This window comes from Melospiza melodia, chromosome 2 (assembly GCF_035770615.1).
Source record: "Melospiza melodia melodia isolate bMelMel2 chromosome 2, bMelMel2.pri, whole genome shotgun sequence".
In the NCBI taxonomy this organism is placed as follows: Eukaryota; Metazoa; Chordata; class Aves; order Passeriformes; family Passerellidae; genus Melospiza; species Melospiza melodia.
The window spans coordinates 62,322,002-62,610,359 of record NC_086195.1 but is presented as its reverse complement, the minus strand read 5'-3'; the positions used below and the strand labels follow the sequence as shown (position 1 = coordinate 62,610,359).

At 40.9% G+C, this 288,358-nt stretch overlaps 3 protein-coding genes and 2 long non-coding RNA genes across 5 annotated transcripts; 3 read left to right on the top strand and 2 right to left on the bottom strand.

The window, feature by feature from the left end:
* Positions 1 to 2,797: 2,797 nt before the first annotated feature.
* On the bottom strand, positions 2,798 to 4,534 carry LOC134415112 (uncharacterized). Its single transcript, XR_010026942.1, has 3 exons — positions 4,421 to 4,534; positions 3,155 to 3,398; positions 2,798 to 2,864 (listed from the first exon to the last, which is right to left on the bottom strand). It is a non-coding gene; the product is annotated as an uncharacterized LOC134415112 (long non-coding RNA).
* A 5,465-nt stretch (positions 4,535 to 9,999) lies between these two features.
* LOC134415111 (uncharacterized) lies at positions 10,000 to 74,252 on the top strand. Its single transcript, XR_010026941.1, has 3 exons — positions 10,000 to 10,066; positions 59,849 to 60,055; positions 74,147 to 74,252. It is a non-coding gene; the product is annotated as an uncharacterized LOC134415111 (long non-coding RNA).
* A 78,594-nt stretch (positions 74,253 to 152,846) lies between these two features.
* On the top strand, positions 152,847 to 242,020 carry SPAG17 (sperm associated antigen 17). The gene is made up of 48 exons (XM_063148440.1): positions 152,847 to 152,939; positions 161,239 to 161,379; positions 162,164 to 162,223; positions 173,965 to 174,096; positions 177,817 to 178,006; positions 180,106 to 180,300; positions 182,651 to 182,832; positions 185,675 to 185,830; positions 186,431 to 186,512; positions 187,466 to 187,584; positions 188,482 to 188,619; positions 188,703 to 188,816; positions 190,265 to 190,415; positions 192,081 to 192,311; positions 194,279 to 194,367; positions 195,029 to 195,145; positions 196,717 to 196,871; positions 201,418 to 201,497; positions 203,144 to 203,226; positions 204,507 to 204,761; positions 206,014 to 206,125; positions 206,668 to 206,793; positions 209,275 to 209,385; positions 211,716 to 211,927; positions 214,555 to 214,672; positions 216,495 to 216,823; positions 219,215 to 219,347; positions 220,647 to 220,840; positions 221,134 to 221,278; positions 222,437 to 222,579; positions 222,992 to 223,168; positions 223,932 to 224,053; positions 224,223 to 224,353; positions 225,935 to 226,062; positions 226,413 to 226,592; positions 228,228 to 228,341; positions 229,746 to 229,791; positions 231,305 to 231,401; positions 231,842 to 231,892; positions 233,182 to 233,284; positions 233,828 to 233,924; positions 234,785 to 234,883; positions 235,012 to 235,157; positions 235,622 to 235,788; positions 236,642 to 236,702; positions 237,843 to 237,996; positions 239,130 to 239,258; positions 241,870 to 242,020. Exons 1-47 carry the CDS (start codon positions 152,847 to 152,849, stop codon positions 239,255 to 239,257), a joined length of 6,387 nt encoding a protein of 2,128 aa, XP_063004510.1. The 3' UTR covers position 239,258; positions 241,870 to 242,020.
* Positions 242,021 to 244,472: 2,452 nt separating this feature from the next.
* WDR3 (WD repeat domain 3) lies at positions 244,473 to 263,995 on the bottom strand. The gene is made up of 26 exons (XM_063148441.1): positions 263,788 to 263,995; positions 262,251 to 262,460; positions 261,724 to 261,842; positions 260,676 to 260,754; positions 260,259 to 260,354; positions 258,993 to 259,106; positions 257,979 to 258,080; positions 257,763 to 257,860; positions 256,735 to 256,830; positions 256,202 to 256,432; positions 255,365 to 255,458; positions 254,944 to 255,045; positions 254,194 to 254,279; positions 253,644 to 253,779; positions 252,883 to 252,939; positions 252,109 to 252,209; positions 251,853 to 251,964; positions 251,604 to 251,738; positions 250,278 to 250,328; positions 250,008 to 250,073; positions 249,113 to 249,205; positions 248,532 to 248,579; positions 247,088 to 247,131; positions 246,471 to 246,599; positions 245,901 to 245,994; positions 244,473 to 245,283 (listed from the first exon to the last, which is right to left on the bottom strand). Exons 1-26 carry the CDS (start codon positions 263,956 to 263,958, stop codon positions 245,128 to 245,130), a joined length of 2,820 nt encoding a protein of 939 aa, XP_063004511.1. The 5' UTR covers positions 263,959 to 263,995; the 3' UTR covers positions 244,473 to 245,127.
* A 118-nt stretch (positions 263,996 to 264,113) lies between these two features.
* GDAP2 (ganglioside induced differentiation associated protein 2) lies at positions 264,114 to 288,101 on the top strand. The gene is made up of 14 exons (XM_063148438.1): positions 264,114 to 264,220; positions 265,689 to 265,935; positions 267,461 to 267,600; positions 271,508 to 271,661; positions 273,579 to 273,667; positions 275,597 to 275,673; positions 276,711 to 276,870; positions 278,336 to 278,486; positions 279,390 to 279,466; positions 280,112 to 280,188; positions 280,743 to 280,882; positions 281,493 to 281,547; positions 286,260 to 286,403; positions 287,330 to 288,101. The coding sequence occupies exons 2-14, from the start codon at positions 265,760 to 265,762 to the stop codon at positions 287,375 to 287,377; spliced, it is 1,488 nt and encodes a 495-aa protein (XP_063004508.1). The 5' UTR covers positions 264,114 to 264,220; positions 265,689 to 265,759; the 3' UTR covers positions 287,378 to 288,101.
* The last annotated feature ends 257 nt before the right edge of the window (positions 288,102 to 288,358 follow it).

Sequence of the window (288,358 nt, the reverse complement as noted above, 5' to 3'; positions counted from 1 at the left end):
TGTGCCCGCTATGCCATTCACGCCACCGATGTCCTGCAACAGACCCATCCAGTCCCTTCTCCTTCCCTACATATGTGCCAGACCTATTTTGAGCCTATTTATCTGAGCCATTAATCATAGCATGGTTAGTCATATTAAAAAAAAAAAAGAATTTCTGGTCTGTGGACGTGACAAGTCATTCCCAGCTACTGAACAACTTGGCAAGAGATTTTTTTTCTTTGGTTGAAAATATTCAAGACACAACAGGGAGGGTTTTTTTATCTGTGTGTTTTTATAAAAAGAACATGTAAATGTGTCAGAGGGGAAGAGATGGGAAACAGCCAACTCTTGAGCAGTTGCTAAAAGATGACACTTTGTAAACCATGTTGATAACCCTCTGTGGGAGGAACAGCAAAAACTTAATTAGTCCTGCTATATATTATGAGAAGTCTTATTTTTAGAGTTCTGAAAGGAGCCTGCAGGAACTTCTTGTCCATAACCTCTTGTGCAGAGATACAATGCCTTGACTCCATGGGTAAGTGAGAGGCTTGACAGCGAATAAGGCAACCCACAGTTTCCTGTGGCTTAGCTTTGTTCTGTCCATACAAAATGCTTACTGACTTCTAGGAGGGACAAAACTCAGGCTTGTAATTTCTGGGATCTAAACTAAAATGAAGAAATAAATAGTTCTGTCATCTGGAAAGGAGTCCCAACAATGAGGTGTCCCAGATCAGTTTGCTGCTGATCCCTTGAGTAATATAGAGAAAGTCATTGAACCTTTTTGTACTTCACCTCTGCCCTGGCAAATGGCAATAATAGGAGCATTTGGGATGCAGATGGCTTTTCCACCTTGTTAATATTTTTTGCTTTTAACAAATTTTGTGGGTTTTGCACAAAGTTATGCCTAAAACCTCTTAAAATTGCCTACAAAAAGACAGAGATTGTAGATGAAATTTCTGGGAACAACATGCTAGAATCATTCACCCCAGTATGTGAGGGGCTCAAAACTAAATCAAGATTCTAACTCAGACACGAGCCCAACTCTCCTCCTGTGAACATTGATACCATCGCTGCCAAGCTCTTGGCTATTTTAGGTCAGTCCAGTCTCATTCTAGCGTGGAAAAGAACCTTTTTCTTTCAGATAAAGACTTTTTCATTGAAAGTAACTCTAGCCCTGCAAAAAATAATAGTTTCCTGATAAGAAGCTATTCTATTCAAATAGTCTTCCCTATTCCAGACAAAATTTTGCAGCTTTCAATTTGGGACAGTCTCATCTGGTTGCTGGGCTTTTCAATGATGCTTCAGTTGAAGTGCATGGGAAACATACTGTAAATTTTTTTGTTGTCAGTGTCATTTGAGTTCTGCACTTATCTCAGGCAACCTAAGTCTTGTGGGATGCCCCTTGTTTCTAATGCAGAACACAAGAATAAAGCAGAAATAACAAAACTGAACACTGAAAGAGACTTGCTGAGAGCCACATGGGACCGCTGATGTGGCTGCCTCTTGCACTGGGTGAAAAGTCAGAGACAGCACAGCTGAACAGAGAAACATGGTGAGAAAATCTTTGTATAGCATCAAAGAAAGACACCTAAAAATAGCCCAAATCTTCTTTCTCTTCTTGTTTAAATAAATCATCTTTCTAAGGAGAACTGACACTTTGCAACCTCACAGCCATATTTATAGGAGGTGGCAATAATTTTCAAGAATGGTCTAAGCTGGGAGGAAGTAATTGATCTGGAGGGCCACCACAGATTGGTGATGACTGATTTAAACTGCAACGTGGTCATCTGAGATTAAATAGCAGGGAACTTTATAAAAATGTCAGTTGAGAAAGAGAAAAGGCTTTGAGGAGGTGTGAAGGATTCAGAGAGCTTTAGATGCATCAAGTCAAGGCTTGTGATCGCTTCTGACATAAGGCTTCTCCAGCATTGTTTGCAGCCCTGACAGATGCCAAGGATGTGTCCAGGCTTCCCTTAGTGGTGCTTTAGCTCAGCCTCCCTGTGCAAGGGGATGCAGTGTTATAACACCATGGAAAAACAGCCAAGCATTTGAGGATCTGTCCTTTTCCTACCCAGGGTAAGGCTTCAGAGCTCCTGGTGTTGGTGTGGTCCAGATGATTGTCATCCATAGGAAGAGTTGAGCAAATGCCCTAGGTGCAGCCAGCCAGTGTCCCTGCTGTGTGGACAACACAAGCAAGAGATTTGTTGTTATCTTCAGGAGACTCCATCTTATGTCTACCCTGTACAGATCCACACAGGTCTGGGCTGGCATCCTAACTCTACAGCAAAACCACTGCAGTAAATCCAATGAAAAGCTGTCCTGCATGACACATCTCCCTTGGGGGTCCTATTCCTGGAGCTTCAGTAGCTGCAAACACTTTCCATCATAACAGCTCCCATGTTTCCACTACGGCTTGGAAGATAAATGAAGGAAACCCCAGCCGTGCTCAGGGAAAGGGAGCCCACAAGAAGTTTTGAATATAAATGAAATATAAATGTCAGTGTCCTGTACTGTCACAGCAAGCCCTGCTCTAAGCCACGTACATCTGTCCTCTTTCTGTATTTTAAGGTCCCCCTAGGCCAGCAGACCGTGTTGTGTTTCAAGAGCTGCCATTCATTGTCAGGCACTCCCAGTCCAAGGAAGGGTACTGAAGAACCCAGCAATTCCAATGAGCAAGACAGTTTTCTTGTGTGATGGAAATAATTTATTCAAGCCTATTTCTAAGAAGGGGAAGATTCCAGAGACAAATTTTACTTTCGCTGTTAAAAATATTAATTTTTATTAGAAATTTTTATCAGAGTAATATTTTAGAGCCTGTAAATTCATTCCTCCTGGAGATTTTCAACAGTGGGAATTTCATTCCATGTGTTTTCATGGTCTACACACTGAAGGGAGAAGGAAGACATCAGAGATAAGAGCATATTGAAACAGGCATAAGAAAGTATGTGCATCTCTCCTCTTCCTCTCCTTATAGTACTGTACAAATGCTGCCTCCTAGAGACTCAGCCTCTCCCAAGTTTCATGGCAATCTCTGTGAAACTGAACTGCTGCTGCAGCTGCTACCTCCTTCTTCATTTTCACTTCCCCTACAGGCTCAGCAGTGGGATGAACAGGAGGGAATAACAGTGATCATCACAGCCATAAAAACTTTTAAAGAGATATAAGAATGCCATACCTCAGACACTCCATTTCTCCTCCTGCTAACGAGCCTGCCAAACAGAAGGGCCAGGTTGTCTTGTGAAGAGGAGTAGAGGGATGCAGCAGGTCATTTGATATCAGTGGCTAAGGTGGAATTTCTGTTTGCATAGCTGGTCCCTCAGAACACCATGGCCAGGCACACTGCATTTAGGGGTGTCTGGCAATGTGGTGGTGGGAAGATGACAAGCTGGACGAGGTAAATCCACCTGCTTAATTGGACCCTACAGAAGGACAGTGGAGAGGTTAACTTATGGAAAACAGAGGCAAACTGCTGCAGACTTCTGCTATCAGACAACTGTTAATTGTGTTTGGAGACACAGCCCCAGCTTGTACACAGCAGATGGGTGTCCAGCCGCCACTTGGACTTGTAAGCACCCACTCTGTTGTGGCAAGCACAGGCCATGATTAGTGCTAACCATGCCATGAAGTGGTTGCAAATGGAATTAAAACATGTCATATGCATAGCCACTGCTGTCATTGCTATGGCTTTTGGGGAAGAGAGTGAAGAAAAGGCCAAATACAGCACAAGGGAATCCCTGAGAGACACAAAAGTTCAGGCATTTGTAACTCCCAGCTGGAAAGTTGAGTTGTTGAAAGGAGACTGTGGTTTTAAGGAAGCTCACTAGATAAATCTGACAGGGTGATAAAAACAGTTTGTGTTTTTGCTCCATCTCCAACAGCACCCATGTTATTCCCAGCATGATCATGACTTAGGTCTCAGCCTCCATCTGCCTGCTTAGGGGAGATAATTTCATTGTGCCAGCTGTCACAGATGTGCACAGCACTGCTAACCTGCTGCAGCAGTGTTTCATGGTGTCAGGCAAACTCAGCAATATTCCTTTACCTGCACTTATCTGACTGACAGCCTCTGCCCTGCCTTCCACATCAAATCCCTTTAAAGACCTATAAAACACCCAGTGGCATTGCCCAAGGCTAACCTCAAAGGCAGTTGCATCAAATTGTTACAGTATTATTCAACGTCTAATTTCAGGTGTCTGCAAGGAAGCATTTTATGACTCAGTGGGTTGCTCTGGGTCCTCTTGAAAGTCACAAAGGGAAATAAATCCTTTTAGGACCTGATCCATTTCATTGTTTTAGACATTTACATAACCATGAGGTAACTAGCACTGTGTAAAGGGAGGCTGCACATGCAGACATCCAGCTCAGAGGAAGATGTCCACATCTGGTCAGCTGCATCCCACCCACTGTGACTAAAGGGAGAGAGTGCATCATACTTGCTCACATTCAAAATTTATACCATCCAAAGCCTTCTGCCAAAACCAGCAAACTTCTTCCTTCACACGAAGAGACAGTTCTCAGTGCTTTGTGGTTCTCATTTACTCCTTGAAACCTGAAGAAATCAGAAACTGTAAGTGCAAGGAAGTCTTGCAGGAGTGCACTAAGGACTGCAATGTCAAACTTGTCACATAAGACCATTTTTGGTACATGAAGGCCCAACTTCCACTCACAGCTTTTGGCTGATACTTACAGGCCCTTAATTTGGTCACTAGCCAAAAACTTCATAAAAGTTGCATATGACAATAATGGACAGAACAGGGGGAAAGGAAAAAAAGCAAGCTTTGCTCAGAAACATGGCTTGAATTGTTCTTACTAAAGCACAGTCAAATGCTTTGCCAAAGCAAGGCAGAACAAACTTACAGCTAGTATTTAAAATACCCCAAGTGACTAAACAGTACTTGGCCCAGCAGGACTGCAGCTTGAGGTTGCTGTCAGCTCGTAGCCTAGAAACTATTTAGGTGTAAATATGAAGATAAATAATTCATTTTCATTGCAAAGAGCAAAAGTGATTTTTGTGAATTAGTTGAATTTACCAAAATTCTTTCATTTCATACAGTATGAAGTGATATATGTAACAACACATAATATTTGTAACACATTTCTGCTGTAAATTTGCCTAGAAGGTTTCCTAGAAGGAAAAGCAAGGAAAATATATCCATATTGAATTTGACAGGCAGGGATTTTTCCATGCTCCTTGCCTCCAATTATTCCACTTGCATTTGAGCAGAATGAAAAAGCTGCAAAAGACTTAAAATTGACTAAAAACTCATGTCTTCCAACAGTCTTGTGGAGTTCTCTAGGTACTACTATATCTGAGTTTCACTTCAGTGTTTCACTGGGGGATTTTGATGGTAACGTGTAATTGTTGGTTCATTCTGGCCTGTGGCATCAGACCATTGTGGTCCACCCTGATCTAACTAACAGTGCCTTCTCCACATCCTGATTTTTTTACTGTTGTAGTTCTTACACTACTGGTTGTTAAATATGTGGTATCTGCCATATTTTAAGTCCTGCAGAGAATCATAGAATATCTTGAGTTGGAAGAAACCCGTAAGGATTCACTCCATAAGTGCAACACCGTACAGACCATTAATTTATCTAATGGATGTGACTCTGTGCCATCTCTCACCTGGAAGTGATGCAGCCCCTTTGCAGTGGAACAGCCATGCAAATGACAGGAGTGCCTGGGCTGGCCCCCTAGACATCTCACTCCACCCTCTCACGTGCACACACACATGGTTTGCACCATGGAATGAGGAGGTATGCTGCACACTGGCTGCTGATGTGATCCTATGGGAAAGAGCATTGCATGGGACAGCAAATTAGGGCTGAGATTGAGTCTTTGGGGAGGGTGGTGATGTGGCACTGTGCTGAACTGAGCCGTGTAATCAGGAGAGCAGCACCAGGGTGCACAAGACACCCCAGACTCAGCCCTGAGATCGCTGTGCTCTGCTCCTGCTCTGCTCCCACTGGCCATGCAGCGCTGGCACCGACCTTGCTGACTGCCCTGTGTTTGCTGCTGAGGTGCTGAGCACAGAGTTTCAGGGCTACCCTGCCCTCCTTCAGCCCCAGACAGGGGCAGCTTCGTGCACCACTGAGTCAGCCACTCACTCTGGCCTTTAGCTTAGGGCCCACAAAATTAAAAGTCTCTCCACTGTGTTGACAGCTGGAATCGTTTTGGTTGTGACTACCCTCCGGCATCACACTGCTTTTCTGACTATTCTGACTAGAGGACACTAAACAAAACTCAGCTGAGTGCTTCAGACTACAAACAGCTTTGCGAAACCAGAGTGCCCCTGACACACAGCCCTGGGTAAGTGCCATCATTCATTCTCAAAAGCCGGCTTCAAACAGCACCAGCTATGTTTGATACGCCCTTTCCAAACATCAGCTTTATTTTTGGGAGCACACAATACCCTGGGTCTGCATTAAAGAGTTCATTGTTTGAGTTCACAGGACTTAATAAATATGTCCCAATCTTCAGCTTGCCATTTTAAAGGAAATATTGTCAATTACATAGATAAAACTAGGAAAAAAATGCCTCACACTTCATCTGCCTATGATTAACGAACTACACCCTGCACTGAACTGGAGAAAGGGGACCATCCAGCCCGGCTGTTTTGGGAGCTCCTGGAAAGGACATGTGTCTTGGAACTTTGGCATAACACTTGGCAGTGCACACCACTGCTCCAAGTGCTCCTCTGTGTGGGGACAAGTGGCACAGCCACCCCTTCCCCACCTGCCTGGATCCATGTGGAGCCTCTTGCTGAAGCTCTTGTGCCATCCTGTGCCTCCATGGGAAGCCAGTGTGGGAGGTGCTGGTGTGCTGCAGTCCAACACGCCTGCTGCCTGCAGCCAGCCCTACCCTGCATTATTTCCTGAATAATTTATTTCCTGCATATTCTCTACCTCTGGCATTATTCAGCTAGATCCCTGCCTGGTGGAGACAAGTGTGTGGACATGAGGGAAAGGGCTGAAAATCAATTGCAGTAAAGTTTTCTGGTGAGAGGAGTGCCACAGGCAAAAAAGGGAAAACACACCAGAGACATGGGGTGCTGAGAGAACAGCGTGCTTTGCTGGAAGAAAACTAAGCCAGTTTCAGGGCCTCAGCTCTATTTTTTTAGAAATTCTGTAATACCAGGGCATGCTGTGAGAACTGCAGTCTGCTACTGATCTCTGCAGCACTGTCTGCCTCCAAGAGCAAGTGGGCAAAAGTAGCTTACACTCCAGGCAGCAAGGTACAGGTTCTGTAGAAGATGAGAATGAGCCCACACTCACATATTTATTTACACAGTGACCTTCAAAATGAAACCCTTTTCTTTAGCCTGTGTGGATGGATGGATGGATGGATGGATGGATGGAAGGAAGGAAGGAAGGAAGGAAGGAAGGAAGGAAGGAAGGAAGGAAGGAAGGAAGGAAGGAAGGAAGGAAGGAAGGAAGGAAGGAAGGAAGGAAGGAAGGGGATGAGGAAACAGACATGAACACTAGAGACTAATGATGTAGGAAAATTGAACAGAAAAAAGGTGAAAGATTAATAAATTAAAATGTAAGGAGGAAAGCCTGTAAGCATGGTTACAGAAGTATAGGCAACCTTATTCTTTGTGCAGACTTCTGGATAAATGGGGAAATCTGATTAAAGGCCTAGGAAGAGAGATAACCCTGTCCAGAAGGAAAAAAAAGTGAAGAATTTTTCCTTGCTCATTGGCAATGTTATGCTGATTCTACTTTTCCTCAACTATTCCAAAAACTTGCTTTATGGGCATTGCTTCTATTAATTTGTGTTCCTTTGCATTGAAAACCAAGAGAATGACTTCACCATAGAGACAAGGGGACAACTCTGGGCCACCTGGAAATTTTGCTGTCTCTATTGGAGAAGGTTTAAATAGTGAGAGAAGCTTTACAGCACAACACAAGCAGAGAAACAAGACACTCCATCTTGGGGAGATGACATTTGCCAAGTTCTAGGCTTGTTATTGATGTCCTATCAGATACAACCACACCGGATTATCCTGGCAGGAATGGTAACATGCAGCACAGAAGGTGCAAACAGTTATTTTAACTCACTGCAGGAACACATGCACTCACACACTACACATTTTGAGGATGTTATCCTGCGGAAGGGACACCTATCAGCTAAAGATAGGCATAAAGCATTTGGAGCCTTCTCAACACACGCTGCCCCAGTCATTTTTATATACAAACAAGCTACTTCATCAAAACAAAGGTCTGAAGCTCAGATAAGCAGTTATTGACCACAAACCTAATTAAAATGCTGGTTTTGCTGCTGAACTGACTCATGAAAAGAGAAGAAGGAATAAAAATTAAGAACTTTTGAACTGAAGCGTTAGAAAAGCAAAGACTCATGAAATCACAGTAGCTCTGAGTAAATGTCTTGTCTGAATGCTAATTCTTGCCACTGAAAAAATACATATAGCATCAAATATAGCAACAAGTTAAAACATGCATGCTTTAAACTTACAAACAAACAAAACCCCTCCAAAACCACCCTGAAATCTATACAGTGCTGGAATACTTGGGTACATATTCTCAAGGAATAACTGTTTTTATCAGGCAGTAGCTGCATTACATTTTCTCAAATAAATAAATAAACCACATGTCTCTTTACTGCTTCATGAAAACAAAGTTACGTAAAAGCCGGTTATTTGCAGCATAACCTTTCTGAAGAAGCCTCAGCTGATGTCAGGTAGTTATTTGTCACCCGAATCTAATACTTTCCGCCCTGTGCCAAGTCATTTTCATGGGATCTGCAGGGTGTGATGCGGATCAGGAATACCTTTGCCGTCCGTCACCGCTGAAAATCACCGGAGCTGGATCCATCTGCCTGTGTTTACCAGGCAACCAGAGTCGCGTTGCTAATGCGAAGGTCGCCCCATGTGAACCCATCAATCAGCAGGCTGGCACTTCCAGCCCTCCACCAATATCAGAAATAAATTCAAGGGAACAGTTTTTAACCCCTCATTGCTCCTAAAGGGCCTCTTCATCTCTCCTTCACAGGAGCAATTTTCAAAGTCACATCCAAAGTGACATTCGGTGTGGAACTTCAGTACCACATGTACGAGATACACCTGTGATCTGCCCACTCAAAAAGCTGCTGAATTCATCTCAAGACAGTGTAGTTTAGGAAAATTCAGGACTCCCGATGAAGGAAATTATTGGCGCCTGACTCCATTGATCCAGAAGGCTGATCCGCAAATGCTTTATTAAAATTATATTATTGCATTATACTATACTATATTAAAGAGATACTATGCTATACTAAATTACATGCTAAAGAATACTAAAGAAAACTTGTGGCTGTCTCCTGACAGTCAGGACACAGCTCTTTCCAAATGGCCAAGGAAACAAAACAATCCTCAGCAGAATCCAATTGACAAATCACTTCAGGTAAACAATCTTCCTAACACATTCCACATGTGCAAAACAACAGGAGCAGCAAGTAGAGATAAGAATTGTTTTTCTCTTCTGTCTGTGCTTCTGCAGGAAAAGACCCTGTCTCTCTTTTCAGAGAATGTGAATACCACAGTGTAGCTAAATGAGCTGTAACTGCTGGATTTAAATGCCAAGAAAACTCCTACAGTATATGCTCTAAACTGATCACCAGCTATACTAAGAATATGGGTTAAACAATTCAACTCAAAACATGAAGTTACATTTAATCAAAAGTAGTTTTCAATTTTATATAAGGAGTGTTTCCTGTGTTTGTTTATTCCTAATTTGATTTTTCAGGGATGTCTATGTCAAGATTACAAATTTAGTCAGCTGCTCAGTCATGCTTTAAGTTAATGTGCTATGTGTCTTCATGCTCTTTTTGTGATTGAAGCTAGTCAAACTAATTCAAAAATAATTTCTATTTCTAAATTATCTGCAGGCAGACTGGGATTTCCACTTGTTTTCTTCTCATCTGAAATTGTTCAATGGATTCTTTGTCCAAGCATACCTCATAAACTCCTTGTCACTGACCTGCAGTGGCTGATCCAACCCTCTCATATTCCCACTACTGGACCTGGGAGAGCTGTGTGTCTGTGTGTGGGTTGCAGTCCTTGACAATGAAGGAAGGGGCTTGAAAAAGGTATGTTCTATTAAGATACACAACTGCAAAACATGAGGAGGCTTATCTTAGAGCTTGTGGAAAATAAACATAGCTAAAAAAAGACAAGATCTTCATGTACCACTGAAGTATATTCACGTCTGGGCAATAGCTCATAATAACAGCTTAAATTTCCCAACTAGCTGATGTGAAAAATTTAAACTGAAACTGTAGGAATTAATTTAGACTGAGGGCAGTCTACCTCTACTAGGTGGGCCCTGGTCTGAATGCTGACTTTATAAAATTTTAACCCTATTAAAATGTCCTGTATGATTCAGTTAAACAGTTGAGATGACCTATATCATATCTTGAGCTAACAAAAGCTGGTCTTTTAAGAAGTTCAAACCTGTTGTGTTCCCAATCAATTTGTGGGGAGACAGTTAACTCTGAAATAATGCATAGCCTTTCCCTATGTGTTCTAGATTATTTCAGTACTTGTTTTTATTTATTTTGGTTTTGGTAAAACTGTTTTAAAGAATTTGCTCTGAAGATTTATAATAAAAAAATGAAGCAATCCATTGAAAGTCAGCTTGTTTTGAGAAAAACAGCAATGTCTTTAGGTGGTGGCAATTTTGTGAAAGTTTCTGAGAAATGTGTGCTTTACAGCATGGTTTTTGTAGTGTCTGTCACTCATGCTTGAGACCAATACGTTACATCAATTCTCGCCTGTATCATTCCTCTAAAGCGTTGCAATGGGAAGTGATTTTGGCTTCTTAGCTGTTTTGTTGCTCCCACAAAATCCAGTGACAAGTCATCAGAATGCCTGTGATGAGATGGTGGTCACAGCAGCTTTCTGCAGTGGCAGGGATGACAGTGTGAGGTGCTAATACAAGTCAGTGATTAATGGGATATAAGAACCCAGATAGATTAGAATGGATTAGGCATGCATATATTTCATTTAAATTTAAACCTTCACCCAAAAAAAAAAAAAAAAATCCTGTGTTTTTTTGCCTTGCCAGACACACCAAGCTATTCTAACTCTCTGGCTTCCCAGTGTCAGGGAGCTTTATCTCTAGCCCAACAAAGCAGAGTGTCTGGAACTGAATTCTCTCTGTCTGCTGCCTGTTTTATACCTGTTGTGGCAGCAGCAAAGACAGAGAAAGGAGCCAGCACCAGCTTCCAGGGCAGACCTATTGCATGTTACGCTGGTGTAGGCAAAGGTGGGATTTAAATCACCCAACCCACGTAAACAGTCGCTCCTGGTCCAGTATTAACCAGCTGAGAATCATCCATGCTGCAGCAGCAGCAGTAGCTCAGCACTCTACTATGAAAATCTGTGAAAATTCAAGCTGTGTCACAAATGGAATCACTGTGCCTCCTTTCTCCACAATTTAAATGGGGCTGCAATGCTTAGCAGTTTGCAGTTTGTAGGAACCTGTGGTTAGAACTATAGGAATCCGTGGCTCTGCGTTATCACGCACTGGGACAACAAGTGATCTCTTCCTTGTAGATTCTTCCAAAGTTTTTCTTTTCCTGTAGAACCTCTAAGACAGTCCTTTTATGAGCTAGAATTTCCTGTTCTCCTACTAGTTCATACACCCACCTCAACAAAGCTGGGTCCATAGAAGCACAGTTTAAGCTGCCTCTTCCTTCCTGAAAAAAAATGCTGAGCATCTTTGTATTATTTTTGTGGACATTTTAATTTGAAACACCCTGGGGTTTTATTTTTAAAAAATTACCATGCATTTTCTTTTTTTTTGTGCCAAATCATGTTCTTCCTTTCTCTCTCAGCTCTTGAATACCAAGTGGCTTTAATGGAATTGCTGAGATAAGGAATATGGATTAGTGTGTTGCCTCAAACACAGGTCCTCACATGAGTGAGAGAAGTGTGCTTTGGCCTTTAGACATTTTTCCCTTCCCTGCTTCAAGGTCTTGGCAAACCACTGCTGAGTCAGAACCCCTCATCTCCAACATGCTCTAATCTAACATTGTTTAATTCCATGAAAATGCTGAGGGACCTACTCTGAGAAACCTGGTTCAGTCAGAGATAGAAGCACATCTGTAAGCACCTTGGCTGGGTATCCCTCCATGGCTAATACAGAGGAGTTCATGGCTGTGTACAGGGATGACTGCTGGCAGTTCTGTGTGGAGAGGTGGTTCCAGTATCACGATGCCCTTTGCAGCCTGGAGGGAGGAGGGAAGCAAAGGGAAGAGAGAGCCATAGGAGCATTTAGAAGTGAATTAGTTAAAAAGTTCCTCTCCATGTGAACCTGTCAATCTTCAGTACAGGATTATGCCCACTGGGGTGAGTAAGCCCAGGCGTGCACACACACACACAAACACACACACACACAGACTCTCACATAGTATCACTAAGACCTTGTGGTTAATTATAGCTCTGAATCTGACAGAGAAAAATTAGAGGGGAGAGGGACAGCTGCGGGATCCTGGGGTGTAGGGTCTGATTTCCAAAGTAATCTGCAGCCCACCAAGGATCTTCACTTTGGAAAAATAAAGTTCAGCCATTTCTAGTCCCTGCCTGCTGCTTTTCCATTGCCTCATGCGTGCCGTGAGCCTCTGAGCTCCTAGCAGGGTCCCCATAGCAGCAGCCTGGCCCGTGCTAAGCAAGGGTGGCTTGTGCCAATGAAAAATGTTCATAATCTGGGGCTTCTCAGATCTCCTTTTCTTTTTACCCTGCCTTTTTTTCCCCCCGCTGGCTTGTTGCAGGAGATGAGTCTGTGAGACTAGTGCCAATTTCTTTCTTCCTGGGTCTGCAAATCTCTCCTAAACCTGGAACTAAAATAAGGTGGAAAGTTTTAACCTTTTCTGATCACATGTCATTTGATGCTTCTGGTGTCCAGAGCCAGAAACAATCCTGTTGATCCCACATTTTAAGGATAAGGATAATTCAAGGTCTGTGCATCACAGCTGTTTTCCTTTGGAAAACAGGAGACTTCAGGGAGTCTTGCTGCTTTTCTTGAACCTGCTTGCATGTAATGAACTCATATTACAAAAAAAAACCAAAAAAACCAAAACTAAAACCAAACCAAAAAACCCCCCAAACCAAACAAAAAAAAAAAAAAAGGAAGACCCCTTAAAGTGGTTGCATCATGAGCTGAAAGGGTGAGTTCAAAGATTACATAAAATGGGGATCACTGTTTAAGGATTGTACCCCTGGTTTGGGTTGCAACTCTTTGAGAGACATTTTAATACACACAGGCAAATAACAGCCCCTCAGAGTTACTAAAGTACAGTCAGGAGCTGGGACCAGGTCTCCACTACAGGGTCAACAGCACTGTTGGATACAATGATAGCTTTTAATGCATCTTGGAAGGACAAAGAAACTCCAATGAACTGGAAATATGAGTGATGTGCCAATGCTTGAAGAGTATATGTGGCAGGGAATTACAGCCTGCTTAGCTTGACAACAACCTGAGGCAAAATCATGTACTGGCTGATCAGAAGATGGAAAATCCTACACCACTTAAAGAACTTCTTTAGGTTAGGAATTTCTCATAGCAGATTCTTATTTAGTATTACCATTGTTTACCAGTATATTCCAAGGAAGATTAATTTAAAACATCCATAGCAGCTTAATGTGTTTTTGTACTTCCAGATGTATCTTAAATGTGAGTCATCTTCAACACAAGAATAAAGTGCAAACCTCACCCAAATGCAGACCCCAGACTCTGCCAGAGCTTGTTAGAAGTTAAGCACAATGCAAAATACTGTGTAATTTTTGAAATCTATAGAAAATTATATTTAAAATTTTTAATTGTGTTTTCCCAAATTGTGATTTCCCCATTCATAGCCACTCATTCAGAATACACTGCAACTTCCTTGACTTCCTTTAGGTAGCAGATTCAGTCAGGCATAGAACCACAGAATTGTTCAGGTTGAAAAAGACCTTTGAGATCATCAAGTCCAACCATAAATGTGACACTGCCAAGTTTACCCTAAATGATGACCATGAGTGCCACATCTACACACCTTTTACGTTTTTACAGGGATGCTTGCTCAGCCGCTGGTTGGCCGAGCTGACAGATATCTCCAGGACACAGCTGAAGCAGCTGAACACATCATTATCAATTCTCTTTCCTTCAACTAAAATTTCAACAGAGCTCAGCTGGTTTAACACTAACTGAATCTAGCTTGATGCAATGTTAATCAGGCAGGTTAATTAAAATTACCTTTACCAGTCACTGGAGCCATAACAGTCTGAATTTGCCCTCACAAAAAGACCCCAAAGAGTTGGTTAGTCAGCTCTCTGGAGTAGACAATAAACAGCAGCATGGGTACAAAGGTAGATCAGATTGCTCAAAACCTCATCCAGCTGTGTTTTGAAAATCACCAAGGGTAGAGATCTTAGAAAAGCCTAAAATGACATTTTTCCTTCACAAATACCCATTCCCCTTTGGAGAGAACATTTCCCCTTTTGCCGGGCTCCTAAGAATAAAATCCTCTGTATCCATGTACTGATTTATAGCCTCTTCTGTATTCTGCTGGCTTTGCAAAACAATCCCTTTCCTGTTAACCCATGCATGGGGGCATGCCCCAGGGGGCGCAGATACAATAACCTAACATCACCACCCACATGGGCTTTGCAGGTCCCTCTTGAAGCATACATTCACTCCAGGTCAAAAGCTTCTCTTGCAGCTGGTAATGGCAGGATGAGAAGCCTTGCTGTGGTTTGGAGCGCACAGCTAGGTGTTGGTGGACAGCACACGTCACCGATCGCCACAGCTACAACTGCAGCAGTCACCGTGACGGCCGGCCAGTGAGGTGCTTTCACCTCTCAGGAATGCTCTGGGAGTGCCAGATGGAGGCTCCAGTGAAAGGCTCCAGTGAGCCTGAATCTCCACTAACTTACCCCGTTGTGCTTCGGACAGAAAAGCTGCTGGAGGTGTGAGGGCAGCCTGAGCAGAGCAGGGAATGTGGTGCCGTGGGGCTGCTTTGGGCTTCCCACAGGGACAGAGGGTCACCAGAGGCAGGTCTGTGCTGTGTCCCAGGGCACGTCAGGGCTGTGCACCTCGTCATTGCTGCACTGCACTGAGCCATTGCTTTGGAGGCCTGAGCTAGCAGGCAATGCTGAGACCAGGTCCAGGGCGCTGACAGACTCTGTAGCCAAAAACTCCTTAAGCACTTGCTGTTTTCTCCATCAGGGCAGAAATTGCTCCCTGTTTAACTGTTTACACCAAAGCCTAGAAAGAATGTAGTCTCAGAAATGACTGAGTGCTACAACACTGTAATTATCCCACAGCTCACCTGCTCTCATTTCTGGTTGCCTTTGTTTCCTTGCCTTCCCCTCAGCCCCCTCATTCTCCTGCTTCACCCACCATCCATCCATTTTCTCTACTTGGTGGGGGTTTTCTCCTCCGCCTCCTTTTAACTCTCTTTCTCTGAACCACTTCTCCTCCCCTCCCCCTGCCCTACATTTTCTGGCAGAGGTTTGGTCTCTGAGTTCAGTGTTATTCTTCCCAGGAGAAATGACTTAATGCCTTGGCTCTAATGAGCAGTTTGCTAACTGTGAGCCCTTGCTGCTTGGTCTATATGGAGATGTGCATGCCAGTAATTGGGAGCCCCATTTTTCTTCTGCTTTGCTTTTCTTCTCCCCCACTCCCTTCTTTTCCCCAGACTCATTTAGCTCTATGATGGCTGGAGAGAGCAAAGTCAGACAACTGGGTAAGACCTTTTGTGTTAGATCACTGCTGTTCATGTGCTCAGGAGAACAACACCTCAGGGAGCACAGACTGCCACACAAACAAGGCTCACGAGTGTACCTAATATTTTTACCCCATGGGGATGTTTTCCCACTTATTTTGTGAGCAGATTAAGCTGGCCATGGATTGTATGTGCTCTGCAGTGTGGACACTGCTCGGGGTTGCCATCTGCAGAGGCATGTGTCAGCTAAGCCCTGCTTTCCCAGAGCTGTGGTTGGCTGAAGGCAGTCCGTTCACCAGCAACTTTCCAATGTTCCCAGCTCTGACCAATTCCCCTCTACCTCATAAACACAGGATTTCTCCAAGTTTTAAAGGCCCTTGGGTACCCTAACTTGATCTGTTCCATTCAACCACTTCCTGTAAACAGACATTTATGGTAATTTTAGAGTCCACCAGGGTCTCTTTTATATTCAAAGTGAACCTTTGCTCCCAAATGTCTAGACTTCGACCTCCTCTCTCCTCAGCTTTCATGGTCAAACTCTGCTGTGCTTCCCACTCCACTCTTTGCCTTTGAAGTGCCTGGTCCAGCCTCTCTGGTTCTTTCTTGTGGTCTTTGCAGCTGCAGAACACCCTGCTTGCAAGGCATGAGAAGACACCAGCAGTGGCACTCAGCAGCACTTCCTTGAGCAAAGCACCCCACCAGCAAGAGGCCAAGCCTCAGGGCACGGCAGCTCCCCATAAAACAGAGGCTGAGAGCACAGGAGGGACCCTGGCTGCAGCTGGCAGAAAGTGTCGGACTTTAAAAGTCATCTTAGGGCCTGAAAAAGCTCAAGAACACAAAGTTTCCTGATGAAAGGGATGCTGGATGCTTCTAAATGATACCAAACCACAGAATTAGCCTCATCCTAGGGGTGTCACATTTCTCTTGGATGGCCCTTTAAAAGCCACCACATGGCTGCTATCCTGCAAGGAAGGGCTTCCTCCTGACTACTTTCTTGGGATCCACCAGGACCTAATCCTTGGTGAAACTGCATGTGCAGCACCCATGTGGCTGACCACTGTGGCAGTGCCAGTGCCAGCAGCTATCCACAAGATCTAGCTGGCCTTTGTGCATGGCTACGTGCCATGCCCTGGTTGCACCCAGGTCCCTGATTTGTTGCCTAGCCTGGGAGCCACACACAAGAACTTTATTCTGAGTGCATTCCCAAGAACTTACACGACTATGCTCAGTATTTTTGTAGTGCTCTGCCTGGTCTCTCTGTCTTGAAAGCACAGTTTTTCCTTGTGTCATTCAATCCCACACCCTTCCAAGCCTTCCAAGTCACAGGCTGATAACAAGACCTAAAGCCCACAGTTCACAGAATGTATAATTAAAAACTTTATGATTTGACCTGTTGGCTAAGGTAACAGTGGTCACTTAGGGCTACAAAGTCTCTTGCACTCCAACTTGACTCTGTAAATTGAGCCAGGAGATCAGTGAGGTTGATCTCAGGAAACATCTTCTTCCTCCAGTGATTTCACATCTGAGGACTACTGCTGCTGCTCTTCCCTGGTGCTCAATATCTCAGGCTCTTCGGGAACTGGATAAGGTGGCTTCTGTCCTCCCACAGACATGGCTCATCACGGGTAATGCCCTCATATCATCGTGGATTAATACATCATTTTTAAGAAGTGGAGGCAGTTTCCAACACCATGGACCTTATCCTTCTTTCCCCCTGCCCTTTGATATTTTTTTTCCACTTTGGCAGGTTGTTAATATCTCTGACATCAGTTTCTAATTGTTTGGACCATTCTTGGCTTTCGTTTCCTACTCAGCAAAGCCTCAGAGAGTGACAAGCCATGCTGACAATCTGCAATTTAACAGAGCTAAACAGGGATCAGAGTCTGACTAAGCATTCTTCTTTGGATCTTTTTCCATCATTTCCCACCCATCTGTTATATTTGGAATAATAGCAATTAGTAGTTCATGTCCAAACCCCCAAATTCATCCTGCAAATGCTTGAACTTGTGACCACAGTTTGGCATCAGACCTCACTGCATCAGTGATACCATGTAAAAGAAAATTAGATATGACAGCTGCTTAAATTGCAATAGCATAAACTGAGGGTATCTTGTATTGTTTAGAATAGGAGTGCAGAACAAGTACACAGTGGTTTTGCAGATAGCACAAATAAACATGTGCTCAATTTTACTCATGGAACAATTATTCTTTTGCTGGATGAAATGTTTCCCTGCTCTTTTACACATATTAACGACATGGATTTTTTTTTCCTGTAGTACATTAGGACTCAACACCCTCACACCTTTAAACAAAATTTCAGCTTGTAAAGAAATCTTACCCTTAAACTGAGGTAGGGGCTGTTCTAACCATTCTCAGCTAGTAGTTTGAAGAGTATCTCTAGCTGTCGCTCAGAATCCATATTTCATCTGAGACCTACCATGATTTAGATTTTATTTATTTTGTTTAATTTTATTTTATTTTATCTCAAATATCATCCATGCTATCTAGTTCTGAACTATGCTCCATTGCTTCTTTATTTAATTTTCAGAAACAACTCTGAAACCACCAAATCTTTCCCACATTTTTCTTCAACTTGTACTTAAAAGAGAAAAACATGTATGTATTGAACAGCATGAGAGTTACCAGGTCCCTCTCGGCAGTGTTAGGAAGGTTTTATGGTCAGTTCAGCTAACACTGGCCTCCCATAAATAAAGAAGTGAAATTTTACACCTGTGGACTGGGGCCAAAGCTGTCTTCTCTATTTGAACATGCTGACGCTCTGCTTTTGTTGGTGTGTGTGACATGCAAGCCACTGGTTTCCAACTCTGACCACACTGGTATAGGAAAGGCACACTGACAGCCTCCCCAGAGGCATCTGTGGACAACTTGCTTTTGCATTTACTGTTCCAGTCTCCCAGGGCTTCAGGCTCTTCCATGAACTCTTTCAGCCTCCAAGGCTGTTGGAAGTTTGCACTCCGTGTCTTCCCGGCCTCCCTCAGTGGTCCCTTCCTGCATCCCTTCCTGAGCTTCATGAGCACATCAGCCTTTACTTTCTCTGAGTCCTCTTCCACTGCAGGCATTCTTGATCTGTCACACTCTGCCTGAGAGCTACTGGTGCTACTTCAAGCAAATGAGTGAGTTGCAAACTTTCCTATGCACTATAGGGGTCCAATGAAACTCTCTGTGGCTTCCCTGTCTCTTGGGGCAGGAAAACGGATGGTTTTCTGACCACCCTGAGACCTGTCATCAAATCTTGCCACTTTAAGACCTCTCCCCACTTCTTTTTTACACTGCAAAAATTTGTATTTGCAATTTTTTTTTTCAGTTTTACTCCAGCATCATGGCTCTTAAAATGCCTGAGGACTTCATATTGCTCTTCTGCTGCTTTTCCCCAGGTCAAAGTGATGTGCAGGACCGATAACCTCCATATTATCCCAAATTCACCTCACTCTCCTAGTGAAAGCCCTGGAATACTAAACTCAGCCCACATCACAGACGGCAGAAATTGTATCTCCTGAAGAGTGTGTTGAATGAACACAAATATATGCTTTGTATTTTGAGGTGCTCTTGCCAGAATCCTGCTGTGGCATCTAGCATGGAAAATATTTGGCATCACCTATATCCCTCAATATTTTTCTCCTTTCAGATATTGGAAAACTTGCCTTTTTACATTTTCAGTATTTTTGAGGAGCCACAGTTCCTCAGAAGTGCTAACAATTTCACTTGTCACCCCTAATACGATTCTCAGCATGACCAGCACATCCAAGAACTGTACTAAATCTCTGTTTTGAGGCAGAATGGGTTTTCCCATTACAGTGAATCCTGTAACATTGGATACTTGCAGCCCTATTCTTCACTGTGACAGCTTCCCTATCAACTTGAAGATGTTCTCAAACTCTTCCTCAGGGTTTTGCTCTCTTCCTCCCCCAATGGAGGCAGCCTTTGGAGAAGACTGAAGGTTTAATCCATACTTAATACAACAAGAACTGCTCTGACCTGTTGCACTTTTCAAGACTTCAGATTTGTAACATAAAACAATAGTTCATATACATATATACTTTTCAGTGGAGGTAAAGTTTCAACATTTCAAGCATCACCCATGCAGAGGGAATCTTTAACAGACAGTATCCAGTACAAAACATGTCTTATTTATTGGTTGGAAAGTCCATTCATCTTGCAAGAGCAGCCACTGATCCTATGAAACAACAATCTCTGTAGCACTACTCCGAACCTCTCCTCGGTGCTGTGGATGCTCTGTTGGAATATGCAACCTTTGACATGTGGTAGGCGATGTTCCTTTTGTAGTTTTGCTTCAAAAATATTGCAGTGTGCCTTTTGGTGGTTTGTTTTACTTGACTCTGGCTGAACAATGCTCACCTTTCTGCTTCCACTCGTTTTCCCCCCCAGTGTAGTTGAAGTCTGCCATGTCTGAAAACCATTTGCTTTGCCGTCTCACTTTCAGTAGTTTTTGCTTGCTCACTTAACAAGGGTATTTCCAATCTCTGAATGGCTGTCTGAACTTTTTACAACTAGGAAGGATAGCAAAGCAATTTCAAGGCAGAGAGACACAAATGTTTCTAGAAAATACTTTGGAACTAATTTCATGATATGTTGATCTTCCCTGGACTTGGTAATTTATCTCTGGGGAGCTCCAGACTGAAGTATGCTTAGTCCTTTGTGCAGTGTTCATTGTATTTCCTTATTTCCTGTCATTTTCTGTAACTGAAATCCATTGCAGTCTTAATTATATTAGCCGCTGTTAAGCATATCAAACCATGGAACTTGTTTTTTTTTCCTTAATAATTCAGAAAATTTAATTTAGCTTTTAACATGACAACATCAGCTATAGGATTAGTAACTGTGATTCAGTAATTTAGATAAAAGCTGCTACAGAGCTATTGCTCATTTAGGCTATCCTTGAAGAATAATGAGAAACTTATTTTGTTCACATAGTAGATTATTTGCAATCTGCTTGAACTTTATTAGCGGTTAATCGCTGACCTCAACCATATCATGCTGGATCTGCTTCATAACTACATTGAGACGTGAAAGTTTTAAAGATGGTATAAAACAACAAGAAAAAATGCCCCCAAAACCAGGAATAATAGATCTTTTTAAAGTTGCATTTCATAATTTTTAAGAAGTGAGCATTTACGTGAGTGTCTAGAAATTATTCTTGTGTACAAATCCATGTTAATTAGCAGAAAGCGTAACTTACACTGAACTGAGCTTCTGTCTTTGGATTTTTCTAAAGGATTTGTCAGTGCTCTGCTTATTTCTAACTATTTTTCAATCATTACCAGGTAGCAAAGGTATTGCTAAAGGTCTAGGATGTCATTTGTTTTTGGTTGGTTTTTGCATTGCAATGCCACAGACATTTGTGTTCTTTCTCGGGGGAGTACTCATGTCTGAGCAGATCTAAGTAAAACTTTATGGTGCCTGAAACAGCTCAAAAAAACATTTGGGACTCCTCTAATTCCTCTAAATTCAGGCATGAAATTCCAACTTTTGAGGACCAATGGAGAAATTGAATTACTTTTGATTGTCCCTCTCAGACTGCCCAGCCTAGGGTAGGATGGGTGGAGCATTCCTGCCTTGTGTCCTGGTGCCTCGGAGCGTTCTCCAGTGAGCTGTATACCATGTCTGCAGTCTGGTCACAGCCTCCTCTCCAATCTAACAGCAGATTTCATCATCAGCCGCATTTCACTTTGAGACAATGGGAAACCTTTTCCAGACTTTTTTATATGGCATGGCTCTCAAACTCCCCAGTACTCTTGGAGCACCTGAGCAGGATTATAGTCTTAAAATTGGTACAGGCTTGTAGTGACTGCAAGTAGCAACATGATTGAAAGAACTGTAAAATAATTTTTACTATAATGCTCTTCTAACATACGTATTAATCTCTGAGATTTTCATTCAGTGGGCCAAAGCACATCTGTATTCAGTAGGATTCACACTGAAAGTTTTTTATTCTTGTAGTATTTTTGGAGGAAAGGGAAGCATGTCCTCTCTATGATGCTGGAGAAATTAACATGGAAATCAGCCTTAATCTAGGAAATGGCATAACAACGAGTCTGTTAATGAGGATTATGAGTTTTTCTAACTTTTAGGGAAATGACAAGATTATTTCTGTTTGAAAATGTACTTGTGCTTGAATGCATAGGAATCAAGTGGAACTATGAACTTCTAGGTCTGTGCACCTTTGTTCAGCTGCATTTAAACACCAGGTACATTTGGAAACAGTGCTACAGCTGAGGTTTAAAATTGCATCCATAAAACCACTACTTTACTTCATAATATTATTAAAATCGTGCTTTTAAATCCATATTAAAAATATCCAAGTACTGAAAGTCCAGAACACAAGACTGGGAGCTGCTTATGCAATATTAATGCATGATTGTAAATTTATTTTGCCATGGGGTGCCAATATCCATCAGCTTCCAGAAAGCCCCGAGGCCCCGCATCAGGAGGTGTCCAGGGTAAGCCATGAGGAGAACTTTCTTACACAGGATCTTACAACATCTGCACAGGAGCTGAGAAACATGAAGCAAAAGAAGGAGCGAAATATAACAATAAATCCAATAATAAATACGTTGTGGATTTTCATAGGTTACAAGAAATAATGTAGGAATTTAAAAAAAGGAGAACAATTTCGGGTTGGCTACCAGATTGGGATGACCATGCTCACAATTTGTGATTTGAACTGTGGGCTTATATCCCCAGCTGTTCCTCTGTTTGCCCCATTCCCACTCCACAGCCTGTGTCCTGCTCTATTCTTTCTGCACAGCAGGGCCAAGTCCATGTGCCCATCGAGGGCCACCTCTGCCCTAGCTGTGATGCTGAACAGCTGCCTAGTCCCTTTTGTTCCCTGTGACTGGGGACACAAGAAAAGAAGCTGGAAGCAGGTGAGAGGAGAGAAAGTGGTGGGGAGAGGGAAACAAAATGAGGAAGGCTCTGTCCCAGTCGATCTGCAACACTGGACCTATGAGGCCAGGGCAATGCCCAGAAAACACTGGGCATTCAGGAAAGAAAGCTGCAATGTCTGCAAAAACTCCTGTTCAGAAAGCACGAATTTACTAATTTAGAGGCTAGCATGTTGGTCAAAGTTAGAAAAATTTGCACAGGGACACAGAAAAAAGCTCATACCATATATAAAGGCATGCAGCCCTATGCTGAATTTCATGTCCTTACTTCAAAGTTCAGACTTTCTTAATGAAATATCTCTCCCTCTAATCTCATGTTTGGAAACTGATGTTTCAGTTTAGCTGAAAGAGTTGAACCACATTCCCAAAGCCATCACTAGGTAGATATTTGGCATGAAAATCTTCAATCCGTACTGTTTGTATTCAGCAGAGCATTTCATGGGGAAGTAAAAGAGTATAGCTTTGGAAAGGGTAAGATGTGCCATACCCTGAGCTGTGAAAATTATCCAAGGAGCTTCACAGAGCTTCATGGAATTACTTACAAAGCAGGGGGGGATGATCCTGAAAGCGTAAACTTACTTGCTCAGGACTATAAAGAGAACTATCAAAAGAGCTTTGAATGGAATTGCTGAGAATGGTTTCCCAAGCTTTTTTCCCCACACTCTTGATACTAAAGCCTTTTCATCTTGCCTCCTTTCTTAGTCTTTAATGCACATTGACATGGGTACATCTTTAGTATGGCTGCTATGATTCCTGCATCATGTATTTGCACATCTAGAGGAGAAGGATTTCTACCCAATGTAGGAATTTAATACTGTAGTGGGGTGTCCTCAACCCCACCTATATCCATACAAATTCCTCCCTTCTATAATTCTTCCCTTCCTTGCCCTGTTATGCCTGCAGCTACTGGGCAGACATAGCCCAATCCTTTTGTTTGAATCAGTGATGTTAGGACTCCCAGAGTAACAGGTCCCTCCTTAAACCACGTGCTGGTTCAGGGATGGCAGCAGAGAAGAATAAAGCATTTTGCAAAGAGAGCAAAGAAGGGGCAAGCTGTCCTTCCCCAGCCAGGGGAGAAAAGCAGAAAGCCAGAGAGTAGTTTCCTCCAGCACACCTAAAATTCCAATGGACATATCACCAGAAAAGTAGCTCAGACAGGAGCTAAAAAGAGGAATTGTAAGAGTTTGCTAATGCTGCCTTGGTGAGCAGAGGAAGGGAACCACAAGGGATGAGCAATTTTGTGGTCCTGAGAGAATGCCTCAATTTACCTCACCAGAGTGAGAGCCTTCTGTCTTTCAGAGAAAAGAAAGGCCGTGAAAAAGTCCTAGATTATGGGATCTGCACCTTCTGCTTTGCCAGCTGAAAGTGTCCTGGGGAGTTTTCTCATCCAGCTTGGAGCTGGACAGGTGAGGGTTGCCTCATGGAGGAATGATGGAAAGTACACTACCAGTCTTTTCTTCCACAACTTCTGGCTCTTCCTAGGCTATGAAACAAAATTATTTAAAGAAAGAAAAGTCATGAAGCACAAAAACTGTATCCAAACTGACTTTCCAGTCACAAACAGGTCAACACAAGCCAACTGGCATGGCCACTGTGCAGCTCACCATTGCTCTAATTATCCACTTCTCTTTAGCAATTTACTCAAGGGATCTAATTGTCCCCTTTGCAAAAGGCAATTCAGGGAATGTCTTTTCCTGTGTAGTTATTTATAAAATGTCAACCCAAGCTCAACAGTTAATGAACCTCAGCCTGCACTGAGTTAAGGAAGGGTGATTTCATCTTGCCCCAACCTTCTTTCCCTATCCATGCCCACTGGACACTGGGAGTTTGTTTATACTGCTCGTGCCTTTTCTCTGTGAAGCTGAAGCTCTTCTTAATGTGTCAGGAGCATGGGAAAACACAAAAGGAATTTATCTGGCCTGCAAAAAGTGCTAAGCTTAACACAATGGTATCTAATAACAGCCATGCCAGTGTGACTGGCAGCTGGCCAGCATCCATACTGACTCCAGCGCTAAGCACAGCAACACATGCTGGGGCCTCTCTCCTTGGCTAAGCCTGAAGGCTTTTGCCTCACACCCAGCCCACATTGTGCTTGGCATGAATGAGTGGGGAGACACTGTGAGGTCTGGACATAATGGGATCTCCGTATGCAGCCCTCTCCTTCTCCAGAGTGACCCCTCCCCCTCCACCATTCTTCTTCTCTGCAGATTTAATTTTCTGTAAAGTTCACACTTTCCATCTCAACAGCCAGGATATACAAACATGAGCTCAGCTTCCACCCTTGACCAAAGCAGAAAGGAGATCTTCTGTTATTGTTGTCATTGCAGAGGAAAGCTTCTCAGCTGGGGAGGTGTCAGACCAGGGGGCACAGGCATTAATTCGTCCTGTGTACCACCATCTCCGAGTTGAATAGACTGCCTGAACATGGGAAACGGGAGGAAGTGAGGGGACCAGTTGGAAGATGAGGGCAATTGGGTCCAGTTTGGGAAAAGCTGGGAATTGTTATTCAGCAGCTCTCCAGCTTCAGGCAGACCAACACCACCCACCTGTCCAAAGGTCAGACCCACCACCCTGCAAAGCCCTCGGCATTCTCTCATTTCCTGCTCCTGGAGGATGGGAGAGGAGAAGTTTTCCTCCTGTCCTCTGGATTCTTTCCAGTCAATGAACCGCTGCACGCTACATGCAGTGCGGCAACGCTGGAAAAATACCACTGGTGTTTGGAAAGGAGCTAAACACTCCCTCACTTTTGCCAGGACCAATGCAGAAAAGACCAAGGGAGCTGCAAAACTTGTGACCAGCAAACAGATGCACCAGCAAACAAGAGATATCCCTCCCCACAGTAAGGGCTGCTGCTGTTGTTTGCTCAGTCAGGAGCGCTCCATCAGCAGACAAAAGGGGTCTCGCCTGGACTGCTGGGGGTGGTTTAGCAACTTAAGGAACCAGCTTGAGGCAGGGAGACTTCAAGGAACCAGTTTCAAATCCCAGCAGAACCCACTAAGCAGTTTATCCCTGGACAGATAAAACTCCTATCAGGTGGTTACTGCCCTCAGATTCTTCAATGAGACCTCAGAGACTGAGCTCATGGCTGGGCTTAGCGGAAAGTAAAGCCCTCGTGATGCCAGAGGTGAGACCAGAAGTTTTCCTTGGTTACTCTGGTTAAGTTTTTTTCCAGGCTCCCTTCTCTGCAGGTCTGTGCTACCCTGCAGAGGCCTTTTTTTAATGGCAGCCTAGTCTACAGAATATTTCCATACATATGCTGCGCTTGCTGTCATGGTCCTCTGAGAGAAACCCACTCCAGAAATGTATAGCATATTTATAATCAGATCAAACAGAGCAGGTGTTGTTTTAGGATTCAGAAAACTCAATAGAGAACAGATTTTCTGAAAAAAAAAATACCCCAAATTCCTTTATTTCCAGATCAAAGGGGCAGAAATGTATACTTTTTTTTTCCCTGCTGAAAAATATACTTCTGTCAAAAAAGTTTCTGCCTGAGAACAATCTTTATTTTCAGATATATATTTAACATACAACTTCCCGGATTTACTCAGTCTGGCAATTTTTGCTGCCTATTTTTTGGTTTTGTTTTCTGTTATGTTTTTTCAGGCATTAAACAGTTAGACTGTGACTTCGTCCTTACTTTTTCTTTCCTAATTTTCTCCTTCCCTCCCCACCCAGAAAGAATTTTTCATAGTTCAGAAACCTGAGAAAGTGGTGTATTTTGACATATTTATTTCTTTTTCTGGAAGACAGATGCAAGGAAAAAAAAAGTTTCCTTTTGCTTTTCCTTCTGACAAAACCAAAATCATTAAAATTGCTCTGGTGCTTTCTTGCATTTTTCATGTATTTGTGTTTCTCATTTTCCCTATTTTTTCTTTTTCTACATAGAAAAAAGGAAGAGAAAATGAGCAAGGATCAAAACTAAAATGTGTTTCTCTATGGGAATCAAATTTAAATGAAAATTTCAACATGAAGTGAAATAAAGTAATTAATTTTGGTTCAATTAGAATCCTTCTTCAAAAGAAGTTGTATGGGAACACTGAATAATTTTTAACCAGATTTTCACTATATAAAGTGGCTTTCTGAGCTAATTTTCCAGGGAAGTACAGCTGGCAACAGGCAGTCTCCAGGACACATTTCACCCACACATCTACAGTAGGAACATACTTTATGAGAGCAATTACCAGACATATAACTAACATGAAATCACTGCAAATCACAGCACAGCCATTCACTTATGCCAATCAATAATAAGTAACTCTTAAAGCACAGCAGGAATTTACCTCAAATAGGACAGACAAGGTGAGGAAGGAGTCCTTTTATTCAAGGAGAGATGACAGATTTACTCATCATATTTTCTGAGTGCAAACAGGATGGCAAGATTACAGCTCTTCACATTTAAGGGACTGTAATAAAGACTGAAACATTGTCTATAGGAAGGAGATGAAATATTATCAGTAGGTCTTAATAAGGTTGCTCTGAAAAAGAACAGATGGTTTTACACAACTGGACTTGCAGCAAAGCTCAGCAAATCTGAAAAAAATAATTTTGGCTAGAATTTGTGTAACTTTCCAAATTAATTCACTGTGGCCATGCTTATACTGCTTCTTCATTCATTTCCCATGAACATCAGAGTGATCAAATTTTACCCACATAAATTCCTGCAGAAAGCACATTTTCGACTTGCTTCCTCACATACTCAGCAGTGATGTATTTTAAAGTTGTCTCCGGAGTTTACAGTCTGATACGAAACTGGCCTTGACTTAAGAAAAGCAGACAAAGGCTTCCAAAGCCCATTACCAGAGCTGTGGTGTTGCAGCTTTTCAGCTTATGGGATCTTATGTTACCTCTTGAAACACGGATCCACAACAAATTTTACAGAGTGTGACTGCGATCACAGAGAAGTAAGAGAAACCCTGCACTTGTCTGCTGAATTTCACATGAAGCAATGTTGGTTAGAGAATCATGCTTTACGTATTGTCTGGCTCACTGAGAAAGGCTTTTTGTTTTGCTTAGCTTTGTTTGAAGATATTGTTCAGAAGGCTAATCTGAATTCTCTGCCGTCTTTTGCAGAGCTGCAGTAGCTTGTTCAAGCCCTTCTGTTGATGAAGACACTCTAATTAGCACAACATACAGCAAAGTGTAGCATAATCTATGAAACCAAGCATAGATAACTAACAATATTTCAGCTGCAAAGTAATCCATAAGAATACAATTCCTTAGAGAGACAGAGAGACTGAGAAAAGAACAGAGTAATTTTCAATGAGGTGTGCCTTGCAAGGAGACTGCAGTTGTTGAAGAAATGACCAAGAGATGGAGCAAGAAGCAGGGATAAGTCACAAACTAAGGTCTCATTTGTAACTTTATGAGCAAAATCTCATTTGCATGACCTAACCTGGCCAGTCTTCAGGGTGAATCACCTTTCTTTATATATATATAACAGGGGCCAGGAGGTTTTCCTGGCATTTGAGACAGAGACAGCAGCCACCATTTTTCATTCCAGAGGAACTGCAGAACAAAGCTGTTCCAGAAGTTTTGCTGATTTGGCAGAGAGAGAGAGGGAGGGAAGAAGAAGAGCAGATGTTAACATTACTATTGTGAGACTTTCATCTGTACAATCAACCACGTATTGAGGATGAGGCACCAGTGAGTAAGAGAGCAGAGCAGAGATGCTACCAACTCTTCTGGACCACGAGGGACAAGACTGACAAAAAGAATACCCTCTGGTATATCCTCATCCTATGTGGAGTGAGAAATGGAGAATGAAACCTTCATCCCTCTGACAAGACACTGACACTTCTCATCAGAATGAGCCACTGCTGTCACTCCAAGGGTGATGCAGGCTTTCCAATGTGATGAAAATCACATGATGAAAGAAGAGTGACCAAACTAACTTGTCTGGAATGCTGAGCCTGACCCTGAGGGCTCTTTCAGGCACCTGCCAGTGACAGCTTTGAACACTGGAGTGCTGCCCTGATCCTGTTTAGTTGAGGTGTTAGGGCATGGGTTGGACTCAATGATCTTTAAGGTCTCTTCCAACCTAGTAATTCTGTGAATTCTGTGAATCTTCTCTTGCTCTTGTCCCGTCTCTCTCCCTTTCCCTTTAGAGGAAAGGTAGTGGTTGGGTAAACATCCCCCACCACCGCCTGAAGAACACAAGCCAGTCAGATTTTTCTTCCATCCACCCTCTGGAGACACATAGCCAACATTTCCAATGTTGTAATGTGCCAGAAGCATGTCAAATGTAGCATTTGAGCACGGTGCAGTCACATGCTGTGACTGAGCTAGACTTTATGCATGTCACACTGGTCTGGTGCTGGGGGATGTTCCTTAGCCCTTCCTCAGCTGCACTGAGCTCCTGTGCTCCCTCAGCATGTGCAATCCCTTGGGCACCATCACTGACCCTGATACATTCAAACCCCATCCAAAATGGCCTAAAATTAGGCTGGAGCCAGTGCTACTGAAACCCTGGCCCACTGAGAGTGCACGGAGCCCAGCAGTGCCCTTTTTTCTGGCTGTCCCAAGAGGTGCAGTGTGGGGCTCTGATGCAGATCAGCACTGCTGCCATGACTAAACAGCTCCAGGTCCCCACCCTGTCACAGGGCAGAAGCCATTTGTCTCTATCACTACCCACAATTTTCTACATCCACCTGCAGTGCACCAGGTGTCCTGTGAGCATCAGCCCAATAAATCCATGCTTTCATTTCAGCCATCCTCCCACAGGGCTCTCCACCTCTGATTTCTGCTGCAACCAAAAGTGCTAAACACTTCCGTAGTGAGGAAGTCATACAGTTATGTGTCCTGGATCTCAAAAGAAAACCCCACATTCAGATATCCTTTCAAAGCAGAAAAAGACTCCAGTTCTGCCAAAGTCACTGTGCCTTACATTTTTCCTTTGCATGAGAGGTACCAGAGGGTAAAGAAGGGTGGTAGTCATAGAGTTATAGAATGGTTTTGGTTGGAAGGGACCTTAAAGATCATCTAATTCCAACCTCCCTCACCATTGGCAGGGACACATTCCACTAGACCAGGTTGCTCAAAGCCCTTTGGTACACCCAATGCAGCAAGAATGAAAGAGCCCCCCCGCCAAACTCCCGCCCCCATCTGTGCCCAGACACTTTTTACTTCTGCCCACTTTGGCTCCAAGTCTCAAAAGGATTTTATATCTCCCAGCAGCACGTGGCTCAGCAATGTACAGTGATGGAGCAGCTTTGTGCCCTTACTTTTGAGGCGTACCTTCGGGACAGGACTACACACCTCGACCTGCTTCACACAGACCTGTGGGACCACGCGCTGCAGCCACAGCTTCCATCACCGTGACCCTGGGGCGGATTTCAAACCCTAATCTGGGGGTGAAGATATACATTCCAGCAGGCATTCCAGATCTCACAGAGCTGAGTTCACTGGGAAAAAATCTTGGACCAAGCCAGCATTAAAGGGATCACTTCAGAAAAGAAGGAAAATACAGGCTTAGTATCAGGAAATATTTGCTAGCAGGGAGCTTTGTTCAAATGCACAGTTTTCTCCCAAAGGAAGAGATGGAGCTTCCGTCACTGCAACCAGTTAAGACTAAACCTGACAAAGCTCTGAAGAATAATTCACTTGTACTAGCTGGAGGGATGTATGGGATAGGATAAGAAGTCTTTTTTCCACTTCTAAATTTTAATTATTCCTCTTTAACTTTCTTTTCTTGTATGCTTTCTCTCCTCAGCTGCTTATTGCAGGAATGGATTTCAACTAAATGAACACAGAGGAGTGGAAGAGGCACAGAGCTGAGTCTGAATTTCTGTGTGGGCCTGAGTCCAGGAAGAAAACAGCTTCCCAAGGCTGGATAATTAAATTCTAATTTAATTATCAGCTTAGTATCAAACACTTAAATACAAGAGCTATTTGCCCATATTGCATTGCAGCCTTCTATTTTCAGGCACTATCTGCTTTAAAACTGCAGCTCTAATGCTGTTTGCAGATGGATGTATGTTATTGCAGTATAGGGAACTGGAAATTCTCCATATACCAAGCTATAAATATTTCTTTGACATTTATTATCCTCTCTTGAATTCAGGTGCTAAAATACTTGGACAAAAGTCATGTTTGTAGCAGAAAAAGCCAGTCTTGGATCTTACCTTGTTGCTGGCTAAATTATTAAGAACAGACAAAGGCAGCAAGGAAAGGGAGTCCCTCACTTAGCAGAGGTCAGGCAACCTTTGAATCAAATTAGCTGGAGCTTCAACTCATTTAATGATACCACTTCCCGAACACTCCTGTTCAGACAATATAACAGATCACTTCAGGGGGGCTTTTCTTCTTCGCTGTCTTTCTGTCTTTCTCTCTCTCTCTCTCACTTTTTTGTCTTCCCTAGTGTGTGTGCGCTGTGATTGCCTTTGCGGTCATGAGTCTGAATCCCAGTTTTGCCAGCTGCATTGGATTGTAAACTCCAAGTCATATGAATCTCAGTTTTGATTGCCCTAAGGGAAGTGTTGGATTATGTAAACCAGGAGATAATAGCCCTTATAAAATCCCTCCAATAAAATAAAATCAAGGTGTATGTGTCATGGTGGATTAACAGACTTGGCTTTTCCATTTTTTTTCCTATTTCAGGCTCCTGGTTGCAGTTGACTAGAAACGCATACTCCTGCAGGGGGAAGGAGAGCATACTGTCATCTGTGAATCACACAGAAATGTGTGATAGCACACTTAGGATGCTAAGTTAGTTCCCTGTGGTGAAGATAAAACTGGAAAGAAATGGGGACTTGTCTGTGTCACATCACTCAGAAACTGCTGAGGTAGCAAAGAGTGGCTGTTTGAAACAGGATGTGAATGTGATGCAACCAGACTGAGTGGCCTGGCTTGGCATTTATCTGGGACAAAATAATGGCTGTCTGGCCATTCCCAACATGCTGCCCCCCACCACCTGTGGTGCATCTATGGACGGCTGGGACCTTTCTGCTGAGGTGATTCTTTTTTATGGTAGAACAGAGAATCATCTGACAACCAAACATTTTTCACCAGAAAACTCCAGCTTGGAGAAAATCCCTAATTTTTGTTTCATAAATGCAGGATCTGGTGGTTAAGCTCTTCTGGGAACCCCAGACAAGTAGAGATTGTGTGACCTAGACCACTAATATTCACCAAATTACCCCTGTGGCCTGTAGGATCTGTGTTGCCTGTGGTGCCCCAAGATGACAAAGAGAAGTTCAGTTTCATAAAGTGAGTCACAGGTGAGCTTTTCAGCTCTTTTAATGGGAACCAAACAGATCAAAGAGCAGCATTAGAGAAAGTGTTTCAAGCAGCCTAAAGAGCTGGTGTCCCAGAACCAGGATGCCTCAGCAGCCTCAGGTCTGGGCTGCAGTGCTTACATCCCGGTCTGAGGAAAGTCCAAGCCTGCCCGTGCTGGGCCGTGGGCTGCAGAAGACAGCAGTGAGGAGGTGCAGCTCCATGACAGCCAGCAAGAGCAGGTCAGTGCTAAGCCAAAAGTAAATGACATATTTTTATTCACGCTAAAGGAAAAAAAAAGTGGCAGAATGTTTTCTTTTCCCACACAATGTCTCAGCTTCTCAAATGCTGTGGGCATTTTTTCTCCTTCTTTTGGGGGTGAAAGATAGATGTCAACATCCACAGCAACAGTTCTGTCTGTCCATTGTATGGGCTGCTTTCAAGACACTTTTGCCACTGGATCATCCAGACAGTAGTTTGCTAGCAGCACGGTGGTCGGGCTGCATCTGCCCCATCTCATAGACAAAACAAACAATGGGGCCACTGGCATCACAAATAAAATCTGAAGAACTAAATAACTCTGCCTCCTGCCACTGTCCAGCACTGGAATCTCAGGTGTTGCTGATGGAGCCACCAAACTTGGCCCTCCACAGTTGTGCTACAGGAATGGGATGGGAACATGTAGGCATAGGAGGAGCACAGACAGGGTTAAGTGTCCCTACAAGACAGATTCAGATGTCAGTGCTTTAAAGTGAGACTATGTTTATATATCTGGTATAAAGCAAAAAAATTATTCAGAGGGGAGTTGATAATATTTCTAGCATGAGGAGTTGTTGAATTTAGTTAACAAAGGAAAAGTAAGATCAAGACCAAAAAAATCAAGTAAGAAATCCCATGCTTCTTTAAAGCCCTGCAAATATTTAACCTTGGCAAGAAAATACCATAAGATATGGTAAATCCTTGCATGACTTGAGTCTTAAAAATCAAGAATAACCTGCAGGTTTTTTTTTTTTGTTTTTTTTTTTTTTTTAAGTAAGATGCCTTTAGTTCAGCTACAAGTAGTTGAAGCTAAGGCAGGATTTACTTGGTGACATTATTTGGGATGTGTTATGTGGGAGGCCAGGCCAGACCAGATGATCATTAAAGTCCTTTCTGGTTTTGCAATCTATGAAATTACTAATCTGAGAACACAGCTCTTGAGCTTGACCACATTGCTAGTGGGTGAAATAACTTCTCAAGGTGCAGGCAGACCCCCCCAAAAGCAGTGAGCACCCCAATCTACAGGGTCCAGGTTAAGTGGGGTATTCACCCATAAAGAATGCATCCTGCATTTGGCAGTCAGAGCACCTTGACTGGTATTGACGGGTGAGGCACTTCTGTAGGTAAAAAACCCATGTTTGCACACTCATGTTATTTATGGCTACTGACAAGTCAGCAGTAATTCTGAGCTGTGCTTTCTCAACTCTAGGAATGGTTTGATAATTTCTATTGCCAATTTTCTGCTGGCCATCTAAGCTTCATAATTAAAGGCTGAAAGATGACTTGTGGGACAAATTGCTTGGGAAAACGGGACACCCTTGGAAAGGGTTGGAAAGAGTCTTGACTTTCAGATCACTGGCAAAGGTGGGCCCTTCCTACTGAAACTTCATGAAACTTCAGAGAAATATCCATCATAAGCTGCTCATTCTTCCCTTTAGAGTCCCCAGTTCCTGGTTTGAACTCATGCCAATCTTCCTGAGAGACCACTCCTCCTGCAAGAATCTCTGATTCTCTCAAATTGAGTCTTTCCAGTGTGTGCTCCCATCCCCCTTGGTCCTGACCATTCATCTCCAGCCCCATCCTGGGCTGCATCCCAAGCAGACAGCAGGGCAAGGGCGGTGATTCTGCCCCTCCACTCTGCTCCCTGAGACCCAGCCTGGAACACTGCATCCACCTCTGAGGCCCCAGCACAGAAAGCACATGGACCTGTTGGAGCGAGTCCAGAGGAGGCCAACAAGATGATCAGAGGGATGGAGCACCTCTCCTACGAGAAAAGGCTGAAAAAATTGGTTTTTTTCAGCCCAGAAAATAAAAAGCCTTGAGGTGACCTAATTGTGGCCTCCCAGTACCTGAGGGGAGCCTGCAAGAAATATAGAGATTTTTTAAATGAGAGCATGTAGTGACAGGACCAAGGGGAATGGATTTAAGGTAAAAGATATTAAGTTTAGACTAGATATTAGACTATACTGCGAGGATGGTGAAATCCTGTACTGCGAGGTTGCCCAGAGAAGGTGTGGATGCTCAATCCCTGGAGGTGTTCAGGGCCAGGCTGGATGGACCTCAGAACACCCCAGTGTTCAGTGGTCTAGTGGAAGGTGTCCCTGCCCATGGCAGGGCAGTTGGAACTAGATGATCTTTAAGGTCCTTTCCAACCCAAAAATTTCTATGATTCTATGATCTAAAATTCCATGATTTCATAAGATGCTTGCTCCCAACCTTATCCCCACATCACTGCAGCACAGGGGGAGCAGGAGGGAGAGCACATCTGCTACAGGATCGTCAGGGAAAACAGAAGAATTTGTTTCAAACACGGGTCCCAAACTTTTCTTTGCGGTCAGGAAGTTGCCTTTAACTTCCAAGTACGTGGAGCTGAGTTCTCAACACAGACCACATTTGAAGGTACATCAATCTTGGTCCAATACTGGTGCTAGAACTTTAACAATATCTGCAGCTATCCTGGGAGAGAAGTGTTTTATTTCTCTTGATATTCATCCAAATTTAAAAAGTCTCGAAGGTTAAATAATCCTAAAGCTGAAGGAGTTTAGGTCTGGGGTTAAATGAATAGCTGGAGAATGACGCAAAATGATTTTACTGGTCTGACACGTTTCTTTTAACCCTCTCAAGGTCTTCATTACTCCCACAGTTGTCTCCAGCACCGTGTGGCCACCTTCTAACTGCATCTACTGTCTGATTTGGTCAACTAAGGCTGCAGTTCATTAACAGCTACAGGTGACCAAAAGAATAGCAGACAGTGAAGCAGAGTCTTTATCATGCAAGCAAACAAGACATTTTCACTTGATTTACATATAGATTGCACTGTCAGGACAGGAGCACAGCCCGAAGTCTACTGTGATCCTATGGCATGTACAAGGACTGGTAAGAAAGCAAAGGCAACAAGTTGCAGAGAAATAAAATGAAATGAAGGAGACAAAGAATTGTCTGCTCTTCTATTTCTGACCTGTGTAAATATGGGATTTTAAAAAAATATGACATTTTTTGCTTTGAGCTAACCATATCAAAAATGTGGAAACTCTCACTAAGAGCATCCTTTTGAAACCTGTGAAATCTGCTTTCTTGCCATAATGCTGTCCAACTGTATCAGGGCTGTGTCTTTCTGAACTTATTCAGCTGACTCAGTAAAGTGCAGGGCTTTAAAAATCCCTGCTAAGGGGAGATCTGCAGCTACACAGCCTCTCTTTGGCTACAGGGAACTACTGGGGGAAAGTATCCGAGAAACCATGTGCACAATCCGAACGATTCAGCACTGACCTTCTAGTGTAGTGTTTATTAGCTCTTAACTATTAGCATTTGCTCAGTGTGCTTCATTGGGTGAGACTGACATAATCCAAGAGTGTGGTGTGGCATCTGGATGATGTTATCACACATACTCTTGCGTGCGCAATCACATTCATCCACAGCTGCCTGTGCGCACACGCACAGAGATCTGCGAGCACGGCTCAAAGGGCTTTTCTTTTTCCAACGTTGTGGGTGACAAACTGGACAGGAGGAGTGGATTCAAAGCCTGTCTTTCCTCTCTTGTTGGAAAGGGTCACTTACTTGCAGCACCATCAACGGGTTTTGAAAATCCTCAGAAAGGTACAGGAGTACACAAGAAATACAGAGGGAAACAGTTTTGTGGAGCTGGAGGGTAGCAGCTATACTGTGTGTTTCTGGTCAGGCTTTAAAGGCAGCAACATCTGACTTTCCACACTGAGATGGAAGAAGTGCTTTTATGCTCATATTCATTTGACAGCGAACAGACCAGTGATTACTCCTGGGCGGGACCACATGTCTCCAGATACAGCCCCTTGTCCCTTAGGATAGGGTGCCACAAACTGAGATGATAATCTACTATATTGCCTTTTTTATCATTTCACTTGCCTTGGGAAACTAGTGTTACATGGGAGTATTGCAGCCAGAGCCAGAAAGAACACCTACATTAAATGTTGCTCTGATCTTCCTATGACACCTTTCTCCTCTCTCTTTTAATGAACTGTGCTGAACCTGGGTCACTGTTGGAGTTGTTGGAACAGATTTCTGCCTCCCTGAGGGTGCTGTTCAGGTTTATTTGTCCCAGAAAACCGACTAAGCAGAAAAATACTGTTTCATCCCTGGTGTGAATTTATGACAGGATTTTCACCAAGAACTTGGTGCTTCAAAACTCAGAAATCAGCAGCAGTGGGAGCTCAGATGGAGGGGTAGATACAGGCCTGGGGGAGAGGGAGAGGCTGAGAGAGGATACTAGAGATAGAAGGGGAGGCTGGGACTCAATGAATCAGCTGGTGACTGGAAACTGAGATGAGGAGGTGGAGATAAGGAGTTGAAAGTAGGGGAGGATGGGAACAGGACAAAGCCAGGCTGGAGTGTCACATAAAACCTGGAAGGGGAAAAGAAATTAAGTGCTTGCAATCATTTGATCCAGTGCTTCCATACCAGGAAAATGGTCTTTCCTGTAGAGACACAGGCACAGCTGCACTCAGAGTCCTGGGCCCTGCCAGCCTCCCAGCTGCTTCTGTGTGGGGCTGGATGGGCACCTCTGCACCACTGTCCTAGGGGTGGGAGTAGGTGACCATGGCACCTCAGGGCAAGGCAGGGGGACCCTGAGCACTTGGGGACCCAAATTTCTCGGGTGAGGTCCAGCCAGGATTCCTGGGTCATCTGCTGTAAGCAAATTGGTGCAGCCCTCCTGGGCCTGTTTGACCCCTTGTCCCTTTGTCTATATATAAAAATGACCACTTTTTGGGCTGATTTTGTTCTGCTTCCTCAAGAGGATGAGGCAGGGAAGGCTATGGACACCTGTGCCTTTCTGAGGAAAAATCACCACCACTGACTTCAGCGTGTGTTGATGTTACTCAACCATTTTCATTGCTATGAAAATCCTGAAAAATCTAAATGTTTCATTCAAACCCTTTGAAAAGGAAGAATTTTGATTTTTACATGTGGATTTACATCTTGTTTTAGTTTGAACCAGAATTATGTCACATCAAAAACAAAAACCAGAATGAAACCACTTTGCATGACCCCTGTGATTCTTTTCATTACTAAGAGCCATGAGCAAAGGATCCAGTCATCTTGATAGTCCATGTGAGAGTAGTTATTGCCTCCCATAAAGAAATTCCCAAGCTGTTTTTTTTAAAGTTTGGTCTTTAAAAAACTGAGGAAATTTCCTCAAAAATTACATTTAAAGATCATTAGGGTTGTAAAACCAAACATTTAAAATTTAGGAGGGACAGAAATTAAGATACCCATAAAATTTGATTCCTCTTGCACATGCACACTATAAAAATGAATTATGAACACAACCATTTATCTTCAGGATCCTCATCTCATGCGATATGCAGATGGATGTTGCCTTGGCCATGAAAGGGGGGTTGAACTATGAAAAAAACTGTTTTCTACCAGATTTTGCACAACTGGTGAAGAAGACAGAACCTTCAAAGTAAGTATGCAAAAAGAGAGAAGATGAGAGAGGAAGAGAGGATCATGCTATGGCTTAGACAACTGAGCTACATCCCAGCCTTGCTTTTGCCTCAGAGCTCCAGAGCAGTGCCTGTCAAGTTACTCCACCGGGGGTTTTTGGGTGGTGGTCAGTAGGTGTGCACTGCTGTCTTGGTTTGAAAAGACAGGTGTCTGCTAAGGAAGACAGGACCCTCCCCTGAAATGGAAAATGTAAGCCCCCTCCCTCTGAATTATTATAATTTTGAAATTAAGGAGCTCTCAGGTGAAGATATGGGAGCAGGAATAGCAATTCTTTATTAAGGAAGAAAATAAAAATAAAATAAAAATGCAGCAATACAAAACAACACTGACAGAGTCAGAATACAATCTGACACCCTCTTGGTCAGGGTGCTGGTACCAGTCCAACTGAAATGGTGGCTGCAGTTCTCCTGGAGTGACAGACAGGTTGAAGCAGTGATCCTGTAGAAGGGTCTAGTTTTTGTCAGAATATCCAGTGGTGGATGGGCCTGATCTTCCTTGGAATCCAGTAGGAAAGAGCTGCTCCTCTGGGAATCCAGTGGAAAAGGCTGCTGTGGTATTCCAAATCTCAGATTATACCCATGTAGGAATGCTTGGCTCCTCCCTCTAGGCGGAGCTTCTCCCAATGGGATGATGTAATTTTGTTGGTCATGCTGTGGCCCTCAATGGCCCAGTAACAGAAGGTATCTCCCCAGAGGGAGAATTGTTCATGGAAGAGATAAAGTAAACTGCCCAATGAACAGAAGATAACTGCCCCACCTCTAACAGATGGGAAATAGAGCACGCACGCCCAGCTACACCTTTCCTAAGACAACTGCTCCTTCCTCTGTGTGCCAAGGGTGGGAGGCCAAGCCCCCAGTGTGAAGCTGAGCACTGAGTCAGTGGGGGCTCTCCTCTGAAGATGAGGGTGTGCCATGAAAGCAGTAATTTATTTTGTTATTTCTTTAAAGTTAGGCTTTCAGAGGTGCCCCTTGCACCTCCAGGTAGCGTGTTGCACAAAAAGCCTGCTCATGGTCTGATAGCTTTGCCTTCAGACCCAGGGCTGAGGAGCAATCAGTAGCACAGGGCCAGGGACTAAACACTGAACAGTGAGGAGGATTAAACAAAACTCTGAACAACTTGTCAGTAACTGAACACCATGCTCTGAGTGAGGGGCATCTGTAAAAAGAAGATGATGTGATCTCACAATAAAAGACTGCAGCACCTTAATTGAGGAATTTCTTAACTTTTGGTGCCAGCCTCTACAATTTTAATATTTTTATAATCAATTTAGCTTATGGTGATAAATCAGTGTAGCTAATTTCTAAAGCATGTTAAGAATGTCCACATGTTCAGCTGAATCAGTGACAAATCATATGCCTTTATATATGGAGGGACTCTTGGATTAAATTCCTTATGGTCATCAGTTTTGTTGAGCTGCAAAACAGTAACACAAGGGTTTATATTAGTTTAGATTAATTATTGTTTTAAACCAGTTTATTCTAAGCTGGTGCAAACTTCTCACAAACATGTCTCTGGGGAGATTTTGTGGGAGATTTCTAAAGGCACAGATAGCAGTTCAAGCATTTAACTCTCTGTGAACCAGCAACACACAAGGTTCATAAACAGGCTGACCTTTTCTCACTTCTTCTGGTCACAGCAGATCCATCTGTAATTGCTCAGCTGTTCTCAAACTATGTTAAATCTACTTGTTTCATCACATTATCTTCAAGAGGAAGCATTTGGGGAGCTGTTTATTAACAGAAAATTGCCTCTACAGTAGAAAAGTTTCACCTTAGACACATTTCTCAAACATGAAGGAATCTCTGCCATCATGAACCTATTTTAGCTGTCTCTTCTCTAATTGCTGCTCTGTATATCTTCCTTTTCCTCTCTTTCATTTCCCTAAAGTTCTCTTTGTTTTTAATTGGTGACACCAGCCCAGCCATCTGGAAAGAGAAACAGGAGGGAGAGTTTTCAGAGGAACAAACTTTGGGTTCTTCTTCCCATGCAGTTCTCACTGTACTACTCAACTTGCAGATGGGCATCTGAGACACAGAAGAGGCCAGCACAGACCCCAGTAGTGACACATCACCTGGCTTCCAGATGCCTACTCCCAGCTACATAGCAGGCAGCAGTGGGTGCCTCAGTTCATGTCTTTGGAAATTAATTTCCTATTATTTCCAGAATTATTTATTTCCCAGTTTGGGCATACGCACAGTGCATTCCCTAGTGCTGGCATTACCAGATCTTGCCTCTGACATGGGGTTTTCCATATCATGGCTTCAATCCCTGTGTTCCTTATTGACCAGGACACTGCTAGTTCTGTGTTTTCCACCTCCCCTCAGATGGATATCCATTGTCTACTGAGAACACCCATGTAGCCTCTTCTGCTCTTCTCTTGTCACTGCTGGAGGCTGATGCTGCCCAGCCAGGGCACTGCAGGTACCCTGACACCGGCCAGTCCCACTGAGGAGCTGGCAGCTGGTGACACTCTGGGTTCTGTGGAGAAGGCTGCTCCATACTCACTTCCAGTTACCCTTGGGCATAAGTGGAAGTGAACCTGCATTCCACAATTCACAATGAGCCCCAGGCTGAGCATCGGGGGTGCACAGAGCACAGCACTCCAGCTGAGAAAAATGAGCTGTATCCACTCTTCTTAATGCAAAAGCTTCCAAATCCAGGTATGACTGAGGGACTGGCCTTACGACGGGATGACTTTTAGTGGGTTGAGCTCAAGGGTTTGGTCTGGCAGTATAAAGTCCCATGTGTCAACTTTCCAGGTACTTTTATGGTGCAGTGGATTCCAAGGAGGGAGGCTATATCCTTGAAAACATTCACAGACAATACTCTCCAAGGAGAAAAAGCAATTTGTAATTGCTAAATTATGTGTTCTTCAAAGGCAACAATATTCTCTGCAGCTAGGAAAAAGGCTCAGCTGGGCTGTGGACAGTGAACTTGGTATCCAGACATAAGGATGAAATTTGCTAATGACAGGAAAATGGCTCTCCTGTGTCCACAGTCCCATTTTTGTATTACACCGTGGGGGATGATTTACTTTCAATGCATGACAGGTCCCACAAAGGGAACGATGCTATTAACTTCTGAACCAAAATTAATATAATCATATAAATAAAACACACATTTTCCTGTCTGCACAGTGCATAAAGCTGAAAATTAATAATGTCTCACTCATTTTCTATTTTACATTTAAAAGACCCTGCAACCTACATGCTTTCTTCTTCCATCTTCTCTCTTTATACCCATCTCCGCACACAGAGTCAGACAGAGTCAACAGATCAGTTAAAAAACTTAGAGCTACATTTTTTATAGCTAAATGTAAGGAGGTCTTGCACAGAATTAGTGTAATCAGTGATGATTCCAGGCAAATTAAACAAATAGAAATTCCTTTCCAACCTTTCCAATTGCTTCCTGAGTGGATTATACTGATGTGAATTTTGAGTGTAGAGGTGGTCTATGGACCAGCATTTCACTTGCTCTTCCAGGCCAGAAGAGCAGAGCAGCCTCTCAGTCTTCAGCAGATTTGCCTGCAGACAAAGAGAGAGAGAGATCTTCCAGGGTCCTTATTCCTATTACAGAGTAATTTTAAAAAGTTAAAATCAAGCAACCACTTCAGAGAAAATCTAATGTCTTAATGTCTCCAAAGTTGCCTCTGGAGATGCATGTTCAAAATGTTTATTTCTCATAATGATTGCAAATATTTACCAGTTATTCTTCTCTCTCAGTCTATTTCTTTAAAAAAGTATATGAAAATTGCATACATCCTGGCTAAACAATTTACTTTAAATATATGAGTTTTCTGTTTAAATCTTTACGGATATATCCTGGAAAAAAGCATGAACTCAGTTACTAGCAGCATTCTTCAAGTTGTTTAACCTATTCACCTTTCAGATGGGCATCTAAGTTTGTTATCTGAAGGCAAAGAACTTGTTATTTTCTGAGAGAAGGACACTGGCACCTTGCCCTTCCTCATGCTCTGGGGAAAAACACACAGAGAAACTAATTCCCATTTGTATGGTATTCTCTGGCTTAAGTACCACACCTGGGGCCTTAACAAGTTACACTTGGATGTTTCCCTTTCAAACCAGCCTCCTGCAGTCAGATGAAAATATTGGACAATTTAAAGGTTCCTGGGAAGCCCTCTGCAAAACAATCAGATAATGCAGAAAACTGAATTTCAGGTCCTCTGCAAACTGGCCAAATTAAAATCTGTTAACCTTTTGAAAAGTACATGGAAAATTAAGAAGACCTAATGGCATCAGACTGCACTGAAAAGCTTTCCTTCCAGCATAGACTCAGGAAGATGTCAGGCACCTATTTCCACTGTTTAGATGCCGCAGCCTGAAACAAATTAGGAAAGCAGAACATCCGGATAAGAGGTTTCAGTCTCTTTGAGGCTATTGATATTCTCCTTTTGAAGAGTTTTCTTTCAATTTACTGCAATCAGTACACAGAGATACTGCTTTACATTGTAAGTGACATCATGAGGGCACAGTACCACTCTGGTTGGTGTGGAGTAGTTCTGTGAATAACTTAGAGGTGGACTTAGAGTCCAACTTTCAAGTGTATTTTTTGGTGGGATTAACAACAACAATGAAAAAACTTTTAAAGTCTTTCAGTGAAAATTTTTGAGTTTTCTTTTTTTCTAATAATGGAGTTATGATTTACAGTGTAATGAGCAGAGAATCTTTGCACTGTGCCTAATTAAAGCCAAAATTAAGGATTTTGCACAAAGCTTGCTCTGCTTTCCTCTGTCAGATGTGCCAGTCTGAATGCCTTGGGTGCAGCCCTCAGTGTTACTAGCAGCAAATACACTTGGAATAGCAGAGGGGAGAATTTTTCTTCCTGGATCAGGAAATAGTCATGGGTCACTGCTGTGAGTGTGTAATGAGCCATTTTGGTGTCATTGACTGGTTTCTGCTTATCACCATCTCAAATATCTGTCATAAAATGTACCAGTCCACTTTTAACCCACCCTACAGAGTGAGAACATCACCAGCACCATGTACTGCTTTGCCAGTCTTTAGGGAGTAGAAGTATTTATCTCAGCAAATCTTCATTATCTCTGCCCATACCCATGGGAGGAATGGGCCAATGAGACTAAAACACTCAGCAGTGGAGTTGTGCATAAAGTAAACTTCAGTGAAACTGTAGCCTCCTTTGGTACTTTTTTCCCCCTTTTTTCCCACCCCCCCATGCATCTTCCATGCAATTTCCACTGTCAAGTATTTAAATCCAAAATGCAAGCCACAGGAGCAGGGGCTCACTACTCATTTTTTTCAGCTCTACCTGTAGAACTCACCACCAAAATCCACTGTAAGTGAAAAAAGCCAAATCAGTTTTTCCTCACCTAGGCTGGCTGTGTTGGGCAGCAGTTACTGAGACTAGCCAGGCCATTTTAAGGTAAGCTACTCTAAATTAGGTGCTGTTTTAAGAATCTAGCTTGGCTTATTTTCTGTTATATTAACACTTCAACATACTCCATATGCTTACAAGATGGGTGTGAGAGAAGAAGAGAAACACAGCTGGCCCAGAGTGGGAAGAATGTAAGTTTAAACAACCTCACCCCTTCCCAAATGTCTTTCTGGCGGCACTTTGTGACTTTCTGGATATTTTCAGTTCTCGCTTTCCTTTACAAAAGCTCATCATACCCAATTTAATTTTTTATAATAAAAAAATGAACTGAGAATTGTTGCCAGCCCCCTTTACTGCTGCTGAAAGTGCACTGGTATTCAAGATTAAAAAAAGAAAGAAACAGCCTGTAAGAAGCCCTAAGAAGGGACACATTATCCATTATATTTAAATGTGAAGATGCTAAAAGTTGTAAAGGAAAGATGTTCTCCTTTATCTCCTGTTTTAAGAGTTCCTTTTGATCCTTTTTCTTGCAGCTATTTATTTGAAGACAAATGTTTTATTACTTAAAGCCTTGGACCTTTTCATTTCTGGAGGATATAAAGAGCCAAATTTAGGCATATATTCCAGAAGTCATTGCAATAGTTTGCACAATTTCTTGCCATGCAATCTTAAATTACATGCCCCAGAAAGCATATCCTTCCATGGCTCGTTGCTAATTTCTTCCTTGGCCTGAGACAGGCCAGCTTGCAGTTTCTGATGATGCTTTAATCCACCCAGCCCACGAAGCTGGAGGCACAGTGGGTGCCACGCTCAGGCAGGTTCAGCCTTGGTAACTTGGAGCCAGATTACAGCCAACATTTTTTGCCATACAACTCAGGTTGTTCCCAGTGGTGTCCCAGGAACCAGAGGAGAAGGGGATGTGGTGTCCCTCCAAGCTCAACCCATTGCAATAAATCCTAAGCATGCACCTAAGCGGATTTTATAGAGATTTAGGGTATGACGTGTGCTTTCTGGGACCCCATCAGCTCAGCTTTCACTGGATATGCCCAGGGGCTCTTGACCTTGGCTCCTTTTTGACTAGGGGTAGAAACATAAGATGCAGGACCTCCCCAAAGCCACCAATTAATGGCTCAGTAAACTCTGCAGGTCTGCAACTCTCCATCTTCTTTTCACATGAATAGTAATATCACTGACAATCATGATGTTTAAGTACCCATATTTAATTTTTTTTTTGCTGGACTGCAGGAGATCATTTACCTTTCCAAGCTGGCTGCTGACTCCTATGGGTATCTCTCACTCAGATATTGTTGAGTCCTGTTTCTGTGTTTTCTTGACATTTGTGCAAATGGAAGAGTCTTGCTCTCCTTTCACAAGCTGAGATGGTGTGGAGCAGAAGAAGACAGACACTGCACTGAAATCTATTTCTTTTAAAACATTAAAGCACCCTTCCCTCACCTTGGTTTTGTCTCTGCTGGCTGACCTTTCCATGCTGCAATGCAGCAAGAGCAGTGCAGGATTCAATCACAGGTTGTAGCCTGTCCTCCCATGTCTTGGTAAATATTCAGACTTCTTGTCTCCAGTTCTGCTGCCCCTCTTCTACGTGTGCAGGGTAGAAGGTGTTAATTCTGGATTCCTTCAAGCATTGTTCAACCAAGGAGACTGTAAAACAAGCGTGAAACAATTTTTATATATCCAGAATGGAGCAAACCTTCCTCAGAGATGAATTTCACCGGGCTCACTTGCAGTATAAAACAAAGATCAGCTCTTTATCTGGGCTTGGGTCCAGCCCAGAGGCTTTTTGAATGCAAAGGGTCTGGCATGCACCTGAAACCTGGTACTTTCTATCAAGATGGGGTTTCAGGAAATAACTCTGGAGACCACTTCTTGCCCTCAGTAACTCCCTATGCTTGTTACAGGGTTTCATCTTTGGGTGAAGGCTAGGAAGGACTATGGACAACTTGAAACACTGAAGTCAGAAGTGCCTCAGGCACCAATTTTCCCCTCCAACTAATCCATCATTCCTGCTGTGATTTCAGGAAAGTGATATAGTAACCTGTCTCCTTAGAAGAAAGGATGGCCCACTGCTGTCTTTTATATTCTGTTGAATTATAACACTTTCCTTTTTCATCTGGCCTTTCATCACAGACCTAAGTGTTTTTCTTTCTGTGTGTACAACTGTGCCGTTTCTCATTCATTATCCACACAGGGATGGACACACTGATCCCATATGCAATCCTTCCTCTCTGCTCCCATAGGACTTTCTGGGGAGTGAAGTTTTTCTAATTTGGAACAGATTCCCAATTCCTTACCAGAACCTTATCATCAAATGCATCTGATCTTACCACAGAGAGGAATTTCATGCAAAAAAATTCTGCCTTCCCCCTCAAATCCACAACATCACACAATCTTCCAGCACTGTGCTCAAGAGTCAGAGACAGCTTAGTGAAGCATGGGAGGTCAGTTCTTCTCGTCCTTCATGTTGCATGTGGTCAAAAAAATCCCATCAAAATCTAGGTATGGGTGCAATTTCAGTAGCTTTAATGTGTGGTTTTACTGTGCACAGGTAAGTTTCTACCCTGATTAAGAGGTATCAAATATCTCACATTCTGAGACCACGTTTAAAGATATTGTCATATATGGTAGGATATCAGATATGGTAAGATTTTATGGGTAATTCATTAAAGATTTGATTTAAATGTGTCCTACTCCTTGGTCAAGCAATTATTGAATCTTTTATCATACATTATCATATTGTGTAATCTGAAGAGGAAAGCAAAGGCATGGGGGAATGAAGCATTTTTTCATTCAGAATGTACAAAACAGATTTACTTGTGAGGCAACAAGATTACAGTGAACTTGCAGGTATGTCAGATGGATTTTCTGAGTTCTGGAAGTTGTTGGCAAGGTGCCCTGCAGTCAGCTGGCTCCCTGTCTCTCATTAAATCTACAGTTTTGCTGTTGATCCTTTGAGGCTCCATTAAATTCAGAGGAGTGCCTGTCCCAGCCACTGTGTGAAAGTGCTCAGTGAGGATTCCTCAGCAGGGTGAGACCTCCTGAAGTCACAGAGTCAATGAAAACAGAGCCAAAATCATGAAAAACCACACAGCAGAAAGCATCACCAAGAACTTCTCTCTCAGTTTGTGCCCCTCTGCACTCCATTTCCCTCTCAGAGGATGCTACCTCCAGTCTGTTGTGTAAAGCATGCACAGAAATGGGTCAGGGGGATAAAATACAGAAGTATTTAAAGTACTTTAAAATATACTTTAAAATACAAGTATATGTGTGATGCTTCAGTAGTTTTTCTGAGGCGTGCATCTATTTCCCAACTTATTTAATCAATCCTGCCAAAATATAGGCCTAATGAGGTCACCATTCCTATATTTTATTTATTTGAGGAACAGGCATCAGTAAAGAATGTGGTTTCAATTTGGAAATGTCTCTCTGTTCTTCTCAGTTTCAGTTGCTGAACAGTAGAAACCTGGCATGGATTGCACTTCACCTAACTCATATAATGCAGCTACCTCCACATGGGCTGGTTGCAATCCACTCTGGTGCTGTTCGTGACTTATCTTGCATAATTCTTTTCTTTCTTAGACTACAAAGGGAGCCCAAACTATCAGGGCTGAAGAAATCTGAGTTCTACACTCCTCAGCTTAGTGGGTGACAAACTCCACACCTTCAGCCTGGAGCTCAAGTCTTGAATTTCGCTGCCCAGGGCAAATGAATTTGGCAGGAACAGAAACAGGCCATGGTCTTTTGAGTCAGCATCTTCATATACTGGACCAACCCTTCTTCTAAGACTGGCACTCAATTATTTTGTTTGGGCACAAAGACATTTTCTTCTCCCTTTGCAACTGTTGATACATAACACTGCAATAACTTCTTCTGTTCCCTTCTCACTGTCTCATCCCCAGATGCTTATATCATGAGTTAAATCTCTATTTTTAAAGACCATTTCATGTGCTACCATTTATTTACATTCCTAAAGTTCTGTTGTAGAATAGGTTTGTGTGTTTTGCACTGTTATGGGTACTTTTCTTACTTCTCTCTTCCGTAAAAACCTCTTGAAAGTTTTGCTTGTCCAACAGCTTTGCTGATAACTCTGGGATTTTATAAATTGAAGTCCCATACTCAGTAAAGACTCACATATCATGTCTAGAGCTGCATGTCTGTGGCATATTCTTTAATGCTTTCCCGCACCTGTTAGATTCTCATGAGAAAAATGAATTTTTCATATGATGCATTCTTCTGGTGGATACAATAGGTTTCAGTTTGTGCAATGATCCTATCAATTTCTGTGCAGCTGTGAGCAAGATCAAGATGTAACTGAAGATATACAGGAGATTTGCAACAACGACAATAAAAATAAGAATTATTTTTCAATTAAGAATATTTGCAAGCAAAAAAATTCTTGGCACTGTTCAGCACCTCTGTTGTTCTTCCAAATATACAAAGGAAAAAAATCCAATTGAAAATGGTACAAGGATCCCACAAAACAAAAAGCTCAATTCAGGATTCAATTTCATGCTGTCTGGCCTCATTAGCTGTGCTCCGTATGTTGTCCTCATCAGATACTGGGCAGGTACATTTCATGGGAAAACAAAAGTCCCTTGTATCTGCACTTTAAATGATTTTTATTTTTAGATGGCTTTAACGAAGAGGAATGAGACCCTGCTGTTTAAAATGTGTGATCCAGATCCCTGTCCAAGACCTTCTGGCATTTCTGTGCTCTAGCAGGTAAAGGTGCAGGCACCAAGCTGATGGAAGCTGCAGAGGTTCTCCTCCAAGACTCCTGACTGCCTGAGAGGATGCAGAGGGAGAGGGGCAGGGGGCAAGATGTTTATTTATTGCACCCCAGTATACTTTTGGCATCATTGCTTGCTCCCAAAGCAGTGAGTTCAGCTGCACATGGCAAGTCTGGATTTGGAGCCCCACAGAATGGAGATTTCTGTTCATCCACACTGCAGGAATATCTGCCAAGGTTTCTCCCAATGCTCTGCAAACCAGACTTGCTTCTGGCTGACAGAAACCCCCTCCTTCTCTGCTATGAGGACATCTCACAGAAAGCCTGTCCAGTCAGACAGTGCAGCAGCAGCACAGGAGCATTTTGCCATCTGTTGTGCTTTGCCAGCTGAGCTGCTCAGACTGTCTCTGGGAACAGGTGCCTTTTGCCAGCCCTATCTGCTGCTTCCATCCTCAGCTTGCCTTGGCAGGATGATGAGCAGGGAGGTACAGACCTGCTGGGACCTCTTCTTCTCCCCCTGAGGACCACAAGTGTGTGCACTCCTGGCACCCTCCAGGTGTGGACCACATGGTCCCAGCCCACACGTTTCAACTTCGGTGTCCCCAGTCTCATCTTCCTGAAGAAATACAGCTATTTTCAAAAGAGAGGGGACTCCTCCTATGGAACTGGCCCAATATTCATCAGTCAGAAGATGGGGATTTTCAAAATAGGTATATAGACAAGCTAACCTCACCATTTTGCCCCATTCAGGGATGTGAATCCTCTTTGCTCCTTTCTGTCACCTTCTGTTTACTGTCCCATCTCCTTGGTCCCTCTTAAATTATGCAAGGATGATTTAAAATAATGCCAGAGGGCCATGAAATTAATTTCCTCATGCAGCAGATTTCAGGATTTTTAGCAATGACATCAGAGGCCATCTGGAAAGGCCAGCAGCAGCCACATATCATCCCAGAACACACACATACCCAACACCTCCTTTCCATGTGGAAAAAGGCAATCAAGTCCTCCTGGCTCAATGGAGCTGTAAATGTCCTTTAAAGCTGTCACTTTAATGTCCTCCTTGGAAGATGCAGAATGAGGAGGTAGGTTTTTTTTCCCTTCTGGCTCTTTATATTATAAACCAGAGGAATTCAAAGTACTCCATGGGTTTGTTACAGGAGTTCTTTGAAAATATTGTGTTCTGGCAGAGGTAGCAATAAAATTTTGAACTGTGTTTCCTTCTGACATTCAGGAGAGTCAGAAGTCAACCTGGCTGTGAGCAGCAGAGACAAGATAAATTTTTCGTGGCAGTAGACTAACAAAGTCAGGCATGCTCTGTAGGGAAAGCTTTATTCTCTCAAAGCACGTGTAGGAAAGGTGTAAAAATCAGATTTTCCATCCCAGGGCAGAGCTTCATGCTGGGAGGACAGGACTACAGTGCCTGCTGCCTGTGGAATATTGTAAAATCTGTAAAAAAGCTTACTGCACAATTGTAGAGTGGTTATCCATCCTCACAATCACATAATACCTCCAAAAGTGTGTCAGCAAAACCAAGGGTCGTCAAACACAGTATTGCTGTACCCCAGGGCACCAGCACTTTAAGCAGCTTTCCTGACCACTGGAACTACAATGGTTTATTATACTGAGTTAAATAGAAAACTGCATGGGATGAGGAGAACAGCACAAGGGGATAAATAGCAAACATAACACATGGAACAACCAGCAAGCACAACATGGAAATCATCAAATCAGAAAGGTGCTGTAATGGGAAAACCAGGTATTTTGATGTTGACAACTTCAGACAAGCATTCTTTTCAGTTCAATTATTGCCTCCATACATTAGGAAGTTACACAACATTCATTTTTGTATTTTTTGCACTTTAATACTTTTTCCTCCACTGGATATTTATTTTTCAGTCCAGATTTTTCTTTCTTTTTCCTTTAATTTCTTTTTCCTCTACAGTTCATTTTAGCATAATGGCATGCTTGACTGGTGTACCTGGCAGACATGAAACATTCCAGGTCTGTATTTATGAAAGCAATAGATGAACTGGTTTTCCTGCTCAATAATTTCCTTGCATTTTATTTAATTTCTGAGAATGCAGTAAAAGACATAACCAGCTTTTGCATTTTGATTTTTGTAGATTTGTCTTTTGTAAACCTTTTTGCCTAATTTCTCACTCCTTCTTTTCTTGGTTTGATCTGCAGTCAGCTCCATTGTCTTCTCTTCCAAGTCTGTAGTAACCATCATATGACTTCTCTTGTTCTTGTTTCTTGCTCTGATTTTGTTTTCTTATTCATCCTGAATTTGAGTTTCATCCTCGTACTTGCTAGCCCAACAAAAGACTTGGACTTAAAGGACCCTGAACACAATGTCCCCACTTGAAAAGCATGTCACAGAAAGTGCTCAGAAGATCTGATCCCAAACATGCATGTGGTGTTTTCTGTACATAAGTAATTCTTTGGTTTGCTTCTGATTACTGTACTTATTTTCCTTTAAATAGTTTTGCATCTCAGCCACTGCAACCTCCCTTCTGCATCCATTAGAATTCTATTACTGTGGTTTTTACTCAGTTATTACAATTTTCCCTTTTTTTTTTTTTTTTTTTTTTTTTTTTTTTTTTTTGTGGTCAGTGGCTGTTTCACTTTTGTCTGGGCAGAAAAAGAGCTTTTGTGCTGACAATGTTGATTGATCAGTAGGGCCACATGTTGGGCTAATTTTAGAGGGAAAAAACCGCTAAGTCTTGAAACAGTTTATACATGGAAAACGAACATATGAAAGCATTGTAACTCTAATTAATATTAAGGTGACCATTCTTAAAAGCAAATAATTATTCAGTGCGAAGGACTGATGAAATTAAAATAATTGTGAAATTTTCCGCAGTCCTTATAAAACTTTGGTTCTGGTTGTTTTAAAATGGTTCTGGTAAAGCAGACTGGAAAATGAAGGAATGTATACAGACCATGTAATTATCTGTGAAAAGGGAGAACAGTGAGACTGCTATTTCCACAGACTGATTTCTTAAGAAACCTTTCTTAGAAGAAATTGGAAATGAGTTTTCAGGACTCAGTCAACTTAAAAATCACAAGCAAATACAATGAAGATTCCAGAATGCAAAACCTATTTAGGCAAGTAGCCCCATAAACGCTAGACAGAAAGGGCAAGCAATACTTATAGACTTTTAAAACATAAAGTTTATCTCCAATTCAAGTGAGATTTTAATGTTTACAGGGGAATTATATTTAGGTTTGGCTATTGCAGGTCCACCAAAACTGTGGAACACTTTGACTTGCATGCCCTGCTGTGACCTCTGTCATTGTTAAATTGGACTGGTACATCAAGGGGAATGGTTTGGAAGCAGACAGACAATTGCAACTTCTCCAAACAGACTTTTTCCACAAGGATGTTTTATGGTCCTTTTCTTGTAATACCTCTCATTCTGTTCATCCAAAAGCTCAGCTATGGGCTGTGTGTCACCATAAGTGCAGAACACATGGAGGACAGCAGCATACTTTCAGTCTTTCTTACATACAACATCCAAGAAGGGATTAGGAGATCCCCAACAGAGCAGAAGTGCTGGTAATCTTTTTCTACCTCTTCTATTTCATTGCATGATCCCCTAGGTGCTAGTGAGAGTAAAGCCCCAGGAGGAGGATAAGTGAGCAGGGGAAGGCATAAACTATAATGTGCAAAATTTTTGTTTTTATCATGGAAAACAATGGGAAAATTCTTATTTTGAAAGCCCTTCTATGGGAAATGAATGTAATAACAAGAAGTGAATGTAATAACAAGAATGTAATAACAAGAAAACTTCTATAGGGCAGAAGTTTCAGTGCAATCTGAAAAACTCCAATTATTTAAATCACTGCAAGCTGATGGGTCTTTCAAAGGGCTTAGAAGGAAAGAAAATATAAAATTTCACAGGTATTTCTAAGAATGAGAGGTTGTGCAGAAGTTTAGCAATTGTTTGTGGAGCCTAGAAATCCTCTTCTGTGTTAATTTGTTCAGCTTTTGAAAGGGGACAAGAAAGAGCTGGGGAATTGGAGATGACTCCCCTCTATCTGTACTAAAGAGAGATAGAGACTTTCTCCTTAGAAGCAGATAAGAGCACTCCTCCTTTATTTTTTTTCCCTAGGGAAAGGTGAGTTCCAGTAAGCAGGACATATTTTGCAGCATTCCTATAATATTTGAGCATGTCAGCATCACCTTTTCAGCACCTTGATTCTTACTGCAGTGCTTCAGTGAAAACGACCCTTACGTATGCCAGGATAAATGACAACTTTTTGCATCATAGGCAAGAACAAACCATAATCAGATTTGACATCAAAAAGCTCTGTTACACACATCTTCACAACATCACATACCTTCAAAACACAGGTTGCAGAAGACAATTCCTGACTGCCTTTTCATCTATTTCACTTCTCCAGACAGGATTTCCATAGATGCTTATAAAGGGCCTTCAGACTGTCCATATTTCTTTAGTGGTGCTGCAGGAACCAATTCATGTCCAGAGACATGGTGAGCCATCAAACCTTGTGCAGTGTCAAATAAGGGAGCAAAGATGCAACCTCCACACTAGCATTACCTAACTTGCTCTTTAATGCTTAATAAATGATGTTTAGTCACATAACCTCAACTGCCATTTCAGAGAGTGTTGCGGGGTTTTAAAACCTTGGCGTTGTTATCAATGATCCATTGAGAATGCAATTTTTGACATTATTTTTTTTATTATTCCAAGTACTAAAGTTATTAATGGAAGTATATAAAGGAAATAAATGTAACCATGTACCACAGGCTTTTCAAATAAAAATCATTTCAATAAAAAGTAAATATATAAATAAAAATCACTTATTAACACCAATGTCCTTTAAAGCAAGTGTGGTGAATTATGCAGGAAATCCAAAGGGGAGAGGGTGCCTGGGCATTGTGTGCCAGAATGTTCTCACAGGGTGCATTATATGCCGGGAGTACAAACAACTGAAATTCATCAAATATTTCTTGTTGAAGACTGGAATTTACAAATAAAAATATTTTGGTGTGACTCACAGGATGTTATTTCACAAATGCACATGCACGTGTTCATACCAAAACTTTCTTTTGTAGAGTTATTGAGAATAACTGCTAAGGGAGAGACAAAAGTGGTCTTTACACTCTGTAACTACTGGTTTCTGCTGTTGTCCTGCTCTTATTTTTGTCATCATTTTTGGCACCCTAGGTCAATTTGTGACCATAAGCCTGATTAAGCACTAACACTTCCCTGCAAGACTTGTATTTCTCATCCGCACCCTTCTGCAAACCTTTTTTCCCGTTTGCACTATGACACCTGGTACCTATAGGTAGAGAAGAGAAATACCAGGTACAGCCACCTGCCCTCTCCAGTCATGTACCAGTCACCAGGCTGGTCCTGCTGCCTCACACCTTTCTCTTCTGAGCTCAGAGAAGGTCCCTGCAAGAGCTGTTTCTTGGTCCTGGAGATCTGTGACTTGACATGGTTTTTTTGCTCCAACATAGAGTGGAAGCACAGAAAAGGCCCTTAACTCAAAATCTGTGGTAATGTTAAGATGTTCAAATGAATAAACGAAAGAATTTCCGCAAAAAGGAGTGCAAGTGGTTTTATTCCAGCTTTGGGGGTATTTCTGAACACCCTGAACAGTAGAGCTGACTTTTATTTCCTAGTATCTGCACACAAAAACAAATTGATAGCGGAAAAAAAGACATTCTTTAAAAAATCAACTCCTTTGCAACTTAATAGGACTCTGATCACCCATGTAAAATGAGTCACATTTTATTGCAATCTTCTCTAACCCTGACCTCCTTCACTCAGACACACCTCACGGAAAGAGAGGTGGAAGCACAATTTCAAGGGCAAGAAGCAGGTAATAATATTAAATGGCCACGGTGGGACTGCAGCAATGGATTGAGCAGATTGGATTTGCCCAGTGCACCAAAATGCCCATTCAGTCCTCACTTCTTTACAGGCTGCCTTTCCAGTCCCTCTGTGCTATATTTCATGGTCAAATTCAGGTGATGACATGGACAATTTAGTGTCTGAGTTCTTTCTAACCCAGGATATGGTGTTGTAATTACACGCTCTGGCGCAGGCCTGCATTCCAAGATAACAAACAACCTTGTAAAAGAGGGGGAAAAATCCTTTAATAGAGTGCAGTTCCCTTCTCCACGGGCTGAGAGAGCTGAACAGCAAAGGAAGTTCCTCTGCATCACTGTGTACCTGGAAGCACCAAACGGAATGAGCCCAAGTCATGCCAGAATTTCCTCACCAGGAGCTAATGGCCACTAAAAGCACGGTTTCTTCCTTTGTCCTGAGTGCTTTGCTGCAGGCTTGATGCAGATGCAGTTTTCATAAGCAGCTCTTTCCCAGATACATTCCCTCTGACAACTCTACTTCAGTCTCTGGTCTTGCTCGAAACACTCCTCATTGAGCATCAGAGGCTGGTTCCATAAAGCAGTTTTCACGCAGGCAAATTATCTCCCAGCACACACTCAATAAATCTACACCCAAATCATCTGCATTTCCATGCTTTGGCCTCAAGACAGTCATAAAGGTCTGCAGGTTAAGACTGCAAAGTGCTGTGGGATGCAAATTACAGAAAAAAAAATAGCTGTGTATCAGAAGGCAGAAGAAAAGGGAAGGTAGAAGATCACACACAGTTTTTAAAAAAAATGTAATTAATGGAGGTTTGATGGGGCAAGATGAGTCTTGTAGGTAGCAATATTATTACATGGCTGCTTGGAAAATTTACCATTTTTTTAAAGCTGGGATCAGCTCTAATATTCACTAAAAATGTGAGAGTTGTTGCCAGATGTATTTGTTAAAAAAACAAAGTTATCACTGTCTCAGCCACAGGTTAGATCTCTTTTTGGGTCCTTCACCTCTTAGTCTTTTGTCCAAGTGTGAAACAACAAATCATTTCCACTTCTGGACTGGGTTGTTGAAGTTTGTCTTTCTGCCATTTGCCTTTTAACAGCCCTTGGGTATTTGCATTCTTTAATCTGAGCCTCTTCTTACTTCCCTTTTTTATTTTTTTCTTTATTGTGTACTTATAGGTATGAATGCATTCTCAGCAAACATCCCCAAAATCGAGACAGTGTTCATGTATGGAGAAGACATTTCCTTTTCCCTTATACTTTTCCAAGCTCTGTCATGAACAGATGTTATTTTTATCTTCAGGCCAACTGGAACAACAGTTCTAAGAAGTATGAATCTTATTATTCATCTCAGCACGGTGTTAATGCAGGATTGATCTATACATAGGCTGAAACTAAAAAAAGACCAGTCCTATAAATCATACCTGCAGTTCAAGTGTGTAGATGAATATTTTGGTGGCTCATCCACATATTAACCTGATTTTGTTAGTAAATCATGACCAGAATAGGTAACAGACAAATCTCTACCCAGTGTTTCTGGTGCAAAACTGGTGGAGATTTGTTTAACAGAGAAAGGCCACTCTGAAAGGAAAAACACAACATTGTCGCACCAACATTCACTGGTAAGCTCAGATTTAAACCCCAGTTGCCATTTTGCTTCCAGTGTGGATGCACTGATGCCCTCCAATACCTGAAGATAACAGTTTTGATGTCACTAAAATTAACCTTTTCATTCCTGCTCCCAGGCCCCCATTACTGACTCACTGTGCATCACTCCATTGCCACATATAAACAGGCACAGGAACACACAACGCCTTATATCTCTCCTTGTGTTTCTCCACAAAGAGCCAAGCTCATCAGAACTCTGTCTGGGGTAAGTCCTCAGGTATCACGCCAAGCTGGAAGGGTTGTTCTGGTGCTCCAAAAGATGCACCTTCCTGGAGCCACCTCTTCTCCCCAGGCAGCTCCCAGAGAGAAACAAAGACCTTGGATGTTTCTCACACTCTTCCCGCAAACCTGTCTCCCTCTCTGCTGTACAGAAAGTGATGGGAGAGGAAGACTGTATTTGGGGTGCAGGGAGGATCAAGGTAGTTGTGGGCAGAGACTGAAGGAGGAAAATAAAGGGAATGGTTGTTAACCAGAAGATCTGAAATAAGGCAACAGAGCAGCTGGACTGCTCTGTTGAGGCAGAGGATGAGAGAAGCAGAGACCAGACAAAAAGGAAAGTAGTTTGGGAATGCATGGCCCACAGGAAGGTGAGGGTAGGGATGAAAAGAAAATTAATTTCCAGGTGAAGATAGAGTAGAGAGGGAATGAAGATGAAGTAGGGGAAGAATTAAACTTGTGATGGCAAAATGCTGGCCCTAGCAGAGAACTGGCACTGCACCAGTGGTGATTAATTACAGTGCCTTTTTTTTCATCACAGGCTTGTTCCTTTTGGAATACAACAATACATGGTTTCATTATATGCAGACTCTGAGAACAAATTTTTTAAAAATGCTCCTCATCCACATTACTGCAAATATGGCTTCAGCACTCTGTGGAAGACCTGCTGTATTTTATGGGTGCTGAGCCTCAAAATCTGGCTTTATACATGGCAGGATGTTTTTTAAAGGCCAGCAGAGTGAAACCACTAGTGATGTAAACAACGTTTACAATATTTATTATGTGATTGAGCACATTGCATAAACACACCCAAGCTCTGTGCACAAGCAATCACTGACATATTTACACCGTGGCACTGGAGTCCAAATGCAAATGTGTACAATAAAGCAGCAAACTGAGACTTTCAGGCACGAGGGAACAATCAAATGCTATGTGATGAAACATAATTGGAAGCCATTACATCTTCTGGATTCTGAAAGCAGATTTTTTCAAAGAATATTTTAGAGCAAAATGTTCTTTTAAAAGACATCATAAAAATTTGTTTTCGAATGAAAAAGGGGGAGAAAAAAGGATCCCTCCCTTTTGAAATGACAGACGTTCCTAGGAGCTGCATCACTACAGAAGTTTCCGGTGACAGCAAATAATATTGTATTGGCAAGCTCTTAGTGGCAGGTTGCATTGCACGTCCAGAACTGCTGTCTGATGGTGATTTCACAGGGGGAATGAGCATCTCTTATGCCAAGCCATTATCTTAAGCCTATGATAACAAAACTGAAATGACTGAATACAAAATGCATGCTAAACAGTAGGGATAAAGTTAAAGAATTCAGCTGGATGATGACCTTGCAATTCAGCTAGCAGAGGATTTAGATAAATGTGACTGTTTTTTCATTTGTTTCAATGAGATCATTGATACAAGGTTTGTAACCCAGCTACGCACATGCACAGAGTGCCATAGCAATATACATGTAGCTGCCAGATGCTGAAATAAAAAATGTACCAGTGATGTTGCCTCGCTTCAAGAGCCAGCTGAAGGTTGGGATGCGTCTACAGACCAGGAGTGAAGGAGGTATTTATGTATTAAAGGTTATCGATGGTCATGAGATGTGATTAATACAAAAAATTGATTTGATACCAGCTTGTGGCATTGCATGTTACAATGTACAAAGAAGCATTGGGGATGAACAAGAATTTGAAAAAGGGAGACATGATATTAAGACTTTAACCAAAGTTGTGTTGATTCATGTCATAGTTGAGATGGTCACAATACAAAGCAGCACTCCATTTTCAGAAGGCTTCAAACCCATTTTTATTATAGCATGCATGCTTTTTATACAATCTTACAAAACTGCTAAGTTTACACTTTACTCATTGGTCACAAGAGACAAACAAAGTGCTTATTGGGATGGGCAGTTGCGGGTTTCTCTTATTTATCCTTCTTTCTTTCTTGGCTTTTATGTCAATTATGGCAGAAAATTCTTTCGGGGGTAAACATGGATCCTCTTATCAAACTTCCCTCTGGCTTACAGAAATCGCTGTAAAACTTCTTCCACAGATTCACATAGGTTGACTTTTCACTTAGAGTGAAGAGGATGGGTAACATCTTCACCTAGGACCACTTATGTGAAGATGCTCCTACAAAAAGAAGGCACTTAACAAGTAAGGTCATTGATTTGCAACAGCAAGCAACACCTTTGCTAAGGGTTTGAAGAAAACAAACCCATTTCTGGATGAGGAAGTAAACAAGGGACACAGATCCAAGAAAAACAAAAAACAATTATTATCAAGATCTATCCTTATCTTCCTTCTTCCATAGACTCTTTTTGCTCATTTTCAGACTTTGTCCTTTGCTTATCCAGCTAAATAATCTGAAGTAAAAGAAAGAGAATGAAGTTCCTGCCCTTCTTCTTTGTACTGAAAACTTCCTCATCTTGATGCAACCACAGGAGTCTCTTTTTTCACTGGCCTAGCCTCCCCAGACTTCTCCCCACTGAAAAACAACATCACTAAAGATAAGTTCCAGGTCCATAGTTTTGGCCACTAACCAGTGACGTGCAGCCTGAGTCTTGTGAAGAGCCCTCCCACTCCTGCCAAATGTTCTCCATTTCAGCTGTGGGTCTGTGACGTGCAGGCTAATCCCAAATCATGAGCCTCCCTCCATCAAGTAACTCATTTTTAATCCCTCATGACTCTCAGAGACACTGTAAATCCCCCACACCCAGCATCTATTTCTTGGCTGTAAGAAAAGCGAGCATCAGCCTCTCCCTAACATGCCCATGCTGAGGGAGTAATGCAGCCTGTGCAACACTTTAAGGGTCTGTTTGCCCAACTTAAAGGACAGAAAAATGTCAAGTACAGGAAGCCTGTTACAAGAAGTAATTGCTATAAAGCTGTGGCCACCAAGAGACCCCACTCCTTTCTTGATACGTTCCCACATTTTCCCAATGCCTGCTAGTTCCTAAAATGCAAGATGGCCTCTTAAATGCACTCAAACTCTCCTTCTCTGACTTTGCAACTTTTTAAGCTATTTTTAAAATAAATGCCCTAAGCATCTTTTTCTAGATCCATCAGTATTTATTACCCCACAGGAAGCTCTGTCAGATCGAGACTCATTACTCCCTTGTCCCAGGGGCAAAAAGTACACGAAATACAAAACCAAAACAACCCCAGTAAAAATTCTCTCTCAAGAAACCTTTCTTCAGTGAACGTGGTCACAGGAAACAGGTTGAGAATAGCCCAACAGCAGTATCAACAGGCCCTTCTGCAATTTTAGAAAGCCATTCTCTTGAATAGAAAGTGGAAGGTGTTGGTGGATGGAGTGACCTTGCTGCTCAGGACTGACAGGGCAAGACTGTTATGAGGAGCAGCTGAGGGAAATGGGGGTGCTCAGCCTGGAGAGAAGGAGGCTCAAGGGAGACCTTAGTGCTCTCTACAACTCCCTGAAAGAAGGCTGCTGCAGCAAAATGGGGGTCGGTCTCTTCTCCCAAGTAACCAGGGACAGGACAAGAGGAAATGCCCTCAAGTTGCACCAAGGGAGGTTTAGGCTGGATATTAGGAAAAATTTCTTCATATAAAGGGTTATCAAGCACTGGAACAGGCTTCCCAGGCAAGTGGTTGAGTTGCCATGCCTGAAAGTATTTGAAAAATGTAGATGTGGCCCTTGGGGACATAGTTTACTGGCGGACTTGGCACTGCTAGGTTGGACTTGATGGTCTCAAAGGTTTCTTCCAGCCTAAATTCTGTGATTCTATAATTACTGCATTAAGGATTCTGACCAAATATATCTTGATAAATTAAGGTGAATAATTTTTTAAATTAAGTCTCTGGAGGAACTCCCCAGTGGTGAGCTCTAGTCTCCAGGCTGCAGTTTTTGTACTTTCCACACAAAGCATCAATGAATTATTGCAGAACCAGCACACAACCCCAGTAATAATAATAACAATGATGTATAGTCTCTTGTGTGTTGGTCTGAAAGAGGCTTGGGACTCTTTAGCAGAGGCTTGTGGAAGCCAGATACTGCCAGTGGGGGGGGAGAGATGATCCCCTGCCATGCCAAAACACCACAAAGATGAGCAGAGAATATTTCTGTACAATTTTTGTTGGGTTTTTTTTCCCCTTTTAAAAAAAATTATTTTCTGAGCTGAACTCTGCCTGCAAGAAGATCTGTCAGCTTCCTTCAGTTTTCTGAGGCTTTAATGAACCTGATGTTTTGTGGGTACCTTAACTTGTGGTATCATCTGGATCTCTGGCCTGGTGTACTACACAACTCTTAATGTTGCTGTGTAACCACTGTGAAACATCTGGGCTGCAAAGCAGCAGTCTCTGCTCTCACCAGATAAGAAATTGCTCTGCATTAAGATGAATGTTATTCTTTCATTTTCTCTCTCACTGACTTCTCTAAGGAATTTCCCTGACCCCTCTCCTGCTTCTCTTCTTCTTTGCAGTGTTTAAAGGCAAGAGACTAACCCTGACTTACCTCCACTCCTATCATGGACCAACCTTTCTGTGGATCCACACCTCCCTTCATCTGCAGTCCCACTCATGAGGGATCCCTACTCACCCTTTGTCTGAAAAAGGACACACATCCTTCATCTGAACTTCTCACCAAACGGGCTGCAGCCCAAGGCACCATCCCACACAGGGATAGGCAGGTAACACTGCACATTGCCATTACTTTTTTGACATAGAAATCCTAAGCAATATTTATTTTTTGCTTGGATTCTCTCTCTGCATATTTTGCTCTGCATAACTTTGCTATATATATTGATAATTTACTTTCATACAACAAAATAAATCAAAATTTTTCTCTTTTGCACAACATGATGAAACTTTCCCTCGGAAAAGAAAGACTGTGTTCTGAAGAGATATTTATTCTACACTTTGTCTTCCTCTTAAGGAACTTATTAACATGTGTCACTTTTTTCCCTTTCTTTTTCTTTTCTTTCCTTTTCTTCCTCTATTTTCTTATTACAATTTGCATATTTGTTTTGTAATTCTGCTTTGTGGGCTGCTTTGCTTATTTAAGAGTGATTCCATAATTTAACTTAGATTCTCCTTACTTCCCCTTAGCTGCCTTGTTTATGGCACACGTGTTTCTCATAAAAAACCATACTGGCAGTGCTTTGTTAGGGTTGGTTCTAGCTGGTTCCTGTGTGTTGAGAAATGAAAAAAATAAAGGTGAAGAACCAGGCTTGTGGTGGAAGAAGGTATGGTGTTTGGAGAAGCATTTTCCCACCATCCTCGCTGCTGTGCAGTTACCCTGGCATTCTGCCAGCAGATTTTGTGTCCAAATTTGTCAAATTGTCAAATTTCGCGTCCAAGTTTGAAAACGTGGCCAGCTTGCTAGGAGTGGTCAGGAAGATGGAGGTGTATGGGGAGGGCCAGCCTCTTCCATTAGTTTCTGCCACCGGCTATGCCAGATGAAAGACCCCGGTGTTCAGGACACAGTTTGATGTATCAGCAGGGAGAGCTGAAATTCAAGCAGAGGAAGACACTTCCCGAGGCAGCCAGGCGCAGGTCTGCAGCCTGGAAACAGAAAACAGGTGTCAGATGATATTGATTCCTTGATGTCCCTCTCTTGCCCGTGTTTTCTCCCCATCTGAGCTCCATTCACATTAGGACTGGGCTGTGTAATCTGTCTTCCATATGTTCTGAGGGGAAACTGTCTCTTCAATGGCAAAACCATATCAATTGTTCCCTGCCAGACCCCTCCCCGTGGCCTGTGATGAATGGCCCCAGCATGCAGCCTGCTCTGGGAGAGATGCACTTTGCTCACTGGAGATTGCAGCCTTTCCCCAAACCTTTCAGCAAGCTTTAACAAGTTCATATTTCTTAACCAGACCTTGCTTGCAGAACTCTGTCAGAAGTGGATAAATCAGGCTGGAGAGTTACAAAGAGGCATTATCTTGTCACGTGGGCTAAGTTCCTGGTAGGTACTTGGGATCCTGACTACGACTCCCACTGCAATCCATAGCAGAGGTCCAGTAAGTGCTTTTGCACCCTGGGCCTTAGGGGCCAAAGCAGATTTTTTATGCATATTAGGATATTGCTTTTGCATTTTTATTCTATCTATTATCTTCAATATCAATTCAGTGGTTGGGGAGTGGTCCCATGCTTTAGGGTGCAGTAAACTATTTTTACTCATCAATATTTCTAGTGAAATCACAATGTGCCTTTATCACCATATTTTTGATTGACAATGTTACTCAGTTTCCTACTTAGAAATATGGCTTTAAAGATGAATGATTTGAGGTTCCACAGTTTGGATCCTACAAAAAGTTCAGCAAAATCAGAAATCTTGTGCTTTGTGGAACTGTAGACACCAGTTGCCACAAGAACAGGAAAATGGTATGTCAGGTCCAAGCTGCTGAGCAGCATCCCTGGCAGTGGAGTCAGACCACATTGTGCTCATTGTCTGAATGTCTATAACATTACCTGACCCAAAGATGGTGTGACCGACCCTAATCCACAGTGAAGACAAGGTTAGTGAAAATCAGAGTGAACATGGGGTGCACAGTGTGGCACAGAGAGGGACAGAAGGGTCAAGTGCTCCTTTTCACAGGAGAATCATGATCTTGCATCTTCTAACAAGCAGTCCTTATTCTCTACCTGTGATACTTTCCCTTGTTGTTCTCCTCACCTCACCAAAACCGTTTTTTCTTCTATTACTCATTGTTTTAATGTTTTGCCATGCTCACTCACTGCATCTGAGAGTTTTGCACCTGCTGCTGACTGTCCATGTTCCACCAGAGGACTGTCTGCCCCCTCACATTAGAACCCTTGTGGGATCAGAACCTTAAATAAACCAGGTGGAGCAGTTGCATCAGGAAAGGCTCACAGAAATGCAGATCCAGAATCCAGGGAAATTATTTAGCAGCCCAGCTGCCTCCTTACTCTCTTAAAGCAGTGCAGGCAGGCTTAAGGCAGAAAAAGCTGAGGTGGGTGCTCTGTGCTCAGCTCCATCACTGTGACATGAAGCTGCAGCTGCCAACAGGAGCATCTGAGAGTCTCTGCTCTCAGCATTTATGTGGCCAGGTGTAAATATTCTAAAGGAAGGCAGTGGGGGGCAAAAGGAGCAGGGCCATTGTTGCTGCAGGCCATTAACACCTCCTGGAGCTGTGCACATACTTCAGGTCATCTAACTTGGGTCTGGCTGGGCTGCACAACCCTCCCATTCCTCCCAGCTCCAGATCCTCCCATGGTCCATGTGCAGAGTGTGTAACATACAAGAAATTTGGCATGACCACCTACCCACTCCTTAGGGAACAAGGGGCACTGACTACACACATAAAATTATTAGTTTTAAACTGGGGAAGTAGGGTGAAAAGATAGGGGGTTGGTTGATTTTTTCCTTTTTAAGTAGGAATGCTGAACCTGTCGGATTCACTGTACCGCTGAGGCCAACAGTTTGTTGCTGTTCAGAAAGGGATTAGGGATTTATATGGATAATGAGAGCATATGCAGTTTTATTGGACAGACTCAGAAAAAATGCTTTGAGACAAGATCCAAGTCCTTCTCATTTTCAGGGCATAAGCTAAACATTAAGTGATAGAGGCTGGAAAGAAAAATGCTGTATTCAGTAATCACCTACTTCATCACTCCTTTCTGCCTCCTCTGATACAGCAGGCACCAAAAAGAGACACGTGAACCTCAGACCGCTGGTCCCTCCCAGTCCATGTCAGGGCTGTTTCTAAGGTAGCACAGAATCAAGGGGCTCGAGTTTTCCAACACAGCAGCACATGTGCCCCTACCCACCCAAACAGGGGGTAAGCAAGTATTCATCCCTACCCAGGCACAAATGCAGGTCTCTTGAAAAATAGGCACAGCATTTCCCCATTTTTTACTGCAGGATGTTGTTCAGTTTGTGGCACGTTAATTACTATTTACGGGGCTGCTATAAAAATTAGTTACCTTTTTATAACAAAAGGCCCACAGCCAATATTTTATAGACAACACACGAAGAAGTTTGGAATTGATGATTTACAGATCAGGAAATAACACTTAATCAGCTTCCCTACCTTCCCAAGCGCGACTGTGCAGTTTTACGCCACCTCGCTGTTTTCAACTCGTTATTTATTGATGTTGATTGCTTGACATTTCACGACAGGATATGCTTGTTCTGAGAGGTGCACTCTGGGATTTATCCCAACGTGGCAGAGAGGTGTGGGTTATATTATTTTGCCCGCAAGTCAGCTGTATCATGTGTCCCAGCACACAGAGTGGTCCCTAGCGTTTATGTCACACAACATAAAACCTACTTTCACGGAGGGTGACCGCCTTCCCTGCACCACACACGAAGGGAGCCCAAGAATGCGAAGCAAATACCTCATTTACACCATCCCCACGGCATGGAACATGCTGCCAAAACACCACTCCTGCTCACCACCATGGACTTCTGTAACATCTTTCATCGGGTGGTCTGAAAGCTCTTTACCCCCATGAATCAATTAACTGCACGCCGTCACCGTGATGTGGAAAGACAGGGGATAGCCGTAAGTAATTTATAGATAAGTAAATGGAGGCACTTCTTATGATCATATTCCATCCTAAGTGCTGCAAATCACAGCCAGTTGATTAATGTCTGCAAACCCCTCAGAGTGCCTTGTGCTGTGTGCATCACTGATGAAACACTGCTAGAGCAGCCTGTGCCAGTGTGGAGTGAGGGAGAGTCTGAGTGCTGCCAGCAGCAGCAGGAGAAGGTGAGAAACCTGCTCAGTGTCACACCTGATGGCTCTGTGGAGCTGTCAATTACAGCATGCAGCAGGGAGGGTGCATTGCCAGGGTTCTGCCCTCACCACTTTGCAACCTTCCCTTGCTGGAGGAGACATGGAAGAAGAAGGATCATATAAAAGCCTACAGTTTCCTGATTACACTGTGATCATGCACATCCGGAGCACAGCACTCCTAGCAGGGGCAGATTTACCTTGGGACCTTCCAAACCACAGCTGTCACCATCTCTTGGGGAACAGAAACTGTAAAAGCAGGCATGTAGCCCAAGTTAAGCCAAAATAAAAAGTTGCTCCTACTGGTTCTAGACTCTAGTGCAGACTTGCATTAGGTCTACATGCTGTCCACTGGAAAGAGTGTGATTACTCTTGAAACAGGCACAGCTTTAAATTCATGCACACTGACAAACCAAATGATGGGACCACCATCCTCCACAAGAGGATGCTTTCATTCATTCCTTTTCCTGGAATTAATTTTTGAGGCAACTGAATTTCATGGCAAGCCAAAAGGTAAAGATCCCAAGGATAGTTTATTGATGTACTTTGCTAGCCATGTTTTTGAAGAGGAAGTTGTTCAAATTTGTAAAATTTTACTTCAGTGAATTTTCATTTTACTGACTGGGTTAGGAGATTTTTTTTCTATTCCCTTCTTTTCTTTATATTATATTTAAAATTATACACAAAACTATTTAGTATTTGTTGACAAGCATTGCTGTAAGACAAATGAGTCAACACACATTTTTATCAGACAGTATGAAACATATTCCAGCAGTATTTATGCTACAGCTGGCTGAACTGGGAAAAAGCATCTGCAAACATGCCAGCAAACCCCCCTCCTCTGATGCAGTCCCACAGTCTGCTGAACCTTTCCAGTCATTTTCCATCATCCAGTAGTACAGCAACTTTTCGTTTCTTTAAGTGCTTAACCCAGGGCACACACATGCACAGGCATTTGTTACAGATTCAGTTTGAAAGTACTTAGCACCTATTTAAACTCCACATGCTTGCACGAAGTAATTGCTCAGAGTTCATCTTGAAACAGAGACAATATGGACAAAGCAAACAAAATATATCATATTCCACAAAGCCATGAATGTGCCTAAGCTCGAACAGAACATAAAAGAGAAAACCTTTAGGAGCTTTAAGTTATGAAGACAAAATGTGTGGCCCACCAAGTTTGGATTTTTGAGAGCTTTGCAGTGAATGACATCCTGACTTTTAACAAATGTCATTTATTGTTAATGTAATTAATAATGTAATTTCATTAGGAAAGATTTTCAATGACACTGAGGGGAGAGCACAAGCCCAAAAACCTAGTGCGGCTTTATAGGTGTACAGAAAAATAAAGCTAATGAGAAATTTAAATTAGAAATTAATATATCTGTAACATTTAGTGGACAAGAGGAGTTGGGCTACAAGGCTTTACGAGGAATGATAAACCTGTCTGTTACACAGAGGCACGGAAAGTTTCTGGTGTCCCCACTGCAAAAGACCCCTGGAAAACCTAAGAGCATCCACATGGCATGTGTACTGATGTTATGAATCTGTCTGAACTCAGTAATGTTACACAAACTGAGAGCAGCAATTTGCAAGTATTCCAGTAAACAAGGTCTTCCAGTATATTGGAATCTAGCAATATGCCTTACTGGAGAAAGCTATAGCAAATGTAGTTTTTTATCAAAATAAAGAGGTGATCCAACCCACAGAAAACTGAAGAGCATTTCAACATCAAATCCATTCTCATGGTTACCACAAGACAGAGTAACAGACTCACAGAATCATCAAGATTGGAAGAGACCATGAAAGTTATCTAGTCCAACCCAGCATCACCATAATCACTTCTAAACCATATCCCCAAATGCCACATGCAGACACCTCTTAAACACTTCCAGAGGTGGTCACTCCACCACCTCCCTGGGCAACACATTCCAATGCCAATCTTTCAGTGATTTTTTTTCCTAGTATTTAATTTGAACCTCCCTTGGCCTGACTTAAGGCTGTTTTCTCTCACCCTCTCACTTGAGACCTGGTGGGAGACCTCAAAATTCAACCCTATGCATTTTTATTAGTACTTATATCTAAAGATAGGAAGAGATAGAGACTCCCAACATTGTTCCTGGTAATTTCCAGTGACTGTCTTTATTATCAAAACATGTCTCTATTTTCAGTTTGGATTTGTCTGGCTTTATCTTTCTGTCATCAAACTAATTAAGCCTTCTTATGATGAAGGAAAAGCCCTAATGCATTTATTGCTTGTTTTCTTTCCACGTAAATATTTCTACAGCGTATCACACTCACCTCTGACTAGTTTATTCAACAGAAGAGAGCAATGGGCTCTCAAAGTTTCTCCACTTTTTCTATAGTTGAAGTATCCATAGCACCCAGACAATTGTTACAACTCTTCTCTGCTTTCAATTTTGAAAATATTTAAAATTAGGGAAGCTGGAATTGAATGAATTATCCTCAACCCATTTTCACCAGTGCTCCTTACGAGGCAGAAGTCTCTGTTCTTCCACACACTTCCACATCCACCTAATGGCTGTGCCAGCTTTGTCTGCCATCTGAACCAGGTGGAGAGATGGAGAGGTCACATCTTGAAGATGAAACTTCACATTTGAGCTATGTCTGGAGGAGATGGAGTTAACTTCCTTCACAGCAGCAGGGAGCCAGTCAGTGGCTGTGGGGTCACTTGTGTGGGGTCCATCCATGGCAATATTTGATAACACATTTTGTGATGAAAATAAACAATAAGCACTTGTTTTGAAATGCTATTGAAATTAAATTGCTGGCTGAGTGAAACCTTAAATGCTTATCCCAAATCAAGGTCTCCATAACAGTGTGCTGGTAAACTCTACTGTGTCACCCCTGTTGATTGCATTGACTGGACGAAGAGTTTCTTGCATAACTGATCTATACACTTCTAATATTCCCTGTTAAATTTGAGCTTTGTCCCTGACAGGGAGGAATTAATCATTCCAAGGCTTCAAACAGTGTATATCTGGGAGAAGATATCTGATATTAATTAACCCAGCAAATGAAAAAGTCCAGTGAATGTAACTTGAATTTAAGCTAGGGGGAACATACAATATTTAACATTTGGATTGAGCAGAAGACTCTCAGGTCCCAAAGTCTTGACATTACTGCTGTGTTTCTTTTAAAAATGTATGACATGGATCAGAGGTGATCCATGGAGCACCTGAACGATTCAACCTGCTCAGAGACTGCCTTGGATGGTCCTGTCTCCTGAGTATGGGGTGAACTGCTGGTAGCTGCTTCCTCTAGATGAGTATGCCAGAATGATCCCTCCATCATGTAGAACCTCATGACACAGACTTCTGTCTCACTGAGAGGCTGATGTGGGAGAATCCAGTGGTATTCATGGAAGAAGTTACCTGGAAAGAAACCTGAGTAATTTCTTTTTGAGGTGGAAGTCTCTTTCCAGCCTGCATCTTTACTAGGGGACATTTAAACTCAAGAAACAGGGAATGAGAATGAAAGGGATGCACGAGATAAACAGCTGAACTATTGGAAATGTTACTCCTACAAGGCCTGCTCAGCTCAGCTCTGTATGAGTCCCTACTCCTGGAATAATATTTGTGATTTCTTTGTTCAGAAAATGATAGGCATCTTTGGCCTAGTTGAAGTTCAAGTTGTACAGCCTGGCACAGAAGTTAGGGCTGACATTCTCTGGCTAGTGCTGTGCAGGGTTATGTTTAGGACTGGTTTTAAAACTGATTAATTAACTGAAGGAAGACTAAAAGAGGAAACGTGCCCGGCTTCATTCTGTTGCAGTGACAAGATGGCACTAGTAATCCCTACAAGGCTTCAAACATTACAGGGAGAAAGTATCATGGCTATAGGTGACTTACGCGGGCACAAGCAAAATCAAGGGGTATATTAAGGCAAATTAAAGATATTTCCTATCCTGCCATGAAGGTGTGTCAAGTAGTGATCAACAGCTCTATGGGGAGAGTAAGACCTCCACTGCTGTGGTCTTGCTAACTGGAAAAAGACTGGAAATCCCCTGAGAACCTTCTCCTGAGACTGCTGCCATCAGGACTCTTGCCCTATCCCAAGCCTCTCCTCCGTGCTGCCTGCCATGGTGGCAGGAATACCCTTTCCCTGAGACCATGCTCTGTTTGCTCCCAGCCGGTGAGTGGGGTCCCTCTTCAGTCACCCTTGCACATGTGCACTTCATTGTACTAAAGCTATGTAACAGTGCTGCCTTGATTTATGAGGGCTGCATTTCTTCCAGTGATCCCTGCTGGTACAGGACTCACTACTTCCCTTTTATGTGTCTGTGTCAGAGGGCAACTGGCAACCAGCTGTTGGAAACTGATGTAAAAAAAACCCCAACACAACAAAACCTTTTATTATCATTGTGATATTATTTCGAGTCCCAGTACCTGCCTGTAGTCTCTGTAAGGAGAGCAATGGAGACTCTGGCTGCAGGCTGACTTTATCACTGCTGTGAAGAAATTAAAATCATATCATTGAATTTCCAAATAGGACAAGCGATTTGGGTTGGAGAACCAAAACACATCCCCACTACAAAGTAACACTGATTCAGACTGATGTAGTGTTTTCTCAGAAGTCTTTATACTCAGAGACCATATGATATACATATTTCCTCCTCCTAGGTGTCTGTTAATAAGAGGATATCAAAAGCTCAATAACAATAATTATAATAATAGCATCTCTTTGTTAAGGCAATCTCCTCTCATATATCAAATCCAGTCGATCTATTGTGCTGTTGTACATTGTACAGATACAGCAAGGCTGGAGAAAGAAGCGTGCTGCTCCACAAACACTCTGCCTTCTTCCCTTGCCAGGCAAACACAAGGGTCCTGACACTCTTTAGCTGGCTCTGCTCTTTTTGTGTGCACCCACCCCAGGGGTGGCTTCCCAGTTCAAAGAGTCTCAAATTCCAGCTGTGTCAGGATTACTGGGGGCACTGGCCCAGGATGCACAGTGAGACATCAGCAAATGGCCCAGGCATTACAGGAATGTAATGGAGAGAGTGGCCAAAGTCATCAGTTTGAATGTTGTGGCCTTGTATGTATTGTGCAGAAATGTGTATTTACAAAGCCACACATGGTGTTTGCAGGACACCCTTCAGTCTACTTTGCAAAGTGAAAAGCATTTATAATTGCAACATCCATGCTCTTGAACATGTCAGTCCCTCCCCTAAGACCTGCTGAACCTCAAGGACAGAAACAAACAAATCTGAGGGAAGTTGAATGGCTCTGAGATAAGTTCCTTGAAATTTTTTATGTAAATGGACAGCTGAATAATGGAGAAAGGGACATATGAGTGTTTTCAGTAATTGAAAGGCGTTGGAAGGAGCTGGGAATACTGTGGTCAGATAGAGAGAATAGGAGAAGGTCTAGAAGAAGTCAGGAACACTTGAGGTACTGCCAAGGGAGTTGGCTTCAGGAAACAGCAGGATAAGAGAAGAACTGTAGGAATGTAGGTTACAAATCCATAGAAAACCAGGCTTGTGGAGTTGGATGGCTTACAGATCTAACTAGAATTCTGAAACATTAATTTGCTAAAAAAAATTTTTAAAATCTACTTTACCTGATGCTCTGATACTCTTTACCTCTCAGCGATGTGCACCAACTCTCAGTACACACACAACTGCTCTCGTGAGGTGCTGTGTTCCTGTAGCACAAGTGAGATAAAACAAAGAGGACAACAGAAGTGACAGGATCAAATTGGGATGGGCTGGCAGGAATCACCTGGGTCCCTGGCAGATACAGGGAGAGCAGGCAGATCTCACAAGTTCCTTTAGACCCAGCGAGGTAAATCATGCTGGAGCTGGACAAACACTCTGTTGTCTTTCTCCTGCTGTTATCGTCCCCACGGAGGATGATAAGCTCCTTCATGCAGCCCAGCACCCCGTGCCTCCCAAGCTGTTCCTGTCCCTCTCCCATCACCTCCTCCTGCCTCTGCACATGCCAGGTGACAGCCTGTCTCAGGAAGGTATTTATTTTTGCATTATTGGTTAGCTTTGTTTTACCTCCTAAGTAAACCTTCCAGTATTTATAGCCTTGCCTCCGCACTTGCAGTATATATTAGCCTTTTATGCCTTCTCTGTCACCTGTTGAAATGAGAACTCAGGGTCTTCGGGCCTCTGCGGCCCTTCCCTTACATTAACTTAAATCACACCAGATGTGGGCCCTTACTGCAGAGGAAGACTAATTGATTTCGCCAGTCACAATATGCCTATTGTTTTTTAACACAAATAAACACTGTGGTGTGGGGGGCTTGGGGTTGATTTTTTTTGTTGTTGTTTTTCCTTTATTTTTTTCCCTTTGCCACAAGTGCCAAAGGTTATTCAATTAAAGGACTCCAGAAAGTGTGACTAATAATCCATGGGCAGGGTATTTCTACAGTAAAAAAAAAAAAAAAAAAAGAAAAAAGAAAAAAAAAATAATCTCCACGCTACCCTGAGAACAGCAGCCTCACCAGGGCTGGCCATAACTGTGATGGATGGCTGGTGTGTGTAAGACGTTATTATTTGTTATGTGAGTGGGGGGACATGGCAGGCACATTGGGCAGTACACCTGCTGGGCTCCAAGAAGCAAGAACAGCTGTGTGCATTGATTTAGACGCTTGCTACTTGGGGCTCCAGGAACGAATCAAGCGACAGCTCATAAAAAGAGAGGGTTTTATGATTTTTTCCCCCTTCTTTCTGCAAACAAACGGCCACATCATATGTTTTCCTAACGCTGCTATAACTCAAAATTAAATCCCAGCCCAAGGTGTCAGGCTGGTACCATGTCAGAATTGTAACGGCTTATTTTAAAGGTCGTTATGGATGTACCGGGGAAACACTGGGGGTTTCTGCACAAAGGTGCCATTTCGTTTTGCTGGAGCTCAGGCACTTAAGGGCAATTAGCTCCACTGTTAAAAAATGAGCTGAGAGTGTTTTAACTGGTGATTTTATGCTAATAACAACTACTAATTCATATTGTTAAAAAAGAAAGCGCAGGCTGCCAAAGCAATGTACTGTGTGGCCCCAACGCTTCCCCTTGTCCCAGGTCCTGCCCCCAGCAGAAGGTGTGAGACACGCTGAGTTGGGTGTCACAGGGTCAGCAAACCTCTGCCAGAACACAGGAGACCAAAGCCTGGGCACGCACCCTGCAGCAGGGACACCCTTTTCTCCCTCCTGCACCCCTGCACATCTCTGTGGCACTGCAGAGCTGTAGTTACTCCTGGATCCCATCACTCAGCACCAGGAAAATGCCACTGTTCTTCCAGAGCATCCTGAAAGGCTGCAGCCCAGGCTTTGCTAGTCCCTGCTCACAGGCTCTTGCCCACCAGGGTGCCTGAGAGAGCACAGCAGCTGTGCCCTCAGGGACATATCTGCAGTCCCATGAGCAGCCGTGGGCAGGTGAGGTGCCACCAAAAAGATCTCAGCTGCTGCCTTTGGAGGAGCCAGCTCCAAGAGCTTCTCTCTTGGCTGAGCTGGCACTGCTTGGAAGCAAAGATGCACCATAAAAGGTGCACCTGAACTGAGCGCACAGCTCTGACACAGAGAGAAAAAGATCTGTATGAGCACTATGTACACAGATGCTGTTCAGGACAAAAGCCTACTTTAAATGCTGCCCTAACATCCATTCCTCCAAGTGGGTGCAGAGGAAGTCATCAGAGAAGAGCAGCTCCTGTTCCTTGCCCTTTAGATCTTCCTCTTCCCTCCTTAAATCTCTTACTGATGCAAAAGATCCCAGCCCTAAAATCACAGATTTTATTCTCTGCATTATGCTTGTGATAAAGAATTAACATTTGGCCACTTGAGCAAAAGCACGTACAACAAATAGGCATAAACACTTAAACAAGTGTCTTGTTTAAGAGTCTTGTCTTGTTTAAGAGTCTTATAGGAAGACAAGACCACTTGGCTGAGTTATCCAAGAAAATGCAATTGGTTTTGCTTTTCTTAAAGAGGAAAGGAGATGATCAGCTTTCAGAATTGGTAGAAAGTTGATCTATTTCTACTAACTGACAAAGAATATGGTGCAAAGCCATAAAAATTATAAAAATGAAATTCATCTGAACATTGTAATATTATCTGGTCTTTTAGACTTTCAGACTTGCCTTTCACTTATGAGAACAGCAACAGTGAAAAAGAAAAAAGACCTTTGCAAACATGAATTTGCACTAGGGGAGCTATTTGTGAAGCTTCCTCTCTGGCTGGCTTCTCAGCATAACAGACAGTAGACAGAAAATTTCAAAAATAATAGGAATAAAATAGAAAGCACTCTAACAAATGGAAAATTTTATCACTTTTAGAACGAGATTCTGAAGACAAAACCATTATAACCCTTCCTTCCATAGACAAGGATATGTAAGCCACAGCTGACAGAGAGCAGCAAAAACCTTCAGAGACCTTTTCAAGCAGCAGAGAAACCTTTGCTTCTCCTCCTTGTTCCAACTTGGCACAGTCTTAGCCCTTTTAGCTGTATTTCTTCCATGGTCAGCAGTCTTCCTTGGGAGCTCTGGCTCTTCTCTGTGTCTTCTCTATATCTTCTCCATCCTGACAGCAGACAGATATCAGGCACTCCTTGCCTTTTGCTGAAAGGATAACATATTGAGCTGTTCACAGTAACACCAAAAAAAAAAAAAATCCAGGAGAAAATTTCAGTTTGACATATTTAAGGTTGAATTAAATAAATTCTGAGTCCACAGAGTGGATGGAGAAAACTCTTGCCTGTGAGGCCAGAGCTGAGATCCATCTAGCTCTCAGGCTAGCTGATTTTGTGGCTGGTTGCTGGCAGGAGCAACAGGATATGCAGTTTTGAGGTAAGACAAACCCAGCCACTACCTGAGGTTCTCAGGACACACCATCATTGAATTAGGGATGGTAATGAGTACATCCCTTACAGCCTGTTTGTCCATTTTATGGACTCACTATCCACAAATTTGCATAAGTCCTGAATTCTGTCTGTCCCTACAACCTCCTGCGGCAGCGCATGCCAGAAGTTTGCATTCATTGTGTTTAAAACGTGTGTACTTCCATTTGTTTTAAAACTGTGGGCTACCACTTTCATCATATGCAGTTTTCAGAGTAACAGTTCTCATTTCCCTTTATCTGCCACTGATATGATTTAGTGGGGTGCTGGGTAAGGGAATATACCACAACAGCTTTCATGGAAATACAAAAATATGTCAGGTTATATTTTAGGAACTGAATTCAAACAAAAGTCATGAGTCAGGGAATGGCATGGCATGGCATGGCATAGCATGGCAGTGGTGTCATTTGGGTAAGGAGTGGAACTCAACAAAACAAACTCATGTATTTGACTGAAGGTAAATCTTGGAGGAGAATTGAGTCACAGAGAAAGTGACTCATGTCTTAATTGCTGGGACTCAGAAATCTCTTTTTCCTTCAAACAGAACAATAGTCACTGTACCCTGGCACAATGCATCACTTGCTGTGTTGTAAATAACCAAAACCACTGTGGAGCAAAACCCCAACTGGCTAAAAATGCCATTATTTCACTGTCCTCAATAATATAAAGACACTTTCCAACATATTTTTGTTTTAATAAAATAAAGAAAGAAACTAAAAAATTAAGGTTCAAAGACTGCTGTGGCTTTGTGAAACTGAGTGTCTTCTCACAGACTCAACAGCTGTAATTCCAATTCCCCTAAAAACAGGAATTAGAATAAAATATGAAATAATCGCCTCAGCCTCTTTTATAATTTATAGACTTCTTTTTGTCTAACTTTTTATGTATAAAAATGCTAAGATGATAAAGTTTTCCTGTTTTTTTCCTGAAAAGTTCCTCCAGATAGAGAGTACTTGTGAAATGTAATCAGCTCACAGCGTCCTTATTTCTTCTGATGTTCTATGGAAACAAAGAGCTGGGGTGGAGATGCTTAGAAGCTTTATAGAAATTATTTTTAATGTTTGTTAAATGAATATTCTTATGCAGCTGAGCTTATCTGCTAGAACAGAATCTCACTTCTCAAATTTATACATTGAAATTCCAAATATGCATTGCCTTTTAGATATCTCCGATTTTTAAGGTTGTGATAAAAATCCTGGTGAAGAAATGGAATTGCAGCAGCAAGGGAAAACAAGGCATCTCAAGCAACTAAAAAAAATCTGAACACATGTGAAGCACCTTTTCTTCTACTACCAAGATGAAGCAAGGCACAAAAGGTAAAAAGCTGCTATCTTAGACATAAGCTCTCTAAGTCCTGAACTTACCCATTACTGAAACAATGAAACTGTCATTTCCTATATGATTTTGTACAAGAGATAAACCTACAGGCTTCTGTTAAGTGGAAGAGGACTTACAGAAGAAACATACAACAGCCACAATGTAAATTTTATACTGTGCATAAATAAAAAATATAGTATACATGTTAAACAAAACAGGTACTACCTGCATCTCCTGAAGGACATGCTTCTCTATTGTTAGAAGCTCTAGGTGGTATATAATGAAGCAACATAGCCCTTTTAAACAGCATGGGGAAGACAATGAAAATCCCCAGTCCTATAGGAGTAAAGTTAGAACATGAGATGGCACCAGTGGTAAAATTTGTCTGAGAATTGGGCATAATATTTTAATTTTAGCAAATAGCTCCATAAAATCTTCAATAGCCTCACTTTTTTCTAGGGCTAAACATTTGCAAGCAATAGGAACAAAATTCTTCATAATTTCTTTAATTGTCTGCTATGAAGCAATTACTTCATTCATGAGCAATTTTTGCCCAGACCTAGGCAGGAGAAGTGTTTTATTTCTAATTTGAGAGTGGATGTTTCCAATAACCCTAATGTGTTTATTCTTTGCCTCATGAAGACCACGTTACCTTCTCAGCTTCCGATATCTTCTTCTGACACTCTTCACACAGTTCAAGGTTTCTTGGGCGTTCCCCAAATATGTGGTGAACAGAGCCTGTCTCTTTATAGAATGCAAATTCTGATAGGATTGTAGTCCACTGGAGAATTTTTTGTTTTAAAAATAATAAATGAATAAAAAATGAATAAAAACAAAACAGTTACCTCCTTCCCTTTTCAGGGTTTTGCATAGGGGCAGGCTGCCAAGGCTTGACATGTTCCAGATGGATACACGGAACGGCAGTGGTGCCTTGCTCTGTGGTGAGACATCAGCACAGAAGGGTAGGAAACAATGGGGAAAGAGTAGAATATTTCAGGCAAAGTGTCCTAGTTTTGGAAAGGGCCACGGGCTTTTTGTTCATTTGCAAGCACTTTCTCACATTACGAGCTGACGGGTTTCTACTGAAGCCCTTGTCAGTCAATCTCTCTGTGTATTTCTCCCTGGTGCTCTGTTAAAGCCAAATAAAACCTATTTGCCTCTGCTTTCCCTCCTTGTTGATGTATGTAGAGTTATCAGCTTCTTGCAGGTGTCTCCTTCTTGCATTTGTAACGACAGTTTAACAAAAAAATCAACCAAACTCGAGGCCACAGAAAAGCTTTCACAAGAGGGGTCAAAAGGGTTTCCTCTTATGCTAAAGGTCTGCTACATTATTAGCAGTGCCGTGATAGAGATATTTACCTGTTGGTTGCTTTTCAATTGATTCAACATGTGGCTACAGGGAGGTTGGAGTCCTTAGATTAAACCCACTTGAAGCTAAAATCCTGGGATAACTCCAGGGGGGGAAAAAAGAAAAGAGAGTGCTCATCCTGCTTTGGCTCCATTGTGAATTTTCACTCTGTTGGCTCCATTGTGAATTTTCACTCTGTTTTTAAGTTTTGCCTCAATTAGAAGAAAACAAGCAAACAACAAATAGAGAACAACAATCTCGAACAATTAGGGCTTTGACATCTAAGGAAGGCAATGTTGGATGAGGTCATCTTATCACAGCCCATAAAGCTATCTCTTCCTCCCTTTGTAATACCCATGTTCCAGTCCAAGTTCCTCCTTAGTTTTTTTGTGGCTAAAGTGAACTAAACATCCCAAGCAAAATATGTGTCTGATTTATTGGTTGTCTGGGAGAATTAATGCTACAAATGCAATCATGTCTAATTTCAATTCAATAGGAAAAGCAAAGCCCAAAAGAACAGACCTCCCGTGAAAGAATTAGGGAACAGATTCAAGGTTTATAAAGCCAGATGGGAGCAGCCTGCACGTCGATCCTGACCTCTAGGAGAGCACAGGCCAGACCACTACTTCCCTGAATTACTTCCTTTTGGAAGTAAGGCACATATCCTCAAGAGAAGCAGTCAATCTTTATTGTTCAAATTGCCAGTGATAGAGAACGTTGTATAGCCACCACATCTATTCCTTTGGTGATTAGGTGCCTTTCTCTGGTAAAAACATGTGTGTTTTACTTTTGGTCTGAAGTTACCATATTTCTATTTCCAGACACTGGATGCTCTGATGTCTTTATCGAATAGATAAAAAAAACCAAACCCAAACAAAACAAAAAAAGTTTTCAATGTGGAGAGATGTGCACAGTCATCTTCATAAAATTCTTCAAGAAACTGAGCTCTTTTATAGTCTTCTACTCTGGTGCAAGTTTTCCAGCCTTTTAACCATCCTCTAGATTATACTATAAGACTTTTCCTGCTATTCAATGCCCCCAGTTTGGATTGTAGACACCAGGGAATAGAGATGTTATGTCCACATTGTCACCAAGTACCATACCTATATTCTATTTTCTCATTTCTAGTTTGCCTCTGGAATCTGTGGACTGTGTACCCACTGTGGTCCCAACTACCATCCAGAGTACACATTAAGCATATTCTGTCTGTATGGCTTTGTCGGTTTTTTGGTTTTTTTTTTTTTCAGAAGATTGCCCTTACTTCCTAATATGTTGCTAGCATCTGTTTCACCAGGCAATCTGGTCTGCATCACTATTTTATCTTCCTGCCTTTTTTTTTCTCCCACTCCATAATATTTGTGTCATATCCAGTCTTTGTCAGTGGTTAGTGCATTTTTTTCTTGGACATTGATACTAATTCTAAATAGTTTAATTCTGAAAACTGAACCATGCAGGGCTCCAGATAAAACTCAGTTATTTAACAAAGAGTCCAGATTTATAGTATTTCCAATTTACCATTTGATTTTTAAAATACTTAACATAAGTTGCAATCATTTTTTATTATGCTAGTTTCTGAACAAAATATAGTGACACCAAATGAAATTCCATACTGAAGGTTATTTTATTGACATACTAAGCTCTATGCATTATATTTAGAACCTCATCTCCCTTATATCCAAGGCTGCTTGGCAAAGATCTATTTTATATAAACCCACTTTGAACATACTTATTGTTGATTCCAGAAGCTTTGTCTCAGCCTCCACTATTTAACCTATCAGTTTTAGACAGGCATCTGCTTATTTCAGTCATACTACTTTCCCTTTTATAAGCAAGTGCTGTCAGAGAGCTTTTACACAGATATGTACATATTTTACATTTTTAAAGATTGCCAGAATTTACAGCCCTGTTTTCAAAGTCCAAAATTCTCCCTTTCATCTTTAAGGCTTTTTACTGTGGTCCTTTGGCCAAGGAGGGGTTTTTGCATAATTTTCATCTTTCATGCAGAGCACAAACTTCAACAGTCTGGAACATCTGCATTGGCGCGTAAGGAGCAGCATAGCATGTCTGGTGAGTGCAGTGACCAGAGACACAACCACCCCTCTCCTCTTTTCTGCAAAGTGCATTTCACAAATATGCATGAAAAGCAGGGCCTAGGAAAAAAAAATGAACAAGCAGAAATATGGGAAGACAGCAACCAGCAAAGTGTCCAACCACATCTTTAGCCATCCTCCTCCTCTTCTCGGAAGTGCAACAACAAGCAAGGGAGGCAATACCGACAGCTTTGTGAATGGAGCAAAGATACAAATTTTGATGAAGCTGGGTGACCTGCGTGTATTCTACCATGAATACACGATGGACAGACTTTATTGGAGCTGCACACATTGCTCTTGTGCCAAGTGTCTTACCTCCAACATCCATGCTTTGTCCTCAGGGTACTAAAGAACAAATGTCCACTGCAGTCAGGAATTTTAAAAGAATTGGCTAAGGAGTTTTCTGATCCACTGACATAGCTTCTAAATAAATCTCAGGCTCCTGAGGACGTTGCACAGGAAAAAAAGGCTATCTCATGCCAGTAATTATAAATGATCAACAGGAAGGCTCAGGAAACTGTAATCTCCATAAAACTTGGCTTAGTAGCCCAGGGTCTGGGCAGGTGGAAAAGAAAGATTGGAAGAGATACTCATAGAGAGAGATAAGAAGATGTACATTTCCCAGTGGAACATCTAACATCTCCCTGCAGTATTTTGTTTTCTATTTGACTGAAAAGTGGAAAATATCCTTAGCTAATCATTTTTGGAAGAAATGGGAGACTCAGAGTTCAACATATGGAGAAACCCTTTGGTTCCAACAGTCTACTTTTCATGTGCATGTCTGAGGCTGCCAGACACATGCTTCCTTCACAATAAAGTATTTCATCTGACCGCTGGTCTTCCTTTTCTTTTTCTTCCCTTGAGACTGGGCGGTGGAGGGAACGCTTCATTACAGAGAGGGGAGGTTTTGTTTGTCTCGCACTTTTTATTTACTCCAATCTGTTGTGTATAATAAGAGCTCTTATTCAACTTGCTCTGGAGAGTATTTACCAGATATCAAATATCACAGTTGATTTGATATGGGACTTTAATCTGAAAACACCTGCTTTGACCCTTTTTGGCTTAGCTCTAACAGGCATTAGTCTCGGTGCAGAAGTGGATATTTTTGGAAGCCGCAAGAAAAACGTCCGTTTTCATGTTACACAACATATGGCTTTGCCGAATAGTTTTTAGGTTTGTTTTTTATATATACATAAAAAAACTGTTCTAAAAAGATACTATTTTTGTGCCTTCATAACCGAAGAACATCTGAACTTTTCCAGTTGAAACTTCCCAGGTGTTTACTTCATGCCGTACTCATGTTGCAAATAAACAAGTTAAAATAATGGAAGCATAATCCATTTAACACACTTCTGTGCACATCCATATTCCAAAACCTCTTTAAGAAGAAAAGAAGAGACTCCAGACTTCTGGGAATATTAACCTCTATGTCATCAAAGACAATTCATTCCAACATTCAGACCTTGCATAGCAGGGATGAAAATATGGGGAGATACATTACGAAATCAGCATAGTTTGGGAGTTTTTTGCAGCTGCCATTTGATTGAGGCCAGCCCCACTGCTGTTCTAAGCAGACTGTGACACTTCTTGGCATAGAGTTTCAGACTGATTGATGGAAAGCTGATAGCTAGTAGGTCTCACAGATTTAATCATGAATCATGTGATTGGTTTTGTTCAGCAATTTCTCTCTAGCATGAATGAATAGTGGGAAAATTTAAGCAGTAATAGTTCAAACTGAAAAAGGTTTTAATATCCCTTGTATTTGCCTATAAGTTTTCAATAAATATTTAAACTGCACCAGGATCATAAGTGCATTAAGCTTCCTTCTAGTGATCCACCTGTTTCATCTTTCCATTTATGGCAGCAGTCAATATATAGGCTTATTAGGCAAAACTTGCCAAATAGATAAAAACCAACTTTTTTTTAACAGTTTTTTCCTATCTATGTTGATAAGGAAATGAGCTTACCTGTTCAAAGTGCAAAGTACATGACTATTATCAGCTTTGATTTAATTATATTTAATGTAATTATATTTTACATTTGGCACACAGTTTTACCTATGTTGCCTGGCATCATAGTTGTTAAGCACTAAGCAATGCCTGTGATGGAACTAGCTGCACTCATAAATTCATTTTTTTGTTATGTGGATAAAAAGGACTGACAGCTACTAATAAGGATGTCAGATAATTTCTTCTGTCATGCACAGCTTTTCCCCAGCATTGACTGCTTCTCATTCACTGAGAATTCAATGGAGAGACAAGCCTCCATTGCACCAGGTTTGTTGGTAGGACCTGGACCCCAAGGGGGACCCATGATGGAGCATTCTGAGCCTGAAGGGACTGCACCCTGTGGAATGCACCCATGCTGGAGCACTTCTTGAGGAAGGATTCACACAGAGAAGTTTGTGGAGGATTGTCTTCCATGACTGGAGGAGGGGGAGAGTGTGAAGAGTCGTCCCCCTGAGGAGGAAGGAGGAGCAGAGAACAATGTGTGATGGACTGACTTGCCCACAGAGGCTGAGAACTCCCCAAGTTGTGGCTGCTCCAACCCTCAAAGTGTTCAGGATCAGGCCAGATGTGGCTCTGAGCAGTCTGGTGTAATGGAGGGTGTTCCAGCCCATGACAGTGGGATTGGAACTAAATGATCTTTAAGGTCCCTTTCAACTCCCACCACTCTATGATTCTTTAACCTCAATCCCTTCTCCCTATTTTCCTGAGCTGCTTTTAGGGAGGAGATGGACAAAACCAGAAGTAAAATGAAATCTGGGAAGAAGGAAGAGGTGGGGAGAAGGTGTTTTTAAGATTTTGTTTTATTTCTTGATGTTCTACTCTTGATTTGATTAGTAGTAAGCTAAACTAACTTCCCTAAATTAATTATGTTTTCCCTGTGATGGTAATTGCTGCGTGGTGTCTCCCTGTCCTTATCTCAGTCCATGAACCCTCCATTGTATTTTCTCTCTCCCATCTGGCTGAAGAGGGAGTGACATAGTGGTTTTGGGGGAGCCTCCAACGTCCAGCTGGGGTCAACCTATCCCCCCACCCCATGGAATCATCTAATGCTTGGGGTTGGAGGGGATCTCAAAGCCATCTAGTTCTAACCCCCTTGTCATGGCAGGGACACCAGCCCTCTACCCTTCTTTGTGGCTCCCCTCTGGACTCGCTGCAGCTGGTCCATGACTTTCCTGAGCTGAGGTCCACAGAGCTGGATGCTGGTTATCCAGCTGGGTTATCACAAGTGCCAAGCAGAGAGGCAGAATCACCCACCTCAATCTGCTGGCCACTCTGTGTTTGATGCAGCCCAGGACACCTGGGTTTTCATCCATGGTGTTCTGGGGGTGGCTGTTGAAGGGTAGCACCTGGATGTGACGCAGCAGATGTGTGGAACTTTCCCATGGGTGGGAAGTGCATTTTGCCACGATGCTGTAAGGAGGCTGAGGCTGCAGCTTCCACCAGGGATGGGCTCCTTCTGAGGCAGCTGGAACAACCACCCCTTCACAGGCAAAGCCTTTTGTCCCAGTGGAAGCTGAATGTGATGAAAATCTGCCAGGAATTACCCATGTGAAGACTATAAATAATTGGGGAAAAAAGTGGAAATGGCAGGAATGTAAAAATCTGGCATCTCCCTTCGTGATTTGCAAAGCAACACCCGGAGTCCAGCTGATAACACAAAGAACATCCTTAGCTTTGGCTTGCCAGAAACAGAGGCAGGAACCAGCAACCTGAATTATGTGAAGTCCATCAGGTGCTGGCTCTGGTAAAAAGAAGGGAAATTTCAAATAAATAGGGTGAAATGGGAAGGCTTCCTCAGAGCACATGTACAAAATTTCATTATTGTTAAACTAGGGAGCCAAGCACAGCTTTTCATTTTCAGCTCCCTGCAAGATTGATTTGACTCCTATATAGTGAGGGACTTCAGTCTTTTGTAGCCACCTGGAGCAGGGGACCAGCAAAGGCCAAGGTATTTCCCTATCCAGGTGGCCCTCATAAATATCTTGGTGGAATTTATTTTCTTTCATTTTCTTTGGCATTGCTTGGGCACTGCTTGATTAAGGGGTGGTGTGTAGGAACTGATATGCCCAGAGATAGACAGCCACATCTGCTAACCATTTGGATTAATTATTACACCTGTACCATAAAACACATGTTAATAAAGGGTTGGTGAACAGGTTCAGGTTGCAGTCTTAAAAAGGCCCAAAGAAAGCACAATGCTAGTCACATACAAGAGTGAGCCAAACCTTTTGCTGATAAGATGCTGCAGGTTCCAACCACATCCAAGGAAGAGGCAACATCAGATACACATGAAAAATAAATCACACTCAGGAGGAAAGTGAATACCCTGGCAAGCTATGCCTTTGTAGTCTATTGGCTAGAAGGTGGGCGACAGCGCACATTCTTTCTTCCCCTCTTTCTTTGCTGTTAAATGTAGAAGGAAAAAAATCATTAATCACTCTGCAGGATACAGCACTTAAATGGGTAAAGTTGCTGAAGGGGTCTGGTTAGCATCAGCCGATTTTTCATTTCCTTTCAGTGGGGACAGTGTGGTGCTCTGGAATCCCTGGAGCCCAGGAGCATGAATGCAGGTATTGAATTTTCAGGAGGAGACAATTAAGACCAAGCATGTGAGATACAATCATATTTAAATTAATTCAGATACCTCAGCTGAAGACCTAAACCCTCTACCTTCTTCCTTCTTTGGAAGGCATATTTGGGAGGGCTTTACTGGGCTGGCATTAATCATTAATCATGTGAGCCTTGTGTCAGTTATGATGGAACACAATGGAGCTCTGTGTTTATTATTTCTTCCCCTGAAAAGGTTTACCATATTATTTCTGCCTGTGGAAAATCACTTTCCTGAACGATCACTGCAAATATCTTTTGCCTGTTTTTTACAGCTCTTTATTCTGAGATAGACTGAAGTCAGAATGGAGTGAATGTGGGCCCTGAGCCTGGTGCCAATTCATTGTTATTTTCCAGATATCTCCTTATTCAAACTAGCTTCCATTGTGATCTGCAGCTGAGCTGAAGAAAGAGCACAGGACTGTTGTGAGGACACCTCATGTCATCTGACCTGCAATCCTCCTCACTCTGGGCTTCATCTGTGACTGATGCTGGTGTTTACCTGGTGTCTTTGATGATAACCAACACTGCAAATACCACTAACAAAGGGCACATCATAGGCTGCTCTGATGTCCAGCACCACTGGGCAACACTGCGTGGTTAAGGAAATCTCTCCAAAAAGAGGAGGCCAGAACATGCACCTATCCCTTAAACCTGTTCAAATGATATTTCACTGACAAACCCAAGGGTTCAATACATTTTGTCCTGGCCTGTGGCAAATGCTCCAGCTGAACACTTCCCAAGCTGAGTTTGACACTGTGACATTGGCAAAATATGCATAACTCAGCCAAAAAAAGCTTTCCACTGGGGAAAGACAGCTACAAAAGGAGGATGGGGTCTTTCATGTTATCACAACTCCATCTCCAGACTCTACTAGAATGCCTGCAGCAAGGACAGTTTGTAAGCCTACCTTTGGGAAGGTCATGGAAAGACAGTCTGGCCATCCAAAGTGAAGGATGCTCTTTCAAAGAGATTTTTCATGAATCAGGACAAGAAGATTAAGTTAAATGTCTACCTCATCTGTTAAAAGAAATATTTGTATAGAAATATGGCAATTTACAGGGGAAAGGAGTATAGAAATGTGAAATATACCAGGATATAATTTCAAGAGATAAGAGATAGCCCGTGATAAGTCTGATAAGGCTATTTATCTTGAGATATGTGTTTCAGTGTCTGAGGTTTACTTTCCCCTGCAGCCTTAATTTAAGATTTTGTGGTTTTTACCTGTATAAGCATATACTTCAAAACTTTGGAGGATTGGATTAAAAATTAGAATTTCATTTTCTTTATTTTCAAACCATACTTCTGCCGTCTTTTTTTCATATTACCAGCAATATAGAAAAATGTGCACTTTTGTGGCTGCTCTGATCCTTGGAGCTCTGTTCAGGTAATAGGTGCCAGTTGTAGTATATGAATTGCAGTGGATAGAAACTACTGGTACATCAACAATATTCATTTTTCTGTACTGGAATAATGCTTGGAATGTACTCATTTCAAGCTATTGTTGTTTAGATTTACTATCCAGCTCCACCTTCTGGTAAACTTGAATTAAATCTAACTTTAAGTTTCTCTCTACTTGCAAATACTGAAAGAAAATTATTTCCTTTGTAACTATGCTAGTGATCAACACTTAGCATAGTTACAATTATACTGACCTGTATTAACCTTGCCAGTCACTGAATTTGTACCCCATTGCCTTTTTCAGGGATACATGAAATAAAAGCACTTTCAGAGTAAGCTTTAAAGCTTTAAGGGAGATAATCTGCATTCTCAAGTCATTAAATTTCTGATTTGAGACATCTCATTAGGTCCCAGCCTCCAAAAGTATAGAATTGCTTCCTCCTTATACTCAAAACTGAGCATAAATTTTTTATGCTCATTTTAATTTGCTCATTTATCCCTTTGCTTCTTATCCCTTTTGTAAAATAAATTAAATAATGAAATAAAATAATAAAATAAAATAAATAAAGTAATCAGGCAGTTAGATGTCACATACAAGGGATATCCAATTCTACTGATTTATGAAGCACATAGGAGAGCTGCATTCCTGTCTTGGACAGGTCATGGGGCTGCTCCGAATTGCAAAACCAGTTATTTAATTAATCCATTTATCCAGGCTCCAATCTATGGTGTTCGGGTTTTCATGCACACATCTTGCCTGTGCATTTGCAGTTTCTTTTGAATCCTTACCTTTTCTATTTGCACACTTATAGTACATAAACTGTTTCTCTACTAATAAACTAACTAGGGCTCAAGGGTTAGTCAACAATCATCTATAATGTTAAATTTTGGTACACACACTGACACAGCTTCCCCAAACCAGCTAGACCCTCATGGAGAAAGCCAAGGCACAGTCTAAAGGGCAGCACAGGCCAGTGAGAATTTCCCCCAGGCCTTTTTGGGCAGTAGTAAGCATACCAGTCCCATTCACTGCTTATTTAATTTTTAAGGATTGACATTGTCTATCGCTCTCATTTTCTGTTCCTGAGAACACAGAAGACTGATAGCCTGGTTCATCTTGTGACTGGGCAGAAGGTTCATCAGGACATATAGCCCTGGTGTACACCTTGTACAAACCAAACTGAAACTATCCAGTTTATTTCCACTTACTCCCCATGAGCAGACCAGGTCTGCGTCTGACTGTGGCCTGCAATGTGCTAAGAAAGGTCTCTTCATTATACTAGTATGGAGATTGTAAGCTTTGCAATATGCAGAAGGCTGAGGACAGTGTGCATTTTAATTTATTTTCTCTTGAACCAAATCCCTATCTTCTTCCTGTGTTTCTACTCAAAGAGTGTTCAGCAGCACTACAGCTAATGGAGGTTTCTCTGAGTAAGAACTTAATATTTGTCCTCTTACTGAAAAAAAAATCCCATTGTTTCTTGCTTGTGTTACCATAGGGCATAAGATGTCTGTTTTTCAACCAAAGTCCCATAGGTCTGAGGACAAAAGGAAAACACAGTTCCGCCCTTCAAAGCGATCATAAGGCAAAACACAATGGGCAGCTAGAGACAGATGAATGAGCACACAGACACAGAGAGACAGCGCTGGTCAGTGCGATGTGCTGCAACCTAACCATTGTCACCGTGGGCATCGCTGGAAGGAAAACAATTGGAAAGAGAACTGAGCCAAGAGAGACATTTTATTTGCGGAGGAATTTTCATCTCAGCACTTGGTGACAGTCCAGCCAGAACAAAAACCGGAACTGTCGCAACGTTGAGTGAGAAGGGGCACGGAGCCCCTGCTGGGGACGTTCTCCTGGCGGGCTGGCCCTCACGGGACTTGCACAACCTTCCAGTTGCAGCGAGCTGGCACATGCCAGCAACCACAAAAACACTTCCGTCACAGTTTTTCCAGCCAGTGAAGCCTGAAAGAGAGTGGTGGAACAGATTTTGTCTCCTATTACAGGGAACGCCTCCAGGAATAAGAGGCAAAAAAGGAGAAAATGTAGTCATTAGATGTGAAAATGTAACATACAGGCACTGTGGTATGGCACCATAGTCTGGCCAAAGAGCCAATAGCTTCCAAGTGAATGAGAGTTGACGGGTAGTGTAAGAACTGACTGCAGACAGCTAGAAAGGATAGACCAGTTCCAGCCCCAGGCAGCAGCACAGGCTGGGGCAGAGTGGCTGGGAAGCTGCCCAGAGGAAAAGGACCTGGGGGTGCTGATGACAGCAGCTGTACATGAGCCAGCTGTGCTCAGGTGGCCAAAAAGGCCAATGGCACCTGGCCTGGATCAGCCATAGTGTGGCCAGGAGGAGCAGGGCAGGGATTGTCCTCTTGTATTCTGCACTGGTGAGGCCACGCTTGGAGTGCTGTGTCCAGTTCTGGAGCCTCATTGCAAAAAGCATTGATATGCTGGAATGAAGAAACACTGTCCTTTTAGAGAAGGACAGCAAAAATGGTGAAAGATCTGGAGCACAAGACCTGTGAAGAGGGGCTGAGGGAGCTGGGGTTTGGCCTGGAGAGAAGAAGGCTTGGGGGGACCTTATTGCACACCACAACGCCCTGAAAGGAGGTTGTAGCCAGGTGGGAGTTGGTCTCTGATCCTAGCAACCAGTGACAGGACAAGGAAATGGCTTCAAGCTGTGCTAGGAAAGGTTCACGTTGGACATCATGAGGAATTTCTACAGAAAGGATTGCAAAGCAGTGGAACAGGCTACCCAGGGAGGTGGTGAAATCATCATCCCTGAAAGTGTTCAAGAAATGACTGGATGTAGCACTGAGTGCTGTGGCTTAGTTGATATGGCACTGATTGGTCAGAAGTTGGACTTGATTCCAACCTTAATGATTCTATTATTTAATGCAGGAGGTACAGAAGAAGGAGGGGAAGGTTGAAACAAAAAGTGACATGATCACAGCGGCAGTCTGTGAACACAGAAATGCACACTGACAGAACTGGGATGAGTTTATCTGTGTACATGGAAGCTCAAATCCCCATTGCACTGTGCAAAGTGTGTGCGTGGTCTAAACAGGATTCATGAGTCACAGGCTCTGCCCGAATGGCTTCTGCAGTGACCAGCAGAATGGTAATGCTCTCCCAAAGAATTGGACAGCAAGTCTTAGTCAACTTGAATTCAAGGTATTACTTAACTGTACATAAAGAAGTGTAGCTGACACACGCGAGATTTTAAATTGGAAGGGAGAGTGATTTTTCTCTAGCAGTGCCATGAATTGCTGACATGGAGAGATTTGTGTGGAGACACTCAATGGATTTGTGCCTTTGCCTGACTAGAAATTTGAGGGATTTTTACATTGAAAGAGGTGTCAAAAAGGATCACACTCATAAGGAAACTTGAGTCTGACCGGGCTCTGGCCAGTGGAAAGAAAAGTTACCTCTGATTTCAATTATCTGCAGGATATCTTTGTCCTAGGGTGTCAAAAACACTGCAGAATGGTCAGCCAACACCACCACCAGACTGAAATGGCTGGGACATTTCCTCTGCTTTGACAGCTCCTCTTTCCCTTAAGTGGAAGGATACCGACCCAAAAATACCATGAAAGATGATGAAAAGGAAATTGCTTGGCTACAGTTTCTCCTTGCCTTTCCCTGCTTTTTGCAGTATCTTCCTCTGACTTTTCTTTTTTAAAAATTTCAGTCCTGGCAAGCAATACTAAGAGGTTCCAGATAGGCAGGGATGTGTCAGACATACAGGTGAATCAGAAAATCAGAGTTGCACCTCCTATGGTTGCTGGCACATGTTTGCTTGAGAAAGCTAGGTGGAGACCAGAGTTTTCTTTTTTAGTTCCCAATGCTCTTCTTTTCTCACAAAAAAAAATAGATGTCCTCTTCAAAGAATTCCCAGTTGACCTCATTTTAATCCACATCCCTTTGGAGGTCAGTAGGAGAGCTGTTTTGCTGATGCACAAATTTATTCTCAATGGTAATTCAGTGCCTTGATTTTTGGCCTATAATGACAACAGTTACCAGTCTAAAAAGCACTTCATCTTGCTTTTTATTGCCAGTAGAGTTCAAATGTCTTACATGCTATGTGGAGACCCATTACACTTAACAATTTTTAACTCTTTTCTGAAGCCTAAATGGAAGTTTCCACGCATCTAATGAGTAACAGGATACAAAAATTATAACTATGATTAAAAAACACAACTTGTAGTCTGTCACAGAATTCTAAGTTTCTTTGTGTTTAGATACTCAGTTCAAAATTGTACGTGCTAGACCTCTTAGTGGTTAGAGAAAACAGTGGGGAGTTACTAGTCTGGAGCCAGAGGGTGTCTGATTTTCATTGGAAGCTGGAATATCCAAGGCAGGAGTTGGAGAAGCCAAAAGTCCTTCAGAATAATTTTTCTGTTTTGCAAAATAAACAAAGGAGGATTCAAATGAAAGCAATGCTGGGACAGATTCCCATAGGAACACACAGCATATTCTGGCAGAATCCTGGGGCTCCTTTCTGCTCTGATTTATATCAGCAGGATAAACACTCTTTATTATTTACCAGCTGCCAAGGACCAGCGGAACCTACAGGAAAAATATTATTCAGTAATCTACAATACATCTATTTCTTGGTTACCTTGTGATTTCCCCAGCTCTGTGCTCTCATGATCTCTGTGCATATGATCTGACTGACTTCTCCAGTAGGAGAAATGAGATCCAGTACAAAGTCCTGCCTCCTGGCACTCTTCAGTCCTTCTGCAACAAACAGATTTTACAGCAGCTGAGATATGGGCCCTATAGAGCAGACACCTACACCAATGCCTTACACCACTGATCATGTGTTGTGTGAGGACAAACTGTGCAACTGTGATATAAACCATCACATATGATAGAGTTATACTGGAGTAACTGCATCTACAGCCAAAGAATGCTCCACCAATTTAACTGTACTGAAATAATCAAATCAATGCCAACCTCGCATTCAGGCATGTTCCTAGAAATCCAAACCTTAAGCAGGAAGTTGCCTATTTCCTTAAACCCTGATCCAGATTCAGAGGAAGATCTCACTTCCGGTTCCATGTCTGCCTTGTCACTCATCACAAATGGCCAGCAACGACCCCCAGGGCAGCTGGGAGGAACTGTTGTTCTTCAGGATATTTTTCAGATTACAAATGCATCCAGATTAGCACAAAGTCCTGTTCTTTCTCCCCTTATTCTCCTTCCTCCAGTGTGTTCGGCTGCATGGCCAGCTATTAGGAACTGAGAGTTGATCAGACTCTGCTCATTTTGCATGACAGCAAGACTGTACTGCACTGAAGCCTCTGGGCAATCTCTTAACAACATCTGATTTCACTCTCTTCTCCACCTAGGCCAGTGCTTTGTGCATACAGGGAAGGTACACTGTACAACACAATTATCTGTATCCTTTAAGGAAAAAACTCATAAAGGACTCCTTTTTTAAAAAGAGAACTGGTTTTACTATTTACATATTACTTCATCCACTTGTAATTATTTCTGGGGATTAGAATACACCATTCTTGGCTGTTTAAAGCAATTCTTGAAGTAGCATATTTGTTAAAGTTCTTTCTGCCAGACACTTTAAGCTATACAATGCATTGCTGCCAATAGGTCACTTCCTACAAATAAAAGCTAATTGCAATGTCATAGACATCAAACACCAGAATAGACTCAAGGTCTTCTATTCTCAGTTCATCATTTTACCCCTCATACCCAGAAAATTCCAAAAAATTGTCCCAAAAGGGATCTCTAGAGGTCATCTTCTCCATTCCCCTGCCTCACAAAGCATCAACTCCACCTACATCACCCCCAATAGCTATTTTTCTGGCTGTGCAGACACAGCAGCGAAAAGGAATGCCACCTTAATTTCCTCTGGAGCCAAGAGAGTTGGAGATGGGCAACACTGGAAGGTATTCAGCATATCAGTGAATGGAGAAAGACCTTACTTAAAAGCAGAATTTTCCATGCAAAATACAGGAGATTAGAGATTTAGGCAGCTTCATGCTATGACCATGTCAGTCTGTCTAGCTGCTACTGAAAGACATTCATCTCCTGGCTCCTAGTTCCCTTTCCTGACTGCTCGAGGCCCAACACCTTGTCACCTACTCCTGTCCTGGTCCTTACCTGATCCCACTGAAGGCTGATTCACACGACTAGCCCAGCTGTAACATCAGTATTCTGGTGCTTAAACACCACAGAATCAAACTACAAACTAGCTCAAGAGAGGTGTAAAAGCAACAGAGGAGCAGAGAAATGGGAAAATGTTTATGATGTGGAGGAGGAAGCAGGCCCCCCACAAACACCTTTCCTGACTACTGTGTCTTAGGTTTAGTTGTAGCCTGGAATGGCACCATCAACCTGCTCTGGGCTCTTTAAGCAAAAGGCCTATGCTGTCACTGCTGCAAAAACAGCTGCCCCATTTCCAGCTGCAAAGTCCACTTCCCATCCCACCCTTCCTTGTGCTACTCTCTGTGTCTGTGCACCCTCACAAGCAGACAGGCAAAGGAACCAGGGCTAATAGCTGATGGGATATGAGGAAAAAGACAAGGCAGCTCCTGTTCTGTAGGGGTGAAGCAGGTCTGGCTCAATGCCTGCTTGTAAAGCAAGTGTAGAAACCATGCTCCAGGCTTGAAAGACATCTGCAGCAGAGCTGTGTGCTCTGTCTCACCTCCCAGGGCAGCCATCAACCTCTGTGGGCACTCCCATAATTAGCCAGCTTCCTTTCCAATGAACACTACTTGTGCCTTTTTTGCCCCACCATTAATATGCATCTTTAAGCATTTTTAATACGAGATTTTAATGAGAAGCATCAGGAAAATGTTTTGTTAGCCAGCACCAGGGGAAAAAAATCCATCTATTTTATCTTCAGTATGGCACCGATTGCTCTCATCACCTATGGCTGATGTTCTAGTTAACTACTCAAATGTGCTGGCCAAGCAGCACTTCATGATTTATTTTAAAATCATCTAAAAATGGAGGGAAAAAAGCTAGAAGTTAATATATTAAAGTCATAATTGCTTGCCATGATTGGGGATTTCATGGGAGGTATTTTTGGAGGCAAACTGATCAGAAACCAGGAGCTCACTGGTACTTTGTTATTTCCATGTTAAGGGAATGGCATTGGGAGGGTTGATATAGAATAATGCCAGTCCCCTGCTGTTCACCTGTCTTACCAGCAAATACACCAACTGTACATTCATTATATTTTTTTAGCACTCCCATTGCCTCTGCCTTCAGTAAGGTCCTGTGGCATCCTACAACCACAGTACAACAGCATTTGTCCAAGATGTGATCTCTCTCAACACCAATTGCTGCTGTTGGTGTTGCTGTTTTTATCATCTGCAGGCTAATTTTGCAATGGCTCCATGGCTCCAACCCACATTATGTGCTCTAGCACCATCATCTGCTTGTGCTCCAGGGAACTGTGTAAGTTTTACAGCTTATACCTCTTCAATAACATCTTGGTACCTGCAATGACTTTTCATCTACTGGCATCTCATCTGTACAGCACAGAGCCCTACAGGAGCTTCAGGCGATGGTACGTGGGGGAATGGTGAGCAGCTGCAAACCTTTACTGGTAGCAGAAACTGAACTCCCTGGCCATTTCTGTTCACAGCCTGTGATACGAAAAAGTTTGGTGCAAACAAAAACATGGCAGAGGAATGCTATGTTCACAGAAAAACACATTTTTCTCTGCTTCGGTGAAGGCGCTGTGGCCTAGAAGACGAAATGCTACTGCTGAGTGAAGACTGCCTGCCTGAGCCACAGCCTAAACAAGCACTCTGCCTGGACTTGGATTTTCCTCGAACCACAACCCTGCATGAATTCTGAATTATCCAGAGAAAGGAAAGGCAGAAATGAGGTGTTTGTGGTGAGACAGTCTCCACTTAAATAGAACCGAAGCGACAAGGAGTTTTCTGCAGGCCTGGTGAAGAGACGCCTCATGGGGCAAGGATGGGGAGGTTGGGGTGACCCGGGAAGCTGGCTGGGCAGGAGGGACATCTGCCAACAGTCAGTGCTGCTGTCAGTGCCTGGGAGATGGGGAGATGAGCCGTGGCCCCGAGCTAGAGCAGATTTGGCTGTGACACCTCCCAGGCCCTGGTCAGGCCTGTGGGAAGGTGTCCTTGGTACTGCCCCATGGGGCAATTCAGCATCAACCCCCTCGACCTGCAGCAGGAGTTCCGCCAGCCCAACAAACAAAACCTTCTCTGACTAAGTACACAGAAACCGTCTCTGCTGGGTAATTTCCAGTCTCTGCTGGAAATTACTTTCTGCAGTCCTGGGGCCTCTCTCAAAAGCCAAGTCAGCATTTTGTCCCTGTCTGGGTACCAGAACTACAGTTCAAATTGCACTGTCACTTGTTGAAGGTGTCGAACAGAACTCTTTTGCTATTGGGGAATTAATTTTGTTGCAGCAGAAATGTTTTACAAGTCTGTGGCAATTTCATGGAAGTTTTGTTTCAGAGATAAAGCTGGAGGAGATAACTATCCTACACTATCAAAAGACCAGGTTCCCCTGAATGAAGCCTTGGGGTGTGACCTTGAATCTACTTCCTTTAAAGTGTTTCTTTGCAGTGTCTATGTCAATATTTTAAAAAGATTGTGTCGAAATGAAATGCTTTTATCTATCAGAAATCAGCATTTCCTAGCATATTATTTCACAGGAATATCTACATTTCATAGGCAGAGTAGTGAGTCCTGACTTACTGAATTTCTACATTAAAAAATTAAACAGATACTGCATTTTCCACATGTCCCAAAGCTATTATCTGTGTGAGCCAAAACTCTATTTTCTCATACTTTTTACTAGGGCAAGTGTGTAATTCTCTGCAGGAATACACTTAGTGGAAGCAGGATTTCAGGAGTACAGCAATCTTGCTTGGGAAGGTGTCTGAATCTCCCCAAATGTTTGACCTTCCTATAGCCTGCAAAAATGCTAATGACTCTAATGCCTCTCACACTCTGTGCCTAATGACAGCCACTTCTGTTGCCAATTAGATGAGATTAGGGGAAAGCTGTCTTGTGCATACTGTACATGACAGCCTATTCCTAGAGCTGTATATTGCCTCTAAATTGGCTAATGCTGAATTCAGGATGGAAATGGAAAGCTATTTGTGGGAGGCTTGTCCTGAGTCCCCAGCAGGGTGTGAGAATTTGTACTTAGTGCTGATGGTATGGTTATGCTGCATTGCTGATGGATGTAAAAGAGAGCTGCCAAATAGAGACTCCAGAACCATTTCCTAAATAGCAGCGATAAAAATTACTGCTAGAGACCAAATCTGCACTGTTTTCTTATTTTCTAGGCAACTTCGAGCTGCCTAGGGAAGCAAGTACATAATTTGCCCTCAGAGTATCATTATGTGAGTTTTTGTACACTAAGCTTTTTCATACCCACCCCACAAGAAGGAAGACTGAAAGGGAAAACCTGGCAGGAGAGTGAGAAAGAAGAAAGTGGAGAAAGAAGAAAAACAGTGGAGCGGGCTCCCCAGGAGTGGATAATGCGAGAGCGCCGTCGCATCAGACCACAGTGGATCTCTGCCCGCTCAGAGGTGTCTTATGAGCCCATGAAAAAAACCTGTCCTAGAGTAACCAAACCCAATTCTCACGCATTCCATTCCCTTTCTGGAGTCTAGGTGGGTACTGCTTTTAAAACACAAATTTTGGAATGATATATCATCTTCTGGATTGCCTTATCTATTTTAAAAATGACGCTAAATTCTTGTCAGTCAGAAATTTCTATTAAAACTTTGTGTTGCACAAATAATAACTCTTTTTTAGCAGCAGAATTTTCTTTAAAGAATTTTCTTTAATATTTTTTTCCTGCTGTCTGACCAAATGTTTCAAACCAAATGTTTCAAACCAAAACATTTCAAATCCTTGGAATATGAGTTACAACAGAGTGGATTGTATTTAAAATGTTGTTGGTATTTATGTTGTTCAACTTTTCTTCTTTTCTTGATGTGCATTTTTTCTTCAAAATTTCTTTTTTCTAAAATTCTTCACAGCATTGGAAAATTTACAAGAAAGAAATCTACAATTTAACTGCTCTTTTTCAAAGCTGATGAAGTTGCATGTTAGCAGTTTCAGTTTCAATAATTTTCCTCCTCAAACCAGTTTTTCTAATTTTACATAGTCCTAAAAAGTCATATGAATCAAAATTAGAAACTAAAAAGTGAAATAAAAGCATTGACATTCACAATGTTGTTTGCTTTCAGTGACCTAAATTAAATCACCAAAAAAAAATTTTTTGGGGAGAAATAGAAGAAGGTGTACAAACATTAAAAACTGTAAAACGTCCCGCTGTTATTCACTTGAAGGTGAAGCAATTTTGTATTTGGGACTTTTATGTGAAATAGTTTTGCTGTTTGTGTAGGGGCTTTAAGCCATGCATATGTTTTAGCAGTAAAAAAACCAAACCAAAACAAAAAAAGGTATATTGAAAGCTACTCTCATTTTCTTGAGCATGAGTGGAAATTGTCCTTCCTGGTGCCTGGAGTAGATACACTTTTTTATTGTAGAAACAGAAAATACACCTACCCTCCACAAGCACCCACTTTAGTAAGAGAGTATTTTTAACAGAGGAATGTACATAAAAATGTTCAAAGTGTATAAGAGTTAAATCTCCTTCAGTTTTATTTTCACATATGCTGAGTGGCAAAGTCATACTACAGACAAGTAACATTAAAAAAAAAAAAAGAATGTATATCTGCTAGCACATTCTTATTTGTATTTTTTTATTTACACGCTGTCTAACAGAGATCTGTGCTTGGCAATCCAATCTAGTTTTAACTTCCACCCTCCAGAAACTATATTTGTTTACAGTTTGTCCCCCTTGTTGGCCACAAGGAAGAATTTGTTTTCAGGCAATTTTTAGATCCCCTCTGCCCTTCTATTGCAATTCAATTATATCCTATCAGGAGGTTCTGACTGATATTCCCAACACTGCACTCCTCTACTGGGGAAAATCTCGGGCACTATATTCTTTCTTCTTTATTTTCAGCTAGATAAAAATTAATATTATTTCTAAGAAAGATGGCAAGATATATTTGTCTCCTTTAACTTCCTAATTCTGGTTTATACTATCATGTTAAGATCAAGAACATGTTGATTACAATCTCAAGATTATAGAGAGTGTGATATAATAAATAAACTAAAGAGTACTAATCCCTTCATCCTTCATTTTTTTGTCATCTTTACTAAATTTCATGCTTGTCATCCTGCAACATGAAGCCATTATTGAGAAATTTTTTTTTCTCATACTCTTTTTCTTGTATCCGTACTCAAGTCTTTGCCGATTTCCTGTTTTTTCTCTTTCCAGCTATTAAGCTGAAAATGTTGTACAGGATCTTCACGTAGAGACAGCTTTTGCCATCTATAGCTGGGATTCTCTCAACACTTCCTTGTTAAGTTTTATTGGTGTGTTGGTTTAGAGGAATAACTTCAGTCCATATTTCTGGCTGTGTAGATTGGAAATTCATGTCATAACCACAGCAACAATCTGCATATTAATAATTAATTAAGCAACCTGCTTCTATTTTATCTCCAAAGCTCCCAGGAGTATTTTTCACAGTGTAATGTTCAGATTTGTTTCCTGTGGTATATTGAACCAGAAATAAACATGACCTGCCATCATATCTCTTGTTTATCTCTTGTGCCGTGATTTATGGAGAAATGGGAAATGAAGGTTGAAGAAATCAGTATTTCTTTTGGAGGACTGCTTTGCCTCCCCACCCCACAGCTGTGAGATCCTGGGGAAAGTCACACAGCAGATCAGATGCTGGTTCATCTGCAGCCAGTAACAGAATATTTTGGGCAAGTGTATATCCCATCAGGTCAGCTGCTAATATTTCGCTCTTGCTTTTCAGCGAGCAGGCAGGCATGAGATACTCTGACTAAGACCCAACTTGCACATTCCCACTAAAGCTTAACTTGGCCGCATTGCAACATCTGTGTTGTGCTGAGTCCAGTATCTCTCTGTGCTACCAGGGGCAAACTCATCTATCATCGCAGGCAGCAGCTTGGAAGATGGTAACTGCTGCTGCCTCTGTTCCAAACTTACTGACAAAAAGAAAAGAAAAAAGGACTAATTCATATTTTAAAAGGTGTTCAATAGATGAGGCTACCCTTCTAGACAGAATCAGGCCAAGTTTCTCCCCAGATATTTCTCCCACACAAGAGGTGCATGCCCTTGAAATTTAATAAAGAGAGCAAATGACACTCCATAATTTTTGTCCCAAGCACTGACTGAAAGGTGACATTACACAATAAGAGTAAATCTCCTGCTCCGCTTATACCAGCCAAGAACCCAGAGACATTTCTGCCATAACTCCCAAACCAAAATAGCAATTGGTGAAATACAACCTGCATGCTGTTGTTAAAAACAAGTGTGAGTATTGTAGTTAATGCTTGGCAGCAAGCCGGGGAGCCAAAGTTCACCAGAGGGGCCCCGCTGGGGATTCCTGGAGGCACTGCATAAATCTCTGCTCCACTCCCTGTCACTGACACGCTGGGAGTGCATGGGAGCACCCCGAAAAATATGCCCCAGGCTCCCGGCAGCAAACACCAAGCACACGTCACAGCCCAGGATAGATTGCATGGATGCACATGTGTGCATGCATGCACAGAGGGGCAGGGGGCAACAGATGATGCAACAGATAATCAGTTCTTCCTTCAATGCAATAGGTAATCTTGAGCAGATGATTGTTAACCAGTTATGAAGACTCCTCTGGCTCTTACTGGGGTTATATGTCTGATAATCGTCCCCATATCTTTTCAGTCCTCACTGGCTCAGCAAGCACCACCAGTCTTCCTCAGTAATTTGGTTTCTGACTCAACAGCTCAGAGTCACATCTTCTAGGGAATCATACAGTCTTATTTTAAAGGTTCAGAGGAAAGCAGAATTTACCTTCTCTATCCCAAAGCTAAATACATCCACTTAAAAAAACCTTACTGAAAAGCTGGACCTTATAATAGATTTGAATGGTTTGACAGTCAAATCTTGTTATACCTTTGTCTGCTGGACTGAAGAGCCCTGTAATATCAGATATCTCCTCTTCACATAAGCAATTATAGAACATGATTGAATTGTTTCTTAAGCTCTTTTACAAGTGAAACAAACAGATCCCCTCTAATCTCTCATAGTAAGCATGTTTTCCAGGCCACGATCCATCCTGGCAGGAATCAAGAGACAGCTGAAGTCAGAGGACTCGTCCTCATCTCCTTAGGATCTGATCCCTAAAATGCTAATGTGAATATTTACAAACTAGAAAGTGCTTAGGTGTGTAACTAGACACATTCTCCTTTCATACCTTTTATTCAGTTCACAGAAAGCATTCACTGTGCTGACTGCAAGCGCTCCCATTATATATAGAATATTCATACACCTATTCAAACACACAGACCACCTGTAAATGCAAAACTAAGCAAAATTCAGAATATTTATCCAACAGAAAATTCTAACATCTCACCTTCTTATTTCATCCCAGCTTAAAACCTGAAATGTTAACATTTGTCGGAGAGAAAATGGCATTTTTACACAAAATGAGAGAGCACTGTGTTTTCATATCCTTCAGTGCAGACATATCAGATCACAGTTTCCCAAGTGAAAGCACTTCCAATGGATCAATGCTGTTATGATTCTACATTCCCTTATCATGGTAAATGGCCTGGCAGAGACTGCAGGTTGGTAGCCTAATGAACATGCTCAACGCTCTTTGAACCCTGCTCCCTCTCCTCAGCTGGCTCCTGCCTTTGGGGCCAGGCAGGAGCAGGGCAGCAAGAAACCTGTAGGGCACTGTGTGAAATGGGGACTTTCTGGGAGCTTAGCTCTGGGAAAAGGTTGTCAAAATAAGTTATCACACGGGCATTTAGCCTCTCGCTGTACAGGCTGCTCTGAAATATTTTAGGTAAGCAGAACATAGCAGAATTGTCTGATCCAGGCTGAAGGATGAGTGAAGTATTTCATACTTACAGTGTGCTCTGCAGAAACTCCTGCTGACTGCTTTTCACACAGATAAATATGGGCACAGACATTGCAGAAATGTCTGCATGCATTTTGCATGTAGAAACAGAACTGCCATGTAAACTCCAACATAAATACAAATCACAAGCAAACACACATCCTGAACACACACAGTCAGCATACCCAAAAATCAGATGGCCAGCCCAAATACATGCCCAAAATCCCCCCACCATTAGAGGAGATGAATCTTAGGAGAGGATGACTTCCTTGCTTAGAAAGGCTCTCTCTACTTACTGTGAAGTACTTAAATGTCTGATTTAGACTAGAAGCTAAACTTCAACATGGCTAAAATTATACATTATACCCACCAACATGAGGCAAAAACACATAAACATTTAGCTAACCTATGGATGCATGCAAACACAAAGCATGAGTATATGGTATTGTTATTACAAGCACATACCCAGTTTTTTACTCTGCAAACGGGAACAGAAACTCTTTTTACCAGCTCCCAAAATTTAATGCGGGTCCTGCTTATCTTCTTCATGCCTCTTCTTAAACTGATCACTGCAGAATCAGAAATCTACTTTTACAATGAAAACGTTGCTTTTCTGTCATCAAAGCTGTAAAGATCAGATTGAAAACATGAATCCAACAGGCTAAAAAAAAAGGGGGAAAGTGGTCAAAAGAAACCAAAATCTATCAGTTTCTCAAAACTTATGAGTTACTTACTCAGTCTTGCTCTGTTATTTTTAACACTGTTGGCAGTGCTGCAACAAGCCCATGAACATTAAAAGCACATTCACAAGGAAAACCTAAAAACATAAATACAAGTAGATATTACTGGCAGGGACTCAACATATGTGTGCATATCTTACCACCGCTGTGCAAATGTAGATGTACAAACTCTATGGATGAGGGCCCATTCTGCAGAAATATGGATGTGTAACACCTGCAAATACTCAACAGGCATCCTGCACAATAGTCACACCACCACAATTATGCACACACAAACCCTGCAAACCCGCGCTCCTACAATTTTGGAAGCACAAAACAGTCTGAATTTCTGAGTAGAAGCAACGAAAATATTTTCATTTGTAATTGATACTTTGAAAGTAAATGAAAAATTTTGTTTGGGTTCAAATTAAAATGTCAATTTTTTTGGCTAGAAAAATAAATGAAACGCTTTTACGTCAAAATATCAATTTAAAATGACAGATATGCTTCGGTTTCAATTTAAATTGTTGTTTTGTTTTGAAAAAAAAATATTTAAAGCAGAATGAAAACAAAAATGAGCATTGTGTTTTAACGGGCCAACCCAAGACAAAAATACGGTTTGGAGAAAATGAAAACCGACTGGAGAAATTGTAATGAAAATTTTTTTCATTCAAGTTTTCTCTTGGGAACCTTTATTTTTTAGACAGTGGTAACACACACGTACAACTCACTTCTTATTCTCCATACACATGTGATCTATAAGAATGCTTCATAAGGGCACACTCTGAGCCCTTTACACACACACAGAGGCACTCATGGGCACTTTGCGTTTGTGCTTTCGACATGTCTGGGAGCATCAAACACACCTTAGCCTGCACTGGACACACACATGTGGTCTTTGTTAAGAATCCCAAGAAATAAAGCCAATTTTAGATCAAGTGAGCTGTGGTCCCCTGGCTCAGGTTCTACTGCAGGTGATTCTATAAACAAAGTTTAGTGCCAATGTGAAAGAACAAATATGCTATAAATAGTTCATGACTTCCAAAAGCCCTTGTCTCTTTCCAGTCCTTCTTCTAAACCAAACCAGCAGATGGGCTGAGAGCACTTCAAACCCTCTCCTTGAAATAAAATGCTGGAAATAAAGAAGAACAGCATGAAGGCAGTAAAACAAAATAGGAAAAGGAGGGAGGGGGCCGCAGGGGCAGGGGGAGAAAGGCTTTAATTTATTGGGGAGAGCGCTGGGAATGTAAAAAGAGCGGGAGTGGAAGGAAGAAAGGGGACATCACCCTGCCTGATTGCAATTGTCATTAAGTTGCAGCAGGGGTGTTAAGTTGCAGTGTGGGCGCAAGTGCACACAGCCCACCTCCAACCCAAACCTCCTCGGCATCTGATTCTTCCCCGCCCGGAGTGATTTAATGCCCCGGCCCATGCGGTTTATTTACTGCCTTTTGCTCCATTTAATGGAACCCAGGGGCCTTCACACCAGCACGGGTCAGTGCCGAAGCATTTGTTACCTGTGCCAGGCAGCACACCAGAGGCAGGGGAGAGGGGGGAATCGGCCACTCAAGCACAAAAAGCAACAGTTGGAGCCTGTGCAGGGGGAACGTGCTTCAGCGAGGACTCTGATTAGTTTTATGAAGCAGGAGGTTGCTCTAACATCTGGAGGGAGTTTGCAAGGAACTGAGACAACACGGGCCTGATGCAGCAGACTCCGCACATAATGGGTTTTTACACCCAGTCAGAGGTGTTAGGAGAACTTGAGAAAATCTCTGAATTCTCTGGAGCAGATTAAGTGCCCTAAACACAGTTAAGGAGGCAATTGGTTTAACTATAACCTTTATAGCTGCCGAATGTCAAATAACAACAATTACCATGCATTTAAGAGAAAGGACTAGAGAATACTGAGGTATTTACCTACACAACAAACTGGGGATTGCAGCAACTAAACAAGGTGACACAAATTACTAATAGGTTATTAAAACTAAGATCGATTGAGATTAAACAAAACTGGAATCACATGTAATACAATGTTTCCATGTGCTGGCTGAAAAATCAGTGTCTTCAGTGACAGTGGAAAAGTCTCCACAGAAATGAAGCAGCAATGATAGAGTGATAGTGGATCTCCAGGAGAGGTCACTGTGTTATGACAACATCCAAAAATTTAAGGTACACACACAGCAGACAGCGCTTGAAGGAAAAAGAACAGTCGGGCTGGGAGCACATAACTCAGGAACAGAAACAAGTTGGTCTCATATGCCATGCAGTGAGCAAATAAAAATATAAGTACCAGAGATACATTGAAGAGCTGTGGTCAGTGTACAAACATGGAATTCATGCAAAAAGAAAAAAGAAAAGGAAACACACTGTATCACTCTGAGTACTGCAGTAAAGAAGAAATGCGCTATGTGCTGCTGTTTTTATTTTTTCTCCCACAGGAATCCATGCAAACTATTTTGCTATTTGTTAATGGCTGTATAGACTTCTGGCAGCTAAATGGACTGCCAGACATTACAACAGTAGCAATCAGAGACTAAGAAAAGAGGTATTTCAGCAGGCATGGCATACCCCAAACGCAAAATAGTTTGGTTTTCTTTCAGAAAATGTCCATGAAAATGATTATCGCCATCAAATCAAATGGGGACACTGTTACAATTGCTAAAATTCTTCCAAAGTTGCAGAAATTACTCACTAAGCTATTCCAGAGAAAATAAACATCCCAGGGTTGCAATATCTGAACAAAAAGCGTCCCAGATGAAACTGTTCTCTTGAGAGAAATTTCATCCTGGGAAAAAAAATCCCAGGTGTCAAACAGACGAAATTTGTTCAGAAATATAAGAGTGGAAGGCGTTTTTCCCTGGAAGCACAGATAACACTCAAACACACAATCAAAACAAGAGCAGAATTAAAAAGCCCACTGCATTTGTCAGTGCAACATGACAGAAATTATGCCACTTTTTTTTCTGTATGTCGGCCAAAATAGGTTTTATGGGACTATTACTCAGTGTTATAATGTGAACAGATTATCTTCTTCATGTTTTATTTTATTCCAAGTAATTTTGCCAAGAAAAACCAAACAAAAAAAAAAATAAAAAACCCCACCAAAAAAACTCCACCCAAACATAATCTGTAGCAGGACTATTTCTATAAAATTTGCACTCTAATTCTAGATGACAATAATGAGAGTTTGAGTGCTATGTGGGCAAGACTGAATAAAACCTAAATATTGCAGTATTTTATCATGATATCATGCTGAATCAAAACACATAGCAGAAGTGTAGATAATGTCAGTCAAATACTTTGAGAGGATGAAGAATGACATTGGAGTTGCTGGATAAAGGCAGATATTGGAGATTTAAGAAGGCCTAAAATATACATGGCTTCTATAAGAATAGACATTGAGAATGGGATTCTAAATCAGCATTTCATGTCCAGCAGAAAAAGCACAAAATCCTATTTTGGTAATTGGACAAACACTTGTTCCCCTATATCATCCAGTGGTAAAAACTGAAGGGTTTAAATGATAAAAATCAAGTGTGTCTGTGAGCTGCTGCTAGACAGTGGATGAGACTTTGAAGAGGAATGACCTTTGGGGTTGGACTAGGTGATCTTTAAGGTTCCTTTTATCTCAAACCATTCTATGATTCTATAATGTTAAAACTATCCCTTTTACTGGTCTCAAACTTGCCTGGGATTATAGAACACATAATGATTCTACGGCAAGCGTCATGCATAAAATCAGTTTATTCTTTGCTGTCAGGCTGAAAGCAAGATGAGGAAGAAAACAGCAAAACTCTAAGCCATGTCCCATAAACTGTAAAGCTCTAAACATAGCATGTGTATGGTTCTATCACCAAACATTTGGAAAGTTTCAAAAGGAATAAAATCTGCAAAATCAGATTGGCAGCTAGGAAGAGTTGACAGTTTACTAGCACAAACTTTTCCAGTTCATCAAGGCCTCAGCTTTAGACTGCAATAGTACAAAGGTGCCATAGTTGAAGAAAGTGAACAATAGGGAATAAAGATTGCTAGTAGGTAATCTGGCCCTGTAGTCATCTGAAAAATAAAAGAAATGTCGTTATAGTGCCTTTCCTGTAAGAAATTTTCATAAAGAAAAAAATATGCACTGATAAATGCAACCGGAAAAAATGTGAAATTGGACGAGGACAAGATGTTTAATAGTGAATGAAGTAGGGAGTTCACTTATATCACAGGCTTGATTGTAGGGTCAGATGTCTTTTGCAGGGTGCCACATCAGAGCTGGTTTTACCAAGTGAAATGATTTCCACTAAAGGCCATTTTGAACTTTATCAAATGGAAGGCGAGCTGATTGTAAAACAGAAGGCTTCAATTGCTTCAGAGAGAAAATCTGAAAGAGGGATCAGAGATTACAAAGAGTTGCCAGGAAATATTTGATAAGCAGCAGACCTAAGGAACTGCTATGTGTCCATTTTCAAAATCCCTTTCTTTCCTGCTGTGCAAAAACAAGAGCATTACTTGGCTATGTGTGAACCACAGAATCTGAAACATCTGGTGGGTAGTTAGACAAAAGGAAGGACAAAGAAGGAAGCATTTATGTATTCTTGTTCCTCAACAAAATGGATATTTTTCTGCAATGTGTGCTCCATAAGCTCCGGGTATGCTGCAGTATGGGGAAAAGGGGCTGGAGTTTGTCTAAATGTCTCTGCTGAGGACAGACACAGCTTCAGCAGAGGGCTTTGCATATTTCTGGCAACAGAATGAATAAAATAAAGGTGTCATAGAGAAATATGATTGGCTTGGATTCATGGGTTTGTAGCAAAGACAAGAGAGATGAGAAACTGGGGGAAAGCAGGTACCAGGAAATGCCCATTAAAGCTGTTTCCAATTTGCTTGAAATGGGAAATACCCGTGCAATGAAAGTCCACACCAGTCAGAGCTCCTTGGATCATGGGTCTCCACAGGCATTCAGCCTGCCCTGCAGCTGGGGATCCCAGAGGGACACTTGGGCTTCTGTGGGATACATCAGGGTTTTGAATGTGTTCCCACGGTAAAACAGAACAGATAGGCTGCCATAGGAGTATGAGGGAGTGCCAGGTAAATGATTTTTAAGTGCTTACCTGGGTTTCCTTTTCCCAGACCCCATTATCCTGTTTTGGTAAAACTTAGGTGATATGTTTCCTCCTCCTTCATCCCAGAGATCGTCCTCCTATGAGAAATTATGAGACTTGATATCCCATTTTTGACCTTTTGGAACCATTATTGGCCCTGCCAATCGAAGGGGTGGCAGTAGGTAGTAGTGAGGAGCAGAGGAAAGGAAATGGGCTTTAAGTGGTGGGGTTTGACCCTTGAGGACTCCTGCAGAGAGAAAACTCACAGGAGAGAGCCTCCTCTCTTCGTTTCTCTTGCACCACCTTTGCTGTGGCTCTGCTGCATCAGGACTCTGCTTGTCACTCATTCACCTCTAAGAAAAATCCTGAAGCACAGCAGGAGAGATTTGGAGGTGGTCACCAGCACAGCAGGAGCAGCTGACAGATCAGTCAGCACAGAGCAGTAGAAAGGATTTACACTTTGTGAGAGCAATAGGGAAGGATGTTCATCTTGTGCTGAGTTGAGAAAGGCACACAAGCCTCTTCAACAGAACCTTTCCTGCTGGGGTGGGAACAAAGATTAAAATGAAAACAAATTATTTCTGCAAATTGTGATTACAAGATATGAACAAGCTATGAAGAGAGGGACAACAGCTTCTGTCTGGACAGAAATGTTTAGCTTCCATGTTTCTAGGTGTGGACTCAAAGTGGGCTTTCCTCACATCCCCTAAAAACCGGACCACTAGCTCATTTTTGGCACTATGCATATTTGCCTTGGGTCTTTTTCTGATGACAGTGTGGCAGTAGGGAAACCAGGGAGAGAAATGATTCCCTGAGCACTAGGTTGGACCACTGCTTGCAAACGTCTGTCCTGCTTCACTGCTGAGGTGGAGACCTGGGATAGCTGTGTCACCAGCTGCTACTGCCAATTTATGTACCATGTCATTGAACCCTGCTTGGAACAAGTCTAATTGACATGCTGCTTAAAACAGAGGTAGCAGCAGATTTCCCCCCTTTTGCGCAGGGCTTTAGGGACAGCAGGAGTGCTCGTCCAACACAGGTGTCTTGTAACTCTCCCAGTGTCACAGCTTGGTGCTAGAACGGGGAGCTGTAAGCCCGTTGTTCAGGGGCCTCTCCAGCTAGGGGTAACGGGTCAATTATTTGTCCTACAGCCAGCGGGGCACAGCGGAAGAGATGACAGTAGACCCTCATGTCCCATGAAGCGGCTGTGGGCTTGACATAAGACATCTGCCAAGCACAGGCAGCACTTAAAATACTTGGGCATAAAGGGTGAAAGGACAATTAGTTTCTACTTAGGGTATAGAACATTAGTCTTTATTTGATTTTGTCCACAGCCACCTTGTTGAAGTGCTCTTTTTATCAGCTCAAAGAAAACAATTCAACATATCTTCACTATTCAGAATTTCAAATCAGCGTCTCTGGGTATTCCCAGCAAGGAATTTTAGCCAGCATAATAAACAAGAACTTCTACGTATGATATTCCTAAGGTTTAAAATTAAGCAATAAAAGCCCCCAAATCTCTCTGACAAGACATTTTCAGTTGAACACACTACTACTTTATAAACATTATAGACTGAGCTACACATAAACTAGAATTTGGGGGGCATAAGATTTTACTTTTTCTTTTTACATACTTCATTTAAGCTGTGTTACCATGATGTTTCCTGTATTTTAAGAAGCCCATGATGAAACTCAGATGCTGTCTACACAATATTATAAGAACATGAGAGCAGGATGAAGAAACAAGAATATATTTTTTCTCAGTTTTGGTGAATCAAAAGCATCTTAAACAAGTGGCATGGCAATTGAAGGAACCAAAACCATACAGGGGACATCTCTTGTAGTTGCTTAGACAATAAATTAACGGAAGAACCAGAATCTGAGTCTAACATTCTTGCTTCCTCATGCCTTTCCCTATGTCATTAGTCAAGATGATTCAGCAGGAAGGAAGTCTATAGGATTAACTGCTCGTCGGTAAATACAGAAATCAATTTGCACTGGCTTTAGTGGGGGGTTGGAGATTAAACACTGATAGAACAGACCCACATATAGCACGAGGAATCTGGATGTGATGCCTGCCATGATGACAAATTTCTATCAAAGATGGTTTAGTGGATCAGCCAAAACAGAATTCCACTGTAGCATTGAAAACCATGTTAGTTCTTTTCCTCACACCATATCTCAGAACCAGGTGAGTGCTCTAGATGTGATGAAAATTTGCAAGAATAGCTCAAAAGTGGGAACATTCTTTATTCCCTGCTCCACTAAATGGTTGGTGCTTTCTTCCAAAATATGGCCTATGCAAAGGGTTACATCTGAGCAGTTACGTAAATGGAACTGGAAAAACTTAAACTTGGGCAAAATTAAATATGTATCTGTCAATTTGTTTATTGTGATACTTCATAGATGTTAACACCAGAGGACTGTTACCACTGAATCTGATGTAACGCAAATCACATCCTCACTCAAAGATTTGTTTCCTTACTTATGTAATATCCTTTATTGAAATGGGCAAAAAATTCTCATTTCCATGACCTGGAGAAGGCTTTCATGATGAATTGCTCAGTAGCCTGGGACTGGTCTGGAAAGCAACTGTAAAATAGACATTCATTCTTAATTTGAAGTTTCCAATCCATTACAAATTCAGCTTTTTGAAAGCTTGATTGATAAGCTGATTAATTATACTGAAGGTTGAGAAGCTGTACGTTTTATTCAAATTTGTATCTGCTAACTTCAGTTTCCAGATGCCACATTTTACTGTACCACCATCAGCTAGATTAAAGGGTCTCAAAATTATATAAATCTCTGCCTTTTGTAGGCTTCTACTGACAATGATTTATTTACCCATTAATGTTCCCAATCATGGGCTAAAAAAAGTAAGCTCTTTTAATTTCTCATTTTAAGGCATGTTTTCCAGAATTCTTTCTTTCTGATTTTCATACCTTCTTCAGTATTCCAACATTATTTTGTGAACCAACACCAAAATTAGGCATAGCACCAAGTACCAAGTAACCTTTGGAGTAACCTACACAGAGGCTTCATCACCACCTCAGAACAAAATCCTTTGAAATGCTTCTGTTTTTTTATCTTGGCCCCTTGTCTGTAGTCCCCTTGAATAATCAGAGTGCCTGTACTAATTTTCAAATCACAGACTTAGTCATTCAGAGGATTTAGGCTGTGATGTTTCTTTGTGTACTAGAAGAAAACACCTTATTCTAAACTTGATTTAACATTAAGTGTTGGTCAGTAATCTTACAAAAAAGAGACAAAGGATGTTACAATTAATGCTAAAAGTGAATGGAGCTAATAACAACATGAAGATTACACAAACACATAATGAACTTAGACATTCTTACATTGCAATACATAGATCTTTGAGGAATTGTTCCCATTTAAAAATTACTGATTCTGCTTAGAGATGTGTGGATATACAGCTTAGAAAAAATACAGGAGACTGTTTTGTCAAAAGTGTGAATAAGCCTTTTTGAAAATAAGAAACACGTAGAGAAATGGTTGAATAGTCACATGTGTGCAGTACAAATGCAAGAAATGGGCAGACACAAATGTGAGGTTTTATGTGATTATACATTGCATAGTCTCTGCTACTGTCAAATGATATTTCTGAAATGATAAAGGGACTCAAAAACATAATACTGTGAAACAGTACATTTTCCAGAATAAAGAGGAGAAAATAAAACAGTAACCAAGAAAAAAACTTTTCACTTCAGAATGCCTCAGCTCTTTTTGCCTCAAGAATAAAAAAATCCTTTTACAGACTCACAGCAGCTCTTTCCAAGCAAGCTACAGGGCGCTTATTTATAACATTCATGTTTGTATAAGGCAGTCCGTCCAGTGAAATATTTAAAAAAATTAAAAAAAAGAGGCAGCATATATAAATCTTTTTTGCACATATTTAAATCTGCAATCATTCCCTTTAGTGACGTGTTTCTGTAATTAGGAAGTTTGAGAGAAACGTTTATAGGCAAATCTAACAGATTTCTTTTTCATTAATTAGGTTACTTCAGGAAAGAAGCGTTTTAGGAACCATCCTGATTGTTAGAGAACGATCACTTGGAAGAGGTATGTACTGAGACACACTGTGTCTGACTTACAGTCTCAGTTCAAAAAGCACCACTGAGTTCAGCCAGGAAAGTACATGTGCACAGACAGGCAAAGCAGAATAATTCTGTTTAAAATAATAAATTCTGGTAAACCTGGGGAGAAAATACAGATGTCATGTCAGTCTGCAAGTGAACTTTTAGTGAATCATTAGATGGTACTAATTTGTTGAAGTCAGGAGTCAATGAAGACAGTGAAGTCATGGGAGCATTGTGCTCCAATGGTTACATCATTGATTATTTCATTTTAATGTCCATGAACCAAAACTATCAGGCTGTCTCAGCATTCATGCAGGACTCTTTATGGAGTAATCAACAGCCAGTGCCAAGGATGCCACTGGCCTTTAGATCTGTTCTTTATACTAACTTTTACCTGTCACTCATCATTTCCTACATATTTTTTCCAAACAGTGACAGGAACATAAAGATGAGAGGAATTTAAATCCCCTAAAAGTAGGCTGTTGAACAAGCCAGGAAAAAGAGGATTCAGCTTCTAATAGATAACAGTTCCTTAGAAATGCTTCCATCTCAAAATACCATTTGTACAGAGAACAAACGTGCTGATGATGTGGTAAGTCATTTGGCCCAAAAGAGGAAATTACATTCAAGTCCAAAATATTGAATCACTTGGATATGGGTTTCATACTGAAAAGAAGAAAGAGTTTTTTTCTGCAATTGGCACAAAAGAATAAAGTTCTAGAAAGGCCTGTCATTGCCAGTTTTTGTGAACAGCTGTGCCAGGTCACCCTCTGAGGGTGAGGAGGGCACTTTGGGGTAGGAAAGAGGAGAAGGCACACGCCAGTATGAGGTTACCAGTGCAAGCATGGCCTTTATCCAACTCCATTGTGTCAGCCCAGGAGTCCTGATGTTAAGGATTAGTTCTGCTTCGTATGACCTTCTGAGTTTCTAATATCACGTCTGACAAAAATCACAAGATGTTACTGAGTCTCTCAGCTCTAATTGGTATTGATCTACATGAAGGTTCCTGGTACATGTCAGGGAACACAGAGTCCCACACAGAAACCAGTTGTAACATGAGATGCTCCCATTTACAGTGAGATGTTAACATTTATAGTGAAACACCTACACTTTTCAGGACCTGCATGGGCCAGGATTTCTTACAGTTGAGGGAAGAACACTTACTAGAGTGTATCTCAAACCTCAGCTACAGGAATAGCTGTGACACGTCACCCTCTACAACAATTCCCTATCCATTGCTACACCTCTAAAGTAGGGGAGAATGCAGGAGGTTGTTTTATTTATTTTCTGTGGCCGACTGTATTTCCTGTAGGAGTTTCACTTCTCTCTCTTGAAATAGTATTCACAAACTTTTTATGAAATAAGCTGTATGAAGTATGCTCTTTCATTGCAGGGAAAAATTCTTTCAAGCTTGTCGCATTGTCATATGATAGCACAGATGTCCTACAGCCATTACTTCATACAAATCATCAGAGCAATGCTAAGCTTCTTTGAGGCTTTTCTATATGTGGATGCTACCTATATGTAAAAAAACCCAAAAACTCACTAAGTTTAGGATAAGTCATTTGTTTGATTTATAGACTAAAAGAGGAATGTCCAGAACTGCACACTGGCCACTGTTATGTTATTAAATATTTTTTCTGGTCATTCTGAGCTAATCTGCTGACACGCTGCCAGGAAAACAACATGCTATGCTCCCGGATTGCTTGGGGTTAGGATAACTGATGACATCAGATGGGTTTGTAGCAAACTTGAGTTTGAAACTTTGTGATGCATGAGTGATTCTTAGAGAAACTATCAGTCCTCGCAGATCAATGCAAGACACAAATTAAACAAATGCTGAGGTCTCGGGGATGACAGGAAGGTGGCCTAAAAAATGGCAGGGAGATTTGACAGAGTAGCAGGAGGATGTGCTGTTGGCAGCCAGTACTGCCACTCACATATTTGACTGCATGGCGCTTCTTGTGTGGTGGATTCCAGTGGATGTGATTATCTTCACCACCACAGGAGAATGACATTGTTAACTGGCTGTTAAAGGCAGTGTGTGTCCATGAACTCTTGCCTTCCCAGGAAGCCCCCTTCTCCACAATGTGCTCAGAGAACCACCAGCAGTCAATCTTCTTGTCACGTGGAAAGCGTTGGCAGAGAGTGCCCTGATGAATTGCAAACTCCAAATTGCACATGATTTGAAACAGCTTATGATTTAAAATTGTAAGAGGTTTCTCAGATTTAGGGACAATATGGCTGCTGATTGAAAAATAATTTTTTGTGCTGATTGTGATGCACATCATAAGTAGGAGAGAAACTTCTATGAGCACAACGTAGGAAGCTCAAAACACTTATCAGAAACTCAGATAACAGCAAAGTTGTCAATCCTTGAGATAAACTCTTGGTTTTACTAGTGCAGTGCTTCCTCGCCTACCCACACCTGCTTTCCCCTATTCAACAACATTCTATTCCCTGACCTGGAAGACTATGTCCACCTTCCACCATCTATAAGAAGTGAAGCCCAAGCAGCTGCACCTCCTTTATAATCTCATTCTGATCAGTCCCTGAGCACCCTTTTTTTTGTATGTACTGAAAGAAAAAAAAAAAAAAAGTTCACAATTAAGTCAGCAAAGTCAACATTGCAACACACTTCCAAAAAAGGCTGAGCTAAGCTCGGGCAGGCAACTTTAATCCCATGATTTCTTAACTTTTGTATATTTAACTCCTTATAATTTTTATTCTTTTAATCTTTTTAACCAATTGGGCATACAGAAGCATATCAAGTATGAACTCCAAAAGAGGCAGCCATATGGCCACTTCTCCTGCCAGGATTAACCAGCAACAGAAGGGGAGAGATGTGCTCCCTGCCTGCAGTTCCAGCTGTAGCCAGTATACTCAGTGAATAACCCACTCAAATGGCACAGCTCCTGAACCTTTGCCCCTCTCAGCCCAGCCTAAACCAAGCTTGCATGTGGCTACATGCTGAAAACTCACTCAGTAATAAAATTTTGTCTACTGTGACTCCTGCACACACCTGCAGGATTATTTTTCAGATTGTCCCATTCACGTCTCAGTATTTCTCTGTATCTCATAAGAAAGGCAAGCATAGGCTTGGCCTGCCTATCATACATGTGTAAATACTGGCTGCACTCAGAGCACAAGGGTACAGATTGCGTGCATCCATCACATCCCGAGTCACATCCAGGGCTATAAAATGCTGCTTGAGAAAATGGTAGTTCTCTGCTTTTTGAAGGATGGGCTTTAGTTTAGAGAGACAGACAGACAGAGCCCTAGGGGTGCATTCTGGGCATTTCCTGCTGGACTATGCAGCTGGAAAGATCAGTCACATTATAAGCCTAACCAACTTGACAGAACCCCTTTAACTAAATCTGCAAATGAGGGAAGCCCCTGGTGGGAAGGAAGGGCCACTGTGGATTAATTAAGTGCTAATGAAAACCTGGACCTTTCCAATACTAGCCCAGAACAACTTAAAGTAACACAACCAGTTGAGAGTCACTCTTGGGAAAAAAGTAGGTTTGAAGCCACCTTTGCAGAAATTATACTTCTCTTCCTTTCAGTGATTCTGGTGTGCCCATAAAGCCTCCAAAATATGAGATGTAAGGTACAATTTTAGCCAACCATTGCAAATTACCCTCTTATCCTACCCTGCTGTTCCCCTCTCTCCACATCAATGTCCTAGCCATGCTTACAGAGTTTTCAAACCTAGAAATTATCTTCTCCTGTAAAATATATTGTAAAGTGCGGAAGTCACTTGAAGTCTACCATCTGAATCCCTTTTAACATTGCCTTGAGGGATGGCCTCAATTCAGGCCAGATAATTTCTAGATACCAAGCAATGGTTAGATGTGGTGAGGCCCTCAGTTACAAAGGTTATGCCTGCCAGTCTCAGGTAGTGACCTCTGAGAGACTGAGGGATCAGTTTCTCTGACTTTCCACAGTAGTCAAGTGACCAGCAGCATTCACTGATCTACTGTGGCAAAAGAAATGAGGAAGGAAAATAAACCAGTGGTGATATTAACTTCTATGCTGCTGACAAAGGTTCGCTACAGGCATAAGATGAACATGTCCATGGACGTTCAGTCACCAGCAGTAATTTTCCCAGGACCTAGCTCTTCATTAATATTCTCCAAATTTTCCACACTGTGGAACAATCATGGGAGTAGAATTGGAAAAGTCCATTGTTTTAATAGTCTGTTAGACTATTAAAGAAGGCATACTCCTTTTGCTATATTCAGCAATTCTGTACTACTTTCAAATGCATCACTGTTTCAAATGACTCAAGAACTGGCTTTCACCATCTCTTGTAGATGGAGTTCCACAGCTAATAAATGTCACTGATTTTTTTTTCCCTTAGTAGACCACCTATGTTTAGGTTTCTTCATTCTTATCTCATTAGTCAAACCGCAATACTTTACCCTCTTTGGTGTTTGATGCTGGAATTACATGTGGATCGCTCACACAGATTTATAGACTCTAGAAGGGAACTCTGTGATGATTTAGTTTGACTTCTATATAACGTAGAAAAAAATGTCAAGCAATTGCTCCATCTCAGCCCTTAATTTTTGGCAGAATCAAAGCATAACTTTTAGAAAGACAATGAGTCCCCATTAAGAGACTTCAAATGGCAAAGAATTTATGATGTCCCTGGGTAAAGCTCAACAACAGATCGTTATTCTTACGGTTGCAATTTTAATTCTGTGTTTTAGTGACCTGAACGCTGAGTCACCAACACTTGCTCAAACTTTTGCCATTAAAGAATTCTCTATTTTCAACTCCGCTTGAGTAACACGTTAGTTTTCATTTAGCTTATACCAATTGTGGGTTTTATGCTGTCTGACTATGGTGTTGCAGTTGTCAGAGAAACAGGAAAACAGGTCTCCAGATTACCCAGAACTATCCAGCAAATGTCACTCATGACTGACAGGGATCTTCGCCCCATACCTTAAAAGATCAATTTTTGTGCCTGTTGTCTTTCCAGCCTCCTATCTTTCCATCAAAATGGCCAAAAGAAAGAAAATTAATTTTGAATAAGTAATCATTACCAATTTTTCTACTCTACCTTTGTGACACTTTTCATTCAGAAGATCCAAATTATCTGTCCCAAGGAGAACAATTAGATGCAGAGTTCATTTTCATGAAGAGAGGGAGCTGGATGGGAAGGGTCTGATGAATTTATGCACCAGTTCAGAAAGGAGGAGAGGGCAACAACCCTTTCCCCCAGAATACCACTGTTACTAAGCTAATTTGTTTTTTATCAAAACCTTCATCTGCCTTTTTAAGACTAACACCAACTCTGAGTAAATAGGATCCTGGCTTTTAAGGATTCCTCCCAAAAGCCTTTCAACATGCAGAACAGAAGGGAATTTATCCTAAGCACCCAAAATTCTTTGACAATAGAAATAATAATAATCTTTCACTGTGGTTTAAACATTTGGCCTTGTTGGACTTTCGTTTCTGTACCAGCATAAACTGAGGCTTGACTTTATTTCTGCCTTTGAGTTATTGCCTCAGCTTTTGATACAGTCACACTTCATGCTTATCTTGGTGTAGATTATCTTCCTCTGGTAAGGAACTAAGCTACACCAATGGAAAGAGGTGTGGATTCTCTCACCACAGGCGGCTCCCCAGAGCACCACCTGCAGTCTGTTTGGGCCTGGATCACACGTGCATTAATGGCCATGCAGTCATGGCAGAGTCACCTCCTCCACCCATCCTGTGCAACTGTTAGCACTCTCCTTCCACAGGAGAGGATGGATACAAGTGAGAGACTGGGTGCAATGTTTAACTAAAGCAACAGGACAATCATCTCTAAGGGGATTGTGTAATAAATCCACTCTTCTCAAAGGGAATTGGTCAAAGTACAGAGACTGCTTGTAGACCACCTCCTAGGCTGATTCAACCTCTGTTTTAAAATAAAGTCAGGAGAACATCAATGCAAAATCACAGAATTCAGGCCAGAAAGCCATGAGGCTGTTCTGAGCTCCTCCATCTCCTACAGAGAATTTTGTTAGATTTCCTTGTATGACCTTGCTGCCCTTTGGCACTGCTACTCAGTGACTGATTTGACTAAGACGTACCAGCCAAGAAAGGTCTAGTACAAAAGATTACTTGCAAAGGGATCAAAAGGTTTTCTGATACTACAGTAGTATGGTATCTGACTAAAACTGAGATGAAACAGTGAGCACAAGCCACTTTTCCATTTCTAACTGAGCAAGAGAGGGAAAATGCTCCAGTATGGGTCAACAGGACCATTTTCTGTAGTGCAACACTTCCAGCATCAGGTAGTATCAGAGCTGTGTTCAGCACACGGCCAGCTACTGACTGCAGCAACTGCTTCTCCCTTGGACATGAGGCCAAATCCAAACAAAGGGCCATCTCAGTTCTACAGAGATAAGAATTACTGAGTTAGCATTCCATGATGGTATATATCAGACAACAGAAACAACATGTAAGACCTACAGAAAATCTCATCTGGTAGCTGGGCTGACTGAAACAAGGCCTAGATTCTTTGCTGCAAGGTGATGTCTATTCTGTGCTGTTTCAGGATTTCTGCAGGTCTTAAAGAGCTATTTAAGTGAAATAAAAATAAATTTTCATAAATAAATAGTTTATTGACCAAACCTGCCAAGGCTGCATCTCCCCAAACCTCGGGGGAAGAATTGGCTGTACTGAATCAGCTGCACTAAGAAAAGTCCCTCTCTTCATGCCTTCAACACCTACAAATCTTCCAGGGCCTCCTGGGCTGCCCACAAGCTGACAGCATTTCTGCAACTAAAATATACTGGCCTACAGTCAATTTCACAAAAGGAAAGTGGAGGATTTCTTTACAGTTTACAGGAAAGAAGACTGGATTAGAGGTTTGGGGAAAGATAGAGTTAGATACAGAGTAGAAGCAGTATAGCAGAAGAGGGATTGGGTGGATTTGCAAAAAGATGTCCTGTGTTGCCCTGTGCCTAGAATTAGTTGAGCTTTGGCAGGTGACAAAAATACAAGTCTTTCCACCAAACAAGAAAAGGATTTTTTTAGCCCCCTTTTTTTTTTTTTTGGTGTTAAACACCTTGTTAATTTTTCAGCGATTAACAGCCGTTTAGCACATGGAGAGTGTGGTGGGCAGCTTATGTAGAGGAATGAATTAAGGCTAAGAATGCACACTCAGATGAAAATCAAAGCTGTCTGTTTTCTTGGAAAGGCATCTGCAAATGAGAAGGGAGGAAATTGGTATCTCATTAAAAACGGGAAAGAGAGCAACAGCAAGGGGGAGAACTGAAATCTAGTTAAAGTAACAGGAGAGTCTGCCCTAATTATATGTTTCCAATTGCTAACAAGAGGATATTTGTTAGAGGCTCAGAGTGTTTATCCTCCAACCAAAACAAACCATATTAATGGCATTATTCTGCCTCCTTGGTGCAGTAGCAGTGATGGAATCTTTTGCAAAATAAACACTTCAGGGCTGAAGATCAGAAAAGTTAATGCAAGCAAGAAAAGGTCAATTAGTTTTTCTCTTAATGACTAGTTGGAGTTTTGTGGCCTGAGCTCTAGCCCACTGCATATGAAGTGGCAGGTGGGGCTTAAAAATTGGCAGCTCATCTTAGTAATGAACAAGTCCACAGGGCAGCAGAGGCACCCCTGCCCTGGACCACAAAGCTAAGAGCTCCTTTCAGCCTCACCAGGTGCCTGTCTCTGTGCTGGAAAACAGTAAGACTCATCACTCACCTCTGAACTCAAAGATAAGGCATCCTGTCTGGCAACATTTCATCCTGGTTCTTCAACTGGCTGATTAAATTACTTTGCAAATATAGCCTTGCCTCCACTTGCTTCTGTATAGACTGAAAGTAAAAACACTTTCATCCATTGTTTCAAGACCACAGTGAATATGAGATGAAAATACAAAGTTCTACCACATTGCAGGAGGAAACCTAGAGCCTGCTACTACCACTGGACAAACTGCAACTGAGCTTGCCTAAAATGCTCTAGAATTTGGCCCTCAAACAGGTCTGGTTTGCAAAACCCATTACAGGTAACAGGGCTGAGCTGCATCACTATGTTCAGAAAAATTCCCTGCATCTGCTGTGGATGCCATGGAATGCGCTGGTCAAAGTCGACAAGTCTGTCTTGCCCATGCAAACGCAGTGTGGACCTTTGTCAGACAACCTTCTTTCCAAGTTCCTTTCTTCCCTTCTCCACTTCTTTTCTTTTTCAGAAGTGATTCCTCTGATAATCCTGCATGCTGGTATTACCAGCAACACACAAGTGTGTCTAAAACCTTGACGACAGTAATTAATGTATTCCATCAGCACCCATGTCTCACAGCCAGCTGTTTTGTTGTGAAACCTGCCAAGCCCTAGAGGCTGAAGACTGTGCCCCCTGCTTTCACTCCATACAAAGTCTGGTGTGACTTTCACTTAACGATTAGTGGCTTTATTCAATCCATCAACAGGGGGCAGGGGTTACACTGCTCTCAGGGGCATCCAGCAAAACCTGATCTGATAGAAAGCACTCTGCTCAAGGAGAAGCGCCTATCAGAAGAGTAGCTGCAGGTGGAGAAATGAGACAGAAGGAGGGGAGGCCTTTTAGGGAGAGAAATACCACTTTTGTTCTGCTTAGTTATCACAGCATACAATAGGATGCCTGAGGAAGAAAAATCTTGGCTGTTAGAGTAGGCAGATAAGAGAGGAGCCATTCTTGCAGGGACCACCAGACTGTGCATCTGGGATTCTGTTCCAAGCTTTGCCTAAGAAACCTTCTAAGAACCTGGTTTTGTACTTTGTCAAGCCCCCATAATTTCCCTGTATGGAAAACTCCATTGTTTGCAGCACATGAAATAGGAAGAGAGTGTTTTTATACAACACATATATTTCCAAGCTGCAAGTAGAAAATGAGCTTCTGATCATCTAGAAAGCAAGCCACTTGTTTATCCAAAACATAGAGGAAGTAGAAATGGAAAATCTCCTTTGCACTTCTTTATTGGAATATGAATCCCAATATTACCAGTTATGTTGTGCCTGGGCCAGTCTGACCCTCGCTGCCGGGCCAAAGGCAGCAACTGTGGCGTGTCACCCCAGAGATACCTTGGCTTGCTGGTGGTTGCAGCTGGGCACTGAACAAGTCCAGGCTTGTTAGGAACTCCGTTTACCTCAGGAGAAAAGCTTCAGGCGATGGTGAAGACAAAGGAGATGGATTCTGCTGGAGGGTTTAATATCCAGAGCTTTATTCCATGGTCACACAGGTCTGAATCTTGGCAACAGCTCCAACAGAATCACGACCACATGGTCTCATTACCTTTTTCAGCTCCCGGGGTAGGGGGAGGGGAGGGGACAGGTGAGCGACCAACCAGGTGAGAGGGGCAGGGTCCCAGGGGAGGATGACACCTAGACAGGCCAATGACCCCCAGACCTGAGGGGCATCCTTTGAAAGTGACGAACACGTCTTGCTGGAATGTTAAAACTGATTGACAGCCCAGCAGGGGGTGAGGGGGGAAGGGGAAGAGGGGTATTGGCACACCTGGGGAAGGGACCCGGAAGTTTAAACGAGGCTATTACAACACACTGCAACACTTCTTGATTAATAAGCTTATGAATCACTAAGATTACTCCTGTCCTTCTCTGATTCACAGGAGGAATGTGCATGCAAATGAGTTTTCCACTACTATTGTCTCAGTAAAGGCAAAGGAAACTCAGGTAAAATTTGACTACTTGAATTTTGCCTCTAAAACAAGTAGGTTTATTCCCTTTCTCAAATCAGTATTATCAAGTCAGCAGTATCAAAGCATTCTCCACCAGGAACTTTAAACTTCAAATGTGGCAGACAGGAATGTTCCATAAAGTGCTTGTTTGCTTTGTACCCAGCCAAGCCTACCTGGAGGTTCTCAGTCTGTGTTGGGTGCCTTAGGAGTCCTTCAAAGCCACCACTTATTCCCTTCCCAAGCTGCGCTGCAGGCTGCAGCTGTCATTCCTGGTTCCGGCACTCCAAGTCCTTTGTTTGCAGTACCCTTCTCAAGCTATACCCTTGTATCTTTTTCCTCCTCTTTTCCACAGTAAGCCTACGTGTTTTATTTCCAACTTCACAACTCTGCTCTTAATTCTGTCTCGTTCATGAATCAGAAAGATTCTGTTTGATACACTCTGCCCTATGGGGGGGATGAAGAAGCCTGTCTGTCACTGTATGTAGACTTGCAACACCTGAAGTGGCTGGCACAACTCAGCCTCCTCCCAGTTCAGGGCAGCACCATGCTGTCAAATGCTGCAAACAGCAAATGCATTCTATTCTCATGAGTTTATGTGCTTTCCTATCCTGCTGTCTTATTCAAAATATCCTGGACTGTCTATATTTAGGAGCTTTGCTTTTTATCTCCCTGGTGGTTTTTGTTTTTGCTTATATCTCCAACTCTTTTACCAGACCTCAGGTCTTCTTATTCTCTTTTATATAACACATGGCAAAGTTAAATTACTTTCATAAAGTCATGGCAGGAGAAAGCGAAAGCAATCACTTTACAATTTCTAGAAGAAAACCAAGCTTGATGCTTCACTGGAAAGCATTCAGCAATGCTACAATATTACACGTGTAATATTTTTCATGGACTTTCCAAAGCTTGCCAGATTCCAATCCCAAGGCATGACCATGTTGACCAAGAGGCTGCACCCCATTTGATCCATGACCCTTTGGCAGAAAAAGCACAAATAAGCCTTTACCAGTCATCACTGTAGGTGGCAAATACCTTCAGTAACTAGGTGTGGTATTTAAGTATAGGTAAAGACTCCCTCCTGTGGAGATTATGAACTCTGCAAAACCCTATCAGAATTTGAGGCTGCTCTGCAGTGGAAGTGGAAACTATTAAACAACATTTGGGACAGCCATTAGCTTTGGAGGCAAATCCCTAAAAAGATGCAGGACTCAGTGGGTGAGAAAAAAAAAAGATTCAGCTGTTACCAAATCTGTGGGCAGCTACAGCAAGGTGGCTGTGCGTCACTCAACCACTTTCAAAACAAATAATGATGGCTGTGATGGTGTCTCCACATGCCTGATCTCACACTCTTTGCACTTTGGATGTCATGAGAGGTGTAGGGCCAGGGGCAGCTGGGGACATTGGTGGCTTGTAGGGGAACTTCTGCCTCATGTTCATGCTTACAACAACTGCTTCGACATTCACAAATACTGTCTTGTTCAACAGATATGAAGAGCAAAGAGGGCACTGATGAAAGACTCTGTGGATGAAAATTGGGGGTCTGGATGAAGTCTGAGCTCAAGTTTTCACACTTAGAAGATTCTCAGGTATCTCAATGAGTGTGCAGATCCTGCTCCAGCACAGCCCACATGGCTCAGTGCTCACCATGCACCAAATCCCTCCCTCTGGCATTGCCAAGAGACTTGAGTTGTCTCCATGGTAAGAAGGGCCCGAGGGCCTTGATCAGTTTTTGAGAAGAAACATGGAATGTCCACAAAGGACTGGATAGTGGTTGAGGGGAGAAACTATTGAAATAGCCATGGCTGGAAGTAAGGCAGGACATGACTGTGGGAAGCCTCAAGGGGTGCTCAGTTGAGGATAGTTCATGACCTGTAGCATATGCATTTCAGCAGCCCAAAGGAACCATCTTCTCTAAATCCTGACCCACAGCTGACCACTGAGGCTCTCCAGAGGCAAAGGAGACCTCTGTGCATTACTTTTCTCCCAGAGGACTTGCATTCAGCTCTACCATACACTTCCCACCCTGCCAAAAATAATGTAAACAAGGTCCTTCTGTTCAGTCCGTAGCCAAAGAAATCCTTGTTTGTTTTGAACAACTCTGGCCCTGATGATAAGGATTGTTTGAACACCTTTATTTTTCTTTCACTTGTGCTGCATTTAATGGCTGGTAGATGGTGTGTTCCCCTGTATCTACAGGTCAAACTCCTGAGCACAGCTTGAAGGACTGCAATCCTACATTTAGGGGAGTCTGAGCTTTAAAGCAAAATATGCTGGGTACACTGACAGCCCTGCAGCAGTGTAGGTGCCTCTTGTACACGATGTGTGCAGCTCTGTGAAAGGAGAAGGATGCTTTTACTGCTTTCTTCAGCTACCTTCTTCATACAGATGATTATGAGCAGCCGGAGGACAGAAGGGCATCCAGTTGGTAGAAGGCTAAGTTTTAAAACATGATAATTGCTTTTGCTGCAAAGAATTGTTTTAGTGTGATTTAGATTAACTTCATATTTAAAGTGCCTTCATTTTATATGTATTTTTTATTATTTTTTTTTTAGTATTCCTTGATTAAAAAGCATCTAAACATATCATGTGATGGGAAACCTTTTTCCCTAGCATAGCTAAGAAACATACAATGAGGTTGTGGTCGAACTTCCTAAAACATTTTACCTCCAGAGCTAAGACCACGCACTGAAATGGGAGATTATAATAAAAGTCCAAACATAACCTTGATGATAGCTTCTGTTGTTTTGAAAGCTATAATATAGGGTAACTACTTGTACCAACCCAGCAAATGGAGTATTTCTTTTGTCCCTGACATATACAAAAGATTCCTTTGGGCTAGGAAAACATCTTTGCGTTCTGAATCACCAAAAGAAATTTAAAAAAAAAGGGGAATAAAATTACAAGAGAAAAAGACTTATTGACTCCATCTAGTTCAATGAGATACCAAAATAGCAAGAAAATTCTGCCAAACCTCTAACGCCACAAGGTTCATTCATTCCCTGATCTGATCTGGTGTTTTTCATTCCACACTGGGATAGAAAATTTCACTTACCCCTCCCGGAGCTGCACAAATTGTTGTGAATTGTCTGCTCTTTCTCTGCTGGGAACACCTCTGGTTATAGAAAAATAAGAGCAACAAAGAACACTTGGGGGAGGGAAAGAAAGAGAAAAGAATGGTTATGTGGAAAAGCCCAAAGACAGGAGAAGCTGAAGGGATATACAAAATGAGAAGGAAAACACAGCAGAAGGAGAAGAGGGGAAGGTGATAAGAGGAATAGAGGTGTCCCTCAGAATGAAAAGGAGATTATGAAGAGGTATTTTATTTTCCCATCCATCTGTTAGAAGCGGAGAAAGCCGTACAACAGCACTTCTCATTTCATTGTGCATTTGGTGGAATTCTCCCATCTGGTTTGACATGCCAGCTGAATCTACAATCCACCCTGAAGCCTCTACAAATATGTCAATCAAAATGACCTGCTGGGAAAGCTGTGAGAAGGCACTCTTTTGTGTTATCCTCCCATGCATGTTAGACCCACACAGAAACCCTGCTGTATCTTGGTTTCAATCACAGGACATTGGAAAGCTCCCCCAGATGTTATTTCTGCCATGCAAGTAAAGGAATATTGTGATGTGACTAAACCATGAAAGATGAGGAAAAGCCATGAAATGGAGGCTGGTGTGTGAGCTAGCAGAGGGGGATCAGTCACACATGGGAGGCTGTGACACAGGAAAAGCTCAGCACTCTTACATGACTCATCCTGGAACCACGGGGACAACCAGCTTTGCAAATACTGCTAGAGAGCCGATGATGAAATTGCTGCAGCCAACCCAGATGTTCCTATAAAGAAGCCCTTCAAGAAACTCCTGGAGCATCAGTGATGGCCAAAGAAAACTTCCCCATTATACCACAGAGCAATTTAAACAAGTTTTACCATCCAACTGCAGGAACTATCTCAGTGTTATGATCTTTCTTTTGTGCATTTCAGATGTTCTTGGACCCACAAAGTCAGTTCCCTGATTCAATAACAGGTCTAAATCCTTCACCTCACAGGAAGTTTGAGGAATAGCTTCACTGTGGTGCAATTTAAGTTTAGATTTAGTTCAATTCTGAGGAAGATTCCAGACATATGAGACCTGCTTGGTCTGCCATTGCCAAGCTGGCATTTATCCAGATGCTCAGTTGTATTTGCCTTTCCTAGAGCTGTCTCTTACCAGTGCTCACAGTATGTGCAAAAGGTAAATGATATTTGGTCACATTTGCATAACACTATTCAAATGACAAATACCTGGTCTGCCAGCTGGCACTGCAGATACCATGAAACTTTAAGCTATAGAAAAGTAATTTGAGAAGCCTGCCCAGTAAAATATCAGATTTTTTTTCTCACCTCATGACCAAACTTTCAAAGGAGAGCCTGAATAAAAACCCTCTGTTTTCTCAAGATCATTTCATGCTGCCAGCTTTTCATCTTCATGTTTCCTCCACATTTCTATTCTCATCAGACATAGTGGGAGAGAGTCCGATTATATTTTTTCCAAGAAAATAATGCAATTAATTGTAATCCCACATTGTAAGTTGCCCTCAAGTGAGAGATTCTGACATTACTATGAAAAAGACAAAGTCAGTATTTTCACATTTCTTGTGTACACAGTTATACAAGTGAAATCAGAATTATCTTGTGAGCATGCTGAGAAGGAAGGGCGGCAGTGGGACACCCACCATGTTAGGAAGCAGTGATGTAGGTAGAGTGGTAGGGTGGGGCCTACCAAACATACAACTAATACATAATAAAGAGGCACTATTTGTTACTTCCATGGACAGGTATACTCTGGAACATGATTTTCTTTACATCCTTCATACTGACTTAGAGAAAAGCAAAAATGCCTTGCTCCCACCTCCTGATTCTCAACATTGGATGTTGATGACTTCTCATTAGTATCGTACTCCTGACACCCGGCTTTCTGAAAAAGCAAACTGGCATACAGCTCCATTGAGGGCTCTTCTGTGACGAAAGGCACATTATTTCAGAATAGCCAAAACCTTATCAGGGGATGCCTTAGGAAATATTGCCACTATTTCCTTCTGACAGGTAGTCACAACTTAAATAAATGTGTCTGGATGGAAAATTGATACAGCAATGATCACTCATGCATGACCCCTGATAGAATCCTTGGATGCTTCACTGATTAATTCATTTCAGCTTTAACCACTGGCACTGCTGAAGTTAGTTAAGTTTTCAATTGGCCTGCAATTGGATCTTAATCATCCATCTCAAAGGTATGGGGAGACAGTTTGAGCCAACCTGATGACTCACTGTCATGCTAAGCAGGTCACACTTGTCCAGAAGGGTTGCGTAAGGCTGGGGGAAGGGAGGGAGCTCTCCAGAATGATGCTAAGCTGATCTGTGCTGATCTCAATCAAGCCTCTCTCCAGCAGTAAATCAGATCCTGTGACACAAGTAATTGAAATAGAAATCTGGTGTCTTTGTGAGCTGAAGACTGTTCCTTTCTTTAGATGGTAGACTGGTAAAATGATGCCTCGTGTAAACTGTAGTGGAAATAGTTTTAGTAAGGCCTACTGTATCAAACAGATTTTCTGTTCATAGTGAGAACATTGAAAGTACCACTGAATTGATTTTTTTTGTCAGGTTCTGATAATAGGACTGCCATCTCTCTCATGCATCTTCTGAGAAAACCAAGAACCTCTGGTTTAGAAGAAATTGGAAAAAGTTCACTAGGGTCCAGTTTATGCTTTCTGTATTTATATTGGAGGTTTGAGCACTGGTAAATAGATTTTTAAAATCTGAATAAACTAACAGCCTCTTGACTTTTCTTCCTAGAGAATGTTTCATCCCTTCAGGAGACTTCTTTGCTACCTTGCTTCACAAAATTCCACTCTCCACTCCCTGTCAGATAATCAAGGCAAAGTTTTAAATAGGGGAAGCATGGGGCCAGCTACACAGCCTCATATGGGAGAGCTGCTCTCTGTTTTCTCCTTTCCTGACATATGATCAGATGCACAGAGGCCATGTGCCAAAAATGCCACCACCCCACATCATGTGAGGGGCACGTCTGCAGTGGCATAATGGGGAATAACATTCAGTCATGTGTTCATCTCCCTCCCTGTCACTTGATGGAAGGAAGGGCTGTGGGGACTTGGAAAAGTTGACAGCAACAAAAAACTAACAGAAAAATTATTCCACTGTGCAGAACACTCCCTCTTCAGCCACCTCCAAAAACAGTTTCAAGTGACACTTCTTTCGACTAATGGGCAGCTGGGAGGCTGTCCTAGCAGAGAATGCCTTGGCTGTGTCTTCTGTCTTCATCATCACATGGCTGAACTACACCAAGGTCACAGACTTTGTGAAGAAGCCTTTAACCCATAGGAAATTCTGGTTACATACAGAGGGGAACAGGCCGTCATTCCATCCATACAGGTTGGTGAGCCATGATGTCTGATTCCCCCTGTGCTCAGGGTGTGTACTCCAAAGATGTGCAGAATGTGAATAAGGATATAGGAAATTAGGATAAACATCTTCTTTACTATCTGCTCCTCCACATGTCCACCGTGCTTTTTGATACACTCTTCTCTAATAGAGACATGTAGCAGAATATTCTTTTTATATTTTAAAATAATAAAAAAAACAATCAAAGGGTTTCTCCCCATGAAGCAACCATTTGTCTTCCAGCAGCAGCTTCTTCCACTTTTGTGTCCACTGTTCAGGATCACTTCCTTCACCCCTGCGTAATATATGGTAGGGATAATTCATGCTATTAAAGTATGGTAGAAAATATTGTGAAATCCAAACCATGCCTTTTGATTACCCTGGCCGGGAGCAGCTGTCTTATTTAGATTCAACTAGTTCCAGGATGCATGTTAAGATAATGATCAACACTTTAACGTAAGAATAGAAGCTTCCAGGGTGATGATCGATGGACGAGGCTTTTGTCCACCTCTGCACATGGAAAGCAACAGCGATGCATGTGAAGAGGCACAAAGAAAATTCGGTCATCTTTGCCTCGGGCAGAATAAACTGTATAAAACCTCGCTGCGCGAAGCAGCGAGCGTGAACGGGGAGACTCTGACACTCAGGAGGTCAGATCCATGTTCACCTGGCGCCGATCCCGGGCCCAACGCTGTCTTTTTGGCTGTGGTGGTTTCGAAGACTGAACTTTGGTCTCGCAGACAAATTAATAAATCTTTGCTAAATTTTTGATAATTTTGGCTCACGATTTGATAATTTATAACACCTGCATCCTCTGAGCCATCTCCAGTACTGTTTATGGTATGCTTCCTTGGATCCACATCCCTTCTGTGTAAGAAAAGATGGTATCTTCATTTTGGGGACAATTACAGGACCCATCTGAGCAAGGTGCAAGGAGCTGCATATGCAGGGAGTATGGCTGATGCTATAATAAAGGGGAGAGTACATGCAACTTGTATCAGTTATGATCCTTCCTCTGCCTCCTCTCTTTGTCTCCATCATAATTTTATTTGGAAGGGGATTATTTTGTGTTTTTTGTATCACATTTAGCATGAAGAGATCTTCATCCCATCACAAAGGCCTCTGAGGTTATAAGCACAATTATGACAGTGATATATAGATGATTAAATCTACCATGCCATTCCTGTTACTTCACATGTTCCCATACAACCAATGGGAGAAGTTTGGGAGCCTCTGTTTTACTAAAAGATGATGTAAGGATGATTGTTCCTTCAAGACTTTGTTATCTACAACTTTAGGCAACTCAGTTCATTACATTCTTGAATTGTATTTCCCCATCAGACCATTGCTTGTTTGAACTCTTTGGATTTTCTGTTCTGTTTGCTTCTTTGAGGTGTCTGCTCTGTCACTCTTCCCTGTGAGTTACCTTCCTCTTCATGTCACAGTGCTTCTCTTCTAACCAAAAACTGACCATAGGTGCAGGCTGCAATGCAGCTACTAAGCTGTATTCAGAGCTGTGACAAAGGGGAATCAGGCAAGGAACTCCCTAGAGAGCATTGGCTTTACTGGGGAGAATTCAGTGTATCATGGGTTGATGTTTCACAGGATGAACCACATGACTTCAAAACAACGTCATCAGTTTCAGGGGTTTAGCTTGGGCAAGATATTAAAGAAATATATAAACATTCATTATTTCTGAATCACTTTTTTATAAGGAGAAATTTTGGTTGTTAATTTTTTTAAGAGAACATCCAAAGTAGGGCCACAAAAATGGAGCAGAGCTTTGAGGGGAAGCCTTGTGAGGAGCAGCTGAGGTCACTTGGTCTCTTCAGCCTGAAGGAGACTGAGGGGAGAGCTCACTGCAGTCTGCAACTTCCTTGAGAGGGGAAAAGGAAAAAAAAAAAAAAAAAGTTGCCTGCACTTTTCTATTTGTGGTGACCAGTGACAGGATCCAAAGGAATGGCCTGACTTGTGTCGGTTTAGGTTGGATATTAGGAAAAGGTTCTTCATCCAGAGGGTGGTTGGGCACTGGAACAGGCTCCCCACGGAAGTGGTCACAGCACTCAGCCTGACAGAGTTCAAGAAGCATCTGTACATTCTCAGGCACCATGGTGTGATTCTTGGGGTCTCCTGTGCAAGGTGAGGAGTTGGACTCAATGACCCCTGTGGGTCTCTTCCCACTGAGGATATTCTGTGATCCTATGATTTGTGTTTTGATTTGGGAACAGAAATGAATGTTGAAATATTAGAATTTCTCAGAATGTCATGCCATGTAAATAAATTGTGTCCTGTTTCAGTTCCTTCTGATGGCAACTGTTCACTAGTAATCAACTGAGAAGCTCTGCTGAATTTTGCTGAAATGGGAGGACAGACATTATGTCTGTTCCCACCATTCATCACAAAGTGGCTTTGTAACTTTTGGGCCAAGCTGAAATGCCAGTGTGTGAGCTGCAGCATCTAAGCACAGATGTACTTCCTATCCTTGCACTTCTGCTAAAACAGGTGATGCCTCCAGAAAAGGACCGAAGCAGAAATGCCAGGGGAAAGAGGCTCCTTTGGCCATCTCAGCACATGGAGTTCCTGCACTTGCTGTACTGCTGAACTTGCATTCCAGGAGACACATATGATCCCCTCACATGAAAGCTATTGCCAAAATACTTCTGTGGTTGGCCTTTGGTTTTGCAACACAGATTTCTTCGCCCTCCCCTCACCTGGTAGTGTGTGAGTTTTTGTTCCCTGACATCTGGCAGAACTCTGTGATATAACTTTGTGTAATGTAAGTGTGATGGAACACTAATAAAAGAGGAATTTAGGTTTGAATTTGTGTGGGCATTCCAGTATTTAGCTTTTAATTTCTGCACCAATGTTTGGAATGAGTTAAAAATACTTCCAATATGAAAACAAAATATACCTGACAATTTTTTAAAATTAATTCACTGAGAATAAGAGTATCTTTTCTATATTTATAAGCTATCATGATTTGCTGAAGTGGCACTGTTAATGATAATGATAATTATCTGCATATAAGATTAACTGAACAGTCAGAGTTTATTTCAGTGCTGAATCACTTTTCTATAGGCCATCTTGTGAACCACGTTTCTTTTCCTTAGCTGATTATTCTTCTCAATATATTTTACTGTGGTTTTTTACAAATAAAGTAAAAAAACTCCTTGATTTGAACACTCACATATCAGCTGATCAGTCAAAATGACCAAAACCAAAAATGAGATCATATGTTTCAAGATGCTTTACATTTTATAATTTCTTTCCATTATATTTTTTAAAAATGTAATTTTTGAAAGTATTTATAAGGATAACTTTTGGAGAGATAAAAACTAAAATGGGCTACTTCAATCTCATAAGCCATTTGCTATTAATATTTTCAAGTCTGAGATCCGTCCTGTGAGAATTGTAGAGTGTATTGAGAGACCTTTAAGGACAGTTTGACAGAACAGCAAAATAATGTTTCTTTCCTACTGGGACCTTTAGCCACAAGCTGAGCCCAAAGTAGCACCAATGAGCTGATCTTTGAGCTGGGATTGAACTTCAGATTTCTGTAAGTGCACCATTTGAATATTATTGAAATAATAAAAACAAATAATGAAACTAAAACTGGTCTTGTTCCTGCACCAGGCAATACTTGCAATTAGTGAAAAAAGGGAGCATTTTAATTATATGAAGATCTTCTGCATTATGAATTTCAGCCTTTGATATAATCTGTGTCTAAGGACAACGCTGGAAAAATTCCCTCTCTGTTTCAATGTCTGATCGAAGTGAACTCTCAAAACACTGTCTTTTGTGAGTTCCATTAGAGGCTGAGATTCCCAAAGAAACAATTGTGTCCAGCACTAAAGGCCTGTGCTCCAGAGAACATATCTTTGAACAAAGCAAGGTGCATGCAGATACTGAGATATGGAGATCCCTCTCGTGAGTGTTTCCCACCAAGGTGAGAAGATAATCTAGATGCTGTTTCACCTGGAAATGCCACCAGCACTTGAACAGCACAAGTTTCTCAAGAAAGGGCATCAGTATTCTGAGGAACCCCATGAATGAAAGAGAACAGCACATTACTATAAACTTTACTTAATAGCATGAGTATTTAAACCTCTATTTTTTCTGCAGTAAAACTGTTATTATCTGAACTCTCCATCTTGATTCCAAATATCTGGATTTTATCAAACTCACTCATTTTTGAGAAATTACAAAATAACGAAATCCATTTAGAAGGAGACAAGGAATAAAATCCTTCAGGAAAGTTATAGTTCCCTTTAAAAACCTGGAATGAGGCACTGATCTCCAGTGCCAGATTGCAACAATGGCAAAGGAAAAAGTCATCAAGGAAAATGCTGACTTCATATCACACCTGATGGTAACAAACCCAGCTGCAGTTTCAAGCAGGGGAACAGTACTTCTCCCTCATCACTTTAAAGTCTGATCTGTTTTAAAGGTCCTGCTAAATTTGACAGTTTAAGGGGACATTAAATGGAATTGCTCCTTGTACCTTGTGTTATGCTTTAGCTCTGGAAGGAAAAACTCGGCAGTTTTGCTGAAGTGCTGCCAGGAGCGCGGCAATGTGCGCTATGCGTGATCATCCATTTGGGACAGGAGCAGGATGGTCACTTGCACAGACCTTTTATAGCCATCTGAAGATCAAATGACCTGCTGTGGTTCTAATCAGGGCTCAGCTCGGCAGGAACTGCCAAGAGGAAAAGGCCAAAGGAGAGAGAGAGAATTCAAAGCTCACATCATAACAGCAATCAAGTGGGGCCATAGTTGCAGGCAAACCACAGAAATGAGCAGGGTAAAAGAATTATCCAACTATCACAGGCACATTAACGCTGGTCGCATTCCAAAGCACTCATTACAGCACTCCAGTGTGGCTCTCTGTACAGCTGGTCAAATAATGCTCATCAAATAAATGATTTGACAAATTTTGCAGAGTTTCAAAAATAAATTATCCGAAAAATGTGCTTTTTAAATTATTCCCACAGCTGTAGTCTTGCAAGTCTAGAAATATGTTCAAACTCTCTTCTTTCCCTGAGCTTTCTCACTCTCTCCATTTTCTTAATTCGTGCTCCCCAGTTGCACCTTCTGAGCAGCCCTGTTAAAATGTCTGGGTGCACATTGCAGCCTTCCTAAGAAACTCAAAAGAGCAGCACAGTGTACATTGTCCAGTTCTCCTGTGCACCCCTAAATTTTAATAATAAATCAGCATGTCAGTGCATATGACAAAGCCCAGAACCACGCCAGTTTCTCCCAGACAATTTAGGCATCCAGTGGCACTTCACCAGCACTCCACTGCAGTTGAGGTCACCATGTTGGTTTACACTGTGTGTGGATCTGCTCCATCATCGCTGTGACTCAGGGCAAGGCACATTTTAGAAAGGGTCCTGCTTACTTGCCTGCCTGAGCATGGTTCTCTGTCATTTGGTACACTGGGATTTGTTAGCAAGTACAATTCTGCAAATTTGTATTTTCCCATGATAATCTCATTTGAATAAACAACCTAAAAACAGAGCATATATTTATTGACTCTAATGGATTTTTAAAAAAAAAATTATTACTGGAGCCAGGAAAATGGCTTTTTATACATAACAATGCATTCTGAGTGCTTGTCCCAAAGAAGTATGAAAGAATAGGTTCAGCAAATTTTTTTCTAGTTTTTCTGAGTGGCTTCAAATGATAACTGTTTTAATATAGCCAAGGTGGTGCAGTCATCCCTGAATGCAAGACCTAGTTCTTGATTAAGTTCTTCACAGCTCTTGTTTGAAGGCCCTTCAGGTAAGAAACATGTAGGCCAAAGTTTTTCCTTTCTTCACTATCATTAGGAGCAGAGACACAGCAGCAGAAAGAGAATTTATTCTGTATCAACAGAAAGAATTAATTTTCCTAGTCCTGCTGGATCAACTGATTCAACAGTATAAGCATACATTTAATCAACAAAAAGAAGTTAGTGAAGAGACTATTCAAAACCGTGCTGATAAAATCATTACCTTTTTTTTTTTGTTGTTGTTGCAGATTTGAAGACCATTTGCAAGAGGTCCCAGATACCTGGCAGATCAGGTCCTGCTCCTGCTTCTGGCCAAAGCTCCCTCCTCCTGAACAGTGAGATTAATGGTCGATAGAGGGAGGCTTCTGACCACAAGAGGCAGGAGCCTGGCCAGGACCCAGGTCAGGCTGCAGAATTTTTCTGTCTGGTGAAAAGTGAATGTTCAATCTTGCCACTTTTAGAAACAAATGCTATACCTATATATTTGGAAAGACTTGGGGTACTTTCATTTATTTGGGGGGGGTGGTTGTTTTTGTTGCTGTTTTTAAGTAATAATACTTTTTGTGGTGCATTCCTTTAGAAAATCAAACCAAATTTAACATTTCCCCATAGGAAAGGGAGAGTATAATGTTTTTTATCACTTACTCACTACAGTCATGGTAACAAGGGATGTACAAGCATAATGGTTATTAGCAGAATTATATAACATCACATTTATAAGGAAATAACCACTTCACTGCTGTCCACTAAAAAATATGTATACAATATATTTGAAACACAGGAATACAAGCATCTCAAATTTTCTCTTTTTTTTTTTTTGACTATTTCTTTTTCCAAGCTTGACAAAATTCCTGTGGCTAAGAGACGACAATGGAGAGACGTGCACTATTTCTTTAAATCCAGAGCAGGAAAAAGTCATATGCAATAGTAAGCCTAGAGAGTAACTTTGGAGATAGATCAATTTTCCTTAATCTAATAAAGTTGAGAGGCAGCAGGAGGGTGCTTGTACTGATCCATATCATTCTGGTAGTTCAAACCCTTCACAAATACTCTATCAAAATGGGTGTTAAGCAATGTTGCAGTCTCACTGGGAAATTAAGTCGTAGATTGTTCTTACGATTAGGACAGGAAGAGTAGTGTGTGCCAAAGGAAGTTGTGTTGGTGATTTTAGGCACATGATCAGTTTCTATTTGCTAGGACCTGGACAAAGATGTGCCAGTTCGCTCCATAAAAGCTCCCAAGCAGTCAAAGAAGTTCAGCAAAGTCAGTGGAAAATTAAGCATAAGAAAAAACAGTCCAGAATGGAAAGAACGGAAACAAGTAAAAATTAAAATGTGTATCTCAAATGGTACTCTGATGTCAAAAGCAGAAGAAAAAAAAATTTGACCTTTCTATTTCTGTATGTATTGCAGAAGTTCTTAAAAATCTCACACATTTTACATTTCTTTCTCTTTCCTCAGTTGTGTATTTTTTCACCTTTACAGAAATGGATTCCAAAGCCACTTTTATTACCCAAGAAGGAGCTTTCAATTGTGTCAGAATATTTAGTCCTTAAAACATGAGAGAGGGAGGGGAAAGGAAAAAAAGGTCTAGGAGTGAGAGAGGCCAGAAAGCATCAGACTGTTATTTTCCAGATGCAGGATAACCATCTATTTCTATTTTTACAAGCCAGTCCTGAAACACAAAGGCCATGCTTCCATCTTACAGGATTGCAGACTGGGACTGTCAGATTTGTAGATCCAAAGGCTGCAGCCCTTTTGGGAGGCTCTCTCATCTTACTGTCCACATACACAAACCAGTTGTACATGGGATAATTAGGTCTGGGCTTGAGTGTAGCTGTCATGAAACCTCAGGAGTATTCCAAGAAGCAGAGGGATGATGGAGCTGGCCCTGATCTGTGGCCTCCATGCAGCATCCTGCAATGTTTGTGGTGCTTCTCAGCTAAGTCACTGCAGGTATAACAGCTGATGCTGCAGCTTCATGGGTGAGGAAAGCTGGGAATAGCTTTCCTTTCCTAAATCACCTACAAAAGTCCTAAGGGAAACTCAGAGAACAGGGATGAAAACACACTTGTTTGGGGCAATAAAGTCAACAGGAGTCAACAGGAAAACAAGGCAAAAAACATGTCAAAGATAAGCGAAGCAGAGTAGGTATAAGCACAGATGCTAGAGATTTTGTTAGGGAAGCAGACCCCACCAAGCTTCTAGAAGAGCTGAGAGAGAAGTGAGGAAGAAAGGAAATAAAGAGGAAGAAACTTAGAGACCTGTCAGAAGGCAGGGTGTCACAGAAAATGTGCTATAAGAACATCTGAGTGGGTGCATAAGAATATTGGACCAATATTGAAGAGGATGAAAGTGAAAAGAAATCTAAGTTCAAAACATCACTAGTGCAACGAGGGATGTCATTCAACATAAGGACAGGGCATCAATGAAGGAGAAAGAGGTAGACAGATAAAAAATTCAGAGGAATAAATCAGAGAGACTGGAGACAGAACAAGAAGGAAATTCATCAACAATAATCATCCAGGATCCTCAGTGCAGCTGAGTCAGGCTTTTCATCAGGGGAAAACTTTGGTCTCAGTGGCAGGGAGTAGAACCATAAAAAGATCACAAGGTCTAAATGAGCATTTTAATAATCAAGCAGGGATTTGAGAGGAAGCAAAGAGAGAAGAGGGAGGAGGCATAAAGCTGGACAGACTAAGTCAAGGAGAAGGAGAGGCTGTAGGGAGAGCTTGGTATTTAGAATCTGCATATTTCTTTCTTAAAGTGATGAGGCAATTTATTTTGGGGAGGTTTATGCTGCGTGGAGGGCAAAGGGGCTGTAGACAATCTGTCTCATGCAAGTTACAATTGAGCCATCGGTGTCAGGTGGCACAGGAAGAGTTAACTTGAAGTCCCACCAAGTGGCAGTACAGCTGCTGAAATGCATCTGTCAACAGAACTATTACTGTCATCAGATCAGCACAATGTCCTTGACCCTGGAGGTCAACTGCGAGGCATTAGCTGCTACACAGACAGAGCCGTCATGCTCCTGTGGGAACCCAAAGGTTACAAGACCAATTGAACCAGCCCCAAAAGCAAAACCATCCTTCCTCATCCAATAGAGGTACAGGTGGAGCGGTGTGACAGAGTTCCTCCAGTGCCTTTTCCCTTTGGAAACCTAGATTTAAACATTCCCTTTCAAACAGGCAAGGAGAGGGACTCTGCTTATTGCCTTTCATAGTCCCCATTTTTGCACATCACTAAACCATTGTGTGGTTTGTTGGGTGCAAAGCCTGCACTAGACATTGAATGGCTGAAGGCTGGAAGGGGGTGGGAAGTAGATTTGCCCATGGGAAATGGCAGGAGTGGAAAGGCTTGAGGAAAATAATTAGCATGGGATGGAAGTTTTAGGACTGCAAGAGTGAAGAGTTGCAGGACAGGACTACGATGTCTGTATTTTCAACCATAAGGAGATGAACACAGGGGTTAAAAACTCCTTTTTAAAGTAACTGGTGGCAATCACATTGACTTCAGCAATGTTTTATATTATTTGTTTACAGTTAAATCTACTGTAGACTACTGTAAATCTACTGTAAAGTTTTACTGAGTAAAATCTCAGTTCAAGTTCTTGGCTGTCATAGAGGCAGAGGGCTCTTAATGTCACATTTCTCCGAAGGGATGTGAAGTCTTAAAGCTAAGATTTCATTAGTGAACAATTTCATTAAATCTCCTCCGCTGATATATATAGACACATAATCCAGTGCTGTTCAGTTTTCAAGCCTGGCAATTTCAACCAAGCTTAACTGAAATATTATCTAAATTGCATTTTTAAACAGGTGATTGGCAGTGAAATGGCAGCATTTCCCTCAATAGTAGAATATGGCAGCATGTAAGGGAGATGAGACAAGGCAGAGGAAGGAAAGAACGAAGACAGAAAAGGTCAAAGGGAAAAGGAAAATAATCAGCACCTTTTTTTTCGTTGTTAAACTTGGTAAAGTGATTGTAAACTGTTAGTCTCAGAGCACATTTTTCAGTTTGTGCAGGTGCCTCTCCTCATGCTCTTCCAGCTTACCTCCCTCCAAGGGTGGTTTTTATTCTTTTGACACAGCCCACACTAGCAAGACATGTATGTGTTACTTTAACCAGGCACAGCCTCCCACTATGTGCCAAGCAGGGAGAGGGCTCTGCCCTTTTGTTCATTTTCAGGTTCTGCAAATCCTGACGCTGAAGCACTCATGAAGTCAGCTCAGCCCTCACAGCAGGTGGAAGCTCCCAGCCCGCAGCAGCTGTGCACAGACTTGATCTCCAGGTTTTCACACACAGTCCTCAACCTCCCCTGCCCAAGCTTTCTTTCCCTGATGCTTTTTTTTTTTTTTTTTTTTTTTAATGCAGAAAGCAGTAACCCTTTGGCCCAGCTAGCCCCCCGCTATCAGATTCCAACAGAGGAATTCTGGGCATGAAGCTTCACAGGGCAAACAGGTCTCCCGCCTTCTCTAAATGTCTCCCCCTCCCTCTCTCCCTCCCTCTCTGTTGCTGGGAATCCACCCTTACCCAGTGCAGCAGGGATGATATTTTTGAATTGTGTTTATTTGTTGGCACCCTGGTGTGAAAGCGTTTCCCATCAACTCCATATTAATCTTGTCAGCAGTTTGTGAACATTTTCCTCTCTGCCCTAAGCAGTCCATGACTTTTGGGTCTCTTGCTCTCTTCCATTCCCACTTCTCATTGTATTTAAAGATAAACTAATCCTCTTGGTTTTTGTTAAAGTGACTTCAACCATGTCAAAATAGTAAGACAAGGATTGTTTTAGCCTTAGGAAAAGTAAAGTTAGAAAAGTTGTAAATTGGTTTTTAGAAAAACACAGATGGGGATGCAGGAACCTAGTCTTTGCTTGTTCAGATGATCTTTAAAAATCCTCAGTCATTTGTGCCTGTACTCATTGCAACCTATGCTAGGTTTTCCTTATCTTGAAAACTCCAGGGACACTGCAAACACAAAAAAGTGTATAACTTGAAAGTTTTGAGTCCATTACCTATATTCATTGATACAGCCTTTTGTTCACTGTACCCATCAATACATTTAAACTTCTGTTACTTGATTACCCAAACAAGCCTGGGCATTTTTTCCAATCCCTGATTCATGATCCCTATTTCTTGGGTACATTGTGATTTTTATTTCTGTGTTATTTTGGAGAACTGAATTGAGAATACTTGCACTGAACAGTATTCCTCAGGAAAAGGCACAATTAAAATTTCTCTGACTGATAATACAATATTGGGAATGGATGGGGACATTGCATATTGGGAATTATAAAAGAGGTAACTGAGAGCACCCATCACACAGGGACTGGACATATCCATCTCTCCCACACCCATAAGAGAGGAATGTGGTCTCCCCACCCCACTGGAAGACTGGAACTAGCAGAAACCCTGTGCCTGTTTTGCTCGTGAAGATTCAGATGTCCAGATGGGTCCTGGAGCCATTACCAGAACACCCAGCTATATCTAGGATGGGTAGTGCCAGCTTGAAATAAGCTCTGGCTGATTAAATGTGGAACTCCTTGCTTATACATCACCTCAGGCTGTATTTACCATCTCATTTTCCCAGGACCCTTGCTAAATAGCCGAACCAAATGCAGAGCTTCCGACCTTCTGGTTCCTCTATGGTAAGAGACCCAGGTATTTGGAAAACTCAGCACATGCAGTCTCATCCTTCCAGATCTAAAACACAGATGGGCATAATTCAGAGAAGTCTCTGAACTATGTCCATCTGTGAGCTAACTAAAAGTCTTCTGTAGCTGTTTGGCATTCATACAATGGTAGTAACTCTCAGCCTTTCCAGCTGTATTAGGGTGTGAGTTTTGTGGGGACTCAGCCACTGTGCCATTACAATTCATGCTTTCATTACTTCACAAGTAGATCTCTGTTACGTACCAGGGAGGGGCTGGTACTTGAAGTAAATTCCATAAAGACGGGAGTGGGAAGTATTAATTGCCTTCTAAAAGGAGCTTCTTCCTGAGATAATGTGTCCCCACAGCCCTAGGATTTGTACCACATGCCTATTAGGCTCCAACTTTCTCATTTTGACACAAAATAGGTAGAACCAATATGCATAAAACATCCCCTCTTCACAGGACCTTGTCCTCACTGAAGCTAAGGATGGCTGACAAATCCAGACCCAGAATCTCCATATCAATCATATAATATATCATATCATATCATATCAATCACATCACAATCATATAATATCAATCATATCATATCTTTTCTTCTGTGTGGTGTCCAAAATTCCCAAGATCTGTCAGCCTTTTCGGTACACCGTATAAACTGTTTATATGACCAGTGTTTCAGGAAAAGGATCAGACAGAATGGAAGGCAAAGAATGAGCTTTTACCTGTGTGAAGGAAAGTGGATAGTGGTTTGAATTTATAGTGTTGGGTTATCTGAGCAAGAATACTTTGTGATGCTGGCTGACAGATGTTTTGTAAGAATTTGATAAGTACCTTATCAATGCTGTATTCAGAATTCTATTCTTACAAAGCATTTCACGGTAGGCAAACAGATTATCATCCCAAACAGAGAGGCCAATGACTTGACTGCAAAATTAGCAACCTGCTTCCTGTGGACTGAAAGTTACTCTGATTTTTCTCTTTGACAGCCAGGTTTTTCTACCACACTGTGGAGCTGTCAGCTTCAAGGTGGTTTCTGCCTCCCTTCAAATATTAAGAGAAAGATTGTGCTAAGCACTGGAAAGTGCAGCAAGGTGAGTAATCTTGCACTGGTTAAAGATTAGAAATGCAACAGGCAGAGGGCATGTAACCCTTTAGATGCTTTAAATTCAACTAATTCCATAACTCAGCCTCTTCCTGCAAGATTTCATTAGCAAGGAAGATTTAATTTGCTTCCTGTCTGAATACTCATCTCCTTGTTCTGCTAACAGAGCTACACATATTTCCATTCTGAGCTTTGATAGCACCTCTGCTAACAAATTTACATCAGATGCAAGTGGGCCACTTTGTTATTTATGTCAGCATCACCCTGGCTGGGACTAATGTTGCTTTGTGTGCCACAGAGCTGCAGATTTTTCTTTTATTTATGTTAATGAGTCCTGCATAAAAGGTTTTGCCAAAGTCTAAAACCGTGCAAAACTGATGACATAATTGTGGGAGAGTCTACAGAATATGAAGCAGGATTAGGATACTATCAACAAATCAGATTTTAAGTATTGTTCCACTGGGCAAGGAGTGTTTTCAATTAATTTGTAATTAAATAAGGGAAGCAATTTAGTGAACTCAGAGAGATATTCCAGCAAACGGTTTATCTCATCAGTCTGAACCACACATTCCTCCAGAACAGGATCATTGTTTAGATCTTGGGCATGTTATATGATCTGACCTATAGGAGTAATTCAATAAAACATCAATATTTTCCTTCTATTAACCCTCAGTGTCATGCTGAATGGAGAGAGCTGCCTCTGCCTCCCTTCACAGTCCCTGTTAGATCAGTACCCTCTCTAACTGGTTGGACAGGTGTTATCACTAAGCAGCCTGGGGCTTTCAAACCAGACACATTCTCCAGCCAATTTGCAGCACAGCACTGATGTGTGGAGGAATGGAGATGAAGCAACAGAGGGACAAACAGAGGACAGAGAACAGTGAATGGGAAACACACACTGCTTTCACAATGGAAAACATAGTGTCAGTGAAGAGATTTCCAACCGACAAGATTTGCTATTTTTCTCTCAAAATATTCTTTATAAAATCCTTTTTCAATCAGACCCAGAAATATAAGTTAGTTTAAGAGGACCTGAGAAAAGACGAGCAATTCCAGATGGAGTTCCATGCATTAATATATTCAGGCAGGCAGAGCAGGGATTTGTTGATTGTTTAAAGGGCTTAGTGCAACAGCTGGGCACATTTTGTGTATGACCAAAAGTAAGAGCACAAATGAATGCTGATGTCCAGACATCTGGCCTTATAGCTATTGTTCTTGGCTTTTTCTTTTTTTTTTTTCATAGCCAGAATTATTCCATTAAGTAGACTGAGGGGGCAAAGAAAATTATGACATGAGAGAGGAGCCAATATAAGAGATTTAGGAGATAATTAAAAGGCAGAGTAAGAAAGAAAAACAAAATGAGGTGCAAAGTGAGCATAAGGAGATACAGCAGGAGACGAAACAGGTACAGAACTGAAGAATAAAAATGTTGGGGACAGGGAATTACAGAAAGGACTGAATGAAGTAGTAGGAGATAACGCAGGCAGAGGAGTAAAAAGAGGACCATAATAACCATATGCTGTTAAAAGACTTACTGAAACTGCTGCTAAAGAAATGAAGACATAGGCACTTTTGGGATAGGTTTTTTCCTTTTCAAGTCTCCACTCACTTTTCCTTCTCTTCTCCCTCTCTGTTCCTAGCCCTCCCTGCCTGGTCATGGTCATATTCATGGTAAGACACTTGTTTGGAAAAATTAACTTAAAAAAATAATCAATTTATAGACATTTTTTCTCATATTGATCATATTTTGAGGGTTTTTTTTTAAAGTTGTAGTAGTATTAATGTTCAAAGGAAAATGAAGCCCTATCAGAAAGAATGTCTTTTGAGTCAGGACTGTTCCTCATTTTCTCATTGTGAAAACTATCAAAGCTTGGCCAAGTTCAAAGGTCACATTTTGATATGCGCAGGTCAGAGCTGTGCATGTGAAGTCACTGAGGATTTTGTGCATTCCCTGCATGCATAAGAAGTCAAGTAAGTTGCTTCTTATAGTTACTGATCCTGTAGTTAATAGAGGTAGGATAGACTCCCCTCAGGACTGTGATGATCTGCTACTGGCAATCAGAGAAAATGGTGGAGAAGACCTACTGAATGGAAACAGATGTGGAGGGGAGAGAGAAGAGGGAAGGAATAAAACCCAGTTGACACTGAGCAGGAAATGATGGAATACTCGGGACAGGAATCTGAGTAAAAGGGAAGGCCACATTCAGAAGAGTAGAGGAGGAGGCATCTGAAAAGAAATGCCTTGGAGAGAAGGATGAAGTCACAAGCTATTTGGAAACCTGTCAGATGAAGAGGTGTGGCAGGAGAGAGATTAATTCTAGTAAGAGTTGTGTGCAAGGTAAAAGAGTTGGTCTACATAGAGCCTGAGGCTGGAGAGGGAGCAGAGCATACAGAAGACAGAAAAAAGAGTGAACACCAAGGGGGATTGAAGATTCTGAGAAGCTGGAGTGGCACAGAGCAACAGAGAGAGTGAGAAACACAGGTAGGGAGAAATTACTGTAAACTTAGCATGGAAGAGAAACACTGATCAGTGAACGACTCAATGCTAGTGACACAAATCAGAGAAAGAGATCAGAGATAAGCTGAGCCAAGAACCTGGGGCAGGCATGGGGGAGAAGGGATTGAACGTCAATACGTACCTATGAACAGGAAAAAGGAAGAAGTGCAGCAAGGTTAGGGGAACAGAGATGGAACACAAGGATCACAGTGTGTTAGGAGATGGCAGAGGGGATCCACTGTGATCACAGTCTCCATGGGAGCAAAGTCTGCATCCCACCACTCCTCTGCTGCCACACATTCTCTCCAGAATCCAATAGTTTGGGGTAGTACAAATTGTATGACCTCATCTCTTTTTCATGAACCTTCACCATCACATAGCAAACCTCTGCTGTTACCAGTTGTTTCAGTTAGCTCAAGTGACAGGGGCTTCAGAAAGTGACCTTAAGTTATCAGTTGTTAAGGATGTCAGTGTGATCCTACATAACTGGTTTATTTTTCCTTGAGCTCACCTTTCCTCTTTGAGGCCTAGGAACATAATTCAGAAAAATATTTTAAGACAATACTATTGAACTGTTAAGGTCAAAGACTCTTAAGTTGTTTAAAATAAGCACAGCATTGTGAGGTATGTATCAGGTCAAATGTATGAGGTTATGCTGCTGTATGAATTTAACCCCGTTTTTCATACAGTTTATCCTGTCATGTTGTATTAATTTCTATTTTGTATCTAACAGTGAACTCAATCTCCAGCTTGATTTTTAGTACGCTGAGACACAGTGTTCAAAATACCTAGAAATGGTTCCAACCAAAAAATAATTGTCTGCATCCTTCTTCAGTTACACACCTTGAAAAGAAAATTACTATGACAGGAAACATATAACTTTCAGAGGTCCTATTTTTCTTTAGAAAGTCCTCCTTTCCTACTCCAGCAGCTGTAGTTCATCCTGCCCCTCTAAAGCTCCTACAGGTAGGTCCCCTTAAGCTATGGAGTGGCCTTGGTAAAGTTAAAAGTTAAATACTGCTTTAATTTAAAGTTAAATACTGCTTGAAAAATCAGATAATATTTTCCCATTTCCATTTAGCAATGGGTCCTCATCTGAGTGTGACTCAAGTTTCTCTGCCCACTCCTGAAACAATTGTGTGCTGTTATGTCTTATTTAGCTCAGAAACCTGAAAAGAGATTACTTATCTCCTGGGGAGACCAGGCAGGACTGGGTTACAGAACAACACAAACCAATGGGCACATAAGAATTGCCTTGGTCATGGTGCTGTGGTTTTGTATTTACAGTCTGCCCAACTACAGGCATGGAACACAGCCACAGACTTGGCTTGTTCATCTTTGTTTTGGTTGCACCAACACCTATAAATGAAACAAAAAACCCAGAAAAGGATTTCTGATCTTAACCACTGCTGAGCCTTTGCCCAGCTGTACAACTTCTGGCTTTCCCTCATATAATTATGGAAGGACCAGAAGCTCAATCCTTAGTCATATTTGAACCTTCCCCTCTGCAGAAGGGGAAACAGTAGTTCTTATGAGGAGCCAAAAAATACAGATAAGGCCACAAGAAGCCATTGTGATCATCTGCTCCAGTCTCCTGCATAAGGCATCAGGCTTCCTTCAATTATCTTATCCTTGAGTTATAGTGTCTATTACAGGACAATAAAGCATTCCATTTTGCCTGTTCCACATTAAATACATGCTGCCTTGTTTCCAGTCTGTCTTGAGTTTTACCCACTGCAGAATATCAGGAGTTTGTCAGCTGCACTGAAGAGGTCTACAGTGAAGAGACCTGGTCCTCAGTTTTCCTTACCTGTCACACTTGAATGACAGGATAACTCCACTGAATGGTGTCATCTCAGCAGTGCAGCTCCAAAAAAACCATGGACTTGAACACCAGATTAATGACCCTCTGTCTCCTTACAGAGTGTTACAGAACATTGCTGAGAGACACCATTCCTTTCAAAGGCCATGGGGATTCGTAGCAGGAAAGACGCTATGACTTTCAAAACACTGAAAATTGTTTATAATTGATGTGGTCACTTATAAATAGCTCCCACTTGATGTCATGTGGCCAGCTTAATTAAGTAGTGCGGAGCGTGTGCGGTCACTCACCTCAGATAGAAAAATCTGTGTTGGGCCTTCACCCTAATGTGAATTTCCTGACCTGACAGATGGGGATTGAGTGTCTGTTTATGCCAAGAGGAGTTTGCTAACATTATTCCTCTAATTACTAATTATACCAGTGAAAGGGGCTTTACGGCCAGAGTCCTGGATACGTGAAACTTGATCATCAGAGATTTGCAGGAAAGATGGAAGATTGATGGGTGACATCAAACAGCTGACAGGGAGGCCAAGGCAGCCAGACGGACAGCAGCTGCTCCAAGGGGCTCTGGGGGGTGGGAGGGGGCAGCTGCTCAGGGGGGACAGGGGTCTGTGGGGGAGCAGCACTAAGGAGAACAAGCCATTTTAAATTTCGCACCCCCTGTCATTTCAGATATGAATGGGTCTAATCTCCTCGGGCTTGAGGCTGCCTGGGAGAGCGTGTCCCCAACAGGTGCTAAGGCAAGGGCAGAGCAGCAGGGCTGAAGGCAGTCACTGCTGCAGAGGGGCACCAGCTTCAGCTGCAACACAGAGCTCCACAGGACACTGTGAGCAATGGATCAAAGAGGAGGTGAAGGATGTAAAACAGCTCCTCTGGGCCTCAGGTTTTTCAGATCCAAGCCTGAATCTCAGTGTGTCCATTCCCTGAGGTCCCAGGAAACCTGTCCCAGTCAGCTACAGAGTGAAGCCAAGGACACTGTGAAAAGCTCCCTTGCAGGGCAGTTTCCTTCTCTGAAAGAGACAGGGGTTGTATAATGCCATCAAGCTGCATCAACACCTGTTTAGGGGACCAGACCTAAATCATCCTGGTGGTCTGTGACTCAAAGGTGGCATCAGCATGTCGCCTGATCCTATGAAAGATATTCGGGCCAGGCTGGTCTGTGTTTCCCCTGCCCTGCCAACATCTGGTGGGCTGGTGACTGGTACTGCACCACAGGGCTTGTACAAGTTCAGCCTCCAGGGATCCTGCCATAGTGTACTTTATGTGGTCTGCAAACTACTGGTTTTCTTAGCATTCTTGGGAATCACAGGGATTGGCTGCCAGAGCTTGCCCTACATGCTGTGTTGCCTAAACTTCAGATCTCCCCAGCTGCAGCCACCCTGCCTGTGGAGACTCTGTGGAGACATGGAGACTCCCACTCCAACAGGATCCTTCTGCTGGAGGAGTTAAACAACCATCTTGAATTATATTCCCTGAGTGAACACAAAAGTCCTCGTGCTCACACAGCTACTCCCATCCCCACCATGAAGAGGATTAATTATCATAGCCCACATCACTACATTAGCAAACCAAAGCCCATATCCTGCCCAAACCCTCTATTGTACAAGCCAAGCAGAGGGACCACTGGAAACACATAAACTGGGAGTCTACTGAGAAGCTGAGAGAAAACAGCTTTCACTGCCCTGGAGCAGTAGGCATCTGGCTGATTTGTATAATGTTAATTAGAAATCTATTCTTGAAAAGGGACAAGTGCTTGGTTTTGCGTTCCACGAATATGAAGGAAGTATGGAGACAAACAGTGAACTCTCCTTTTGAAAACTGGGTTTTGCTCAACGTAACAGAACACAGTAGCATTACATAGGGATGAGTGGATCTGTGGTATTAGAAACTTTTCCACTAGTACAGTAAGCTAAATTTCAAAGTGGTATCATACACAGTGTACATCAAAACATAAATAAACTCTACTGCCATCTAGCCAATAATCGAGGTCTCTACCATAAGATATGTCTCAGGTAACAAGTCAACTTTTCACCAGATTTGTTAGAATATTTTCATAATTTGGAGCATTTTCCAGCAGTCTAGGTCATGAGTGTAAGTCTGAAACAAGCAAATGGTAAGATAGGAAATACTATAGTTTTATGATTCAGCATGTACACAGATTCCGTTGTTTCTGCTCCAGATTAAATGCAGAGGTTAACTCTGTAACGTGTATATCTGCTCCTGAAGGATGGAATCCCTACTGATGTTTGCTTTCCTATGTTTGTACTTTTCATGTATACAAAGTACTGAGCATTTGTTAGCTTAGAGAACAGTCTTGCTCTTCCACTGCTACCAACAATCTCTCCTGAGTTTTGCAGCTCCAGCTTTACAAATGCATACTGAACCACACTGAAAATATGGGTATTTAACATTACAATTAGCTTTGCTTTGTCTTGTTCTTTCTTTCTTAAATTTCTGTTTTATACATACTATGGTACAAAAGTGTCTTATGCACTTAGAAAAAAACACTCAAAAAACACCACCTCAGATTCTCATACATAACTCAGAAAGCAGCTGGGCAAAATATGCCCAATTGGATCTTTATCAGGCTGATAAGCTGGTCTTTTAAAAAGTCTTATGCAAGTGAGTTCCAGGGCTTCCCATCTAGGTCAGGAGCCTTTTAAAATGCAATTAAAATATTCAATTTCCCCACTGACTTGAGAAAAATAATGGATTAAAGTGTGTGCATAATGTTTCTTCCTTTCAACAATTCTTTAAATTCTAAATGGATAAGTGCAGGTTTACATACCAGCATGGGAGGATGGGCAAATGAATGGGTTAAGGCAGGCCAAGATATCTCAGTTTAAAAACACATTGAACACATAGCATAGTCTCAAATGGTAATATTGCCATGCCTCCTCACTTGCAGCATATGTGCATTAGGATAATCGGAATTATTTTCTTCCAGCCTCAAATTCCTGCCTTTAGTGCATTCTCACCCTTCACCACACTTGGAGCTGTACAGACTGCTTTGTTTGTGTGTTGGAGCAGTGATGCAGTATCTCCCAGGGTTCTGAGCTCTGTCACTCCTTTGTTTTCTCTATTCACCTTTGCATTACTTCTATAGATAAAATCATGATCGGGAATGTACTCATTCTTTCAGAAGATCACTCTGTTCCTGGCTAGTTGATGAAATATCAATGATGATCTAATGAAACCTTGAGGAATGCCTCCCAAAGGCCAAGCTGCATCAATAGTCCTTTATCATGAACACTTGGGGAAAAAAATTGGTTTATGGCACTGTGAAGCCTTCAACCATTTTTCCATGCTCTGAAAAGCAAAAAAGGACAGTGATTTCTACAGGGCACTCCACTGTTCTGGGCAGGAAAGATCTCCAAGTCTCTGATTTGAAGAGGATCCTAGTACATGTGAATTCAGTGAATCAACTGACTAACATTTCCTTAAAATCTATTAGAACCACTGGATAAGAAGTGCTGCAAATCATACCTACTGCACGTTGCTAATCCACTCATTCTGGGCAGAAAAGAAGGGAAATCCACCTCAGTCTGCCCTGTTTTTTCCCTATCAGATAACACTCTGATCAGAGGCAAGGAAATCTCCAGTGATCCAGGGTGTGTGGGTGAAGATGAGCAAGGCAGATACACCTTCTGAAGCTGGTAATAGCCACCAAGATGCCGTAGGTACAAGAGCTCAGGTCACTCAAGGTGTCTTGGGAGCTCAGTGCCTACAGATCTGGGCCTCAGCCTCTTGTTCAAAGCATCTAGAATTACTTGAACTCTGATGGTAAGGTCTGAATGAGCAAAGGGTTGAGCTTTAGTAGTCAATAATTTCCTTACTTCAGAACTGATCAGCTTTTCCCACAGCTAACTTACTGTCCCAAAACAACCAACAGAGACATATTTGCTCCAGCTTGGAATTTCAAGTACTGAGATCCAGAAAGGAACACAAAGTGCTGATTGTGCCTTTTGTGTAAAAGCCATGATGATCTCCAAAGTATGATTCCATCACCTCTGAAATGAAAACCACTCTAGGAGTGATTCATTTTCAGAGTAGTCTTTTGTTCCATCCAAACTCTCACACTTTTTGGTGGCAAAGTTCTGTCTTTGTAGTGTTGTCTAAACAACATTACACTAGAAGACTTTCAGTTAATTAACCTTCTGTTCTGAAAGACAATATTTGCTGTTACAAAATAAAAAAAAATAAAAGATCAATTAAATCTTGCAAATGTTAGCTGTTTGTCTAAATGAAAACCAGACAAGCTGCAGCTCATTGATCCACACTGGTAGTAATGGTACTCAAGGTTTACTAGTGAGGGTTTGCAGTAAAAATAACTAATTTGTCAGTGTTTTCTTTAAATTATTATTGTTTAGTCATCAGAGGATTTTGTGGGATGACGAAGAAAAGCAAAGATAATTCAAGGCAAGTGAAAAAATATGTTTTCACCAAAAAAAGCTTTCTATTGGCATGTAACTTATATTTTAGAGAAAACTAAGAAGTCTGCTTTCTTTCATTTTGCTCACAGTCCTAATTTGACATACCCAATGACTAACACAATGACATTACAACATTTACATACTCCAAGCCTAAGTGTGCAGTTGAGAATTAGCCTTCAGACATCGTAGCTGGTACATTGGGCCAAACTGTTGAGCTCAAGTGTTTATTTCAAATCTAGCCACATTATTTTCAAATGCTGACTACTACCTCTCTTAAAAATCACTGGATTCAAAAGTAAATACTAAGGATGCACGATCTGAAAGCACTGGCACAAGCAAGTCAATGTATCTGGAGCATGGCCAGATGTTAGTTGTGCACTGTACCTTTTCCATTAATGCCCCTCCACATCTTGCATCCCTGCCACAGTAAATGTTTTGCTTTGTCTGAAGTAATGAGATGGAGAGAGATGGAAAAAGGCCTGCTTTTTCATTTTGACTAATCTTAATGTGAGTTAAGGAATTTGACTGATGGGAATTAATGCTAACACAGTTTGTTAACTAAGAAAAGTGTTAATTAGAAATGCTTTTGAACTCAATCTCTGCAATGATATAATATAAAAACTTGCCATATTTTATTTGTTTAAAGCTTACTGAATCCATATGAATGGCTGGTCATGGCAGAAGCTATCCAATGTTGATGATAAATCATTACCAAATATTTCTAACTTTTATTTATTATACAGTATCTGTCAGTAATAAGTGGAGATTTTACATTAAAGCAAGTGTTAGCATCTCATAGAGATGAAAATACCGTTTCTCTTTCCTAAAATTATTTAATTTGATTTTTAAATAAATAGTTCTCCGAGAATTAAACCACTCTGACAGAGCCTTGGTTTTGCTGTCATTTGCAGAAAAAAAGACACCATAAATTATTTCAACTGCCCATATTGTTAAGACTTGCTAAAATCTTGCACAAAGGATACATATGTGGACTTTGGTGGGGCAGAAAACTGTCCGTTTTTGTGGTTATTTCACATAACTGCATAGTGTCCTTCCAAAGAAGCTGAAGAATGCTACTCCCTTACAGATAATTCCACAAAGGTAAACCACATTTCATAGTACTTTCCAACTCTCACTGTCTTGGTAGGACAGCGCAAGATGAGGCCCTGGCAGGCAGACACTGCCAATAGCCTGCTCATCTCCATCACCTGTTTCTCACCTTCCTTTTCTGAGCAACAGGGGCTACAACACTTGCAGAGGATGCTGTACAGGCTCAGGGTTAGATCCTGATGCCCTTAGGAGTAAGTAAATTCTGGAATTATCTGGACTTTCTATAGGAGTGCTCACAAATTGTTTTTAGGCTTTGAATTCACCAGCTATCGCAGAAGCCAGCCTTTCCATGTTCTTTTATTTCACCTTTCCATGTTCTTTTCTTTCATTTAATTGCCTGGGAAATGGTTGGTAGTGGGGTGCCCAATAAAGAACAAGAGAGGAGGCCTTCCAGCACAGCCGATGAGGAAGAAGACCACACCTGCACAAATATGTTAATTGGAGCACTGTGCTTGGAGTTCACAGGATGGGGTTCTTGGCGGGTGTAGCTCAGATCACATGCACCAGCTGTGTCTAGAAGCAAGGACTGGCAGAAGAGAAGTGCTGGTGAAAGACGAGCTCCTGCTGGGCAATGCTGGATTTGATTCTTTATGGTGCCACAGTGTGAGGTCCAGCTTGAATTCTGGAGATGCAGGATAAGAAAAGCTGGTGAAGTAGGAATGATGCAGGTGGGGAAGAGAGAAGCACAGGATGTTCTTTTAGTCTGCAGTAAGGAGACAGTAGCTGCACTTCAGGTTATAAAAGAGTAAAGGATTTAGTGGGTGACACTGTAAGGCATGACAGTGTTTTGTGATATAGCCCTAGGACTGGGAAGTTTAGTCATGTCTGTTCTAAAAAGCAGATTTCAGGCACTAGTGTGACTGAGAGCCAAAATGGAGCAGGAAATAGTCATTACTCCATGCACTTCTTTCCAAAATGTGCTCACTGAACCAGATCTATTGGGGGGGCGTATGCGCTCAGGAAAATGGTTTAGAAAGAAATGAGGGAAAATAAAGTCAAAGCAACAGTTTCAGTATAGTCTATAATGTGGCAATTTAGTTATTCTGCCATTAGATATCACCTTAAGAAAATCCAGCTAAAAACTAAAAGTTCACTAAATGAGACCACCAAGGCCAAAGAAGTATAGCCCTAGCCATTAAGTTACTCCAATTCCAGTACAGCTTACACTTATTTTAAAAAATGATCTCTTGTTTTTAAAAAAAATAAACACACCATGTCTTTCCACCTCTTTTCATCAATGTTTTCATTGCAAACTCTGGCATACAGCTCAAGTCTGTTTACCCTCCATGGTGCTAATGTTTGTTTTTAATGGATTAGAAACTTTTTTTTTTTTTTTTGCATCAGTAATGGCATAATATTTCAAATCCTACTTATTTAGACTTTGCTTTGTTTGGCTGTTAGCAGTTAGTACTCAGCACTACTGTGCAAGTCACCTTTTCTGGATAGTGGTAGAAGTAAGGACTATCTACTGAAGCAGATCTCCATGAAAGACTTTATAACCTTAGGGAAACTACTCCTTTTGTGCCAGAAGAAAGCATGCAATGATGCAGGATTTGAAAATGCTGGAGAATTGAGTGGAGGAAGGGGAGTTTGGCTTTCTGGAAGACTGGGAGAATGTTTTCTTTGGATTTCTTCCTTTAGAGAGAAATATAACAACTTGTGATCTGTTTTGGAAAGGATCAGGAATAAAACCTGAGATACCTGAATTTGGATGTTTTTTGCTGGCTGATAGCACTGATCTACTTTCAAAATTCATTTACCTAGAGACAGTAGAACTACAATACCAAATGCAGGGATCTTTCTTTAAAGAGTCTGTTGCACAGCATCCAGCTGGAATTTGGAAATCATTTTACTGACAGATGATAATGGATTTCATTTTGAGCTTTGCCAGGAATCCTTATGCCATTTGCTACAGAGAGGAAAAAAACATTCTCCTTGCATATGCATGCATGTGGGAGAGCAGACTAAGAAAGCATCTTTTCCAAAATTAAATACAGGGCCTTGCAAGTTTTGAGATTTTTTCCTGGTAAAACAAAGTTGGTGGAGACTCTTAAATGTAAACATATTTATATACAGAATGTTTGATATGTTCTGTATGTTATAGTGGTGATAAACAACAGAGGCTACAAACACTTATAACTCAGCATGGCTGGAAACATTTGAGTGAAGAGAAAAAACTGACTGGCCAGGCATCCACTAAATGCAAGAGCTGGAGGGAGAAGTGAATATCTACAACTTGCTTTGCTTTTGGCCAGGTTATTAGATGGACCAGCTTAAATAGGTAAGGCCCAGATGTGCAGAGAATGGCTGAGCACTGTAAGGCAGGCCCTGCCAGGTGGTGGATAGACTTGTCTGAATTGTACCATCTTTACAATCCAGCTGTTCCCTTTCCCTCTACCATCCCTGCAAGTTCTCACAGCTCAGCAAACATCCAGCAACCCTTATTTTATCAGGAAGGCCCATTACGGTCTGAGAAGGAGAGGTTGTTTTATTATCTCATGATTAGAACTCAGTCTAATGAAGAAGTTACTGATCTTTGGCACTAGAAAAATAAGAGCACCATGTCGTATTCAGAAGGGGAATGTGTTAATATATTTACACTTGGCTTAACCTTTACTCTTTTCAGGGCACATGCACTTACAATTTACTGATGTAGAAATAACCTTCCTAAAGCCAAAACAGATACTTGGTCCACATCCACAGGGCCAATTCAGCCCATGTGGGAAGCTTTATGCAAATTACATAAACAAATTTAGAGACTAAGAAATAAATTATAAAGAATCATTTGGTGGCCAGAGCAGCAACTGTAGGCAAAGACCTCCTGCATCCAGCTTGGTATGTGAGAGTTCAGGGAGGCTTTGGTAACACGTGCTATAGCTGTCAAATCTGTGTAACTTCTGAGACACTTGTGTCCTGGGGGGTTGCAAACTTCAAGCAAAAGCTGTTCCCAGCCCAGATGCTGCAGTGCTATGAAACTGGAAAGCAAAGCAAAATGAGTTTTATGTTCCTCCCCTTCTTCCTTTCTGAGGGGAAAAAGGACTGAACAGTGTTCTCTTGGGGGGGTGGGGGGGGTTAAGGGGGAGGAAGTGTGCTTTTTTCTTTTTTCTTAATACCTTTCTTCTTCTTTTAGAAATATAAGGAGGATGAAAGGCTGTTTCCTTAGCAGTGCTGAGGGCCATATTAGCTGTTCTAGACAACTTTTCTGGCCAGTTTTCTAAAACAGAAACAGCTTTCTGAAGCCATAATTCAGGAAGCCTCCCTGTTTCAGCAACATTTAAATCTTATGAAAGCAGTATAAAGCAATTAAATGTTTTCTTAAGGACTCAAGCAAAGAGATTCTGCTTACTTCCCAACTAAGCTGAGAAGATGATGGTTCTTACTGAAAAGATCATTTTTTCCAAATAATTTTCAAGAATTTAAAATAAGCACATTTTTAAAACAAAACAAGCAGGATTAAAGTTAATTCCCCTCTCAGTTAGTCAGGCTTTAATTAGTAAGAGTCAAAACCTTTACTGGTTCTTTAGTCAGCCATACTCTTTCAGAAAATATCAAGTAGAGAAAAACTGACATGTACAACTAGTAATGCCTTTCTACTCCCCACACTTTACTGAAGAACAAGGAAGTGCAAATGTTCTTTAAGTTGCCCTAAAAGAAAAGACAACCAATGTTCCTTCTCTTCCTGAAGGAGGTAAAGAGTATACCTCATTTTTAAATGCTGCTTCTATACTGCTGTGAAAAGTAGTAGTAAAGAGTGTGGGCATGCTGACATGTTTTTGTGTCTAGCTACTCCACAGTACACTACAGTACTGGTACTCCAGTATTAACCATGCATGCTTTCTTACCCTCCTGTATAAACTCACAACACACAGGTTTGTTACCCTGTCTCCTAGGGAAAAGTGAGCTACACCTTATTTAAACAGAGCATTATTCAGTTGCAAGTGTACTGTAAATTCATGTCTTAGGTTACTCCACACATGTATTCACAAGTGGTGTTTTTTAATAAGCCAAAAAATTAAAGGCTGATCTTGGCAGTTTTGGGTTGCCACTCTCCCTGAAAATCTCACCATAAACATTCCTGTCACACACAAAGTCATCGCAGATAGTCCCAATAACTCTTGCACTAGACCAAATTTCACCTCTTGGAAATGTCCAGCTTACATCTGAACATTCCCATTTTCTCTGAAGGTACCCCAAACTGCATACTGTCTCTCTGAATCTGAAATTTGCCTATTCCTCTAACTAGAGGCCCATCAGTATAGCTGAATTACATTCAGGTTTGCTAATACAAGTTTTGAGATTGCAGCAGCTTCATTATTTCAGTTATCAGAAGGAAGCTGAAGCTTTTCAGATGGCTCAACTGCAAAAACATGCAGCTGGATGTTGTGCAGTCCAGACCATTTGGAGGAAACAAAGGCTGTAGTTTCCCAGTATTTCTGATTTGTCTGTCTGTTTCACAATTTAACCAAGGGGGTTTCAGTGATCTGGTTCACAGCTTGGCCTACAGGCATCTTTGGCAGCACAACAAAATGGACAGGGACAAGCAGCCAAACAGGACATGTCTTCAGCTGACTTCACTGATGGATAACCCATTTTATACACTACAACCCTTTCTAATTGAGCATAAATACAATTTCTTCCTCTCCTTTGTTTGTGAGAGTGGTGGAGGTAATTTTAAATGAACTGGTATAAAGTCCTAGTAATCAGCAGTTCTACTTCAGTTGGACTTGCTATCTGCCATAGCAGCCAACAACAAACAAGTTATCAAGATGCATTTACTAATGTGGTAAGTAGAGCAAAACCATTTCCTTCAAATAGTCCTCATGGACCAGGCAAACCCACAGTAGATATAAACAGGCCACTTCATGGTTTTCACAGCTACTCTGTGTTCTCAGAGCTGTTGGCTGGCTAACATCAGTCTCTCCGGTTTTTAACCTTCCAATGATCTGAGCACACAGATACAGGTATGGGCATAATTAAACAGTTATCATTTCCCACCAAATGCATGGTAATGCACATTCCAGCCACACCATCGAGATCTGGGTGCACAACCCTGTCCTGTCGCTCCTCCCAAAATTTATATTCATTCCTGAAAACTGAGCCATGAAAAATCTGAAGGGTGGTTCATATTTAGGATATTTAGCAACGTTATCTGTGCATTCAACCCCAAACTCCTCTACTGTTCTGTTACATCAGCTGGTGATCCTGCCTCATTTCTCTTTTCCATACTCTGGTCAGTGCACCTCTGCAGGCATAATCTGTGTATCCAAGACTTTGGTGAAGAATAAGGATATGGTGGGAATGTTATGCAGCCTGTTTCTTCAAACAAGTTAAGCCTGATTTTTGTTTTTTGTGGATAATAAAAGAAAAACTCAAAAAGAGAAAAAATGGATACCAGCCAAGAGATGGGTTGGGGGAAATGTTAATGGATGTTGGCAAATCTACTGTGCAGCTTTCCCATGTTAATAACTGTATCACTATTTAGAAAAGCTGGGAAGATACCTTTCTGCAAATTAAAAAGATGAGAGATTTGCCTGTTACATCCCCTATGAAGCTAAATTCCTATTCCTTCACTAAAGCTGCATAATGAAAGGTGTTTTATACAGCACACACACCAGGTCACTATCATCCGAGAATGAAATCCTGACTAAGACTGTAACACACCGCACAGCAGGGTTTTAAGCTCTGACGAAAATAAAATAAAGATTTGGAGGCTCTGAGCAACCCCGGTCGGTATAAGGGGGTGGGGGAAGGGCAGCATGTGGTTTGGGGTATTTTCACCAAATGTTAAATCACACAGAATATTTCACTCGTCTCCAGTGTGAGATCACGACATGACTCCTCTGTAATGAATTCTTTATCTTGGCAGCTCTCCTGTTTTCTCCCAACAGTGCCTCCCTCTCCCCTCCTGGTCCCAGTGCCGTAACATATGGTAGTATTTGGAGAGCCACTCGGGCCTGGGAGCTGGCCTGGCTGCCCACACCTGCGCGCCCCCCGCCTCGCCGCTCGGCCATGCTCCAGCGCCAGGCCCGAGCTCGCTCCTTCACCCTCCTCAGGGGCATGCCGAGAGCTGCCAGGGTGCTGCCATGTGGCCCCGGGGATTTATGTGTCACCTGGTGCCCTGGAGATTTGATGTGTCACTTGGTGCCCTGGGGACGAGATGTGTCACTTGGTGTCCCTGTGAGCATGTGTCACCCCAGAACTCCCCATGCAGCCTCAGTGAGGCTTCTCCTTCGGGTGGCCGTGATGAAGGCTGCTCATTGTCTCAAAAGTTATGACGAAAGTCTCCAAAAACCTCAAGAGAATGCACAGAATCCATCAGGTTGGAAGGAACAACGATGGATCATCTGGGCCAACCTCCCTGCTTAAGCAGAGTTCCTAGAACCAAATGGCACAGAGTTGCATCCAGATGGCTCTTGCCAATCTCCACAACCTCCTGGGCAACCTGTTTCAGTGTGCGGCCACCCGCACTGCAAAGTTCGCACTCATATTCAGGTGCGACTTCCAGGGCATCAGTTTCTGCCCGCTTTAGCTATTTACAGACACTGGCGATGTCCCTTCCCGAGGCTGAGCAGCCCCAGCTCCCCCCGCCTTCCCGCGGCCGCCCCGGCCGGGCCCAGCGCTCCCCTTGAGGGCAGGCTGCGCCCGCGGCCGCCGTCTCCGGGGCGACGCGTGGGGCTGCCGCTGCCGCCGTTGCACCGCCATGGGCCCTAAGCAGCCTAAGTCCGGCCGGGACACACCGGGGTCCGTGCAGCCGACCTGGGAGCCCGCGCTGGTGTCCGCCCGCCTCGAGGAGGTGAAGGCAGCCGAGGGGCAGAGCCGGCGGCGCGGGGGAAGCGGGGAGCGGGCTGGAGGCGGCTCGGGCCGCTCCCTGGCCCGGGGGTCGCGGCTGCCGGAGGTCCAGGGGGGCCCCGGGAGGGCCGTGAATGGTCCCGATGTGCGGCAGAGCCCCTTTGCCCCCCGCCACCAGCGTGGCCCTGCGGGTTTCTTTGCTCCTCCTCTCCTCGGCACTTTCCTTTCTGGGCTCTGGGTGCCAAGTTTCGGCTCGGAGTGAACTTTTTATAAACTGCTGAACAACGAGGTTTGATGGAGGTGCTGACACAGCATTACCCGTAGCGTTGAAAATGTGAGGCTGTAATTTTCCTGCCCGAGTGTGTGCAGCTAAAAGGCACTTTTTTCCTTTTTATTTTTTTTTTCTTTTACACAGTGTGAGGATCTAAAGGCATATTTAGGTTTCCAGGTTCTGTGTAAGCAATGTAATTCTCATAAATCTTGACTTGCAAGAGAGAATGTGATTTCAAAATAGGGTGGTAGTTTAGCAAACAATAATATTTATCTCACATGTGTTTATCTAGCACGTCTTCTGCAAGTGAGACAAATTACTTCCGTGGTTTCCTTGTTTTCTTGTTCCTGTTGTGCCCTATTAAAAAAAAAAAAAAAAAAAGAAAAAAGAAAAAAAGCGGGTTTGTGTTTTAGCTGATGAGGGTTTGTGTTTTGTTGGTTTTTTTTTTTTTTTTTTCTTTTAATATGCCAGCAGCACTGGTTAAATATGAGGAACTTTTAATTCAGGAGGAGGCTTTTAAACTCACTAATTGCTTTTCCTGAAAAGGGCGCAGATGTCCAAAAATCTCTTAAATATTTACTTGCTTTTACTTTTATTTTGTAGTAACCATATAATACAAGTTTAGCCAAACAAGATCACTTTTTTAATAGCTTAGGCTGTTGTTTTCCATTTTTCCCTAGGACACAGATTTTTCAGTACAGTTCTAAGATGCTTGAGCCCTTTCTTACTTGTGAACCTTGTCTCTTCCCTATCTCTGAAGCATAAGAATGGGGTGAAGGGTCAATCTCCATCACCTACTCTGTTCCTGGTCTTCCTCCAGTGCTTACTAGCAAGGTGCCAATTAGTGATTATGTTTTTTTATGGTGGTGTTTATTGTGGCTGTGGATATTGTGCAGTGAATTCACTGAACAAGGTGCTCTATATGCTCTGCTGCCTCTACACGTAGTTTATTACATTTCTTAAATGCAAACCATTATATTGAAGTATTTTTAAAGGTAGGAAATAAAATGCTCAAAAGTTAGGAAATGTCAAAGTTAGTATTATTCTGGACCACTCATTGAGGCAGATGAAAAAAAAAAAAAGTTGAATGTTCATTGAGCGGGGCAAGAATTCTGTAGGGAAAGGTATGTAATCAACTAATTAAAGATTATCATAATTCCTGTACCCATGGGACTTGACATTCCTTGTTTCCATAATTCTGGTATTGTCTGACTGCTTTCTGTTCCAGTTAAGCTAATTTCACTTTCTCTGCCATGCTGTTCACAGGCAGAGCCTTGGGAAGTTGGGAAAAACTGTCCCCTTGCTGCGGTCAGCTTGAACTCGGGCTTCTGAGATGCTGGGCAGCCACTGAAATTTCTTACTGCAGGAGTGTTCTTATTCAGCTCTTACAGTCATGGGCAAGAGCACACTCGGTGCAAAACTGTCAAATGCCAGCAAATTTCTTCTGAGCATGTGTGAATCAAGATTCATCAAGTGTGGCCAAATGTGGGTGTACATAGTGTAAATAAACATGCTCTGTAAAAGCAAATCTTTGACACAAGTACGGCTCTGCTGCCAAATTTAATTCCTTCCTCTTGAACACAGAGAGCATTGAATATCTTAACTACTTAATCACATAGGGGTTTTTATTAAAGGATAAACATGATTTTTAAAAATCAAATCTCATTCTGCAAATAATCTAACCACATTTTCCCTTGCCCCACTCGCCCTACCCCAGCAATCGTGCAACATACAAAGTTTAAACTTGAACATATAAAGCTCAGGAACTGAAAGCAGTCTGTAAAAGAGAGTGTTGAACAGCTTGAATTTTAGATCTCACCAGACATAGTGCACAAAACTTATTTCTTACTCGTCCTCAGTATTGTACATGAAATACCATATGTATCGGAAATTATTTGGGAGATGACAGGAACTCCTATCAAGTAAATAAATGTCTCTCCTCATAATTCATATGTAAAGAATTTTTAGATCTGCTTGTACCAATTTGAAAAATATTCTTTCCCTTTATTGAAGGCAAAGGGAATTTGCTACAACTGGTTTTAAATTGTACCAGATAGAGCGAGTGGTGAAATTTCACATTTTAATGTGTTTATGACTTACTATTTTATTAGTTCAGTTTATGAAAAGCATTTTACCAGTGCTGTTAAGATTTTTATGAACGAGTATACTTACTAAAATATTATTTAAATGGTATTTACAAACCAAATAATTGCTTTTACTAAATGCACTGTGAAAACTGGCAAACACACAACTTAAAAATACATACAGAGGAAATATGGATTTTCCAGAGGCTCACATTATAGTTTATGTCTATGTTTCTTGTTTGCAATGTGCTATGCAGAAGAACATGGAGTTGCAAGCTGTATTTGCCTTCAGATATTTATAATCTATTTTGGTTGGGCTCACTACAGAATTAAATTGCAAAATATAAATTAGGATTCTTAAGTAGTTTTAAACTTTGCATGTGTTAAGTAGCTAAAGGGTGGTATTTGCTAAGTGAAAGGTGAATTCTGGGCAAATACAGCCCTTAATTGAGATAACTGTCATTTATTATTTGTTCTTATTAACTAAGCATAGCAGCAGTAAGCCATGTTCTGTGCTGACTTTCTATCTGTATGATTCCTCTCATTTCATTTTAGGGCCTGAAAATTGAGCTTAGGATCCTGTGAAACCTCTAAAAATGTTCTGAACAGGATGGCTCCTCTTTTGATTGCTATTTATACTACTTCATCTTCAGAGAAAAATTAACATTCTGTTGAGCTTTGATATTCTCTCACTTGCCCATGTTGTACAGCAAAAGCTCAGGCTCTTAAGAACACAAGCCATTAGTAAATGTGGGTGTGTCATCAGCAATGAAAGTGAGTCTGCAGATTTCCAAGCAGAGATGTCATCTTAAGGCTACAAAACTCCTGATAAACAACTTTTCTGAGTAATACCAGTTGTATTTACTGGTTTACAAGCTCCTTCATTGTTGAAAGTAAAGAGTGCTAGCTAGAGTTGTTACTACTCTAATTGTTCATAAATGACTAATTGATGCTCAGATGTTTTGTGTTAGAGTTTTCAAATGTTTCTTCTCAGCCCTTACAGGTAAATTTGAAATTCTGCTGTAATGAAATTAAATTACTGCTTGTTGTCCCAAGAGAAAAAAAAAACCCAAACAAACAACCAAAAAAGCAACCAAACACAAAACCTGTAAACCCCACAGCAGTAAGTACCACAAAAATAAAATAACATATACCCAGATTGTCTGGAAATAGGAGGAGGGTAAGATGGCTGCTTGATGCTTTTCTTGGCCAAAGAGATCTAGAAACTGGTACTGAAAAAATAAACAATATACCTGACTTGTTCAACTGTCTTCCCTAGAACAGCTGGGCTTTTGTGTCTAGGAAATGAAGCAGAGAAAACAAGATATGTATAAAAAGGAAGAAAAAAAATTGTGTGCTACATCTGCTTTTTTTCTTCAGTGTGAATTAAAGTTAGATATTTTCTTAACAGACCTATGCTATTCCAATACTGCTGTGATGAAGATATACAGGCTATGTGTACTGGTTTTTAAGAGCTGGGAAAAATCACATTACAGAGGAACACAATGGGGCCTTGAGAGCAAAATTGTGAGAAGATGAGGCACCTTCTGTGTTTTGTGAAAGCAAGGATTTTGGACAGCCATTTGCTGCTTACATGGAGCTTCCAGAATTAGGTTGATCTTGCAGATTTGGAGCCTCTCCAGCTGAGGGACATAGAAGTTTCCCACACAGATGGTTATTTCTAACACCAAGAGACTTTGGTGCATTTCAACTCTTGACATGGCCAGGAGTTTTAAAACCAGGACAGTGTCATTTGTAGCAATGGTTGTCACTGGGTGTTTTCCAGTGAAAGTGATCTGGCCCTTAATTGGAGTTTGTTTCAGATTGCTTAAGCAGTATTCAGTTGCCAATGCCACATTTCCAGCTTCAAATTTTTTTTAATTCACATTTGAACCAGCATTGTTGATTCTGTGGGATATCTGCTCCCTGCATTTTGGTCTTCTTTGTGCAGTTTGTAGTGCTCATGTTAAATTTTTGGTGGCAACCTCCCTAGACTGTTTCCATGATTTTCCAGTAGTTATTTTTATGGTTTTTTCTATCCTGTTCATTAAGCGGGGAATGTCATTTGAGGTAGCCTTAGGGTCACTAATCTATCCTCTTTCAGATCCTTTCTCAAGCCTTCATACTACAATAACATTTGAAAGAATAAAACTAAGTAGAGGAGCAGTTGTATATTGAGGGAGAAAATATTTTTAGAGTAACCATATACATTTTACTACTTTTCCTTCACATTTTTATGTTGTGATTTTAGGTGGTGAGCTGTAGAAGCAGGGTCTGTTTCTTCTCTGTCCTTTCAGTGCCTTGAACATTAAGGATACTGTTACAGGATCGATAATATAAAGGCAGTATTGCAAAAATATTAGATTTTTAACCTCAGAAAATAGTCTAATCAATTGAACACCTTAAGCTGTGTATTTATGCTGCACATTGACTATTGACTTCAATTCATGTTCTCAGTGTGCAGCTTTTCTGATAAATTATCTTTAAGGGCTTCAAAACTGGTGAGTCTAGAAATAGACGGCATGCTATTAATGACTCCGGGAAGTCTAGATCGTTATTGACTGTGAAGATGTGTGTTGCTGCTTTGGATATTTACTAGCTACTTCCAGCTCCCATTCCCAGGTGTTGCACTTTTTAAAGAAAAGCTGTTTCTTTTCTTCATTTAGCACCAGGGAGGCATAGGCTGTCTCTAATAATAATTAAATTTGTGAGCAAAAACCTTGTATCGAGCTGCATATACTTCTGTAGAATTAAGTAAGTTTATAATTTTCACTACCAGTTCAGTTATCTTGTAGAGGCTCATTCCATGTATTTTATTTTAATATATTAGCCAATGGTTTGCCTATAGTATAAATATTCTCACAGCTGTTCTGTGGAGCAGATTTATCACCTTGTTTCTTTGAAGCAGAGCATTTTCAGTGGGAAGAAGATGTGGCCCGTTTGATGATAATTTCTTCTTGGACAAAAAAAAATCTGGGGTTGGATAATTTTGTTTGCATAAGTCCTGTTGTGTTTTTTAAATATTAATTTTGCACAATCAGGACCTACCCTGGTGTTTTGCTTTGGTGCTTTATCACAGGCTGCTGAGAAGGAGGGCACCACAGTGAAACAAGGAAAATTCTCTTTTCTTAGAAAGGCTTGTAGTACTTTTGTGAAGGAAGGTCTCATTGCTCAACCATAACTCTGAAAACGCCTGGGAATTATATGGGCTAGGGAATAAGAATTTGGAGAAGGAATTTGAGGATGGAGAAAGCCTGAAGTGGGATCGGATAATGAAACTGGAGACTAGCTGAACCAAGAGACAGAGGACAAGAGCTGGGGAGCAAGTCACAGGTCGGGGAGACATTAAGACAAGTGGTGTAGCTCAGGAGAAGAGAGTGGAAAAGGAGAAATTAAACAGGAACAGTTGTGACCAAGAGGTGGAAAAATAAGAAGAGAGAGGACAATAAGGAAGACAGGTTCCACAGACATTGTTGTGTTATTAATCGGTGGTAAGCAGGATTGATTTGTGGGCAGCAAGCTACCAGTATGTTAAGGAGGAACTAAAGAAGGCATAGGGCAGGGGTTTAGAATTCTCTGATAGATTTATATATATATATATATATATATATATATGTGAAGAACTGCAGGAAGTTGTGGGAGTAACCTCTGTATTGCTCTGCTGGACCATGCTTACCGTAGGATCCTAAGTAGAACCTGACATTCCTGATTCTTGCTGCTCTTGAGCTGTCAGCATCTCTCTGTGAGACTTACTGGATCTTGTTTCCCTCTCTTGGTGGTCCCTCCTGAAGTGGGCACTGTAGTGATAACAATTGCTCCATTAGCTCATGCCACAGGTAGATGGTTTTTCTAAAGATTCTGTGTGTGCTGGTCAGCACTGGGAACACCAGGATACTGACACGTGAGAGCATTTCCATCTCAATTCTGAGAGCCTAGAAAATGATGCATTTCCACACAAGCATGGGCATCTAAATACTTCCTGTTCAAAGAATGCTGAAGTTTTTACAGTCCAACTCTTGTCAGGTACACAGTCATAGCTTTAATCCAGATTAGCTGCAACTCCTGTGCATGTTGACAGTATTGGAATACCTAGAGCTCTTTCACAGTGCAGTGCACCAGTAGCTATCTTGCAGCTTTAGGCAGAAAGACTTCAAAGAGCAAAATGAAATTCAGTGTACTTGATGCAGTCCCCACTACTGCTGCCACTTCTCCAATAAGCAGTGTCTGCTGCCCCAGTGCAGCTGGACACTCAAAATTCCACCATGTTTGCCCGCTACTAGAGCATCAGAGATATGCTTGATCTCTCTATCACTTCATAATTTAAAAAAAATTGAGGTTTATTTTGTGCTGCAATAAACCATCAAGGAAGTTCATGATGTGTGGAGCTGTACGCACCCTTTTGGATTAGTTATCTGATCTGTAGCTACTTTCAGTTTCACTTAATGACCCAGGTGATCTTTACATTGTTTTTGTTTTTCTGAATATTCTGTGGTTAGAAAAATGGGACATACTCATGTGATGTTATCCTTTGTTACCTTGAGTGTTTGACAAACCATTTCTCACCATACAAACATGCAGTGTTTTGAAACTTAAGTAGCTGTGGCTTTCTCCCATCCCAAGCCATCAGTTACTCAAATTGCAGACATTTGGGTAGGCTTTTTACCAGCTAAGAAAAGGAGCAAATTAAGAATGGTACTATAAAAATGGAAGAAGATGCTTCTCTTGCCATCTGAGTTTCTTTCTTAGAATGGTCCTTTTCCTCACTTTACCATAATTCAGCTCAGGTTTTGTTCCTATTCTACAAGGACTTTGTACGTAATATAAATATATTAAAATATTCAACAACATAAAGTCACCACCCTATCTTAAATCTCTTAAAATCTTTCTTTGCTATGATGCACACTGGACTGTGACTCTGCTCTGATTAATGTGACTGTCCTGGGACTGCCTTGATCTGACTGAATCCCTTTCCATGTTTACCTTTATGCAGCTGCATTGGTAACCTTGCAGTTTACACATGCAGACTTGCATTGAAAAAAACAATAAAAATTGGTGATTCCGGTACATCACAGCCATTACAAAATGCTCCTAATTCAACCACCACTAATGCTGATAAAGAATACTTGAGAGTGAGATGTAGAATTGCTGGAGATAGAAACTCTGTGCAAAGGATTCCAGTAGTAATGTGAAAGACAGTAACCAGTAAAAGTTGCTTAAGTTACATAATTTTTAAGCCTTTGTAGATGTACATCACTAAAGAAAGCGTTCCAGTCTTCTCTTATTCTGCATTTTTAATAGTGCTGAAAACACTTTTTACATTACAGTAATCTGTATGCTACTGCAAATGTTTGAAAACCGCAAATGTTTTTAACTTATCAATATTGTAGTGTACAACTTGCCATTGGTATTTTTTCTTTATTCAGAATATTTAGTGAAATCACACAAGAGCCATTCTATGCATAAATATACCTTCACAAAACATCATAAAAATAATGCTACAATGTAAAACAGTATCTGGGCATTATCTAATTCACAGGATGAGAGAGCTGAAAATTGCTAATTTTTTTCTACATTGAATAATCACAATAATGCATATATTCAAAACTCACTTCTTGTTTACCACCTGAACTGTCAAATCTGCAAATGCCATTTAAAAGTTAGTACATCTTTGTGAGATGCTGATGCATCGTTTGCATGGGAAAAGGTTGAGGCTGTCAGTAGGCATTTGTGTTTTGCGTAGCATAATGCTGCCACCCGATGGCAGAAATAATTGGGACAAAGTAATAGGGGCTTTTTCGAGTTGCATGCCATTTCAGTGATTAATACAGTGATGATTAATATGTCTTAAAGTGACATAAAGCCGTCTCTACCAGATTACTCTTTGAAACTGCAGAGGACTTTTGTTGGCATGAGTTTTAATATCTTAAATATTTTATTTGGGAATGTAGGATGACTGGAAGCCTAGCATCAGTTTCGTTGTCGGGAGCAAGATTGAGGATGAAGTGCACACCCAGGCCCTGGCTCTTGCTGTGCAGGTGCCACTGCGAAAACTCTTCAGTGTGATAACATCTGATGACCTTTACAAACAGGTATTTCAAGAAAGTAACTTTTAATAATGAACCAATCTGTAGATGTCACTTCTAGATCCTGCCTTTTTTGGTCTTTGGTAATGGTAAACTACTCTGTGGAGGTTTCAAAAATTACACTAATTCATAGAATCATTAAGGTTAGAAAAAATCTCTAAGATCATCAAGTGCAACCTTTGAACATCACCTTATCAACTAAAGCACAGCACTAAGTGCCACATCTAGTCATTTCTTGAACACTTCCAGGGATGGTGACTCTACCACCTCCCTGGGCAGCCCATTCTAATGCTTGGCAGCCCTTTTTGTGAAAAAATTCTTCCTGATGTCCAGTGTGAGCCTGTCCTGGCACAGTTTGAGGCCATTTCCTCTTGTCCTGTCATTTGTTGCCTGGGAGATGAGGCTGATCCCCACCTTGCTATGAGCTCGTTTCAGGCAGTTGTAGCAAGTGATAAGTTCTCCCCTAAGAAATTAATTTCTCCAGACTGAAGAGCCCCAACTCTCTCATCCACTCCTCATAGAACTTACTCTCTTCTTACCAGCTTCATTGCTCTCATTCATAGGAGTTAAAAACGGGAAAAGAAAAGCTTATGACGTAAGCTGCTCTGTTCCCTGTAAATGAAGTTTTGTTACAGACTTTTCTTCAAGGTGCTGATCAAAAAAACTCCCTCCCTAGGGTACAGGGTTGCCATAACATGATTCCTCTCTGTCTTGGAGTGTGAGTGTATTGTTTGCAAAAGGGAATAATGAGTAAAGTACTTTGGGTAATAAATACTTTATTTACTTGCAGGTCGCAGAATCTGGGCGTCCAAAGGGAAGAAGGCTTAAGGATATGCCTATGTACTATGAGGTAGGTTAAAACAGGTATTGCACAGTCAGTACTCTCTTACCCCAAAGTGTGTAGAGCTGTGTGGTTTTGTTGTACATTCTTGAGTAAATGGAAATTTGTTGGCTCTAGCTGGTAAAAACATTCAACTATCTAGATACTTAAACTGCTTTGTTTTTGTGATACCAGAAATATTCTGTCGGACTGCTGATTAAGGCATGATAAAAATCTGTTTTCAGGAATAATAGTTTCATTATTGAAGGATATGTTACGTGGTCATATTTTGATGGTGATGTCTCAAATTACGGAAAACCTGTCAGACTCTTGTCTCTCAGACCCTCCCAATAATTTAGAAACTTATACCTTCATTTATGGGTATGCAGTCCGCTGTATGAAACACTATTCTGTGTGCTAGTACCCATGATAATCTGTTTGATGTAACCTGATTCATCTAGTGGGCTATGTCAGCAGGGTTTGGAGTCATGCTTAGCACAAAGAGTACTTCCTCCTACCCTGTTAATGTTTTACTTACAGCTTGTGAGAGGTGATAAAATCCTGTGATTAATTAGAAGATTGTTTAAAATTTTCTCAGGTAGAGTTTTATGGTCCTTACAGACCTGGGGCGTAAAGAATTTTGGATCCCTCTAAAAAGACTTTGTTTGTGTTTTATTTCTGCAATGACTAATAAACTTTTTATGTGTCTCAGGTTTTGGTGGACTTTATAAGAGTACTTTTTAGCTGCGGTCTGTTTTTCAGTAATACCAGGCTACTATCTGAACAAGTCCCTTTGGAATTATTTACCACTGAAAGGACTGTGAAATTTATGCAATTAACCCTCTTCATTTAGGACTAGCCTCCCAGGCAAACTCACCCTTATATTACCTGGTATGTAAAACTTCTTCAGTCCTACTTGACAGAAGGATTTGGAAGTCTAGCTCTAAGCAGAAGCTTTGTATGATACCTGTATTTAATTACTAAGAGCAATTTTACTTGTGAAGCGGACACTTACTAAATTCCAGCTGTCAGTGCTGTGTCTCATTAGCTACTTACTTTACTCCTCAAAGACATTTTTTTTCCTCCCCTCCTTTAACACAGAATATAAAATGCCTGTTCTGACCTTTTGCTTGGACTCAGTTTCCGTTCAGGCTGTAGCAAATTAAAAGATTGATCATGTTGCCACAGCATTAAGATCCCACCTCCCTGGGCAGAGTTTGTTCCTGAATATTCACATACATTCCATGTGCAGTTTGAGCAGTGAAAGCTTGCACTGCTTCCACTAGCAAAGATAAACAAATACAAGGTTGGCACAAAACACAGGGTTGTGAAAAGCTCTTCTGAGAGAAGCATTTCTATCATTGCCACATACAGTTCTGGGTGGCAGGATTCAATGTGCTGCCATTTCCACAAGTTTCCATATTCATTTTTCGAGGTATTGTGAGATTCATGACATTCAATGGTCTTTGAACATCTGACATGTAACGTTTGGGACTAATGGCATGCATAGTAAGGTAGTTATTATCGGTAATAATAGTAATATAGTTACCCATGCCATTGGACTTACACTTTGCATCCACTGAAATGTAGGGGTTTTAATAAATTTCAGTGCAGTAGTCTGCAGTGCCTAGAAGTCAGGAATCTTTAACAAATGCTTCATGATGCATTGCAAGCTAATTATATAATACTAAAATAATTCCTGCTTTCTGCTCTAAGTTATTCCCCTTAGGCTTTCAATAATTTCATTGTTTTGTATCTCATATCACTCTTATTGTACAAAGTGAAAAGGCTCAAGGCAGGGTTTATAAATATGTAGCTAAAAGATTTCCAAATCCAGGAGAAGTAGGTGCCCAACACCTTTTCTGACTCTTACATGACTTGATGGGGGTAGGAGTCCTGCTCAGTAATTTTGTACTTAAGCATTTAATTGAAGGATGATAGGCTGATTCTCTCATAAAGGTGCTGAGGAGTTAATTTTTTCCCTTATATATGAGAGGGAAAATGTTATGCTTCCTGTAATATATCAACAGATTTCATAATTTATCATGTACAATTTTTCTAACAAGAGCTACAACTAAAAATATATGTATTTTATCATTAAGGTGTGTATTTTTATTGTTTATGCACCTGCTTGTTGGGTCAGTTTTCTACTAAGGTTAATAACATCGTGTAATTAAGATATTTTGCCACTACTAAATATGATAGTGTTGTTAAGATCTGATTGTTGAAAGATGCCTCTGCCCAAATTAAGGTGCAAACAAGACCATATGCCAAAGTAAATGGTACAGATTTTATTTACAATTAATTAAGAAATAGAAGAGAGATGGAGGAGAGAGAGAGTTCAAGTAGAAAATTACACCACCGTGGATCCAGCAGCATCCTGTTAGTCCTTCTTTGCTTTGGGCTTTTTGGTGGTGGGAGGTCCCAATGTCATTCAGAGCTTTTCACTATCTCTACATTTTAGCAAACAAAGGAATTAATGCTTGTTGGCTACACAGTCTTCTTATGCTATTGGTAAAATTATACCTCACCTCTAATGCTGGTTAGTCTGCATGTTCAGTCTTTCTTTTTGTCTGGTACAGTTAAAAAATAAACTCATCCTTATATCTGCTGGTATCTGTTGTCTCTTTTTTTTTTTTTTTCCTTTCTTCATTGGATCTGAAATAGAGAGGACTTTTAAATTAGGATCTTGTAATTTTCCAGGATCTTGTAATCCCACATGATTTATGTAAATTATCTCTGATATTCACGTGGGATGAACAACCAAACATAAGATTTCAAATCATATGCTGGAACTTTAAATATTTAAACAGAAGATAATACAAAATTTTGACTACAAATCATTCTTTCTGTCGTCATTGGGTGAACACAAGTCCTGTTTGATTCTCCTGTTCTAGATCTGCATGACAGATTGTTTTCATACAAAAGGTCACTTTATTTTACCTCCTTGCTGACAGGGAAGCAGTGTCAGCTCAGAAACTTCAAACCTTTGGATAGATAAAAGCGGGAGAAGCTCCAGGCTTACTGTCAAGATACATAACAGCCAACCCTTATCACTAGGCATAATGAGATATCAACTAGTTGTGCAGTTTCAATAAACAAACCAAAGAGATTCCCAAACTAGATCCTTCTTTTGCCAAGCATAATATGCATAGTTTTGCTATTAAAATCCAGTTCAGTTGAGTGCTTGCATTTAAATCTTAATTAGCTCATGTTTTGTACAGCTCATTTAAAGGACTAAAATCTAATTTGTTAGAATCCTATTGTTTAAATTTAAAATTATTTATGCTGTACATATTTGGGGTTTTTTCTTTGGGCTTGTTGTTATTGTTATTGTTGTTTTTCCCCCTAAGATAGGGATGCCATTATCCTTGAGAAATTGCATAATGTTCACAGTACTTCTTGCCTTAATAGGCAATAGACTGTAGCAGATACAGAAGAATCCTTGAGTTTTCTGGGCGTACAAGAAACAGATTCCTCTGTTGTCACTTCAAAACAAAATATATAACCAAGATATTAAGAACTTCTGTAGGATCATAAAACATAGCAATTAACAAGCCCAAGTTGAAAAAAGTTAAATAAGTTTAGCCAGGAAGCAGTGGATGTAAAGCATCTTTCAAGCATTCCTGTGAATTTATGCTTTGTTAGGAATGTGTAGAATGTAGACTTATGAAGTAAAGGTTGCTGCAGGTAAGGTTATTTGAAGCACTAATTACATTATGATGTAGAGAGAAGTCCACTTTAGATTGGAACCGAGTGTTTGTTTCCTGGGATAGGTGCTCCTACTATATCATGAAGTGTTATATACATTTGTATAATGTAATAAGTATAATTGTATTAGTTTTATATGTAATTGTAGTTAGGTAATAGACATATTTAAAATATGTTTTAAATGTGTGTGCATGTGTATAATTATTCAAAACTACCTTATATTACTCACCCCAGTGACCTGAATTTCATTTTTTAAAAAGTTAAGAATAGATGCTCTCTTTCTAAATATCTTTCATATCCTCTCTTCTGTAGGTCTTATATACCTTGTACCTTAGTATTACCGTATATCATTCTGTTGTCTATGCCCCTTTTTTAGACTCTTATCATTGTCTCTAACAATATCTTCAAAAAAAGGAGTAAGGAGGGTAGCACTAGGAATATGGCGTGTGCATTTATTTGTGTTCATTATAATAAACTCCTAGGGTAGAAAAATCAAAAATGTTTGGTTTAGCTTGATGAAAGGAGACTTTTAATGTCAGAGACATAACGCTTGTGGGAAGGAATATTTTCACCCAAGTACAAGCTCAGAAGTGTTGTCTGCCACTTGCAGAAAAGCAAGCCCAGTAGTGGCCAGGATATGGGGCACTTAAGAAAACAGTTTCAACAATAATCTTAGTCAGGAGTGTTTTTAGAAAGCCTTTTTATTTCTTGTAGAAACATATAATCAAAGCTTTCCTGTTTTTGTGTAAGTGTATAGATAGTGTATAGATTTTGACACAACACCATAACAAAGGTTGTGGTCAAGATTAGGCTTTCTCAAAAGTAAAGATAGCCCTATCAAAAACCAAACCTCACTCTATAAATGCATGTCAGTAGAATTCTGTTCTTAATACAAGTTAGAAAGATTTTGTTTTCATTCCAATTGAGCGAAAACAATTTTAGAAGTTGGTGTAAAATGGAACAGCTCAGGAGCCAAAACTTATCTGGTGTCATTGTTTTCATGAGAGGATTTGACACTAGAAACAACCTTGGCAGCCATGCTGAATGATTAGAAGGCTAGAAATACTTAATTTTATTTTTCATTCCAGTACAAAATAAATTTCATACTGCACTCTTAAATGTCATAATAAAATGGAGCAGTTTTCCAGTCAGCCTTTGTCAAGTGGTACTGTGTGGATGCAAGTGAAGAGAATTTTATTGCAGAAGGACTTGGCCCTTACACTGTGTGGATACACAGAGGTTTAATGTGTACGCTTAGGAATTGTTGTTAAATGAATATGCCTTTTAGGGAGGTACTGGCTTCAGGGAAGGTTAAGGGACTTTAAATCCTGCTGTGGGCATTATCTACTCATCTGTTTTCAGTTCTTTTCTATCTGTTACCAATTTCCTATCAGTTTGTACTACAGAATATCAGATGCTTTATAAATGATCCACCAAATGAGGTTGTGTATTTACCTGAGTTATTTGATGTCTTTTCTGAGGGGCATTTATTTACTCTGTCTGCTGGTTCCTGGTATTTAGGTCAATCTACTTAAAAGGATGTTAGGGAAAGAATCTGTAAATTTTGGTTTAGCATGTCTTTGCATCAGCCTTTGCCATTGTCAGATCATCTGATGCCACTGCATGATCAAGTGGTTTGTGTAGTCCTTTAAGTTATCAAATTGTATGGCTTCCATTTGGATTTAATTTTTTCATGAGAGGAAACAATTGTTGCTATGAACCAGGCAGTTCTGTAAATTGTAGCTGTTCACTGTCAGTTTGGGTGTCTCCAGTTCAGTATCCCTTTCCAGGAGTAATGTGTCATGTTAAAAAGTACCAGCATTTCTAAATGTTAAAACTGGGGGGAAGAGTCTCGAGCTTGAGCAGGGAAACGACCTGTGTTTTCTAATTTTGCTTCCTAAAATTTGGGGGGCTAGATTCTGTTATTTACATGAAGCAATTGACATGCACATCTCCTAGTTTCATTTCAGAATAGTGACTCTTCATAGTCCTAAAGCTAGGATTTTAGAAACATGCATTATTGTTTTATTACTGTTAGTTGTAATTATTTGACTGAGGCCATTTGTAATACTCAAAATGTTAGCAATTTATTTTCTAGGGAAGACAAATGATAACCTTTTGAAATTCATCTACCTATTTAAAATCTGCTTTAGAACACTGGAGACACTTTGACTTTCCTTCACAGATTACAAGAGTTCCTGCCTACATGAAAATTGGTATCAAATTTCTGCTTTTTCTGTGCAGGTTTTGTTGAGATGTCTGTGTAACTAGAGGAAACAGCAGTTATGTCTATGAGAATGTCATCCTTGAAGTGTTAGAGGGACTCTCTGAAGTAGCCAAAGGCAATGCTGTCTTCTGGTTTTTTGTCTTCAAAGTTTTTGGGGGACTGTATTAGGTTCATTAAGGACAATAAAGTGCATGACCTTCTTCTCAAGTACAGCAACTAATCCTAGAATCCTTTGTCTCCAAAAAAAAAAAAAAAAAGCTCAAAGCCCTCTTGCAAATCTGGACCAACCAAGCTGGAAAGATCCTGCCCAGTTTTCTGGTGTCCAGTCTACAAGGCTGTTGTAACTACCTGGCTCAAATATTCTGATGTGACTTAGAAAATTCTGTCAAGATGTAGCTGGATGGCTTCTGCCAGCACAAGGTTTGATGAGGCAATTTTATTTCTTGATCTTTTTGTTCCACCTCTGATTGGGTTGTCTTCCTAGCCAGATGCAATGTTAGAGAAGCGTAACTAAATCTTTTAGCTGTGTGGTGTTCATTGTGTGGATTCAGTTGGCTGAAATTGCTGGAGACAATTTAGTTCTCAGAAGCTTAAAATATTCTGTACCATAATGGAAAGATTTACTGGACAGATTCATCGCACTGAAATGTAAATATTTCAGTATTTGATCATAGCAGTATATCCCTTCATCTGAGCACAAATCACAAAAGACTGGCTTGTCCTCTTTTTCTAAAAGGGTCTGGGTTCTGTAGGCATTGTTCTGAAATCACTTAAATGCTGTTTTAACTATTGCCTCCCAATCAGTGCTAAAAGAAAACAGATCTATGAAAGGTCATGTGAGAAAAAACCTTCCCTGTGCATAGAACTCTTTCCTGAAATAGCAGTGCTAATGCCTGATCTTTCCAATCACTGGATATTTGTATCCCTTAAAGCAGTTGGGTTTTCATAGCAGCTAATGGTCAGGGAGCCATGGGAAATGTACATGCCAGATGATGAGAGCTCCTGTATGAGCTCTCTTATAAAAGTCTACTTATTTTTTTGTAAAGTATTTTCTCTTTTTTACTGAAATTGGGTTATTCACCATTTCTGTTTTTCTTAAAGCACAATATAAGTACTTGACATAACCCTGTACATGTGTGTTAGAAAATTCTCATAGAACATCTCTGAGAGTAAATCAGTTAAAATATCCCCTCAGGTTGCAGATTTTCTGTAGAGAGAGGTTTAGAGAACAGAGTTTCTTACAATGGATAATTCTAATAGGTTTCTGCTAATCAGATCAAGCTGTGTTGTGTTTTGGCAAAAAACAGACTCACTCACATGAGTGACAGGTTATTTTTCTAGAGTACAAGCAACCATTTGCTTCTGCTTTGAGAAATGCTCTCACAATAGAAAGGAAGATATTTAGGACGTGAACAGCATTCATATTTGCTCAGTATTGCTTCATTTTAGTAGGTTGAGTTGAAAGAACTCCGTGGGGTACAAGAAATCATAAAATCCTCTTTAATTATTTTCGTTCTCTGGAATACATCTTCACTGAGTAACAAAGATGTCTCATTTGGCTGTTCTTAGGTTTTGCAGTCTACTTTGTGGATACATAAGGGTTACATGGAGCTCTGCTCAGATATGCAATTGATTTATTGATTTATGTGAGTCCTTAAACTCTCTTTGAACTGTGAGTCATTAATTCAGTAGTGAAAAAAAATGATTAAGCAAGTGGTCTTTTGACATCATAGGTGGGAGGAGGTTTTGAGAGTTAAAATCAAGTTAGCTGAATGGTCTAATATGAGAAACTGAATTCTTTCAACACACTGGAGGTGTCGTCTGAAAAAAAAAGTTATTTCAGTTAGCTCAGATCCTTCCTGGTATTCTTTCAAAATGATTGCTTTAGTATGCTTTAGTCAATGAAATGACAATGACAGAGTCAGAAATATTTAATAGTATATTTAAAGAAGTCTTCTTTAGAAAAACAAAATATAAGCAGCTTTTGTCCCCTAGTCTGTCTTAAAAGTTGCTTGTGAAGGACTCATAAGACTGACAGCTGATTTTAATAAGTCAAGATCACTTTTTTCCTGTACTTTTATTATTTTGCTCAGGAAAATACATCTGAATAATTACCAGCTTGATTGTGTAATCCATAGAACCTCTTGACTGATGACTATCCTGCTTCAAATTAACTTGAACTGTGTCAGCGACTATGGGATTTTACTTATTTGGTTCTTCTAGGAACTGTTGTTTCTTTGAGGAAGAGTTAGATGAGTCTGAGGCATATGTGATGGTCTGGATTTCTTACAATTTCAAGAATAAGAGGGAAGACAGGGCTTTAGAAAGCTCAGTCTGGGTATGGGAGAACTACACTGTGAAGTGGGCTGACCACTGTTCATAGCAAGCAGTGTTGCTGCTGCCAGGTAGTAAGAAAGCTGTGAAAGTTTATAATCTAATTTATCTTTTTGGAAGGTTTTCTGATTATAATTTGACAGCCACAATTTTTCTGTATCTTGTAAAAAGAGGCATTTCAAAGAAAGATAGCACAAAGACTCTGGCTTTAAATGTTCCCCTAACTTTTAAGACCTATCTCCTATCTCAATGGTGCTGACATCTGTCAGTGGTGTAGGGTCACTTACAAGCACTCATGCAGTGTTTGAGTGGCTCCAAATGCATGCCCTTTGCACCAGACAGCTAAATCTGTGTGTGCTTCATACTGCCACCATATGAGATCAAATACTGCATCACCAAAGCCTTTCTGCACTTCACCAGTATGACCCCTGCTATGTGAGGAATGCTAACTTTCCCCTTGCTTTAGAGGAAAAGAGGCCCTACCTAACTAAGTTTGTCCATCCAAATTTCCATGGTTTCTCACATAAGAAAAAGAACATCACTGGTGGGATGAAGTATAGCCAATCAGTAACAAATCCACTTCATAGTAGCTGAAAAACTTCCTTCTGTATTCCTACCCAGTTTTTGTCTTCAGGTTTTTGTTTGGTATTTTTTTTCACTTGAGGCTCTGTAGATTTTTACCTGTTTATGCCAGGTGCCTGCATATCTCACAGGACCACAGATGAAGTAAATATGGATGTGTAATAAATTTACCTTCTTTTTACCTACTGTGCATGGATTGATCTATGTTCTGTCTTTAGGATTGGTTTTAATTTCCTCCTGTGTGGAGAGCCTGGTTCAAGCATGGCTTAAAGAAAGAGGCCATGAAGGTATACAGCTGATGGGAAAGTAAAAGGCAGCTGTAAAGCAGCAGTTTCCAGGCTTGATTTTGTAAATAACTAGGTTCTCAGGCACCTTTTTTATAAACAGCAGGATTCTCAGACAGTCTTCTCATAACAGTCCTTGGCTGCTCTAGGAACAGATATGAAGGTTTTGAGAACTTTTCATATCACAGTGAGAACACTAATTTTGGTTTCAATAAACAACCATGGGTTTTGTAAACAAAAGGAGGGGTTAGAGTTTTCTCTGTAACCTATCGTGAGCTGGGATTTTGCAATATGCATGAAGTTAATTAACACTATTATAAAAGGTGACTGATTTGATCAATAAATCAGAGTCGATGCTGATCAACAAAGATGGGTCGTCTCCCTTCGCTTTCAACACTCCTGTATAAAGCATATTTTGCATTTCTGTATGAAAATACATTTGCTTTCTTTGTATTGCCAAATGTAGTGCACTCATTCTGTCTTTGTTTTATTTGTGTGACCTCTTTCCGCAGTCATGGATTGTATTCCTGTTAAATAGTTTTGGTTGTGCTTCTCATGGCTCACATAAGACAATTTGTCCTTCCTACCCACTCTACTTCAGCAAGTCTCTTCATTCCTGTATTTTCCATCTACAAAATAGGAATAATTATTATGCATTGCTTTTGACTGGTAAAATGCTTTAAAATTCTCAGGAAGACTGGGGTTTAAGAATCTAAGCACTTTTGTCTTCTTCCATGAACCATAAATCAGCAACTGCCATTGAACTGAGTTACTATATATACACTTTTCAGGAATCCTTCCAGAATCCCTCCATTTCCCCTCTACTGTGTTTCAAGAAATGTGCAACTCACCTATATTAAACCAGTGAGAAGCATCACTTTCCATAGGTTGTGACAACAATTCTGAAAAAAAAAACTTTATGAGAATTTTTCTCTCTGAGGGAAATTACTGATATGATATTTCTACCAATGTCTTTTTCTTTCAGAGCACCAATTTGTGTGCCTAGCTCTGGGTGACTATTTTTTGTTGGAATGACTAGTAGCTCCTAGTGTGCCCACAGTGTGTGGTAATTTTTAAGTCTTGTTCTTAACATGTCCTTGATTTTCTGCTGTGGCTCTGATGTCAGTGGGTCTTTCCAGAAGCCTTCTATGATTGTCTTGTTGAGCTAGTGACCAGTCTTACTTTGAGTACAAAACATACAAAGCAAAACTCATCTTAATCATGATGTATCTTCCTTTTTTGTGTTTTTTGTGTGTTAAGATCATTAGATTTATTTGTCTTGCAAGAGCAGGATTGTTTTGGAAGGGTTTTGAAATGCATATGTTTTGGTTTTTCTCCTTGTTATGCAACTTGGAAAATATCTGAATTTTAAGACATTTGTTTCTCTGCTCCTTGCTTTTGTTTGCGTGAAACAATGATTTGGCATATAATAGTCTGGATTCTGATTTGGCTTTGCTTTATTCAGAGAAGCATTTTAGTGGCTACATTTAGGTGAGAAATGAAAATTTCTAAACTAGGCAAGAATCTATGAAAGCTCAAAGCTAATGGTGGTGCTTGCACAGACAAGACACAGTTCAGTGAGATGCGGTGTGCACCTTCATTGTCTCAGTATTAGCAAGCAAAATTGACACCATATGTGCCCAACTGTAATTGCTCCATGAGGAGAAAAGAGAAACATGTCAGAGCATTTGAGTAACACCTAATTCAGCCCATGGTTATAAATAAAGCTGATGGTTGCTTAAAAACAAAAGTAAGAAAATATTATGGTTATATTATTCCTCAACAGCGCTTCCTACATAGGTGAACTTTATTACAGAGACAACACAAGTGAAAAGAAACATATAACAACTTTTTAACGGTATTTTAATGTTATTTTATTTTTTTCGCAGTAAATAAAGTGGTTATGAGGCTCCAAGGAAAACGGCCCAGATGTTAGTGAGTTGTATGAAATTTAGTGGAAACAAGCTGTAAAAAACATAGTCATAAAACAGCCTGTCAATGCCACACATCTGGACAATGCAGCTGTATGTTCCTGCTGCTGTCATCACCCTAAGAAAACTCAATAGCCTTATTTCACCCCAATTAGGCTGCATACCAACAGAATCAGAATTACACAGGGAGGGGGTGTGTTTTCACCAAGACAGACCCTCTCAAATTCCCTTCAAGAAGTTTTTATCTTTCATTTAGGGCTAGTCCCTCAGACACTGGTCACTTTGTAAACAGTACTGCACACTATTCCCCTTGATTTGCTATCTGTTAGGTGCTTTTTAATTTATTGCTTTATAATATGTAGTCACTTAATGTTGTTTCTTTGTTTAAAACCTAAAGAGAATTACATTTTCCTGTGAGAACTCGGTGTCTGTTGATTTTCTCATAAATCATAGGTTTTTTCCATTCTAGTTTTATCGCATACTATAGCTGAAATAACTTTATTTGAGGTCTTTGGAACCAAAGAATAGTGGTGTATGTTACCGATACATTGTTTTGTCTGTAAATGTGGCCATTTCAACCCACACGTGGTACAGTGTGAGATAGCACTTGCTCATTTCAGCATGCAAATAAATATGAGTCAAGTGCAGCATTAAAGCTATGCAAGTAGTAGTTTTGTTGTGATTTTTTTTTTTTCTTTCCAGGTGATGGAATTAGCCAAAGCCTTTCTGGACCAGGGTGAAAAATTTCCTGCAACACTAACTGGAAAGCTGTTGAAATTTCAATTGCTTTGTCTCAAACAGAAGGCTCTTCAGAGAAGAGAAGAGGAAAAGAAGGTACTATAGTATGCCCTAGGAACCTTACATTTTTGAAGACACTTCTTTGGTGTTGCTTCCATAAATCCAGCTTTCTTCTCATCTTTGTCTTTCTAAAACCGTAATTAAAGAGAAATGTGATTAGAAATATTTTTTAAAGTTGATTAGATTTTGTGCATGAAGTTCTCAATTACTCAAATGCCAATGAAAACACGGGGGAAAAAAGAAAATAAAAACACTATGGAAGAAGTCTTTGCTAGAGTGACAGCTAGTAATGGCTTAGCTGAGTGTTAGGACCAATAGAAAATAGAGCTCAGAATAGGCTTCTGCTGAATGTATCCCTGCTGAAGTAAAGGCGGGAGAGATTGTTACGTGGAAGGTATCAAGGACAGACACAGAGCAGACTATGACAGAGTTCTTGTTATGAATCTCCTCTCTGGAGGGAATTTGGAGAACTTATCTTTCCATCCTCCAGCACTAAGGCAGGATAATATTTACATAAACTATTTCTGGCAGATGTTTGTTGAACCTTTTCTGAAAACTTCCCTGTGCTGTGTCTTTGCTTTTCCATGGCAACCAGTATTATTTCTGAACCATCTCTGCAACGTGAGCATTTGAAAAAGGTTTCTGATCCTACCAACCCTACTCTCATTTAAATCTATTTGAGTTCTCCCTGTATGGAACAACACTACGCTCCATTCTACAGAAATCTGTTACATATTTAACTAACAAACCCAAATATGTACCATGGTTGTTCGTTTTTGATTATGCATGTTCCTCTCCTCTGAACTCTCTCAAAACAGTACTTATTTTGAAGTCCACTTCTCAGAACCAGGTACCACATTTTCCAGTGTTCCCAAAGCGTCCTTCCATTTGTCTCCGAGGTCGTCACTACTAGCTTCAAGATTGTCCGGGAGAGATTGCTTATTTGTTCTAGGAGGAATTTCACCAAGCTTGCACTGAATCACAGATCAGACCTCTAATTTATTTCTAACATCTTTTGGAGTTGTCAGTGCTACATTTCAACAACTTACTGAACAGTTGGTTTTGCTATAGTCCTTTTCCAAAAAACATTCATGAAAATGAAGAAAGTCAGTTAATTGTCAGAAAGCCATACAATTGCTGCAGTAAGTTTACCCTGTTAATTGGTCAAAACCTATAGTGTGGAGTGTGATGATACGGAGACCTAAGGAGTCTGTGCGTGTAAAAGATGCAAGCAGAAAATAGTTTAATGGATTTTGTATAGCTGAAAAATCTGTAAATTTCTTTATCAATAGTTTTACTTGTGGGAGAAGTTGGTGGATGAAGTGTAGCACACAATCACAAGAACATTGAATGCTGGGTGATTCCATTAAAACTGTGTCTTGTTCCCACAGAATTCAATTTATTAGGAAACGATAATTTAAACCATAGAAATATATATGAAGAATATTAGAAAAATAATGTGTTTTCAATCTGAAAAGAAATTCAAAAGCTGAAGCTGTAGAATAGATTGTTAATAGGGAATTGGGGAAAAAAATTGCTTTTTTCTTAGATAGCAGTCAGTTCTTGTAAGTAAACTGTCAAACAAAACTTTGAAGTTTAATGGCAATTCAATATTAAAATGGAGTCTTTGGAGCTTTCATTTAGCAAAATTAGTCTTGTAACTGTAATTTTATTTCCCTGGTTATTTGGTGGATAGTCAATGTTGAGGGTTGAAGAGTCTCTGGCACTTACAGTTACTTCTCTGTTTTAGCCAAACTGTCTGCAAAAGTTGTCACCTCCTTTGAATTGTATCTATATCAATGTGTGACAGGCAAACACAAGTGGAGCCATTGAAGGAGAGTCAAGAATTGGAAGGCTCTTGGATATGAGGATGCTCTGCAGTACAGAGTGGGCAGAAACTGACTTCCAACTTAGAGTTCCATCTCTAAATTGGCTGCCATAGAATTTTTAATCATTTCCAACTAGCTTGTACAATACAAGTTCTGTTGCCAGCAATCTGGGTGTTGAAAACAGGATTTTACTCGCAAATCAGTTCTCAGAAAGCAAACATATCTGTCCATGGGTCTTTTTCTTAAATAGATATCTAGAATGGATCGGCAAAACTAATACAATATGTAAATAACCAAAAATAAGGCATCCTGTATTTCATTAGGAGCAGGAGCTTGTCATAAATTGACAGGCATAAATATTATGCAGAAGAGAAGAAGTGTCTCTGAATTATAAAACTGTTTGAGGTAGTAAAATTTTGGAATGCGAAGCTTAAAATAACAAAATTGCAGAAGTTAATGGATTATTAGAAACTCCACCAAAAGCTGCACCTTGTAGGGAAGGAGTAATATGACATTAAAAGGAAAAGGAAAGAGTCCAAGAAAGGAGAGGCTCTTACTTTCTAAAGTATTTAGGTCAAGTAATGTTCTTAGTTAGAATCTTGGCAAGTCCATAAATGTCTCTGTTTATTTAAGAATTACTTAAAATTATGCAGATGCAATAGATCAAGTTGATTGTGATCTTTGTGGCATGATGATTGTATCATCTGTTTGATGTGTTCATCAGCTTAGAATTCAAAGAAGTACTATCAAAATTTCTAATTTGAAATGTCAAAGGTGGAACATTTGAAAGAAAGTAATGAAAGTCTCCAAATCCTTCATTACACAGTGGAAATAGTTTCAAGATTCTGTCAAAGACTTTTCTAAATTTTACAGAAAGGAAATTCAAGAAGGAAGGGAAAAGCAGGAAAATATTTTCTGTTTTGATTTTAAATTTGAACAAAATACAACTTCCACAGCTGGAAAGTCTGCTTTTCAGCTGGATATAGGGAAAGCAACTATATACAGTTAGCTGATCTCTCTCATTTGCATGAAGGGCTTTCCTAATTGCTTTAATAGCCTTTAAAGTGGCATCAGGAGGATTGTAACTATAAGTTAAGTTAATATTTTTTAAAATTTAATTTAGCTTTATAATCCTGAAATGTGATTTTTGCATAGTTTGAATGTAGTAATTTTGCTGGGCAAAAATAACGTGGACACTTTCTTGCTTTACAGAACCTACGTTACCTTAATATATTTTTTATCATTTTCATTTCAGACCGACTCAATTTTTTTGGATTTATAGAGTGAGGCTTTGGGACACTTAAAATATCTTTTTTTGTCCTGTACTCTTAAATTACTAGGAAGAGCTTTATGTAGGTGTTTTTATTTGAAGATAATGAGAATAGCTGAGTAATATCCTGTGTGAAATGAACGCACAACTCTTGATTCTAGTTTACATTAGACAGATATTTACATCAAAGAAAAATAGTGCTGGTACCATTTTACACCATAGTCGAGAGTGTTAACAGAGATGTTAAAGATATTAACAGATACTGAATTTTTGCCATATTTCCCTTCAGTCCAAGGAAGGTTTCTGGCTGCTGCAAGTGCTGTAGTGGAAGTAACTAAAGCATAGGGGTTTTTCACTCATCTTTCTATCCATATGCATTTTGTTAGTTTGGTAGATATAATGTCTACCTACCTCTTGCAGTTCCTTTTTTATGTGAAGTCTTAGCATTATGACTGAGTAAGAGCATCTAAATAATTGAATGTGTGTTTGAGTAGGAAAAAGCAGGGTGTTCAAGACAGCTCCACCACATGAATATTATAGCAGCTGAGAGGGAAAAGTGTGAAAATAAAAAAAAATTGAACACCTAAAGTTTTTCAACAGTCTGACCTTTGTTCTTCACAAAGGCTTTAATAAGACTTCATTTATTCATCTTGTCAGGCAGAACAGCTGAAAAAAGAAAAGGAGAAAGCGAGAGAAAAAGAAAAAGAAAAAGAAAAAGATAAGAAATCTCCTGATAAGTCAGGTGGAAAAGATAGTAAAGGAAAAAAGTCAGAGTCATCATCCCCTGTTAAAAAGGACACCAAATTCAAACAACGGGGAGAAGTGGAAGTGAAAGACAAATACATTGGTATGTAAAATATGATTATTTACTCCTGGGAAACCTTTGGAATACTTAGTTTTGTTCCATGTTGAAAAGTCAAGATCTATTTGGCAATATCAAAATTTTGCCACTTTGCATTTGAAGAGGGCACTGTGTTCTGCTCACTGTTAGGATGGATTGTGCAGTCCAAGAAGTAAGATACAGATAAGTTACATGTGGCATGTCAACATCAAAATGTTTGGGCATATGTAAGACTACAATAAACTAGCCAAATAAATCCCACAGAAAGCCTATCCTAGATAAAGATTTCAGAATAATTAAATATCAGTATCCAAAGGTGGCTTTCTCCTTGTACTATAGTTTAAAACACAGCTGACAGTTGTCAACCGTGTCAGTGAAAAAGTTTTTCATTACTTCCAATCTAGGCTTACCCTCTTTATAATCTGTTTCTGGTAGCTAGCAGTCATTTTATAATTCATATCTAATACATTATCATCTTTCTGAAATTAAATATTTCTGCTTTTGAGTAATATTGAGATTACTTGCATTAATGTCTTTTCTCTTTTGCATACGGACTAGTCACTGATAATTAGAACTGACTGACTGTTATTCACTTGTCATGATTATTAGCATAATCATAATTATAATTTTAAAATGGCAGGCAGTCTTCAGCATGTACACATTGGAATTTTTGGATCTCTGTAGGTGACTGTGCAGACACTTGTCTTTTTTGTTAAAAATAATTAATGTTCAGTAATTGTATGTGCTCATATTTTTTCTTCCCGCAGTAACTGAGACAAATTTATGTATTTCGTTTTCAGTACTAGGAGTGAAATAATAAGCTAGTTTTCTTCTGGTTTTGATTTTTACCTTATGCAATATATTTGTTGGACTGTGGTGGCTGCTTCCTCAGTCAGTCTCTCTCTAAATTTCTGTGTTATTTTATGTTTAGCTAATATTACAGGCAACAGAGAGCCTGCTACTCCAGGTGGTAGCAGCATTTGCATAGCCCTGGACATCTGGCTGAGCACAGGCAGATGTCAGTACCAGGCTACCTTTTTTTCCTTCCTTGGATAAATGAGTCCCACAAGTAGAGGAGTCAGTAGAGCACTTTTACATCTGATGTGTTAGTAAGCATAAGAAAGGATCTTAAAGCTAAATAGAGTATAAAGCTGTGATTTGCTTTTAGTGTAGGTTTGTCTGCACTAACTCTATGTGTTTCAGCATTGATGGAGAGATACAGGACCTCCAGCAGATAGTTTCTGTTAACTTAAGATAAATAACTGTACTGGATGAATTAAGTCACTTGATACCGATCTTACTACCTGTATTTCTCCATAAGGCATAAAAGGAAACTACACAACTCTAGAGCTTCTAGAGAGTTCATGTCTACTTATATCATGCTTAACCTTTTGCTTTGATACTGAAATGCTGCTATGCATATTTCTGTGTAACTGATAAGCCCAAATAGAACAGGCACTCAATGAAACTCCTCATCTACATTTTAATATGAATTTGGATATGCCCCTGCCACCTAAAAGGACTAGTGTGAATTGGTATTACCAGCTGATGAGGATTATGCCAAGAATTACATCTAGTGAACATGAACCTGCTGTGTAGGGAGGAGTCAGCAATGAGTCAGCTGATACCTGCAGCTAATCCTTTGAAATTATTATGACTTGGGTAATCTTTCATGTAAGATACAGTAACTTACTTTTTGTCCAGCTCTATGTCCAGCTTTATGCAGGATGAAATAGGATAGTTTAAACTACCATTAAGACATGTGCATGTCCTGACACTAAACTCCTTTGAGAGGAGCAATTACAGAAATGCTGCAACAACATTCTGATTATAATCAGCTTTTGCAGTTTTTCTCTTGGTCTTTCTCCAAACAATTATTACTTCTGACTTGTATTCTTCCTGCTGTGTTCTAGGTGGTTTGGTGCAGAAGAACTGAGTCTTATGCTCATATTTTTTGAATTTATATGTAATTTTCCCAATAAGAGTATAAAAGAACTATTTCTGTAACCTTCATTTGCATAACCCCATATAGTCAAGTAAAAAATCTATTTTGTTTAGATTATGAATGTTCTTATTCCAATTTGTTTTTCTTGTGTTTTGAACAGATGATGAACCAGATGATGGTGCTCATTATTACGTTATCATTCTGGGTTTCCCCAATCTTCAGTTGTTACCTGTCTTGATTGAGCTTGGGATTAACATTTCAAGTGTAATTCAAATTTCTTCTGAAAATTACAAGCCATTGCAGATATACTTAGAAGCAACTAAACTTCAAAAACAATCTTCACTTTCACTTGAAGGTAATCTGGTCATTAAAAAAAAAATGTAAAAAGGAGATAATTTTATATACAGGAAATTACTGTTCTGGCTGTGTTTTTCTCCCTCTCTATGCCTTGTGTTTGTGTGAGCAGCTGTGTTTCCCAGTGCAAAAGTAGTATTACCATTGGTTGGCCACCAAACCAAATGGTTTGCCAGTGCAAAAACTGGACAGTAGAAAGAGGGACTGACTAAGCAGGCGGAGTTTGCAGCCACAGTAGCCACCAAAGAATGTTTTATTAAATGCATACTTCTGTGAATTGTTAGGAAGTGTACTGGTAAGAAAACTTGGCTCATTTGGTAATTTCAATGAAAGTGAACAGTTGGCTGCTTTGGGGCTGTGGCCCCAGCCACAGGAGAATATGCCTCAGAATAATGTTCTGTAATTATACTCAGCTGTCCCAAGGCTGTTAACACTTTTCTTGAACGGGGATGCTGGTAAGCAGCGAGCTAAATATGTGTCAGCAGTGATGGTTGGCTATCCTGAGCTGTACTGACATAGCCAGCAGATCAAGGGAAACAGTTATTCCCTGCTGCTTGACTGTCATGAGAATAGAATTATGGACTCTGCAGTACAAAAAAAAATACCAATAAACTCTGTTCAATCCAGAAAGCAGCCTCCCTGTAAGGACTGGCTAAAGGACCTTGAAAGAAGAAAAAGTGGTTGTGATCATGAATGGCCTTTGGAATTTTCAGGCCCCAGAGACAGGGTGAAAGTCTGGAGAAAGTCTCTTGGTGGAAAAGGATTGAGTTAGGGATTACTTAAACAAACTGGACACACATAAGTCCATGGGACCTGATGGGATTCGCTCAGGAATACTGAGGGGCTGGCTGTGATGTCACTGCAAGGCCTCTGTTAATTACTTTTGAAAAAACATGGCAATTGGAAAACATGCCTGAGAACTGGAGGAAAGCATCACTCCTATCTTCAGAAATGGCAGGAATAACTCAGGAATGTAAAGGCCACTCAGACTCTTCTGTGTCTCTGGGAAGATGATAGAACAGCTAATCCTGGAAACATTTCCAGGCACATGAAGGACAAGGAGTTGGTCATTTAGCATGGATTTGCCAATGGAAGTCATTCTTAACCAACCTGATAACCCTACTATGACAAAATTACTGTCTTGGTAGAGAGGGAGGAAGCAGTGAATATTGTCTGCCCTGACTCAGTAAGACCTTTGGCACTGTCTTCTCATAAAGAAGCTGGGTAAGTAAACCCTGAGTTAGATTGAAAACTGGCTGAATGTCCTGGCCTAGAGGGTATCCGAGGGGATTTGTGGTGCGAGTCCAGCTGAACATCTTTGTTAGTGATCAGGAGAGTTCCCTCAGTGACTATTCTTATGATACAAAATAGGGTGGAATGGCTGAAACAATACAGAATTGTGCTGGTTTTCAGAGGGACCTCAACAGGATGGAGAAATGGTCTGGCAGGACTCCATAGAATTTGGCAAGGGCTAAATCCTGCACCAGTTCATGGTGGGGGCTGACTGGCTGGAAAGTAGCTCTGCACAGAAGGACTCAGGGAGGGTGGCAATGGTGTGAACATGAGCCAGCCATGTGCCTTTGCAGCAGACAAGGTTAGTGGTATCCAAGGCTGCGTCAGGTCAAGGGATTTGAACTTTCTTTTGTGTTCAGCACTGGTGAGGCCATACTGAGAGTTCTGTGTCCAGTTCTGGACTCCTTAGTAAAGGAGAGATAAGGAGCTATCAGAGAGAGTCCATCAAATGACCACAAGTATGTTCAAAGGGCTGGAGCATCTCTCATGTGAGGAGAGGCTGAGAGAGCTGGGAATGTTAACCCTGGAGAAGACAGAGCCTGGAGAGAACTCATCAATGTGCATAAATGCCTGAAAGGAATGTGGAAAGAAAAGGAAGCCAGGCTCTTTTTCAGTGGTGTTCAGTGACAGGACAAGAGGCAATGGCAAAACTGAACAGAGGGTGTTAGCTGAAGACAAAGAAACGCTTGTTTGCTGTGAGGGTGACTGAGCGCTGTCACAGACTGCCCAGAGAGGTCATGGAGTCTTCATTCTTGAAGGTACTCAGAAGCCATCATGGTCCTGGGCAGTCTGCTCTTGGCGACCCTCCTTGAGCAGAGGAGTTTCACCAGATGAGCCCCTCAGGTTCCTGTCAGGATCAAGCATTGTACTTGGAATAGAAGATGATGGCAAGATATTTGGGGGGTATTTTTTGATCCCCAAGTTAGCTGTCAGATATTTGCTGAGACTCTAAGGATGGAAATACTTGAACAATACTTAGAGTGGACTGATGCATGATTTGTGCTTTATGTTAAAGGGAGACACTGTACCATGATTTGTCAAATACTCATATATTTTAGATATAGAAGCAGAGAAAAGAAAGGAAGATGAAGCTAAGAAAGACCTGGAAACATTTTGGAAATTCCTGGAGCCCGTTCTGAGCAGTGGAAAGCATGGATCAAGCCTCTTTGATGTTGCCAGGCTTCATTACCTAGTTAAGGAAAGTGACTTTCCCCCTGATTGGACTGACAGAGAAATGCTGGTCAGTACATTCCGTTTTTTACAGTACATGCCATGCTTTAGGGTTTGTAATTTTTAAGAACACTTTAGGAATTTAATCTCAAGTCTTCTCTCAAACACAACCACAGTAGTTGTAATCGTAAACAAAAATTATTTCCTATGTATCCAACAATTTCATTCACATCTGTTTACAAGGAGTCCTTCGAATAAAAATGCCTGATTTGAATTTTCTTTATATTGTAGGCCACAGCAGAAGGGTTGTAAAATAGTTTGAGGCTTTAAAGTTATTGAACATGTTTGCATCTCGTTCAAGAGTCATATGTGTGTATGAAATAACACAGAAGTTATATTTTTGTCCTCATAACATCAGGCCTACTTACTGCACCTCAGCATAGTCACATGAGAAAAAAATCGCTGAATGCAAGAATACCTTTTGATATACAATGTTGCTTTATCATACTCAGTACTGCTTATTTTTGTCCAAAACATGGCTCTAGTTTATTATAGTCTGCTGAGTCAGGACTATTACCAGGCACTGAAGGAGCAAGTGAATCATTAGAAATGTTTTCCATCCTAGATTCTCACATATAGTGAAGAAAAAGAGTCCTGTATTTCTCAATCTGCAGTGTCAGCAGTAAAAATACAAACTGCTAAAACAAAATAAGGCAACATGCTATAATTTAACCTACTGTATTTGTAGTCTGTATTATTAGGATTAAAGGACATTCTAGGGTTAAACTACATTCTTCTAACCCTTACTTGTAGTACGGTAGATCCTGTATACAAACAACTCACAGTGATTTCCAAAGCATTCTTTGAAAATGCCTTAATTGTGGAATGTAGGCCTGCTACTTATAATATTACTTACCATTATACTCTTTATGTAGTCTTACCATGCCAAACCCCTTTTGGGAAAACAGTTTCTATCTTCCCTATAATCACATCTTACAGGGTTTTTACTTTTGAATATCTTGCAATGTTATTCTCCTATATTATAGTTGAAATAAAGGAAAAACCATCTGTCACTGAAACAGATTTAAACAAATTGGAGTTACAATTTCATGAGCCCTACAGGAGTTATAATTTCATGAGCCCTACAGAAGTAAGAAAGTTTGTAAGTTTTTTAAGACACAAGTGCAGAGCATATAAGTTCTGAAATCATAGGTTGGTAAAGTAAGTCCATTCTTGTGGACTTTCTGGAGAATCTCTGAGTCCAAGCTTGCTGCATCTCTGAAGTGCAAGACACACAGGAAGAAAATTCTTGGGGCAAAATGTTAGACATTAATATGAAAATGACAGAGTGTTGCATACTGCAAGTAGTCTCTGCTCTCAGATTTGAGATCTTTAAAACAGAAAATACTTTTAAAAATATTTACTTTGTTGAAGAGTCGCTAATGGTTAGACTTAAAAACTTACGATAAAAATCTGTGTCCTGAGGAGACACCAGGCAAATTGAATTACAAAATTGTAATTATGCTAAACTTTGCTTGGATCCCATTGAGTAGCAGGGTTTTGTTACTTATGACTTTGTAAAAAATCTTATTTTGTTTAAAAGACTGCATTGAAAACACTCCAATATTTTATATAAAACTTTTACATGCTCTAGTGATACCTTACATATACAAATGTATGGATGAAAAGGTGTTATACTAACCCATTCTTCAGAAGAACATTGAACTGGAAAAACAAAAGTGCAAGAATATTAATGAACATACTGTTTTCGCAAATAGAATTTCTTTCCCAAGTGTCTCTTCTAGTTTTTAAATGTTATAGAAATGTAGTCAAGTATTCCATAACTTAGTGATTTGGAATTGCCAGTTTCCCAGTGTCATGAAGAGCCACTGAGTTAAAGAAAGCAGATGTTTTTGTTTGTTATTTTGGGTTTGTTATTTTTCTTAGTGCCTAATGTCAGTTGTTCTTCTTCACTGTATTCTATTTTAGGAAATTTAAAATTGAGACATTCAATGTTGGTACAAGAGACTTGCCCTAAATTCACAAAAGTGAAAAAATCACTCAGAAAAGGGCTTTTTACAGAAATCATCTAAAAGTGATGATAATTCCATCCTTTCCACAGAGTTCAGGTTGTACAGGAGAGGAATACATCCATTAAAGCTGCTGAAACTTGAATGTTTCATGTGGTCTCCTACAGAGTATTGGTATTTGTACAAGAACCTTTAATATTTAAAATAGCTGTTGCTATTATTCTTTTTATTCCTCCCAAGCTTTGGTGAAAACCACAGTATTTGACCTCAAGAACCATGACTCTTACCTTGTCAGATTTTTGCAGATACAGTGCCCTCCTTCTGGACATTTGGGCACTATGCTGACATTCCTTCACTCACAACTGTGGATTTCAGAATGCCATTCTTCTTTGTTTTCAAAGAGCAACAGAAAGAAAGAAAATAATATGAATTATATTAATTATCTGGTTAGGGTTTTATTTTTTATCCTTTTAGAGCAGGGAAGTTATTGAACTTGCAAATATGCTGCAGGTTGATCGCTAGTGAAAATGTACATACATTACAAAATACTTTAATTTTTCTCTTCCATTCCTTCCCATCCAAAAACCCCCCTTAAGTTCCTTCTGCAAGGTAGCAGACCTTGAATAGTTAGTGTTAAGACAAGTAAGACTTTATAACATCTAAAGCACTTTGGCAATATACAGTCCATACTCTGCTGTGGCAGTGTGAAGGCAAATAAAATGAAAGTTTTAGAATAACTCTATAAAACATACTGAATTGGTGGAGGAAAAAGTCTTTTGGAAAATTTATAAACAGATGTAGATCTGCTGGTTAAAGAGCTAATGACTGCTGTCACCAAGTTACATGACATTTTATACGCTCTCTTCATCCTTTCTCTCACAGCTTGAATTGGGTACTGTGGTGTTTGAACATGTTGCTTGTTTGATGTATGACTGCCTGGACTGGAGAAGACAGCATTGCAACTACTTGGAAAACACCAAGTTTATTAACGTGGCTGTGTTACCAGAGAGCAAATCAACACAACCATCTTCACTTGAGGCAAGGACCCGTCTCTTCTTGTTGAGAATAACCAATTATAGGGTAGAATTGCCTGTCCTTAATTTTGACTCAAAAATTCACCTTGGACCATCACTCTGTGAATAATTTTCAGTGAATGAAAGTTGTATTTTTGGTTTTAGCATTTAAACCCCAAAAAATGAGAAAAAAATAGCTGAGCATTGGGGAAACAGAAAGGGAAATTGGAAGGATCCTAGAGGCATAATGTATCATAGGTGTAGAAATTTCTTAAATAGTGTCTGATGATACATTCTTGTGTCTGAAAAATCAATATGCCTGCACAGAGCTACTATGCAATGTTGCAGATCTATGAACTGTCAAAAAAAAAAAAAAAGATTTTTAGTTCTATGCAAGATTGATTTCCTTATTTTACTTATAGTAGGAAAAATGTTAAATAGGCAGAAGAAAGTAGCTTATTAGACCATGTGCTACATTCTTACTATCTTGTTCCAATTAAAAGTTTAGCATGTAGTCTAGGGTGAGTAACCAAAGCTAAATGAAACTAAGTTCTCCCACCTATTTGTGCAATACCCATTTGTTTTATGGTTTCTGATTTTTTTATTTTACCTTTCATTCACTTAGGAGCAACCAGCACCACAGATGTCACCTACAAGGAAAAGAGGGAAACAAGAAGAAATTCTGCCAACAATAGTTCTGTCAGAGAGTATGTTTAAAGGGTTAAAGCACCCATCTGTAGTTGATCCCTCTGTCAAACCATTCTTTCATCTGACAGCACAAATCCTCAAAATTATTTGTGCAGTTAGCTGAAGATGTTGTGTATCCTGGTGATTGCATTGTGGAAGTGTCTGAGTGGTGATAACCAAGTTCTTTAGAAAATCTTATTTTCTAATTGTTCCTAGTCAAATTCAGATTTCAAACATTTTAGCAATTTTGTCTGATCTCTAACTTTGTTGGACTCTTCAATAAATATTGTCTGAAAGTTCACAGAATCACAGAATATTCTGAGTTGGAAGGGACCTACAAGGATCACAGAGTCCAACTTAGCCCCACATAAGACATCACAGCATGTACCTGAAACCATTTTCCAAATGCTTCTTGAACTGTCAGGCTTGGTGCTTTCACCACTTTCCTGTGGAGCCTGTTACAGGGCCCACCCACCTTCTGGGTGAAAATTTCTCTAATACCCAACCTAAAGCTCCCCTGACTCAAGGTGAGGCTGCCCCAGTGCAGAGCAGAGCGGGACAATTCCCTCCCTTGCCTGGCTGGTGGTGCTGTGCCTGAGGCACCCCAGGACACAGCCGGCCCTCCTGGCTGCCAGGGCATGGCTGGCTCATACCAGGTTTTCCATCAAACAGGACCCCTGGGCTGCTTTCTGTGGTGCTGCTCTCCAGTATCTTATTCCCCAGTCTGTCTGTACAACCAGGGTTGCCTCATTCCAGGCACAGAACCCAACACTTCTGTTTTTTAAGCTACAGCAGGTTGATAATTGCCCTGCCCTCTAATTGCCCCTAAGGTCTCTCTTCAGGGCCTCCCTGCGTCTGGGAGAGTTAATGGCTCCTCCCAGTTTTGCATTATCTGCAAACTTGCAGAACTCACTTGGACTATAAGTTAGCATTTCAAAACTAACATATCTTAATGTTTTATTTCTTAATATAGCAGAAGAAACTTCCATTCTGTTTCCTTCTGTGGACATGAGATATTACAATGACTTGCTGTATCAAATTCCTGAGGAGTACTTTTCTGTACCCTTAATGCTGAGCTGCATGTTGGAACAGGTGGGAATGTTCTCTTTTTAGTTTCTGTGGCTATTTTGGCCTAGACCTAATCTAATATAATGAATTGTCAAAGATCAATAAATCCATCTGTTTAAACCTAAAATATGAGACAGTGCATTGAGGCACTGAGCAAGGACATTCAATACAAAGGAGTCAAAACTCCAAACTTTTATTTTGTTTCATGTTGTCCACTTACCCTGTATATATATATATATATATATATAGTGTTACTCCATAATTAATTTTTGAAGACTACAAATATAATCAAATTAGGAGAAAGGTGCAATTTCTTATCCAAGTCAATAACAAGTTTTTGTGCCCTTCAGCAGTGTTATTGATACCCAACTTTTGTTGGCTTACTCAGTTCAAAGGTCTTAGGTCAAGCCTAACATAAGAGCATCAATGCTTGTGCTAGAGAGATCTGACTTCTGTTGAATTCAGGCACAATCTGATTTAGAAGAGACACACAATATGATTTGGAAATCCTTCTTTTAGGAGTAACATTTCAGCATAATTGTGGGGTTTTTTCTTTTCATAACTTAGCCTGAAAATAGACTGGGTAAGAATAAAGTCCAGCACCTAATAAAAAAACAGTTTTAAATTACCTGTATTCCTTCACAATCCTTAACATTTCAAATTGGAAATATTTTTCTTCTTATCCTTTCAAAAGCATCTAATAGAGAAAACATTTAATTCTGTTTTCCACAGTCCTTGCTTTGTGCAGCAACTAACTTGGAAAATTGTATTTTTGCTACCTGTAGAAAAAAATTAGACTTTTCTTCCCTCACAGAATTTCTGGTTGTGTGCTTAGCTTATAGCAGGATTTGCTTGGTATTTCTGGTAAAGTTAAGCAGCAGTCATACTGTGATGAAAGCTAACATATACTGTATTTGCCAGGTTATTGCAAGTGAGGAAGACCTTCCACCACCAAGTCTTGTGTCACTAGAGCCTCAGGAAGATGAGCTGCATCGTGCCATTGCAGATCATATAATCTCTGTCCTTCCTTCTCTTTACCTTCCTATGAGTGAAAAAAAGGTTTGTGTTGTCTTTCATTCATTTACTAAAATGACAGATCTCATTATTGGGACTTAATACCTCTTCCTTTTCTTTTTAAACAGAATCTGTATGACTACTTTTCTCCTAAACCCAATGTACAAGAGAGGGTCACCCCCGAGTACCCTCTCTTATTTAACTACCACGATGCCCTGGCTCAGCGGTTGCACCTCCTGAAGGTACAGTACAACCTGTTTATATATAAATATTTCCAAAGTTCACAGGCCATGAATGCTCAATGCACTAGAAGGGGAGGAGGGCTGGTTTTGCACAACAGGACTGCATATCCTAGATCTTTTTTCAGCTGAGGTGGACACACCAACACATGTTTAGTTTACTTAAGAAGCAATGAGTTACTGATGGAGGGCACCTCACAAACATGGAGCACGAACATACTGATTTAAGTGATCTATTTGCATTATTAATGAGAATGTTTAGCTTTTGGCACAGATAAGAGGTATTACAGAACTGTTGATTTGCTGTTAAACACTGATGATACAATGGAACATGAGTTGCTAACTTGCTAATGGTGATTTAGCGTGGAGATTAGACTGAATACTAAAATGCTGAGAAGTAGAAGAAAATACATAGCAGTTACTAATGAACACAACAAATGTATTCAGTTTGGCTAAATAGTTGCAGCATAGCATGTAACCAAGATACTGCCAAATTCTAACAAAGGCAGAAAGTTTCAGGGACTGCATAGTTTGGGATTATTGCAAAGTAACAGTTCCCAGACTTTCTGAATCAAAAAACCACTGTGAATGTCTAGAATTTTTCCAAAGGCAAGGTGTAGTTTTACCATTAAACTTTAAAATTTCACTGAGGATAATAAAAGTGATAATACAATTCTAGATTTCACAGCTAAGGTGTGTCTACCTGGCTTCCTGGATTAGAAATTATCTGGTGAGTACTTTGACAACTATTGATTAAAACTATTCAGAAACAACTCAAGTTTGACACATTGGATGTATTCAAGTAGAAGGAAGGGCTGAGTAATCAACATAAGAGATGCTCTTAGGAGACATTTGCTTGATGTATTTTATATACTTGCTGAAGAGGAAATTCAGGATAGAGCACAATGTTTGAGGAAAGAGTAGAGGACAAACATTTGGAATATGCAGTTGAAGAAAAAGGTACCATAAGTGTGTAATACTAAAAAGAGTAAAACTGAAATATACCACTACATCTGGAAAAAAAATCCTTGGATATAGAGGGATGCCTCTCATCACAGACTGATCAATAAGTTTATTGATTTCATTACTCTAAGAAGTAGCACAGACCAGCTGAAAGATACATGGAAGGTACCTGCTGCCTGTCTGAATAGATCAGTATATATTTCTGTATTTTTAAGTCTAGCTAGCACAGACAAATAACTTCTAACAAATGTCTGTTATTATGCTGTCAGTCATTCTCTTATGTGCCTAATATTTTTCTGCCTACAGTATCTGACACCATGATTCAAAACCACACTGTGGGCACATGTTCAAATATAAGTTTATGTCCAACTGGCTTAAGCACATGCTAATGTCTTCTGCTGAAAAAGACTTCTTTATTCAAACATAAGTTTTGGAAAGTCAATGTGTGAAAGTTTACTTTAACTCTGGTACTTTGATTTTTATTCCAGGTCCAAGAGAATGTCGATCCAGAAAAGATTGAGCATGAAATGATGGATAAACTGCCTCTTACAGAACTTATCCATTTCACCCCTCCTTCAACTGAAAACAACACTAAACGCTTGGCCAGAGTTCATGAGCTCATGTATTATTTTACTACTGGTAAAATGATTTTCATTGATATAATTTCCATTCTTTTTATTTCTGGTTGATGATTTTCCCAAATAGCAGGAATTCTGGGGCAAGATTTTAAAGCTGCCAAATATACCTTTGCAGAATTTCCCATTTTCACATTCTTGCTTATATATAATTATAGCCTACTCTAAAAGTTAACCCTAACTTCAGACCTCAGTTTTATGGTTAATGGGAACAACTCTATGAGTGTTAAATATTGCATAACTAAGAGCTGGAACTTACCTTGGAAGTACTTTATTTATTTATATTTGCAAACATACAAACGCTTACTAATTCTGAGGGGAAAAAACAGCGGTAAAAATTGCAATTTTGGTCCTAGAATGTAGAATGCATTTTGAGAGACACTGGTGTAAACTGTGTTGATTTATCAACTCACTTTTGGAGGTAAAGCACATGTATCTTAGGTAGACAATTTTTATGGAACAATACACAGCTTTCAGAATGTATTCTGAAATATATTGTGTATTGTGTTATTCATGTGTAAGCTGTTGGTATTAATAATGAAGCTACTTTATAACAGTCCCTCTATCAAATCAAAAATACATTTACTTCCCCAACCATAATCACTTCTGCAGTTACCTTTTCTTGGAGTGTGCTTGCAACCATGACATATGCTGGGAAACAATCCCAAAGACTACATAAATACCCTTAGGTAGTATCAAAAATCTGCTCTAGGTTATTAAGAAATATAAACATCCAAATCCCTTTGGTTGCATTCATGTCATCATATAAGGCACAGGATTTGAAGGTACTTTCCCAACTCTTTCATCCTGAATTCCCTGTGTTGGTTAATTTACACTTTGCTGTACTGTTTCTAGTTGCTGGTATGTACATTTTGGACAGTAAGCTATTAAAGTATTCGCTATTGCTACAGTCTTACAGCTGATGGGTAGCTGAATTTTATAATCCTCACTGAGACATACTATACTGCCAGACTTTCCGAACTAGCAAAGCCTTTGCTTTTATCAAAGGAGATAATTAATTTGAACAGAAGATGAGAGATCCAATGTTCTCAAGATATATGATGTGCTTAGGTGCTTAGCCATCCTAAAAAGAAAACATTTCAAACTGAAGATATTCTTTGTGTGATTTGGGCATTGTACTACCTTCTTAAACTTCAGTCCTTTGCATGATTATCATTGTTATATGGACATGGATGCATACAAGCATAAACAGGATTTATTGTTGCCTTTGCACCTTGCATACTTCTGTTTAAATTATGTGTAAAATTCTTTCTGAAGAGAAAAAAAAAGATACTTTTTTGAGCAGCTACCGATAATGGAAACATTTCATGAACTGAAAAGAACTAGTTGCTAACTGGCCTGATAAAGTCTACACAGTATTTTAAAATCAACATCATTTATATAAAGTTAATGAGCCAGAAGGTATTCAGATGTAGGAACCACTTCATTTAAGATGGATTAATAGGTAGGCATATCATTTTGCAATTTGGAAGCATTCAACTTTGAATGCAGTGTAAAATGTAGCCCACATAAGTTGATCCAGTACCATTAAGGAAATTGCTGCTGGCTTTTGCAGAGTTGCCAACAACAATACACTTAAATAGTCTTGTATTTATTTTCTGCTGAGCTGTAAGGACGTTTTCAGTTAATGATTGTAATTCTTTTTTAGAACTTCTGAATTGGGCTGAAGTAGAAAGAGCCTTCAGAGTGTTTACTTTTGAAAGCCTGAAGCTGACTGAGCTAAGTGACTCTGGTTTCCTGGAGAGCTCTGGATCTAGGCTTGGAGGTGATTCTAAAGAGTCTTATATCCCTTGGGATAATCCAGCCGTGTTTGCAAGACAGCTGAGACAACTCTTCCTTATGGAAAAGAAATTTAGTGGGAAATCTCCAAGAAGCTCTGGTAAAAAGCTTTCTGTTTACGTTACTCCTGAAGAATTTGAATCTACTATTTGTCTTACCATATCATTTGCTATTGCAAGGATGTGACTTTTCTTCTTTGCACAAGTCACCAAATTTTCAAATATTTGTATAGCTTGTACATTGAGTAACTCTGTAGGAATACTAGAATAACAACAAGAGTTATTTCGACTACAGTATTAACAACTGTAAAATGAATTTTCTCTAGTTCTGCATTTTCTCCTGAAGATTCTGGTATAATGAAAAGTTGTTGGCCTGGTTAAAGGAGATGCGTTGACCAAAAAGCAACATTAAAATCAAGTGATAATTTTTTCAGGACACAAGAACAGTAGAAATTAGATCATTTTAAGCAATTATACCTTTAGGTCCATGATCACAGAATCATAAAATCATGGTTTAAGTTGGCAGGGACCTCTAAAGGTCATCTGCTCCGATATTCCTTCAATAAGCAGAGACATTTTTAACTAGATCAGGTTTCTTGGAGTCCAATCTGACCTACAGTGCTTGCAGGGATGGAGCATCCACCACCTTTCTGGGATACCTGTTCCAGTGTTTCGCCACCCTTATGATAAAAATTCTTCCTTATACCTGGTCTGCAACTACTCTCCTTTCCTTTAAAACCTTTACTCCTTATCCTATGAATACAACTCCTACTAGAAAGTCTCTTCCAAGGCCACAATGATAAGAGCTCCCCAGAGCCTTCTCTTCTCCAGACTGAACTCCCTGAGCCTATCTTCACAGAAAAGGTTCTCCATCTTTGCACTCACCTTCGTTGTGTCTACTCTGGACCAACTTCAACAGGTCCATGTGTTCCCTGTGCTGAGGACCCAGAGCTGGATGCAGTACTTTGTGATATAGTCCATGCTTTCCTAATAGAAATGTCTAAGCAAACAGCTTAGATGGGATCCTTTCCTTAGAAGGCTGGAGCAGACAAAAATGAGTCCTGCTTATGTGCTTTTCTTCTGCATCTAGGGAACAGTTTTGGGTGTTGGTCTATTTTGCTTTTGTACTTAGTCATGATATTAAATTTTGCAGTTACAAGCATAACAACATTTCAGCACTTCTGCAGCACAAAACCAAACACCAGGAAGATAAAACATTTGCTTTCAGGTTTCTTCAATCTTCTAAAGGAAGTCAGTAAATAGAAGTAATTTCCAAGAGAAGCAGAGCCTAAAGATGTATGTCTGGGACCTGAGCTGCTTATAAGACACTTACAGACAAATACTTTGTGGTGTATTTTCCACCAGAAAAAGTAATTTTCTGTACATGTGAATTTTGATCAAATATTAGTAACCTCTTCCCTAACTTAGGGAATAAAGAATTCTATTTAAAGGATTTTTTTTTAATTAAGAGAATATAGAATTGAAATTTTCATTTGATGCTGTTCATATCAGATGCTCATTGCAACAATGGAATGACAATGTCAGATCCTCAGGAGAGCTAATATTCTGTCAGTAGCTTATGGATCTGTAAACCAAATTAATTCAAACTTTTAAATTTGCATTTGTCAAAAAATGTGTGAAAATACCAGAACAATTGGTCTTGCCTTTTAGTTTAATGCCATTTGTGCAAAAGAATGCTTTTTAAAGTATGAAGAAAAATGGTTCTTTGTTTATGAATCTGGAGGCTACTTCTTCTGGAGGGTACTTCTTTTTAGTGGGCCAGCATGGGTCAGATAGAAAGGATTATTTGAGTGGGTTTTATAAATTCTTCTTTTTTTTCTTTTAATTTTATTTAATTATCTGACACTTGTTGCCACTGGGTTTTAAAGTGCTCTCTTAGTAAAAAAGCATAGCAGAGCTGAAAATGTAATTATAGGACAAGTGTGAATAAAGGAAGCTTCAACTTGATGTCAGTCTCATCAGGGAGACTAAAGAAATTGCACTACTCCAACCTTAGTAGGGCTGAAATTTCTGGAACAATTCTTTAAGTTCTCCTTTCAATTTGCAGGGTATACAGAAACAAGTGACGAAGATGAAGAAGACGATCCGGTTTATCCTCTTTTGAACGTAGATTTGGATCATCTTTATTCTGATATGGCAAGTGTGAGAAATGGAGTCAGCTAGGCTTTATATGAGGCAACAGAAGATACTGCTCAATGCCAGGCCATGTTACTGGGGATTCCTCTGCAATGCTGCATGCAAATGTTAATTCTGTGATGTTGGGAAAATACTGACATAATTTTAGGAACTGTGAAATCACTTTCTTTGAAATCCAAGCTGACAAGTTTTGATGAAGCTGTTAATGATAATTCTGTTCTGATTTTGCTGAATACCAGGGGACAAATACAAACGTGAAAGTTTAAAAGAAATTGTCAAACTGTGTTACACTAGAAGACTCTGTAGTTTGGCATCTTCAGAATCACCTGTCTGCCATACATCCCATAATAAACATAGCAATTTTAAAATTACATCATAGGACATCTTTGAATACTCATGATTGCTTACAGAACTCAAAAACATATAAGCTAATAATGAAAGTATTTTGATTATTTTGTCATAAAAAGTCCAAAACCAGACCTGCTTGGGTGTAATTGTATTTTTTATTAAACAGTACCATATGGGTCTGCACATATTCATCATTGTGCAGTTAACTGTGGTGCAAAATGGGATGCTGTCTATTAATCCAACAAGTTTACAGTCAATTTAATACTGTCACTGAAATGTTGATATTCATTATTTTGATTTCTTGTATTTTGAGGTGAGTCTCGAAAATTATGGCCTAGGACCAAAATTAGAAGAAATAAAAAAGACACAGAGGCGTTGCTTGACAGACTGGAATTTGGAAGAGCATTTTCAACCACATGTTCTTCATCAGGTATCTTTGAACTGACAATTTCATCAATACAGTTCTCCCTCAGAACCCTATATAAAGTAATAGTAGTGAAGTTCAGGGTATTTTTCTGCTCAATAATTGATTCAGTTTTATTTTTCATTTTTACCAAAAATCATTGGGCTTTAGCTATTTTTCAGTTCTTTGTGTGAAATTTAGTTTGTAGCAGGTTTTTATTTCCTGGTTTGGCCAAACTGGAGCTTTCCTATTTGGCAGCAAGTCTCTTAGCTGAAAGTGTGGTGGAGATAAAACGACCTTGCCCTTAGGGGTCATCCTCTGTAGCAGTTTTGGGACTCAGTGCAGTGGATGTGAAAACATACTTTGCAAATGCCTATGCAGTGTATGTTTTATGGGCAAATAGAAAATTTGGTTGTTAGAGTACTTCACCCTTCAAGAGCTAAAAACATCATTTATAGAAATCTTGCAAGTTAAACACTAAAAACTTGCATAAAGACAGAAGGTCAAATCTGAAAGATATGCTCAAGTGTATTTGGCCTGAACTGGGAGGCACCCTCTTGGTAAGAGTGGATTTTTAGTTCCTGTGCTGCCTTGAGCTTCAGAGGTTGTAATTCTTATTTGAACCTGACACATGCTATACATGGGTGAAGGAAATGCTGCCTGGACTTTTGCAGCACCACTTTAGTGTGACAATTTTAAAGTCTAGTCATGCATTTCAATGCATGGGGCATCCCTTCTTATGCAGCATAAATAGCTAATATTACTTCAACTACCAATAATTAGTGAGTCTAGTAAAAATATACTGAAGGTAAATAAAAAATAGCATTTTATTGAAACTGAAAATAACCTTTTGAAAGAAAAGTCATGGCAGTCAGATGAAGTTCCAGATGACTAGATAAAGAGAAACATTTTGCACAGTAGAAAGGAGGACCCTGGGATCTACCAACTTAATCAGACTTAATCAAGTCTGTTCCGGGAAAGATCATAGAACAGATCCCTCTAGAACCTTCAGTTGCATAGTTCTGAAAAATAATAATTTATAAGAAGGCTTTCTTCTACCTATGACTATAAAATAAGTTTCAACCTGCAGGCAATAATAATATTGAAAATGATGGGGCAGTACAGAGCAGAGAGGAAAAATGCAGATCACAGCAAATCTCAGGGATGTGCAGGCCATGATAAAGCAAATTGAATACCAAGTAAAATCAACTGAGATAAAAAAAAGTAAATTAGTTTTCTTTTTATCTGGTATATGATAATTCTGGTTTCATTTGCTATTTACTTAAGTATTTTATTATTTAAACTTATTTAAGTATTTGTTTAATATTTTAATTTATTTGGGTTTTGTGTAGCTGAACTTTTTCATTCATGGTCAGTGAGAAGGTAGAGCATAGTTGGTATCTCTTCTCAACATGAATAGCAATGCAGTTTCAATTTCCACCTACCTGAACCATTCAGGTTGCTGGAATCCAAATGCTTTGGGTACATCTTGTAGGAGAGTGTTCTGGAGCACCTGTTGCTCAAAGCTCTGCTATGTAGTCTCTGAACATATGCTACTGTCTTCAGGAAAGATGTATCTTTATTCCTTTCCTTTTCAGGTTCTTCATACAGCATCCCAAGAATACAGATGTATTGATTCCTTTTATCATAGCCAAGATAACTCTTTACTAATGGTTTTTCACAATCCCATGAATCAACATCGTCAGAGCCAAGAGACTTGGAATATTGCTCTGCACTCTAATGTGGGATTCAGGTAATGGATTTTGTCTTCCCTGTCTCTTTCACAGTAATTTTTAATTAAAGCCATTTTAATTAAGCTTTAGGGCAAAGCTTAGAAATTAAGGTATAACTGTGTGACACGTTTATGAGAAAGAAAGTCATGTGAGTCAAAAACAGTGCGGTATCAACAGAATTCTGTTGAACTTTTCTGAGTAAGAATAATGCAGAGTGTAGCTCCTTATCATCAAGTATCAAAATGTAAATAACGTACACATACATATAAAATCATTAGAAATGCCACATCAAGAAAATTGTAGGACATTCCAGGTGAAGAACATTAAAAAAATTCTGTCTAAGTATATACTTATCAGTTTTTTTTTATAATATATACATAAATGGAGTGATTTTGTGGGAATTTTTTTTGAGAAAAGTTCAAATCCCTTTGTTAATATTAGAATTTTTTTCCTACAGAATAACACATTCTTCTTAATTCCTTATCAGTACCTGCTCACCAGTTAGAGGTGTGCAAGTGGTTGATATGTGCACTTTAGCTCTTTTGTTAGTGGACCTATTTATTTTGGAACACATTTTTGCACCAAAGCAGTGATATAAATGATGATGTAGATACAACTACTGAAAATAGAACAACTGTCCATGTACTGATGTGTTAAAATATCAAAATGCCATGGAGAGACAGCTGAGGTATCTTTAACAATGTCACTCTGGTGCTCTATGAATTAATTAGATTTATCAAATAAAATTTCAAACAAATTATCCAGTATAAAAATACCTCCCCCCTACTTGTCTGCAGGTATCCTTTTCTGAGTGTAGTGCCTCGTTTATCATATTATGGGAATTTTAATAATAAACTTTTGTTGACACCTGTATATGTTTGAACAGGTTTGAGCACTAAATAAGGAAAATGTGCCTTCCTGAAGCTATATTTTGTATTGTATTTTGTATCTTTGCTCTCAGTCAAGGAACTCTCTGTAGGTCCATCTCAGCTTTCCAGGCATTTGGACTTAAATTATTTGCCATGAAAACAGGCTGTTGTGATTAGCAGGGAATAGGACCTGAGCCATAAGATATTTACCAGCAGAAATTCAAAGTTCCTTGGAGAAAATGCTGGCTGTTTTGTTGGGCAGATCCACAAAATGTGGTGTCAGTGGTTTTGCATTTATATAGCAACTAAAATCTTCCCCAAAAGATAAGTGAAAGATGTAGTAAAGCTGGGTCTTGCATTCAAACAGACCCAAGCACAGGGTCAGTGGATTCAAGGGCTGTTACAGAGCAGTTTGTTGGCACCCAGAGCTCTTTACTCTGCCAGCAATTCTTACACTTCTTTGTGACACTGGACTTTAGCTGCCTAATTCAAGTTTCCTAAACATAAACAGTTGGTGCCACAAAACAGCTGCCTGGTGCATTTGGGTTTTCTGGGCAGAGTTGACACATATGCCATGAGACCCATAGGAGACCCATACACTTTTGGAACAAACAGCAGAGAGCAGGTCACACACCCCAGAACATCTAATGTGTGACCTGGTGTTTGTGTACACTGAGAAACGCCTCCTGCCAACAGCATATGGGTGCTGTAGGAGCAGAGGGAGGTACCAGACTTCCTCAGGAAGCATTTGTCCCTGAAACAGCCACTCTTCATCTCTGGGGTCGTAAAACCTCAGATTGGCTGGTCACCTTGAAAGGGCATTCATTGAAACAGATCAAAAGCAACTGAGAGACGGGAAAGGCTCTTGATACCTGCAAAAGAAAAGCTGCTGATTTTGCATCTAAATGAGAAATTATGCATTTTATCTGCATTATATATCTGTGTGCTTTCTACTTCTTACTCTTCCACATCCCCTTGAATCAAGGCTTAGACATTAAAGATAACTTCTGCTTAGGGCATGCCTACTTTGTCCAGTGAATTTTCACCAGCTTCTGTTTCAAAGCAGCAAGGAGTTCCTAAAGAAAATGGCATGAACACTGACAAGATGGTTTGGCTTTGCTCTTCTTTCCTAGAGATATTCAACATAAGTAGCTATATAAGCTACTTAGAATTTTTGAAGAGCTATAGTTCCTCTTTTGCTTCTGTTATGTGTCACTGATACCTGCTTATACTCTGCAAAATAATCAGCACATTTTTAGACTTTTTTCAGCCTTACTTTTAAAGATCATTTGAGATTTCCAGACAAAGTATCATAAATATTTGCTAGTGTATGTTTCCAAGCAACATAACACTTCTGTAGAAGACACTCATTAAATACCTGGAGTGCTTCAAGCTATTGCCTGCAGTTAGCTTCCAGATCCTGCTGAGTTGCCAGAGATGGGCACAAACTCTACTTATTAATTAGGAGTAGTATTACTTGTTTTTACCTTTGTAAGAAATAAGTGACTCCTGATGAGTTTAGTAACAATTTATTGTTTTTTATTTTATTAAAATTGCTATCATTCTAATTTTCGATATAGCTTTAAGAGTCACACTTTCATCACAGAAGTGTTACAAATGCACAATAGATGCAGAGCTTGAAAATTTCTCTGATAAGAGTTCTCTGTCTGTGTTCACTTGTTACTTCTTTATTGGGACAGTTTATAAACTACAGACCATCTTTGTAGAGTGACAGCTCATAGTTGCTGTCTGGAATATAAATCTGTTATCTGCTAATCAGTTGGTTACAGAATCAAGGAATAATTTCATTTTATTTAAGTGAGTCCTGCTACAGCAAATTCTCATGCAAAGAGGAAATATAATTTCTGATGTTGCAGCAGCTTTTGCTCCTGGAGATCCCAGTTACCTTCCTTCTTCTTTATGGATATCAGATCCTGTAGTTCATGTAGAACATTCAAAAATTCAGAAATTATGCTGTTTAAAGAGTAGGCAGCAGGAGTCTGCATGGGAAATCTAATGGATGCCACTGAGTAAGGAAATCCAAAGGCATGGACACATGTGCCTCCAATGATAAGTGTGTATATAAAACATTTTAATTCTGGTTAGAATAAGTGGCCGCTCTATCAGGAAGCCAAATCAATTCAGGCATTATCAAAACCATTATTTTGCTCAAAGTTAATCTTAATGACATTTGTTTATAGTTTCATAGTAAACACATTACACAAGTTACTGGAAAAGAATAATCCTTTCTGAGAAATGCTTCTGAGTCAGACATTGGCAGTAGTGACATCAGAATACATATTAATAGAATGTGTATTTTAGACTTTGAATGACTGTTTCATTGGCCTAAAATATTTTCCACCCGAATAGTCTCTTTTTTATTTATAACATATATTCATCTTCAAGTTATTCCAGTACTGGCAACTCTGTGTTCCAGACTAGTTCTTCCTTTTGTTTTCAACAGCATAAGTTTTTATAGCTTGTGCACTTTTCTTCAGATACAAACAGAATAACCTTCTCCCTACTGAGTGTATATAAGATCAGCAATTTCTCCATGCAAATTTCCCAAAGCAAACTCCACCTACATTGCAGAAGCTGGGAGAGTCTTGTATATCTTGAAGCTGTACCTGAACTGTGTGTTCCAGCCTGTGTACATGACTTATTAATTCTCTTGGACAGACTGCTCCAATAAGAACTTTAAAACTGATATGAGGTCAAGAATTGATTGTATTGTCTGTATGTTCATGCCCAAATGCCTCCACTACACACAGAGTTTTTGAGTACAATTGAATCATCTTGAACTGTAAACACAAAATATCATGAAGTCATTATATATACTCAGCAACTGAATCTGATGCATTCTTCAAAAGCTCCTTTCAATTTTGCACACGTGAAGAATTTTACTTTGAAGAATTGTGATAAAACTCCGAATGAGGGGTTGAGTGGCAGTTGCATATAAGATTCCCAGGCTTCCTCCTTTTTTGAAAGCAGTTGTTTAGTGAACTACTTGAGCAGTCATTTCAGACACCTTTGGAAGATGAGACAATGCAACTGCAGATGCCAGCAGCAAATTCTGGATCGGTTTGTTTTTCAGTTCTCACTTCAACTTAGTTGTGACTTGTGAATATTCCTAATTCATGGCAGGTTATGGTACACTGATTCTCTCATCTGGATTTGGATGGCAATTTTCAAACACCTTTCTTGTCACACCGATAAAGAAGAGCTTGCATTATATAAAATAGTACTTCAGTTTCTGAATGAACAAGTAAAGCATATTTTAAAAATCAACATCAATCAAAAGCAGCTAAGAAAATAAGTTATTCAGTGGCAAAACAGTAAGGTTGACAATGAGTCTGTACCTTTTGGAGCTGAGTGTCTTCAAGTTTTCTAATTTCCTGGATTTTTCTTTAGCAGGTGTTCTTTGGCAGAGAAGTTTCTTACATTTCTTTGCAGAAAGGATAACCAGAATTCCTAGTGTAACATGTACTAAGCAAATACTAAACAAGCAAAAGTACTACTTCCTGTAAAAACTGAGAGAAATCCTTTCAAATATAAGTTTTGTCTCAAAGATAATAGAATAATACTTGTATAAGAAACTGACAAGCCAAGTGATCTTGTTTGACTTGAAATCACATTAGTGAATACTGTATTGTATTGTATTGTATTGTATTGTATTGAGGAATATTCTGCTTTTCAGAAACTATCTTGAGCTGGTGGCCAACTTAATTGAAGACTGGGTGAAAGAGGAAGAAGCTAAATACCAAAAAGAGAAGATGGGTAAGGAAACAGAGTCTTTTAAATTGGAAAAAGCCATGGCAGAAGGCCCTCTAGGACTGTCTGTCAGTGCTGTCAAAAAAACTGGCTTTACTTAGAAAGCCAAAAGTGGGTATCTTTTTATTGTATTCTAGGAAATTAATTTTTCACTCTGTGCTGAGACACAGATTTTTTCAGAGCAGAATTGCATATGTTTTTTCATAGAATGACACTGTTTTGACATAGGCATAAATATAGGCATAAATATGTTTTGGAATGAATTAAATGTATATATTTGTATATTCTGCATCTTTCTCTGTTTGGAAAACTGACAGCTTTAGTATCAATTTACATTTTCAATAGCTGTGCTTATCTAATGAGATTAATAATTACATACAAATTTGTATCTGTTCAGATGACTGAACATATAAAGAGGTGAGCAGTAGTTAAAGCTGGCAACATGGTTCAGGAAAATTCCTTTTTAAAGGGCAGGATAAAAGCTGTAAGTCAGAAGCTGTGGGCTAGAAGCTAAAACTGGAAGCTTGAATTGACAAGACTGCAGAGCAAACTTGAATTACAAGCAACATTTTGGGTAGTGAAAATTGTAAGCAGTTCATACAATAACTGTTCAGCAGGCAGCAGAATCTGAAAACCCCTATTGACAAAAAAGAACTTCTGTCAAAATTTTCTACTTGTATATTTAAATGGTATTAACAGTGATTTGTTTATGCTTAACCTTTGCTTTTTTACCTTTCTTGAGAATGCACTTTGAAGCCTCCCAGGACTAGCAGTTAGCATTTACAAAAATAGAAACATTACTCCTCAACTCAGTTAACACCTCTGATTATAGTTTGGAAACTAAAAGTACAGTTATGACTACTAAATCATAATTTGTACATCTCTAGCTGTCACAAGAGCTAGACTGAATCTTGCCCATGTGGTGCTTCATGACAGTTTTGATTCATAGAGTACTTGCTGAAAGGAGATAATCACCTCTAGCTGGAACACGCAGATGGGCAACAGTGTTCTTGGGTGTTTTCAATTTCACTGACACTGCAATTTCTACTTTATCATGTAAAGCAATTTAACTAGAAGTTTCTGATAGTGTTAATTTAATTGAGTTTAAATTACCTTTTCTAGAAGGTAAATATGGGGTATCCAAGCATAGTATAAAATACACTTAGATAAGATACTCTTTTCATTAAGTCATAGATGCTATAAAGCTGTAATAGTAAATGAAGGTTATGGTGAGTGTTTCTTTAGTGAAGGTTTGAATATTCAAATAGCATTTATTTGGGATTTTTTGTCCTGAAAGGTTGTAACGTCTGTGACTCTGGTATTGAGCTTGTTCTGGCTCACTTAAAAACAAACAAACGCTGCCAGAGCAAAGTCTTCAATAGCAAGAAGCAGAGAGCCAGTCTTTACACAAATTGTTGATATATTATTTACTGTATTTGGTCCCCAGTTATGAGATTCAAGTTTCTTCTAACCTAAACAGACTTTCTATTTTATTTCTAAATATATTTAAGGTTTGCTTTATTGTGCTATTATGCTTTTCCTATTTTAAAATATACGTTCTTATTTTCTTGCACATTTTTTTCCCCATTTTTAAAAATTATTTTATTTTCCTGTATTTAAAACCCACTTATTCTCCCTTTCACTTTTAAAAGGCAGCACGACTGAACCTGAGAATGTAATAGAGTCTCAATCCGAGAAAGAAGAAAGTCCCATTATCAGAGAAGATTCTCTAAAGGTGAGGCAAAAATATTTATGTTTCTGAAATGGACTAGATAGCACTGCTTTCTTAGAAAGGTAAGCCTTTGTTCTGTACATGGGCTTGACTGAATCCTCTTAGTCTTTCTGCTCTTTTTATTTTATGTTATTTTCTTTAATTTATTCCTTAATGATTATGAGTCATGTTATGTTGTTTTCTTAAGAGAAGACTATTTGGAGTTGGACTAGGCATTCCAAAGTAATTTATAATTGCAATACTAGGAAGTGAATGTTGTGAATAATATCCTACTAGTTACTGAAGTCTTCTGATTTTAAAGGTATGAAAAGATAAGATCCAGATTCATGGAAATACTTGTGTACCCAACTGTACTTTCACCGTCTACAGCTCTTTGAAATTAGGGAATGTCAATATTGTACCTCAAAGTTCCCTTAGGTCAGAGAATCCCATTTTATAGATGGATCTATGAAAATTCACTGCAGATTAATTGACTTGTCCAGCTTTACACAATAAATTTCTGGCTGAGGCAGGGATTAAGCATACAGTTGTTTTGGTCATAGCATTGGTACTATCCATTAATCTGCACAAATCTAGTTTTATTGATATTGTATTCTCTTTCCTTTTTTTGACTCCTCACAGACATATTATGTCTCATCTTCCTCACAGTGTAAAATGCTGTGCAATTCAAGTGCTGATAGGGAATATAGAGAGGAAATGAGGTTAACTGTCACAGCTCAATCGAGGCTAATGCCTGACTTGTAACTCTCCATGCTTCCCATTTCTTCCCCAGAAACACTTCTCCTTCAATATGTTTAGACTATAAAGTGCTACAAAACCCTAAATACTCCAAAAAATCTCAAATGTCTTTCTAATGTAAGCTGATAATTTTGGCATTGACAAGTCAATCCTCTTTATGTTAAAAAATAAAATCATTTTATCTCACAGTTGCATTTGGGGAATAAACCAATACCAATGATGCATTGTGGTTTGGTGGTAAACATTGTGGAAAAGTATTCAACAAAATCATTCTCCTGTGACTGATCGTGTAAGATATGAATAATCACCTGATTCATTTCCTGTGGTCAACAGTGGCTGCTGTTGTAGATTGAGTGAATCACTAATTTTATCCAAAATTTGGTGTGTGATATTGTGAGACTTTTGACACGTTTGGAAATGTGTTTTGGCTTAGAACTTTGATTCCTTTGGTTTTGTTTGCTTCTACTTCTTTCAGAATGCACATATGAAATATCTTGTAGTACAAAGATAAACACAGTCTGTTTAATTCCTAATGTTGAATGTAGGCTTGGAAGATTGAACAGGACCGATTACGAGAGGAAGAAGAAAAAGAAAAGGAAGAAGAACAAGAAAAGGAAGAAAAATTGCAAAGTAGAAGGAAAAGCCAGGATTTAAGAGGAAGTAAAGAAGGAAATAAAAAAGGAAATAAAGGATCAAACAGAAGACCTTTGGAAGACAAGTATCAAAATGAGTCAGCAAAAGCCGCTGAACTTGAGGAGGATCATAGCATTCCAGAAACATGTTCTGAGAAAGTTTATAAGGTAAGGAGTTGTATTATTATACCACATTAGAAAAGTGTTAACTATATACAGATTCAAGATTACAGCAGAGCTATTATCTATTGTGAAATTTGAGTTCAGGGCAAATTAAGCCTATCTGGGTCTTGTTACCTCTGTTGTTTAGCAGCAGATTCTTTTCTAAAAGTTTTAAAAAGCAGTTCTTGATGTTCAAGATTATCTTCACACCAGATTATTTAATTTTTTTTATGTGTAATATGACATGAACGCAAACATAAGTTGATCATGTGAGATTTTTCTGGGAGAGGATAGGAAAGGGGAACATAAGAAATTGTCCCATCTTCCATAGTAAGGAACTACTATACCTAGTTGAAATTTTGACTACCTACACTGGAAATCACCATTTGTTACATATCCTCTTTCAAAATTCATGTTCTTGAAGTGCCCTAATCTAAAATGCATAGTTTTCCCATATTTCATAAAGTAATTCCATTGGCATGTGTGCAATGTGTGAAATGTGGATCTCAGCTCACTCTTGGAGATTAAGGCACATGAAATCCAAACTGTAATTGTATTTCATGTCTCTAGCAATCCCAGGAACTCATGTTTAGACAGTTCAATGGACACAGCAGCTCTCCTTTTTCTGCCTGTTGCACTAACAGAGGGAGCTCTTCGCTAGTTTTGTTCAGTTTTTCAGCAGTTTGCACCACCTTATATTTGTAGAGTCTATCATGCATCCAAAACTTGCACACATCAATGTAATTCAGTCTAAATTTGCTTAAGTACAGACTTTAAACTCAGAAATAGATGGCATTTCAGTCTGGACTTATTTGAATACGGTCACGTAATTTTTTCCATCTTGTAGCACTGTGGAAGGCATAGCAATCTAATTAGATTTACAGTATCTGAATTCCAAAACCTAGAGGGCAGAAAGCTGAATCTTTACCTGACCTTTATGTGATCCCATGGCATTGTACTTGATCAGAACTTCTCTTTCTCTCACACTGTATGTTAACTCACCTGTCTCCTTGCTACTCTTCAGTTTCCATGATGGTTTTCACATGTAACAAGTTACCTCAGTTAGTAATGGGGAAATTATTTAGATATGACTATAGCAGGCTAGATATTTGCTCAAGGTATTTTTTATATTGGTTCAATAGCTAAGCAAAAGATGTTGAGCAGTACAGTGTGATCCTGATGGTCTCTCCTTCTTTTACCTCTTTCATGTGTACTGCCTTTCTCATTTACAGATAATTTAAAACTTTGTTTTTTCCAGTTTCATGGCTACAATACAGGGGAGGATATCATTCAAGTATCAGGAACCAATCGGTATCTTTTCCCATCCGATGGAGGACAGATTCAAGTAGAGAAGATAGAGTTTGTAAAAAGTGATTCTTATTTTCTTTATGTTTTGCTTTGACTCAGTGCTAACTAATGGAATAATTTCTTAATCCAGAAATGGTTTTTCATGTCTCAGCAGTAAAAATTCAATTAAAGAAATTCCATATTAGGCTCTATCATCATTAATCTTTACAGTTACCTGTAATATGTTAACAGTTGATAGATAAATGAAGTACCAGAAAACTAGAAATGCAGAAAAATCAGTTCATGTTTATTTTTTCAATGGCAACTGATGCATCATATTTCCAGGATGTTCAAATTATTTTTCCAGTCAAATGCAATATATCTAAGCCACAGAGTCTTCCGCAGACTCTCAGATTTAATTATCAGAAAGTTTATAATATATTTTGTCTAAACTCAGATAGCCTTAATTTTGTCACCTTGGTTTTCTACTACATGGTTCAGTCCAGTTATGAGCAATTTTCTTTTTTTGAGTGCTTTACTCAAAGTAGCAGGTGCACCATTTATTTGGGTGCAAGTAAGTTCTGAAGCCTGATGGAAGCAATAATAGTATTCCATTGCTTTACAGAAACTTTGATAAAGGTGAAAGTAATGAAAGACAAGCACAATTTCTTCATTCATGTCACAGACCCCAAGGAAAATTTCAAAGAAGCTGAAGAGCAAGAAATTAATGAAGAACAGCAAATTACATCAGGTCAGTGGATTGATGTCACTGATATAAAGAATTAATAGTTTGATGTATTTAATAATTGGATGCAAAACTTACCAACTAACAGAAAATATATTGTTACCATTGGCAGAGAGTAAGAAAAGTCAGTGTTCCATAAAATAAAGCAAAAATCCAGTTGACTGACTTAAGCACTGCATAAAGAGGTCTTAGCAAGATGTAAAAGCACAGTGAAGGTCAACATGTGCAAACCAGTCTCTCTTCTAAATCAAGGAAATCACCATTCCTTAAGAAAATAGTTTTCTTCTTTAGTGGAGGACGCATTTGGATCTTAAAACCATTGTGACTTTGTGACTAAAGTCACAATGAAAGGGAAGATTTCCCCTTTTGATGTGAACCTCCTTTTGTGGGTCAGATGGCCATAGCATTATTACCTCAAGACCTTTGCTTTGAAAACAGATCTTTCTGCAATCCAGCAACTTCTGCTGTTGGCTGATATATTGTTCATACTCAGAAAGCATTGAATCCAAATCCTTTCTGAACCCAGGCAAGTGTGTTTCCAAGAAGCAAGACAGTTTGTAATAATTTGTGTATATATTTGCCAAAAACATTATGGAATTCCTGTCACCAAACTGAAGAGTATTGGAAAAGGATAACATACATTTTAGCTCTTTTCTTCTTCATCAGTGTATTATAAATGGATAATGAGATGATTGGCTCTTGCAATTAAGGGATTACTATTGTGTAAATATTAAGAAAAGCTTTAGTGGTGTATAGTTATGTTATTGTGGTTTAGATGCCCTATGTTCTCTCCACAGTTCCCTTTTTCCCCTGTAATGTGACCATCAGGCAGCTGGAGTTGTCTAGGACAGGTAAAAAGAAGGCGTGCACAGGTGCCCCTTACCTGGGGCAGCTAGGAATGAAAAATCTCAGGGGGTTGCTTAGGGGGTGCAGCATGGCAACACCTGACCTCCAATCAAGTCACAGGAAAGCAGTCTCCACTGATAAATGGCAAAGAAGAGCTGACTGAGACTTTGGGAGTGGCCAGGGTTGGCTGATGCAACCCCCAGGGGTATAAAAGACTGAGCATCCATCTTGAAGATGAACCAGCCATATGGTATGCATGAGGGACAGTTTCCCGCGCTGCAAATTTTTCCTTATGTAGTCCTTTTGTTGTATTTTTGTTAAGGTTTATTAAACCTTTTAAAAATTTCAAAGTGAGCAGTTGTTTCTCACAAGTGTAAGAAAGCATCCTGCTCTTGCTTCTCTCCTTTGCTCTCCAGCAATGTACTTGTAGGTTGTCTTAATACAAAATTTGCATCCCTTCTACAGACCAGATTTTTTTTGTCTGCACTTCTGACAGTTGACCTGTATCATTGTAGGGTCTGCCAGAGTGTGAGTGTCTGAGACAAGTTGTATTCACTGGACACAAGTGCAAGGCTTTTCTCCCATGTAAACAGGAGCACTTTATAGAAAGGCAGTAGGGAAGACAAGAATCAATCCACTCTGATACTTGACAGTGGCTGGATGGTACAATGGTAAATGTGTAACGCAGTCAAAATTCCAAAACATCTTCCTACAGGTGGTGTTCAGCAATAAGCATTGCAATCACAGACAAGAAATAGGAACAGGCAAGGTCTCAGGATGTGTCCCATGTTGATGAGTTACGGAGATAGCTTGGCCTGCCTTAACCTGCTTTTGTAGTCTTCTCTGCTACTCCTCGGCCTTATATCATATTTCCCATATGTTGCCCATATGGGAAATCCCAAGTTTTTCTCTTACCAATAGAACATTTCTTTAAGGCAGCAGCAGCTGAAGTAGAGGCAAGGTAGGATCCAGTGTCTGGGAGGTGTATCTTGCCTAGTTCGTGTGGTTTTCACAATGACATATTCATCACATGACACCTTGATCTGCCCCTCTATGTGAGTTTGACTCCTGATCCACTTTTACAAATCCCAGACCTGTCTTTGGATCTAATTTTGCAACTTTTTTGTCCTTTCTTTTACTTTCTCCTCAAAGTACATACATAGAATCATAGAATATCCTGAGGGGAGGGAAGGGAACCTCAGGGATAATTGAAGTTCAGCTCCTGTCCTTGTGACAGCATGCAAGGGACAGTGATTTTTATTAGTGCATAGGCCACATGCAATAGAAATGGGCAGTTTAACATTCTTATCATCCAAGAAACAAGGATCCATAACTCCAGAACTGCTTAAATTCCATAAGACTTTACATTAGTTGTTGCTGTTAAACCTGTTTTTACACACCTAACTAATTAGAATGCTATTTCTGGCTAAAAACCACAGGTGTATTGCACAAAACTGACTATAATATTGTACCCTAAGAATGGAATGTTGGTTTTCCCTGCTCCATTTAGTCTATTTAGGTTAGTCATCCTCACTAAGGTTCTCACACTAGCCCCACTTCTCACACCAGCCATTGGTTTACAGGTCAGGTGGTTCTGATATGAGTTGCTGTCCTTAAAATTAATTCCTTTTTTTTTTTTAGAAGAATTGAAAAATAAAAAGAAAGCTGTGAGCAAGTTTGGATCTTTTTCAGCCACCTTGGAAAATGGAATCCAGCTGTCTCTGAGCTATTATGGACCTACAGGGGAGGCAGGTAAAGTAAGCAAATAGAAGAGGATATTTGAGAACCATGGGGGGAATTTTTTTCCTTTTTTTTTCCCTTCATACACTCCTTAACCCAATAATTTGTTGCATGCAATTCTTCCTTTCTCAGCAGCTGTTACTACATGGTAGAGAATTTTCAGCAAGGCTCAAAATGAGATTACATTGTCAAGAATATTCTGATTCAATTTTCAAAATGGAGGGAGGTCTCCAAGTTTTTCTGCTCACTGTGAAAACAGAGCAGTGCAAGTATTGTTATTAAGTAGCCCAGCAAAAGCAGCCAATTAATTTGAGCCAAAGAAAATGTGATTTGCTGAGGAGTCTTCTTGGTTTTCCAAGAAATAATATTTTTGTAAACTTATATAGGTGATTCTGGAGTTTTCATTTTACTTTAGGAGTTGGACTTTAGGTTACAGTTGTGCAGACATAATGAGGGATTTCTCTCAGCCTTTCAATAAACACATTCACCAACTGGAAGCAATTGCTTCAGAAAACCACAGTGAAAACAGCATCTGCTTTTACCAAGAGCTTTTTTTTCCATTACATTTGAAGGCCACTGAAACCATCTTATGGATAAAAGTGAAACCCTTCTCTGATCAGAAAATAATTCCAGCATTTTCCAGCTCTTAAAATATGAAAACATTTAATTGAATGCATCTTTGTGTGGACTGTGGTAAACCATTCAACTCTACACTCAGTTTTAATTGTTCAAATATATTTGACAAATTAATTACTAAAAAAATAGACTGCTTAGACTTTGGTCAAAAGAGCATTCACAATAGTGGCCTGCAAAAACTTGGATTTTGGCATAAAAGAGAGACATGTCTGATTAAACACCTACATGTCAGCTGTGATGTTTATGTTTTTTCACATCCACCATAATCATCCTATTCTGCATTAGAATAATCCTTGCCACATTGAGCTTTAGAGCCCTGCTAACTGGCATTCTTTCATTGCTTGCAGTTTGTCTATGATCATTGCTTATGCCAAACCCCCATGGGTCTTTGTATTCCAAGTGCTCAGAATAATTCTGACCAGAAATAATCCCTTAGATGATTCTCATATGCCATCCACCCCTAATGCAGAATGGTATAACATGAAATCTGCAGTTTCTCTCCACTGATCAGTTAAATTTTGTGCAAATTACCCTTTTTTCAAGCAGTAATGAAATAGTTTTCTGGAAGCTCTCTAATTCTCATTTTTCTTACTGTTTTTCATACTTTATCTATTTCATCTTTCTTTTAGGCAAGCTAAGGTGATGAAAGGTCTCAAGATGTTTTTCAGCTTTATGCAACTTTTTTTTCTTTTGTGGGGCAGATGTTAATATTTCTTCAAGTTTTGAATTATTCTTTGTTTTCTCCAGCATTATCAAAGGTTAATTTCCAACCACCTTACATTTTTGTTAGAAATAATCTCCTTGTCTCTTTCTGAAACTGGGACTGCTTAAGCACCTGCAGGGCTTTTGATTCTGGATACTATAGAACATCTGCACTTGCTCTTTATATTTTGACAAAATCATGAGAGTACAATTTCAAGTCCTGGACATGTGAATGTATGTATCTGGAATTTTACATCTCTCTCAAGATTTCTAAAGTCACTTTATCTCAGTCTTGACAATCCACTCTTTTCCATTGTTACCCTCAAACACCATATTCTTATTTTGGGAGGCAACCAAAATAAAGGCATGGGTGAAATTTCTATGAAAATGAAGTGTCAGTTTGTTGAAATAATTACAGAAAATGTAAATTTGTATTTCTTTTATTTTAAAGAAATTGTTTTGAAAGGCAACATGACTCCTTCCTGTTGACCTGCCTAGAAGGCTGTCCTAATGCTTGGCTTGAAGAATTGCAGGAGTCTTATCAAGTCTAGATCGTTAGAATCTTTCTGAGGAATTATAGCAAAATAGACATATGTGGTACAAAATTTGTCAAGTCTGCCTATGCTGAATCAGTCCATGATAAAGCAGAACACAGTGATCATTTACCAGATACTAGATTCTGAATGTCTCCACTTCTAAGTATTCTGGAAGTAAAAAATAATTTTAAAATTATATTTTTTTTTATTTTTGAGGTGACAACTAAGTGACAACTTGTGGGAAGCAATAGTTTCAAGATGTCTTTTGGGCTAATAAGTTGTCAGTGCGTGGAAAGATTTTCTAAGTACTCTTATATATACAGTCCCTCTATCTGAAATAACAAACTTCCCCAGTGAGGTTATTATTTTTAAGGTAGAATTCAGTGAACAAAATCTTTTTTAAAAAAACATGGCCATCTACATTTATGAAGCTTAATTACATTGAAAATCTTGCTTTTCCTTCCTTAGATGATGAAACAGCTCTTGTCTTAGAAAGAATTCTGAACATCCCTTCTGTTCATCTTCCGACGGTAGTTCCAACAGTTTCTGTTATTACACCATCTCAGGGAAAAAAAGATAAGCTTGACAGAGGAAAATCAGGAAAAGCTTCTACCAAAGGAAGCCGTCGCAAATTAGCCCCTTCACCACCTGATAACGTGGCACAGAAAGAAGAACAAAAGGTGAGAGCAGAGACAATATCCAAACCAAAGAAACAAAACAAAAATTCAAAAGCATGAACTTCTGTGAAAGGAACATGTATTCTTCTCAGAGGGCTTTAAGCTGTGCCTTTACAAATTCCTAACAATTTGTGGTGCTCTTAAGGATATGTTTTATTCTTTCAGTTGTTCTCATATGTACATACTGGCAGCTGTTAATGAACTTAGTCTTTATGGCTCCGTGATGTAAAGCAGTGAGTCTGCCATGACCCACATTCTTTTGTCAATTTTGGCTTTACAGTTACAGCTGTTACACTGCAGGTGATCAGGGGGCTGGAGCACCTTCCCTGCAAAGACAAACTGAAACCATTGGGGTTGTTCAGCCTGGAGAAGAAAATGCTGCAGGAAGACCTTAGAGCATGCCTTCCGGTACCTAAGTGAGGCTACAAGAGAGCTGGAGGGGGACTTTTTACCAGAGCTTGTGGTGACAGGACAAGGGGAAATGGCTTTAAACTGAAAGATTAAGATTAAATATTAGGGAGAAATTCTTTACTGTGAAAGTGATTGAGGCACTGGAACAGATGCCCCGAGAAGCTGTGGATGCCCCATCCTTGGAAGTGTTGAAGGCCAAGTTGGATGGGGCTTTGAGCACCCTGGTCTAGTGGATACTGTCCCTGTCCATGGAAGGGGTTGGATCTCAACAATCTTTAAGGTCCCTTCCAACCTGAACCATTCCATGATTATTAATATCTCAGTTAAAAGAACTGCTAAATTTTTAGTTTAACCAAGTAGAATTTCTTTGGGCTTTCCAAGACCCATATTCAAAAGTCTAACCAACCAGCAATTTAGTGAAGACAGTTTTGCAGTACCTTGCTCTGTAATTTGGTCTTTTAAGCTCATAACAAGCCAGGAACTAGCAATTTGAGGAAGTTACTTTAGCTTTTAACTGAAGCACTTCTATCATAGTACAGGTCTTTGGAAAGTATGAATCAATCTTTGGAAATCTTTTGGAAATCTTTTGAATTCTGAATTTCTCTTCTGAAGTAGTATTTAGTACCTTGTGGTTGAGGTAACACTGTGGCTGTTCTGTGCATATCCACAAAAAGGGCTCTTTACCTAATTTCATCATGGAAAGTGGTGTAGGGAGTTGCCAAACAGCACTCAGCATAACATACAGCAATTGTAGGGCACAAATGAACCCTATAGAAAAATAGCCCTATAATTAAAAATCTGTCAGGATGACTTCTAAACCAAAAGGTTTTTAGCTACTTGGTTTGGAATTACTTTGCATAGAGAGTATCCCTATTAGTGCATACAGCACCTGTCTGTTTGAGCCTGCAAGTATTTCGGAGAACAGGATTAGAATCCAAATCGGACTTGACAAATTCACGTGGATATGGTCTGTAAAGTAGGATGGAATTCAGTAGGAATAAGAGGTAGGTTCTACAATTACATATAAATAATCTGTATATATTTAGAGAATGGATAACAATTGTGTCAGTAACAGTTCTATAGAGAAAGGTCTGAGAGTTGTCATGAATCAGAAGCTATCCGTAAGTCAACAATGCCATCTTCCTGTGAGAAGGGCAAAGACCACTGAGATGTAAATGCAGAGGAGTATAGCCTGCTAAATATGTGAAGTAATTTTTCTTTTAGGGCAGGTAGAGTCTCAGTTGTAGTATTGTGTCCAGTTGTGGATACTGCACTGCAAGAAAAACATGAGCCACTCTGAAAATTTTAAGGAAAGCATGAAGGAAAGCATTACAGGTCTTGAAAACTTAACCAGTGGGAAAGATTTAAAATAATTAGTTTGGGTTTCTTTGATCTTGAGTTGAGAGACAGAATAGCCTTCTGTAAAGACCTAAAAATAACCATCATCTATTATGTGAGCTTGTATCATCAGAGATATTTAGAAGTAAACTGATTTTCTGCAGTAGTGATTCAGGTCAGTCTCTGGGAAAATGTCAGTAAGGCTAAGCAAGGTAAAGCCCTGGAACAGTTTACCAGGAAACCTCCAGCCCTGGAAATTTTTAGAATACCTTACATTAGAGTTTTTCGCTAATGATGCAGTTATACCTGATTATTGTTTTTACCATTAGACAGGGAGCAGTAGATGACAACTGAGGGTTACTTCTGCCCTATTCTGTGACTTCTAGGAGTAGCCTTAATTACCAGTAATACTATGTAAATTAACTGTAAAATATACAGCATCTTTTATGTTGAAAAACAGATGGCAAAACATCTGCCATTTCCCCCCTGTATTTCTCGTCCTAAAAAGCAAGAATATGGAATAATAACAGGACAAGTTCTCTCTGTTACCTATGTCTACAACCCAAAACTTTTTTCATCCTATGACTACTGGCGTAGTGTAGTCCATTGTTACATAGGCTTTTGAGGGGATGATTCTTCAAGGTGAATGAAAGATAACATAATCAAAGAAAATAACTAATATTTCCACTTCTGAATCCATAAACTCTGAAAACATTAAATATGAGTGGTAGACAGCACTAAAAAAAAAAAAAAAAAAAAAAAAAAAAACAAAAAAAACCCCACTGTTAAAATGGAATCTATACACACTAAAACTGTACTTTCATTTTTTCTTTATTATTTTAAAATGTGGACTAGAACCTAATTAATTTTTCATTCTGTAGGTAGAAATGCAAGAAGTTCCCCAAGCACAAGAGGTGTCAGATGCTCCTGCTTTTCCAAGTTTGAATGTCTCCTGTCCCAACGGACTTGTACTAAATTTCCTCAGTGAAAGGTTTCAAGGTTAGTTTTCTGAGACACTGCAAAGTAAGGAATTTCAGAGAAGCTAAGACTACAGAAGAAAATTATTTCTTCATTGATGGGTTTAGATGTAACTCTAATGTTTTCAACATGTCAGAATGCTAAGTCTGTCATAATGTCTATTTCATAGTATTTGCAACATGAATAATATGATTTTATTCAAACAAATATGAAATCTAGAATCACAAGTTGTTGAACATAAAAGATTGAGGGGAAGGAAGTAGCAACCCTAAAAAGCCCTTGAGAGTCATGTTGGATAATCATTTGAATATGTGCATAGATTGGAATACTAAAGAAAAACAAGCTAATTCAATAAATAAATACATATATATAGAGGAATCTTGAGGGATAGCAGGAAGATGGTTACATTACCCATGTCTGCACTTCCTTTGAAAGCATATGTACTTAAACCCCCAAGACAAAATGTTAATAATTTGAAAGATTCAGGGAAGAATCGCTAGAATGATTAAAGCATCAGAAGATGTATCTTATAATGAGCTCATTTCACCAGAGACTTCCATTTAAGTACCAAAGAAAAGGTCAAAGGAGTGACTAGTGCCAGCCTGGAAGTACAAGAAAACAGAATTTTGGTGGTAGCTGGTAAACACAGGTATACAAAATTATTACAATTTTCAGGGGCTTGAAACTGAAAACTAGGACTTTGTACTAGGTTTAAGTTGTACTTATTTGGTAAAAATGTTACACTCATAAATGGTAAGGATGATTAACAAAACTAACCAAGGCTTGATGGAGTCTCTGCTGCTGGTTTTACAATCGGGGGTTTTTGTTGCTTTTCTAAAAGATGCAATCAGTTTCAAACAGGAATTATTTCACAGAAGTCCTTTGGTTTATGCCATCCAGTACATAGAGAGAAAACACCCAGAATAAGCCTTTCTGCCCTTATCATTGGATTTCCTTTAGAAGACTGATAGGGTATTTGGATGCTTTAAAGCTTCTGTGCCTGACAAATATTCTGCAATAATTATTTTCTGCAGTGTTTTTGAAAATTACTGTTAGATTCATCTTTGCATGTTCTAAGCTGTAGTAAATCTTGGGGTTTTTTAGTCACACTGTTAGATTTTGAATCAGAGAAATGTGAATTTTGTTGTCATCTAGTTAATTCTAAAAACAGCCATGTACAGATGTCATTTAATACCAATGTACAACAAATCTGTACAGCTCAGTAAATGTGCTCTGATTAATCTGGTATGAAGTAATGAACATGGAGAGTGTTCTCAAACATACATAGTTTGGCAGGAAGCATAAGTTGAAATGCTGAGTAGTTGAGGTGAACAGAGCAATTACAGACACTTACATGGAGTCTCTCAATAAAATTACCATAATTATACCCCTTAGCATACTCAAAACATTGCCATCATTTAATCTAAGAAATGTACTTGCTCAAGCAGACAGAATATATTACTTGGGTTTCTCTACAAATTCAAACTTGGTGAAACTCAGTTGGGGTTTTTTTTTCACTTTTATGGGCAGTTAGGGAATTCCTCTCACATGATGTTAGTCTTCCAAAAGTTTAGCATCCATAAGAAATCCATCTTCACATTCCACTTGTTTTCATTTGGAAATACAGCCACCTTCACAAGAGGATGCAGAGTTTCTGAGTAGGTGACTGTTTTGAACTTTGCTCTGAAATCAGGGTCTGTCTTTTACTCTGTGGATTACAAATTCAGCCAAGGAGGGTTAGTCTCACCTAGAGTTGCACATCTGTCGACATCGTGGTACTGGGTGTGTAGCACTGTTTGAATGTGTGCTATGCAGTACTAAGTAATTCAAAGTTTGCTTTCAGAATTGAAAGGTGAATCCACTGCCACTGAAGCAAAGAAAGAGACAGTAGAGGAAAGTAAAGGCAAAGCAGATGAGGAAGAGAAGAAAGAGGTTATGCCAAGTGGAGAGGAGGAACATCAGGTTACAGAAGGTGAAATCAAGCAGGAAGACACCCAAAGTGAACAGGCTAAGCAGCCTCCTCTGGAAATTATGGTTAGACAGAGTTATCCCCAAAAGGTAAAGGACTCTCATCTTTATTCACCTCCAGCGAGGCAAAAAGAACAAGAGGTGTCAAGAGTCATCACTAGTCGAGGAACTGTCATAAAGCACCTGATGGATGGATCTACCCAGGTATGTTTGGTAGAATTCATTGCAAGCAGTACAATTTAGTACAGTTCATTGTACTAAATGAACCCTTAAACTTGTTTTTGTCTGCTGAGATTGACAAGTGTCCAGTTTGTAGATGATGAAGTTAAGTAATACTGAATTATGCAGCCATGTTAAGACTAACGTACTCTTGGCTTTGTTCAGAGTCAGAACTTAGCAAGATTTAAGTAGGAAAATTTCAGGCACTAAGAGGTTTTAGGCAACCTTGTTATTAGGAAATAGCTGAATATGGTTCAGAGAAGTGCATTCCTAAACTTAAACTTCTGAAGTGTGGATTAGTTCAGCTTTGAGTATTTTTGGCAATATGAAAGCATTCATATATTTTTTTCAGTTTAAACACTCATATGGGATCCAGAAAAGACATGAGCTCCTGTAGACACATTTACATACCCTAAATTTTCAGGGGAAAAGTCTGTATATTCCTAAGTATCTGTTTTGTTTACACATATTTTTGTTGTGTAGAATTTTGTTAGTTTAGGTGCTATAAGCTATCTTTGCAAATTTTATAATCAATCCACAAGCAACTTTTTTTTTTAACTCTAAGACTCTACATGTAGTTAGCAAACAGATGAAAGAGGTATCATCTAATTTGACTCAGAATCTGTCAAAATAATTCCTTATTTCCTGAATTTCTTTTTCCTGTCTAAGGAGACCACAATGCCTAGTGTAAGTTCTTTACATTTATTCATCACACTAGATGTTAAAGCATTTTGCCAGGATTCCTGAGAAATATATCCATTTCAGAAATAGCTGCTGTATGTCTATATATTCACAACATACTATTTCCTGAGAGACAAAATGTAGATCTTATGTGCCTAAAACGATTTTGCAGTAGTCTTTGCTTAAACAGATTATGAGTGCGTCCTTCATTGTATTAATTTAATGTCTATGAGTCATCAGAAATTTATTGCATATGATAAGCATTCAAAAAAGAAAAAATAAATTATTCCTTATAGTAACAATTTCTAGAATTGTTTCTATATGTTGTCCATTTTTTTCTACATTTTACTGTATTTATAAATTAATTTAGGGATGGTTGGAGTAATTCTAGAGTTTATCTAGACACACAGAGAACATGCATATCAAGAGATGAGCGTAATGGATCTCAGAAACCAGACATAATTTGATGAGTAACCAAAACTTCTTTTTGTTGACTATCATAATGGCCAAAAAAGTTCACAGCACTCCTAGACATGTGTAATATTTCAGTACAGGTCAATATGTCAATACATATTATGCATTATCACTGCTACCAAAAAAAAGTGATTAACCTATGACCATTTAGTCGAAGAATAATCTTTACTGTTTATTTTTATAATGCCTTTTTGTTATTAGAAGAGTCCCCATTAATTAGATCCACAGACTGCAGCAAATAGCACTCCTTCTGGCAGTGACAAATGGGATGAAATTTAACAAAACCAACTCCTGGATTCTACAGAATGGGACAGAGTAATGCCAGGCACGTGTACAAACTGGGAGAGGAATCTGCAGAGCGCCCTGCAGGGAGGGCCCTGGGGGTGCTGGGGGCAGCAGCAGCTCAGTGAGAGCCAGCAGGGCATAGCCCAGAGGGCAGGAACCGTGTCCTGGGGGCATCAAACACAGAGCACAGCTGGGCAGAGGGGGGATCATCCATCACCCTCCGTGCTCAGCGCTGCTGCGGCCTCACCTGCAGGGCTGGGAGCAGCTCTGGGCACTGCCATTCCAGAGGGGTGGGAAGGTCCTGCAGTGAGTCCAGAGTACAGCAAAGCTGCTGAAAGGGCTGGAAGGTGTGTCCTGAGAGGAGTGGCTGAGGGGTCTGGGCTTGTCTGCTTTGGAGAGCCAGGTGCTGAGTGTCAACCTCCTGCTCTCTGCGGCTCCCTGACAGGGGAAGTGCAGAGGGAGGTGCTCATCCCTTCTCGCTGGAATCCACTGACAGGATACATGGAAATGGCTCAAAGGAGCACTGTGGGAGGTCTGAACCTCCCACAGTGGACATTAGGAAGCATTTCTTTACAAGAATAGTCAGACACTGGAACAGGCTTGCTGGAAAGGTGGTTGATGCCCCAGGGTTGTCAGTGTTTAAGAGACATTTGATCAATGCCATTGACAAGATGCTTTAACTTGGTCAGCCCTGAAGTGGTCAGGTAGTTGGACGAGGTGATCATTGTAGGTCCCTTCCAACTGAAATAGTCTGTTCTATTAATTCTCTTCAAGATAGCTTCTTTATTTCTTGTATTCATTCTGAGTGATTTCACTTTTTTCCTCTTCATCACCTACGGTATTCTAGTGACTATCACGTTTGTGACACATTCTTTAAGACTTGCTTGTGGTGTTTGAATTTATTTTAAACCTCAAGTATGTCCTTGATTTCTGTAGATTCTGTTTGCTGATGGCACGGTGATTAATAGCCCTGATTCTGGTCCTGTCCTACCCCCACCCGCAGATGAAATACGGATGAAAAGTCCCTTACCAGAATCAGACCATTTATCTGAGAATAGCACAAAGAAAGGTAATATTTCTTGTGTTTTGGACAGATATAAAGTTAGTAGGGCTGATGATACTTAAAGAGCATATATCTTTAGTCTGAAAATTCTGACAGTGTGAAAATGCAATTCTATCTGTACTCAGCTGCTGCACACTGCTATGTTACCTTCATAGCAAATCATCTCTCTCCTACTCCAAATTTATTTTTCTTCTAACATGGTAGGACTCTAATAAGTTAAAGGTTGTGTAAGAACTTCATTGGTAGCAGAGTGAACACAACGTCTTTTAAAATAAATCCTTGTAACTACAGTAGTGTTAAGTCCTTACATTTTTCTTACAGTTTTTAGTCTTTGTATTAAGAAATGTTTCTCTCACAGAGGATAAATTTTTCTTTCTCACTCCATGTATTCCAAGGAACCTACTATTGGTCATTATCAATTGGTTGTATGGACATATGCTTGGTGGTAATATAGCCATTCTCATTGTATTTTGACTGAGAAAGAACAAAATAATGTTTACTTCATACCTCAGAGTGTAGTCCAAGATCACTGTCAGTATTACTTAGTACACAGAATAATTCTGACCTGTCGTATTAACATAAAATTTATTTGACATAGGTGAATAAAAATTGCTGCCAAAGAGAAAGGTGTCTCAATAAGAGACTTTTTGAGTCAAGTCCAGTCCTTTTTCTTAGGATATTCTTTTAGATACCTGCAAAGAAGAACAACTCTGACAAACCGTTTTCTAATATGAATACTCAGTATCTCTGACTAGTGTATGTCCTTTATTTCTTGTTCTTTATTTATGATCACTTTTTCACCTTCTCCCCTGCTTATTCTTGACAAATTTCTAGTAAAGAGTTTCATCTCTTTTTGGCCTCAGGGGTGCTTTTTTGCTAGATAATTGCTCTAAGTCTTTCTGCCTGCTCTCTGGACTACACTCTTGTCTTTTGCGTACACTTTGTCTATTTTTCCCTGAATACGGAAGACAAGAGTTCTCTAGTTCTACTACGGGTTCTAGAGTTCTCTAGAACATTCCTAGTAAGATCTCTCCAGTTGCCTTTCATAATGAGATCCTTTTCTTCTGCTGCACCATAGGATTGATGGCATTAGCATGCTATTTACTTTTTCTGTAAGGAAGTACATTAGATAAGCCTAGTTCAAGATCATGTCTTTGAGTAGCAGGAGTTGTAATTTTCTTCTAGCCTGTTAAATAGTTCATTTTGCAATTCTGTCAAAAGCAATGTTCACAAACTGAACTTTACTGGTTTTGTTTTTTGCCTTTGAGAACATCAAGTCTGATACAGAAATTTTTGTTTCTCCAGGAAAAGGCAGTGACAAGACATCACTGCCGTCTCAGAAGTCTGATGAGTTTGAAAAGGCCATTTCTATACAACCTAAGGCAGGAACCTGGATAACAACAACTCCATTAGGCATTCTAGTGGGCACAGAGGGTGCCACAAGAATGGATCTGAAGCCTCTCTTAATGTATCAGGCCACGAACCCAGCTGATGGAATGGTATTAACTGCTTTGGTGTTACTGTGGCACTGTCTATAAGATAAGAGACAGGGCTAGCAATCATAAGTTGTAGGATTTATTCTTTTAAAACATCCTACCGGTTGTGTTACTGCAGTGTTAGAAATGCAGTAGTTTTAGATTTTGAAGAAAATGTGGTTCCTCTGTCTCTCAAGTAGATGACAATGTGGTAGGCAACCTTCTTTATAGCTTCAGTCCTGATCCCTTGTATTGTTGTTGCTGCTGTCAAAGGTATCACAGGGCCAATATAAATGAGTAGTCCTTCTTTCTTTCAGATTATGACTGTACGAGAAGATGAAGTGATAATTGTTGAAAAGCCAGATGGTAACAAAGTAGTAGAACATGCTGATGGTACCAGGATCACATCTTTTTATGAAAAATGTGAAGACCTTTCTGTACCAGAGAGTAGTGTGGAAGCAGGTAATATCTAAAGGGGAGCACTTACTTTTCTTGCACTTAATATTTTATGAAGCAGAAAGTTGTCCAAATATATACTAAAGGTGGCTTATACCACTAGCCTAGATAATAGATCCACTAGTGCAGTCTAGGCTTAGTTTGTTTGCTTTCTTTCAGCAGTATATTCAGTGCAAAAATTATACTGTTGCAAGTAATTTAATCTCCTTCTTTCGTACCTATATGGTCCTCCTTCCCCATGAGACCACAATGCCAGGGTTTTAGTGTGTTCATTGCCCTCTCTCCCCTGCCCTAACAATAACAAGGAAGCTTTGAGTTTTAACTGAAAAGGTATGAAAGGACCAAGGCATCCTTACATTCCCCAGTGAAGCCATGGACTCACCACCCTTGGAGATACTAAATATCTGAATATGGCTGTGGAAAATGGCCTGCCAAGAATAGTGAAACTTGTATTTGCCTGAAATAAGTCGGGCTAAAGATCATCTGTGGCTCTTCTGGCTGGTGGTGTATTCTGTATGACTGCTTCATTTGCAAGACAAGTCCTGTCCTCCTTAATTAAAATGAAGGGGACATTTACTGTGTGGGCATCTGGACTGTTCAAACACAGTGGAGGGAAAGACCATTATTGATTTAGCAGAAAATGTTCAGGGACATCTCCCTGTGGGATTTCAAAAGTCAAAATCTCTTGAACTGACCTATCTCTTAAATAGAAAGGCAGTAACCAGATTAACATGCCTGTTATCATTTGTTTTCCAAGATTTGTGTTGCTGAATAGGAATTTCTTCACATTTTAGAGTTTGTATTACAGACACAAAGAATTTCAGTGATCCAACTTGTATATTGCAAATATGAAGATCATTATGGTTAGTACCATACTTGGTACATTAGAGTGTACTTTCCTGGCCAGCTACAGATGGTTACAGATATTTTTTACTGTTGGGTTTTCCTATATTGAATTCAAAGTCCAGAACTTAAAAGATTGCATATTGTTTACATAACATAAAAATATGTGATAAAGGATGCTATGAAGTTTATGAAGGTCTTGCACTGAAAAGATAAAGATCCAGCACTATGAGAGAAAAAGCAAATTGAATCCTAAGACATTTCCATGATTCTTGTGCTCCTGTCTCATTGTTCTGCATTAACTCTTAGATGAACCCTCAGAAGCCATCGCAAAAAAGTGCAAAGGTACACGAGTAGAGCATCCTGAGTTTGCTACTGTTATAGCAAATTGGGAGGATGGTACCTGTTGTACTGTCTTTGGAGATGGGACATCTATTGTAGCAAAGCCACAGGGAACATATCAGGTGGGAATTATTTTTAGTTTGTGACAGTGATGTTTAATCTTTGTGTTCCAAGTTCCCTGCCATTAGCAGCTCTCATCTTCATTACCTCCCTTCTCTGTAGTCTTCACTAATCCCTATTACTCTATCTCTTTCATACTCTGCCAATGTTTAGATACTTACTCACAAATGTACAGTGTATTTAAATCACAGTCTCAAATTTCCTGAAGTTAAATATCACAGAGACTCAGATCAGCCTACCTCTAGGACCTCATATTCCTTCTTTCTCCCCTTTGATTCCTCTAAAGTGGATGATTCAATATTGAATGTCTGAAAGCTGTCCTCTTGATTTGTATCTGTTCTTCATTTTCACAGTATCTTTAAATTAGAATTTTCCCCTTTGAGGATTGAACCTCTTCCCTTTTTGCTGTCATAGGTTTTACCCAGCAAGGGAGGCTTTCTTTTCTTTGATGAAGACTGCTCAGCAGTTTACAGCCATGAAGTTTATGATTTCAGCAGCAAGGAAGAAGAGAAACAAGCAGGGAGATACATTATGAAACACACTTCCAGCACTATTTGTGAGATGATGGATCCTGAAGGAAATACTTTCAAGGTAAAATACATGGAAGAAAACAAGTTTCTACATTCTATTATAAACTTCTCTCAAAGTCAAATTGTAACCTTGTAATATTTAAAGTAGCCAGAATAAGGTTTCTGATATCTTCTTGACTATGTGATGGTTATTATTTTTTTATATTTATCCCTCTTTAGAGAGACTGAAACAGAACACATGGTGTACAATTTAGCTCACCTTTAATTAGCATGATTTGTACTATAGCAAATAATCAGCTCTGCAAGTGAGGATTAAAAACTAGGTATGTCAGATTCAGTTAATGGACTGTGCTTTGAATCACCCTTATTTAAATTGCATCTTGAAAAAGGCATTAGTATTCCTTTTTAGGTCATTGTTAGTTATCTTGTTTGAATATGTTAATGTTACCTTAGTGTTTTCAAGAAGGAAAATACTGTAGAAGCTCTCTCAGTAGGTATACATCAATGTCTGTCTTGAGTATTACAGTTACCTGTCTTGACCAGTGAGTGAGTATTTTTGTGTAACAGTCCTTGGGAATTTATTAAATACCAGCATGTGATATTAGTATTTATGATACAGCATGTCTTTTGAGAAATGTTGTTGGGGTTTTACTGTCTTTTCAGTTTTCCTCTTTATTTCTTTTTCCTGTGAGTTTCCAATTGCTCATTGTGAAATGTGTTTTTCTGTCTCTTTCACTGGGCTAGGCTATGTTAAAGTTCTCCAGCAAGTCACTGTTTTAAAAGGATCTTTTAATTCAAGTAATTTCACATAATTTCTGCTATAGGTCCTGGCTGATGGCAGCACAGATGTCTGCATTCCCAGCAGTGGCTCTGATGACAAGGAGGACAGGAGTTCAGTAGCAGATGGTGTTAACAAACCTATCACTGATAACGAGCATGTCCCCAGGTAAAATGCATTGCATTCGTAGGTTAACACTTTCTTTTCTTCATAGTATTTTACAGGGCTCATGGATTCATGCTGCCTTTGTTCAGTACTCTGTATTTGCACATTTGATGCCATCATGATGGAGTTCTGCTCTCTTGATAGAGCCCCATGTGTGTGTTTGGCTGTGCAGGTTTTTCATCATCTCTGAGGATGGTTCTGGAACGGAGCTCCTGCGAACAAAGGATGTACGCGAGTATATGGCTGAGGCCTGCAGTGATCCTGCCACTGCAGTCTTGCAGGATCCTGTACAAGAACAGCCAGGTAGAAAATGTTTCTTCTCTGACAGACTACTAATAGAAAGAATTGAAAAGTTTCAAAACTCTTTTTTGGGCAGGAAATGTTTTTACCCTTGTAAATAAGGATCCACGCCTTCTAGGAGTGGAAGAAATGAGTTTGGGGAAAAACTCTGAGAAACAGAGAATTAACTGAAGGACACTGTTAAGGGATAAGTGAACTAACAAATGGCATATCTTTATCCACTCTCAGTCACACAAATAAAAGCAATTGCCAACTAAATATATTCTTTGTGTTTATAATTTAAAAAACTTGAATGTATCACGTCTCCATTAATGATGTAGCAATGAGGAGAGTGATGCCCTGTTGTTGACCTTCAGGCTATCTTTTGGAAAGGATACATATTAAAAAGCTGAAAAATGTGACTGGAATAGCCAATACTACATGGTAATAACCACATCGTAGTAGCAATGCAAGAAATTATGTCCTGGAATTGTTGCTTGTTGAAAAGGTAATTGGATCTGCTGTGTTTCTATAAAAGACACTGTAGCAACAGGTAGTTGCTAACAAAAAAAAAAATCTTTAAAAAGAGGAAAGTATGGTTCCCCTGAATATGAGGGGATGATGACAGAAATTTGCTTCAAGCTATAATGTCCTAAGACAAATTTCTCATAGATTTATGTCATAAGCATATGACATAAAACAGGTTTCCCACTTACTACTCTTATAAAGCGTGGCACATTTTTAAATGTACTTTTATTCACACAAATGACTGGTTCCCCATTGCAGAAACCAAATGAAGCCATTCTGCCATGGGAAAAAAGAAAAAAGAAGGGACATGGAGGGAGCCAGAAAAATGCAGAAGGTGAAAAGATCAGAAAGATGGAGAGCATACATACCCAGTCAAAATCCCAGTAAAAAAAATTTACTTACAGCCAGCAATCATTTGTAATAGTAGCACATCTGACTTCCTGCTCCACCTTTCACAGTACTGGGTCTATTTGCCTTTACAGCAAAGTTTCACAATTTTGTATCATTATGACAAAGTACCTCAGTGGTGATACCCATTTTGAAGGTCGCCTGTGGGATAGATCATAGTAGATTAAGTAATTTTTGGGTTGGGCTGGAAAAACTATTTTGAAGAACATCAAAATTTATGCAAACAATACAAATAAATAATCTCTAATGGAATCCATCCAGTGATCAGGGCATGAAGTATAATGTACAATGAAGAATTATGCATGTTCTGAATATGTTGCACTACTTCTGAGATTAGTATTCAGTACACATGGGTCAATGCTGTGCTCTTCCTTGTTTGGGCTACTCCCCACACTATACAACTGAGCTGTTAACCAAGAATCAAAGCAAGTAGCATAAGCAAGTTATTGTTACAAATGGGCTGAGTAATCTGAACTTTCCTATTCTGAACTTGTACCACTATTCTATAATCAACGCAGTGATCTGATATTATCTGTAGCCATGGATGCAAGGACTTTTATCTGTTAGTAATAAGGTGTTTTTAGATAGGTAGTTTTTTTCTGTAAGTCTGAGACACTTTTTTGTTTTTTAATTTGAACTGGTTCTTAGCAAAATTTGTCTTTAAACCAGGTGTTTTAAGTATTACTGTCCTTCGGCCTATGGCTGAATCATCCCCCTGGGTAATGAAGAAAGAACCAGAGAGTATTGTTCCTCCATATCTACAGACAGAGACTCAGAAAGAATCTTCTCCTCCTGAGGTATAATTGTTTCAAAACTGTATTTTCATGTTAAAGCAATAGATGTTTGTCTCTGTGGGGAAATGAAGCTCTAAACAGTGAGAATGTTAAACTCAGTTTATTAAGCAGACAGAGCAAATGGTAGGCTGTGTCAGGAAATGTATGGTCCCATTTTTTTACACTTAGTGAGGGGATAAAGCAATTTTAAGGGGAGTTTGTCTTACCAAATGAAGATGTTTTAGCGTAGATTAATTGTTCCCAGGAATCTACTGGCTTTATTGTCTAGGTCTATGACACGCCTTTCAACTGAGACATATGCCAATAGGTGCATTTTTGGGTTTTGCTCTTTTTGTTTGCTCCTCTCTGTTCAGAGGGAGGTCAAAGGTCCCCTGGTGAGAAGGTATGCCTGGAGGGGTCTCAGCATCGGAGAAGCTCGTGTGTCCTTACCAGCCCCTGTGCGAAAATGTCCCAAAAAACTGCAGATCCGCCAGCTATTCCAGTATAAGCCACTCTGTGAGGAACTAAGAGAAAAACTGCATCTTTCCCTCAAGGTAGTTCAACCACTTTATTCATTCCTCCAGTAAGCAAAAGAGAACAAACAAGTAGATGAATTGGGTGTGATAAATGTGAAGTATATACCTGAGAAAAATCTACTATGCTTAAAGAACAATTATTTCATACATAGACAGGTGCTGTGTTTTTCTGAAAAAGTTCAATTGTTTCATTTAACTCTTATGAAACCCAGTTTTCCGAGCAAATAGATGAGATCCAATCCAGCATGCATGACAGACACTACTCTAACATATAATTTCCTTGCTGTCAATATTGATATCTCTTACTTCACTTTTATTTTGCTTAGGGTTTGTTTTCCTTCAAAAACCCTTAAGAATTTAAATCTATGAAGCTGAACAAGAATTTCTAGCTCACCATAATTCTGCAAGTAACTTGGTCACTGAGACACTGAGACACACTCTGGTCTTGGTTTCTATATTTTTTTCATAAATCAATGTAGAACATTTCCAGGTTTCAGTCTGAGTTTGTTACTCTATCCATGTCTAGGAAATAGCTTTGTAACCTTCTGACAAGGTTTGTGGTCATCCCTCATTAGTGACTTGCTCATAGCAGGGTGAAAGCTAGACCTCCTGTGCCAGTGTTCTGAGATGGTGTCCAAAGGTGAGCAGGTTTGCCCTCCTCAGTGTTGGTGTAAAACATTCCTTTATTTAATTCACGTTGTGAAGATGCTCTTAGAAGAGATTTTAGAGTCAAAACCCCATTATTATTTAGGAATTAGAGAATAACAAAATATATGTGTCCTGTAATTTATTCATTTAAACTATTTTGATAATGGCATTGCAGACTGAATTTGTAAGTTAAGAGCATATGACATGTGTGAAGGTAGTAATATATTGTAGCCATTTATATAATTTTTTTTTTACCCACATTACATTTCAAAGAAAACATGCTTGCAATAGAAAAACACTGACAGCTGGCCAGCCCAGACATGTTTGGGATATTCAAGTCTATCAGAATTAAATGTTACCAGTTTTTCAGTCTATAAATATATTAAAATTATTCTTTAATTTGCATACTGATCTTTCAAAGGCAAACAGTATAAAGAAAAGTTCCACACCAAAATGACAAGGGAAGTCTATTTGTCACCCAGATATATTGTTGATTTTTAGAGAAAGTTGAATGCTGTTTATTACACTGAGAAGGAAGAACTGCAATTACTAGCACTGAAAAACAAGTTGCAACAATTGCATAAATGTGCAATGAAAATACTCTCATTGCTCATAAATCAATATTTAATTCCTTTTTTTCCCAGAATGAAGTGTCTTAAATCTTTAGCCTCACCTTCACTTTGTCAGAGCAAAATCAAGATCTAAGGAAAATACTCTTCCTTTCTCCATCTCCTATAATATTACAGAGATATAAACAAGTGAAAAAGAACTGGTGTGGGAAACATTTGTTTCTACAAACCTGTCTGTTAGTAAAGTTCTGTACTGCATGTAGCTTTCTGGCAGAGTGGTGTGTTTAAAACCCTTTTTCCTATCCAACTGATTTAAAGAGATATGGGAAAAGAAATGTGCTTCTTGTCTGTAGCAGCTGGAATGATTGTGTCAATGTAAATATCTATTTTAAGCCTACATCTGCATCTTTATTCTTCCTTTTCATTGTTCCACCAGGAATATATAGAGAACATCTTAAAGCAGGAAAATGAGCTGGAAGAGATTAATGTGAAAGAACCAAGAACAGAAGAGGAAAAGGAGAATGCTGCAAGTCTCCTTGAACAGGTTACAGTGAGAAAATCAAATTTTTTAAGCATTTCTTTCAACAAAACCCTTGTATTGCATTGGAAGTGTGTGACTTGAAGCACATTATCCATTCATAAACCAGCAAATGTCAGAGCAGCACAGATCCAGTTCTGGTGTAGATTAATGGTAAAGCAGAGCCACAGTCAGCCTTCAGCTGGTCTGAATTCAGCTGGGCACTGCTGCCATTTGGGGAAGCAATGCTCAAAACAGTTCAAGAGTTCTACTGAATGATATGTTCCCAAACACACAGACCAAAATTACTTTCCAGTAATTTACTTTTTTTAATATCCCCCAACATCAGGGTGAAAATGTTTCCAGTCTGTTGTCATTGCACATGGGAGACTTCTATTTCAACCACAGCCACCTCCATAGTAAGAATTTAAACCCTGCTTTTGGGAAAATACAAAAACAGTCTGGAGGAATATTGTTATTACTGCTGAGCAGCATTTTGTTTTTTTAAATATAATCTGTGAATTTTCATGGATAATTAGAGCACAAAAAGAAAAAGGAGAGGAAAAGGTAATGGGAAAGGTGGGTAAATAGAAGAGGATCACAGCTTTTCTGGAAAAAGGGACAGCGAAATGATCTGTCAGTAATTCCATCTGCATCTATCCTCTAGGCAGACATTTATTTACTGCAATGAGGCCCAGGTGCTGAACCTCACATGCTGCTCAGATCCAGTGAACTTGTCTAGTGACTAATTATTGTTGATTGTCCTGGCTACCTTCAGCACCTTCATTTCCAGTTACAGATTTCACATTGGACAACTCTTTTGTTTGCAGCAGTCTCAGTGAGCACCTGCTGTGACCCAGGAATCAGTGTCACATTGCTCCCAAGTCTCCAATAGCTCTGTTACAACCCAGACTGCCTGGTCAGGAGCTCTGCTTTCCAGTTAACTGCTTCAGAGACAGCACGAGAATAAAGGAAACATTTTAGAGCCTCTTAACCCTCATTCACTTTACTGTAAGCCAGCCACATGAGATCTCCTCAGTAACAAAGCCTGCAAATTCCTGAACACATTTCCCATTTGACTTGTTGGGAGTCTAAGTTTAATACAATATAAGTATATCTTTTTCAGATTTTTTTGCCAAAGGATTTCAATTTGATTAGGAATTAGCTTAGTTGACCTAATAAAAAGTAACCAAATTAAAAAGCTATCTATGCAGTGGGTCATCAAGGAGGAGTCAAATACCTGTTTAGAACAGGGAAATTGTACTTCATATCCTTTTTTCCCAGCATATGTTTTCTGACACACTGAAATACCTGACAATGTGACTGCAAGAATGGGGATAACAAGATAGCACTTGTTTATAATATAAATCCTCTGAATAAGATGTTGTTGTGAATTTTATTTCTCATGTAGTCACAGTTATTCCTTCTTCATTGCAGTCCTTCCCTGACTGGAAGAAGTCAACTGAAAAGCTCAGTGATAAAGGTAATAAAAATTTGAATACCTGTACTTTTAAAATTAAAAACATATAATATTTTTAATTAAAAATATCATAATAAGTTTGAAAGTATTATACTATTATTTTTAAAGAGGCAATATAAAGGTGAATTCATCTATGTACTATGCACATGCTTCTATGTAACTCTCACAGGTGATTAGGACCTCTTAGCATCAATGATCCAGTACGTCTGAAAAATAATTCCTGGTTTTAGGCATGTGTATTTGACATTTTCATGTAGTGAGTTTCCTTAGCTGTAAGAACTATGACAATACTGGCTATTTTTATGCAAGTAACAACTTTTCAGACAAGTTTTTCAAAGCAACTAAGTAAATCCTAGTTATTTATTGCACTTCAAAATCTAATCTCAAACCATCACATCATATTTGTACATCAAGATGTACAAATAAAAGTTATCTCTTATAAAAACCCATAACCCTTTTCTCTAGAAAAATTCATTACATTCTATCCCCTTGTGATGCTCATCTTTAAAGTGTTATTTTCCTTGTCAAGAATATTTCTACTTGTCAAAAATGTCATACTGTGCAAAATAAACAGAAACTGCTGCAACAAATGCTTGCTGAACAGCTTCCTCTTAAATGGAGCTGCAATTTTAATGTAGTATTGCTAATGAAGAAGATAGTGGGAAAGAAAAGCTCTTTAAAACAGGTAAAAATAGAAAAAGCTGAAAAATAAAATCATGTTTTATGGTGAAAAAGCTGACCAAAAAACCCCCCACATTTTGAAGTTTGAACTCATGTAATTCCCAGAACACTAAGAGATATTGTCATAGTCTAAGAGGATCATATCTCTCAAATACTCACATCTCCTAAACTTCGCCACAGAAAATTGTTTTTAGACAAGGAAATTTCTTTGGACCCATGATTTAGCTTCAAGGTATAAAGTAAACAACACACTTTATAAAATATGTCAGAGGACAGGGCAACTCTTTAATAAAGCCCCAGAGCTGGTCACAATATTAAATGTGGAAAGGCTGGCATTTCTCCATTATATATATTGAACTAGCAGTTCCTTCCATGAGAATGTTGATTATGGCTGCTTCACAGCCTCAATTAAGCACAAGCAAGCTTAAGCAAGCTAAATGTAATAAGGGTCCCTGAAAGCCCACATTATTTTCTTCAGCTGTAGATAAAGACCTCAGAGCACCCCAGTTAGAGAGTGGCTGAATGTCAGCAACTTTTCCTATTCACAGGTATTTGTATCTTGAAAGAACGTAAAAATATGTCAGGAAATACAGGGTGGGAGTGTGAACCTAATCTGCTTCTTCTCCTTTCAAAATTGAATTCAATTTCTTATCTGCTAATGCTCTGATCTTGATTTTGGAATGAAGTTCTTTCTGCCTTTTCCCTCACAGTAACAAAGATTCTGTTAGGTTTCCATAACGTGGCAGAAAGATGCATTTAAAAATATCCTTTGATTTTTTTTTCATAACCCTGTGCAGCAGAGCAAGCCCATTCATCAATGCCCTTCCCCTTGCAGCCCGTGTGAGCCAGCTGTATGAGCAGGCAGTGGCTCCTCCTGCCCAGGATCACACAAGGAAGGCAAGCATTGCACAGAGACAGGAACAGCAGGACAGGTAGGACAGAGCAGCAAGCACTGGTGCAAATGGAAATGACACAAAGGGCGAAGCCAAGCACACTGTGCTTTACTGACTGTCATTAAGGGCTGGAATCTAGATCCCTAGATACATATGGCAACGTTTTACTGTCTTGCCCTGTGATTATTTTGTCCCTCTATGGCTCTCTTTCCATATCTGAAAGATAATTCAAAGTTTGTTGGAAAAGGACTTTGCATATTTCTTGGATTGAATGATCTAATAAAAATGCAGATATAAGCGAACACTTTTGTGCAGACCATATGAGTCTGAGTCAGAAGCCACCTGAAGTGTTTACATAACATACTCTCACAAAAAGCATTTTCTTTCCAGGGTTATCTTGTAAATTTTTTTGTATTTATAGAAGACTACTAGTTTTCTCATTGCCACTACTCTCTCTTTTTTTCTTCTGGGTGATTCAGTCTGGATGGAGTTTTTTTTTCCAAGTGGAAAAGCAAACTGGAAGAGACCAGGTAATAATATTAGTAGGATCAAGTTATTTTATGAGTCATCTTAATCTGCTTTGGTAAAGAATGTTACTGATTTCACCAGGTCTTGGGTGATGGTGCAATGGCTTGCTTGCAAATAATGGGGTATTTTCTGCTCAACAGAAATGCTGAAAAAGTGGTTTGAGTCTCTTTCGTCTTTTTTTTTTTTTTCCCCAAAACGCAGCAGCATTACTGTTAACTTGCTCAATGCAAACCAAGGCTGAAGTCAGAAGCCCTTTGTTTTGTTTTCAGCTTCTGCCACTAGTGTAGAATATACTGTATATTAATATTTTCAAATGCTGACACTTTATGTTAAGATTCAGGTATTCCACAAATAAAAGCTGATTTTCTCAAATAGAACCCCAGACCATCTCACATGGTGGTGCTTCAAAGCTTCTCTAGGCAAAACTGTCCCAGCTCTCTCAGCCTGTACTCACATGAGAGGTCTTCCAAACCCTTAATCATCTTTGTGGCCCTTTTGTGCACCAGACAGGTCAAAAGTGGACACAGCACTCCATGTGAGGCTTTCCATATTGCTTCTTAATTATTTCTGATTTGCATGAGATAAAAAAGCCTTTTAGAATTTCAGACTTACATTTTCATATAGCATTTCACACTGTTTTGGATCCTATTAAAAATAATTTCAATATATAAATCTGAGCAGTCAGCACCCAAGAACATCATGTGCAATTCTGGCTCTAAAACCAGTGTTTAAACTCTCAGTATGATTAAGACTGATCGTTTTATAGCTGATATTAGACCCTGCTGCAAGTCAGTGAAATTCGAATAGTGTAAAACTGGGCTATATCAAGCTGAAAACATGACTGATCTTTACTCTGGTCAGCCTTACCTTCAGAAGTTTGAACAGCTTCTTCTGTATCCACACAGCCGTCAAGTCTTTCTGTGATAAAATAATGAAATTAGATGAGTTTTGTGTTCAGCTTGAAGTGTTTGTTGGAAGGTTGGAAAGACACCAGTGGCAGTCCCAGACATGTTCCATGAGGTTCAGAGAAATGGAGTATGTTCTGAGGAGGAGCTCCTCATAGCAGGCAGCTCGCTGTCTGTCTGCATTCTGGCCAGTCAATTCTTAATCCACCTCCAAGAAAATTGCCAATTACAAGAATATTACTTCATGTGATGCACCACACAAGAAAATGCCACTTGCCTTTACCAAATCCACTTCTTGATGCACGATACTGAAAAACAAGATGAACTCAGTTATAATGCTTTTTTTTCTTTCTTTTCCTTACCAACAATGTGAAAAACATCCCTAGGGAAGAACTGGATAAACAGAAAGCTTTATTCGCAGCACTGATAAATGATATTTATGCTCCGTATTTTGAATCTGAATTTGGCAAAAACTTCTACCAACAAAAGGTAATGCAGCTGAAAACTGGATGAAGTCTGTTAGGCCAACTAGTATCTCCCATGCTCCCAAAGACAATTTTGGGTATTTATCTCAACAAACCATTACAAAAGACAGCCATGGCAGATGAAGATGGTATATGTTCACTGATAACAAACTCTATAAAATTCCTTACATAAACTCTGGAGAGAGCCTGATTCAGGGCAAAGCTCAACCTCAGAATTTTTTTACTTACCCCTCAAACCCCTCTCCTTGCTTATTAGAAAGGGAATAAGTAAAACAAACACTCCTAATTTAGAGGTGATTTTGGGGGCTTTTCTACTGGTAAATGATGTAAGTGCATAAATCATACTCAGAAATGTAGGTTGTAATCTGATGTAACTATTTCTACCACTTTTATAGTCACCACTTTGTTTCTGCTTATTTGTTTCCTTTGCATTCCTTTTTTAAAATTTTTTCCCTTCTTTTTCTGCAAGGGGAGGAGGGTGTTTGCTGTCTGGTTTTCCTAGGTGTTTAGTTGCAAAACCTAAGCCCTCTTTCTTCCTTTTCTCCAGTTTCCTGATTTGGAAGCAATGTCTAAGGAACTTCCTCCACTTCAAAAAGAAACAAGTGAGACCTGGCCAATGAGGCTGATAAGAGAACCCAGTGGAGGTAATCGACTGTCTGGCATCAGTTTTGTATCTTCTTCAGGAGGAAGAAGCCCTTGCAGACATCATTGAATGTAGAACCATCAGCTTTGGATGCTAAGCTGAAGAATTGTGCTATGAATGAGAATTGGATCAATGAAAAATGCTCCAGAAACTTGAATAGAATAAATAATAGTAAGGGGTGGGTGAGCAAGAACCAAGGAGCCAAGTTTAGAAAATAACTAGTATGACTGTAGGAAAAATATGGGAGATTTATTTCTGAAACTCAGTGGTAATAGGGAACTGGTGCAAAAGCAATATGGACTAGGAAACATGCAGGCTAAAGATAGATTGGAGGACATAGGAGGAAGGCAGTGACTCCATGACAGGAAGCAGGGAAAGAGGGATCATTATCTAAGCTTCAGCTTTTCAGATCTGAGAGGAATATTTCAGTTCTGTTTAAAAAGCAGCCTGACAAGTTATTGAAATTATACAGTGAGATTAAAAGTCATACACAGCAAAGATTCATATCAGGAAAATACTCCTCTGTGGGACTTTATCAGACCCCCACTAATTCCCATATTTTCTCATTTTCAATTGCCATAAGACCCGTGCAGGCTTTTCTTTTGGTCCTTTATGGCTTATAGTTCAATTAGCCAGAGAACAAGAAATGACTAATCACACAATAGGCATTTTTGAGATCCCTGTGGCCCCGTAGAGCAAAATGTTGCATGCAGATTTTCCCAGCCTCTCATGGTTATGTAGCAGCTTTCCAAGACTGTGTAAATTAAAGTGCTAAAGACTGATGTTGTTTGTCACATGTTTATGAAAAGGATTTTGATAATAAAAAACACTTGACTCAGTGTTCCATTGTTTTCCCTTTAGCAGCTGAATTTCTTGGTACCACAAGTGAATCATCCCTTTCATCTGGCCTTCCCCTGCAGTATCCTTCCAAACAAGATGATGGTTCCAGCAGCACAACAGGTACACCTGCCTTCCAGAATGTAGTTGGAGCAGCTCGCTATCTTTTTATAACTTCTGACACAATATTTGCAATATGAATTTCAATCCATCTGTCACTTTTCATGCTTTTGGAAATCTTTCCCTTCCAGACAAGACTGAGGGGGCAGAAGAGACAGCCTTTCAACAGAAAGTTCCAAGTCTGATGGTGGATGTTACAGGACAGACAAGAAAAGAGAGAGTAATATTACCACCATGCCTTCAGGGGAAAAAACCACACACCATACCAAATAAAAAGGTAAAAAATAACATCTTTCTTGTCAATATTCATGTCCTCTGAGTGACCTCTTTTCCATAAAATCTTCACCCTGGAGCAATGCTGGAAGGTATTTTGAATCTATTTACTGTAACATGGCCGTTGCAATTTATATATGATTACTGGCAATTCTAGAAGTACCTTTCCTCTCAACTGCTAGGAAAAACTCATTCTGCATCAGGCACTTACTTGAAAGCTCAGTTTCCAAAAGAGCAGATCTTCCCCCATTTTCCCTGAGACACCTCAAGGGCTTCATGCATCTGAAAACTCAAACCAGTATAAATTTCCAGACAGTATTCGAAGTGCTGCTTCTGTTTTTACTCAATTAGGATTTATTTTTGTAATTCTTCAGGGTGAGTGAACAGAGGTTAAATATAGGTTAAGTAATTCTCTACCTGACTTAATGGCCACCAAGTTTCTCTTTGTCTCATATTTTGTTTGCAAAGATAGAAGATCCTGCTTCAGGAAAGGTCAGCACATCTTCTCTTGCAACAAGACAGGATCTTACCAAATTCCATCTCATCCCACCCAGGGTGGTATTTGGAGTGCTAAAGGAAGGCTGCATCTATGCAACCATTGTAATCATGAAGAATGTTGGTGTGAACTTCTCAAGGTTAGTTTGAATTCTTAGTACCCTGGTTTTTATGTCTCCAAATAGATCCTGACAAAAATTAAGTACAGTTTCTCTGGACCCACCACTCAAAGAAAGCACAGGAATTCTCACAGCCACTTCATAGGTCTGCCAGAGCTTTCCATAAGATGGAGCCATATCCTAGGAATGCCTCTTCTACTGCCTTTGCTTCTGGTGCAAGGGCATTCTGGTAAGGGGGGAATGAAATCTGCAGGATCAGTTCCAGAGCAATGCAAAAGTAAAGGTCATACCTGATTTAATGATCTTTAAAAAAAAATCTGAGCAGTAGGAAGTTGCATTCACAAAAAGACTGAATCTCAGATGTGAAACAATCAGTAAGAAATGAGGAAGCAAAACTTCTGCTTTAGTTGGTACCATTTAATTAAAGATCATTTGCACAAAATTCATAGCAGCATCATGCTTCCTGCAATAGAATCACATCAAAGAACATTAAATAAAGATTGTTATGAACTTTTCGGTCTGCAACACACAGGTGTTTGCCAAGAAGCTGTTTGTACTTCAGGTACCTTTGAATGTGCAGATTTAAAATGGTGCTGTTTCACATTCTCTTATAAGGACCAGGCAGTGTTAACAAGCTCTTTGGAGGCTTACTTTGGCCCATTCATCTGCTCCTTTGGGGATTTTTTTGTTAGAAACCTGAGCCTTGGCAAGAAACCCAGGAATTGCTGTAGTCCAACTTGTACATTATGATGGAAAGAATGAACTAAGAAATTCTGCTGTCATTTAAAAAAGCAGAGGAAGAGCAGGCAGCCTTGATGAGATTTCTCCTGCCTAAACAGTTTCTGGCAAACTGATTCTCTTCTCTTTCTGACAGGTTTCGGGTGAAGCAGCCTCCTCCATACACGGGACTGAGAGTGATGTACACACCAGGACCTGTAGGTTGCACAGGAGAGCTTTTGGGTTTTTTTCTAGACCCAGCTGGCCCTCAGGCTAGCTAGGGCACCTTTCTGGGACAGCAGCTGTCTGGGAATAGAGCTGCCAGGATACACTGTTTTGTTTAAGGTTACTCGAAGGGATGCTGTCTTCCACCGTCCCTCTGCCACCTCCAGCTAAGCGCTCCATGCACTTGAGTCTCAGCCTGTGCCAGAATGCAGAGTGATAAAAATGTTAAGTTCAGTGGAAAGCAGCAGGTCAAGCAGTGAAGTTATAGATAGCTTTTTCAAAGCAAACAGTCTCTGAGTTTTGCCTTCTGCTTAGGGTGTTTGTTATATCTGCTCTGTCTTACGCCTAGACTTAACTTCCTGTCCTTAACTTCCTACCCTCAGGATTTGACCCTAGTAAACTATTGCCCCAATCCTTTTTTGTCCTGCTTCCAACTGTTCTCCACCTTAAGTTTTTTATCTAGCAAAGCACCATAGCACATTATCTCACTAAGTAGGAAGCTTTCATTCTTTCTGCTTTTGTTCAGTCTGTCTTTTTACCTGCACGCTATCTCTGAATAAATAGTGCTGGCCACGGCATCCATGTAATACCAGGCAATATCTTGCCAATGCATGGAATTAAGAAGCAATGACTTATGCAGAGGCAGTGCCAGAATGCAAATCAAACCTCCTAGTCCAGAGCCTTAGCCACAATGCAGTACTTGAAATCATAGGATGGTATGGGTTGGAAGGGATCTTTAAAGGCCCCAATTGAGAAAGAAGGATGGTGTAGAGGACTGTGTCAAAGGCCCTACAGAAATCCATCTAGATAGCTGGAATACTTTCCATTCTTTTCTCCTCACATCTGCCCCTTTTGTACCTCCCTACCTTTATGTTCTTTTCAGAATAGAATAGAATATTTTATTTCATTTGGAAGGGATCTACAATGGCCCTCTAGTCCAACTGCCTGACCACTTCAGGGCTAGCCAAAAATTAAAGCATAGCATTAAAGACACTGTCCACTAACATAACATTAAAGACACTGCCTCTAACATTGACAGGCTTGGGGCATCAGCCTCCAGCTCCAAGGACTGCTGAAGGGGACCATGTATGAAACTTGCACCTTACCTGTGAGTCATTCTCTGTCTCTCCCAGGTGGCAGCAGGCTTGCAGGCTGAACTGGAGATAGAGATTTTTGCCATGCTGATTGGAGGGAAAGACACTGGTGGCCTTGAAGAAGTTTCCCATAATATTGAAATAGTAACAGAAACTGAAACTCTTCTCCTGCCTGTGAAAGCAAATATCCTTTGTTGTCTTATTTCTCACATACACCTCATAGCATCGACCCTGGGGATCTCTTCCTGTTGGGAGCCTCAAGCATTGTTTCCAGTGTAGGCTGTTGCAGTAGCAAGCTTTACTGTCCTTTTCAGAAATACACAGATGGGTGTTTTCAAAAGCACAACAAATGAATAATTTAAGATTCTGATGCCAAACGCATTTTACATCAGAATAACGTGGTTTGAAAAGTGGGGAAAGGAAGAAGAGCAACTCAGAAAAATGTTGCTTTTAAAAATCAAATGAAAATAATAGGAACTCTTTCCCACCACCCCTCATGAAAAATACTTTATTATGCTTTTTGAATCTATGGTAGCATCTGGTGGTAAACCTCATGAGCAACAAAATGATGTATCATCCAGATACTGAACAGGCAAATGGGACAATCCCTGCAGCAGCAAAGATGCAAGCACAGAATTGCATGAATGCTGCCAGAAATTAGCCTGTGTGGGTTCAGTGGGCTTTTCAATTGTTTAACTCATGACAGCAGTACAGTAAAAGAGCCAAGTCAGTAGCTATTATTTCTATTTCCCTTGTGCTTCAGGTGAAGTTCTGTTCGACATTTAATCAAATTTACACTTAGAAGTCAGGGAGAAGTGGTCCTCTGGAAACCTATAAAAGAAATAGGAGGACAAGCTACATCCAAACATGGCAGAAATGTCATTCAGAGTAAGGACCACCCTTACCAAAGAAAGGAGAACTTCAGGATACTCTAAACCTGACCAGAGCAACAGCAACTCTTCTGAGGCTTTATATGCTCTAGATGTGACATTGAAACTCCCCAAATTTACTTGCATTGACCCAAAGAAACCTTTCATACCTATAATTGCAGATCTAGACAGCACGAGTGGCATAGCAGCAAAAGCAGCTGCTGTTCTGTTCCCACTCACCCAGTCCTCAGACACAGTTGCAGACCAGCCTCCAAAACATGTGCCCTTCCCCCATATTTTAGCTGATCCTTTAACCTTTGAGCTGAGGACACTAGTCCAGATTCAAGATGTTTCACAACCTTAGTTCCAGAATTCATTCCTACCTCCACAGGTTATTTTACTTAAATAAACATATCAAAATGTTTAGATCCTTAACGTGGTATTCCACCTGTGCTAGCCAGTGACATTTATCAGCACCGCCCCGAAGGATTCCCCCAGGGAGGGATGGCAGCAGGAGTCCAGGAAGTTCCTCCAAGCCCCAGGCCACGGTTTCGGATTACACTCCCACGAAAGCTTTATAGTTAGTGTAAGCACTGGATGCAGTGACACCAGCTGTAAATTAAAGTACACTTGTTTTAACTACTCTGCACTTCAGCAGCAGCATCCTGAACAAAGCTCATGCAAATGATGCACGCTGACTTGGTTACTGTGACAAGAGAAGGGAAACTCTGGATGACATTAACCAAAGCACTCACTACAAGGGGACTGCAGGTTATTACAACTGCTCAGCTCAGCAGAAGCACTCACAGCAAAGCCTCCTCAGTCCTGTCCCAAATCCTTCACTTGCTGTCTCCACATTAAATAAATCCTTGAACTTCCTGGCAGCTGGATTTATTACATTTAAGCCCTAATAAATCAGCCTCTCTTTAACATATTTCACTATCTGTAACCAAGTCTTACTGGTGACCCATTGACACTGACAGCAAGTCTAATAAGGGACAGGAGTCTTACAGATAGGGCAGCCTCAATGTGACAAGTGCAAATACACACAACTCTGCACACACAGTTTTATACAGCACATTTCTGTAGCCTTACAGATTCAGTCTACATGAGGAATCACAGAATATCCTGAGTTGGAAGGGACTCACAAAGATGAGGCCCAGCTCTGCACAGGGCATCCTGAGAGTCACACCATGTGCCCTAGAGCATTGTCCAAACACTTCTTGAACTCTGTCAGGCTTGGTGCTCTGATCACTTCCCTGGGGAACCTGTTCCAGTGCCCAGCCACCCTCTGGGTGAAGAATATCCTAACTCACTCTTCCCTGACACAACTTCAGGCCATTGCCTTGGGTCCTGTCACTGGTCACCGAGAGATCAGTGCCTGCCCCTCCTCTTCCCCTCATGAGAGTCTTGCAGACTGCAATGAGTTCTCCCCTCTGTCTCCTGCAGGCTGAACAGACCAAGTGCCCTCAGCCACTTCTCACACTTCCCCTGAAGGCCCTTCATCATCTTTGTAGCTCTCCTTTGGATGCTTTATAAGAGTGTCTTAGAAGGGTTAAGTCTTCCCAGACAACAAGAAAGGCTTACTTGGAATTTCTCACAAAGCAGCAGTCAACATGTTTAACATTAGGCTGGTGTTCACCTCACTCCCAGGAGCTCAGGCACTCTACAACACAGCTGATAAACAGGGAACCCTATGGAGGTCTCTCCTCAGCTGAACGATCCCTGTTTGCTTCATATGTGTAACACTGACATAATCTTTTTCTTTCAACATAAACATCTGTAAGCCTGCCTTGTTATCCAACCAATCAGCAAAGAAATTCCAGCTGTATCTCATTCCTCTCTCCTCTGGAGAAAAAGTGACCACATCAGTCAGTTCTCAAAAACTTCACAGACATGTACCTCTGACTGCTGCTCTCGGACTGCCCAGTATACATCAAGTATAGCTTTTTTTCTGTTTAAATATCTTCTTACCTTTTCCAGTGTGGAATTCTATCCCCAAAGTAACACACAGTTATAGTCTAGAAAAACAGCTAGTTTAATGCCTTCCACCTTAGGGATTTACCACCTGGAGCTCATCATGAAGGAAGTTTAGACTAACTTCTCTCACTCCATGTTGAAACCTAAGAGAAATACTTACCCAGTCAGTTCACATTTTAGTGAGACACCCCCAGTCCCAAGAGAAGTCCTGATCAGGGCCATCTTCCATAACAAAGCACAGAGGGAGAGAAATTAATTACACAGTATTCTCCTCTCACTTGTCTAATCAGCTAATCAAAGCTGCTGCCACCACAGCCATACCTCCCTTCTCTTCACAGTGTCCTTTTGTGAACTGATTGACAATTCCTACTGACGCTGGCTGCAGCCATCCCATGCTACCCAAACAACTGTGCCCAATGCCTCTTTGAACATTCCTCCCCTCAAAGTCTCCTGGACTCAAAACCATATCCATCTCAGACACACCAAGGAGCTCTGGATTGGTTGGTTTAGTCTCACAAAACATGAAACACCAACACTCTTGAGCTAAAGCCTTTTATTGGTTAAATAGTTTTGTTCAGCCATCCAGAACAGAAAGTCAAGTCACTGCAGAGGCACCCTGAGAATTGTCTAAGTTTTTATCACCTTTCCCAGATGGTTATCACCAGAGCTAGGTCTCTACTGAGACCTAGAAACCTCCCTGCAATATTAAACTTGATCACAAATTTGCCACACCTAGCAGAGCCCAAAAAGCAAAAATCACTGATCAAGCATCACCTGCCCAAACTTAGTCCTATCTCTTTAATTTCTTTAGTTATTTCACATCAATACTTGAAACATTTCAAAAATAATTTCTTAACATGCTCAGAATTAAATATCACACAGGAAGCTGCCCATGAAAGGCTTCAGTACTCCTAAGCAGACTGTCCATCCTGAATGTGTGGTTGAGATTTTTGTACCATTCAATTTGTGCAATAAAAGCAAGCCCCTAATTTACTTGAAGCCTGTGTAAGAACTCCATCTCATGTTGTTGTTCCCTTCCAACAGCAAAAGGCCAAATCTGAAGCCAGTCTGTAGCAATCACAGTGCTCACACAACACTTGCAGAGAATCTGGACATAATTATTAGGTTTGGTTCAACAACTGTACAGAGGTGGAGCTGGGATTTCTTGTTTTTTGTTCCTTCCATTCATGTTAATTTTCTGTCTTCTTCCACTACAGGTTAGAGCCTGAGAAGATTAACATGAGGATAAGCAACACTGAAATACCTAGATTTTAGTTCAACCTTATGGAAACATCCAGTGTAATTTTTCCATTCATTTAATCAGATTAAATGAGAATAAATATTTTGCCTTTTCCCTGTTAATGAGAAAGGTGGTCCATAAGTTGCACAATCTCCTGACGTGGCTGTCTGAGATGTAAACAGTAAAAAGACTGCTGTATTTCAACCCTACTACAGAGCAGTGCTGCATGATTCCCACAAAGTTTGTTTTTAAAAGGGATTAGGTTTCTAATAACCTGTGCTGAGGCACCTGAAATCCTTTTCAAGTACTGGGAATGCACGAGGTTTCAACACAGTCAACTGTGATTCTTCAGGAGCTGCTGACCTGCTCTGGTCTTCTAATTCGTAAGTTTCTGTTTGCTTTCACAATCATAGGCTTGCCTTTCTGTGTGCTCACCTACCTTTAATAAGCTGCACATACCAGATGGGTGGTGTGAGTACACAAAGTTACACTTGACAACAGAGGGACCCTTACACCCTCTTGTTCACAGTCACACACGAGCACCTTCAAATGTTCACCTGCTCATCTCTCTTCACAGTGAGAGACTGAGCCACTTAAAGATGGTCTTTTGCCCCTCCTTGATCCCACCTACACAACAATGGCTAAAAGAAAGGTCACAGGCTATTTCTGAGCCACCATATTTGTGTGCCCAAGTGCAGCGCTGCTTCTGGTTTATGAATTCATTTCTCACAAGGTCCTTTCCTGTGCTTCATCCTTTTTCCAACATGTGACATGCTGAGAGAGAGATGGGGAATTTTCCTTGATACATGCAGATGATTTGTTGTCACAACACTTCACAGTGATTGAGAATCCCATGATTGGCCATTAACAGCAGCTTTCACCAGTGTGAAACATGAATGCCAGTTCTGAACCCTCACATCCAAACTGTTAGGTGAGATATGTATTCTAATAATACAGATTTAAGCTTGCCCTGTACTTGAAAGTGCTTTCCTGCTCAGGTTTGTAAATCTAGGGAATTTCACCCAAGAAAGGGCAAATTGATGTCCTAAGGATATTAGAATTCCTATCAGAGGACTGTTGGCACAGGACAGACCTCTTCCATTTAAAGCACATGCTGGCCTCTGTCAGTAGCCACCCAAGTACTGCATTAGTACAGATCCATCACAAGTGATGAAAATCAGAGAACGAGAAGGAAGCTTCAAGAAGGCAGCCTGTGTCAGCAGCCAGGGAGAGACAACAACTTTGCAATACCTAAAAGACCTTTTCTCCAAGGATTCTTCCCTAACATCAGTGACAGCAAACAGAGACAAAAGTGTAGGAATTCCACCTCTTCCAACTTAGATCAGGGGATATCTCTCATTATAAGATGACTCTGCATCCCAAGCTACTCTTCTGTATCACCATTTACATACATCCCATCAGTCCCTGAGTTCATGTGCCCATGGCCATGATTTTTTCTTCCAGGCCTCCCAGGGGATCATCAAATAGCAGTTCATTATACAGCATCCATAACATCTGTTTCCCTGTCATTAAGGTAAACAGAGGCACAGCCAGCCTTCCCCTTTTGGTGCCCAGTTTTGGCCTCTCTCTCCTCAGTCACCTCAGCTGAGGGTGCACTGTGGTGTCACAAGCCAGCTCTCCATCTGTAACACTTGTATTTCCAGCAGGCTGGCCCATTTCAGCAGCAGATAATGTGGATAACAGATGTCAACTGACTTTACCAACAAAATGTACCATCCTACAGTGCCTCCTCTTCCTCCTAGTAATCCCTCCTAGGAGGGTCTACTTTGGGAGTAGCAAAGGAAAAGAACAGAATAAAATGAAATAGAACAGCCTAAGTCAGGATAGAGAGACATCTGAATGCAGCTGTTTCCAGGTGCCCCTATAATTTCATATTTGTCCAGATATGGATGAAACTTGTGATTCAAGTGAAACAACTGGCAGAGCTGTATGAAGGCTGCCATTTCTATAAAGAGTCTGAGAACCACCTGGAAATGGAGCACAATGTGCTCCTGTGAATCACCCAGACCCAGGCAAGTGAACAACCATCCCCTGACAAAGTCACTTATGAACAGCCAAGGTATGGTTGTTACACCTGAGGTGCTGCCTGGAGAATGACCAGCTGAACTGCTGGCCTTTGCATAATTGCTAGTAATAGACAACCTGAGACAAAGACAGCAGTCAGCCACAACTGGGATGCAACTAAAAATCCACATGAAACTCAAGTTAGAAGTTCAGCTTTGAGTACCCAAGTCAGACATGTGAGCCTAACACTTAGCAAAGTATCTGGAAGTAGCCCCCACCACATCCCCCCAAAACCAGTGATACTTGACCATTGGTAAAAAAAACACAGCATGTGCTATAAATTAATAACAACAGCAGCAGAGACTTGTTCACTCCATTTTACCCCACTACCCCCACTGTGAAAATAAATCATTTTATCTGACACAGGACAAGTACAACATTGCAACCAATCAGTGCAATTTCTAAAGCCTGGAGCAAGTAAAAGGCAAACAATCCAGGCTTCTCACACTTGGTCTGCCAGCTCTCCAGAAAAACACAATCTGGGATGGCAGGCCATTCATTTGCTCCCACTGATTTTATTCTCTGTAAAAAATCTTTTGAAAACAGACACACAGGCCAAAGCAACTGAGGATCTACAAAGGAAATACCAGGACAAAAGACTATGGACAAAATTGTCTCACAAAGCAAATATAAATATGCCTTTAATAGAGTGCAGCCATGTTTCTCCCTGTCCCACTAAAGACTGAGTGGCTGTAGCTCAAGTCCTCACACTTCAGCAGAAACCACAGAGCTTTTTCCACAGGCCACAAGCCACCAGCAGGTGTCAGTGAAAAATCCTGCCAGGATTTTAATCCTGGATAAAGGCATGTCTCACCAGCAGTCTGTGTGCTGGATTCCATCGAATCAAAGCTGCCAGAATGAGCTGATCCCAGAATAAATCAACTCCATTTCTAACAGGCATTCCACTAGAGGAAGAACACATGCCTTTGACAGCCACCTCAGGCTCCATCTGCAGCAGACTAGAGAGAGTCCATCTCACAGACAACCATCCTTAGTTGGGTTTACATGCTGGGTTACACCACGTGGAGGGGACAGACTTTGTCCTAGCCACAGGACATCATCACAGATGTTCAGCCACAAGAACACTTCCATGGTAAGCAGTGAGGTTACATGAGTCCATCCAGGTGCTCTGGGTCTTGGGCAGCAAATGCTAGAGCATTGCAAGAACCATCTTTTCTTTCTTCTTCCTTTTTCTCTTCTTCTCCTCAAAACGTTCAGTAGCATCAGCAAAAAATGTCACCTCCTCCTTGGCCTCAATCTCCCTCTTCAGGAACTGGAGCCCTGCCATGTTGAATCCCAGCACATCCTGCAGAGACAGACCAGCACCACACTGTGAGGCACATCCCAAGCTAGCTAGGGTGCAGAGTCCTGCACTGGCCACCCTCTACTAAGAGATGATGAAAACAAGACAATCCACAGATTTAAAGAAATGTTAGTTTAAATGTAAACTCCATCTGACCAGGAGAACAGCCAGTCCTGCACTCAGTTCCCCACAGTCCTTTCTTAAACGCAGCTATAATCCACCACATTTTCTGAAAGACAACTTGCTGGCAGGCACCTGAAGCTTCCTCTGGGAAAATGCACAGTGTGCATTGAGGCAACAGCCCAGAGAAAAGCCCAAGAGAAGCAGGGAGTTACTTTACCTCCCACATATTTAGAAACTAGTGAGCCAAGATCCAAGCACATGTATCAGGAAACAAGTGCAAATGAGGCAGGGAGCACAATTACATGCTCACCACTGTGGTATTCTCACATGAGGAGGAACATAGGGAAAAGACAGCCTATTTGCAAAAGAGGATGGTTTAAATGAGTTCAGACCCCCATACAACTTCCCCACTGGACACCACGGAACAACTCATGCTCACAAACATTGGCTCATCCCATTATTCTACATCCCGGAAAAGGGGAGGGTGTAACACTCACCCGGGCCTCACTGACTCTGGAGATGGTGGTTTTCTTCAGATTTTCTATCACTGTCACCAGCATCTGGTTGCTTGTGATCTGCCCAAAATGTATCCTGGGAGCAAAGCAGACAGTGTATTGCAGTATTGTTATTAGAAACATCACAAAGGCCCTCTCCTGAGCCTCTGTATGTTCTGGACATACAGGGTTTTTTTAATCAATCTTCCCCAGACACTGGACATGGACAGGCATGGACAAATTCATCTGGAAAAGCTGTTTTCTTAAGTCTAACAGTGGTTCAGGGGGAAGGTCTTTCTGAGAACACAGGCTCTACAGTGACTCTGTGCCACCAACAGTGCCTCATCAGGCTTGATGTGGGGTCTTCTCATCCCAGTGAGAATTGGGCCACCAGGACCAGCAACCCCATCCTGGCATGTCAGCACTCTGCACCCAAGCAGTTCCTTCCCACACACCATTCACTGTGGGCTGCAGAGATACCATGTGTTTATTCCCAAGGATGCTTCCCAAGAGCTTCAGGCCCAGAGACTCAGAAGAAAGCCCAGATACAGTCTGGGCAGATAAAGGACTCACTTGAGCAGGAAGAGGAGAGCTCGGCACAGAAGCTCAACATCTGAGCCCTGCTGAATATATTCATTGAAAAGTCTGAGCAGGTCAGGGACATAGGAGAAAGGCAGCACCAGGAGAGACTCTTCCAGCTCACTGAGGGAAAAAGCAAAGGGACACGAGCATTAGTCTCAGCCAGCACACTGCTACAGATGAGCAGGAAACACATCCACATAGGTGGGTTCTGCTACTCAGCCGTGCTAAGCATTTCTCACAGCTGCTCCATGAGTGCCCACATCTGCACCAGATGTCCTGCATCTGCACAGCCCAGGCATCTTGTGGCACAGGGAGCAGGCACACAGCCTTCCCTCCTCAGCATCCCCAAACTGCTCTCCACATACATGCACAGCTCCAAGCAGCCAACCCACATCCAGAAGCTTCAGTCCACACTCCCCATGGAAGGAACGCTTCCCATTCCCCAGTTCCATGCATGTTCCAAAAGAGGCTGCCAGGAACAGTGACTCCAGACTCTCTAGCACCGTCCATACCTTGCATGAGAGACCACTCAAGGAGCCCAGCCAGTCCTGGGCCTAGAACCCAACACTGAGTCACAAATGTGTTCAGCAATGAAGTTGAGGACTCACCTCGACTTGACCTTCTTGAAAACTTCCAGCACATAGGCAGAAGGCTGCAACAGAGAAAAGACAACAGCCCTGCTTAATAAGAAACATTCCAGGCCCAACATGCCCTAAAGTCCACTTCACACAGTTAAAAACACACCATCTCATCTTGTGAGAGACACATCAAGTTGAATACAACAAAGAGGAAACTCTTTCAGCTTCAATCAGCTGCCACTCAGAGAAGTTCTCCCTCAGCTCTCTCAGGACACTCTACACTGGTGAAGAATATTGTGAAAAATCTAATGTATATTTAATCAGCTAAGTCATCTCAATTTATGTCAATGAATCTTGCACAAATTGGACAAAAAGCTTGGTAAAACAAATTATATATAAAAAACTTTATACAAACTAATCTCCCAGACTTAATTCCTACTACTCCTGTTTATCTGCATTTGATTTCCAGAGCAGAGCTGGGAATTGGGAAAGAAAAGTGCCTCTAACTACTAAATCATAGGATTTCATTCCTTCTGTTAAGTCTATCCAGCTTATAATTAAATAGACCTATAATCATGGACAAAGGGACAGAAGGGCTCTTGCAAGGTGGTTACAGGTAATTAGAAGCAAGACAGAGGCTGTTGCATCTGGCACTGACATTCAGCTCTGAGCAATCTGGTCTAGTGGAAGGTGTCCCTGCCCAGGGCAGAGGGGTTGGAACCAGATGATACTGAAGGTCCCATCCAACCCAAACCGTTGTTTGATTGCATGAAAAGGGGAGAGAGAAAAAACAAGGATCTTCCTAAGGGTACTTAAAAACCACAGTCTGGGAGTCCACACTGGAATAAACCAGAAAAACAAAAACTAATCTACTCAGAGTAGTGGATTTTTACTTATCAATTTAATCCATGCATCCCTGTCTGTGTATTTCGTAACATGTCAAAAATCCACAGAATTTAGTGAAAACTGTTGAGTAGTACAATGACATGAATGAATAAGGGCACCAGCTCTAGCCTGCATCACCCAGGCATTGAACTTCAATTCAGAATTTTCTCAATGTAAACACTGCAGGAACAGGAAAAGAAACTGTAATTGTAGCCACACCACATAAATAAACCTGGGAGAGGTTTGAACTAGCTTTCCTGTATCTTGGAGGAGACTGTAAACCCCTGGCTCATGACAAGGAACATCATAAAGTCATGGCTACCATCAGGGTTGTTTAACCCTGACAGGGTTAAACTTTTCTAATACACATGCATGATACTAAATAATAACAAAAATACAAACAAACAAACAAACACCCAAAAAAATCAACATGAAAACCCTAAATTATGTTCACTTTGCACAAGTAATAAAAGTTGAACTAAGCAGTCCTGCCCCACAGCAACCCAGAATGTTGGCTCAGCCAGCAAATCAACCAGCCCCACTCCAGCTGAGAATGGAGCACAGCCTGCGGCCTGCGCATTCCACTTACTGTAATATTTCCATAGGCACGAAGAATGGGATTGACAGGGAAGGGAACCTGGAGACACAGAATGGGTTAGAATGAGGCAGGTGTGTGAATATAAATGCATATTCAGAGCAAACTTTTACCCACAGCAGAAGAGAGCTTTTACTGAGTGTCTTCCTGCAATTCCCAGACCTCCACCCTCCCCAGAATGTTTCTGAAGGCCTCTTGCAAAGCCATCAGACATATATGACTAACACAGATGAATTTCCTTCCACTTCTTGTCACTTTTCCCATTTCTATGACAGCCCCGTATTCAGCAATGTGTTGAGATGAAGTAAATTTGAGGCTTGAGGATGAACCTGCATCAGCACACTCTCCAGGGACAAAACTTATGTTTTAGACTGCTATGACTTTAGGGATAAAGATCACTGGAGAGAACCCCTAATTATGCCCCAGAGCACGGTGCCATTTAGTTCTCCAAAAGATTTGAGCAAATGTCTGCTGTTTTCAGCTGTCCTGACTTTATCTGCATGCTAAGCCTTTCCAGTGAGCTGGAAGGATACACCCAACACACCTTGGGATTTTTACATCCTTCAGTCTTTTACCTCTTTTCCTGCAGCTTTGCATATGGCATTGTGCTCCTTTAGTTTTGCAGTCTCTTCTCTGTACAGCTCGATAGCTTCCATGATCCTCTCAGCCTGCGCAGCACAAGAACAGCACATCAGTGACACCAGACAAGCCAGGACAAAGCTCAGCTGGACAAATGGAGGTGGAAGCAGAGGTGCTGACCCAGAGCACCACATGGCACCTCCCCTGCTAACCTCTACTCCAGACTGCACCATTGCCCTGAACACACAAGTCATGCCCTGAAGATGTGACACTCCATCCACATTCCCCCAGTGCCCTGGGTGCTCTCTGCTGCAGCTTCAGGTGTTGCTTTGACCACCACCCCAAGCAGTGTCCCTTTGGGGCACGAGCCAGGGTCAGGCCAGTTTGACTATTCAGATGAAGGATTTCCTCTGAAAATCACCAAACCATTGAAATCTGCAGCCATGGAATTACCCACCCCACACCTTCCCAGTAGATCTCCCACATCAAGCACCACAATAGATTTCCACCTTCCACAGCACCCCACTGGACTGCACAGCCCTTCAGGGAGAGCCCTAATGCCTTGAGAACATCCCAGCTGCCTTTTGCTCATTTGGGATGCAAACCCCAGAGGGTAAGAGCAGCTCTGTCTGTCCCACATGTGACAGGCAGCTGCAGGAACCCCACACCTCATTCCTCTCAGGAGGAAAGAATTCCTGGTGTGTGATTCTCCAGAGTCAAAACCTTCCCTGTCAGCTTCTGAGCAGGACAGACTGCCTGTGCATGCAAGAGCAACCTGCCCCTACGTGACAGCACAGGTTACTCTCCAAACTGATTCTATGACCCCGTGAGAGGCCCCCTTGAGGGACTGGCAAGGCACAAAGCCACGCTGGCAGAGCCACAGCACCTTACCGCTTTGATGGTTTCAATGGTCTTCTTTCCTGCCAGCCCTGTCTCTCCTTGCCTCTCTCCAGCCACCTGCAAAATACAAAATACAGAGCTGCACTTCCATCCTTCCACAACACCACACAGCAGCCAAGCTTCAGCACTCCCTTCCCCCCTGCACTGCCTCAAAGCAAGAAAACACTGCTTTCTCCCTGATACCTCTTCTATGCCACTTACAGAAATAGTTTTTCCAGAGTTTGTACAATCAGACTGACACATTCAGATGGTGCAACTCACCACAGGCTGCTCTTCCTTTGCCACACTCTCTTCATATTCAGCTTCTCGTTGCTACAGAGGATGAGAACACAACATAATCACAGCAGTGAGTAAGGCAAGGGTGCAACTCCCTTACAGAGTATTTGAGCAAGACAACCTGGAGGGCTTCATGCAGCCCATTGCAAAACCAGGACCAATCAGCAGAGTCCAACAATGCCAGTGGCAAAATGCCCATTTGTCCCTGATCCCAGCCCCACAGTGAACTCCAGAATCTCCCACAGAGAAAGAAATCCAGGTCTCTGCTCTGGGTGCAGGAACAGCCCTTCAGGATCCCACCAAGCTGAGACAGACAGCACAGTTCAGCACCACACCTTTCACCAGCCACAAAACACAGAGGGAACAAATCTAGAGAAGTCCCAGGGTTGTCCTGGGCTGCAAAAGGAAAGAGTCTCTGGTCTGCCACCTCTCACATGAAAGGGCACCAATTATGTTATGCATACTTCACTACTCATGGATTCATGCCCACCTTGCCATGCAAACTTGACCCAAAACACACTTTTCTGGAATCTGAAAGAGCTGTCTCTGTCTCTCCTTTTACCAAATACAGGACATCAAGGTACAGCATCTAGGTCAGCTCTTGTTTGTTAAAAAAAACCAAATATCTATTGCAGGTTTCTCATCCATTCCTGCTTCTGCATTTTTGCCTCTTCCTCCCTCACTGTAGTTTAAGAACTGCCTTAGGAAGGAGTGACAGAAACAGGCTTCTCTGAGGGATCCAGCAAAAAGATAGAGTTACAAATTGTTCCCAGGGAACCTCTGCTTGGATACATGAAACAAACACATCGGCCACCCCAGTGGTGGCTCAGTACTGGAACAGGTGCTCAGACAGAATGGAAAATCTATTTCCTTGGAGATGTCAGTGTATGAAGGCAAGTCTCTAAGCAGTCTAATATAGCATTAAGACCATCCTGCAGTGAGCAAAGGGTTGGACAAGAGACCTCCAGACTTTTCTTCCTATTGAAGTCCTTCTGAATTTATGATTCCTTCCAATACATGCTCAAATGATATAGAAGGAGCTTCTTCCAGCATCCCTGAGCTCTGGGGCCAGCTACTGAGACAGGAGGGACCTCTCACAGCTGGAAAAGGCACAAACTGCATTTAACAGGAGCAGTGCTCTCCATCCCTCCCCATCAGCCACCTGCTGAACTGCCCCCCAAACACATTTGTGCTGAAAGGCACACAAGAGAATGTCAAACACTGCAAGCAACAGACATGCAGAAAGCCACTGAAGACCAAGGAAGACAAAGGTCTGGAAGTTGGTTTTGGTAGGAAAGATGCAACTCTCACCATCTCCCTCTCCTCTTCCAGAATCAGTGGTTCCCTTGTCCTTTCCCAGAGGCGCAGGGACTTGTCATGGGATGCTGACACCACATAATCTCCATTGGGACTGAGTGCCAAACACCAAACCTCCTGGTGATGCCCCTGCACAGAGGACAGAAGAGCTATGACATCAACATCACCCAACTTCCACCCTTGAAGAAAGTCCTGCTCATGCAGGGATAATACTTCCTTTCAACAGACTCCAAAGCTTCCTACCTCCAGTGTCTGGATATGCTCAAATTTATCTGCATCCCACTGCTTAATCTTGTTGTCCTTTCCAGCTGTGAAGAAGAGATGGGATTTGGGCACAAACTGCAGATACATCACACTGGAAGAGAAAAAGGCTCAAATTTACCCACTTGGGGAACACTGCAGAACTCCCCCTGTCTATGCTGGATAAAAGGATTATTGCTGGATCACAGCTCCTTGGAGACAAGTCCACAGTCCAAAGTTGGTGTAGGATTTGACTAACCTGTCATCGTGGGCAAAGAGAGAACGGTGACAGTCCCCAAAATCCAAGCCCCAAATCTTCACATTCCTGTCAGCAGAGCCAGTTGCAATTAGAGTCCCATCCTAGAGGGCAACAAAGAGAGGGTGTGGGGAGCTGGCTGGCAGCCCCACAAGGAACTGCTGCTGCCCCAGTGACTCTGCACTAAATAGGCAGACACCTGGCTCCTGAAATGTGGTCCCAACCCTCCACCTCCTTCCCAGTGGCCCCTGCTCTGGCACTGGCACAGCCCACTGACAGCACTCTGGCCCCCCTCTGACCCTCTGCAGGTACTTGGCTATATCCTGACATTCTTCTTGGCTTCCAATGAGCCTTATTCCAAAGACACCTCAGAGCAAGATGCAGCCCAAGAATGAAAAGGCACAAAAAGGCTCCTTCCTCTCAGCACCTGCCCTCTGCTCCCACTCACAATTCAGCTCCCCTCACACAGCAACTTCAGCAGAAAGCAGGCTGTACCTGTTACAATGAGTGCAAGGGACTTTCACAGCATTTTGATTTCCACTCACTCACAAAATGCCCCAGGGTCAGTTCTGTCATGACCCCAACTCTGACACCCCTTCCAGTGAGCACAGGACTGCAGAATAAGAAAGGGCTTGCTGTGTCCCACCCAGAAACTGCTAAGTCAGGAGTGAGGAGGTGACAAGAAAGCTTTATTCTAGAGGCCTTGATGCCAGCAGAGGCTCTCACATTCATCCATACCACCACAGTCCCAAGCTGCACAGCCCTAATGATACTTACATAGCAGATGTCCATACACAGCACTGGCAGCTTGTGTCCATACAGAGAAAGGAAAAACTGAAGCAGAAGAAAGATGACTCAGTTAGACATGCTGGGTAGAGGTGTGCAAATCTCAAGCTCCAGGCTACTTCTGCTCTGCCTCAGGAGCTGTTTTTCTAGCACTGCCCCACTTTCATTCTTGCCCTGAACACTGTTAGCAGCAGGGTCATGAGGCTAGAATTGAGAAGAAGATGGAAGCAGCCAAGCAAGCTGAACTAGCTCTGTTTCCCTCCAGCTAACTCTGGTGCCAATCATCAGTGTCAATGGAGTTCATTTCTGTTTCTCTGCACATAACTGCCAGCACCAATCTGTCTTGTGTCACTCCATAACATTCACATGCTAATACACAGCTCACAAATTCACCACACACTGCTCACAAGGAAGGTTCTCCTCCCACAGGCATTGCCTCTGCCGTGCCCTATTTAACACCACATGAGGCACATTCATCCCCCACCTTCACAGTGCCTGACAGATCTGGAGTACCACCACATCTGCAGGGTTTAGAATGAACCTTGTCACCTGCAGGCTCAGAACACTTTTTAAATGAAAAATGGATCTTCCAGTTCCCAGTGGAACAACCATGGTTCTGTCAGGTTTGCCAGCAAGCAGCCCCCTGAAGAAGGATGCATGTTCCACATAAAACAAACACTTGTCCTTTGTATTCCTGCAGGTTACAGTTACATCCCTTCCTGCACAGCCTCACACCCTGTTTCGTCAGGCACCTTGAGCGTGTCAACGTAGAAAACCTTGACGGTGCAGTCCAGCAGGGAGACAGCCAGCAGTTTCTGGTTGGGGCTGTAGCGCACGCAGAGCACGTCCTCATCCAGCTGCAACACCCGCACGTGCTTCATGGAGAGCCTGGCAGCAGGAGGGAAAAACAACTGGCAACCCAAGCAAACAAACTAGGAAGAGAAATGGATACAAGTCCCACTCTGCACCCTGGGAAAGGAAGTGAATTCCAACATGCAGCACATCATTCCTCACTATGACAGGACTGGAAATAAGCAGGCTCTGGTGGCTGACGAATTTCACTGCTATATTTCTGGTAATGATCTGCAGGCCCAGTCTGATGAGACACGAAACTCACACACACAAAAAGGGATCAGAATGAGGCAAGTGCCCTCCTCCAGCTAAGCTCAGATCTCCACAAAACTGCACTGAGCCCACACTCTCCTCCATGTGCTCCACACTGATGTCATGGGCAGTTCTTGCAGTGCACAGCAGAGGCCAAAGCACCCATGATCAAGAATGGCACAAGGTTTATCTTCTCACCTTTTCTGAACACTGCTCTCATCCTTCACAAGCTCAAACTCCCAGAACTTGACACATTTATCAGCACCTCCTGTCACAAAGCCATGCTGTAGGGGAAAACAAGAAAGTTGCTGTGAAACTCGTTCCTATCATCCAAAGCAAGTCTACAGCAAGGAATTGCCAACACAGAGGAGGTTTTTGAGATGTCCCACGTTCCTACACCATTAATGATTAAGTGGACACCACCAGGAGCATTTGGTCTGGTTAAAGCACACACTGCCAGAGCAACAAAGACTATTTCAAAAGCTCTAGCTTATTTTGGAGGTCTAAGACAAAGACCCTAAATATAAAACAAAACCTGGATTGAAACTTTGGGATGGAAAGCCGTCATATCAGCTGCAGCTAACAATATGCTTTTGATTGTGACCAGCTTGAGACTCTTACTGCTACTGGATAACACACACCTGACCACCACCCTACAACAGAGCCTTCTTAAGGAACAGCAGTTCAACTTTTTACATTAAGAAGGAGGGTAAAATCCATCCCATATGTAGGGTGGATGAATTTTGGGCAGATTATTTCTTGCTATGGTTTTGATTCCACTAGAAAGTTATTAGACACTATCAGCTGCATCTTCCAAGATGAGGGGTTCCATGCTTCCACGGAACAAAGCATGCAGTGCAAAACAAATTCCATGTGCAAACACAGTACTATAGGAAAGAACCATGTGAAAAGATGTGCAAATGATACTTTTAAGGGTGGCTGAGTTACCTGGTCTGGTGAAAGAGCAATAGACCACACTGCCCCGTCGTGAGCATCAAGTGTCTCTATCAGACTGCCAGAAGCCAGGTCATACAGCTGCAGCTTCCCTGTCTGGGGAGAAAGACATCACAGAAAAGAATCAGCCTCTGCTCACAACTCATGACAGCTCCTGGCAGAAGAGCTCCCTGCCACCCATGCCCCCAGAAGCCAACTTCACTAGGTAGCTGTTACACACTGATCTCCATCAGGGCCTTCCCAAAGCTCTACTCTGCTTTCCACCTCAAGCCACAGGAGTTCTGTAACAACTCTGGGAACAGAGCAGCGCTGCAGTTTAGGAGAGGCAATGCATGTTCTGTGAGGCTGCCTTAGTGACACTTTCCTAACACATTCCCAGACCTGGGCAGTGTGGAGTCAGAGGGCTGCTCCTTACCTTGGTCCCAAGGATGACCTGCCGATCCCCGGGGACAAAGAGCGAGCAGAGCGCGTACTCACACTCCATCGTCCGGATGCACTGCAAGGTCGACCTGCGGACAGAGAGAGAGCCCAAAACCTCTTATCACCCACAGAATCTGCCCTGCTCTGTGAGACATGCTCCAGTGTGACCTCTATCCACAGCTGTCTTTCAGCTGGGGTCAGAAAATAAGCCACCACCATCCTATTGACCCAAACACTACCCAGCACTACTGCTAACAATGTTTTCCATAAAAACATGCCACTGTGTTGTCCACCATCATGACCTATTGCTGCTGTGAACAAGAACAGAGCTCCTCATTTTAAACAGCATTTCAGGAAGGGATGGAGTATAAAATAGTGTACTCAGAGGAAACTGAGCTTGAAATCAACACCACTCAAGAAACACTGGGACAGCACTCTACATCAACACACAACTCTCTAGATCAAACCAACAGCCTACTCAGTCTAATACAAGATCCTTCAGATAAGATGCCAAGAAACCCACATGCTCCCTAAAGAACAGGCTTGTTTAGGGTAACAGTTAATACCGTTTATTAAAAATTAAAAAACAGAAAAAACCCACAGCCAAGTAGTCTATACACAATATGACCTTTGTGTTTAGACCTTCTGTTGAAATTTTAGATCTATAGTTTCTCAGTTTCCCTAATAAGGAAAAATGAAAAATCATTTTCTATTTGCTTCCCTCACTTCATTTGCTGCTTTATCTATTTCCACTGTCCCCTCTTTCTTATCACTGCCTTTCTTAACACAGCATGCCTCAATTCTGGGAGACTGACACAACCAGACTGTGTACCTGTTCCAAATCTTTACAGACTCTGCAGCTGCTGAGAGAATGGCAATGTTGTCAGAGCTGAAAGCCAACGTCCTGACATCACTGCGGTGGCCTCCAATGGTTATCCTGGACACACGGACAGCCTGGGGCACTTGTGCTGACAGGTCCAGGTTGTACAACTCAATGACATTGTTCTGGAGCAGCAGTACCATCTTCAGCTCTCCTTTTGGAGAGAGAATCAAGTCAAATGACCTGTTTGATTAGATAAAATCAGAGCTGTACAGAGGGGCAATAAGACAAAGTGTTGGAGGGATCAAGAATTATCAAGAGCAACTGAGACAGAGGAATATGGACAGAGCACATCCAACAAGCAAGTGCACACTGAGCCACGGACGTGTGAATGGACTGGAAATCATTGCAGGTCTCTCCCCAGCTCCAAGCTCAACATATGTTGAGGGGGAAACTTCTTCCTCCTCTGCCTGCACTGAGCCATGCAGAGCTCTCCCCAGGTAGCTGCATAACCACTCAGACGCTACAAAAGCTTTTCCACTCACTTGATTTTAGAAGAAGCTTTGACACTAGTGACCCGCTGAATCTCTTCCTGCAGGCTCAGCTCCACGCTCCTTTCAGGCTCCTCTTCAGAGTTCTGTCTGGAAATGTCAGATAAGGGAGAAGAGTCAAATGACTAGCACAGCCAACACAAACTAACATAGCAACACAGAAAACATAAGGAAACCACTTAGCCTGCTGAAAACAACTTCCCTCTTATCCAGCAGTGCTTACCACATTTAAGAACAGGGACAGTGAAGGGTGGACAGTGAAGTTCATACCAGTATGCAGACTACTAAAGACACAAACTGTCCTAAAAAATCCTCCTTCTTTGGAGCCAAAACACAAGGCACATTACAAAGATGGATACAGAACAGGGAACAGAAGCTGTATTTGAGAGCAAGACCAGCTTCTGCTCATCTCCTATCACTCACCAAAAGCTCTCAGCCATTGCCAAAATGCATTTGCAGATTTGCAGATGCCCAGATTCGCACAGATGCCCTGTGCTTTAGTTTCTGCTCTGGAACCAGACCTCTCCCTAAGGGCTGTTCTGAGGCACCTGTTAAGTGCCAGGATACACAGAGACACTTAACACAAAGTAACCATTAAGAAAACTCTCACCTGTATCTCTGCCTGCTGTAAAACAGGAAATGAGGTGTCAGATTCTCTGTGACTTCTCAGATGGAGCTCTCATTCCTGCATTGCCTACCAAGACCTTACTTTGATGCAGTAAACACCAATGTCAGGTAGAGCTGAGCAGCTCTGAAAAACCCATTTTATATCCATTTCTTTGCACACTTTAGCTTTCTTTTTTCAGAGGGAAGATTCAAAAAGAAAGGTATTTCCTTAGTTTCTGGGAACAGGGATGCTCAGACAAGCACAAGGATGCACAGAAAGATCAACCCCAAAATACAACAGGTAGTACAAAGAGAATGGCCAGAAGCTTGGAGTTTTCAACCATTGTGCAATGCTACACAATGAAGAGTTTTTCTAGAGCCTTCTGGATACAGACAGCATCCAAAAAATTACTTACTTGGCTTTTTTCCTTGCTTTCTTCATTTTTTTCTCCAATTTCTTTTGGATTTCCTCTTCGGAAAGGACAGAGAACACTTCGAGAATGGCATCTGTTCCCTAGGGTCAGAGCAAACAAATTCAAAGGTATGAAAGCCCTGGCTGGCCCTTACAGAAAGTACCCAGGCTCTCTACCAGCCTCCTCCACAGCTCAGTAGCAGAGCCCCCCATTACTCACATGGCAGGCCAAAAACTTGCCCATCCTGTCTGTGCCAAGAGTCACCACTCGGTCCCTCCCTTCCCGCATGATGGATCCGACCTTGCTGCACTTCACGATGCGCTGCAGGGAAAGAGGAACAAACTTGGCTCTGAAAGGTCAAACGATCCCAGCAAACTCAAGAAACCTAGGGGAAATGAACCGAAAGGGTCCTGGCAGAACAGCTGGTAAGGATAATAAAGGGACAAAACAAGCATCTGTGTGAGCTACAAGCTTATCTCCTGTGTTTTGTTGCATTTCAGCTGAAAATAATCATTGGCAGTCTCAGTGGAAGAATAACTTAATTTTATTGGCAAACCACATCCATTTAAGAGACAGAGCTGATTTTTTATGCTACAGAGGCAGCAGAGCTCAGTCAAAAGAGGCAGAGAAGGTGAGAACAGAAACTCCTAAACAGGGCATTGAAGGGAGATAAATCCTCTGGAGAGGAAGCTGTAAAATTAATTAACCAAGTCAGGTATCTATCACAACGACAAGCAGCCTGAGATCTGAGCGGTACTCCAGAAAGAGAGATTCAGTAAAGTCTAGAGCAGCAGAAAAGTGGGAATGGCTTTCTGCAATCTAATCTCACACCATATTTCATTGCAGTGCAACTCTGACCTCTCAGTTTCTGCGAAGCTGAGCATCAGTACTGAACTCAGCAGCTGCAAACCAGCAAGGAACTATTTATTTCTGTGATGTTTGATGAAAGAGATCTATTGGCACTGTTTAAATTTATACATTTGCTAGTCCTTCTCAAATAGAAAGGAAAGAAAAACTGTCAGTGGAGAATAAATCTGTGGGTGTTTTGGCACACATACTTCTCCTGATGTTTTGCAGGTAGACGGGGCAGCAACTGCTGCTGAGGAAGTTGTTATGGAACAAGACAAGAATTATCACATTTTCCAAAACAAACTAAATATGACATTAGGATATAAACCATGCAAATGGAGTTAGATACACCAGCTCAGAGACAGCACAGAAAACTGATCTTACTTCCTCAGGATGCTCATCCAGCTCTAAGGTCTCATCCTCTTCAGTGTTTTCTTCTGTTGCAGGTAAAGATGACGCTTTGCTTTTCTTGGATTCTGGCTCATCAGGATCTTTTACCTGCTCATAGGAAAAAAAAAAAAAAAAAAAAAAAAAAACCAATAAAAAACCCAAAAGGAATACCTTAAACCTCAAGAGCTATAGTATTGTGCTTTCTAGCTTACACTTCATTTCCCTGGAAATACAATTGATTAGCATACACTGGAGTGTCCCAAAGAATTCCTGTAGGCACCAAGCACTCCATGTGCTCTCATGACTATCATCCACCCACAAGGCTGTCTTCCTCAGCTGTAAGTGTCCTAGATTGCCAAGCAAATTGTATTCTATTTGCCATCTGTGTGGCAGTTGTCTTCTGTTAAGTGGGCAGTTTTCCTCATCTCTTCCACATCCAATCCTCTCTCAGAGGAGCCATCTGCTGATAATGGGCTGTTGAATGTCACTGCATGACTGATAAGAACTATAACATCCCATTGTGAGATGCTCTGCCTGGAGGGAAAAGGAAAGCTTTCCTACCCAGATACAATCCTGAGATTCTGGAACACCAGCACGGCTTCTCCACTGGATTTCCCAGAGCAATAGCTGCCTCTTGCACTGGATCTTCAGAGGAAGACTACACCCTTTCTACAGGATCCCTGCTCCAACAGAACCACACCTGACACTCCAGGAGAGCTGCAGCCACAATCCCAATTGGACTGCTACCAACATGGTGACCAACAGGGCGTCAGGTTGTGTTCTGACTCTGTCAGTGCTGTTTTAATTTACTGCATTGTTTATTTTATCTTTTTTTTTTATTTTCTTCCCTAATAAAGAACTGTTATTCTTGCTCCCATATTTTTGCCTAAAAGCCCCTTAATTAAAAATTTATAGCAATTCAGAGGGAGGAGGTTTACATTTCTCATTTCAGGAGAGGCTCCTGCCTTCCTTAGCAGACACCTGTATTTCAAAACCAAGACAGTAAGTGAGAAGGCAGGAAGATCTGACATAGTGTGGAAATCTCGTTCTGGAAGTGCTCACAGCTTCACTTGAAAGTGCAAAACACAGGAAACAGCAAAGCCCATCCCATGAGCAGCTCGTGGACCCGTCAGATAGCAAAGACATTGCTCTGGCTGTTTCCCAGAACACCCATCAGATTTGAACATGTTCCAGTCCTTTCTCAGTTCAAAGACAAGCAGCTGGGCAGGGGGGCTGAGGGGTCACAGGGGAATGTCTTACCTCCTGGACATAGGTGAGATCCCACACCCTCAGCTCACTGTCAGCGCTCCCAGTGATCAAACGCTTCTCTTGGGACAGCAAAGCCATGCCCCAAACCTGTCCAGAGGCACAATGTGAGGAATTGACTCCCTTAACAATCATTTAAAAAGCACAGCATCTTTAAATGACCTATTTAAACAGCAACCAAATAGAGAATGGATCTCGCTGGCACCTCCTCTGGAGACACCTACATGGGAATTGTCACCCAATGCATGTGATGACAGCTCTTGGAATGTTTGGAAGTTTCTCATTTGCTCACTCCTAAAGCCTAATGAAAGTAAAATGTATGATGGTGCGAGCTTACAACTCCTGAAAGCAGAGTGAGCCCTGACATCCCAAGTCCCTCCAGCCCTACACCTCCACACATCCTCTTTTTACCTCAGCTCGGTGTCCAACCAGAGTTTTGAAGCAGTGCTGGGTGTCCAGATCCCACCATTTCACCAGTGTGTCTTTGGAACTGGAACAAAGAAGAAAAACTCAGACATAAGGAAAGACTGCAGAGCTCACCATTTTTTTAAGTGGCAGAAATACAAAACCCCTGTAGAAAGTGGTAGAAATACAAAATACAAAAAATCTAGAACATGTCAGAATGTATCACAGGGCAGCTGCTCAAACATTGACATTTAGCAAGCCGAACAAAAAAGGCACAACAATGCTGCAAAAAGATATCTGTCAAGTCACCGAAGCTGACCTGCAAATATCTGAAACTGCATTAAGAAATGGGTATCATCTATCAACAAAATACTACTTTTTTCCATCTGAAAAAAAAGCAAAAGAAAGTTGTTCTAATTTTAAACTGGACTGATTGCATGCATTTTTCTATTAAGCTAGTATATGGCATATTAAAAAGTAAAAATTCAGTGACTGTTGTTGTCAACCAATTATCAATTGGTATCAATTATCAAATATCAATCAAAGGGATTCAGTCAACCTGCAGCTCTTTTGGTTGAATAACTTAAAATCAGCTAAAAAAACCCTATCATCTTTTAATTAATATGTGTATTTACAGCTTACAAGAAAGCAATTTTTCTGTCACACTGCTGTGTGAATTACACATACAGAAGATAAGTCTGCTAAATTCTTCAAGATAAACAAAAAAACCCTGAAAAACTGTTACATACATAATGAACATGTTATCACTATTCTTTGTTACAACAATTTTAAGTTGATGGATTTACCAACAATTTAAACCCTTTTCCAAACACCTTTTTCAGTATGGCCATATCAGTTGCTCTAAGACTTGGACTCAGGCACCAGACTTAAAAAATATGTGGATGTGACAAAATCATATTCAAAGATGCTGGTGGGTCTGAGATATCACAACACAAGAAGGAAAATACAAACTGCTGTAGCACACAGGATGTCTAAATTGCAAGTACAACCAAGCCTGCTTTCCTGATCAACAATTTCTCTTAGTCTGGCTCACCAAGTGACCAACAAGTTCTTCTCCTTCAAGAAAAGGACTTGAGTGATGACATCCTTGTGTCCCCTCAGCCGGTACAGGCCACTCTCATTGATGACATCCCACACGATGACTTCTGTATCCTGGAACAGAGAGAGCGTGCCCATGTGTTCATGTGGCCCTTGTCTCTGCAAAACTCCTGCCATGAGACTGAAAAGATTACCTGAGACCCCACTTTCTCACTCTGAATCACAAGGATGATTAATGCAAGGGACACTGCTTCCCCAGAGGTGCAGTCAGACTGATCAATGTACCATCATCCCAGCCTGAGACACTTTCACTATTCCTGATCTCACAAGATTCTTCACTTTAACAGCTCTACCAGTGCCCTGCTCCTGCCTGCAGCCCCTGCTGCTCCCGCAGCCCCTCTCACTGCCGTCCTCTGGCTATGGGCAGAGGCCACACATAAAATACTGAACACTTCAGTGCAGGTCAGCCTTCCCCAGGGGCATCTCAGTGACAGGGTCATGCTCCAGATGTGACAGCCTCACCTTTGAGCCAGACACCAGCCTGCCACCCAGGTGGTCGTACTGCAGGGCTGTAACTGCAGCCCTGTGCCCATTGAAAGTGATCACTGATTCCCCACTTAGGAGGTTGAAGACACAGATTGCTCCATCTTCATACCCAACAGCCAGGTGCAACCCATCTGGGGAGGGGCAGAGGCAACTGACTTGCTGCTTGAGACCCTTAAGGATAAGAACCTGCATTTTCAGGAGACAAAACATGTATAATGTTAATAAGTGACATGTCAGAGTCAGATACTTAGCAGAGAAAATATAGTCTGTTCATCTCCTGAACTTCCACCTGAGCACTTCTGCCTCTTTATAAGATCATTTTTCAACTTCCTGCACCAAATACAGTATCATTAACCCCATTTTCCAAGGTAAACAGTAGCTAGAAGGGAAGCAATTTCTCAGGAAACCAGTGCAGAATGAACCCTGGAACTCAGAACCTGAAATTTCTGCCTCCACATATATGAACCAGAGAGCAAGAAATATTGTTTGAGAGTAAAATTAGTAGTTTCTTCCTGACTCCATCCTCTCTTGCCTGGCCTTTCTCGGGTATAGGACAGAATGGCTCTTTCACAGACTGCACAAGAACTTGAGAATGAAGAAAACATCTCCAGAACAACATACCAGCAGTCACCACTCCAGAGGCTGTGAAACAAAAGCAGATTTCAGTGTGTAGTGGACAGTAGTACTTGCAGTGATTTCTGAATCTCACAGGATACAGTGTGTGGCAAAGTCCTTAAAGCTACAGCTCACACCCCCACTATGGGATACAACTTTTACATGGGATGCCCAGTTCCACAGCCGAAACACAAACGCTGCGACATCCCTGATTTGTCCAAGAACATTCACACAAACAGCTAAACCAGGAGCAGCTTTCCAGTTATTGCAACAGCAATTACTCTTCACAACTGAGGTCCTGAGGCAAATCTCACAGGGATCCACAGTGAGATTCATTTTAAGACCAAGTTGAGATAAAATAAATTACTCTCATAGAGCAGAGCAGCAGGACCACCGCTCCCTGTAACAACTGCTACAAGTTACCACCAAAACAAAACAAAAGGCGAGAGTCGCTGCATTCCAGATACCCATGATCCAAATCATCCACCGCCTCCTCTGTTCTGTGCGTGCTGGTGCTACCTGCTGGATTTCAACAAACGCAACCCTTATAAATTCCTTAATCAGAAATAACCAATTACCTTCTTGCAACTAGCAAGACTTTCTTGTAAACATCCAACATTGCAGTATATTTTGGACTACTAGGACACGATGCACAATCTTCCAGTTTGGAGAACTGGCAGACACCAGCCTTTGGGCCAGGAGGCAGCCAGAGCTGCAGACCCTTTCCACAGCCTAATCTCACGCTGTGCTCACTCTTCCCAAGAGGCAGGGATGCTGTGGAGGTGGCGCTTCCCTCCAAACGCCCCACAGTAACACAAATAGCTTCGCTTCAGGCGGCCTGCAAGCCCCTCACGCTGCACCCCAGCCCTGCCCGGCACCGCATCACCCCGGGTCCCACCTTCTCTCCTTTCCTTGTGTCCCACACGAACACGTGCTCGCAAGCCGGCACGGCCACGTAGCGGCCCCGCTCCCCGCGCAGCGCCACGAAGGCCACGCCGGCCCTGGCGCTGGCCACCAGCCCGAAGAGCGCGGCGGGCTCATAGCGCAGGTACTGCCGCGTCAGGCCCATGGCGGCGGCGCGGGGAAGGAGGGCGCGGAACGGAGCAAGGAGGGCGCGGAGGAGCCGCGGCCGCCACACGTACGGCGCTCCGGGCCCGCCGCGCTGGAAGTGCGTCAGAGCGGGCGCGGCTGCGAGCGCGGCCCCGAGCCCCGCCCGGGAAGGGAAGCGGAAGCGCGGCGGACGCGGAGGTGCCCTGGGTGATGTCGCCAGACCGGCGCCGACCGGGACCGTCTGTCCGGGCGGGGCTGGCGGCGGCTCTGCGGCTGTGCCCGTGAGTGCGCTGCGGTGCTGGGCACAGCCCGGCCTGCGCTGGGCGGGAGCCGGGCGGGGGCGGTGGAGGTGGATGGCGGGCGGAGCGCGGTGCCGGAATCCCGGCTGCCTGCCGTGGGGCGGGAGAGGCAGGCTCTCCTCCCGGTACGGGCACGGCACTGCGTCCCGGGCACTGGGGCCGCGGCCCCCGCTCGCAGCGCTCTGCACCCCGCTCCGAGCCCGACGATCCCTCGGGGCCGCCTCCGCCCTGGGAGGGCCCGGCAGCGATCGCAGGGGAGACACCCGGGCGATGTGCGCGTCCCGCTTCGCCTCCCTCTGCTGCCATAGCCAGACCCCTGGGGCTGCCTGTTCGGCAGTGGGAAGATGTTGATGTAGATGAGCTCCCGGCTGGGGCCAGCGTAGCCGCGCTTACCTTCCCTTTCTCTCTCCTTGCCTTTTCTCCCAGCGGAAATTATACTTAGATGTTCTTACGGCTGTCTCTGTCCTCGTGTCAGCCTATATTAGCCCTCAGTGTGAGCTTGGATACTTGGGTGTTGTGTTGTGTTGTGTTGTGTTGTTTTCCCCGGGCTAATGAATGTACTTAGTAAGTCGCGTTTCACAATTACTCCTTGTGGGCGCGATCGTTTTTAAATTATTATCAATTACGAACCTGTAAAAGGAGTTAAATAGTGGGTGTGTATGTGGCAGGCTGAAGTTTCTTACGTGGGTATGTTTGCGCTAGTTTGATTCACTAGTGCGGCTCAGTAGTCACTACGGGAATGCAGGAGCCAAAGCGTTACCTGCTGGCAGCTGAAAAGTGAGTGCTGGCACGTTTGAGCCTTCATCTCAGGTGTCATCTCAGCATCAGTCAGGTGGCGGAGTTCCGTCTTAAAATTGTGCCTGAGTGCGTGGCTGTAAGAGCTGTGTGACAGTAAGTCTTGTGTGTAGCAGCTCAGAATTCACTGAACTGCAAGGGCTGAATTATTCGGGGAGAGGGAGGGATTTAGTTTGTTTGTTTGTTTGTTTGTAAGGGTTGGGGTTTTGAAGGGTTGGGGCATTGTGGTTTGAGAACTCTGTCTTTTTTCTTTTTTACCTAAGTGTTTACCAGTATCTCTGAAAGGATCGGTTATACATTCTCTGCTACAAATTTGCTTTTAGTCTAGATAAAGAAATAACACTTTTCAGAAAGACTGAGTTCCTCTTCTCACTTGGAAATTTGTCCTTGCAATTTCCAAAATGCAAGATCACAAGTCAGTTTGATCAATATAGTAGAGAAGGTGTTTTCACCTTGAATTGTTGGAAGACGTTTGTCTCACTGTGAGTATCTGCATGGCCTTATTGCATGCAAGTAACAAAAGAGGGAGTGTTTGAGTGGGAAATCTGTTTTTCTTTTGTCTGCTGCTGTTATTGCATTGCAGTCTTGTGAAAGGTCTCTATGGGACAATTACTGAACAGCTGGTGACCTGGTTTGATTTTTTTTTTCTTTGAAGCACCTGGAAGACTCCAGTGAAAATTGGAGTGTGACAAGTTAGCAGAGGAAGGGAGTTGCTGTTTCCATTCCATGGATCCCTTGGGTGCTCCTTCCCAGTTTGTGGATGTTGATAGTCTGCCAGGCTGGAGTGATGCCTATGGGGCCAAGCAGCTGGATTGTCACCAAAGTCCTGTTGAAAAAGCTCAAGTTGATGTTAGATCACCTTTTCCATACAGGAAAGACATCAATGAAAAAATAATCTTGTGGTAAGTTCGATGTGGCTCTCATGTGTCAGTCATCACTTCTCCATTTACTGCATCCATATCTTCATGTAATGATCACTGCTGTAGAATAAAACTTCTGAATCCTCTTTTCTTGAATCAAACATTACAGATCTGAGAATAACATAATATTTTTGTTCACAGTAACTTTTAAAGTGTGGGATTTTGCTCCACCATAGGTTGTGCTCGTAGGCAGTCCTTGATGCAGCAGACTGGAGCTGTACTTCCTACTGTGATACAGTGTGCTTAGTATCAAAATCTAGTTGAGCACTTGGATATGAGGTTTTTATTAAAAAAAAATATTTGCTGTTTAGTACCTTTGTATCTGTATTTGCTAGTGTTATTCTGATTTCACATTTCTGTTTTAAATCAGTATTTCTTTCTTTGCTGTGATTCTCATGGCTTGCTTTTGGCTCTTCCTACCCCTCCTTCCTCCATTCTGTGTTTCGTCTCCGTGACTTTCTTCCAAAATCTGTTGATAAAGTAAGTACAGTATGCTGTACTTACTCCACCAGTGTTTCTTTCCTGTAACTCAGATACTTGAGGCTTCTCTTTAGATAAATAACTCTTAACTTAATCAGTGTGAAGGGAGAAGAATTTCTCAGGGATGCAGATTCAGGGATCAGCCTGAACCTCTCTCTGGTTAATATATGCAGGAAATGGGACTCTTCGTGCATTTCCTGAACTCAATTAAATAAAGAAAGAGAGGAATAAAAGGCTAAACCTCTCTTATAGCTTGGGCTAATGTGTGCAGTTTCAACTGTTAGTTTAGTTGCTCCCTGTGCGTGGGAATCTTTATTTCCCTTCCTATGCTCTTTGATCCCAAAATCCCGGATGGCTGCTGCTGTGACAAAAAGCAGGTCAAAGTTCTGCTACTCCATTGTCTCTTATGCATCTGTGACTTGTTTATCTTCTGCATGTCTGATCTTTGGACAGCAGAATGAACAAGATGAACTTGAGGGTTCACAATTTGGGAGCAAAAAGAAGAGAACTTGTCTAGCTGCAGCCTCGCTCTAGACCCACAGTGGTTTGAGGAACAGCAGGTGTAAGGTGCCCTAGATAGTCTGTCTGCAAAAAAAAAAAAAAAAAGTGCATTGAAAAAGTTGTTTAAGTTTTGAAAATAATATAACACAAGGACCGTCCTCTTATCCCCTAGAGAAAGTATGTGGGTTTTTGGAAGTGTTGCACACCATCAGTTTAACAAGCTGCTTTGCATGTTTGCTGCCTGAGCTGCCCTACATACAGCTACAACACTGCCTTTTTTACAAACATCCTCAGTTACTGCTGGGGCTGGGACTCTTTAGGGGCTGAGTTTTGCAAGCAGTCTGTCTCCATCAGGGAGAGGCCAGAGATGATTCGGCTTGGTGGGCACGTCAGGGTGCACTATGCTGTGTGGGCACGGGAGTCCTGTTAATGCCTTCCCTGGAACTTGGCATTTCTTGCTTGTCAGCACTGATTTGAGAATATCCTGCTCAGTTGTACATTCAGGCTGCAATAAATGTTTCCTCAGGAAAGGAGATGTGGCGTTACTGAACTGCACGGCCATCGTAAACACCAGCAATGAGACTCTCACGGATAAGAACCCGGTGTCTGAAAGTATATTCATGCATGCTGGGCCTGACCTGAAGGATGAGCTCCAGAAGCTCAAAGGTAAGTGGCCAGAGACATTTTTATCTTGTTGAAATCTCCTGTCCTTGCATAGTGCAGAACATCAGGATTGGGGCACAAACAAAAAAGGTAGAGCTTTTCCCAGCCCCCAACAGCTGATATTAACATGAAAAAAATGGGGGAAACACCTGCAAGTCCAGTCTCTTTTTGCTGCTCACATTACAGATAATTGAAAGTCTGTGGCAGACATTTGATTTTATGAGCCCTTACTTTGTGATACAGCAATTCCCATTGCTATCTGAAGCCACTTTGAGCAGTTAGCTTATCAGAGGTTTTGCTCAAGGGAGCAGTCTTGCACATCTTGAGATTTTATCCTGTTCAGTGTGCATACATAATGAAAGACAGAAACTGAAGTTCACCATTGAAGAAATTAAGTGGATTATGTCATGCGCTTTGTGTATCCTCTTTCTTTCAGGATATTAATATACACACAGTCTTTCAGAAAGATATAATAATAATAGATGGATTGATAAAACACTGCATGTCTAAATAAAGTCTTTGTGACTTCTTAAGTTGGTTGGTTCATTTGTCTCTTGTGTACAACAAATTACTTTATTGGAAAGCTACAAGAGCAGCCTTAATGCAAGGCTGTTCTAGAAATTGATGAGGTTTTCCTAGAGTCTTTATTAACAGAGTTTATTGCTGATAATGAGAGATGAATACTCAGCCTTTTTTTTCATCTTACAGGCACTGGGAATAAGAGTTTCCTTATTTTGTGTGTGACAAACAAAAGTTTATAGTTATCCAAGGTCACACAGAAGTCTAATATGGTTTACAGATAAAAATTCACATCTGTAGGAACTATGGTACTGAACTGAATTTTGAGGTCTCTGTGTGGTACTGCTCACTCTGGATAACAGCTTGGTCTCCCTACATAGTAACAAAATGGATATAGAAGAGCCATATTTCTAATATAAACTCTCAGTAGCTTAAATTGCAATTGAATAGAAGTCCTGTTTCTATAAAATCATCCTTTGCTTGCTTTTTTTGAGTAACCTTGAAATTAAACAGGAGTAAGAGTAGCCATTTTATAACAGAGCAAAAATTCAGTGTGTGCTGTGGGTGAAAATTAAAATACCATAGGTGCTCTGGAATAGTTAGAGACCCCACATTATACGCAAAACTCTTCTAAAATACACTTGGGTTTCTTGTGTGGACTGAGAGGTGGGAAGAGAGGGCCTGCATTTCAAGGAGTCCTGAAGTCTGAGATCTGTCAGCTCTGTAGGGAGCTGTTGTGCTCAGCTTCTTAAATTCCCTTTTACCCTGCTGAGTTATGCGTAGTTTTGCATCTTCTACCACAGTGAAAACACTGTGTCTTCTCCCTGTAATACATTCTGCAGGTTCACAACTCCCTATGAAGACACTTCTCTTTTAATCTTGTGCCAAGAGCTTTATGGAAATCAGTTCTTCTGTGACACCCTACTGACATGTTGTGTGGGGGAGGAAAGAGAGGCAGGGTTACAGATTTGGCATTTAAGCACCCATGGTGTGTTTGTCACAGTAGCAGAAGTGGAGGGAGAGCTTAGTTAAAAAATCAGTTTAGGATTCATTTGTCATCTCTGCTTCCTTTATTGCCCTCTTTCCCACTTAGCCTTGACATTTTTTCATTGGAGAATGTGCTGAAAAAGGGAAAATGCATGGTCTATGTTCTGAAGCTGTAAAATACGTTTTCAGTTAGGTCTCTCCTGCTTTATTCCTGCTGCTTGGACATTTCATAGATTCCAAGAAAAATCATGATCTGAAAGCATGTGACATGCTGACTCTTCAAAGGCCTGTGCCTTCTTTAAGGCGCAGCTAACTTGTATGTTCCTGGGAGCAGCATGAGTTTTGGTTAATGCAGAAATACTACAGCCAGGGGCAGGCTTGCAGATGAAGTGCTATTGATAGAAGCTGGCTTATCAACAAATACATGTTGCAGTCTAATAAAGACCTTTTGTGGCACTTACAGCTCTGGTGATGCTTTTTCTCTGCCACACACATGATGTAGACAATTGAGACTTTCCATTTTAAACTTGAGAAAGCTATTCTAAAAGCTGAAATCTTATCAGATAAAAAATAGGATCTTGACTTTGTTCCCAGTTTTGCCACAGACCTTGACTTGTGCAGCTCCCCTCATCTTGTAACTTAAAATAAGAGTAATATCTACTGCTCATTTTAGTTTTATAAGTTGTATAGACATCTCCAGGCAGAATGCTTTGGGAAGTATGAAGTGTGATCTGAGTATAGCTAAAGTTTACCAATGCTACATCTGCTTCCCTGAATTTATTGGTTTCCCTACTGAATTCACAAGTATTCCTCAATCAAACTTGCTTCATTGTTTTTTCACAAGTTTTTCCTACGGGCCTTTGCTTGCTCCTCGCTGGTTGTGAGGGGACTGCAGAGGAAGAAAAGTAACTTGATATCTGATACATTGTTTTGGGTTTGGCTTTCCTTTTTCCATGTTGTGCTTATTTAATTGCTCTCTTGAGCTGTCTTAGAGGCTGTGCAGGAATTCAGAAGAGTGTGCTTAGTTTTAGTATGGTGTTTTCTTCCTTCTGATTAACTCAGAAGAAGCACAGTGGAGGTCTGTAGAAGCTAATGATGTGATTTGTTGGATCAAAAATGTTACAGGATGCTGGCTTCAAGGCAGCAGTGTGGTTACCATTAAAAAGATACTCTTGAAGTTTTGGATGAGGAAGATTCTCAACCTGGAGTATCTCTTCCCATAAAATACATTTTCATGCATGTTGCTAGCTTGCCTGAGCACTCTGAGGAAAGAGTGGAGTGGGAGAGATGAACATTAACCTGTTCAGTGGGCAGCTTAAGCCAAGCTGCTGCAGCACTGCTGCCGGAACACTGCCTGCAGCTCCTCTTCTGGCTCATTCCATGTTGTGGCCACCAGCAACCTAAAAGGCAATCAGGATGAGAGCTAATCCAATGAAAATGCTGGTTTTCAGTGAGATCAGAAAGCTGGAGTACAGCAGTACAAGCAGAAGGAAGCAGGTTGGAAAACACTTGTCTTCGAGGGTAGGGAAAGAGAGAGGCTAGAAGTACTTTTTTAGCTGTCCAGACCTGGAGTGTACTGGATTTAGGTGAAGAAGGGGAAGTTTAGCAGACTTTTCTTCTGTGTGCTGAAGGAAAACCAGACTTCAAACACAGAATCTGTTCCTAGACTATGTAACTGGAGGGTGCTGTGAATGGAATAATTACATGGATTGCTTGAACTTCCTTTCCTTGAGACTAGACAACTGGTCTGTCCAGGGAGTTTGAGCTACATGAGGATCATATGTCTGCCTTATGGACATGAAGAAACATGCTAAACAAAGCAAGCTACCTCATTCTGAGAGCATAAATTAAACAAATGTATTATCTATTCAGTTTTAATAGCTTTGCCAACAACTGGTTTATTTGATTAAGAAGACTTGTGGTCACTTTATCCACAAATCAGTCTCCTCAAACCAATTTTATTGCTGTATGGTATACTTGTGCATCTGTTCTCTGCACATTACTAAATCATTTCTTCCTTTGCTCTGTAAGTAGTGTAGTAAGCACTGCAATTAAGACAGAATTTGTAGCAGTATCTCGTTAGTCCTTATACACAGAGTTTTAAAATTTAAAATTGAGAGGAATTTAAAATTGAGAGGAATTTAAAATTGAGAGGAATTTAAATTTAAAATTTTAAATTTAAATTTTAAAATTGAGAGGAACAAGCACAGTTCTCACTTCCTCAGCCTGACTAGGTGCTAAGCAGCTGGTATGAGTTCGGCTGTTACCCTTAATATTTGATGTCTAGAACACTGACTTCTGTGTATGAAGTGGAGTTGTCTGACTGGAGGAAGACAAGGGCTGGAACACTTGTGCCTTTCTTGCCGTGGCATGTGCACTCACCCTGCTGTTCTGTTGGTGGCAGGCTGCAGGACAGGCGAGGCCAAGCTGACGAAGGGGTTTAACCTGGCAGCGCGTTTCATCATCCACACGGTGGGCCCCAAGTACAAGAGCCGGTACCGCACGGCGGCCGAGAGCTCCCTGTACAGCTGCTACCGCAACGTCCTGCAGCTCGCCAAGTAAGCACTGCACTGCACTGCACAGCCCACACCGGGCTCCAGCTGGGACACACAGCCTGGAAACCCGGCCCTGCACAAAGATCTCACCTCTGAGAGTGTCTTCTCGTGTTTGCTGGGTCTGGTTAAGGGCATGAAAACAGGAGTGGCTTCACCGTGTGCTTCGTGCCTTTGGTTATCTCTGCTGTGGTGTAGGGAAGATGTACAGAGAGATCTGAGCTGGTTCAAGTCCTGAAACGGGGTAGCTGGATCTGTGCAGCATTCCATTCTTCAAAGGAGAAACATTAATAATTGCTTTGGGTTCGGTGCTGGAGCTTGCTCCAGCAGCAGCTCCATGTGTGTCTGCAGCCATGGGGACATACCTACAGGCAGGTCTGACTGCTGTGTCTGTGTGTTTGGCTTCTCTGCCTTTGTGCAACAGACAGCTAAAATTCTGAGTTAGGTTATAAGGTTACTTTTAAATCTACAGTTGCAGCAGCTAGGTTTGTAGTTTTTTCCCCTTCCGTCTGCGGTATTTTCTACTTCCTCTTAACTAAGAGGGGTTTTCTTCCTATTTTTCTGTTTTCTGTTCTTCTCCCATGATAGCTGCTGTAGTGGTAGCAGTCACAAAATACACCTGAGCAAGAGCAGTGTCAGAAAGCATACCTAACCATTTTTTAGGGTTGGGAAGATCAATTGTTCCAAGGTTTGACTTTGTGTTGCAGTGCAATAGGTGTGGTGGCGTTCACAGGGGTCCCAGGATGAGGGAAGAGACGAGGATCTGACTCCATGTTTCAGAAGGCTGATTTATTATTTTATGATATATATTATATTAAAAGGAAATGATATATTAAAACTATACTAAAAGAATAGAAGAAAGGATTTCATCAGAAGGCTAGCAAGGAATAGAAAAGAAAAGAATGGTAATAAAATCTTGTGTCTGACCAGAGAGTCTGAGACAGCTGGACTGTGATTGGCCATTAATTAGAAACAACCACATGAGACCAATCAAAGATGCACCTGTTGCATTCCACAGCAGCAGATAATTATTGTTTACATTTTGTTCCTGAGCCTCTCAGCTTCTCAGGAGAAAAGATCCTAATGAAAGGATTTTTCATAAAATAGTAACTGTTTCAGACTCAAGATTACAGCTATGATTTTTAGCGTGTGCCAGTTCTGTTCTGCCTCAGAAGTTACTAGCAAATTCAGGCCTGGATTGAAACATGTTAAAAACTATGTTAAAATTCTTATACTTCTGCATGCTGAATGTCTTTCAGTCAATCTGTTTTCCAGAGTAACTTTTGATGCTTGTGAAATTGTCTACCATCTTTGAGCTTGCTCAAACTCCTTTGATTACTGTTTGCAACAGCCCTGCTTTACTCTTTTGAAAATATGGCTCGGTGCTGGAATCATCTTACTGGTTCTAAAGTGTGTGTCCCGCCATTCTGGTGGTTGTCTAATCATACTTAAGGTGGAGTAAGCCACATTGGCCTGTGTCCAGACCTCTAACAAAACAAAATCATTGGTCAGGTGAAGAAACAGGAGTGTGTATGTATTGAAGAGCACCTTCTTTTTCCCTCCTTCTCCTTACTGTCAGTCCTAAACAGGAACAAAAGTATTTTGAGTAAGGATTGCAGGGAGTTGGAGGGAAGAACTTAATTCAGGATATGAGGAACTGTAGGAACAGCATAGCTGAGGTAGAAGGAGAAATCTGAAAACAAGCACCAGAGGAACCAGTGGGGAATAATTAATGGTTCTTTCCATCTCTGTTTAATGAGGGTGTGTACATCTTGCCAGGGAAGAATCCTCCTGCAAAAACCTGAAAGAGGATTACTGCTGTTTAGAGCCAGAAAAGAAATTAATGGTGCTCCCTACTGCCCTGAGAGACTTCTGTTTGCAGCTGGCTGTCTATTCATTTGTTTCTCTTTTTCTGGATTCCAGGGAACAGGCAATGTGCTCCGTAGGATTTTGTGTCATTAATACTCTGAAAAGATGCTACCCCTTGGAGGATGCAACCCACATAGCACTGCGTAAGTGTGTTGGAAAACAGCACAAACTGGGTGGCAGCAGGTCACTTACCTCTGACAGATTGCTCTTGAAATGGGGAAACCTTTTTTTAGGGGTCTGTGGTTCATTAGAGCCTGTAAAAAGGCAAGGCATTCCATGGTTGATCAGAAAATGGAAGATAAAAAAATTATCCTTTCTCTCAGTAAAGATTCCTGGGATTTCATCAGTAAAGATCCATGGGAATCTGTTCTAGAACTTGTATTTTTCAGTGTATTAATTTATAACCTGGGAAAGCTGCTAAACATGAGGCAACAGAGTTTGCTGGTAATAAAAGTTTGTTCAGAAGAGCCAAGATGAGGCCTTGCTGTTGAATACTTGTAGGCAGATTAGAGCAACAGTGAATTTCATGTGCTGTTTTAGTGTCATCAGCACATCCAAATGTAAAGTGATATCCTTCCCCCACTGACCCACTCCTACAGGCTTCTGCCTTCACATGCAAAATGATGGGCTGATTATAGGCAGCAAAACGTTGAGATGATAATACTTCCATGAAAACAACAGCTCAGAGGAGCTCAAAACAGCAAGATGAGTAAGACACAACAAAATTAAGAATGTTTTGCAATCAATCAGTGTTTTGTTCACCCTTTAAAGCTGCAGAGTCAGAAATAATGCAGTAGACAGAAAAGTTTAGGAGGTCAACAAGAATAGAAAAAGGCAAGAAATAGTGAAATGAGCTCAAGACTTTTTCGGACTGGAACATACCTGACTTGAGGGGAGTGTGATAAATGTCTGTAAAGTCATGAGTGGCATGGGAATGGTGAAAAGAATCAGCTGTTCACTCTCCCCAGAATAAGAACCATCAAATATGCCAGTTCAGAACAAACAAGGGGAAATGGTTCTTATGCTTGTTATTTGTTTTATGGAAATTCTTACTAAGAAGCATTGCTAAAACTTTTCAAATTGCCTTGCATTCGAGAGGAAACTATATTAAGGGAAAAATGAAGATCACTGAAAACAAATCAGAAAATATCCTAGGCTGAAAATAAAGTATAGAAAAGTGCTCAAACAAGAATATTATATACTCTTGTATATACTGGTTCCTATTTTCCTCCATCTCTTCTGGCTTTTTCACGTGTTCAGATGCATTCAGAACTGTTTGCTGTGAAACTGCACAACTGCATTTGTTGTGTAAAGTAATATCACAAGTCAACACGATTACAGAGGAATTTGTGTACAGTAGTACACAGGAAGTATTTGAAAATAGCTCCTTTTTTCCTCTCTGCTGTTTCTTGAACTCCCAAAAAAACATTCTCTATAGATAACTTCTTTTATTGCTATCTTCTGTTGTCTCTGTAAGTCTGTGTGATAAAATACTCTCATACCAACAAATTAGTTTGGACGCTTTTCTCATGATTTACAAATAAAATTTTTTTATGCCTCTTTGGCACAGCTGACCCCAGAGATTTTGTGTTACTGACCCTGCCTTGAACCAGCTTCTGCTGTAGCTTCCTTATATTGCTTTGCTGATAACTTCAGGCACAGTGCCTTGTTTAAAGAATGCCTGGTTTTGGCAGTTTACACAGGACTCTCTTAAGGATGGATTTGGCTTGATTTTTCAGGGCTATTGATCACATTTCATAGTCTAAGGAATCCTAGTAAGCTAAAATTAGAGAGATTTATTCTCCATCTTTGTCTCCATCTCTCTCTAAAGTCAGCATCAAAATAGAGTGGAGATGGAACTTGCAATATGCCCAGCAACCTATTTGGTGTGTTAAACCACCACTTAATCCACCCTTTTCTACAGCCTATGGAGCTATTTAGTATGAGGAGAGATGTATCTCTCTTCTGCACTCTGAGTTCTTCACTTGTAGCTGTGTGTTCACTTGTACCGCTGTGTAGCTGTAGATTTCTCCTTCTGTTTTGCTAACTACCTTTAATCTGCTTCCTTGCAGGCACAGTTAGGAGGTTTCTGGAGGTTCATGGAGAGACTCTGGAGAAGGTGGTGTTTGCTGTCTCTGAGCTTGAAGAGGTATCTTGGCATTCATTCCACCAAAATTCTTGGGCATGATTGATCTTCTCTGCAGCAGTAAAGCTGGATTTGGATTTCCCCTTCAGATCACATAGACTTTTGGTCTTGCAGCATCCTTCTGTCTCCTTCTTAGCATGGCTTCTTTTCCAGAACTGTTCATGCTCTTAGCAGTCACTATGGACTCTTGAGAATCTTTCTGCTTCAGTGTTGCTGAGCTGTGGACAGGGAGCAGTAGGGGAGGTGATAGCATGCAGTTGTACTGTATGTTATCTGTTAGCCAGAAAGGAAGTTCCTCACACAAAGTTTCCTCCTTACACAAAGATCTGCTTGAAGAGGGCCATTTCAGCTTCCCTACAGATCACCTACAAACATCTGAAATGCAGCTTGCTGGCTTGTTGGAATAGCAAACTTGACATTTAATGATCTGTGTTCTGAGAGGTGCAGGCAGTCTGAATATTGACTTTCCTTGTACATCAGACTTGTTCCTGTTCAGAACACCCATGCTGCTCAGGTTCTATGGCATATGGATAAGGAAAATAACTAATTTGTTGGGGGTCATAAAACTGCTGATCAGTTGGAGAGAACCCATGAATAATACATTCTGTAGAGATTTTCACTATTTTCCTTTACGTGGGGAGGGATTTTCTTGTTTGGCTGGTGCTTTTTCTTTTCTCCCAGGCAGATCACTAAAGGTGGTCTATGTAGTGGTGCATTTTAACAGAAGCAACATTTGCTCAAATCTGTTGTCCGTGCATATTTTAACTTCATTACAAAGCTAAAGTATCTGCAATCTACCTGAATTTGTGCAGGTTTTAGCAAAGTCCTCTCAACGTCATTTGCCAGTGTGGCAAAAAAACCCAAAAAGTTAACCTTTATCAGGATTACCTGATAAAGTACTCCCAGCCCAAATTAGCCATTGAGGGAGGCAGTGCTTTGCCTCCAAGCTGCTGACAAGTTCCCTGCTACAAAGGCAGATGCTGTTTAAGTGAAGAGCACAGATGTGTGATAGATCCTTCATGGTTTTTTGTTATTTGTAGGCCACTTACCAGAAGTTGCTGCCTCTTTACTTTCCGAGATCATTGGAAGAAGAGGTGCAGTCCCTGCCTTACCTCCCTGCAGACATTGGCAATGCAGAAGGGGAGCCAGTAGTACCGGAGAGGCAGATCAGGATCACTGAAAAGCCAGGTGTTCCAGATGGTGAGTGTGGAGCTGGACTTGGGAATAACTGTCTGTCTGGGAAAGTCAGTGGGCAAAACAGAAAAGGAAGGAGAGAAATGTTTTCCTACCTCAATTCACCTAAGTCAGGTTACAGTGATTCCAGTTCTCAAGCTGCCTCGTTGGCTTCTTGTGTTCCTCAGCAGTAACTGCAGTAGAGCTGTTCTGTCTTTTCCTTTCTTGGTGGAAGAAGTGGGTAGTTTGTTCCCTTTGTAAATTTTTTTCCCAAAGATTAGGATCTTTGAAGGTGTTCTTGCAGAATCTTGTGCAGCCCTTAACTGAAAAAGGTATTATGGTTAATGGTCTGTCTTGGATTGTATTGATACTGCCGGGATATAGTGCATCCAACTAGTAAATGGGCAATAAAAACTAGCAGAAACTCCCAAAAACATATAAAATAACTAGAGGAACCCAAAGAACAGTGTTTGGAGGTGGCTATCAAAGTTCATTGAAAGTCTGTTTGTAAAGAGGTTGCCTAGATGTCAGGGTGGAGGTGAGATACATGTAGCAGAACAATTTAATATATTAACTGCCAGAGCAGACACATTCTGCCTTGCTTGTTGAGCAGTGATGTGCAAGTTTCACAGCCTTAAACCATCCAAAGCAGATAACTGGGAATTAATTTCAATTTTCTGCTTTTGTATAGTCAGTTGGGATAAGGCTGAATATTTGATATTTGCTGCTGTGGCTGATCAGTGTGAGGTAATCAACCACTAGCTAATCATTTGTGAAATTACTGGATTTGCATAGTTGTGTAGTGGAGTCCTGCTCTCTTGTTCCGTTGCTACTATAGCATGTAATGCTAAAAGGGGAAACTCAGTTCCTGTCTAGATTGCCCAGAGAGACAATGCTAGAAGTCTTAGCAACATGCCTGGGTGACATCAATTCAGTGGAGCGTTCTGGTATTGTCACCAGGAATTGAGCCTGTGCTCTTCTATTTCATCACCCAATTGTGTTGTAAACAATACTATAAAAATAGCTACACTCAGATCACTACAGCATTTGTTCAGGAAGTGTCAGTGATACAAGAAATGGGCCCTTTCTACAGTACAGCTTCTAAATTTAATAAAGCTGCAGCATCTGTGCCTCTGGGCACTAATTTTTCCCTTTTTGAGAAGTAGGATGATTGTAAAGCTCAAGTAAAGCTGAAGCACTCTCTCCAGAACTTGTTTTTTGGGAAAGTAAACCCTTTGTTATCACTGATTACTAGACTTCCCAGTTAGTTTCCAGGCAAACCAGCACTTTAAGGGAGTGGTTCTCAATCACTGCTGTGATCTGCCAGTGGTACTGGTGAGGTGTCAAAGCCACATCAGGTACCTCAGGGGCTTTGTGTTAGTCTGTAGCACAATGACTGTGTTGTTTCACTGGGACATGTACCAATTCATCAGCAGCATTGCTGTCCTGTGCACAGCCCAAACATTTGATGCCATCTTTGTTTCCACTGCAGATGCTTCAGATGAAGAGGGTCTGGAGGCAGATCTGTCTTTCATTGGGTCCCATGCTTTTGCCCGCATGGAGGGGGACGTTGATAAACAGAGGCGCCTCATCCTTCAGGGACAGTTGTCAGAGGCAGCACTGCAGAAACAGCACCAGAGGAAGTGAGAATTTGCTTGTTCATGTGAATATTTGTGTTAGTTAGGACCAACCCTTATGAATGATAGCTTTGTTATCTGCAAAGCCTCATCTTCCAGCAAGCAAATACAGGTAAAGCCTGGTGTCACCCTGGATTGATGTAGTAGCCTCTTTGGCCTGAAGGGAGAAGGGACGGGGCAGTAGGAAAAAGAGGGAAGCTTGTGATGAACCCTTTAGCACACCCAATGCATCCAGCCAGCTGCCTTACCTGTTTGCCACAAGATGTCACTGTTTTGTCAGCACTTTTAGTAGTGGGATCATCTGCTTTTGATACTGCCCACTTGTTCTGAGGCTCTGCGCAGATAGCAAAACACTTTTCTTCCATTTGATAAATAAAAGAAGGCTCAGGCTTTCTCCCCCTCCCTGCCCTGGTAACCCTAATGCTCATGATCACTTCTCTAAAAGGTAATTCCATGCTGGACACCTCTCAGGGCTCAGTGTTGGCTTGTTTTGTCAGATGAGGCACTAAGTTGTTCATGAAACTGGTTGCTGCGTAGTTGTTCAACATCTAGGCTTCTAAAGGAAATTTTCCTTTTTGCCTGTCTTTTAAATACTGACATATTTAAATGAAAAAACCTCTGAGATATTTTCAGCCCAAATGCAATGCCTCTACAGTTACTAGCTGATATATATTAATATGTATTAATTGCCCAAGTGAAAATCATTAGGTATGCAACTAAGACACTAAATTATATTCTTTAACACTTCTTTCTTTAAAAACTTGATAGTTGTTCCATAGGTCAGAAAACAGCAATAGAGGGCTCAGTCAGAAAAAGCTTGTTTGTCCTTCCCTTCCCATATACCTCTTCAGGCTTATACTGCTAATCCGAAGGGGGATTAGATCTGACCAGATGTTTTTGGCTTTCTAGTTACAATCGCTGGCTGTGTCAAGCAAGAGCTGAAGACCTCTCTGACATTGCTTCTCTTAAAGCTTTGTACCAGACAGGTAAGGTTGGGGTACTGATGACTGACCTATGTTGGCTTAAAGTAAAAATATTTTCTTTGGACTTGCCTATACAATAGGTCATGCTGGAAGCATAGCTGTGTTTCTGGAGAGAATCTGTTCAGCACTTTGGCTATCTCTTAGGCCTCATGAAAATCCAGAGCTTACCTCTATCTTTGTGTAAATATCAAGGTTGTGTGATACCTTCTGCCCAGTAGCTGCAAATTTCAATTCTTTTGTTTGCCTTAGACAAGGCTCTGTGAGCTGCAGGAGGTCCATGAGGCATGCTCTGGGAATCTGTGCATTGGAGTTCAGAGCCTGGTTTCTAGGGAGAATTTTGCTTTGGTGGTAGAATTGCAAATGAAGGGGGTTTTAAAATAAAACCCGTGTTATTATTTGATATTTAGGTAAATATAGAGTACACAGGCAACATAAAATTGCAGTCCTTGAATTTCTCAGATACATGGGGTTTTTGATCAGAATAGGTACTGGTATAGTGGGAGCAGTAACTAAGCATATTTCCTCTGCTGGAAACCAGATGCAGTGCAAAAGTTCTGAGCTGAGGCTCTTTCTCTGTGGTTCGAAAGGGCCCAGCTACAAAACCTGGCATGGCTGAGAGAAATTGAGACATCTTTCTTTCTTTTGTAGGTGTAGATAACTGTGGCCGCACTGTGATGGTGGTGGTTGGAAGGAATATTCCTGTGACATTGATAGACATGGAAAAGGTAAGGCTCTGTAAAACTAGAGTTGTGTAGGTTATATATGAATGTTTTGGATGGAAAAGTCTGATTATAAGGGTAATTTAATACTAGATACATCATTTGTTGGACTTAAGATGTTAACTAGAAAGTATTTTTATAGGCAGATGAAAATGCCTTACAGAGCTATGTGTGCATTGGGCTGACATATTTCAATGAGGCTATTTTTAGAAAAAACAGGGCTAGTATGGACTTCTTTTTTTTCCTCAAGAAGAAGGAGAGTTACCATGCTTCTATAACTGCCAAGATGTGAAGAGTGAAACGTAATGAGTTAAATGTAGTTTTTCAGGGAAACAGCAAGAATGTATCTCCATCTGTGAGGTCAGATAGACAAAAGACTTCCAAGTTCATACAGTCAGGTTGAAGACTTGGAATGTTGGCCCTGCTTTTGTAGCTGAAATGCAATGCCGTCCAGCCTCATAATTCCTGATTTTTAGATGAAATAGGGGAAGTATATTAAGATGTAGTGCAACTGTGAAAGAGTTCTTTGCAAATATAAATTTTGTTTCTTTCTGCCTCAGGCTCTTCTGTATTTCATCCATGTCATGGATCATATTGCAGTGAAGGAATATGTCTTGGTGTACTTCCATACACTCACAAATGATTACAATCAACTAGACTCAAACTTCCTGAAGAAACTCTATGATGTTGTTGATGCCAAGTGAGTGTCAATAGGAAAAGAACATGTTCCAATCTTCCTCTGTGCTATGCAAATATTTGTTATTCCCTGTATCTGATTTCCCATTTATTTCTGAGAGAGTTTGGCTGGGACAAAGATCTAAATAACTAACAAAGGCAAGAAGAAGGAAGGGGTGTCTTCTTTCCTTCTCAAGTCCATCTTTTTAACCAGAAGTTCTGTCCTCTGCAGTCTCCCTCTGGGGCTGCTAGGGAGGCACTCTGCTTGTTTTGTCTGTCACAATCCAGAACTGGAGCTTTTGGAGCCTGGCCTTGTTAAAGTGTGTTGCTGGTTGTGAGAGGCGAGGTTTGGGTAACAGTGGCAGTCAAAATTTGTCCTTAACTTTCTTTCACTTCCTGCTTGAAAGACTGAAGGCTGTGATGTCTTTAACTGAAAAATAACCATTCTGCTTTTTAAAAAAAAATTTTCTTTTCCCTTTACATTTACTTTCTGGTGTCTGCCCTTACATTAGATCTAACTTTATAAAATTACATCACAGGCACTTAAGAAAAATGGTCTCTTTTGACAGTTATTTTGTGTAGATGACTTTAGTTAGAATTCACTTTTAAATATTTATTTTCTTTCTCTAAACCAGGTACAAGAGGAACTTGAAGGCATTGTATTTTGTCCACCCAACATTTCGTTCAAAGGTAAGGTAAATCTTCCAAAAGAAAAATGTATCTTGCATGTTGGTGGAGTAGCACTTAAGCCTGTAGCATGAAGAACATGGAGATGTACAGAAGATTCCCAAAATTAGGCAGTATCTTCTGGATCCACTGTTAGAACTTGAAATTCATCCCATCTTTGATCTAGCTGCAGTCTTCCAGCCTTTGTGATAGCTGAACCCCAGTGCTGTGCACGCTGTCTGTGCCCTGGTTCTTGTGTGCTCTTACCAGAGAGAGGTGGAAGCTTTGAATCATGTCTCTTCAAAAGGGAAACATCTTGTCATTTTTCCTGCTGGCAGGGTCACAAACCATGACCAAACACTCAGGGAATTCTTTTTAGTGTAGTTCATCTCCTGGCTGTTTCACCTTTTCTTTCACCACAAGAGGTACCACGTGTGTCCTGTGTGTCACTTCAGAGCTGCCCTGGGAGGGGCAGAGAGCAGTCTCAGGCAGCTGTGAGATTAGTCAGGGATACAGTGGAGAGCAGCAAAGAAAGATGGGAAGAATGCCTTTGATAAAGTGCAGAAAAAAATCCTGTTAATCCATCAGGAGCCAAAAATCTGAACTTGTCATGCACTAAGTTGATCCCACCTTGGCTGGGATCTGTGTGGGGCAACAGATAGATGGAGCTGGTTCCCTTCTGGACCTCACATCCACTACCCCTAGTGCAGCAGTATGAGTACTTCAGGTTAACTAAGTGGCAGCAGCAGCCCTTCCTAGAATTTTTGTTTGTCCAATTAAAACAGAAATCTGATCCTCCATGTTCACATCAGATTAACCTCTGTGTTTATTCTGCTTTTTGCTGACATTAATCAAATTTGAGAAAATTATATGCCTGGAAAAACACATCTGTTTGCACATGTTCAGCAAGAATTTCTTTGACTGCTAAATTTCCAAAGAGCCTTTTTTTTTGCCTGTGCACAGCTGGGACACCATGAGACTTGGAGCTTCCTTGTTTTTATGGAGATAAGACTGAGGCATCCCAGCAGTGTAGGTTCCAGTTTCTATTAGGTTATTTGTTACTCCCACAGGATAAAGATCAGAGGTCTGTGTCCTAGAATTAGACCTTCCAGCTCTGATGCTCATAAAAATGTAGGAGCTGGCACAGAACATTACTAAGGTCACAGAGTTGAGTGGAAAAGCTGAAGCTAGGAAGTGCTAGTGTTTTGGATTCTCAGCAGCACTTCACCCCCCTTCTCTCTTCCCATGCCTTTCTAGAGAAATATTTTTCTTGTTGTTGGAGTATGACAACTCATCCTCATGGTGTCTGTTGCCATCTTGTCTGTCCCTTTGGAAACTGCAGTAGGACTCAACAGATCTGTAGGCAGAACAGATGGTTGGTGGGAAGCAGGGAGGGTGAGAGACACAGAGTTCTCTAACTTGCTGGAAATAGTATTGGTTTGTATCCTATTCTGGCAGCACAGCTGGAGGCAAAAGAGAATGTGTATCCATGTCTTTCTGACAGTCTTTTCTATAACTGGAAGGCAAGCAGGATTGCTTCTGACTGTAGCATATGAAACATGATGGGGAATATGCAGCAGAAAGCATGATGAAGAAGATGGCTGCTAAGAGGGAATGATTTTTCTCTCCCCTCCTTTTTTTTGGCTCTTTCAGGACTCTTGTCCCCATTGAAGATTGCTAGCTCAAAAGCTTCAAATGTCTTCCAAAATGTTTGGCACATTCATCTTCCTATTTGGATCACTCACTCTCTTCCTTCCTTTCCTAGAAGTAGTAGGAAATATCTCATGCCTCAAATTCAGGAGGAAGTTTTGTACATTCATGTGACTTCCCAAACACATCACCCTCATACACAGATCTTAAATGTCTGGTATAAATTGTCCCTTTCACAGCAGGGCTGAATCCTGGCACAGTGGATGGCTGCCATCTGTTAGAGTCACTTCTGCTGATTTATGGGCTAAAAGAGATCAAAAGGCTTTTCATCATGTCTTCTGGAAAATCATGTCCTTAGAAAACCAGCAGAGTTCTCCATGTACTTTATGGTGCCATCAATGAGTCTTTGGTTTCTAGGTGTGAACCTGTTGTAAACTGTGTGGTTCTGAGGGTAATGGCCTGTCCAGAATACAAGGAGGGAAGGTTCAGCAGTTGTCCTAAAGCACAGAGTAAATGAAGCAGGGTGAGCCACTGTGCACACATTTTTGTACAGTGCTCCTGCCTTTCCTCATGCTCTGAGTGTTCTTGTGATCTGTGAAATGGATCTGTGCTAGTCATAAAATCACAGTATAAATGTCAGCAGTTTTGTAGGTTGGAGTGGCTCTTGCTGCATGAGCACTTTGCTGCCAGGCCTCAGATCAAGGCACCCATGAAGTGCCATCACAAGTTCCTTTGTACTCATGCATCCCAAATTCCTCCTACTTGGTTTTGATAAAGCTGCTGATAGATAAATAAAGGGCTTTTGGAGGCATTTTTATGTGAATCCTCTCAGCTCCCCTCTTCTGAGAGCTCTCCAAATAAACTTTTTCAGAGCTTGCATTCTGAACTGAACTATAAATTGCTGGATCTGAAAGAGTAATTCTGTTTTCATTACTGGCTGTGAATCAAGAATGTTTCACAGCTGAAACATACCCAAAGACTCAAATTAGGTACTCATAATCATCACACTCTTTGTATTTATCATGAACAATTTTTGGTTTGTTTTTCTGTAATGGTCCTAAAAGCAGTTTCTTGAGATCAGATGCCGGTGGAAGGGTTGCTGCAAATCACTTAGGTTTTCTCTACACAAGATCCTTCCAACTGGAATAAAATTTCCCAGATTTTAGTAAATTTCTCTTTGAGGTATGCCCAAGTTATGAGATTAGAGACACAGCTAATCTGTTTTGCTGTTTTTTTGTGGGAGACACCTCATACATTTAACTGTGGGTTTATAGCTTGGCACAGTGACTTTTATTTGGATTCAGAATATCAGAACAAGAAAAATGAAGGGAGACCTCAGCACATGTCTAGATTTTTAACTTTCTTTGGCTGCTCTGGTACAACTTCCTCTACTTTCAGTGCATTAAAAGTTTAATTTAATTTAAAGTTCCATGTCCTGTTACCAATAGGAAAATAGAGCTGCTCTTGTATTACTGTTTCTATAACCTGTGATTATCAAGAATAGAGGTAATAGAAAAATTCTCCAGAAACATTTCTGCCCCTCTCCCTTCTCTCTGAGCTCCTGAGTAATGCCAAGCTGCAGTGGCTTGTATAGTGAGAGGAAGGAGGGGAAAAAGAAAAAACACTTTTCCTAACAGCAGTTTTTGTGATGGCTGCAAAAATAGCCCCTATTAGGATTTTATGCATTAAACATCCATAGCAATTATGTTTAATGAGTGTCATTCATAACACACCTTGAAATCCGTGCTACTTTGGTGCAAGATTGAGAAGGTATTCTTCACTCATTAAACTGTCACTTAGTGTCACTCATAAGAGGTCTTGTTAGAACAATAATGGATGCCAGTAAAATCTGTCTCCCTGCTTTCTGCTAACATAAATCTCTAATTTTTCCCTTAAACTAATTAATTTATTCCAAATGTTCTGTCGCGTTCTTTACCTCCTTTTCTCTTTTTCATTGTTCCTTTCTCATTAAAATAAGCTGTTTTGAGGACACAGCACAGTAATTCCAGGACAGTTTTTAGGAATTGACTTTCTCTTTAATGTTGTATTCAGACAGATCATTTTTATTGACTTAATCTTAGAGTTTATTTTAAACTCTTGCTTTCCTTAAGGCTTTTCTTGCAGTGTTGCTTCTTTTTGTTAACTTCCTGCAGTCAAAGCAAAATTATCAAACAGAATGACAGGATGGTCAAGGTTGTAAAGGACCCTGGAGGTCATCTGCTCTGATCTCTGGCTGAAGAAGAGTCAGGAAGATCTGGTTGCTCAGGACCATGTGATTGATCCCTACTATGAGCATTTGTGACCTGTAAAACAGGTTTTTTCTTTACCTTCAGTCTGCCAGGAAAAGAATAGAAAAGAAATAAACAATAAGTAATACAGTACTTAATTTTAGAGAAGGTGGATTGAAAACCTAAAGCTTGTGGACTCAATAAGCAGGGTTAGATTGATGTCTTACTGGTCTTCAAAAACAAAATTCCCTATCCTGTTTGTACCCAAAACAGAGGTGTGACTATTTAGAGTAAAATCTTGTAGAATAAGTTGATAGGCTTATTCTTGTAGAGTTTAAGGCTTTGATAAAAAAGGTGGTAAAACAAAAGCTCACTGAGACAACCCAAAGCAGGAGGGAGATTTCAGTACAGTCTTTGAAAAGCCAAAAGTCTCCCTTTCTCTTGCTCTAATTGGCCTTTCTTTCAAGTGAAGACTTGAATGTAAAGGGTTGAAAATGCTTCTGACAGACTCAAGTAGGTAATTTTCTGAACTGGCTGAGCTTGGAGTGAAAACATGCCACTATAATGATGTGGTTTTGAGGAAAAGTAGCAGAATACCTGTCACTCTAGGACTGGAGAAAGGGACCTTAAGCTGGCATTTGGGGAGGAGTGAGTGTAGAGTCAGAAAACACCAGCTTGAAGTTCTCAAGACACTCTTGCCAGCAGTTGGTGGTGCATATTTCCTGATCTTGTGTTATGGCAATGATTTTAGTGTTTCAAGTTCAACTCAAGCCTGATTCACTGTGGAGTATTACATTGAACTTGAAGATTTTGAAGCAGCACCTTGTTAATTGCTTTTTTTTGGGGTTTTATTTTCAGGTCTCAGCATGGTTTTTCACAACCTTTACAGTCTCAGGGCTAAAGGACAAACTCCACTATGTGGAAAGCCTTCAGCAGTTGTTCACAGCCATACCCCCAGAACAGATTGACCTTCCCCCTTTCGTGCTCGAGTACGACGCCAGGGTAAGTGACTGCCTGTGGCCACCATGAGTCTCTGCCCTAAGAGCAGCTCTTGTGCTGCTCCCATTCTGCTCTGCAAGTCTTTAAGGGCACTGACTTCCACACCTTAAGAATGGGGAGAAGGAAGAGGGAAGGTTTCTGGAGAGTCTGTGTTCTGTGAGTAATGGTTCTCGTAATTTTTTGTCCACATCAGCCCAAGCAGAGGGCTTGGCTAAGAAGGAAGGCTGCTTTCCCATTAGAGCAGTCTCCTTTTGCATAAAAGGCAGCCTACCCTTCTTCAGCCAAGAACTGTAACATAACACACTAACAGCCTGTGGACAAGATAAAATTTGTATTAGCTGCTGCACACCTTATACTGACTGGAAAAAGAAATGGTAGCTGTGTTTTGTCTTCCCTGCCCCACATACTAACAAAGCATTCAGGAAAAGTAAAAAAAAAAACTAAAAACAGCAGGGAAAAATTGAACAGTAGAAAAGTGTCCTGCCTTTGTATAGGACTTTCTTCCTCTTCCCTTCTGCACCTCAGGTCTCTAATGAAATGGTGGCATGAATGTGGCTTGCATTGGCAAAATCCTTCCCAAGACTATGTGGTGTAACTCCGAAGGAGTAGCCAGGGCTGTGTGTCTGCATTAGTAGCTGTGTCTGAGTCACTGGTTGTGCCAACATCTGTGGCTTCCTGGTGTCACTGCATTGGCTTAATGGCAAAAGTTTAACTTGCACTTCCTGCTTATGCTTAAAACACAGGCAAAAGCAAGGCCTGTGTTTGCTTGTTTAGCAGCACAGTCCTCTCCTGGGTGACTTGTGGCACTCAGAGTACCCAGGGAAAACAAAACCTAATATCTAATTATTTCTGCCTCTGTGGCACTGTCACTGCACCAAGGTGTATTGGAGAAGACTTCTGTTCAACTGCTTGTTCTGTTCTCATTGCAGGAAAATGGGCCTTACTATTCCTCTTATCCTCCATCCCCTGACTTGTGATCTGCAGTCCTGTGATGCTGCCAGTTCCCCATGGATCCAGTGACCTGATGCCTGCCAAAACCTGTGCATTTACCCATGTACAGAATTCAGAGAGAGGGTTTTCCTCCCCCAGCTCTGGTATTTTTTTACTGATGAGATATTTTCAAGCACTCAAGCAATCAGAGAACTTTATGCCACTGTGAACTGTACGACTATTTCAAATATATTTATCCAATGGAAAAGCTGATTTAAAGATCACTAGATGCATTTGTTTGTTTGTTTTGTTGTTATTGCTGCTGTTATTGTTGTTTTTTGAAGCTGTTACATTTTTTTTCTGAAGAGACTTTCTCTTTTCTGGGAAATCCATCAAAAGCACTTGATCATATTTTTAACTGTTACTATTTTCCAGCTCTGTTTGTAACACCCATTTCTGACTGGTCTGTACAAGTATTGTGTAGTACCAGCCTGACACATCGCTCATCATGTGGTCTGTGTTTCACATCTGATTACTTTCCCTTTCTGTTAGTACTGATTACTTTAGTCTTGACCCAGCAAAACTATCTGGAATTGGGAATGCCATGTCTGCAGGCTGGCAGAGCACTACAGCCAAGCCAACATTACTCCAGGATTTAGTCCCACAAACTGCTAGGAGCCTTGAAAAAGTCCCTGTCAGTTTTCATTGGATGATGTGAAGGACCATGTCAGGATGCCACTACCCTCCCAGTAAGAATAAAACTGAAAAGCATTTGTGGTTTCTTTTCTCTAACTGTACTCATTTATGTTCTCTTTTGCCATGGCCAGCTATGTTGGTATAAGTGGATGCCATCTGCCTAAACTGGACTTGAAGGGGAGGGGAAATGGTGGCTCCAACCCCAGCCTCTGGTGGCAGAGATTGTTTCTTGGAGGTATCAGAGTCCCTCTGATTTCCTGTTACACTCGGTGATTTTGGACAGACATGACATGTGCCAGAGAGCTTAGCCACAGGTTACTTGAGGAACTGGA

Bases quoted from the DNA above. Each gene is read 5' to 3' on its own strand.
- SPAG17 (XM_063148440.1), top strand. From the start codon at position 152,847: ATGGGCCCTAAGCAGCCTAAGTCCGGCCGGGACACACCGGGGTCCGTG. The intron at 186,513-187,465 runs GTATGTTTAAAG...TTCTTAATATAG, and splicing joins AACAATAGTTCTGTCAGAGA to CAGAAGAAACTTCCATTCTG. The intron at 222,580-222,991 runs GTGGGAATTATT...TTGCTGTCATAG, and splicing joins AGCCACAGGGAACATATCAG to GTTTTACCCAGCAAGGGAGG.
- WDR3 (XM_063148441.1), bottom strand. From the start codon at position 263,958: ATGGGCCTGACGCGGCAGTACCTGCGCTATGAGCCCGCCGCGCTCTTC. The intron at 257,861-257,978 runs GTGAGTAATGGG...CTCTGACCCTAG, and splicing joins GCAAGTTTTTGGCCTGCCAT to GGAACAGATGCCATTCTCGA. The intron at 252,940-253,643 runs GTGCCTGACGAA...CTTCTGCTTCAG, and splicing joins TCTACGTTGACACGCTCAAG to TTTTTCCTTTCTCTGTATGG.
- GDAP2 (XM_063148438.1), top strand. From the start codon at position 265,760: ATGGATCCCTTGGGTGCTCCTTCCCAGTTTGTGGATGTTGATAGTCTG. The intron at 271,662-273,578 runs GTAAGCACTGCA...TCTGGATTCCAG, and splicing joins AACGTCCTGCAGCTCGCCAA to GGAACAGGCAATGTGCTCCG. The intron at 280,189-280,742 runs GTAAGGCTCTGT...TTTCTGCCTCAG, and splicing joins CATTGATAGACATGGAAAAG to GCTCTTCTGTATTTCATCCA.